The sequence below is a fragment of the Rhinolophus sinicus genome, chromosome 16 (genome assembly GCF_057876585.1).
Source record: "Rhinolophus sinicus isolate RSI-liver-muscle chromosome 16, RSI-T2T, whole genome shotgun sequence".
Taxonomy (NCBI): domain Eukaryota; kingdom Metazoa; phylum Chordata; class Mammalia; order Chiroptera; family Rhinolophidae; genus Rhinolophus; species Rhinolophus sinicus.
Window position 1 is genome coordinate 27,007,645 of NC_142516.1, and position 288,358 is coordinate 27,296,002.

At 39.3% G+C, this 288,358-nt stretch overlaps 1 protein-coding gene across 6 annotated transcripts; it reads right to left on the reverse strand.

Annotated features, from left to right (window-relative positions):
• Positions 1 to 7,828: 7,828 nt before the first annotated feature.
• On the reverse strand, positions 7,829 to 222,499 carry PLPPR1 (phospholipid phosphatase related 1). 6 transcript variants are annotated; one of them, XM_074330772.2, is made up of 9 exons: positions 222,161 to 222,364; positions 218,376 to 218,548; positions 109,774 to 109,881; positions 48,333 to 48,521; positions 36,302 to 36,434; positions 21,512 to 21,762; positions 18,075 to 18,251; positions 14,407 to 14,538; positions 7,829 to 8,938 (listed from the first exon to the last, which is right to left on the reverse strand). In XM_074330772.2, the coding sequence occupies exons 3-9, from the start codon at positions 109,834 to 109,836 to the stop codon at positions 8,906 to 8,908; spliced, it is 978 nt and encodes a 325-aa protein (XP_074186873.1). In that variant the 5' UTR covers positions 109,837 to 109,881; positions 218,376 to 218,548; positions 222,161 to 222,364; the 3' UTR covers positions 7,829 to 8,905. The 6 variants fall into 6 exon arrangements, with proteins under 6 accessions (XP_074186873.1, XP_019584799.1, XP_019584800.1 ...); XM_019729240.3 differs by lacking the exon at positions 218,376 to 218,548 and having other exon boundaries at positions 222,161 to 222,499; XM_019729241.3 differs by lacking the exons at positions 218,376 to 218,548; positions 222,161 to 222,364 and adding an exon at positions 110,195 to 110,298.
• Positions 222,500 to 288,358: the final 65,859 nt, after the last annotated feature.

The window sequence follows — 288,358 nt, forward strand, 5'->3', positions numbered from 1 at the left end:
GGATTCCCCCGCCCCCCATAGGAGTGAGCTGGAGGGCTATTCAGAATTAAAAGCGACTTAAGAGACACATCAACCAAATGCTCTGTGTGGGTCTGGTTTGAACAAAGTAACTGTAAAACACATTTTTGAGACAGTGAGAGAAGTTTGAATATGGACTAGATATCAAATTATACTAAAAGTTGTTATCTTGTTAGGTGTTATAATGGTATTGTGGTTTTATAAAAAAGTCACTATTTAGAGATGAATACTGACATATTTAGAGGTAAAGGGTCACAATATCTGGGAATTGTTTTAAAGTACTACAGGAAAGTGGGAAATGTGAACAATTAGTACATCTAGATGACAGGTATAGTGAGGTTCATTTGTTTTCTCTACTTTTATGTGTGTTTGTAATTTTTTTATAATAAAAAGTTAAAAAAATAAGATATATAATCAATATATTTACCTTTCTGCCCCTGAAGATAAGAACTTTAGCATATACTGCATCTTTTCCTCCATGACGCTCCCCATTAATTTCAGATTGATTTTTTTTTCACAATGAATAATTATTTAACATGACTGTGCTTTAATAATTTCTTTGCTCCTCACTGTTTCTTACAACCTGTCTTTTTAATTCTTGGCTTTGTCATCCATTTGGCAATTTTTCCAAAGTAAAAACTCAAGCTATTATTTTAAAAGATTTATGTTCATCTGCCTATATTTTGCTCTCCCTCTTTAATTGTAATTTTTATACATACAGAATTTGAAGGTAACAATTATTTTCCTTTAGCACTTTGGTCTTAGTTTTATTTTGGCATCCATGGTTGCCAGTGAGAAGACTGGCACTTTGTGGAGTTTTTTTCCTCTTTTTCTGAAAGTTTTTTACAATTTCTTCTTTGTTCTTAGTGTTCTGACATTCCATCATGATATGAGCAGGGGTGGGTTTATTATTACGATTTCATTTTGCATGGTACTCTCAGGGCCCAAACCGTATCACATGTTCATGTCCAAAGCAATCACAGGCAGGGGGAATGAGACTATCATAACAATTTAGACAATCCAGATTTACCCATGGTCATAGAGATGAGCCAAGCATCCATGAGAACATGACCATTTGGTGGACAGTAAACAAAAATGAGATCCATTATTAGCAAGGGGTATCGAGTTGCCAATCATCACAATCTGCCCTACCTGCTTTTCCTATTTCCCCTAATTAATCTCATAACAAATGAAAAAAACAAGGGGGGTGCTCTTCTGGTTTCAGACACATTTCACTTGTTTTCTATAACCTGTGGACAAAGATTACTCCTGAATTGACCTGTCCAGACATTTTGATTCTCCAAGCTGTCGTCTCCGCCCTTGTAGCCTTTAGCTGACTGCAATATGTAGAACACTTCTCATTTTCCTATTTATGTGTATATATGAGTCCCAGTGATTTTTACCCTACCATATGCCCTTTCTAGGGTGGTTAGACAGTCTGTCTCAAAGACAACAGTCTCTGTGCCTTTGAATACACAAATAATGTATAATGCTGGACTTGGCAGCGTCCCCGTCTCTGGATTTTCTTTAAGCATTGCCACTCTACTGTTTAACTGTTATGTTTTAACCATGACTGGGTATTTCTCTCTCATTCTTTGTATGTGCTCTTCACAGATTTCTACTGCTTCTGGCAGAAAGTTTCATTGGTTACAAAATCTCTGCTGTATATACTCTTGGTTGTCTAACTTCCCTCTTTTCTAATAATACCCAATTGGGTCCCTATGCTTTGGCAATTCTAGACTTACTCCATCCCCAACAGGTGAGTGCTCATTGGTGTAGACCAGTCACGGTGGTCATTTTTCCTTATCCAGCAATTAATGTCGGTGTGGACATGGGACATAGTTCTGGCCAATGAGATGTCAGAGATATCTGAAGAGAATGGAGATTGTCTGAAAGACACATTTTGGAAATTTTTGGGAAAGTTTTTCTTGTCTTAAAAAGCAAAGAAGGGCGGCCGAATGGCTCACTAGGTTGGAGCACAAGCTCTGAATAACAGAGTTGCTGGTTCGATTCCCACATGGGCCAGTGAGCTGCAACCCCCACAACTAGATTGAAGACCGTGAGCTGCCACTGAGCTGCCCGGTGGGGCAGCCTGATGGCTCAGTTGGTTATAGCATGAGCTCCCAACAACAAGGTTACTGGTTCAATTCCCACATGGGATGGTGGGCTGTGCCACCTGCAACTAAGATTGAAAACGGCGACTGGACTTGGAGCTGAGCTGCGCCCTCCACAGCGATATTGAAGGACAATGACTTGGAGCTGATAGGCCCCAGAGAAGCACACAGTTCCCCGATATTCCCCAATTAAAAAAAAGAAAGAAAGAAAGAAAAGAGGTGGTGGCCTTCCTTTTGGATATTGTTCTGTCTTAAGGCTGAGGATACATTGGGGCCATGAGTAGACCTAGTCTGAGGACAAAACAGACACACAAGGTCTGAGCCAAATGACTTGCAGAAAAATGGAACTGGGGCCCTAATTAGGTTGTTTCCATAGTTTCTCAACCTTTGGATTTCTTGTTATTGGATTCAATAAATTTCCTTATTTGTTTAGCCATTGACAGTGGGATTTTCTGTTATTTGTACCGAAGACTCTCATGATCATGAACACTTCTCCCACCATGGTAGCCCATCTTCTTTTGGAGCTGGCTTGAGGCAGTGTAAGAGGATAAATTGCACAACCTAATTTTTAAAAAGAAAACTGAGCAAGATGAATCAAAAATTAATAACTACCTTGAATTTATTTATCAGACTTAACATTTTTTAAGCGCACATAATATGCATAAGCTAAGGGATTATATGAGTATATTGTAGCTAGAGGTGACTGCATTACATTTTCTTTGTGATGATGGAATAGTGGGAAGAAGTAAAATCTCCTATGGTGAGTTGAATTACTTCGTGATTGGAGATGAGCTGAAAATAAGCCACCTATTTTGCAGAAATACAGACACAAAAATACTTATTGAGTATTTACTGTATACTAGAAACTCTGCTAAAAGGTTTCCATGAGTTACCTGACTTAATTCTCACATTATCTTTATGGTATACCTTCTCTAATCAATGCCCTCACTTTAACAGCTGAAGGGCTATGAGGCTGGGTGTTCAAATTGCATTATAATTCAGCCAGTCACAAGATAAGATTCTAAGTTTGATTTTTAGCAATTTCAGCCCTGTGGCCACAGGAGATAAGGATATCCTTCAGCACACATAAAGTTTCAGGTCACTTATGGGGCGCATAAGCTGGGAATTCAAATTCCTCAGTTCATCCTTTTCTTTCTCCACGTTGTCCAGTGACATTAGGAGCAAGCAGCTAGCTGATTTCATTATATTTGTTAGTTTACCAACCACTCTCAGTACCAAAATCTGTATTAGGGTTCTCCAAAGAAACAGACCCAAGAGAATGTATAGATAGATAGATAGATAGATAGATAGATAGATAGATAGATAGATAGAGATAAATTTATTATAAGGAATTGGCTCACATAATTATAAAGGCTGAGAAAGCCCAAGATTTGCAATTGGCAAGCTGGAACCCAGGAGAGCTGATGGTGTAATTCTAGTATAAGCATGAAGGCCTAAGAACCATGCAAGCCAATAATAGTGTAAGTTCCAGTCTGAAAGCTGGCAGGCCCAAGATCCAAGAAGAGCCAATGTTTTAATCTGAGTCTTAAGGCAGAAAAAAACCAATGTTCTAGCTCAAACATCCAGGCAGGAGGACTTCCTTCTTACATGAAGGAGTGTCAGCCTTTTTGTCCCATTCAGCTTTCAATTGATTAGATGTGGCCCACCCACATGATGGAGGACAATCTGCCTTACTCAATCTACTGATTCAAAAGTTAATCTCATCCAAAACACCCTCAGAGACATACTCAGAATAATGTTTGACCAAATGTCTGGGCACCTGGTGGCTCAGTCAAGTTGACACATAAAATTAACCATCATAGCATAAGGAGTCACTAAATTATTTCCATTTTACAGATGTGTTAATTAAGCCTTGGATAGCTTAACTTACCTAAGCTCATATAAGCAGAGATGAATTTACAATAGGATTGAATTTATAGTCTTCTTCCAAGACTCATGTAACTATTACTTCACCTACCTGACAGCAGTATTTACCCAAGTTGCTGTAGCTTCAGTCTGTTACATTATGCCTTCCACTGTAATTGAAGCTGAATGTGGTAAACATCCTTATAATTTCTTAGTTTGATTGGCTCAGCATATAAAAGACAGCCTTTAGTAGTTAAAAAAGAGTGTTATGTAAAGCCTTTTAATAATAGTAAAAGAGACTTTTTTCTAGTCCCAAAACACAGGGCTTTTGCAAATACTTTGACATTATTACACTTACACAAAGATAAAGCCAACCGAGCAGAGGTGTGTTCTGGCCTTAGTGAGAAAGATTCAGTGTATGTCCAGCATTGCCTTCAATGAGAAAAACTGGGACAAAGAAGAAGAAAACCCACCAACAGAGGAAAACCAGAGAAAAGTCATCTTGACCATGGGACCATGGCTATGCAGTAAGCTTTGCCCATGGCTTATTGAAATATCCATATACACTATTGGACTTTTTGGGGATTTCATGCTCTCACCAAGCAACACTTTAACTAATAAAGTGGTTTTCTAGACAGTCCAGTTACAAGATGGGGTATGGGTAAAGGATGCCAAATTTTGGACACTAGAGAGTGATGATTCCACCATTAGTTAATGTTTTTTCAGTTTAGTTTTTTAGCTTATGGTGTGTTAGAGATAACATTTTAAAAGGTATTTGCCTTCATGCATTTACATGCATTTCTCTTTGCCTTTGCTTGCTCCTTCCCACCCTTCTGGTTCTATCTACTTGCCTTGCGGGAGGTTTAGGATTGTTAAAATAATGTAAGGCGAAAGAAAGAGTTAATGTCCCCAAAAGGGATTGAGTTTACTTTACCCTAGAGAGACTGGTTTACTGGAAGAGATACAATTACACTTAATTGTCAAGTTAAGATTTAGTTTTTCCCTCTACTCAGTGGGATAGAGAGGCTCATTAGAAAGTTTAGATTGGTTTTGAAAATATTTATGCAGAGAAATGGGTTGATTTTTTTTTTTTTTTTAAATCCTGCTACAGTAAGTAAGTAAGAGGCTGTCAGAAAGGAACTGGTTTTAGGCCTGCAAGACTGAGAGGTCCAGGCCTGGCATGTGGTGACTTCCATCCTGAGAATTCTGCCTTAATAATCAGGTAGAATCAGACCATATCCTCCCTGCTTTGACATCTCTCTCCCTACCAGTTGTGGTAAAGTCACTATAAAAGCTATGGAAATATGGTGGAGGTGGTGATGGTGTTAATGATAATTTTGTCCTCAGTCACGAGGAAAAGCATCAGAGAGGATATGGCATTTGAACTGCACGTCAAAGTTAAGTATTTTCTTTTCTTTTGCTGTTCCTAGAACAAAGATGCTATGACAATAAGAAGGAATAAGTCTGATGTAGAGATTCATTGCCAAGAATCCTATAAGAATATATATTAGGGTCATTTGGTTTGCCATTTAATAAGGAAGTTTTTATTTTTTTAAGAATTAGACTCCAGATTCCTGCCAATGAGGTGAAAGTTATGACTGTAGATCTGGTACATGTTCACCAAAATCAGTGATTTAACTCGCAGTGGTAGATTAATGAAAACATATCCAGTGGATATTGGTAGGATTGACTTTATCAAATATACAAAAATCTATTTTTAAGGTGGTCAAAAAAACTCAAAATCGTTCTAATGGTGAGTTTATTCACAACTGGTGACTATGGTTGAGTCCATTAGCCCAGATGTGGACCTCACTGGGCCCAAGACCCCGAACCATAGAAAACCTCCCAGACAACAAGCAGCTGGAGTAGAGGGGCCCCTGCCTGTCTTCACACTTACCCCTGGGGCTGCTGAAGAACAGAAGAGAAGAAATGCCCAAATGAGGGGACTACCTGACTACATGGTTCCTACAAAGGCTAAAACTCTGTTGGCTACAAAGAGGGATAATGAGAAGGGGACAGAAATATTTTGTACAGAATTATGTATGAAGAGTCTCTCTGACTGCAGTGAGCCTGGATTTATTCAATTCTGAAATACTGATATTCTGAAATACTGCAGCACATCATGTGAAAGTCAAAAAAAAAAAAAATTGCTTTACAGGATGATTCAATGGAGATAAGACTTTATGTAACATGTTGATGTAAGAAACCTACAAACCTGTAAAGAATTTTTATAAGAGTTCACTTGAGCCAAACTGACGACATGTGCCAGGGAGGAAGATCTCAAATGCTCCAGAGAATAACAGTTCACATGTTCATAGCTGCTGAATGCAGATTCCTCACCCTTATTATTCCTCTATCTAAAATATACTGATCTTTCAGCTATCTTTAGGCCCCATTCAAATTCTCTTTATTTTCAAATGAGTCAAGTCTCCCTCAGCTTAAATTAGGAGGATTTCTGGAATCCACCTATTTGACACACTTTAACAGTTTGCTTTGTGTCAGGCCCGGTTTTAGGCACTAAATCAAAGAAATGAAAGATGTCATGGGGTGGCCAGTTAGATCAGTTGGTTAGAGCGCGGTGCTGATAATACCACTGTTGCCGGTTTGATCTCCGCACGGGCCACTGTGAGCTGTGCCCTCCTTAAAAAAAAAAAGTCATAGATATTCTCAGGGGCTAACAGTCTCATGAGGTTGCTTATGTCAACTCACTTTATTAGCCTTCCTTTTGTTTCTTTCCACTTCCTTCTCACAGTAAGTCAGACTTCTCAGACTACTCTGGGCTTTCCTTAAAAAGAGGAAGAAAAGCTCATTGCAGAATTTATTCTTTCTGCGGCTAAGTGACCACTTATTCTATTAGAGAGCTTTGTTCTTGGTGGAAGGTCCGTGAGGAGTCCCTAGCCCTAAGACATGAATCTCAAGTGGTAGGCTTGAAAGAGCAAGGTCAGACCCCTGAAGTGACTTGCGGCTAATTAGGGGCAACACTAAGTTTGCCGTGGCATAATGGAAGGACTCAGACTGGCTCAGGGATCCTAGGGATGTGAGCCCAGGGACGCCCCTTAGTTCCAAGTGCCCCAGTGTGGTGTCCTGTGGAGCATGACTCGGTCATGTACAAATACCCACCAAGCCCAAGGCCAGAAAATTGGGTTCTATGACTAGAGATCTTGGAAAACTCCGAATTGTTCCATCCAGATCAAAACCAGAGAGAATAGAAGGATAACACGCATGTTGTCAGCCTGACTTAAGTTCTTGGAAATACCATCTGGGAGTCAGACATTTAAATGGCCTCTCATTGTGACAAGAAATGAGTAATGTAAAATCAATATAGCATGACAGCCTTTTCCAGAATGTCTTATTATGAACAATGAAATAGATTTCAGCCCTCATTGCTGTTATCAAAGAATCCTAAAACATGTTTCGAAAATGAATCACTCTGAAATTGGACAACATTGCACTTAGGTAGCTTATATAAGATTGGAGAACCCAAAGCTTTCAAATTATTTCTTCTCATAAGCAGAATGCATCCTTCTCATGATGTGCTTTTTTTCACTTACACCATCCTCTGAACCATCTAAGTAGATATATCACATTGAAAAGCCTTTGAAATGATGTGGACTTGGCTCAAAGGCATCTTGATGTATTGGAAAGAGTGGAATCTGGAGTCAGGCAGACCTAGATTCTAATATTGGTGCTAACACGTACAGCCTCGGTTAGGATTTCTCTCAGCAGGCGTGGAACTGAAAAGTATAAATATTTATTGAGTCCCTTCATTGTGACTCTTCAAATACTTTTGCCCAGTGAATAAAGCTTAAAACAAAGGACATGAGCCAGAATACATTTTTGTGATAACTTTTTTTCCTTCTCTTTAGAAAAAAAATATGTACAAAAAAAGGTAAGAAGAGCCAAAACGGAAGTGTCAAGAAAACATTTGAATAGGTACAGACAAGGGAGATCCTCTCGTAAAGGAGTTACACAGCAGTTATTACCATGCTAGAAAAATGAGATGCAGTGAAAATTCTAGAACAATTAAAAGCCACAAAGTCAGGCTGTTGCTCTGGGCTCTGGGTTGTAGATGCTCTGATACACTTTCTGTAAAATAATACTGTGCAAACTGTAAAATATTCATTTTCATATAAAGTCCATACAATATGATATACAAAACTGTCGGGTGACATGGGAGGCTGGTGCTGGCTGCTTTTTGGAAAGAAGTCTGCAGTGTCACCATAATTCCAAGAAGATCTTGAGTTTCTTAGATGGGAGAGACTGTTATTTAAAAAAGAATCATAATAACCCCAACACTCCTCAAATCCAGAATTTTCTGCCAATTGTTTGTGTAACTAGGTGACTTCATTAATGTATTACTTTAACTTAGAATGCAACAACATGTTAAGAGATCAGAGCACAAAGTTCTTTTTGAAAGTATTATTTCTTTCTGTACAATTGATTTTGAGATTTACCATTAACCAACATTGTCCTCTCTGCAACTCAAAAGTTAACTTTCATTAATATTAAAAAATTCTGGAGGAGGCAGAAACTGTGGTAATAAAAGGTTAAAGTGAACTGTTATATTTTTTTATCTCTGTGTCTATAAAACTGAGAAAAGAAGGTTTGTGTACAAATATCACAAAACAACATCCATCATTGAATAAATGTGGCTTTTCAATGCACACTTGAACAAGAAGAAAATTTTGTTGGTTTAAAATTCTCGCATAAATATATTAAAGCTGAACAGAAAAAAAAAATCAGGGCAAGCTACATCACTTCCTCATACAAAAAATGTACAAAACATCAGCCTCTAACTAGATAAACATAATACTTGTCTTCACAGTTTGACATCGAGTAACTGTGTGTCTTGAAGTATTGAATTGGAGGGTGATTAAAAAAAAACAGCTTGTGACACATCAGCCGTCTCAGGTAACTTCGGTCATGGAGGCAGAGTGATTCTGCAAACATAAGCAGATCAAATCTTAGAGTTGGGTTGACTGACTTATGCACACACTCACTTTTTCTTGAATAGCCCTTGCTTTCTTGTCTCCTCGAGTTTGCACAGGCTGTTCCCTCTTTCTGATATGTTCTTCCAAGGCCCCTCAAGTTGTTACCTCTTCTGTTAAATCTTCCCTGATTGTTCAACCGAAATCAGATTATTTCTTCACCCGAATTCGTTCTGTATATAATTCTTATATTTACTCAACTCTATTCTAATATGAACATTTAGGATCTCCAAGTAACTTCAGCTGTATCCCACATCTTTTTAAAGGTGATGTTTTTAATGTTGAACAGTTCTAATTTTTGAAAAAATTCCTTATGATTTACTCTTTGAATCATGAGTCATATAGAAGTGAGTTTAATATTTTCAAATGTATAGGTTTTTTTTAAAGTATCTTTGAACTTTTTATAGAGAATGTGGTCTATGTGATATAGATTCTTAAAAATTCCTTGAGACTTACTTTATAGTCACGTACATGTCTATTTTCAAAATGTTTCATGTGTTTTGAGAAGCATTGTATATAATGCACATTAGATCAACCTTATTAATCATCTAATATCTTTACTATATTTTGTTTATTTGCTTACTAATTACTTAGAGAATTGTGTTAAGATCTCATACTATGATTGCAGCTTTGTCCATTTTTCCTTGTAATTCTATCAATTTTTGTTTATATGACTTTTTATATAACCTCTATCTCTTTTGTTTATATAACTTATATATGCAGTTGACCCTTGAACAACATGGGTTTGAACTGTGTGGGTCTGTGTACTTATGAGCAGATTTTTAAAAATAAATACTGTAAATGTATTTTCTCTGCCTTTATAATTTTCTTAATAACATTTTCTTTTCTCTAGCTTACTTTATTGTCAGCATACAGTATATAATACATATACAAAATATGTGTTAATTGACTGTATGTTATTGGTAAGGCTTAGGTTTCTGGTCAATAGTAGGCTACTAGTTAGGATTTTGGGGGAGTCAAAAGTTATACATGGATTTTCGACTGTGTGTGGTGGTCAGCTCCCCAACACCTGAGTTGTTCAAGGGTCTACTGTATAACCTCCACCTTTTGCAGGCCAAGTCTTTCTCTTTTGTTTGAATTTAAAACCCCTAGTCCATGGAATTGGCAAATATCTTAAGAAACTTTGGCTATAGATCTACTTAATTATTACAGTTTTCCTGATTCCTATTGGTTTTTAGGACACTAGAGATTTACATTACATTCCTGAAAGCTCAACTATGCATTTTAGAAACTAAGTCTTTTGTATTTTTTAAAATACGTCTATCTGCCATATTTGTGAAAATGAAGGTTTGATGCATTTCTTGCCATAATGTGAAAAATAACTTCTCCTTTCATAGTTTTACTTTTATGCTTTTTGAAAAAAATTTGGTCAATACTTTGGTCATTTATATGTTTATAAGATTTCACTTACAAGTAAGAGGTAAGATAAAGTAATTCAACATCCTCAGCTAATTAAATGGATGACTTTGGGCAGATTTCTTTAACTCTCCAAGTCTTTTTTTTTTTTCTATTTATAATATGAAGTCTATGATATCACTAGTTTCTCACAAAGGGGGCCATATTCCTCTGGGAATATTTTCTTAAACATAATTTTTTTCACCCCAGAATTGCTGAATCAGAATCTCCTAGAGTAAAGTCCAAGGCATGAGGGTCTCAGCATAGATCGGATTCTGGTGTTTTTTTTGTTTGTTTGTGTATGTGTGTGTGTGTGTGTGTGTGTGTGTGTGTGTGTGTTTGTGTGTGTGTTTGTGTGTGTGTGTATTAAAGGAAAAAGATGTCATGTTTCTCCCCTGGCTGGAGACCCAGGGAAACTTTATATACAATTGTTTCATCTCTAATTTCTTTGTTAATCTAAATTGCACTTGACAAGGACACAAATTGCTCTACGCTCAGCAATCTTGATTGCTCAGGTGAATGTGGACGTGGCGATGCCGTACGTGGCTGAGCTGAAGCTGGTGTCTTCAGGGTCACAGTAACTCGGTGCCATCCTAAAAGGGGGTCTCTGTGAGATCACGGTAACTCTACAGGACCACCAAATAATGCTTTGGAAATTCGACCATTTTTGTTTTGTTTGCATCCTATAATTATTTCTTTTGGTTTCTCTTTAGTACTTGGGAAAGATTTTAGAAAAATGCACCATGTTTCAATCAACCCTACTAAGGGGAATCACAGAAGGCACATATGCAAATTTCAGTTGAAGTTTTAGAGAGGAAAAAGAACACTGTAGCTCTGGAGGCTGCAAGTGGCAAAGGGAAAAGAAGGTCTCAGAGGGAAGGGAGGGAGGGTGACTAGTTCCCTCCCCATCCAGAAAGTATTCTCCCTGAGGCATTTTGAACAGTGAGATGCATTTCATGTACGTGAATGTGTGCTCTGAAGAGAGGTTCACTTCTCTCAGATCCCCAGAGGTCCTCTTCTGGAGTAGATGACCCTATCCCAGAAATGACAAAGGAGCAGCTTCTGACAGAAACCACTGATGTTGGAGTTGCACAGGGAGCTCTTGCCCATGGGGGAAAACACAGGGCATATTTATTTTGGAAGAACTATAGCTCGAGTCAAATTCACCAGTCTGTGCAGCTCAATTCAAACACACTATCCCCTATGGCATGTTTCTATATTCAGTGCTGAGAGCTGCAGATTTCAAAATGGAATTTCCCTTGAATGAAACATCAGGTCATGTGGTGCAGCAAGCAGGGCCTTCAGAAATAGATGGGCTTGTGTTTTCGTTTGGACTGGGTGACCCTGGGCATGCGCCTTAAGCTCTTCATGACTTACTTATTTCATCTATAAAATACAATTGCAGGATTATTGTGAGATTGAACGTGATGGCTCATAATAAATGCTAACTTACATTTCTTGACCAATGAATAAACGGTATATTCTCCTAACTAACCCATGTGGAAATGTTTGACACTAAAAACAGGTGCTTGGTTACCTGAATCTGAATCTTCCACAATTGGTATGGAAGACATCACTTGAGAGGTAATAGTTTCCACTCAGTTTCCTGTAGCTTGATTTTGACAATGTAGCCTGCAAACTTCCTGTTATTGTGTCTCATAAATTTCTAATTTACATGGAGGTTCAGATAGTGACTATGGTCTGATTTTAGATTCTTGGTTTTGACTAAAGTGTCTCGTTCAGATTTTGGTTCTGGCTTGCGTCTGTCTGTCCATCAAACTTGATTTCACACTTAGTGAATGCCAAGAAATATGGAGAGTAAAATGTGGCTCAGATCCGCAAAGATCTCTAAGTCCTTGTGGGAGGTGGATATGAGGGGGCGCTATTGGCATTGTGAAGGCAATCACATGAGGGTCCCTGAGGGTCCTTTGGCCCAATATTTGTATTCAGGAAAGGCCTCAAATTATATCTAGATGAGGTGATCTATATGGATACAAAGACATATGAACAAATTTAAAAGAAGTTCCACTAGTGCTTGTAGTGAACAATAAATTAATATATATTTTCAAAGAATTTGTCATCTATCTTGTGAATCATGGTTTTTGAAACCCTGTGTGGGGCTTTATTTTTCAATGTAAGTGAAACTTCCCATAATATGGCCTGGATGCCTCTTGGCCTGGTCAGCTATTCATGGTTCTGAGGGAGAAGAGAGAAGGAAATCTGGAGAAGGCTTCAGACAGAGGATAATGCGTGAACAGTGCTGGGCAGAAGGACAGGGTGAAAAGGGGTGTGTCCTAAGACCAGGATGTTTGGGGTGAAGTAAATAGCATTTACAAGGACACAGAGGCTGACGTGTTTGTGGAATTCAGTAAATATTTCTTTGCTTTTAAAATTGACCTTTGTCTTCAGTTGCTTCACCTGAGTTATAGAGGGAACCACTCTGACCTCACCAGGTACAGAAACATATTACTAGATAGTAAGAAAAACTAGGGAGAGTCTATTTCACCATTTTATTATTATCATTGTTTAGCTAATTTGCCATTCCACTTGCATCAACTGGCTGTATATAAATAAAACAAGAATACATTTTTCAGTACATTATTTCTAATTAGACCAAGTCAAAAATTTCATCTTAATCAGGTTAAGATAAAATAAACAAAGAAAATACTTGGCACTGGATTTAATGGAGAGCCCTGAGTATTTTTCCCAAGATGGAAATAGCTTTATTTTATTTATTTATTTATTTTTCAGGTTATTGATAAAATTAAAAAGACTTCATTGAATGTGAAAAGAAATAGGACAGTTGTCTTAGAGAGATATCTGATAGTTAACAATCTTTAAATAGTGAAAAATATGCCAATTCTAGGGGAAGGTGATTTGCTTTTCCCTTGCATGACCTATAAAAACGGTTTAGTAAGAAAATACCAAATACAAATAAAATTTCAAGATAATTAGACTTATGGAAAGTAAACATTTTAGCAACAATTAAATATTTTAGCAGGGAGTAAATATTTTAGCAAGGCTCAGCTACCTGAAAAAAGTGGCATGATCATAAAAACACTGTTTTATTATTGGTCATTCCCTGTCTGCTCAAAGAACCCCCCCACTCAGCTCTCTTACATGTTAGCTATGTGGTCTTCAGAAAGTCATTTAACATCGCTATCTTCAGTATTCCTGTCTTTATCCTGGAAATAGGAATTACACTATCAATTGAATCGGTTTTTGTTAAAATAATAATACATTTGTAAAGCACCTAACAACTGTCCCAGGCAAAAATAAGTGCATAGTGCCATCTTTCGAGGCTCCTTTCAGCTGGCAAGCCTTCTCCATGTTTTCTCAAACAGAATAGATTTTTTTTTCTTCATTTGTATTCACATAGCACTCTTTGGACCTCTGATTCGGCATGCCATATTATGATTACTCATTTATATCCATCGTTCCTGATCATCTGTGAGTTTTTTGAAGGCAAGAATAGAGTAGCTAATTATTTTCTGTATCCCTGGCATGAAACAAGGTCCTGGGGTAAATAAGTGATCAGCAAGTTTTGTTGCATTGAGTTTTTGATGGTTGTCATCAAAATACGTCCACAAGGACACTTAGTTAATAACCTTTTTAATGTGCTTCTAGTTTACATCTGTCACTGTATGTAACAGGTCCCTTTTCTTTCCAAACATTATTGTCCTAGTTAGTAAATCAAATTGGCCTCCCAAATGATTGGTCCAAATTTTATAATTGTGGTATCACTGGAGACCCAGGTATCCTGAAGCAGCTGAAGTTTTAGTTAGACATTACTACCTAAGAACTTCTGAGGATTCATGATTGCCAAGCCCCAGAATAAATACAGGACTAATTGAAGAAGTTGTTAAGTGCTTCATATCACATTTTTATAGGGGCTGGGAAGATCCAGTGGTATCCTGCTTACAGTAGAGGAATGGATTAATTGACCTTCCAAGATAACAGGCCTGAGTCTGTGGGTTTGGTTTGCTAAAATCACTTTACTATACCTGTGCACTTAAGGTTTCCAGAGGGCTTTCTATCCTTGGGAAAGCCATTAGGGGGACTCCATGGGGATCCTCGGGTTTGGGTTTGGAAGGAGATCCTTGCGTTCCTTTAAAGTTATGGACTACACACATTCCCTGCAGGATGAGGGGAAAAAAGATTGGGTCAGACTACAGCCATCAATGCCTGGCCATCTCTGAGGGTGGCAGGCTTTTTCCCAAGAATATCATTGCCATAGTGACTTTTTTCCTTTGAGCCGGTGGACAGGGACCATGGTAAGACCTGAGATATGGTCCAGGGGGTCTGCTGAGCACATTCTAGGTGCTGAGGAAGGATTTATTTGGTCACCAGATGGCCAGCCATAATCAATCCATCTCATTGAGCCTGTTTCCTCACCAGTAAAATGAGAATAATATACCTACCTCATAGATCTATAACAATTAAAAGAGATGATAATTGTAAACCACCTTATAATTAACAGCTAACACTTACTGAGAGCCACCATGTGTCTGGCACTGTACTGAGGATTGATTTTACCTTATTTCATTTAAGCTTCTCAACAATCTTATTTAAAAAACTTACTATTATCATCTCCAACTTAGATGAGGAGGCACAGAGAAACTAGATAGCTTGCCCAAGGCCACACAGAGGTTTAAACTCCATAGCTCACACCACTATAATATTTTGCCTCTTAACAAGTGCCAAACATAGCAAATACTCATTCAATGTTAGCTAGTCTTTAGTTTCTGTGTAAGATGGTCATCCTTAAATTATGTGACTAATAATTGCTTAAGGTTAAATAACTCATTAGTGACATTTGTATTGCTTCCATTAAAAAAAACAAAGCCCACAAAAACTGTCCTCTAAATTACTACCCACTTTTCTTTATTTTCTGCTGAGGCCCCTTCATAACTGAGTCTGTTTTTACCATCTGCTCTGCTTCTTTTGCTTATGTACAGCTTATCTGTTTCTTTCCAAGCTCTCTCTTCCATTGGTCTGTATCTTTCTTTCTACAGCCAGTGCCTTTGAATCTTCTCTGTAATTCTTCAGACCCTGCAGCACATTTACATAAATATTCTCTATCTAGTTTTCCTCCACTTCACTCTCCAGCTCTGCTTAAACTTCCTCCACTCAGGAAATGGGAGAAGTGGAAGGTGTAGGAACTCTGGAGTTGGAGAGAGACTCAGGTTACATTTGTGGCTTATTGCTTGGGTGGCCATTGGGCAAGTTATTTATCTTTGAGCCTCAATTTCCTCATCTGTGAAATGAGGATAAGAATATTTTTAGGGTCATCCTAGGAGCACATGATTTGGTGCATATGTGAAGGGTAGGGTCTGTAGTAATTGCTCAACTAATAATCTCCCCCCTTCTCCCACTTTCATCTTCACAGGAAACACAAAACAATAGTGAACATACACCACAAGTATGTTCCTATTCTCAGACTCTCCTTTCTTTTTCTCTCTGTCTCCTCTCCAAGTCTCTGCTTGGAGATGCTTTTAGTCTCTTCTACGATATCCTTCCTCTCCCATTTCCCAGCTTAGGGTGAGCTTATGTGAGGTGTGTACATGTGCACGTGCAGATACAGTGGGAGACAGTGTGCTCTGTCTCCTGCCAGAGCAACTCAACAGCAGGTCTAGGTCTTACATGAAGATCATTTCTTACATGAAGAAAACAAAACTTGACATTTGCCATCAATTGGGAAGGCAATAACAGACCAAATAGTAACTAAGTGGTAGGAAACAGGGCTGTGAGTTACTGAGAGAAAACAAGTTTAGTGTTAAAGCAGAAGTGGTATATGGTGTCTTACCCAATACAAAGGATTTTACAGTTTTATCCTGTAAAGACCCCATTAAATTTCTTGCAACAGTCAACACTGCTTTTTCTCTCTGGGGATGACTGATGCCAGATCTGATGGACAGCAAAATTGTTTGGCTTTCCTTTTGAGCCTAAGCCTTCATTTATGTACCATTGATCTCCCTTGGAAGACCCTCTCTTTTCTTTAAGTCACTCATATTCTTTCCTTCTTTAAAAAAGCACTCTCAGGGAAATATTCCCTGTGAGAAGGCAACATGTCAGGATCATCTCAGCACCACTTTTCCTGCAGCTGCCCTGGGAGAATTTGCATGTAAGTCCTTTGTCTTTCGCTACAGAAAGAAAGCCTGGATCCATTAAAAATAATTTTGATTTAGAATGGAGCTTCCCAGTTAGTGTTCTGAATAAGTGTGGGCATTTCCTGTGTGAATCATAGCAGGTGAAAACATTGGGAAACTCTGAGTTAGCAGTTGGGAAAGGTATACGTGTATTTTGTACATTGGGGAGGGCAAGGAGGAGGGATAAGACAAGGTGGAGTTAGGTCAGAGGAATGTGAAATTCATCTATGTGAGATGCCAGTCTTAATGAATGCTTTGTGCCAGGAAGGGAAGAATGGGAGGAGGGACGTCCAGACAATGATGGCTTCTGTCTCAGAGGGGAAGCTTTTGGAATATTATTAGGGGATTCATTTCATGTATAACATGTGACTTACTGTAAATCCTTTTGGGCCTATTTTAAATCCTTGGAGATTATAAAAAAACCCTATACCTTTATGGTGTGCCCATGAAATGGAATACTACACAGCAAGCAAAGGGAATGAATTGTTGATACATGCTATAACAAGAACGAATCCCAAAATTACTATGTGGAATGAAAGATGCCAGAAAAAAGAATACATGCTATGTGATTCCATTTATATGAAATCCTAGAAAAGGAAAACTAATATAGAGTGATGGAAAGAAGATCAGTGGATGCTTGGGAATGAGGGAAAGGGAAGGGTGGGAGAGAAGGATATACCTGTATGTCAAAATTGATCAAATTGTACACTTTATCTACCAATTATTATATACCTATCATCCCGCAATAAAAATGTGAAAAATAAAAACAATAAAAATTAATCTCTGCTCTTCCAATCCAATTCAGAGTAAGAGATTTCCTAGTAGAGCCAGTTGCCAGGCTCCCATCTATTTGAGAAACTAAAATATCATCAGAATGTAAAGCTCTGGAGAAAAGTGTATTAACCAAAACTAACCTCCAGGAATATTATTATATGCGGTTGAGAATCTACTTGCGGCAGAAATAAGATGCCCAAGAGGCATATTCGGGTAATAACAGAGGCCTTCTAAAGAGTCTGGGTGAGGTCAGCTGAGGGTTTTCATATTTCTGAGTGGGATATGCACGTCTAGGTCAGAGCCGAGTCTCTTGGGATGCTGGAGAAAGGGCTGCCTGCTTCCACCAGTGGTCTTTTTTCTCTGTTCATCCCCTAAGCAATCTAGCTTCTGCTCCCAATACATTCTGAAATATTTTAGCAATGGTTTGAAGGTATGCCACATTACGAGTCGGCCCTGACTCAGTCCCAAACAGTGTTGAAGGAAATAGAGCAAGCCATATTTCCTGGGAATTCCTCTCCCTGATCCCCAGAGGGAATAGACAATCATATTTCTGAAAGAAAGGGTGCTTTAGAAATCATTCTTGCAGCAAAAGGGTGCATGATACTTGGAGAATAATTGCAGCTCAAAAGGTTGGGGCCGGGGGAACCTGGTTTTAGACTGTGAAGTCTGGGAAACCTGACTCACCATGGTCTCTGACAGCTTTTTAGAGGACGTGAGATGGAAAAAGGCAGAAAGGGAAGCTAACCTACCAGAAACAGGGCTACAGCGGTGCCCAGGATGAAGCCCGCGATCACGTCGGAGCAGTGGTTCCGATACTCAGAGACCCGGTTGAGGCCCGTCAGGAAGGCCGTGCAGAGGGTCCCGAGGCACAGCACTGGCTTGGCCAATCGACTGCTCTTCGTTTTGATTGTGCTTGTGATGTACATCTGGAATAGGACAGAGACTGGGGAGTGACTGGACCAGGCAGCCTCCTCATGCACTGCACACACACTCATGCATGCACGCACACCAGCTCACGCACACAAGGGCTGTGCCAAAGTAACCGCATTGATTAGTTGAACAACTCCCCTGAGCTGCTCAGGGAAGAATTTGGGGAGGAAACGAGCACAGCAAAAATAATGACTGGGCATACATTAATCATGGTGTTTTATATTCTTGTGGGCACGTGAACAGAAATTATAGTGGCAGGAAAAATGACTACGTAATCATGATCACATTTAGAACATGTAGTTTTTAATGTAACCAACTAAAGAATAATTTGGGGTATTAGGAAACCCATATAAGTTTCTCAGATACCAAACAAACTTTCTCTGAGAATAAATTTTATGCAGGGGAAGCCCAGGTATGTGAGTGGCTGTCCATTTTACTTTTTGTGTCCCCCATAGTTCAAGCTGATTTTTCACACTTTCGAAGAATGAATACAAAAGTGTTGATTAATTAATTGACTGAATTAGAACTTCAAAACCAGTGTGTCACACAATTAGATTTCAGTTGTGCTGGGAAACTGGGTCCCACATTCCTTGAGACAACTGTGATCAGCTCTATCCATTCATTTATTCCAGTGTATTTTCAAATATTACATTTTTAAAACATGTGCCATGATATATGAAACCTTGGGAAGATATGACTTAAGTAAAGCACGATTAAACTTATGACACCTGAAATTTAGGAAGCCTAAGTTTACGTAGGCTGTTCTTATTTCATTGTGAGGAGCTGGGTAAGACTCTTAAGTTTTATCGGGTCAATTATCAAACGTGTCCCTGGTAGAGTAGAGTTAGCAAGATGTGCCTTTTTCAAATAAGTAAACACTTTGTTTGATCACTTTGGTAATGCTTAAAAGAAACCAGTAGAGGGCATTACGATCCATCGTTTCTTTAACAAATGTAATAATGGAGTTTGCAGCCCTGCAAAACAGTATGCAGATACCTAAATTATAGTCTGTAGTGTGTTTGTGTGGCTTGAGCAAATACAAATTCAAATAAATGCATTTTACAATATTATAATGGAAACTGTTAATTTCCTAGAATGATGCTTCAACACTGGTGTGAAAATAGTGATGGGATTCTTTTTATCATATGTGGTTAGATCAGAGTTACATAAATTAGAACATATTATTATACTATTCTGAGGCTGTGTAAGAAATGTAACATTTATACTAGGTATATTTATTTACTTCTATATTGTTTTTAATTATAACCTTTATGAATCTTTCCTATAAGATTACAAATTATTAAGAGCATGAGGCCTATAGACAGTTAATATTCTTCACAGTATTTGCTAGTAGTTAGGAAATCTTTGTTGAGTAATTTCTAAAAGCACTTCACATATAACAGGGGCTCAGAAATATTTGCCCAATTGGAATCTTGTATCAGGGCTTTTATCTGATGATTGTTTGTCTCCGGGGCATGATTTGAATCAGAACATGTCTGAATCCTTGAAAACGTGCTATAGCTGCATCTATTCTGAATAAGCTAACTCTACTTACTTCATTCTCCTCCAAAGAAATTTATATCTCACTTGATGAGAGTAATTCATTTTGAGTAACAGATTTAATTTTATAACGGTGTAAAATTAATTTCACATAGCAATGAGGAGTCTGGTCAAAATATAGAAAAAGGTGCAAGAGTACATTGCTTTATATAACTTATGTTAAAGATAATTTAGGGCAAATCAATATTTTGAAAATTGAAAAAATATGCTGAGTGCCTGAGAGAACTTTCTTTGCTAAAAAAAAGAACTGGCATAGAGTTTTTTGTTAGTTAGTTTGTTTGTTTGTAAAGCAAAGAAATCTCACCAACCTACAAATGATCTGTTTTGTAAATTGAAGCTTCTGTATTATTTATGCCCAAGTTTCCTTAATGTGAGGGCAGCTGAAATAACTTTTATCATGTATTCATCAAAGAGTAGATCTAAAAGGAATCACTAGGAAGACTTATTTTGGATAATTGGTGATTGACAAATTGATCCTATAGATGTGATCCTGTAAATGGGACAAAAGGAATCTTTGTTCTAAAGAGAATATTCAGCAATTTATTTTAAATTCTATGAAAGAGACTAGAGTCAGTTACTGTTTTCCACCCTGGATGTATGTATTCTGGGCAATGGCACAGATACTCTTCCATCAGAGGCCCACTCTCAGTGGAGGGGATGGGAACATGCCCCAGAGGGGTTGGGGGTCGAAGGCGTGCTCAGAATCTCTGGGAGGAATGGGTAGTTTGACAGTGGTCTTTCCTCTGTCTTCTTCCCTCACCTTTCATTGAGAATCACTGGACTAGTCATATCCTGAATATAAAATAATTTGAAGTAAGGAAAAGGGGTGGTTTTGAGCACAGTCACTCTTGCAGAGGTAATTGCTTATGATATCTAGCATTTGAGCTAATCCCTAGCTCTCAGTTCTATGGAAGCATAAGCCAGAGAAAGGTGAAATGAGGTCCTTTCCCAAATGGATGCAATTAAGGAGTAGAAAAATAAAAGGGTCACCATTGTTTCTTCTTGAATTTTAAGACGTGCAATGCACTTTAGGTTTTCTCTGTGATGAGAGCAAAAAATTTAAAGAGAACATTATACCTCAGTGGGGCAGTCAAAGCCTGTGTGATCTGGGGAGCAGTAAGAAGTGAACTTTTGCGTGTTGGGGGTCTTGTAGGATCACGCATCTGTCCTGGGAAAGTGATGGAGAAGAGTTTCAGGTGGAGCAGAGGAAAGCTGTGTCTTTATCCTGGGTCTGCTGCACTGCCGGGGCAGCCATTCATATAAGGCCCACATCTGCAAATTTGTAGGCAGGTGTAAGAAATGTGTGCTGCTCTGGAACCAACCAAAACTTTGGCAGAGTGTGTTGTTGTGGACAGTGAGAGAATCCCAGACATGGTGCCGGGTGTCTGAGTACCAGCTCTAACTGTGTGTTAGTAATTCTCTGGGTCTCAGTTTCTGCATCTGTAAAATGGGAAGATTTGACTAAGTGATTGTCAACATTCTTTCCAGAACTAATATCCTCTGGCAGGTCAGGATATTACATTGGGATGTTGGGGGTGGGGGACCAGCACGATAGTATATAGGAGAAATATGATGTAACATGACTTTAATATCACTATAAGTGGCAGTGATGAAAGAATGGGGGTGAGGAGGGCAGTGGGACACGCATCCCAGCCAAAACTCGACTTGGGAGTGCTGGCAAGATTTGCATACTCACCGTGGCATATAAGGCGGAGTAAATGCTCAGAGCAGCGTGTTTGGAAGGAAAAGATCTCCGAGCCTTTTCTATCACGTCCAGATCCCCGGTACAAATGTTCCCATTGTTTATGAACTGGTGGTGGGCTCGGCAGTCTGTACTGGTGTAGTTCGGTTTGCACACCGTCAAGAAGTACGGTGTTAGGTGTCCAGTGACCACTTGTCCAGCGTTTACAAAAATGTCAGTAGCAAAAAGTCCAAACGCAAATACCCCTATAAGGAGATTTAAAATCATTAGGAATGGTGACATGCACCGTTGATAGGTTTTGTCCCTGAGAGGAAACAGCAGTGAGCGTCCGTGATGATTATCAAAAAGGCCCTCCCCAGTGTCAAACTGTCCCCTCACGTTTACCTTTCCAGGGAGTGGTATCTACCTCCCAAATCACTGTTTCTTCCAAATTGAGGCAGACATTCTGCTGTTAGCATTGTATTGTTTTGTATAAGTAAATTAGAAGCAGCATGTTCTAATGGGAAGAACTTGATTTTGGAGTCATGTAGACACGGACTCCAGTCCCACCTTTGGTGACTCATTCACAGAATAAGTTATTTACCTTCTTTGAACCTTGGTACCCTGTTACAAAATGGTTGGAGGGAGTGATACCTCTAAAAGGAGTTGGAGAGATAAAATAAAATAGGTACAAAGTATCCACCATGGTTCCCGGCCCTAAGTATAATAGTTACTCAACATCAGTTCTCTTTCTATAGAAGTCCTGTTTGGAAATGCAAGTTCTCCTAGCAGGAATTATCTGTAACATCATGGCAGGTGAGAGTGAATGACATTGTCAGGGAGTGGTCCCTAAAAGAGAGAAAAAAGATCATTCCAGAATCCTTGATTGAAATGGATGTTTCATTTGATGTTGGAAAATCAGAAGAAAGGGTGTTAAAGACAAATGTTGTTGACTGTATTATTTTCCTATGGCTGCTGTAACAAATTGCCACACACGCAAGATGGCTTAGAACAACATAAATTTATCTTCTTATAGTCCTGGAGGCCAGAAATACAAAATAGGTTTCACTGAGCTAAAATCAAAGTGTAGGTAGGGCTGTGTTCCTTCTGGAAGCTACAAGGTAGAATTCATTCCTTGCCATTTCCAGCTTCTAGAAGATGCCATCATTCCTTGTTTCATGACCCCTTTCAGCAATCCTATCATTATGACCTCTGCTTTCATTGTCACATCTTCTCTGATTTTCCTGCTTCCCTCTTATAAGGACCCTTTGATTATATCGATTATATCGGGTCCACCTGCAAAATCCAGGACACCCTCCTCATCTCAAGATCCTTATTTAACTACACCTGTAAATGCCCTCTTGTCATGTAAGGTATCGTGTCCACAGTTTCCAGGGATTGGGATATGGGCATCTTGGGAGAGGAGAGCATTATTCTTTCTGCCACACTGACTCTGCTGTTTGGCCGAGAATCCTGTGGGTAGGCTATATTTTCTGGATTTCTATCTGTTCTTTGGCAAATTCCACAGGATTCACCTCACTAGGCTTGAAAATGGATAGACAGATTTCCTTACAGGAAGCTTCACTGTGAATTCTTTCAAAGCCCATTCAGAACATCTATAGATTATCTGTTAAATATACCAAATATACTAAGAGAGGCTATGCAGTGCCACGGTAGGTACAAGTCACTTGAAGGGGTAAAGCCGACTTTTCAAATGCAGCTCAATTATGGGAGAAGTTGGCAAGTGTGAGAGGCAGTGTTAACTCTTGAAAATGCCAAGGGTCTGCTAGACTTTCAATTAAATTTCTACCCAATTTTGACTCCCATCTTCAATGTCCTGAATCTGCAAATTGTGCTGATGTCAGCACCCAAAAGTTAATCCATTATAGCAGAAGTGGAGACAAGTTTGGCTGAAAACTTCATCCGGTTTTCATTTTGATCTGTATTGATTGCTATAATTTTCTTTTTTTGTGGCTTTGCCAGGATGTGCTTTATCACAATGAGAACTGGCTCTTTTAATAGCTTCAGCCAGCTCACTCTCATAGGGTCTGACCTCTGAGAGTAGGCATTCATTGATCATTCGTGGCAATTTTCACCCTTACATTCTGAAAATCTGAGTGGTTAGACATTTTTTTCACATCTTCAAGCAAGACTCTCAAAGAGCAGGTCTCTAGCTTTTTCCAAGGGGCAATAAGTCTGTCTAGACATACTTTTCCAGGAAAGTAGGGTAATTTATGATTTGAAAAGGGAAAAGTGACAGCATTTTCTTCTGGCATTTTATTTGTCAGAAGTGCTTCCAATTAGGGTTCCTTCTTTCTGAGACAAAGGATTGTCTAGGCTCCTTGGCTCAGTGTCTGACATGACGTGCCAGCTCCGTAGTCACAGTGATTGGTTGACAGGCAGGTCTCCTCTCAACTGTCATGTGCTATCTCTGCTGAAAGTTGCTTTCCCCTCTTCTTTTCTGCCTCCTCTGGATTATGTCCACTTCTGCTCATAGCCTAACAAGCATCTACCTGCTTTACCAAACATTCATTCTGGTGTGTTTGATCTAGCTTCATAAGGGCACTGTAGCAGCCTGGGGAATCCATCTACCTGACACAGGCCGTGCCAAAGAAAGGGTAGTGGAAACCTGCAGTGGTGATTCACAGACGACGTCAGATCACACAGGGCTTTGGTAAGAAACCCCAGCCATTCCTGTTCTTTAACTCTGAGCTCCTTGTGTGTATTTCACAAGTCTGAGAAGCTAAAAATAGCTACTTTATCCTCAGAGTCCGGCGGAACATCATTGATGGTCTCTGGATTGCAAGGCATGATTTGAAGGAGATGTTTTTAAAATGTGTAGATACCTTAAAACTGATGTCTAACATTCTTTACGTGAGATCATATTTTTGAACAGATACTTTTCTTTTCATTCCTGTAACCCTCCCTGGCGGGTTCTGTTTATCTTATGGCTCTGCTCTCAACGGTGTTCCTTGCTTTAGGGAAGCTGGTTACATTTCTGAATGGATTTACAGAAGACACAAAAGTTTAAAAGTGAAGTGCTTTTGGTTTGCCAGAGCTATGTGCTCCAGACACTTGTTGTTATTGTTGTTGCTTTGTTTGGAATTACGAAAAGGCTTGGCTGGGGTGACTAAAAGAGACCACTGAGTTTCAGAATCAACCATAGAGCAGGTGAGAATGTGGCTGAGCATGTCACCTGAGGAGGAGACAGAACCCTGACTGGTCTGGCTGATGGAGTAACCGGGCACTCCCATGCTCCTTGCCTCATGCTGGCTGTCAAACTCCAGGGGCAGGAAAATAGAAATCTCCAGAATAATTTTTGGAAATCCAGTTGACATGGGCCCTGTGCCTCTCAGGGTGTATGTGGCTCAGGAGCCCTGCATGCCATTTAGAGAAGTTTTCCATTCAGTATGGTTATCAGAGCAACAGGGCACCTGAGTTAGCAATCATGGAGGGAGGGTCAAACAGGTTGAGCCCAAGGTCCACCTCATGAGACCCATACATTCTGGCATGGGGTAGGGTAAGCAGCTGTGAATACCCATATCCCCAGGAGGTGAGGGGCATTAGAATGCTGAGGGGACCAGGAGGCTAGAAGAAGCCTGGAATTAGGACAAAGAGATTGGTATCAGTTACAGAAAATGGGGCTGTTGTCACTCCATTGGATGAGTTCTGCTCTTCGTATTTCCCTGAAACTATCTGCTCTCCTCCATCATCCTTCCAAATCTATTTAGAGACACACTCCTGCACAACAACTAGGCAGGAGGTGGCAGGGCATAGGTGTTGGCATCTCGCTTCTGAGAGAAACAGACCCGCATGCTCTGGAGAGCAGTGCATGCTGGGCACTGTAGCTGTGTGTTCACTCCATCTTCATAGTGGTGGGGGTGCGAGGAGATGCCGGTGCATTGGAGCTGAGGAGCTCTAGGAGAAAGCCTGCCAACTTGGGATTGAACTCAGCGCTGTGCATAGCAACCTGGTCTCAAGCTTAAGCTCTGAAGAGTGGGCCAAGAGCAAGTGACACTTCTGTCTGCTGATGAACACTCAATGTGTATAGATCTTGCCCCACTTAAGAGTGAATGAGTGAATGGGGATAGTTCCCAGAAGCTGGGGGTGGGTGAAATGGGTGAAGGGGGTCAAAACGTACCAAGTTCCAACTATAAAATAAATAAGTCATGGGGACACAATGTATAGCATGGTAAGTATAATGAAAAAAGACTGTATTGCATATTTGAAAGTTGCTAAGAGAGTAGATCTTAAAAGTTTTCATCACAAGAAAAAAATAGTTTCGTAACTATGTACAGTGATAGATGTTGCTGTAGTGATCATTTTGCAATATATATAAATATTGAATCATTATGTTGTACCCCTGAAACTAATATAATGTTATAGGTGAATTATACCTCTATTACAAAAGAGAGTGAAAAGGAAGAAATAATTTTCATATCACACGGGGGCTTGAAAAAAATACTTCTATTTTAGACTAGCATCGTACCATTACACTTTTTTGGTACCCCTTGTTCTGGTAGGAATTTTACATTTGTATGATTATTCAATAATGTCTAACTCTTTAATTAGAATGATAGTATAGACAAGTTCTACCAGAGCAGAGATCACATCTGCTTTTGCTTAACAGTGTGCTCCAAGCACCTATTTTCAATCCTGGCACATAGTAAACATTTAATAGCTATTTATGGAATCAATGGATGAATTGCTGAAGAAACTTCGGAGCTTAATAGGAGAAGAGGACAAAGGAGGATAGAAACTTGTCCATATTTTTAAACTCTTACTGGGGTCTCACATCCCTGATTCTGTTGAACATAGTGTTGTCATCAAACCATTTAGCATGTAAGTTGTAGGGACTATGTCTCTTTTTATAAACTTCACAAAACCCAGCATGTGCTAGGCACCTAGCACATAAAGAGAATAATGGAAAACTGGGGCTTTATATGTCACATGAGTCAGGAAACTTATAAATCATAGTTTGGAATAAAAGCATTCTACATTTTCAATGCAATGAGACTAAAAAATGAACCTTGAACTCGAGTATTAACATCCATGCTCTACCTAGGAAAGACTTCTTATGGGGAGCATTTACAAAGCACAAGGAAGCTGGAAGTCATGATGAATTTGGGTCAAGTTTTACTTAGACATGCACATCTTTGAGAGAAATGTCCCCATTTCTGATCTGAGAAGCTGCAGTAGTTGTCAGTTTAAATATAAACACGTGGGCACATGGAAGCATGGCTCCTATGCATTTCCATGTGGAGAAACGAACACATAGAGCTTTAAAGAAGAAAAGCATAGTGAAACAGACATAAAAACAAGTTATCTGGGTTTGGCTGGTAACAGGACTCTCTGAAAAGGGGAAGGAATCTTACTCTTTCCTCAGCATATGTTCTCAACCTCTTCTCAAACATCTCAAAAAAAGGACTGCTCTTTTTTTTCTATGTCTGGCAAGACAATGCAATGGAAGAGACAAGTTAAGAACTATTGTGTTGTGTGATGTGGCGAATGCCTCATTTTCAACATTTACCAGCTTTGGGAATCTTTTGTGGTAGCTTTTCTCCTGTGATATTCAAGAAACAAGGAAACCTGCCCTCAGATCAGTTTCTGGCCTTCATTTTAGTGGGAAAATGGATGAAAACCTTATCCCACACAGACAAGTACAAGTAAGTGGCATTGGTGTCCCAGTGCCATTTTTTGACAACAGAAGGGGAACATCTAAAGATTTTTTATGTTCAGTTTCCTTAAAGCACATTCTGACTCAATCATCAGCTCAATTCTAGATTGCATCTTTCATCAAATCACCACTGTAAATGGAACATAAGATACAAAGAAACACATAGAGGTCACTTTTCCCTTTTCTTTTGCCACATCAAGATCCCCAGTGGACATTTCAATGGAGAAAGTTATTCAGCTGCTGCAAATATGTTCTCCATTCAGCTGTGAAAGACCGTTCCTTTAGGAAACAAACGTTTCTTTAGGAAAAGAAAAGATGGTGAAATGGTTTCCCCTTAACATGTCTTATTCAAACTGGAAGTTTCCTAATGAAGATATTTATCTGGAGTTAACATGTTCACCCCATTTCCTTGCAAGGACATATTGAGCTGATGAGATGTTTGATTAAGACTGCCATGGATACTAGAAGATAATAAAGATAAAAATAATGGTGTTGTTCTGAATGCTTTGGAATATTACTTCTCTTGATTCTTACCACAGCTCTGTATTTCACAGATGAGGAAATTGAGACACAGAGAGGTCGAATAACTTGACCAAGTTCACACGACTTGTAAGTAGAAAAGCTGAATTAAAAACCAACAGTATGGCTCTAAATCCATACTCTTAATCATAATCCTCTAAGCTTATACTTTCATATACTTAAAAAAGATATGGGTGGGCATCAGGCCATAGAAAAAGCACTTTAGCTCTGTATGTTTGGTAGCACCCCCCCATCCTTCCCCCTCTCCCCCCCCACACACAGAGGCACTGTAAAAAGGCGAGGATTTAGAACATGTATTACCTGTCACAAAATAACAAGAATTCCTCAGGTTTTAGCCAACAGTTTTCCAACAAGAATATGATAGAATACCTATGATATGTCATTATCGAGTGAGGCACTTTTCTCACCACTTTGGCAATGAATCTGCCTTTTTTTCTAGTATAATACAACCGCCATCAGTGCAAATTGATCTACATACATCAAACATCATCTTATACTTCAAAAAGAAGTTTCTGACAGAATTGAATTCCTTGGATAGGGAATTTCAGGGATTCACAGCACAAAATCCTTGTGGTCTCTTTCTCCCATAGACGTTGCCAAAACACCAAAGGCTGACAGCTGTCTACTTGTCTTGATGGCATGGTTTTAATCCTAAATGTTGATTTTATTTAAATTAATTAATCTGAACATCAGTTACTTTATATCACAGGATTATTATTCAAATCATAGAAATAGTTGTAAAAACATTTTATAAATTGTGAGCGCTATATAGATATTAGTTACTGTTATTTTTACAATTAAGGGAAGTAGATATCCTTAGTATTTAAATAAGTTGATTTTAAAATTATTTTTAAAACAGAGGAAAGAGACAAGAACCCTATAATTTTAACAACCTCAAACAAATATTCAACTCTAGGTGTTATTCATCCTTTGTATTAATAAAGTACATTTTATAGCTGGTGGTTTTTTTTTTTTTTAATGCCCTATACTTGTCATTATTATAACTACTCATCATAATAAGTGAAAATGAAGGATAATTACTTAGTAAAGATGATGGGTAATCCACTAGAAAACCCGCCAAATAGCTTTACAAATGAAAGAACAAACAAATACATTTCTATTTCCCTGGAGCATAAAATTACATGATTTCTTCACGATGTGGTTCTATCTCAACAGGAGTATCTCCTTTACTCCTTTCTCAGGACAGCGTCTCAGCGCTTTATCTCTCAAATGTCTGACTCCTCTCTTATGCCTGCTAGCCTGTAAATATCTGCTTGTCAGTTCTTCTAGGAAGGGTAGATCCAAGCACTGATTGATAGAGGCAGAAATCCTAAAACTTTGCCAGAGGCCATGATAATTTTACAATGAAATGCATGGGGGATGTGGACACAGAAAAATAAGTCTAGGACATATACCCCACATACACAGTAAATATGGAGATTCCTTACCTACCCAGGAATCTAAAAACAGACATATCAAAGCCTGGAGGGATTGATTCCAAAGAGCCCTCAAATTTTGCCCATTCGGATTTTTGTTTATAAGTGTCTAAAGCTGGCAATCAGAATCTACTCCCATTCCCACCACCAGACAAACCTTGAGCCCAAAGATCTACTGCCAGCCCTTTTGGTACCAATCTGGGGCTGTTACCCTCTGCTTGATGCATTCTGGTATGTTCTAATGTAATCATTTAAGTGGTTTCTAAAACACACACTATGTTTTTTTTTCATTATAGAAAACTCTGAAACTACCCTTTACCAATTGTAGGGAGTCATTTCCAATGTTCAGGTAGTACTTTTGCACCTCAATGTACCTAATTTTGTTATTATTTTTTTAAATTTAAAAACAGTCTTTGAAATATAATTGTTTTTTTAAACCTTTACAGCAGTGAATGTCAACTGAGGGTGATCCTGACCCCAGGGGACATTTTGTACCGTTTGGAGACATTTTTGATCGTCACGAGTTGGGGAGGAGAGTGGGATTGGCATCTGGCAGGTAAAGGCCAGGAATGCTACGAAACACCCTACAATGTACAGGACAGGCCCTTACGCTTATACAGGAAAGAATTATCTGGCTCAAAAGGTCAACAGTGCTGAGCTTGAGAAACTCTGCTTTACAGCAAATAAGTTCACTGAAGTGCTATGAATTTGCATGGCTAATCCTGCAGAGTGCTAGAGAGAGCAGCAGTCTGCTCAGTCCTTTTGAGACCAGCCTCCAAACACTGGTGCTGGGGAGAGCCCTTGGAAAAGGATCACTAGAGTCTCATATGACTGAATAACTTTCCTACAGATAATTCGAGTAACCTCTAGAGTTCTGGGCCAGGAGTCTTGCTCAGGTTTGTAATATTCTGGTTCATGGAGGATGACATTCAAAGAGGAGATTTGTTCTCTGCACTGTGTAGAATAACCAGAAGCAGCCTCATCACAACTCCTTGAAATCTGAGCAGAGGCTGACCCCTGGCTATGCCTTTTAGAGCAACGAAAACCCCCAGCTTCAGCATTCCTCATCTCCCTGTGTCCTTGATCCCCACCCGCAGGGCCAATCCTGATCCCTAGTAGGAAGCATTGCACAGCTTAGTCTCAAAGTCTGGTGGCTTGGCTACTCACGTAGTCCAGAAACTGGGGTTCCATTTTTTTCTCTAAGATCCATCCTGGCTTCTCCTCCTGATTGATATACCTGAGCTTCAACTCTGGTTCCTGTTGCTGAATTCTAGAAATAACTCCAGCTGCTTATAGGCTCATGCTCTGCCTTGCTCTTGACATTTGTCTTTTAAGGTCTAGCTTCTAGTTGGGTGCCTAGGCCCTGCAAGTTATTTTTAGACTACCTGGCCAGGCTCATCTTCCTTGGTCAGCACATGGAGGGGACCTAGTTCCCTGGGAACCTGGTTGGCTACGATGGTCCCTGTACTGCTACTAGGAAGTCAATGCCATCTTTAGACTGCTCTCATTGGAGAACAGCTTCTCCCTCCCCATTTAAAATTGCGTATCTTCCTCCACAACCCCCCCTGCTTCCCTTTTCTACATAATTTTTTCTCTGTAGTTTATCTTCCCAGAAACATTATAATTAACTTATTTTGTTTAATGCCTGGCTTCGCCCACTAGACTATAAACTCAGTGAGGGCAAATCCCTTTTTGTTTGGTTCACTAACATGTCCATAACACTTTAATCAGTGGCCAGCATATGGTACATGCCCAACGAATTATTTACTGAAGGTTGAATGAATAGGATCAGTCCCCCAGTTTATAATTTAATTATAAAAAAGTAAATGCCAGCTGAAAGGGACTGATTGAATCAAACAGTCTCTTTTCAGACAAAGTACATTTAAATGACTTCCAAAATTGAGACGGATTTTCTAGTTTTTGAAAAGGCTATCATTAAGGTTGTCTCAGGGTATCAATTCTTACAACCATAAAACACTGCGACCTTTGAAAGTTCATTTAAAATATTCATGCTTCATTTAAATCACAATTTATGGCAATTAATTACTGCTACATATATTAGCTGTTTACTATGGCACGTTCTATTCTGTCCAGTGCTACTGACCTAAGTGGTTACGACTTGCTTGGAATTTAATTAAATTTTTATTAGAAGTAATTATGGAGCAACTATGCAATTCCAAATGAAAAGCCCATAATAAATAGCTTCTGGGTGATTACCTATTTTAGGTGCTAATAGACAGCCTATATAATCTTGTCATATTTGCATCCGTTTTATTTCTTCAACTCAAAAGAAAGCAGTTATTCAGGAAAGGAAAGTTAATTTACTTTTCCTTCTATATGGCAAACAACACAAAAACCCTCATAGAATTCTAATGCTGCTTATTCCTTATTTTTCAATATTAAATTAAAAATTACTATTTAATAATTGATGTTTACAAAAATATGTTTACTCACGTATATTTGTGAATGAAAAGAATTTGACTGAACTTGTCGTCATGAATTTTTGGGAAAATGTGACTGCCTTATTTTGCTTTGCTGTTGCAAAAGGAGTACAGGGATTTATCTCTCTTGAGAACTTAAATCTGTGTGTTACTGGTCAATTGTATGCAATATCAAAGGAAATGGTATAAGAAGGGAAAGGAAGGAAGCAGAGGGAAGAAATGAGAAAAGGGAGAAGTGTTACTAATTAGTGTTGCTAATTAGTGTTACTAATTTGACTACATTTGTTTTTATAAAATGTCAGTCAAATTTGTTAGTTCAGCCAATTCCTCTCCTCCCTTCACACATCATATATACACAACTTAAGAAATTATACAATGGTTTAGAAATGGGTAGAAGAATTTAGCTATGAGGGTTTATACCTGAAGCCTGGACAGTGAGACATCCTTTTTATAAGGATAAACTTGGGGAAAAACAATATTGTTGGGTTTGGGAATCAGACAAATTCAATCCTCTCTGTCACAATCAAAACAATTAGCATTTATCTATAGGAGGAGATGGTTTACTTTGAATGTTTTCCCCTTGACTTTGCTATTCTTGTCATTTTCCCATTTGAAATTTAATGTGGATCTGTGGAATGGGGCAAGAGCCTATCTGTTGAAATTCATGCCACACAGACTAGAGAAGGCAGGGAATTCGGAAGCTAAGGTGACACTTTGAGCTCTGCTTTCTACACTGAAAATGATGTTAAAGAACTTGACCATCCTTTTGGATAGCTTTTATTTTGCCACCCCTCCCTTTAAAAAAATGTTTAGCTCTTTTTCTGGTTTTAAAATTATACATATTCATGATAAAAAATTGGAAATACAGAATAGAAAGCAAAAACTGAAAATTATTAATCCATTATCCTACAACTCAAAAATGACAACAGTTAACTTCTAGTATTTCCCTTTAATTTTTTTCTGAGATACACACATATACACGGAGACATACACACACACACACCACATACACACACTTATATAACATATCCTTTTTATTTTGAAATAATTAGAGATTTATAGTGTCTTGACATTTTCACATAACGCTATATCTTGAATATTTCCCCTTCCATTAACAATTCATAAAAATGTCATTTTCTTAGGTTGCAACTTATGGTGGTAGCATTATTTTTAAAAATTGTATTATTAGATATTTCTAAGTTATGATACAGCAATTTTAATCCATAAAAATGAATCTACATTTCTGATCATTTCCTTAGTATAGATGATTTGAAGTGGAATTTTAGGTTTAAAAGGAGTTATTTGTAAGAATATTGAAATATACTGTCAAATCACTATGCAGAAAGGGTATATCAACATAGTCTCACCAGAAATCTATTAGAATCCCAAGTGTTTTCTCATCATGACAGCATAAAGCATTATTTTGTTAAACATATTTTGCTAAATCATTGGCCACTTTTGCAACGTGAAGCTTATTGTATTTGTCAGGAAATCCTATTTGTAATGGATTCTAGAATAATTACATAAACTGCAAGAGAAAAGTCATGCCATTTCAGCTTAATAGTTGAATAGTTAGCAGAAACAGATATCACTTTCAAATGCCAACTGCATGGTACATAGTTTGGTATGTACTAGAAAAAAAAGACTGGTAAGCTCTTTATAATAATATTTCTAATATATTTTGATTACTACCTTATTTTACTACAATTTTTTCAAAGGAAACATCTCCATTTAAAAGATCTTTAAGTAGTATGTTTTTTCTCTTACGAAAAAAATGAATTCACAGATACTTAGATAAAATAAGTTACCTTTCTCAAGGTAAATAGACACCTATGTGTCTTTTAAATACACACCTCCCCATTTCCAATTCTATATGAAAAGTCAGAATAGACTTCTCTGACTTTCTCTTAGAAATTGCTTTTAATTTCCTAGAACTAAACTGAAGAGTGGTAATAAAGTTAATTAAACAGGAGGCAAATGAATATTTAAGAATCAGCATTCATGGAAGCAATATTAGGAAAATCTCTGATTTAACAGAGTTTATCTTTGTTCCAAAAAAAATTTATTAAAAACCTACTATGTGCCAGGCATTTTGCAATATGCTGTTGAACAAAGTGAAAAAGATACAGTCTGTGCTCTCCAAGGGATCACAAATTAACAAGAGTAATGGGCTTAAGTAATTCCAGTAATGTGGTAAGTGCCTATCAAAGACTTAGTTATAAGGCTCTGTGAAGGCCTGGAAGAGGAGGTAGCTAGCTCTGGATTGGTGGAGAGGTAATGTACAGGTAGCATTCTGAAGGATAAGCAGGACTTGTCAGCTTTAATGGTGAGAGGGTGGCAATTGGAAATTCTGGGCAGAAGAAGCAGCACGTGAATAGGAACTGAGGCAAGGCATCAACTGTTAAAAACACTAGGAATGCATTGAAAGATTTTTAGTAGGGAAATGACTTGATCATATTTTTCCTCCAGAAAGACCTGCAAAATGGTCAATGAATGGCATTTTTGCGGGGCTGGGGTGAATGGAACCAAGTTGCAAGACAAGATGTAGAGAGACCACTTACATCTTGGGGTACGAAAGTGGAATGTCTTAAACCCGTGGCTGTCAGACTTTAGCACGCGTTAGAATCATCTGGATGACTTGTCATACAACACAGATTATCAGGCTCCATCCCCAGATTTTCTGATTCAATAGGTATGGGAAAAAGCCTAAGAATTTACATTTCCAACAAGTTCCCAGATGGCTTAGGGTGACTTCTAGGTTTTTGATTTAAGGAACTGGGCAGATCCTGGTGCCACACACAAAAAAAAACAAAGAGGGAAAGCATTAAGCAAGTGATTCTTTACCCAGCAACCCCCCTTTCCTTTCGATGCTGTTTTCCTTAATTCTCCAAGGTTTACTTGTTCCCCGCTGGCCGCCTTCCTCTAGTATGTATCCCTTCCTATCTCAGGCTGCTGAACTCTAACTGAATCTCATTTGAGTGTCCCTGGGTTATGCTCCCAGGATCCAGCTCTCTGTTAGTTTATGACAGATGCAAACGGACCAGTGTGTCACTGATTATAAAAATGGAAATTTGATGCTCCTCCAGGGGTGATAAATTTCTGCTTTGTAGTGGTCTTCCTGAAACCATGCCTCAGCCCAATGCAGTAACTCAAGTGGAAATCTCAAGTATCACAACACGTAATCTGCGGGATTCATTCCTGGATTGCAGGGGTCTTCTGATGTCCCTCAGTGAACAAAGACTTTCTCTCCCAATGCATACGGGCAAGCCTTATATACATGACAGATGCCAGTTAAAATTCCCCTTCTTTGGTCTTTGCCCCAGCTAGGGTGGTTTACAAATCGGTATGACTTATCTTTGCCAAGGAAAAATAACAGTGACTTTTAAAGGTACTTCCATTTAATTGTAATTTAATAACCCTATACTTTAAATAACTTGCTTTAATTACATGTGCAGGAAACAGATCAGATAATAGTCATAATATCTTCTTCCCCGAGATGTGTATGTGCGTGTATGTATTCTCTTCTCTCTCTCTTTCTCTCTCTCTCTCTCCCTCTCTCTCTCCCCTTGGGAAAAGTTACTGTATCTCATTTTATGTCAGATTCTTCATCTGCACAATTAGGACTGTAACCTACTTTAAAGGGCATTGGGTGGACTAAATCAAATAATGTATATAAAATGTTTAGTCCAGTGTCCTGTATAATAAATATTCTTGCTGATTTGTTATCTAGCCACTGTGCTGGGAAGTGACCAAACTGTGAACATCTTTGGAAAGCACCACTGTTTGGAATGAGTATACCAGACAGCAGTGACACCATTTTGATCAGGGTATATATGCCACGAGCCTCCTGCAGATTTCCACAGGTCATTCTGCAAATAACATCAATAAATGCCAAAGACTACTTTAATGTTAAGGATTCTACTTTCGCATTAGATTTTCTTAGGCTTCCTGCTCTACTACTTCCTTCGTTCTCACTACCATCATAGACATTTTGCATATTTGATTTTGATGTCATTTCCTCATGATTTGAGGAAATTCATCTCTTTTCTACAATAGGAAAAAAAGAAAGGATTAAGGATAACCAAAAGAACTGAAAGCGTGCTGTATTCTGGCCCCCACTTTCTTATTTGTCAGTACTATATGTTCTAAATTGTATCATGGCTTGTTTTAATACCAGCCATATTCACTCTTTGCGAGTTTTATCCTGGCTCTCATGAAGATTTGATCCGTAGGTATTTGAAGGATCTCATTAAAAGACTGTAATATTTGTTCAAGTATTTACTGTGTATGAACTCTGCAAGATCTATAATCTACCTATACCCATGCACACATTCATTCCTATACCTATAATCATTATCCATATCACCCCAGTAATTTTTATAGAAGTCCTAGAAGGAAGGAAGTAGAATGTGCCTTAACTATTCCTTGTCATGAACACTTTCCCGGGTTTTCCAACTCTGGAAAGGCATTATTTTCAAGAACCTGATGGATTGGAATTCCCATACTTTGTTAAGTTTTCTGCATAACAAAATTACTGGATGGGAAAACTTTGTCAGGAAATTTGATTATTTCTACCTTCATTTTATTGGTGTACTTTCATGCCCCTCAACCTTTGCCTGAATCACCTAAATGGTATATGGTAATATCCATCAATATTAAAATATGTGTCCAGAGGGAATCTCAGGTACACACTGTGTGCTCTTGTACTCACCTATGAATCTTATGATCCTTCGGAGTAAGGGGTTCAGGTAACAGCACTCTCCGGTTAGAATTGTTTTCTCCTGGGCAATCAGAGATTCTCTGGTTGACTTTATGAAATACATGGATATCTCACCAATAAAAATCTGGAGAAGGAATGTTTAAGAAATGTCAAGTTGGAGAGCTGCCTGATAAAAGAGACCAAGGGCTTAAACAAAAAAAAAAAAAAGCAAAAAACAAAACTAAGGTTCCACAACCCTTTTAAAAGATATGTTGGAAAGATGGAGCATTAAATAGCAGTTTGCATTGAACTCTTCAGAAGAATTAGAGAAAGCAATAATTGATCATTTCAGATCGACTTCAGGCTACAATATTAAATTCTAAGGTCATATGAAGACATACATTGAAACAATAAATTGTAATAGAATTCATGATAAGGTTCGCTAATATTGGGAATGATTTTTTTTTTAACCCAATGTGTGAGTTGCAATGATGAGGAATGACTGGCGCAGCCAAGTGCCCAACAAAGCATTACATGCATGTACCACACTACATTATTACTTCATTATATGGCAATACTACCATGATAAGTCCTTCTTCTAACAAGTTTGCCTGAGCTATGTTTATCCCACGCTGAACTGGCTGACTATTCCTTCTTTATGATTGGCACCTCTCTCTTGTTATCTTGAACTAATACATGTATGTTACCATTTAAATCATAAAGCCTTTGCATAGACTATAAGCTCCCTGATGACAGGGGCTCCAACTCATATTTCTTCAGTATGTGTATAGCATACAGCACAGTGCATTCCCATTTAAAATAAGGAACTAGCATGAGGCAAGTTGTCACCAACTCTGACACTGCTGCAATTAAAGACTGAGAACCATCAATGAAGAGTAAAAAGTTAATAATTATCCTTATATATTGAAAACTGGGTGTCAGTCACTTTACCATAGTATTTTTCATGCTCACAAAATCCCTGGTATAGGTATTATTACTCTTGCTTTACTGGTAAAGAAAGTTCAGCAAGGTTAAGTAACGTACCCTTCAGAGCATACAAGAGGTATGTGGCTGCATCTGGGATTGGTACCCATGACATCTGGGTGCCCAAGTCCACAATTCCTACATCATATGCGAAATTTGCTTTCCTAATCCTAATTCCAACGTTTTCCCCAGAAGAATGTGATCTTACAGATTTCTTCTTTACTATGCATATCCTTGTGGTTTTAGATAAACTCTATCAATGATTTAAGAATCCCCACGCCTTATATTCCTCCTGTCAGTATGGAATATCTGTTTAGATGAATAAATATGACAATATCATGAATGACACATGGGTGATAGAAATTAAACTATAGAATTTTAAAACTTGAATAATTTACAGATGTTTCCCCTTTCCTTTTATGAGTGAGGAAAGTCAAGGACTTGGGGACTTGGCCACACATAGCCAGACAGTGTGTGAAGCAGCTTTAGAATGTGGCCTATAAATAGACACTGTTATCCTGATTGTACAGATAAGACACTTGAGGCATAGAGGTGTTAAAATAATTTGTCCAAGGCCAGCAGAGCTAATAACTGACAAACCCCAGCTCTGAAGCCAGGAAATCCTGGCTCCAGAATACTTCCTCTTAACCACGACACTTTTACTTAGAAGTGAGTTAGCAAACATATCTGTTGAATTTGTGTTTAATATTGAAGACATAGGAAAACAGAACAAGTTAGATGCACTATTTTTTAAACACTGAGAAACTCATATGATATGAAAGTACAAGATAGAATAGTGTAGTGGAAATAGAACTATTGGCAAATCAGAATGGGGTGGAAAGTCAATAGGAATAGACAGAGTTCAGAGTCAGACAGGCAAACAACGGGCCAGCATGGATCGCCTTCGCAGATGCTGTCCAGCCATGGTCGTACAGAGTTAAAAATATTTTGTGCCTAACATCCCTTGGGATTAACAATGAGTTAATGAGCTCTGCCATGTAAAAATGTTTGAATAGCTTCAAGGATTCAGCCCTCCCTCTTTGCCCTAACACCTGTCTCTGCCAAAATAAGGTGCCAAGAGGCTTTGTCTGTCCCTACTGTACATGATGGAACTGCGTTACTCTTCTTTATCTTAGCGAACAGATGGGGATAAATTCATGCGTGCTCACATACATGAAATAGTATTGCCTTGAGGAACCTTTCTCTCATCCCACAGACCAGCTTAGGCATTCTTGCTGTATTTGAATCACTTACTTACCTTGTGTTTCTCCTTTCTTATCACAAATAATTACATATCATTATTGTGATTCTTTCCTATGCAACGTCATGCCTCTCTTATTCTCTGTTGAATAGCAGGGGCCTAACCCAGTGGAAGACACACAGTAGTTAATCAATGTTGAATGAATTAAGCATATCAGATTAATGACGGCCCTTTGCAATATAGGTTTAATTAGGTAGACTAGAAAGAAGGAAACATGATTTCTATTATTTATCCTTCCAGACTCACTGAAAATGGCACTGCTCTTTCAAAAGCCTTTGCCAGGTTCCCTCAGGAAAAGGGAGACCCTGTCTTGTTATTGCTCTCACAACACATCTTACAGATCTCTATCCTGACATCTAGCCAATTAATTGCAATTATTGTTTGTATGTTCCTCTTCGTTTCACTATGCTATCCTCATGTGAAGGACTTTTGTCTGCCCTTGTATGGTACCTAGAAAAGGACTGGTATACAGTAGGCTCAATCAATATTTGTTTAGTGAATAGAAGATTGAATCTTTAGAGGACCTACTTATGGATAGAACCCTCTGACCTTAGGTTCCCTGAAGATGAACAAGGCAGGAAATTCTCAACATGGACCAGAGAGCATGCAATTATTTGTGCATTGCTTAAGAATAAATAAAAACCAAAGACTAAGTAAAACAAAGTGAATGCTCTCTTTTAAACTAAATTCACTCATATACTCATTTTGCATTCAAAAGTTTGGGAGCGAGAGTACCCACTCTGCCAGGAACTGCTCTTTCCACATAGCTGTGAACAGATGCATAGTAGGGGGAGGGACACAAACAAACTAATAAATACATCATGTAATGTCATGAAATGACATATGATTAAAAAGGAATCAAGAAAATGGGATGGAGAGTGATAAACACATGAGACTAAATGAGAAAAGAAATAAGCATTGCTTGCCTCAGCCGTTTCAGAAGGCCAAAACATTCTTACTCTATAGGAAAGAGCTATGCAAATTCTAGAAGTTACACATTCAGTGAAGCCTTCTACTACTCACACAAGAGGGCAAAAGAGCAAGAAGCTGTGTGAGAAAATTTATACACATTCATTCTTGTTAAAAAAATACCCAAGTGCCCACACATGTACACACACAAAAATCAAAACAAAATCACTCCAAAGCACACCAGACTAAAGAGGAGGCAAAAGGGTACGGGGCTCAAATACATCCATAAGTAAAATGTCCTAAGACTCTCGTGTCAAAGGTGATGAGCAGTAAGGAATTATTACCATTGGTCAACAATATTCAAATCACAGCTGAAGTAAGAAGCATAAAAGAAAAAAAATCAGAGCAAGGGTATATACTAAACTATATATCTAGTTACCTAATGCCTGGAATATATTAAGTGATAATGAGTGTTTACATAAGGGAGAAAAGAAGGAAGAAAGGGAGGAAAGGGGTAATTTTATAACTAAAAGGGAGGAAGATATTCTTGGTTTTCAATTAAGCCTGCAGATATAAAAGTTGCTGATGAAACAATCCAGCTCTCTGATCCCAGTGAGTGAGTTTCATGGATGTTCATTTTCCTGCATTTTACCGACCACACATGGGGTGCTGTTTCTCCATCCATTGGGTCTTATAGTCTCATACAGGGTCTGATTATGCTTAGAGAGAGGAAGAGTTCTGCTTGATAAGGGGAAGGGGTTGTCTTTCCTGCCAGGACTCCAACCCACACTAGATACCATTTTGCACATTGCGGCAGATTTATGGCTGGTTTGGCAAGGGCTGGGTTCCTCCATCTGTATCTTTGCCCACACGCTCTGCCTCTATCTACCACTCTGTTCAGAGAGCAGCTGGAGCATGTGGGACTCACCATGTGTTCAGCTCTGGCTGCCCTGCCTATTATGGCCTTTCTGACCGTTATCTAACAAACATCATATCACTCATAGCAAACGAGAATACCCTCTGGTGAGAAATGATCAAGGCCAAACTCTAGATCTGCCAATGAATTCCATTAGTGCATTTCTCATTCCCCAGCTTGCTGGCTACAATCCCAAGTGACGTAAGACATTTATATAATAGTAAATATACTTTAAGTAACGAGGATAACTGTTCTATCTAGATAAAGTTGTCTTTAAAACATGGGAACTCAAATGGCAAATAAATAAACAAACAAATAACCCTGGAATAGTATGTCAGTTTGGTGTGTTATCTTTCAGATATAATTTTTTCACACTGTTTTACAGGAGATCTGGTAAGTGATAAATAAGGCATATAAATGCAAAATATTTAGGGACTAGTTTTTAGATTTCAAAATATAAACAGTCTGCAGAAAAAATAGACACTGTGAGGAATATTATAATTTCATGTTGTAGAAAGGAACTCACTGCATTTTATATGTGGTTGTCGTTTAAAAGGGCATCTAGAATTACTAGAATATATGTTTTGGGTTCACACAGATGCTAGTTGTGGTTCTGGTGAGTTGCAACATCAAAGTCAGTGCTGTTTCTTCAAGGCGGGCTGTGAAATTGAAGTCCCAGCTCTCTTCCTTCTTGATGTGTGACTTTGGGCAAGTGATTGAATCTTTCTGAGTCTCAGTTTTTTCTTTTCTTCATGATTTTCAACATGGGATAATAACTGATTAGAACATTGTGGAAAGTATTAAAAAGATGTATGTCAAAACATCTATAGCTGCTTAAGGAATGTCTGTTGCTTTCACTTCCTGATCTACCTAGGCAATGATGTGTGTGGGAATTGACTTTAAAAAAAAAAAGCATTGTCCCTAGTCCTGGAGTAAGGAACATGGTGTGACTCTAGCTCTGCACTGCCCCCAGCAGGTGTTTGACCTTGGACTAGTCAGTCACTTGACCTCTCTTCTCAGTTTCTCAATCTGTCGATGTGTCAGTTTCTCATCTGTTGGATTAGAAGACCTCTGAGGTGATTTTTCAGCTCCAACATCTTTGCCTTATGATTGGAGCTGACTGATTAAGGGAAACTGAAATCATATTATTGGGCTTCAAACTCAGTCCTGTCAGTTAAGTTCTCCAGGGCCCCGTGGTTTCTTACAATGCTTCTTCCTTTAGCTTTCATGTACTTTGAAAATCCCATGAAATTTTGCCCTCATCAAGTAATCTTCCCTTAAAGCAAAGTGTACACAACCTACTCTGGAGTCCTCACATTTCCTAATATCTCTGTCACTTGGATTCCTAAATGACAGCAGAGACTGGCAGCCCCCTCTCTGGGTTTTGCTTTGAGAGTTCTTCCCACACTTCCCAATATTAGTATATTAGTGTCTACATGGCTTCAGAGCTTTCAGGCCCAGGGATTTTTTAGATGCTTCCAATATCCTCCCTGGGAAGTTTCCCTAGGCATGAACCTTTCCAAGTAAAGCAGACATGGTTTTTGCTATATAGTTTGTTTAAAAGTGACCCAGAATATTTTAAAAATCCGGGCTATGCTGCCAGTCCTGACTGCCAATGTCTCCATGCTCAGCTTTCCTCATTCCTGATGAATGCTGTTGACCACCCAGGTCTTCAGAGGGATTCTGGTCCTCTCAGTTGCTGAGCTTTGGTTGGTTTAACAACTCTTGACTTCCACTTTATCACACCTAGTGCAAATAAAGGAATTAAGCACTTCCTGCACCTTTCAAAGCTCAAGGATTCAAAAGAATCAAGGTCATTGAGATGACGGCATTTTGAAAATCACTCAGCAACTACGATAATAAGTGTATTGTGGGTTGGAGCCTCCCTTCTGGTCTTAATCCAGGAGCTGAATCTACCAATTCAGAAGGCTGTCTGAAATGGACCCCATTATAAAATGTAGCACCAAGGTGCTACACTATGTTTCCAAAGCATAGTAGTCTCTTAAGTCTTTTTTTCTGGACAGTGGATACAAGAGAAGTGGGAATTTAAAATGAGTTAGCTAAAATAATGCTCTCAACAAAAAGTAAATGAATTGTGATTACCAAGTAAATGGATTATCATGTCTTTCTGGGTAAACAAGAGAGGGCTGAAAAATTCAAGAAATGAATAATCAAAGCTCCTTACCACAATCACCTACTTCCCTCAAAGAAGGGGTATCTCAAAGATGGAGCAAGCACATGTCTCTGGAGGACAATGTTAGGGGGAAAATCAGTCTGTAAACGAATTTAGAGCACTTATGGGAAGCGTGTACTCAAAATGGGGAAATGGATTTTTTTTCTCTTCAAGTTTTTAAAAAGCCCCCAACAATTAAATGGGAACGTCTACAAATCTTTCCCACAAAACACTGCAAATTGTAAAGACTAAGTATGTTAGCAACAAAGAAAATGTGCTCATGGTAAAAAAACAAAACTACACAAAAAGTCATGTGATAATGTATCCAAGGAAAAAGATGTGAATGATGAAGTGTTGAAAAGGGGTTCAGCAGATAAGACTGCTCAGAGCCTGGAAGAGGCAGAGGATGAGGCAGTACAAGATCCTACAATGTCGCCTTTGCTTCAGCAGCTGTGTCCCCTCATCAGCCAGCCAACAGACTTGCATTTTCTGAGAGCCCAGTCTGTGATTCACACTGTGCTTTGGGCCTTTTATATTCACTGTAAGAGCTTACGGCCCAGAAACCCCCCTTGGCCCCCCTCCCCCCACCCCCGTGAAGATTCACAATTTCCTCCAAATTGTGCCTTTCTATCAAATTGGGTTTGTTTCTTCCTTTCCTTGTGTATGCATGCGTGCACACTTGCATGCAAACTGTGAGCCGTCTCAATTCTCTTGGGCAGGGCCTCAAATGTTTTGCTGCTTCAATACTAAATACTCCCCTGTTACTTTGTTGTGAGGCCAAGGAAAAGGTTTAATAGCAATTTTCTCATGCCTTGTGGCACTAGAACTGAGATAAAAAAAAGGTAAATCAGATTCTCTGTGGAGTTAAATCCTCTTATCCAAACAGGCTCTCTGCCTTTGACTTTGAGTGTCTGAGTTTGTTGAGGAGGCCGGAGGCAGAGAGTAGTCAGCCAGGTGGCCAGAATGCACCCTGCAGATTTCTTGGAAGTATGGGCCACCACTTTTGGCTACGCAATTCTGGACACAATAAATCCCCTAAGCTCTAACCTTTCCTAAAGATCTGGGAGAGCAATGGCCTGTCCCCGTGAAGTTTATCCCATGAGGCCTTGCCTTAACACGATGCTGATATTTTCCGACAGCAAAGCACAAAAAGGAGAAATAGGAAATGACAGGTCAAACACATGGCAGTCTTTCCCCTCATGCCTTTCTTGTGCGTCCCTGCAGTTGTGAATGGGGTTGTTAATGTCCATCCACAGAGACACACAGCAGTGTAAGGTGCTAGGTTTTTCTATGGTCAGTGCACTTGAGAATACACAGAAAACCAAGGGTAAGTCCACGTTGAGCTACTTTTCTTGTAAATTGCCATTAGTTAGTGCCATGTAAGTCACCCCAGAGGAGTCTTGCCTTCTTTCTACTCCAGGGAAAATGGGAAATGGATTTAAGGAGGAATAAAAACAAAAACAGAAACAAAATCTATGCAGTTCTATGAAACACTTAACCAGGCACAGAGGTGTAAAACTGAACTCCAGGAAGTCACAACCTGGGAGTTGGGAATCTGACATTTGGAGCCTTCCCATCAGAATGTTATTTTGTGTTTTTGTTTGTTATTTTAGTTCTCATGGAATATTAGAACTGGGAAGATCTTGGAGATCTTTTAGCCCCACCCCTCCTTTTATTTATAGATAAGAAATTGAACCCACAGAGGAATGACTTACCAGAGGTCACACAATGACTGGAGGCAAAGCCATACCTGGGATCCCTGCCTCTCTGGACAGATCAAACTAAGGATGATTCTGCAGCGTGACGAGAATGAAGGACGCACACTCAGAGGCAGGGGCTGTGCTGAGTTAGGTACTTGGGATCTGTGTCCCAATAGCTCCATAAAGACTGCTCTTGGAAAAGCCATAGCTCCCCAGGATGGGGCAGAAGAAATGAACAGAGCTCCTCGCTCCCAGGAAATGTCCCTGAGCATCAGGTGAGCTCTGGTTTCTGTCTTGATGCTACTCATTTATTTTCAGGTCTTGGGGAAAGATCAAGCACCATTAGCAGGGTTCAAAGGCCACATAGCTCTCTGCCATTAACCCATCAGCTGTAATCAGCCCTGGTTCCTAGCAATACCCCCCATTCAGGAAGAAAATAAAAGGGGAACCAAATGGGAGGCTATCTGCCCCGTCATGTATAGGACCAGCTGGGACTTTCAGCAAATCATCTGACCTAGTTAAGTGTCAACGCTCTCCATACAAAGTGAAGGGAATTGGACCATGTACTTTCCCTATGTTCTTTGGGATGTCTCTTTTCTATTTCACTGGCATGTTGTGGGGATAAATGAGGTAAGGATTGCAGGATACAAGTAAATTAAAAGATGGTACTCTTATCATCATCATTTATGGACTTTTCCTCAGCACATATCTTAGGGACCTGCCAGCATTTTGGTCACATTTTCAGCTAGAGAAGCAAAGGAATAGAAAGGCTGACTCAGGGTTCCATACTTGAGAGCTAGAGCATAACTGTGTGTGCTTAGTATTCAGTTCACTGTCCACTGACCATATCCCCCTGGCTTCACATCAGAGCATTTGAACCCATGTCAATTTGTTTCATTTGGGGAAAGGAATTCATGGAACAATATGATCAAAATTTGTAGCCTGGAGAAGAGTTTCTGCTGAAGATCTTAGTATAAAAGATCTACAATTTTTACCAGAGAGAGAAGAGAAAATTCTTCACAAAGTTCTGTTTTTCTATTTTTGTGTTTTGACCAGGTGTTTCTTTGTGTATTAGAACTGCCATTTTTAAATCTTATTAAAGATTGGTCATTTCCTATTTATCACCAGAAGAACTGAAGTATATAATTTGTTTTAAAAACATATCTTTGGATTTGAAAATAATATGCATTCATGTAGCATTTGGAAAGAAATATATAAACGTATTAAAGAGAAGAAAAATATTAACTGTACCATTAGCACTCAGAGATAATGGCTGTAAATTTTAGTTTATATTTCTTACTCATCTTTTTACATATAATTATACGTTTGAGATTATACTTGTAACACACACAAGGTATCTTCGTAGGGCCTATTAAATATTCAGACCTACAGACAACCACACGCCACATTCGGCATTGGCCCACGTGGAAGGAACCACAGCTTGCCAACAGGGTAGCATCACATGCTGCTCTTCAGCATGAATCCTTGCAGTGGTCTAGCAGAGCATTACAGCTCAGGAGCAAGGAGGCCACAGACATATTAATGGATGCAGGAGCCACCCTGGCTTAAAAGCCTTGTGTCCTATAGGAGCCAATATATGGTACAGCAACTTCACAGGCATAGCTTCCACGGTCCCCAAATGGACATGCCAAGTTTACAGAGTCACTGCACTTGGAAGTCCTAACATGGTACCTTCTCAGGTAATTACAGTTCTCTGAGTCCAGATGCAGTTCACCAATCAGAGGTTAATTTAGCCCAGTAACATAGATACATATCATCTTTTTTTTTTTCTCCCTAGGGAAACAGCCAGAACATTAAGTTCAGATTCCTGTGTAGAAGGTAGAAAGATTTCCCTTGCAACACTATATATAATTTTTAGCCTTTTAAAAATCTTAGTAGTAAATCACAAGCATGTTTCATTGCTATTAAAGGTGTTTCAAAAACACTACTGCCCCATAACGTATTTACACAATCCTCTAATATTGTATATTTAGCTAGTTCTGAGTTTTTCACTATTAAAACTCTTGCTGAAATGAAAATCCCTTATACAAATCTTTGTGTTTAAATAAAACTCTCATTATTTCTTTAACATAAATTCAGGGAATAGAATTAATGATTGGGTCTGAAGTTTATAAAACTCTTAATACATCTTTGACAAGCTTCTTATTAGAAAGAAAACATTAGTCTACACTTTGACAAGAATTGTATGAAAGTATCTGTACCTTCAACAACATGGGCGATGTTTCTTTAAAACATTTGCCAATTTTATGTGGGGAAAATGCTGTATTTTTAAAAATTACTTTTCTTTGATAATTGATGAGTTTAGACATGTTTATATGCACAGTTTGTTGTTTTGTTAATTGTTTATTCTTGTCCTCCCCCATTTTTTATTTTGGGAAGCTCATCTTTAAAGGATAAAGGATATTTACAATGGAGTCTCATATGTTACAAACATTTTTGGAGTTTTTATTTACTTTGTCTTGTGACAGAAATGCTTATTTTCAGGCAGACAAATCTATCAGTCCTTTTCTATATGCTTGTATCATCATTCCTAAGTAAGATTGCTGTTGCTATTGAGGGCGGTTTTGTGGGTGTGTATATGGACTTTCTAAGTATTGGAATCCATATTTTTCTTACTTTGTAATGTGCATATAAAAGCTTTCTATTAATTTTTAGGCTCTGGAACATTTTATATAGTTATGGATTTTTCTATTCCTTGAAAGTTTGAAGGAGTTTATACTATAGTTGTATGTCCTTAGTACGACTTTGTGAGATAAATTTTAGACACATTTAAAAATTTATTCTATTGTTAGTCATCTATTTAGCTTTTCTACATCTTTTTAAGGCATTGTCAGTAAATTGTCTTGTCATAGAATACTACCATTTTTTTTGGAGATGCAAGCATTTATTGGCACAGAACTATATATAAAATTTAAATAACAATACAGTGTAGACTTTTAAAGCTTTATGTATTTTTGCTTATATATTCTTTTCTTAAATTAGACTAGAGGGGGTGTAGGATCAACGATCAAAATGAACTTAAAGCACTATGACTCATGTCTATATTCTCAAAATTCTATTCCATTTCTCATCTTAAAGCAAGCAAAATATTTGCATAGAAAAGAATACTTGGGCTGAATGTCTGAGCAATCAGTATATTCCTCAGCATGCCAGTAACTATTTTTATTACTGCCCAGAAAAGAGAGGAGAGGAAGAGGGCAGGTGGGGGAGGAGGGTGAATCAGGGAGGGGTATTTATTGGAAGAAAAAGGGGGAAATGATTACTGAGATGACATCCCAGACAATCTGACCTTGTAGCATATTTTGCCATAGAAATGTTTATTTTAAAACCCTCACAAAGTCATTTTTTAAATTAAAATGTCTAAGTGTTAAATCACTTTACCAGATAATACAGATATGTGAGCTTTTTGCTTTGAAATAGTCTCTTTAAAGGATTGTCTGACCAATTTTTTTTTTTTTTTTTTTTTTGCTACATGAGGGAGAAGAATGAAATAAATGAAGGCAAAGTTGCAACTTAATTGAATGTGATGCAATGTGAACAGAGCCAGAGGTATCAAGAATGAATCACAGCAAACCTCAGGTCAAGCGATTTCTCTCATCAGTGGTCCCTCTGGAAGTTCAATCAGAACATCAGGACATACAGGCCCCGGGGATTCTACTCCACTCTGATCTGAGGCTTTATATCAATGCCAGCATTTACATTCAAGATCTTTTCCTAATACACATGATCCATTGTATGTTTTTTCAAGATCACAGTAGCTGTTCTTAACACATTAGCCGACCATGCCTGTTGATTTATGACATTCACACATGCTTACAAACAAACAAACAAACAAACAAACAATCAAAACAACTTATACAAGTCAGATACCAAAAAGCAAAAGCCACTTCTAAAGGACAAGACCTATTTTAATGAGCTTTTTTTATGCAAAGCTTCACTCACTTTGTTTTGGCTGAAATCGGACACCCCTGATAAGGCTGCTGGTGAATGCCCAGGAAGAGAGGAAAGAGGAGAAAAGGCAGACAAGAAATGTTGTTTAGTATCTGAAAATAAAGAAGGAAGTCTATTTCTGTACTTACAATAGCAGTTGGGGTAGCAGCCAGCACACAATAGAGCACCAGAGGGGTGATGAAGCTTTCTTCCTCGGTCCCCGGGTAAGGCTTCATTAAGTCTCCATCCTGACAGAAGAATCCTTGGATATGCACCTGAAAAGTGTCAGTGCATTCGAAGTAGTAGGCAAGCAGCACTGTCCCAGCCATGATGACAAGCTGAAAATACAGCATGGCCACACAGAGACATTAGCAGGGCTTCGGAGCAGTGCTCGCCCACCAGAGCACAGTCCCTCCATAACCCCGGCAGCAATCCTGGTATTGGTACTGGCGAGTGTGTGTGTGCCTGGCTCAGCGTGCTCTGGGTACGGCGAGTCTGTGCTTGCTTGTCTGCCATGTAACATCTGTTATCTAAATCTTCCAGCAAATAATGAACAGCTCCCATCGGAGAGGCAGACCACAGTAAAGCTTACAGAGAGACCCAGCTTCTGCACCCCCCACCCCCAGACAATGCGTGGGAACCAAGGCAATATTTCTATTCAGGACAGAGGTGCAAAGCCAAAGGGCAGTGGCATAAGGATTGGCAAGATGTAGATGTGACATCTGTTCACGAGAAACTTCATAAAATATTAGAGATAGACTTACCTTAAAATAAAATGTTAGAGGCATGAATGAATGAATGAACGAATGAACGAATGAACAGGAAAGCTAAAGCTTAGAAAGACGTCAAGGGAAACTTTCAGAACCACACCCTAAATTAATAGCAGGGATGAAAACAGTACAGGTATCCTTTATCACTCATAACTTTTATCCTTTCCCAAAAAGGTTTTGCTTTTGTTCCAAAATGCTTTCCACCAGTAAACCAAGGACTCTGCTCATAATCACATTTTATTATGGATATGTATCCTTCAGGAGATTTAGGCATAAAAAGGGACGTAATTACCCTTTAATTTTGATTTAGAAATGTCCCAAATAGTCACCAAGGTTTAGATCTTGCCTTTAATAGGTATGAAATGTTGAGGGGATATGGAAAATGCCAACATTATTTTTCTCATTTCTATTTGGAAGACACCAAGAGGCCAAGATAAGATGGTGATCAAAGTAGATAGAAAACAGGTCTTTGAGGTTATGAAATTACAGAAAATTGAGCTGGACGAGTTCTTGGAGACCTTCTAGTCTAACACCTTTGTTTCATAGATGAGAAAACTGAGGCCCAGCAAGGACAACTGATCACTGCTAAATCATCCAACAAGTAGACTAAATATGTGCTTAGAATGAGCAGCAGCAAAATAGGGAAACTCCAATGGAGGAAGAATATTTTTAAATGTCGATTTGCTTAAGAGTATCAATGTAATCATGGAAAAAAAAATCAAAGCTTGGGAGAATGTCTTTGTACATCTTTTATGGTTTAAAATTATTTTTATTTGGAAGTATATATGGGGCAGTGAGGGGGAAAGCCTAATCTTTTCAGGGTTTAGGAAGTCTAAAGTTCTTATTGCAGCCCTGGAATGACTAACCCAAGGTCATAACTAGTTAATGTTAAAGCCAGAACTAGAACCCCACATTTTCTAATCCCCAAGGGGAAAAACACCTATATCACAGCATCAGAATTTCACCCTATATAGAAGGGTGGAGAGTTATGAGGGGAGGCAAAGTAGATTAACTCTAATGCAGAGAGGCGCAACTGGCATTTTTATCCATTTTCCTATTCACTTTTTCAGGTGTACAAAACAACAGTGATTAGACAGTTATACCCCTCACACAGTGAGAACCCCAACAAGTCTACTACCCATCTGATACCATACACAGCTATTACAATACCACTGACTATATTCCCTATGTTGTACTTTATGTCCTGTGACTATATATATATTAATTATACTGTATATTAATTATATTTGACATTCAATATTATTTTATATTAGTTTCAGGTGTATAGTGTAATGGTTAAGCATTTACATAATTTATGAAGTGATCCCCTGATAAGAGTAGTACCCACCTGACACTATACACAGTTTTACAATATTATTGACTGTATTCCCCATACTGTATTTCACATCCCTGTGACTATTTTGTAACTACCAATTTGTACTTCCTAATCCCTATTCACTTCTTTAGCCACAATATGGAAGCAGAGCTTTAAATTCTTCCCTCCTCTACCTCACTCTCTGGAACCAGGTCTCTGCTTCTGAAATACTATCTTTGCAATTCCTCTTCACCATAAGCAAAAGCTTAATTTTCTTTAAAGGTCATTTGGATTAAGAATCCTCCCTATCCTTCCATTTTCTCTATTTCAATGCCTTTCCCTTCTGGCTTAGGTGTCGCCAGTTGTATTGTGTCTCAAGTACAAACTCCTAACCATCCTGCTATAAAAGTCTTTGCTTTTCAGTCATTTTCATCACCACCTTTCTTTATCTCCAGGGAGGCCACAAACCATTCTTTCCTTCTACTATCTGTCATACATGACTTGTTTCTGGCTCTACGAGGATTATATTCTTCTATTATCTGGCATTCTGGCATTTTCTACTCTCCTTCCCAAGTGGACCGTCTGTCACAAGTTCTAACCATCCAGTAATCTCTGGATACTTCCACATGTATCTCGGTGCCTGAAGCTTATTGGAACCGCATGTAAATTGCCAATGCTCATGCCAGCCATCTCTGCTTTTTCAAGCATTTGGTTTACTTCTTTTCTTTTCAGCAACAGAGAAGAGACTTGGATAAATATATTTCCTATAGGAATGAGAGATAGCTGCTCCAAAGCTGCCCCTGCAAATGGGTACTCTTGCCTGCAACTAGTATCTAAACTCGAGACCATGAAGTTTTTATTTGTTTTCTGCTTGACTGGTCAACTGAGTTGACCTGATGGGAAGGAATCTAACCAGCTGACCTAAATGTTTTGGAGCTGAGATAACACTAGGATTCCAACAGTTTTGGGGCGCTGCCTCTGGGGTTGTCTGTCTCCTACACAGAGCTGATCTGGGATTTCTGTGTATCTCATCCATGTGGCTGGAAACACATTTGTCCCTCTCTGGGTATCATTGGCCCTGGGAAGATATCTTTCTCTGGAGAAAGGCAGAGTCTATGGCAGCTTTTTAGACAAAACAAAAACAAAAACTGCATGTAGCTTCCTCTATTAAAGGAGAGTATTATATTTTATTGGGTATCTTTGTGCTATCACTTTTATTAAGAAAAGGGGAAGGTGAAAGTGAAGTAAACAAAAGCAAACAGACACACACATGGTGTATATATGTGAAAAGACTCAATAGAAAAGAGAACAGAAACTTTTAGAACATAGAATTGTTTTAACGTCACATACATCAAAATCAACAAGAACAACAGAAGAGGCAAGGTCATATGCCTAAATTTGGAATCTTGAAGAGCTGTCTGACCAATTTAATCTTGGAAGTAACATTCCAAGAGAAATAAATGAGTGAGTGAATGAATCAATGGCAGGGCGTAAAGGACAGAGGATCTTGGAGACTCAAGGTGGTAGAGGTAGGTTGAAACTTTGGCTGCCTATGGGAGAGAACAGATCCATCAGCATAAGTCACCTTGCCTTTGCTTCTCTATGGACAGCCAGAGACCCCTCCCTGTCATTTCTTCAGCAATCCTCCAACTTCCTGGAGAATCCCCAATAAAGCCAGTTGGAGATGCACAGGAGCAAAAATAGAAGAATTCCGATCTTGACTTCTAGGTTTCTTTGCTATTGACATTCTTTCGTGACCATATATTAAAAAGCAGCTTATGCATGAATGCAGGAACAGAAACCCCGTGTTGATTCTGTTTCCGTGAGCAGAGAGGTCTGCCTTGCTGCACTGATGACACCGTGAAATTAGCCATCAGTGTCCTCCCTTCTTCCTCCCTTTCTGGGCCATGATTCATCATTTCTAGGTTTGTGTCACTGGTGCCAGCTGGCACACTTGCCACCTCCGTTGCCTTCTCCAGCCCCATTTAGGGATTCATGGAGGGAGGCCATAATGTTGGTGTCACATGAGCAGATGGTGAGACTGAGGTGCACGCACGTGCTGGCGGAAGGGCTGAAGATGTCAGTGTGAAAGGAGCAATTATGGCTGTAGGGGGGATAACAAGGTGTAAGGAGCTCACGTACCAGGGATTTTCCTCAGCTGTCACTTCCCAGGAATGACAATCCAGTATTTACGTATAATATCCTCAGTTCTCGTTACAACCATGAAAAGTGACTCAATCTTTTTTTTTTTTTTTTTTTACAGAAGAAACTAGGATGTGGAGAGGTTAAGAGATTGGTCCTATCTGATCAATGATCCCTTCCATTAGACTACTGTAATAATAATATTTAAGCATTATTAAACAATTATATCATTTAAAAAAGACATAGGTTTGTATTTCACTGTCAGCGCACTTAAGAGAAGATAGTCGCTAATTCACTGTTACCCAGTAGTTTTTAAAACCCAAGTTGAGAGCAACTGTACCCAGGAAGGCGTACTTGAAGAATACGCGGTCCATCTGGTCTTCCAGAAAATGCTTACTGGTATGTGTCAAATACTGCTCGAAGTACTTAATAGACACTCCTCACTTAATTCTCCTGATAACCCGAAGAGGTAGTTGCTACAGTATTATTAGCTCCATTTTACAAAAAGAAAACCCCCCAAAAACTAAAGTGCAAGAATTTAGGTCCCCCACCTAATAAGCAGCAGAGCTGGTTCCCAACCAAGGCAATCTGGCCTACACTTTTAAGCTATCTTTGTTCTGACTCGCTCAAGTTTAACCTAGACTGAATCATAAAGTCCACCTCTTCCATTCTATCCCAAAATATTGTTTTTGTGCATTTCTCTCTGATGTGACATCATCAGCCTATTAAGAGTTGCTATGAGGTCCCATATAACAAACAGCACCATCACATTCACCACTGAGTCATTGCTTATCATGCCACACCCTTTCTTACTATGGGTTGTAGTAAAAAAAACCCTCCAATAAAACGTGATGTTTTTAGATACACGTCTCACAGTGTGCAAGTTCCTTATACTATAGTGACTAAAACACATAGGTGCAGATCCCCAATCCGCTTATTACTACTGGATGACTTTGAACCAATTGCATCGCCTGTTGGTGCCTTAGTTTCCTCACCTGTGAAATGGGTAAGTCATTTCTCACTTGAGTAATGAGTCCTCATGGGAGTGGTGTGAGAACTATATGCTTTAGCCTTCGAAACCACTTAGGAGGTGTTCAATAATTGCTAGCGGTTATTAAGACTTGAGTATAACTTTTTTTCTGAACAAGCCAACAATAAGCATCTTGTTTCCACAAATATGAATTTTTAAGTGCTGTGTAACTATTTTTAGTTTTGCTATTTGCAAACAATACTACCTCTCCAGATATGAAGGAATAAAAATAAAATATTAAGCAATCAACAAGTCTTCCTCTGTCAGTCTATTTAATCCTTAATTGCCCATTATATTTTTGTATTTTCTGAAAACCTTTTATTTTATTGTTGTGCGGACACTTAAATTAAGATCTAGTCTCTTAGCAAATACTCAAGAGTACCACACGTTATTGTTGACTATAGGTACAATATTTGTTGTACAGCAGATTTCTAGAACTTATTCATCTTGCTTAACTGAAACTTTATGCCCTTTGTTTAGTAACTCTCCATTTCCCCCTCAGACCTGCTTCTTTTAATTAACAGGCAATTAAGCTGTGGTTAAAATGACATCCTCTCGTGAAAATTGAAAAACTTCCAATAGACCAGAGCATGTATGAGAATTCATCCCCTCTTTGGTTCTCCAAAGAGAACCAAAGTTGTAGACATAGGCAAGGATATGTAGATAGAATGAGATTGTTCAGTCACTCAACTAATATTTATTGAGTGACTACTACATGCAGACATTGGAGGTATTAAGTTGTTAATAAACTGAATACAAATAACAAAACTGTTGACAAAACAGACATGATCTTTGGACTCATGGGCCTTTCTGTGGGGGAGACATGTTACAAAAGCAAGCCCAAAGAAATAACAATGACTCTCACAGACCACTTAACAAGCTTCGTAACTTGAAATGCATTATCTCACATGATACTCATGCCATCCTGTGATATAATGAGTTAACCTCATTTAAAGAAGAGAAAACTTATCCAAGTTCACAGAATAGTGAATGATGGAGCCAGGATTTGAACTTCTGGTGTCACTTTACCACCCCTTTGTACTTAAAACTTGCAATAAATATAATGAGATGATGTTGGTGACATGCTTAGCGTAATACCAAGCACTTAGTAAGTGTTCAGTCCTTCCTCTTGTTCTTTGATTTCTATTTGCTCATCTTTTTTAATGCTTTTTTTTTTTTTTTTTTTTTTTTTACCATGGCTCTGTGGTAAGAATGGGGGTTGACTGAAGGTCTCTTCCCTACCCTTGTCCTTTCTTAATATTTAGAAACACTACTTTGGTCCAACCTCTGACCATTCTTTTCCCAAGTCTTTTAATTTTCCCTTTTCCCTGCCTGGTCTATAAATGATGGTGCCCTCCTAGGATATGTCCTTACCCCTCTTTTCTTCCCATGGTCTCCTCTTGGAAGAGCTCATCTCTCTCCATGGCTTCCACTTTTATATTGATTCCATGGACCCTCATATCACCATTCTTGGCCTTGCATGCTCTCCTGACCACTAACCTGGTGCTCCACCGATACTCCAAACGCTGCAAATCAAACGTGGGATTCAGCATTTCTCCTCCCCTCAACTTGCAACTTCTGGAGGCCCCTATTCTGGTAAATCCAACCAACATCCTCTCAGTCACCCAGGCCAGAAATCTCAACATCATCTTAAACTCTTCCTTCTTCTAACTTTCTCACACCTCCTCATGCCATCCTTGGTCAGTTGCCACGTCTTTCTTATGGCTGTGCCCCTCATATTTGTCTCATTTTTCTTATGAATGTTCTTATTCAGGTCTCCATAGTCTCCCATCTACGCTACTGAAATCTCGTCCTACCCGCTCTTGCTGATTTTGGGAGCTCAACCTCTTCATGCCATTACTTACCTTGCTGCTGCAGAGTTAGCATCCTAAGACACAACTATGATTATGTCTCTTTACTCCTCCAAAATCTTCAGTGATAGTTATTTCAGGTAGACCAAGCAATTTTCTCTGTAGTCTACCCATGTTTTTGGTAATGGAGAGAATAGAGAGCAAGTCAGGCACTACTTCTCATTTAGCAGAAAATACTCAAGTATGAGTATATCTTTCAGCCTGGACTCCCTACATGGCCACTCCTTATAGAACAAATGCAAATACCATATCCTTATCCTTATCTTTCTCTCTCTCCTCTCTCTCTCTCTTTTTTTTGCATTTCTGTCCTCTAGTGTCATGTTGGTTATTTACTGGTAAATAATATGGAGAAATGTAGAGTGTATGATAGTATTTTCAGGTTGCTTTACTATATACTTAGGAAGGGATAATTATTGGGTCTAAGTTAAAGCCAAATTGGGCCCAAAATTTTTCTCTTTGATCTTCTGCCATTAAAGATATACTTTTTTTATTCAATGAAATGTATGAATACATATAAAATACATATAGTGACACAAAATTGACAGGCATAACTAATATCAGAGAAAGCAGAATAAAAATCCAAAAAGATTTTGACACTTGTGAACCTTCCTTAGGGATCAATGTGAACTACTACGACAGGCTCTGCTATCCAATAACTTCAGGGACCAGTAGAATGGAAGGCCTAGAATGCTCTTCTGGATGCTCATTGTCCCTGCCCTTCCCCAGGGCTGCCTCAGGACTCAGAGGTGGGGAAGGTCAGAGCTCAATAGATATTAAATGTGTGAGAAAGTGAGAGTGATGAAAAGATGAGTCAAGAGAAGTTTGTGAAAAGAAAATTCTGGATGACTTTGATGTGCATTTTATTTACTTATTAGAGGTAAGAGAGATGGATGGGATCAATACATCAATGATCCCTATGATCTAAAATTCTACAGTCCTACTAGGTACATCCTCCATCAAAGCAAACTAAGTAGATTTGGGTGCTAACCTAAGGTTTCTCAGAAGCAGCATTCGAAGTCACCAGGCTACCACTGAACACCAACTATGTGCCAAGCCTCTCAGCTAATTGGTGGATACATAAAGATGACATTCTTAGTTTGTCAAGGATATGAGCAAGTAAGTAAATGATCAGTGTTATAACACAATTGGTTAGTTATTATAATTGAATGACGGATGGATGGATGGATGGATGGATGGATGGATGGATGGATGGAAGATTTGTGGAAGGATGGATCATTGTTATGGATAACATCAAGAAGAGAACATTAACTGTGAGACACAGGGAAGGGCTGTGTTAGTAGTGACATGAGGGCTGGTTATATGGCGTAATGGAAATTTATGCATTTGGAGCTTACAGACCCACATGCTGTACTAGATGCACCATTCACTACCTGTGTGGCTTCAGTCCATGCACAAAATCTCTCTGAATCTCAGTTTCATCATATATAAAATGTATGTAGTAATATACAACACTTAACTGTGAAAATTAAAATACATAAATAATACTGTTTAGCCTATGGCTTACCCAAAATCAACCAATCAGAAACTCCACAAAATTTAAGCATATCAATGTGCAAAGGCCTGCTACCCTGTGGGGGAAGGACAGACTAACAAGGTCTTGGTCGCTCAGCTTTTGAAGATGACACTAAGAATTGGAGAAAGGATACCCAAACTGTGCTCAATCACTTCTCAGGTGAGTATCAAAGGGAAGTGGCACTGGAAATCGTTTCTAAGGGCAGCTAAATGTCTCCTTGGTCAGGGTGTTCTACATTTAGCCATTAGACTCTGATGACACACAGAATCAAAAAGAGGGAAAAAAACCCATTATTTTGGAGATCAAGGCCTAACTTTTGGTCTTTGTTCTTTGACTAGCTTTGTAATCCTAGACATAAGACTTTGGCTTCTCTGATCCTCTGACCCACGTTGTGGGGTGAAATCCCTTAATGGATATGAGAGAACATGGGAAATGGAATTAAATGAGAAGACTTGAAGAAACTCTTTGCAGATGATAAAGCACCATACAATATATAAAATGCCATATTGCATACATATTATACAAATATATATAACCAATAGGAAAATTAAAAAATGTCAGGCCAATGTAAGGGATGAATAGCCAAAAATAGGTTTAGGAGGTATAAATGCATATATGAGTTATTGGGATTTCTTTTAACTTATGAACATATTTAGGCCCACAGACTGTGTCATTTGTCACAGGTAAGACATATGCTGCAGACTTAAGTGAATAAGTAGGTGCGAGGGGGTTTGAGTGGGAATAAGGGAGGAAAATCTCATTAATCTGTAAGGATGACACCTTCTCAATTTTTAAAGAGCCAGTTGAAGAAACTACACTTATGCTATAATTTCAAAAGGAAATGTAATTTTCTTGCCATCTTTAAAATTTCCTTCATTAATAATCGAAAGAGGTTTTCAAGTAGAAGACATATGGATTTAATCAGCAGGCAGAGCCATTGTAGGAGGAAAACCCGACATCACAAGTGAATGCACAAGCCTACTGTTTGAATCATCATCACTGCAGCCTTTTCTTTTTCAATGAGCACTGAAATGGCTTTGGGGAGACTGGTTTGACTTTCTGCCTAAAGAATGGCTTTCTAATTGGTCCTAACAATTGAGTCTTGTGCCTAGTCTGAAGAAAAAAGGGACCTTTGTTGTTACTTCCTTTGGCCTGTCCATCCTATAATAATATCCACATTAAAATCCTAATGTATGATGTTCCAAGTAACGGTAATTTACTTAAGAAATTCAACATTCTAATCCACTTAATCGTGGAAAATACGACAGGATAGGGGTCCAGTCCAATGAAAGAAATTTGCCTAGTCCTTATGGATCCTCTGGAGTGGGATTAAGTTTGGTGGGGCTTCAGAGTATCATTTGACCCTGTCCTTTTCCTTATTTGGGGATTTGGGGGTGGGGGCATGTAATGTGTTTTTGTTCACTAGGAATACTTTGGTACAGGACACTAGGTATAGATGTTATCAAGAAAAACCCCAAAAGTGGATGGACATTGGCTTAGATGAACACTAAAGCTCCTGAAATTGCTCCAGAAATCCTCCTTGACCACCTTTGCACTGATGAAATGGCTTATTCCTGTGCTCCTATGGTTTCCTGGGCAAACCTAACATGATCCCAGCCCTTATGGCACTGCAAAGCCATCCCTGATTTTCCTGTGTCTCCCTCCACCAAGCTGTGAGGCCCTAAGGGAAAGGATCCTTCAAATTTGTAACCCCAGCCTAGCATCGGTACATAACAGGTATTTAAAAGGTATTGGTTGAATGAATGGATGAGATTCTATAGTTTGTTTTACTCATAGTAATTCTGCCATCTGTTTAAGAAACATATACCCTGAAAACTGTTTGGGACATCTTAGTATATTGGTTAAAACTAAAATTTTTAATGTAAACTAGCATGTTCTGAACAGTGATCTCTGTTATACAAGATCTTAAGTGCTTTGGAAAGAAGACAGTGAAAGGGAGAGAGGGAGATTTGTGGTCACACACCAAAAAGCTGTAATTACTTTGCTCTAAAAATTAAGGGATATGTTCATGGACCTACAGTTTCATGGTTTTAAGAGGATATTAGAGATATAACCGATATTTAAATATTAAAATCAAACTGTTATCTCTTAAATAGAAAAATACTGAGACTTCCTGTCTGTTATTGACAATATGAATCCTTTTCTCATCATGAGCTTTTAAATTAGGGATCTATTTGAAAAAAAAGGTAGCAAAATGACTTTATGACTCTAAATTAGAAAGAAAACATACAACTAACACCGCAAATTCTGCATGCCGCGTAGAACAAATGTTAAAGATTCAAACTGAAAAAGAAAACTAAGGAAACAATGTAGAGCTCCACGTCTACTTTAAAATAACTTTAAACAGAAGTACTTAAGACACCATTTTAATTTCCCTACCAGGAAGGAACATGATTCTTCTTTCTTCTTTCTGCATATGCATCGCCAAGTTTCTTGGGAATTAGGCAATTGAGAAGAAAAGGAGAAAAATTCGTACCAGTCAAGCAGTTTATTTTTCTTTCTAATTAAAACAGGTAAATCTCAACATTGCAAGATTTAGATGTTCTCATTTCCCTTGAAAAATTACCAGTGGGGATTTTCCTTATTTCCCATAAAATTATACTGAGCAAGTTGCCTCTACAAAAATGCCTCTCCCAAGCACATTAGAAGATGCTGCATAAATGAATACAGACTCGATCCTCACTCAGAATCCTGGAGCTTGTCAGATCACAGGTGCTCAGGCGGTCACCTGCTTCACTCTGGCCTCATCTAAACGATGCCAATTATCCTAGGGAAAGCAATCAGGTGAGCACCTAGGTTCCTCTAGCTTGTCAGGTGTTTCCTACTGTGAGAGTAATGTTTTGCATCGATGGAAATGTTTTATGTCTGTTCTCTCCATATGGTGGCAACCAGCCATGTGTGGCTATCAAGCCCTTGAAATGTGGCTACTGCAACTGAAGACTGGACTTTCAAATCTTATTTCATCTTAATCATTTAAATTTAAATAGCCATACATGACTAGTGGCTACATACTAGAAGGTACATGATGGATTTGCACTGGCAGGGTTGTACCATGAACCAAACATACAGTTGAACCCTTTTAAAAATGATAAAACACTCTACTACATATAAAGGTATAAATTGAAAACCATGGAATCAGAATTTTATTCACTAGAGATTAATAAATATTAACATGTGGTGTGTATTCTTCTAGACTTTTTTCTCCCCATAGAAACATAGACAATCAGGTAGATTCAAAAATGTATTGTCATGCAGGGTGTCATGCGGGGTCTCTGGTCCCGCTCCCCACATAACGCAAGACACGGTGAGGCCAAAAAGGAACACCCACGGAGCCATAGATAGGGGAGTCACACCACTATAGTCTCGTTGGTGGCTGGGTTGGAGACACAGGAAGCAGGAACCACACTATCTGCAACATGCTGTCCGCTCCTCTGCCAACCAACCAACCCCACTTGCTAGCTGCAATCTGCCGTGCCAACTGCAATCCGCTCTTGCCAGCTCAGCCACCATCTTCTTGCTAGCCCCCATTTTCCTGCTAGCATAGTCACGGCAGTTATATGGCAGTTATATCAGTGGCCAATGGCTCACCGGTTACAGCTGACCGCCAACTAGCCACAGCTGATGGCCATCCAATCACAGTTGACGGCCATCTATTACCTGAGCCAGCCCCTTTCCACGTGAGGCAGAGAGCCCAGAAACTGCACTCCTGGCTCTGTCCACATATACATAAAGTAGAATCACACTATACGCGCTATTTTGATGCTTACATTTCTCTTAACATATTTTGACCATTTTATTATGTTAGTAAATAGAGATCTTTACAGTTACGTGAACCATATATTCCCTTTTTTCACTAAGTCAGTCTTGTCATTTCCTGCCAAGGAGTTTTGATTGACACAGGTGTGTCCAGGGCTCTGTCTCTGGGTGAAAGACCATAAGTAGGTGCAAACTCAAAAGGGAGAGCTTTGTATCGTAGGCAGAGGAAGTTAACCCTCTATTGCATACTCAAAAGGAAACAATTGGGGAGTTTTGAGTAGGGAAGTGGCACCATCAAACATGTCATTGAAGAGGGTGACTTTGGCAGTAATCTCTATTAGATCAGAACAGAGACCCTTGGCAGAGAGATCAGAGTTCGTGCTGCATAGGTTTGCTTACAGTTCAGTTACCAGGTACTCAGCAATTACTAATACTGCTGTGCCATATAGCATTCCAGAGGAAGCTCACAAAATCCTACTTAGCTCTCTTATTCACAATGGAGTAGAAGTAAGACACTGTATATTGCAAGTTAGGTTTTCAACTACTATTGGGAAGATATGAAGTAATTAATCCATTCATCTTTTATTGATAAACTACTATAGGCCAGGCATTAGGGAAATAGCAGTATACAAAACAAAGTTTCTGTCCACATGGGGGAGGCTGTAAAAGGAGTAAGTTTGGGGGCTGGGGCACAATAAGAAGTTTAATTTTGAACATATACATTTTGAGATGCCTATTAGACATCCGAGTGAAATGTCAAAGAGGCAGTCAGATACATGAGTTGGAGATCCATTTTGGGAGTCATCAGAGTATGTGATCACCTAGTGAGTGAACAAACATCCTGAAAAGAGGAGTCCAAGAGATGAGACAAATGAGCTAAGGAGACTGAAGAAGCTGGTGACAAGACTAGAGCACAAGAGAAAGTAGCAGTGAGCTAAGAAATACGATCTCCAGAGAATGTGGCCCAGGACTTTGTAAAACTCCACCAATGAGGCAGAGTGAGTGGTACTGACTTATGGCACGAGTTTCCAAGCTGAGGAATTTTTAAGAAGAGTAGGACAATAGTAGAGGCAATGAGGACCAAGGACACCTATTTTGTTTCCAACCCTAATAGCACAAGGGGTGTGGGAAATAAAACATGGCCACTTGGGAGGGCTCTAGGGAAGCAATATAATTAAGAAAGACAAGTTCATAGATAGTAAGAAGAGGAAGGGGCTGTTCGGACAAGGGTAAGAAGATACAGGACTTTACTGATGAGTTTTGGAGTTCATAGAGCAGCAACTTAGGGGTTGAAGAGGGTGGAAGATGGGATCAATTAGAGATGGAGCTGTGTGGGCATGAGAGACCACACAGGGTGAGAGATTACCTGGAGTCCTTGTTTTCTAATTGTGGTTAATAAAGTCAGGGACAAAGGGCATAATAGGATTGGCCCCCTTGTTCTTTGAGGCAGATCAGTGGGGCTGTATTGAGAAAAGAGGAAGAGACTGAGAGAGCAATTCTGTGTCGTGAATTTAAAAACAACAAGCCTTTGGGTGTTAATGTAGGAATGTGACCCCTTAAAAATGTTTTTATCATGAAATATGTTTCCTAAGTTGTGGCAGTTTACCACCAGTTATCTCTAGGCAGCATGGATTCAATCCTTGTCACAACAGATATGTGTTGATACAGACTATCATATAGGCATGGGAAAGGAGGAAGAGAAAGGAAAGCAGTCATCTGTAGGAAAAGTACGTCCTCAAATGCAGCTGTAGCTATTCTCTCACAGGCGACAAGAAGAGACCTGGCAGTTTCAACATCTTTTCTCGCTCTTTGGGATGCCAGGAGATGCATCTCCTCCTTTGTCTCCAGAGCAGAAAAGGCCAGTTGTCCACTTCTCCAAGTACTCTTATGTCGGATATTTGTGGCTCAGAAATGCCGGTACCATTTTATAACAAACACCTAATCAACTATCAGACTGACACAAATATAGGACCAACATCTTCACTGTTCAAAATGTGGAGGACCTAAACCCATCCTCCACACACGACCAGGCTTCCTGGTTGACAAAAATATGTTAAATGTGCAATGCTCCTCCATCCATAATTATGACAGACAGTACCAGTAATTCTTGAGACTTTCCTCTTGAACCCAGTTGGGTCTTCAAATCACTTTCCACGTGGTATTTCAGACTGTCATTACCAATTGATTAGAATTAGGCCATCCCGATGACACAGGGAGCACCACCTCTTCAGACATATAGTGAGTCTTGAAATAGGATAAAATACTACGAGGTTTTAAGTACATGCTAGAATGATTTTTGTGCTCCTTCAAAGTACTCCATGTTTCTGAGATAAGAAAACTCTAGTTCCAAAGTATCTTCTCCCGAGGAGAGGCACACAAGAGGCAATCTAGCATGGGGTACCAGATATTTGCTCATCAATTGTTTATCTTAATTTTGGAGGAAGCGAGTAGCTTCAGTAAAGTTAAGGCCCCAATTCTGTCAGCTGATTGTGTTGCCATATCATGGAGTTTGGCATGGAAATTGATGCAATCATGATGATTCTACTAAATTCAGAGAATTGAATAAAAATTCCCCCCCCCCCTTTAATTTTAGGTTAAGTTGTCTCCAAATGTATTTCATTAGGGAGACATTATTATACCCCCTAAGAATTCTACGACCACTTCTCCATTTGAGTCTTGGCCTGGGAGAGGCTTTCTTTAGCTTGTCTTGAAAAGGAATGTCCAGTTATGTGGTCAATCACATAAGCTCAGAGCTTGGAGTCCTTTGAACAATTTCATTTAGAGAAGCAGACACTGAACAGATACAGCATTTTTGTTTTTATATCCTCTCTAAATGGAACTAAGAACAGGCATTAAGAGATTTGAATTAGAGAAACAATTATTCTAACACACATAATAGAGGAAAGGCTCTCAGAGCTCATAATCTCCTGATTCTCATGAAAAACTCTTTGGATATCCATGCTTGACTGGAGATTCTTCAGAGTAATCTAAGTCTCCTTTTCTCACTTTATCCTCTTGGATTGATTTTTGTTCCTTTTGAAAACGATTGTTCCACTTTAAAACTTTCTGCACAGGGCAAAATGCATAATCGGCATCATTTAGCACTCTAAATACTCTGCCATTAAACTAGGATTCTTATGACTGAGCATGCCTTGTCAACGGAAATTTATTCAATGAAATGTGAAATTACTTTCAAAGACACATTGAGGGCATTTGATTTAAGCCAGGCATGTTAAGCTGAAAAGTTTCAGGAAGTTACGTATGTTCTTAGGTAGTCAAATTGTTTATCTTAGGGTACATTTTCATTCTTGACTGCTGCCTCTGCCTTTTAGCTTTTCATAATGGCCTTCGAGGGAATCCAATACGTGAAAGATCATTTCAGTGGTGTCTTCACATTTTCACGACATCTTTCATGGCAGAACTGTCGTAACTAGAAGGTGCAGTCCGAGTCCCATCGACTGTCATGTCACCCTCTTCATGATCACCACCTTACAGTCTCCAAAAGGAGGTTCTGTTCACTGTTAGTATGTTGTAAGAGCTAACCCAGGCTTAGCCCAACCCCTTCCTAGTATAGGCTCCTTTGTTTTCAATGAAGAAGGGTAGGAACTGTATTCCCTGGGAATCAGAAAAAATATTTTTAACTGGATATATTTAAGAGGAAGTTATATTCACTTAGCATGTTCAAACAGGTGTGGGAGATAGAATAGCAATAATCATGCAACTTTAATTCCTAAAGATATTCCAACAACCACCCTGCGTCTGAAAGACATATCCTTCTACCTGGGAGCCTGTAAAAAAAAAAAAAAAAAATCAGTGCACTGGAGTAAGAGGTCTCCAGGGATTGCGAACACAGTGCAGCTATCATATTCCCAGAGCCTCCTATGTGGAAGGGGCTCCATGAGTGCTTGCTCAGAAAACGGATGAAAGCCAGAGTAGAATCGCAAGATCCAGACTCCAGCCAGATGGGTGCCAATACACAGACCACTGCACCTACAGCCCACATTCTCTTACATGCCTCAAGACAACCATTAATAACAAGGAATGCTCTGTACATTGCCATGTAGTAAATCTAAAACCCACTAGAAACTGAAAATGCTTCTCCTTATAAATATCTCTTTAGATTTCCTTCCCTTTCTTATGATGGCTGTAAAATTCCTCTTCTGCGACGGTACAGGTGAAGGACAGGTTAGATCATGTAGAAACCTGAGACGGCGAGGAATGAGAGAGGGTTAGAGTTGCCTTTGTGTTGTTTTTCTCTGTGTTTTTCTCTCTCGGTGGAGAATCTTCTCTGGAGGCCAGATTTCTGAACCCTGTTATCTGAAGGGTTTGGCTCAACATGACATGTTATTGGGCTCTCTCCTTCTGGAGGCTGCTATAGTTTCAGGGAAGAGCCCTGAAGCATCTTGGAGAATCCTTATCACTGTAGCAAAAGCTTCCCTGGATGTGACTACAGGCAGAAGCATAAAAAGCATTTGTGTTTTCCTGTTTGCTTTTGCACCTCTGCCGTTGCCAGGAGAGCAAGCCTTTGTTCACCTGCTGGAGGGAGTCACAAGATATATGGATGAGAGCTAAGTCACTCCAGGTGACAGCCAACTAACCCACAGATGTGTGAGCCCCAGACAATAGCTGGTCAACTCTCAGAACTACGAGTGGGCCCAGCCAAAACCTGGAGAAGTGCCCAGTAAGGTCTAAACAGCCAACCAGCAGATTCATAAACTAAATAAATCCTCACTGTTGCATACCACTGAGTTTTGGAGTGGTTTGTTGTGCATCATTATTGTAGCCAAAGACGCCAGAAACAGCGACTTTCTGTTGCTGTTAAGGGGTAGTATGGTTCAGTGATTGAAGCACCTGACTCCAGAAGCTGAGGGTTCAGGTTCGAATCCTGCCTCTGCCACTCATTGACTTGGGGAGTCACTTAACCTCTCTATATCTCAGTTTCTTCATCAATAAAATGGAGATAATAATATCTACCAACAGAGGGCTGATGTGAAGATCAAATGAATTATATATGAAGAGCTTATAATAGTCACTGGACTATAATAAGCACTATAAATGTGCTATTATCACTTGCTATTATGTTGATTTGCATTGGTGAAAAAAGCCGAATAGTTTCATTCTACACATCCCACAGCCTGATCCGTACTAATTAGGAATGTTAGTGGAGCTTTTCCAAGGGCTTTATTTTTTTTTTAAATGACATGTTATTCTGCTGCTTTCTCTGTTGGGCAAGAGGTTTTTAAGTTGGTCTCAGTTTTTTTCCTCCCTTCTTCTGAGTCAATCTGTGCCATATCTGGGGATTTTTATTGAGATTTTTGTCATTTGCTTGTGATTTTTCCTCAGATTTCAGTGTTTATGCAACTTTTCATTATTTTCATATTGTTTTAGAATTTTTGAAAGGGATAGAGAAGGGTAAATAGGAGGATTGTGGTCAAGGAGCTATTTGACCCAGAGGTACGACAGCATAGTTCCCAATAATGTATTACAGCCTTGTGTTTTTAGTCTTCCTTGTTTGAAATTTCCATTCATTTAGAATAACTTGGTAGATTGATATTCTTTACCCCTTTCCTCATATTTGAGCCTATGTCAACATGTGTCAACTGAAAGCTAACTGGAGAAGTTCCTTGGCTTCTATGCGAAACTGAACAGAGGAGCAATATTTAAATAAACAAGACTTTGGGGAAAGCCTATTCTCTCTCAGTTGTTAACTAATTAATGAATTTGTCTTTCTTGGAAATGCTGCTATCCATTATTTTGCCTCTTTCTGAATCCGAACCCCTCCATCTTCACTGCCTCTGAGCACATCTTAAACATTTAAAAGAAACAAAGTAATATAAAACACAAATACAAAATAGAACCCTCCCTTGATTTGATTACTGCCTTTCGCCCAATCTTTTTACGTTCCTACACTACAGAGCTACTCAAGGGTTAACTTCATTTGTTCCCTCCACTCTTCATAAATTGGTCTCATTCAAGTCCTCAGTGACCTAATTAAAAAATTCATTAAACACTTTTTAGTCTTAGGCTTATTTGATGCCCCTAAAGCATTTGACACCCCTTTTCTTTTTTTTCTTTTTTTTTTTTTTGACACCCCTTTTCAATTCTTGAATTTCTCTCTTTCCTTGGCTTCCTTTCTTTTGTGGTTATTTTCCTAGGCTCAGACTTCTATCTTTTGTCGACTTCCCTCATGTGCACACCTCATTCTACCATTAGCTTTCTACTTTCTTCTCACTGTTTGTGCTGGGGGATCTCATGTACTCCCAGGGTTTCCACAGCTTCTTATATGTTGAAATCTTTATTTCTTACACAAACCCCTTTCGTGAACTCTAGACTTTCTACTGAACTTCTCCAATAACTTCAATTACCATCTATACTTTGATTATCCACAGATATATGATTCTAGTCCAGACCTGCCGCTCTTGCAATCCAGGCCCTTATTTCTAAATGCGTACTCAACATCTTCCTCTAGACCAGGGGTCTCCAAACTGCGGCCCGCGGGCCAACTGCGGCCCACAATCCGTTTTTTATTGGCCCGCAGCAAATTCCAAAAATATATTTAGTTTACTTAAATAAACCAGGTGAGGCAATACGTACTTCACCTTGAGTGAGTGGCCCGGCTGTTTGTGTATTTTACCGCATATGGCCCTTGGTAAAAAACATTGAAAAATGTTTGAACACCCCTGCCCTAGATGTTTCTTAGGTATCTTATACTCAAGATATTCAATCTGAATCATAACCTCTATCTCCTGAAACCTCTGCTTACAGTATTTCCTTTTCAGAACTCCCCTCCCCCGTGCAGTTATTCAAGCCAGAAAATGAAGAGTTGTCCCTAATTCTTCCTTTCTTTTTTCCAAACTCCATATTCAGGCAGACTCCAAGTCTGATCTACTCTATTTCCTTAATATCACACTGCCACACCACGAAAGCACTTTTTCCAAAGCACAAGTTCACTGATTTCCTTTTTCTAGAGGATAAAACTTCCAACTCCAAGATCCTGACGAGCTGGGTCCTCCCTAGCTTTTCAGTCTCATCTCATAGCTCTTCCCTGCAGGTATCCAATGGCCTAATCACACGTTTCTACTAAAAGTAAGGTTACCTACATACGTTTAGCTGTTTTGCACTTTTGTGCCTATTCCTGTGTTTCTCCTTTTGCTTCGGTTGTTCTTTCTTCCATTTCTTTCTGTTGAATTTCTTTAAGGCTTCACCTTTTCTCTTGGCAGCATTTGAAATTTTCTCTTCTGTGTTCACATAGAGCCTCATTTTCCTATTATAGTGCATAAAGTGCAGTAGTAATTATTTGTTTTGCATGACAATCCTCATCACAAAACTGTGAGCCCCTCGGGGGAGGTGACTAAGTACTAGTTACATTTGTAGCCCCAGCACTTAGCATAGTTCCTGGTAAACAGTGAACACTTAATTCATGTTTGTTGACTAGATTAAGTCCATGAATACTGCAGTGTCACATCCACAAACATTTGTTCTCCCCTGGCTCTAGTTAACAGTTCCAGAACTTCAAGACAGTGACAGTTCTGCTTTTCTCTGGGCTGATCAGTCCACATTTACAATATTCTGTTCTGATGTGATGCTGCACTTACATTGAGGCAGATGTAAACTACACGAACATTAAAGAAGCGAAATAAGGAATCCCACAACATGTCAAAGGAGCCATAATTGAAGTAATAGGAAACATTTGTGTGAGGCACCGTGAATCGAAAAGAAAATTAACAGTACCTGTTGTCATAGTCAGTGATTGAGATCAAGCCACTCCCTTTGTAATAAAACACAACTCTGGCAGATTAAACATGAGGACAGTTTCTTTGCTGTTTCTCCCACTGAGAGGTGGAGTCGAATTCTCCCCTTGAAGGTGGTTTGCTTGATGAATAGCATGGGATGAAAAGGACACTACAAGACTTCTTTTTTTTTTTTTTTTTAATTTATTGGGGTGACAGTTGTTAGTAAAATTACATAGATTTCAAGTGTACAATTCTGTATTACATCATCTATAAATCCCATTGTGTGTTCACCACCCAGAGTCAGTTCTCCTTCCATCACCATATATTTGATCCCCCTTACCCTCATCTCCCACCCCACCCCCCCTTACCCTCTGGTAACCACTAAACTATTGTCTGTGTCTATGAGTTTTTGTTTCTCATTTGTTTGTCTTATTCTTTTGTTGTTTTTGGTTTATACACCACATATCAGTGAAATCATATGGTTCTCTGCTTTTTGTGTGCAAGACTTCTTAAACTCAATCAGAAGCAACTTTGTAGCTCCAACTTGGTCTTCTGAATTGTTTCTTCTTGGGGTGTCCCCCTTCAAACACAGTCATGGTGCTGTGAGCAGCCCACGGCACAAAAAGAGGCCAAATGTAGGTGCACTGTTAGTGCCCTGTAACTCCCCAGTCAACGCCACCAGTTAAAACTGACATCAATTAGCGAACCATTTTGGGCACCCAACCCAAATAAGACTTCAGATAACTGCAGCCTCTGCCAACATCTAACTGCAACCACATAAGAAAACTAAGGAAGAATCAGCCAGCCAGACCCTGTTTGAATTCCTGATCCCAAATCTGAGTACAAATACATTTTTTTAACCATTAAATTTGGTGTTGTAAACCATTTTGTTTGTTACACAGCAATAGATACCCAAAACAACAACTGCAAGTGTTGATAGACTGAAGAGTGATTGGGTAACAATAAACCACTGTGGCAAAAACTGAGATGTGTCCCTCAGAGTTCTCGCTCCCTCCAGGGAAGGACTTGTTGTTCAGCTGCAGGGAATGTGGTTGGCTGGCAGCCACCAGCTGTTAGTTCCCTCAGGGGCTACCTCACGTTCAGAGCTGTGGTCTTGCTCTTTTCTGGGCAGGCCCCAGCCAATGACGGAGCAAGGCAGTGCTAGCCACGGCCATGTTCTTGGAGTGTCCCCAGTCCACGGCTAAACAAGATGTGGTGTAAAGGCCTAGCCATTTTTGTCCAACTGTCAACTCCTTAATGAGCCCCCTTCGCTCCAGAGCTCCTCTGGTCTGTATCATGGGCTGATTTCTCCCCCTGCTCATCTCTTTCACAGGTATTACTTCCCAGAGAAACTTTGGCACTCCTGTTCCATCTCAGTGTCTGCTTCCTAAAGAATACAACATACACAACCCTCTTGCATTAGCTTAAGAAAAATTATCATAGCAAAGAGCAACTTTTAAGACTTCGTAGCAGATCAAGCCTAGCAATACTAATATGGCTATTGGTTCTTGGCTTAAGGTCATTGCTTGTGATACTATTGTTTAAGTAAAACATGGCAGCAGCCTTGGTTATTGGCTACCTAGTAAACAAAATGAAGACGGCCGAAGTCAAACGAGACGAGCAGTGGGTTGTAGACAGTACTAGGAGTCTTGATTTTGCATCTGCCTGAAGAGAAGTGGCAGAACTCAATGAAATGATAAGTGTCTCACAAAGACCCAGTTGGTCTTTTTTTTTTTTTTTAGGGAATATTATTTTTAAATTTTTTTATTATTAGTGTCAGGTTTACAAAACATACAAAACAACATAGTGATTAGACATCTATACACCTCATAAAGAGATAACCCTAACAAGTCTACTACCCATCTGACAATTATAATACAATTGACTATATTCTCTATACTGTATTTTATATTCCCTGACTATATATATATTATACATATATATATATATATATATATATATATATATATATATATATATATATAAATTTCAAATTATAGTTGACATTCAATACTATTTTATATTACTTTCAGGTGTACAGTGTAGTGGTTAGACATTTATGTAATTTATGAAGTAATCCCCTCAATTAGTCTATTACCCATCTGACACCATAGTTTTTACAATATTATTAACTATATTCCCCATACTGTATTTCACATCCCCGTGACTATTTTGTAACTACCGATTTGTATTTCGTAATCCCTTCACCTTTCTCACCCATCCTCCAAAACCCCTCCCATCTAGCAATCATCAGTTTGTTCTCTGTGTCTGAGTCTATTTCTGTTTTGTTTGCTCACTTATTCTGTTCTTTAGATTCCACATATAAGTGAGATCATATGGTATTTGTCTGTCTCAATCTGACTAATTTCACTTAGAATAATACCCGCAACTGTGTTTCCCCGTAAATAAGACCGGGTCTTATACTAATTTTTGCTCCAAAAGACGCATTAGGGCTTATGATCAAGGGATGTCATCCTGAAAAATCATGCTAGAGCTTATTTTCTGGTTAGGTCTTATTTTTGGGGAAACACGGTAGGTCCATGCATGTTGTAAATGGTAACATGGCCTTCTAAGGCATTGTTGATTAAAACACCCAAGTTCACTAATTTCTCAACTTTGTCAGAAATCCTCATCTGACACTTCTTGCTTAAGAATATGTGGGGTGCAGGGAGGTCTAAAAATTTGCAGGCATTTATGAAGGAGCCCTGAGATTGGATGTTCTTGGGAACATTTAAATGATATTATTGTAGAAATTGAATTTGTCTCCTGTTTTCCTTACTGAGTTCAAAGATGACCATTTTATTAATAAAAGTGTATTGTGGTAACCATGAAGGGGGAGAGTGAGAAAGACAGAGAGAGAGGAAAGAGAGAGAGAGAGAGAGAGAGAGAGAGAGAGAGAGAGAGAGAGAGAGACAATTAGTTGATCATTTTAATAAATAGAAATTTTATATCCTACTGGCATTTTGTCCTAAGTCTTTGTCCCTTTGGTTAAACATTTATAAAACTATTTGCCTTTTTTTCTGACAGTTGACATTATTCTTTCTGGGGAAGAGGAGAATGCCAGGAGAAGGACATAATCTTTCTTTTCAAATATTTGAAGAATTAAGAGGAATTAGATTTGTTACAGCAAAAGCTGTTATAGCAGGCAAAGGGTAGAAATGAGCCCGATATGAAAGCTGAACAACAACAAAATTCTGCATGAGCTTTTTGTCAGAATTGTTCAAAGATGCAATGGGTTGCTTTGATAGGTGGTGTGCTCTCTATTGCTAGGGGAAATCAAGCAATTACTTGATGGAGATGACATTACACAGGATTCCAGTATTTCGGGAACATTTTAAAATCTCTTCATGACAAAAATTCTATAAATACAGAAGAAACAGGAAGACAAATATGAAGGTATTCTGAGGGATTTCTCCCATTAAATATAAATATAATGTAACAGAAATTACCATAATCAAATGTTAGTTCTGGTTGTCATTTTGTCAGGTATAAAGCTCTGCCAATACCTTTAAAATTATTTGCCTAATAAAGCCAGTCAAGCATGAAATAACTTCTAGCTGCTTTAGTAAAGACTAATAGAGGAAATTACACTAATGAGAGGCTAATAAAGCGGACTAAGATGACCCTAGATGCACATGCCCTTTTCAGACAAGGCTGGTGAATATCGTATCTGTTGTAAGCAAGGGGTTTATGTTCTCATTTTCTAAAGGAAGGTTTTGGGAAATGTATCAGCAGGGGGCATTGGTGTTCTATCAGCAGGAGAACTTGACTCAGAGAGTAAGTGCTTTTGGTAATTCTGAGCACTAGGAAATGATCAACAAATGAAAGCAGATAGGAAACTATTTTCCTTAGAAAAATCTGCATAGGTACATCATCTGTTCTAAATGAAACTTAAGGAAATAAAAGTACAGCATGTACATATTTGGTTTTTCCAAGATAAATGAAAGATGCTGGAGGCCTTAAGATTTTTTGAGAGAGAGAAAAAAATTTCACAGCAGCTGCAGATTTGGCATTTTCAAGTCCTCAGAATTGAGAAGACAGCTGAACTTGTGTCCTGGTGAACTAGCATCACTAACGCTTACAGCTCCCATTTAGCTGTAATGAGAGTGAAATTCAACAGTTCTCTCTGTGTTAGAAACTTGTCTAATACAACGAATACTGGCCTGTTTTTCTCTCTCCCCTTCTACTGCTATAGGCAAAGGCACACAATCATGAAAGAAATTGGGGGGGAGGGAAATATGTAGATTTGGAATATGAGACAAAGAACTACATTTCTTCACTCTAAAACACACACAGCCCCATAATTTGTCATGGATAGAAAGGTTATTAAACACCAATAAAAACAAATGCAAATTTTCCCACATCTACCATGATATAAATGCTAGATGGCATTTAATATACATTTTGATACAATTACTTATGAATGATTTCATGTTATACAAAATTTTGATACCCCAGCTTTCTCACCCTCTATCCTCAAACATACGTTTAGCTCTACACCTAGAAATTAGAATTCTAGGATGTAAATTTTGAGGTCTTAAGGAACAAAAGCACACAGACACACTCCTACCTATAGATTTCTCTGATTTAATTCTATTTGAAGCATGAGAAGGCTGCCTAATTCCCACCTACCCTTAAGGCTCATCCAGATTTTAACCTTAGGTCATTTAACACACGTTGATGAAGCCCTTTCTAGGTAAGTGGCAGTCTTGAGCTAGGAGCACATACTCCTCTATAAAACTTGCCTTGACCTCTGGGGCCATACTCTGAACTCCTGGAACATGAATTTCTTGTTGGGTTTATTTTTCTTAACTTAACGAAGCTTCCAGTATTTCTCTCTGACACTGCCTACAGACTCAGGAAGGAAAATAGCACTACTCTATTTACAACGAGTGAATAAACCCTAACCAATGTTCACTTGGATGTTTCTATAAAATAGGGGTTTTATCATGATGACAGAAGGGACTCTCAACTTTCAGAGGCAAGAATTCCCTGAGTAATAAACTCAACAAATTTTGACTTTTTTAGTGATGCTTTCAAACCAATTTGAACAAATATGAAAGAAAAGAGTCATCAGAACTGTCTTGCAATTGCAAATAATTTTTAGACCAAAAGCAATGACAAGCATAATCAAATAAGATATTTATAAAAATAATGTGGAATCTCCCACATCTTTTCAAAACTACTTGGGAAAATTAAACTTTGCAATAGGAGAAATTTTGCCCAATCCCTGTTTCAAATATATCTGCTTAACCTGTTTTGGGGCAGAAAACAAAACAAAAGGCTCTATTTATAGCCAGGACACTTTAGGCTAAATATAGTTCCCAGGCAAACCACTGCCCTCTTCCAACAAGTATTCTTTATCAAGGCAACATTTTCTGTTTCCCTGTTCCTCCTCCCCTTCGCTTAATGGCCACATGAGTGAAAGGATAGGGGGAGGGCTGTGGGGGAGAGATGTAGTGAAAGCTTTCCTAAAGAAAAACCTCTGCCCTTGGAGCTGGCCAGTTCAGTTCCCAGCTCTGCCGCTAACCAGGTGTGTGGACTTGGGCAAGTCGCTCAAACTCACCCAATCTCAGTAAAATGGGGAAAATCATTCCTAATACAACAGGGAAAACATACCAATGCATCAAAACTAAAGTCTCCCATCCAAGAAAATTCTGGCCATTGATAGGTCTCTTCCCCAACCTTCCTTTTAATTAAATAGATCCAGAATTAAAGAGTAAAAGGCAGAATGTATTGCAGAATCTACACTGGAAATTCAGAACAGAGAGTGACTAAAAGGACAAAAACAAACCCACTCTTTAAGACCATGCCTAATAAAGGAGTGGTGTTCCCGTTTTGTTTTGTTTTTGAATTCCCAGCCTTTGTGTTTGGTGGTGTTGACTTTTAGGGAGACAGTAAATAGCACGCTTTTCACCTACCAAGTGTTTTGAATCACTTAAGAGACAGAGAAGGTGTAGGAGAGATCAAGATAGTCCCTCGATATTTCTAGAGGCTGGGTTAGAGGATGTGACTTAGATGGACCTCCCCATACTGAGCCACAGAATTAGGTGGACCTACCTACCCAATCACCGACAATGCTAGAAAACCACAGTGCTTCCCCACATAGAAGGAAGAGACTAGAATGCATGTTTCCTGTGGTATCTGGCTTCCACAGGGAAGGCTGGAGGACGAAGCTGAGCCAGGCATGCCCAGTTCTTCCAAACTTGTCAATGATGAAACTTATTCCACCCCAGGGGAGGGGCAGCTGAAAGGGTGGAGAGAAGCCATGGTTTATACCCTCATCGATATCGCTCCCCATAAAAGGAAATACCAGGAGTGGGAAGTGTGCTTCTGAGGGCATAAATCATCTCAAGTCATCCTTGTTCAGCAGAATGAATTGGATTTTACAATAATGAAATTTATCATAAGTAACAGAACTCGGCATCCATATCCTTAATGTTTAAACGGACCACATTTCATCACCCTGATGAATACACATTCTGGTTTTATCCTGGAATGGCTTGAAATGAGACATGATATGTCTGGATTTTCCTTTCCTTTATTAAACCTTTTACTGCATTTAACTTCCAGAGATAACTGGATCGTTTCCAGGGGAGGGAGGGGAGCAGTATATACGCATCTGTAATGATCTCTGACTGTGTGACAGAGCACTGATTTTTACAGCAGTAGCCAAAATTACAGTAATTAGAGAACATATCCACATCTTTATAAACAGAGTGTTAACTGATTCAAAGAAACTTAATGAGAACTTACGAGAGGAAGTGCACTTTTGCTACTGAGAATTAAACATTAATTAAAGTCAGAAGGCAATAGTTAAATTGCCTCTCCACTTCAATCACTCCGCAAGGCACAGAAATTGGAAAGGCTTTAGAATCTGCTGACTTTACTGGCTGTGACCCTCCAAATGGGTTCTCTAAATTTATGGTCAGTTTTGATGCAGAATTTTAGTTCCTGTTAGAGAATTTGTTAAGATCTTGTTGCAGAAAATAGGAGATGAAGCTTTCAAATGTCCAGCATTTTAGATTTAGGTGTCTTATTTTGAAAAAGTATTTTTAATTGCCATTTTTATTATAAAGATAGGTTAAAAAATCCATATATAAAATATAGTATAATCCCATATATGAAATAAAATATGCATAGAAAATATTGGAAGGACATACATAAAATTATTAGTGGTAGATTTCTTTGAATGGTTGAATAATGGATGATTTTTTCTTTTCTATGTTTTATATGCATTGCTTTTATAAATGGAAAAAAATAAACTAAGTTTTAATTTCTAAAGGTCTACTTATTCTCAAGCAAGAGCTAATTGGTGCCCCTCAAACTGGCTATAAGGTACTTAGGAAAACTAGCTTTTGTTTCTGTTTCTAAGACCTTGGGGATGTGGAAAATTTGATGAACTGGACAATAAACACAGATAACATTTGAAACTTACACTGTACCTTTTTTTTTTTTTTTTGCCTGAATAACTGCAGATACTTTATTTCATTTCAATATAAAATTAAGAATTAAGAATTAATGTGTCATTGTGGCTTTGATCCAATATCAAACCTCTGATCCAATAATAAACAAGACAAACTTCGGGAAGCAGACCTAATCAATTTTTCATTCTGCGTTAAGCACTGACTCATTTTAATGGGCAGGTCATGGAAATGACTAGTTTGGCCATATGAATCTCCTTGGGGGCTGCAGCTCAAAACACTTTATATTGATTCCTAGGTAAATAATATAGTGATTTAAGGAGAGGGATCTTTCCTCATTTGATTCTTTCAGCTCATGCATTTTGTATTTCTCCCTGGCAAATTTCCATTAACTTCCTATTGTTCCTGCCCAGGCCGCTCACTCTCCCTCACGTTTAGCTGTTACCCAGTCCAGTCACCTTCCACCTCTATACTGAATTTTCTCTTTTCCTCTTTGAAATTATGACTTTCCCACTTCCTGTGTAGTATTTATGGTGAACTCAATTGTTTCTGTTTTTAAATAATCTCATCTCCCCCAGTATGTTATATCCCCAATAGTCCCACTGGAATTTACTGTCGTTTTCAACCTCTGTCCAGTTTCTCTTCTTTTGTGTTTCAATTTATTGACTAAATATACTTCATTTACCCTTTCTACCTCTTTATATTCTCTTCTCTCCTTAATTCCCTGAAATCTGTTTTTTATACTTATTCTTTCTTTGACAGGATCTTTTTTTAAAATAACATATTTTACACTGTACTTTTAAGTGTGATATATTCTCACCAAACTTCTGAGGCAAATATTATATCCACTTACAGATCCAAATAAAGAGTATGAACTTAATTCCTTGCTTTCAGAATCCAGCCTTTGTTCTACTGCACCCCTTCCGTGTGACTGGCATGGGTTGGCATTTGTACCAGAGTTTCAGTCAGCTGGGCTTATGTGAGTCCTGGATGGGGAACCTAAAGTGGGTATGACAGTAAGGGAATTTGCAACATGGTTTTTCTCACCAATTCAATTGCTTTTGCCTACACTCCCCGACAGGCTAAGAACATCTTAATTGTGTGAGTGTGAATGTGTGTGCATTTGTGTGTGCTTTCTCGTAGCACCGACCATAGTGCCCCAAACAAAAGTGAAAAGCGAGACACCTCATACCTTCTAAATAACTTTGGCCTTTCCTATTTTCATTAGGTAAAAAGAAAAATCCATATATGAAATACAGTGTATCCAAACTATGAAATAAAATATGCATAGGAAATATTGGAAGGACATTCATCAAACTATTAGTGGTAGGTTTCTTTGAATGACAGAACAATGAAGAACGCATAGGTTTTGTTTGTTTTTTTCCAACCTGAAAATGAAATTACGTGTAGCCCGAGCTGCTGATGCCCAATTTGTTCTGAAGCTCTTTTGAGGAAAAATGCTATGGGAAAGCCACAGCTTTGACTGCCGCATAAAATGGATTTACTGATTTACCCACATGCCTACGTTTGTGCTGGTTCCCGGGGATGCATTCAAGAATAAGGCACACACTACATTTAATGAGTTTGCAGTTTAGCAGGGGAGATAGTCCTATACACAAATAATTATAATGCAGGGGGTCAAGTGCAATTATAGATGCATTTACAAGATACAGTAGTAGCCCAGAGGAGGGTATGTCTGGTCAGGAAAGGTTTCACAGAGCAGACAAAATCTCCACCACACCTTAGACCTTCAGGGGCAAGTCATTAATTTTGAAGTTGGGTCTTTTTATATGTTGAAAAAAAGTGTTGCTAGATTTCCAGCTGTTGAGGCAAATGTAATACCTATGCTTGGATAAAAATTTTAATACAAATGTAGCAGGTAAAAATCTTGCCTATAAATGAGGGTATTAAAAAATCCCATTTCTTTCTTTTTTTTAAGTCAATTTATATCTGAGTTTGAGCCACCATCACACTGGGCTACAGGAATTTATTCTGCAGTAATTGATGGGATTCCCCTACAAGATCTCAAGAGTGCATTAAAGAGGCGCTTGGTGTGTACCCCTGAGCCCTCAGTATCCAGCTCATGCAGTTCCTTCTAGTTCCAGTGGCTCTGCTGGTTCTGTGCCAGAGTAGCACAGGAATCTTTGCTGGGGCTCGAAGCCCCAGGGCACAAGGTCTAGCCTCCTTTGGTGTCCCATGTGGTCATTGCCTTTGCGGTCTTGCCAGCTCACAGGACACATGTCCCATTAATTGAAAGATCCACCCATTTTGTTTCTCTTTCCTAGTCTTGGGGAATATCCCCCTCCTCTCTCTCTCCTGGACCTCAAAGACATCCCTCTTCTGCCTCTGTCCCTCCAGGTCTCCTAGTATAGTCACTTTCAGCCGTATAAGCTTTGATAAAAACACAAGAAAAGTCGGTGATAGCTTCAGCTGTTTTCCCTGTCATACATCCCTGTGATTAAAAAAGTACACTGAGCCTGTGGCTGCTTGCTTGGTGTTGAAATGAATTAATGTATCAATATATTGTTCTGCCATGTAAGCAACATCTTTCCCAGGGAATTCACTTTTAGAAAAAGCTACCCCGACAACTTGCCCAAAGTACAAGCAGTTGAACGCACCATCAGGTCAGCGTGTGAACTCGGAAGCTGAGATTGTAAAAGATGAAAAGATGCCATGGGCTCTTTGGTCTTGCAGAAGAACACTGAGCTGGGAGTCAGGAGACATGCGGCTGCGTCTTCCTTCTCTCACTCCCCTTACTGTGTGACCCTGGACAAGTGACGTTAGTCTCTCTGGGCCTCAGTTTCCCCAACTGCTAAAGAAGTGGTATTGATGGGTTGATCCTGAAGTCCCTCCAAGCCCCAATATTTGTATCTGGTTTGGTGTACCATTTTTACCAAAGCATTTTAGTCACCAAATCATTGTCTCTAATATTTGACACTTTACATTGTTTGGCTAGACAGATATAGGAGACAGTGGGGAAATAATGTTAAATGGGAATGTACAAGGCCTCCGAAGGCAAATGTAGCACGTAAGTAAGCATGGGTGTGACAGATAGGTTGTCTTTGAGGCATGTCACGCCGACTGCTGTGGACCCTACTGTTAGTGCTCATTCCCAGCTATCTTCACTGCATGATCCTCCTTCACGGTCAGCTGCACAGGCAAGGTTTGCAACTGGGATAGGAAGTTCTGGAAATCGGGGAGTTTATGGATAAATCCTTGTAAGACAGTGGTCTGGATCTTGCTTTGGGTAAACCTGTGAGGGACCAGAATGAGCCAGTCAGCCCTGTGCAGCGAGGTGAGGCGTGGCCTTTGTTAAATCTGTCTGAGGTGTCATCTATTTTCGGGAAGCTGCAGTGTGAGCAGTGACAATATTTCTCTCCACAAATGGCCCATAAGAAACATTAAAGATGTTATGTGTTCTAAAGGAATTGACTTAATGATTCTCTTTACTTAAGGAGGAATTGCTGGTAAAATTCATTCCTCAAATGACTCCAAATGACAGATTTCTGAACAGGCACAAATTCAGGCCCAAGAGGCGAAGACCGGCTTTTGTACCCACAGATCTTCTCCAGAGTGTCTAGAAGCACCAACTCAAGGCTGTCTGCAGGCAATCGGAAAGAACCCATAGTGCATTTTCTCTACCAAGTGAAACTTCCACCAGGATGCCCTCTTTATAAGGAAGAAATAAAACGCACTCTCAAGATTCAAGGGCAGAGGACTGAACATCATTAACTTTGGGTTCAATGAGAAGGGAAAAAATATTCCGTTATGAAAATGGAAGCTTTTAATGATGTTCCCCCCCGTGAACTGAAAAGGGTGTTCAAAATTCAATAGTGGATTGTATCTTCTTGGATATGGCCCTGGAATCCTTACTATTTCCCCAGCAGAACATTTTTAAGCACAGTTAACATGTAATCATCAACAACAGCCAAGAGATGCACCACCTGATTGGCAGAGAAAACTCTTTTTGCAGAATCTTTCCATTTTATTCAGCTTCTTACATTGTCAACTGTCAGAGGCTAAAGCACAGTGGCATCGTTTTATTCTTCTTCACAATAGCTCTTCTAGGGCAGAGAGAGGCTTTGTTAGTTCATCTTTATAAGGTGTGGGAGATTTAGACTCAGATATTAAGCCACAGGTTTTAACATATTAATAGGAACAGGAGAGGAATTTGAACAAGAGTTCTATCTTGTTACATAATTTGCCAAAAATTTTAAAAAATACAATCTAAAAACGACTTGGTTTCTACAATGAGGAAGTACTGCTTTGGTTATATACATTTAGATATTATATGTATATGTTTCACATATATATTTATACATATAATTTTCTTTCAGTTGACAAAACTACCCTAACTGGGCTTTTCATTTCATACTAGAATTGTCATGTCATCCTTTCTCACGGGAGCTCAAGCTACCTCAAAATATAGCATAATTTTCCCAACCCATGTCTTAAATTTATTTCCTAATACTTTTAGGTGGCTGGTCAGGCACAAAATAGTATGTAGCTTCCTTTCACTGCCCCACTAGTTGGGATGGACAATCCAAAGGCTTATATTCTCCCTAGAAGTTATCATTATAGTTCCTGTTGGCTGAAGATGAATTAATGAAAGGACTTAATAATTCGGGGTGGGGTATCTCTCAGAATAGGATGGATGGTCTTCACCAAAGTTCTGTAAGTTATATTTTCTGGATGTTGTGGCCAGCACTATTATTACCAACTAAAACGTTGCCATGCAAATTCAGGAGACACTTGCCCCCCAAAGTTGGTATCCTCTATAGCTGTTGACTTCCACATTCCTTTAGGACCTGTTATTCTGAGAATAGCTCAGACCTTTCAGAGGCAGAAACATGGTGCTTCCTTCTAGGACTGTGGTATAAACCTTTGTCAGTGAAATCTTGTTCTCAGACACCATCTTCCGTAGAGCTCCAGTACTAGAAGCAGGGAGGAAACATGGAGGCTTCCTCCTGGCCACCCCTTGCCATCTTTGAGACACAGAACTTTGTTCTGCTCTAGGCTGTCTGCAGAACAAGTCAAATCATATACAATTGTCCACATTCTCTGAGCTATATAATGGAGAAATCGCTATTTATGTTTGTGCCATCCTACTGTGTAATATGGATCATGGGCAAAGGAATGAGTTTAACTCACAACCTGTCAAAGGTTTATGTGGGTTTAGGATACGACAGGTAACAGGTCTGTAGAGATTGAGTTGAGTAGGGCGTTGTTTGATACCTTTTGGTGTAGCTAAAAGCCATATTCTTGCCAGAGCTGAAAGAAATCCACATAATACCCTATCAGGTGAAGAGCACGCACAAACTTTATGGCTATGTTGGCATTTCAAAGTATCCCAGGAATGAGCAAACATCCTTCCTGTTTGTTCTATTCCAGACTGCAGAATTTAAATTTTAGCAAACCTTGAGCATTTTAGCAAACGTTGCTGAATTTTATCAAAAATTTAGCAAAATTTTAGCATTTTCCATGCTCATGTGCATTGGTGTTCTATCTTCCTCCAATGGCAATTCCCTCAGGGCACACCGACCTGGGGGCAGAACTGAAATATTTTATAATTGTCATACATACTACTGGCTTACCCTCTTTCTCAAGTGCTGCTTCGATCTCCACGCCACTGCAGGGCTACCTGAGCTGCTGCCTAATTTCTCCGGGGACCTGGTTTCACTGCCTAAAGAAGTCATGGACTGCACTTGTGCCGAAGTACTTGCTTCACCACTGCTACAGATATTCTTGTTATTACATATTGATTATGATTTTCTTGGCACTCTGTGTCCCACTAGAATGGCTGTTGATCTTCTCATTACACAGGGGTGTTATTTCCTATTTCCCTCCTTTCCTTCTTCCATTCATTTATTCCTGGAGAAAAAGGGAAATCCTTTATCTTCACGCTTAAGCAACTGATGTTGAGCATGTCTCTTGATAAATAGAGTCTTTGTAAATATATATTCGTTGAGTGATCTTCTTCTGGGGGGTTCACTTTTGGTGACAAAAAGCACAGGTTTTGGAGTGAGAGATGAGTCCATTTGAATCCACGGCCTGCTTCCTATAGGAGGTATGACTTTGGGCAAGCTCCTTGACCTCGCTGAGCTTCCATTTCCTCATCTTTAAAGTGAGATAGTAATACTTACCTCGGGGTGGTGGTAGGAAGACAGGGCATGTGACTTGCTTGGTATATAGGAGGTGCTCAAAAGGATTAAGTCTCTGCACTGGAAGAATGAAGTGCTATCCTACTTGCAGTGAGGACAGTCAGACACTGGAGTCCCCATGATCAAGGGAAGGTTTGATTGAATAATAGGGACTGGCTGGGAGGCCTCTCGAAGAAGCAGTGGGGTGGTCCTTAACCTGGCCCTGTCCTAGGCTAAAATCTGCTCTGTGGGTGCTGGCTCACCACACTTGTCTACTGACTGTATCTGGGCACTTGTCAAGTAGCTCCCAGAAATGCCAGAGCAAGGAAACAGGTCTAGGTGAAAGGTCTGTGATAGAATAAGAAGGGGAAGGGTTGTTAAACCATAAAAACTACCAACTATAGGAGACAGGTTAACAGAATTGATGTGCAGGCCCTCCCTAGTATCCATTCTCCCATCTTCTGGGATGATATTCCTAACTTACCTTGAGAAACCACTTCACAATTTTGGTTCTATAATATGAAGGAGATTGACATTATCCACAGCCCAGAGTTGAGCCTTGATTCGCTAAAGCAAATCACACATTCAACTCTCTGGCTGCAATGATTGGTTCATGGGTGGCCATATGACTCAATGAGAGCCAAACAAAACACTTCCTGGGGCTTAAGAGAAAAAGGAGTTGACTCTTTGTTGTGCAGCTACCACAAAAGAATCTCTCTTGTTTTTGGATAGTATAATGTGAAGCTGTAAGGCCTGAACCACCATAAGGGGAGCCTAGGGCTGCTGGCCCATAGTGTATAACCTAAGAATAAAATTGTCATTAAGAGAGGCAGTTGAAAGATGGGGGCGGGGAGGAATCCTTTGAACTGCTGGATCAAACCTTATCTGAAGCCAAACCAGACCTACATCTGTATTTTTCAGTTATGTGAAAACATCAGTTTGAAATCTGTTTTGTAATGATTCAACTGAGAGACCCAGTACATCTGGGAAAAGGAAAATCCTGTGAATCCAATTACCCTCAAAATAAATTACTTTCCATTTAGGTAGAAGGCAGAATTGTAAGAAAATTATGTATTCTAAAAGATATTGGCTCTTTGATGTTCTTTGCTACTTTACTCTTCCATGTGCAATATGTATGTTGTTATGAACTGAAGGCTTCTGTCCTCCCCAAATTCATGTGTTGACATTCTAACCCCCAGAATGATGCTAGTAGGAAATGAGGCCTTTGGGAGGTGATTAGGTCATGAGAGTGAAGGCCTTATTACTGGGATTAGTGCCCTTAGAAGAGAGATCCCAGAGAGCTCTTTCCTTCTGCCATGTGAGGACACAGGGAGAAGACAGGCCATCTATGAACCAGGAAGTGGCCTCCCCCCCCCCCCCCCCCCCGCCAGACACCAAATCAGCAAGCCCCTTGATCTTGAACTTCCCAGCCCCCAGAACTGTGAGAAATAAATGTTTCTTGTTTAAGCCACCAAGTCTATGATATTTTTCTTACAGCAGCCCAAACTGACTAACACATATATAAATAGTGGGATAATAATCTGGTTTGCACTGTCAAGCAATAGAAAAAAGATGAAAGTTGTAGTCAGAGAGATCTAGGTTCCATCCAGATTATTACCACGTATTAGCTGTGTAACAATTTCCTCACTTGAAAAATGGGTTTAATAATAACTACCTTTTAAATTTGAGGTGATGAATAACAATATATTTAAATCACTGTGCTCATTTTTTTTTTATTTGTTTTTGCTGTTTTTACATAAAATTGATCAGGAGGTCATACAGAAGTACCATCCAAAAGAGTGAATGCTGTCCCGGTGGGTGTGGGGCAGAACACAGCTCTGGCCTGGAGTGTCCACTACACGACTGGTTTCACAACTACCCTTTTCTCTGCTCCTCCGCTGACTTCATCAGCTTCTCTGAAGGATAGATGTGTGTGGGTTTGCCTGTGTGTGTTTCTGGTGGCAGTTTTAATTATCGCCACTCATTGCCCTTCCCTGTGCTCATTCTAATTGCCTTTGTGACTTTGCTTACCAGCTTATGTTAAGACATTTGAGCAGTTCTTTTTCTACTGGGGAAAGCTTTAAAACAGTCTCTATTATCCTTGCTTTAATAGTTTTAGTTTGCTACCTGCTGAGATTGCTGTAGTCTTAATTGTTACATTTTTAAAGACAGCTGTTAGAAGTTCCTTTAACTGCACACATAACATCATAACAGCTGAAATAAAAAAAACTGTTTTAATTTTTCCATGCTTTGCTAACAACAACAACAATAATAATGGCAGCTAACATTTGAAAGCTTACACATACAAAGCACTGAGATATGACGTATATTTTTTTCATTTAAGTCTCACAACATCCTTCTGAGATAGGTTGTATAATGTTATTTACCTCTATTTTGTAGAAAAGGAAACTGAGTCTTAGAGAGGTTAAGCAACTTGTCAACAGTCATATCAAATGATGCCAAATAGGACAGGACCAGGCTAGGACTCCAGCTCAGGAGGAGACTAAAGCCAGAACTGAAACAAAGATTGTGGTCCAGTTGCTTCCTGTTGTTGGTAGCAATTAGAAGGTTGGTTCCTTCTAATATTTATCATTATGCATGCGTAGCTTTTACATTTAATCAAACATAGCATCGCCAGACTCTACTGTCTGCTTTTCACTTAGAATACTAAAAACACGTTTCAAGTTGCTATATCATATTCAAAAGGTGGATCATTTTTATGGATAGTATATTCTTTCATAAAATCTGTAGATCACACTTGAGTTGAGCATGCTTCTATTGTAGCTTATTTATATAGGTTTTCAGGTTTTCCTCATTTAACAATAAATCTCTAGTGAACATACATGCAGTATTTTCTGATTTTGACCGATTTCTTGGGATAAATTCCTAGGCGTGAAAATAGTAACTCAAAGTGTAGGTGCCGTTTTTTATAATTCTTCATACCTTTTTCAAAAAGTTTTACAAGTTATCCCCCTGTGAGCACTTCTTGAGGGTACCAGGTTTACCATGATTTTATCAATATGGAAATTCATCATTATTTTATGTTTGTTGTCAATAGTTGTCTTCTGTGAATAGGTATGTCTTTGAAAATTACTAAGGTGGAACATTCCGTTGTATATGGTTCTTTCTATCAATTTCTATATACTTATGTATAGCATAGACAAGGGTAAAATACAGCTCATGGGCTACATTCGGCTCACTACCCGTTTTTATAAATAAAGTTTTATTGGAACACAGCCACATTCATTTATTTATGTATTCTCTATGGCTCTTATGCTACAACTGCAGAGTTGATTAGTTTCAACAGATATTTATGCCCACAGATTGAACTGGCTACATCATTTGCAGCATCCAGTAAACAAATGAAAACTGGAGCTCCTTGGCAAAAGATTAAGAATTTCAAGGTGGCAACACCAAAGCATGAAACCAAGTGAAGGTCACATGCCCACAGTTGGCCCTGCCCATAAAGCCTAAAACATTCACTATCTATCCTTTTACTGAATAAGTTTGCTGACCCTGGCAAACTACATATTAATCCTAAATCCTTTATAATAGGTTCAAATATTTGTCTGTAGTTTTCCTTTTTAAAAAATATTATGCCATTTGTGTCACAACACGATGTTTGTTTTTATGTGATAGAATCTTCAGTTTCTTTCAATAATCACTGTTCTAAAGATTAGACAATTAAATCTGTTTTCTACTAGTTCCTTTTAATGATATGATTTCCTATATTTAATTATATTCATAACATTAATTTTAATATGTAGTATGGAATCTGGTTATGTGATAATCTATTTAAAAATTGATAGTTACAATTTCAGTTGTAAACATTTCCCTTATTCATTAAAATAGTTATTATTGGTCTATTGATGCCTACCTTATCATAAATAAACTTCTTATATAGTATAATTGGTCAATTTTTGAGTTTTTTTACATCTGTTTCACTAATTTGATTATATTTTTTGGTTTTTAGCTCAGTGGTTCTCAACCAGAGGTCATTTTGCTCCCCGGGTGACATTTGTCAGTGTCCAGAAACATTCATGGTGAATACAATTGAAGGAGGAGGTGCTATTGGCATCTAGTGCGCAGAGGCCAGGGCTGCCACCAACCGTCTTACAACACACAGGGCACTGCTGCCCCCACAACAAAGAATGAGCTGGCTCAAAATGTCAACAGTGGGAGGCTGCGAAATCCTACTCTAGCTTTGTATTTATTATCCCAAAGCTTTATAACATTTTAAAGTACATTGTCGTGTAATGACAGCCACCTGCCCCATTTCTGTTTCTTTTCAAAATATCAATTCGTCTTCCTGAATGTTCCTTTTTACAAATGAACTTTAGAATAGCTTTAGTCAAAAAGAAAAAAGAAAATTATTTTGAGATTTTTGACCAGAATGGAATGAGCTATTTGGCGCAAAAGGAATAGCGATTTAAAAGGTTAAAAATAATTGCAAAAACTTTTGCACCAACCTAATACAAATAAACTTTCTAGTATAGCTCTAGTTTTTATGTCTTTACCAAGCAAAATTTCAGGCCAAATTTTCTAGTTTTCTTAATTTGTCATGAACAGCTCTCAGGTTTATTTCTAAGTATTTTACAAGTTTCTTACTCTAAAATGGTATCTCTTTATTATTAAGTGGCTATTTCTAAATACTACTTTTTATTTAGGACAACTTTACTAAAATTCATAATTTGAATAGAGTTTGGCTGGCTTTATTAATTTTTCAAGCTATAAATTAATATAATTTGTAGATTCTTTCCAACGTCTATCTTCTTTTTGTTTAGTTTTTACAGCACAGGTATGGACTTTCAAACTAACTTTAATTAAGAATGTTGATAGAATTAAAAGTGTGAAATATTTCTCAATGAAGCAAAATGTTGATTTAGCATATTATTTTAAGCTAAAAATAACCAACTTGCAATTACTCTGTATGAAAAATTTAAGCTAGAGACAGATCTTTGTTTTAAAATAGTTATTATTGGTCTTTTGATATTATTGCACAGGAAGTATATGTGTGTGTATATATGTGTGTATGTATACATACATACATATGCACATATACATAGATGTATTAGACCTCTAAAAAATGAATGTGACATGGCCAAGTGCTGGACGTGCTGGCTGGGTTAGGATATGTTGTCAGTGCAATGATGTACGCAAGCTCCTTAAAGTACAAGGAGCTATTCAGAAGCCGTCAAGTGTAAAAGGTAACTCTGTAGCAGGTCAAATTGTAATTTCCCCAGCATCCCTGCAGAATAACATGATTGATTCTTGAATGGACTTGAACAAAAATATTTCTGACCTAATCTTTACTCCTTTGATGATAGCAATCCCTAAACCCCTTTTTACCAGGATATGTTTTGTCACCTCATCCATCTCTGCAGATTTTTCTGGAGGCCTCACAGGGCAGTCAAGGGTGACTGAGCTGCACATTCTCCTCACAGATAAACACTGTGGACAAATACTTCTCTGCAAACTGATTCACATTTTTGGTTTTCTCTATGAATATATGGAGTTATAGAAGTTTGGAGTAAGAGGTACAATGCTGATGAAATAAATGATTAGATCAAATTGTCACTTTTTTTCTGTTAGTGTTTAACTTTCTATGACTACCATTAAAACAATGGTACATTCGCATTTAGGTGGTCATGACTAAGCTAACTTTCCCTTTGCTTTTTCACATGGGTTTTTCATCTTAGGTATCGAGCATTAGACTTAGAATCTGATTGGCAATAAGGAGCAATGGAAGGATTGTGAAAATGAATTGCATCCCAAATGATATTAGGTAGTAATTGATAAAGGACATTCTATATACAAAATGCTGAGATGCATTTCCCCAAGGTTCAGGTGGTCACAGGTTTTCCCATGATATCTCCAGATAATGGAGAGGAGAGCATACTATAATCATGTCTAAACCATAACTTTTAATTTATAAAGCTGACATTGATAAATGACATGAAGGTAATGTCTGTTTATAAATTTTATATGTTTCTGCACATTTACTATTTTAATATTAACCTTAGAATTTCTACAGTACATATAATGTTAAACACATCCCTTATTTTGAATTTAATATAGTGCTTATTAAAAGTATTTGTAAGGATTATCTTTTTCTGAATGCTTGTTTACTCAAAATATTTTATGCATTTGTTCATCTTCAAAAGGAGCCCTGGATTTATTAATTAACATTAAAAAAAAAGGTTCAAAGATTTGCAGAGGTATACAAATGGCTAAAGCATTAGAAAAGTTCTGGAAAACTGTAGAAGAAATGGTAAGTTGGCATTAGAGGAGTGATCAAGTAGACTATGAGAGGAACCAAACCCACTATGACTGAGATGGACAGAGAACACAGAAGACAGAGGATAATAATTGGATAACAGAGTGAAATACCACAGGATGATATATCAAAGAGGACTTCCGGGCATAAATACCCAACAAGCTCTTATCAATGAGGAAATTTACCTGGGGGACACTTGTTACAACTGACAACACCATAATATACTTGTACGCAATCCTCATGTTATACGTATCTTCCCATTCCTTCTGCTACAGATATATCATATTCAAAGAAGACAGTTTCCTACATATGTGTACTTTAAATGACCCTTGATAACTCAGAGGAATATACTTTTGATGATATTTGCTTACACAATCTGAAATCTGTCAGTCGATACTGATGATATATGGTTCTCTCAAGTGTTTGGCCTTTGAGCTCATTAACTATTGTAACTGAGAAGACTGAGGTTGGTAATGACATTTATCCTAATATAAAATACACAAACATTTTAATAACTATTATTATGCTCTCCTAGAATTACGTATGTTACTCTGGGTATAGTATTACTACCATTTAGCGTCTATGAAATAGAGGAGGTATCTCAAAGGCAGTAGAAAGTAAAGTTAAGAGCAAGGGATGTGGAGTCAGACAGCTTGAATTTGAACCCTAGCTGTGTAATCTTGGGCAAGTTAATTCACCTCTCTGTGTTTCAGTTTCCTCGTCTGTAAAATGGAAGGAATAATATCCATCATAAAGGCTTGTTGCAAGGATTAAAACAAATTAATTTATGTAAAGCACTTAGCATAGTTCCTGACATGCAATAAATATTAGATGTTTAATATAATATCTACCTCATCTATCTATCCGTCTGTCAGTCCATCCATTCATCCACATCCATCCATCCATCCATCCATCCATCCATCCTTCCATCCTCCTCCCTACACCCACCCTATTGGTTTTGTTTCTTTAGAGAACCCTGACTAATCCACATTTTCAGTTTGGATTCTAAGGTGACTCTTTCTCTTCAAAGGCTTAAACTCTTTTCAGCATATGAACCCATTAAGAATGAATCTTCTAGAAGCTTTGAAGTCAGAGAGGGACAGAGCTGCTGCATCAGCAAGCCATGCCCAGGGGTAAGGAGGTGGGCATAACTAGTACAATTTAGGTTTGCTGTTCAGAATGGACATAACCAAACAATAAATGCACTTAGAGAATACTCTCTAGCCAAAGACCACCAGGAATGCATCTGTAGTTGAACAAGTTGGGTCTGTTCCTCATTGCAGAGAGGGAGAATGCACACCCTGGGGAACTGTGGGGTGTCTCAGTAAGAGGGTGTTAGCAAGGACTTACAGGATTGACTTTGACTGAGTTATTTGAGGAGGGTCCAAGGAAGCAGGCTTCTCTCTGGATTGAGTGCTTTTGTAAAGCAGAGACAATTTTATGATTATCTGAATGATTTTATCTAAGGGCAGGCAGACTAGAAGGAGACTAAAGCTGTAATTGGTAAAGAAACAGCAGTCACTCTTACTAGCTGAGAAAGGGAGATGCTCGGTATTTTGTGGCTTGGACAGTGTTCGCGTTTTTTCTGTGTTCAGATGTGAATTTAGAGTGGTCTCGTTTTTGTCCTGATCCATTATAGTCACAGAATGGCCTTGTCTGATGTCAACATCCTGTGACATTGTCTGTGTTCAATAGGAGAACACCAAGGCCTAGCTGGCAGCACTAGGCCAGCTCCTGGGAGTCAGGGCTGCTTTTCTCTTTCTATCGTAATGAAGCTGGTTTCTGACTGGATGCCTGACCCCCTGTGAAATCTCCAGCCCTATCTTTTCGATTATGACCTTCAGCAACAACATCTCAATTCTGAAATTCACCAGGGGCTCATAATGCCGTAATTATAATTATAGCATGAATACAAAATTAAATGTAATTAAGATTTTAAAAATAGAAGGATACCCAACTTCCACTGTAAAGATCAATAAAGAAGAAAATTGCATTTTTCTTCCAACTCCTGGGTTTTAAATGTCTCTCTACGTTTACAAACAAAATTGACCAACAGAAATGTGTAAATTGCATTAGAGTCATACGATACAGGTCATATTTGGGGAACAAAATTGATGGGAGACTATGAATCCTCTTAGAGAGGATTCTAAAGAATAAGCAGCAGCAAAAAAGCAAGACAAGTAACCCCTGCAGAGGGCTCCAGAGAGTGGGGTGGGGATGGGGTGTACAGACTTATCTTCTGTCTATTCCTAACCAATGGTTATTTCCTACACAAACTTCACAGAGCCCAGGCATCTCCTATGTCCCCCGAATTAATGAGTCAGGGGCCTCTGAGCTGCTCGTGTCATTATCTACACATGTCCTTATCTTCTCCCAAATGATCCCCTCAGTGCTCTGAAGTAGTAGCATGGGTTACGTTAATTTCTTGTGAGGCGCATACAATTTATATCTCACTACCCCAAAGCCAGCAGTGCTCCTGCCTATGGCAGAACGCCACTGTATCTTTGATTGCAGCACTCATCATTGTTTGTGGCATTAGCAAAGTGCGGTTGATGATCATAACCTAAAGGAATTGTCAGGACATAGCAAATATACACGACATTTGGTTTTCTAATTCTAAAAACTAATTCTACATCTGAAGGAAACTTACGTAGTTATGAAACTAATCTATACACTTCTAGGAAGTACTGCTCATTCTTCACATCCAAGGCTCCATTATTCCTGGGCTCATTCCTGGGTTAATCATCATTGCACAATCAAACTGTCTGCAGGAATCAGTATTAATCTTGAAGATAGAGCAAATAATTAGATCAGCAAAGCTGTGATCCAGAAGATAGCTGAGGTGCTATTTCTAAAACTTCTCACTGGTAAAACAATCCACATTTGCAGAAATTCCATCAAGGGACTGTCTCAGCAGATGAACAATGAATACATCTGGAATGGTCAGATTCATGTATATTCATTTGATGTGGAAATCAAATACTTGGGCTAGAAAGAAAACTTCACTGTCAACTGTTCATAATATGTTGCAGATTTTGTCTTACGCATCGCCATGATTTGGACCAAACATAAGTCCTTCACTGGGAGAACTGGTCGATCTTATCCTTCTTTTTTTATTATTATTAAATTTAGTGGGGTGACATTGGTTAATAAAATTATATAGGTTTCAAGCTTACAATTCTATAACCCACCATCTGTATACCGCATTACATGTTCACTACCCAAAGTCAAATCTCTTTTGGCACTGTATATTTCACCCCCTTTACCCTTTTCTACCTCCCCTCTACCCCCTTTCCCTCTGGTAACCACTAAACTGTTGTCTGTCCATGAGTGCCTTGTTTGTGTGTTGCTTTCAGTTTGACATTCCACACATGAGTGAAATCATATGGTTCTCCACTTTTTCCATCTGACTTATTTTGCTTAGCATGGTATTCTCAAGATCCATCCAAGTTGTCGGAAATGGCAGTATTTCATCTTTTCTTATGGCTGAGTAGTATTCCATTGTATATATGTATCACATCTTCTTTATCCAATCATCTATTGAAGGACACTTTGGTTATTTCCATGTGTTGGACACTGTGAATAATGCTGCAATGAAATAGGGGTACATGTATCTTTACAGACAAATGTTTTCAAATTTTTGGGGTAGATACTCAGAAGAGGGATTGATGGGTCATATGGTAATTCTATTCTTAATTTTTTGAGGAACCTCCATACTGTTTTCCATAGTGGCTGTACCAATTTACATTCCCACCAGCAGTGTTTGAGAGTTCCTTCTTCCCCACAACCTCTCCCATACTTGTTATTACTTGTCTTGTTAATAATAGTCATTTTAACAGGTGTGAGGTGATATCTCATTGTGGTTTTGATTTGAATTTCCCTAATATATAGTGAAATTGAGCATCTTTTCACAAAGGAGCCAAAAACATACAACAGAGAGAAGAAATCCTCTTCAATAAAAGGTGCTAGGAAAATTGGAAAGCCACATGCAAAGGACTGAAACTAGATGGCTGTCACCATACACAAAAATTAATTCAAAATGGATCAAAGACCCAAATGTAAGACTTGAAACAATAAAATGCATAGAAGAAAACACAGATACTAAACTTATGGACCGTCGTCTTAGAGAAGATATTATGAATTTGACCTCAAAGTCAAGAGAAGTAAAAACAAAAATTAAAAAATGGGATTATATGAAGCTACAAAGCTTCTGTATAGCAAAAGAAACCATCAACAAAACAAAGACAAGCAACTAAGTGGGAGAAGATATTTGCAAACAACATCTCCGATAAGGAGCTAATATCCAAAATATATAAAGAACTCATACAACTTAAAAAAAGCAAGCAATCCAATTTAAAAAAATGGACAGAAGACCTGAACAGAAACTTCTCCCAAGAAGACATACAAATGGCCAACAGATACATGAAAAGTTGATTCTATCTTTCTGATCAATAGACAAGGGAAAGCTTGTGTAAAGGAAAGATGCACAGATTACTCGGCTGTGGAGATGCTGGTGGAATGAACGTGCCCAAGAAATCTGAGAAAGGACCCTAAACAGAGAGATTGACAAGGAGCAGATGTTTCATCATTCCACAGTTACCTTAAAGGTTCGTCCTGTCTATAACATGTCCCTTCTGCAATACCTATACAGCACACATGTCTGCTAGACAGGAAAAACTCACAGAGGAAAAAAGTCTGCCTCCGTGAATACTATAAACCTCATGCCTTAGTTTATTTGTTTCGTTTCAGAGAAAGTTTTGTGAAGGAAAGAGAGTAAAGATGCTGTAAATGGGACACAGAATACTAGAGCACTCAAACTTTTGTGTCAGAATCACCTGTAGTGCTTGTTATAACACTGAGTATGCACCTCTAGACTTCCTTATTCATTATATCTAAAATGGAAGTTGTGAATTTGCATTCATAACAAGTTCCAATGTCCTGCTGATGCTACACGTGGGAGATCACCCTTTGAGAACCACAGGTCTCGTTCTTTCACTTTATTAGTTTCTGAACTCTCTGAGGACAGGCGTCTTTTGTTGGCGAAGGCTCTCACAGGTGTGCTCAATAAATGATTGTTAATGAGTAAATGAGGAAATGAAGGCACAGAGAGACAAAATGGCATGCCCAAGTTGGGTGTTTCTCGTTTTTAGCCTGGCCTAAAGGGAACCCAATAACGACGGTGATAGTGGCCAGAGAGATCCATCACTGAAAATGACCAAAGCACCAAATTACAGTTAGCAACTAATTAGAATTTGTGTGAATCTTTTAGAAAACCATTAAAAGGATTTACAAGAAATTTTCTATATCCTTTTTCTGACTGCTGTGGAAAAAGTACTTAATAGAATTACCTTTACAAATGTATTAATTTATTCTATTCTGAGGATATTATATTCAGTGATTTGGCAAAACTAATCTGAACTAATAACAGACACATATTTGCTGAGGCTAAGCAAATTTACCAGTAGGGAGACTTTTAGCCATTTGGAACAAATGAAGGTTGAGGTATAAAGATTAAAGAATATCTGTAGTGTCCAGAAGAGGTGAGTGTTTACAAAGAGAGCAGCACAGATTGACTAAAATGCAAAGCTAAAGTGCATGTTCACAAAGAAAACTACCACAAGGGAGTGGAAAGCTCGCTGACACCACTACCAAGAAATTTTCAACCCCTGACAAATGCTCAGGTTCAAGAGATGGTCTCCGTGTGTCTGTCTCCGAAGGATACATAAGCAAGAACCACACCTCCTCAGAGCCCTTGATGCTCTCCAGTGGAGTCAAGCAAACAGTGACTGCCTACTCACTTCCATCCTGTCAATGAAATATGTATCCAGCGTGTACTGTCCCTTTAAAAATCCTAAATCTAGTCACAGACTGGAGTTGAAATCTTGCAGCCTACAGGGTCCAATATAAGTGAGTGTAATTGAAATAACACACAAGATGACAGGTAATAATGGGACCTGGTTAACCAAGAATTCTACATTCTTTTTAAAGGAAAAGCTGTGTAATGCATGTACTCATGTGGGGTCTCAGCTCCCGCTCCCCACATAAGAACACAGGACACAGTGAGGCCAAAAAGGAACACCCACGGAGCCATAGGTAGGGGAGTCACTATAGTCTCACTGGTGGCTGGGTTAGACACACAGGAAGCAGGAGCCACAATATCCACAACCTGCCGTCCACTTCTTTCTGCCAACAAACCTCGCTGGCTGTAAGCCACCATGCTAACTGCAATCCGCGCTTGCTAGCTCAGCCACCATCTTCTTGCTAGCCCCCATTTTCTGTTAGCATAGCCACAGCAGTTATATTAGTGGCCAACGGCTCAATTAGCCACAACTGATGGCCTTCTAATCACAGTTGATGGCCATTTACTACCTGAGTGAGCACCTTTCCACATGAGGCTGAGAGCCTGGAAACTGCACTCCTGGCTCTGTCTCCACAAGCTGCATCTAAGCTCTAGGAGATTGTTGCATTATGGGACGTTATCCTTATGTTACCAGACCTTCCAATTTTTCAAGAGGTATCAAAACTTGGATTTTCATGTAGTTTTTTGACTGTTAAAATAGTGTGTGATCCAAACAAAATATGTTTGTAAGTAGGACAGGGCCACCTGCTTTCCATTTTGGACTTCTCCTTTCACTCTAGTCCTCACTGTTTTCCTATCTTATTATTTAATTCTGGGTATGTATTCTGTTTCCCCCTTGAAGAGTACTACTTCTGTTTTCAAACTTTCTCATAGGCTCAGAATTCTTCCCCCCTAATTCCTGAAGGACAAGCCAGGCAGATCATGGTTCCATCAGGAATTCTTTGATCATTTCATATGCTGAGATACAGTTCATTAGTGATGAAAATGACATTGGTGATGAGTTGGGGGTGGGGGAAAGGCAATGTCACATAGCTTGGGGATGACTTAAGGGGTAGAAGTTTGGGTTCTATTTCCCAAGCTTTCCCCTCACCCTCCATCATTCCACCTCAGGTTCCTGGTATAATATAATGTTCTGAAAATGCATGCAGGCTTCAAGAAAGAGAGCATTCTGCCCAATTATTCAGAGTATGAAGATTGTGAAAATACAGCTGTAGAAAACCATAGTGTTGAAAAAAAAAATCAAAGAATTAGAGGGTATGAAGACAACTCTGCTTAATTTTCCCAGTCCAAGTACAATTAAAAATAGAGGGCAGCCTTTGTAATAATCCTACAGGTTACTGTGGCTCGTGCTTCTAGTTCATTCTCTAGCTCATTCTCCTTCATTTCCTGTAAGAGGAACAAGTGAGAGGAAGGGAAGGGGGCTGGCTATTTAGATTTTTCTTAAGGGTTTATTTATTCACTAAACCAATATGTGTTATCTTACATTGTTATATATGAAGCTGATAGTCTATTGAGAGAGACACACAAAGAAAACAAGAAAATTAAGATAATTGCAGGTTGTAAAAAGTGTAATCTGGCAAAAAATCAAGATAATGCAAATAATCACAGAGGAAAATCTCTTAGCACACACATATTTGTTGCATGTCCATAATCCTGAACTGGGGGAGAAAGGGGTAGGTGATGTTCATTTTTGGAGGGATTCCAGTGGGGAGGGGCTATGTTTACTCTAAGTCCCGGGCAGGTAATGGAGGGGTTGCTCTGGTGGTCTACTCTTCGCCCGTACAGGGGATGCCAAACCCTAACGTTTTATACACCTAGTGATGCTTGGACCCTCTTCTGCCCTGGTGGGTTCATGGAGCAGCTCTGAGTTCTTGGAGGAAAGAGTAACCCCAGGTATTGGTGGTAGTTACAGGGAAAAATATTAATATAATTAGCCCACGTGTGGTTAGAAAAGTGACAGTTTAGCAGGAAAATCTGGGTGTCGTAAGTGGGAGCTTGAATCAATGTTCATTTTCAATGCCTTTCACGAAGACAATCTGTTGGGGAAGAATCCAGGTTTAAAGCTACCCTTTTCCCATCCCCGCTTTGCCCCTCTGCTGTGGAGCAAGAGGGCCTTGGACAAAAGTGTGGCACAAAAAGGTACCTAAGCAAAGAGCAGAGAGCACAGACTCGGGGAGAAAGCTCAGGCCGCAGAATGGAGCAAACAGAGTCTCAGATTAATATGGCAAAGCTGTGAGTATTTTAGTAAGCATCCTCAGATACCATTCCTTGGGAATGAAAGGTAAGGACTTAGATGAGGACTGTACTCAAAAGTGAACTTCCAGAAAATGATTCCTCTCTACACACTACTTAACCACGTCAGTCACAAGACAAACCAAGATATCATTCTCTTTCTCAAATTCCTTTCCCTGTTCTGATCCTACATGGAAAACAAATAGTCTCATTTGTAAGTAGGGGAGGAAATCATTTATTTTCAGGGGAAAAAGAATCATTTGAAAGGGACGTGTTCTGAATGCCATAAAACTTATTCTCATTTTGGGAGTAAAAATAACTACAGAATAAGTAGACACATACACATCTTACAGAAATAGATACGTATTTGCACACATGTGTAAGACAGCAGTTTTTCTCCCCGTCCCTACTTGATCCACATAACAGATATTATACAAGTCCTATTGCTTCATTTCATAGGAAAATCATGTTTGAAGCTGGAAGAAACCTCAGTATTCAGTCTGTAAATTTTACAGAGCAGTAGGATAAGGCTGAGAAGGTTCAAAGTGATTTCTGTGAGGCCACGTGATTGCAAGGTCACATAAGAAGGAGGACGAAAACCTATATTCCCTGACGGCTAGCCCCGTAGTATTTCCGAAGGACCATGAAGTCTCCCCTCTCCCAAAGGCTCTACTGAGATCCCACATAACTTGGTTTAAAAAAGCACAAAAAGTACTTTCATGGCTCTGTAACACAGCCTAGGTATGGAAGATATACCAAAAGTGTGATGGAGTTAGAAGAAAAACATTCCTGCTGCTGCTTTCAGGGACGCCGCTGCCCCAAGTCATTCAGTCCTGACAAAGTCGATACTGTTGAAAACACATATCTGCAGGAGGTGAGTAAAAATCAATTTCAGGTCTTAGGATCGTGGGCAAAACAGCTCTTGGCAAATTCCATTCAATTCTGTGCAGTAAGAGCTTATTGGTCAGTACAGCAGAGGCGGCCAGGGCCCTGTCCACAGTCCTTGGTATTCGCTGTTTCCTTACAAAGCTCCTCCCTGCCTGAGGGCTTTCTGAGTTGCAGGAGTATGTCGGCTACATGCAGGGCTGGCCACAGCGCCCAGGAATCAGCGCCATTGGAGGAAACCTCAAACAGCAATGCAGCCACCATATGACAAACTCTTCAGCTTCCTCACCTCTGAGTTGGGATAACTGAGGCATATTCTAGGCAGCCTCCAGGAAGTCTCCAGCGTGCACTGAGCCCCCGTTGTCCAGATGGGACCCTGCTCTTCCACACCCCTATGTGTGCCTCATTCCTTTTCCATTTCCCTGCTCTCCACAGGTACTTTCTGGGATTACCATCAAGATCAATTACTTCCACTCAAAGCTTTGTTTCCATGTCTGTTTCTGGAGGAATCCAACCTAAGACAAGCATAGACTCTGTACAAATCACTTTTTTTTTTCTTTTTTTTAAAGATTTTACTGGGGAAGGAGAACAGGACTTTATTGGGGAACAGTGTGTACTTCCAGGCCTTTTTTCCAAGTCAAGTTGTTGTCCTTTCAATCTTAGTTGTGGAGGGTGCTGTTCAGCTTCAAGGTGTTGTCCTTTCAGTCTTAGTTGTGGAGGGCGCAGCTCAGCTCCAGGTCCAGTTGCCGTTTCTAGTTGCAGGGGGCACAGCCCACCATCCCTTGTGGGAATTGAACCGAAAACCTTGTGGTTGAGAGGGTGCATTCCAACCAACTGAGCCATGCGGGAGCTCAGTGGCAGCTCAGCTTAAGGTGCCGTGTTCAATTTTAGTTGCAGGGGGTGCTGCCCACCATCCCTTGCGGGAGTCGAGGAATTGAACTGGCAACCTTGTGGTTGAGAGCCCATGCTCCAACCAACTGAGCCATCTGGGAGGCAGCTCAGCTCAAGGTGCTGTGTTCAATCTTAGTTGCAGGGGGCAGAGCCCACCATCCCTTGCGGGACTCGAGGAGTTGAACCGGCAACCTTGTGGTTGAGAGCCCACTGGCCCATGTGGAAATCGAACCGGCAGCCTTTGGAGTTAGGAGCATGAAGCTCTAACCGCCTGAGCCACCGGGCCGGCCCCCAAATCACTTTTTTTTGTAATAGGTACCAAGAGATATAAAGATGAGAAAGATATTGTCCCAGTCTTCAAAAGGCTGAGGGAGGGATTAAGACTTCTACATACCTAACCACACAGGTAAGACAAGAGAAAACACAGTACTTTAGGAGGATACTAGGGACATGTACAAGAAAAATATGTGCACTTATGAAGGAGTCTCACAATGAAAAGAGAAATTTGCCATTAAGAACTCAGCATGAGATTCTCTACAGCAGGAAGGAGTCAAATAGGCAAAGTAGTAACATTACACACATCAAATGAACAACCAAGGTCCTGATTTCACCTGGAAATCAGGCGTCACATGTCAGAGAATTTGTCACTGCTTATGCAATGCAAGCTTGAATGATCGATACAAATGGAAAAATTTCATACAACCCAGGCTTGTTTGTGAGGGGCAAGGTCGGCACACAAACCCCCAAACTGGTTGTACAAGTTTAATTGGCTATTTTGCATCTTATGTTTGAAGAACATCAAAACCATCTCTTTGCATTCAGTTCCGTCAAAATAGTCTAATTTCTGTGGAAAGCAAACAAACAGTGAAAGTGTGAGTGTCATTAGGTTGACACATCAGCAATTTGAGCTTTCACTTGAGCTAGAGGCCATGCCAAAGTCAGTCAGACGTTTGCGATTTGCAGGCTTCGGCTACCCAGAGTCTTATAAATCACTCTCCTTTAGCTCAAGACAGGTTACTGAATAAAAAAGACAGAACAGAGCAAGTTGAATGAACATATAATGCAAGAAACCCGTGGGCATCCTTGAGCTGATAAAATGCTGGCTTTTTCATGGTATGGTGGTTCTAGTTGGTTCGTCTTCAGAGCTAATGATTAGAGAGCATCTACCTGCCACATGCTGGGACCTCAAAAACTCTATTTATTCCTCAAAACAACCTAGTAAAGCAGGTATTATTATTATTATTTTTACCCTTTTACAAATGAGAAAATTAACACTTGGAGATGCTCAGTGGCTTGCTGAAGGTCATACAGCTCTTTGGTCAGACCCTCAAATCCAAACTTTCCCCAAAATACCACACTGTCTTCCTTCAGAGCTGAAAAGAAAGTACGCCAATAGTTCAGCTTCAAAAGGTCCTGTCTTAGGAGATGCCAAAGATGAATTTGAACAAATGTCAGCTGAGAGAACTTATATTTTAGTAACAGAGTTGAAGTTCTTATTTGGCCAAATAACTTATAGTTCTAGAGAAAATGAGTCTTTAAAATGCCTTCTCTTTTTGGCTAAGCAGTCTTTTGTCTGCTATCAAAAGAAAGTAAATTCCGAAGTTATCTAAATTCCATGTATACAGAAAATTAATATTTACCTCCAGAGACTCTGGAGATTTTCTCAAGGAAAAGTTGTAGGATTTAATATTAAGTGCTTAGGATACTTTGGGAAGGATGCTGAACACATCAGATTTCATAGAAGACTCACATGGAAATGATAGCAGACAACATACAAAATCAAATTACCTAAATTAACTCAATTTCAATTAGGCTGATTTAACAACATTTCCTTAATCAAATCTCTTTCTGAAAAGTTGTTAGCCTTCCATTCTTCAAACCTTATCGCCTAATTCAGTTGGGATAATGTTGTTTTACTCTGTATATATTCTCTGCCTAAGTTTGGGTTCCCCCCAAAGTGGACCTTGTGACAATGATGTGAGTGAAAGTAGTTTGTGAAGTGATTCCAGGAAGCAGGTGAGGGAGTGGGGAAGGGAGGAAGGTCAATAAAGCTACAATGATGACTAGGTGATCGTCACAGGCAACTGGCAGTCTACGTTGCTGGGGACCTCTCAGCACTGATATCAAACTCCCTTGGAAATGGTCTCATGGAGGAGTGAGGAAGCTGCATCATCACCTCTTCCTCGCTGGCCGAGGGTAACTGGGGATAACTCCCCAGCAAATCATAGCCTTCTCAGTGTTAGGCCTACCATATTTCTACAGACAGAATGGTCTCAGGATCAGGCAAAGGGCAGAGAAACCAGTATGTGTGTTTAGGGCTGTTTGTAAGACCCTTTGGGATGCATCAAGGGGAAATGGATAGAGCACGGCCAGCATCTGTTAACGAGGTCTATTTGTAGATCTTTCCACAATGAGCTGCTTTATTGATTTAGTTTTCAAACTTTGTTGAACATAAGAATGACCTGAAAAACTTACAAACAATGCTTATCTCTAGCTTTCCTCCCCACCATGTTGATTAAGATCACTGGTTGGGTTCAAGAATCAAAATTTCAACAAGCCCCCCAATCATCCCAAAGCCAAGTCTCCAGGTCACAGTGTGAAATGACTGTGCTAATGAAGCTAAAGACCATGAATTCATTCCCTTGTGGGCAGACCAGCATCTCAGAGAAGAATCTCTCACTTGGCCATAGATGGACCTTACTTTTCTATGTCTTATCTTTTCAAATATAAGCTATTGTTCATAAAGAGAATATAATGAGTGTGTGTGGGAGGGTTAGCACTTTGCAGGTCTAATTCCAGAAAAGCACTTTAAACATAGGTACATCCAAGTGATCATGTGTCATGAGTAAAATTATCAGATACCCGTATGCTAGAGTGGCCATTCTTTTCCAATACATGGTGTGAAGAGTAAGAGTGAACTTATGGGGAAAATAGGAGAGAAGAGTTGACATTGGGATAGAAAATGAAATCATTGTACCTATATATATGAGTCAGGAATCTCAGGACAAAAACTATCTTCAAGACTTGGCTACAAGGAACCAGCATATAAACCACTGTAAGTTTGTGAAGCATCCAAGCTAGACCAACTTTTGAGATTTGTCTTTGTCGAAGTTTTCATAGCTATGATAAAGGGTGACATGGTATTTTCTTTTTTTTTTTTTTTGACATGGTATTTTCTAAAAGCAATTTGCTATGCTCAGTTTTTCAATAATGTAGAGTTCCTTTCATATTTTTCTTGTTCACTGTGTATTAGGGAGTGTGGGCAATGGGGGCCCTAGAGGCACGACACTTGTCCTTCTCTAAGAAGGATATTCTGCAATCTGGGGAGAGGTGGTATCTATAATAAATAGTGAAAATCTGAGCTCATGTCGCCTCTCCTTGGCTTCAGGTTCTCATCACCATCTCTCTTTGCCATTTCTTATCACCAGGTAAGGTACAAACTTAAAATACCCAGGACTATTCTGGTTTCCCAAAGCCCTTAGGACAAATTGCTTAACATGGCCTGCAAGGTTCTTCATGATCTGGCCTCTGTGTGTCTCACCAGTCTCCTCTGTCACTATTCCCTATTTTATCCTCTAATCTCCAGGTTTGTGAAAACACTCGCAGCAATTCAAATTCTTAGTATCTTCTTAAGTAGAGAGAAACTCCTGCGACCCATGCCAAGCTGTCTCCTCCTCCTGGAGCTCTCCTCCCGGGAGCCTCTCCTTCACTGGAGTAGCATCTCACTAGTCTTCAGGTATTGGTTTAAATGCAACTTCCCCTGGGATGCTTCCCTGACCCCTTTGGAAAGAGGAGTCAGAGCTGTTAATGGGATCTTTGTAGGCCTTGGGCTCTCCTACTCTTGAAGGCTCCCCCTCATATACAAGTTAAGCATATGAAGATATACCATCTTGTACATTATGTAATTGTTTCTGCTGCAAAGATTTTGAAATAATTTTTACTATTCTGCTTTTGAAGTTATGTGGCTATGAACAACATTTAATTTGCTATTGATTATTACAGGGTTAAGAGTTACAGATTTGGTTGCAAATACAATTAATAGTGATCTTAGAAAAGTCACTTAACCTCTCTGAATCTCAGGTATCTGAAAGAGAAGGCATTTGCATAGGTGACCTAAGGCCCTGTTTAGTACCAAGAGTCTCTCTGCTTTTATCATTAACTGTAGGGAGGGATGTTTCTGGTGGTGATAGCTCTCTGGGGGTGGGGTGGGGTCTAGATTCTTTACTCCACTGATCTAAATAATGGCAGATTGTAGAAAGGGAAATCCACATGTCAACATTTCTGTATGTTTAATTCTGGCCTCTGAAAATACCAAAAAAGACTTGTACACACTATGTTAGTTCTCCACTGGAGAAAGTTTACTTCTTCAGTGTATCTATGAGACCAACCATTATCCCTACATAATGCAGTGGAAGGAACATAAGATTTGAACTTATGTTTGTGTGGTTTTCAGTATAACTGTACCTCAGTTCCTTCATCTGAAATTAAAAAGTAAAGACAAATTCCTATTGCACAGAGTCAATATTATCCTACTGATGTTTTTCAGTACTCCAGTTATATAATAGAATACCACACAAATGTTAAATATGGTGAATTTAATGGTATAATACCATTATTTTGGGATTTAAAAATTCTGAGATCTGAATAACTTATATCTTAAAGTGTGTGCAGAGAGTTATGTATTTCATTAAAATGTTGACAGAGGCAAAGGTGCTTTCTCTCTGACCTCAGCTCTGCCTTATTCAAAATCCTTTCATAATATTTTATAGTTATGATCATTACCATTTTTAGAAAACAGGAAGAGGGTGTGGTAGGGGGATTACAGGTAATGGGGCCTGGAAGGTTGCCAGGCCCAACTTCAAGTACTTCCCTTGGAATCCAACCACCTGAGCTCCTCCACAGCCATTATTTTCTCCTCTTCTGATCCTTTGTCCTCCAGCATCAGATCCATTTTCTTAGTCCTAACTTCTCTTTTTTCCTAATAATTTATTTGAAGTGGGACCTTGATCCTAAAACAATCAACTTGGAGAGACTCAGTGCTGAAGAACAGAGGAGCTCGCTCACTCAGTTGGAAGAGCATCTGAGGATAAGGATAAAGGGTAATGGCAGCCATAGCTCATTTAAAAAATCAACACTGGTATTTTGATGCTATGAGAAATAGATACCTAAATATTGGTATTGTCTTTTTGCCCCAGTATTGCAAACACTAGTGAAAATTAACAAAAAATGGGAAAGTACTTTACAATTTGAATTTATCACTACAATTTAGAAGACCCACAAATTTTTCATCGCTTTGTTTGAAATCTTATCAATAGCACCTCAATATGGTATATTCTAAAAACACTGTCTCCCTAAGCCCAGCAATGTTGTATATCTGGGGACTAAACTGCCAATGTCTCTCCCTAAGTGTCAGGGTTTTGGGGTGTGTGTGTGTGTGCGCGTGTGTGTGTGTGTGTGTGTGTGTGTGTGTGTTTGGTTTGTTCGTTTTGTTGTTATCTGTTTTATATTGGGTAAGAGCTGTTATTTTCAGTTAACACTTATTAAGCACTTATTATTTGCCAATGACTTTCAGGTACATTACCCCATTTATTTCTTAAAAATACCCATGAGGAAGTTGTTTTTATTTCCATTTTACAGATGAAGCAACTGAGGTCCAAAGAAGTTACTCAAGTTTACAGCAGCAATAAATGGCAGACTGAAACCCAGTACTTTTGACATCATTTTCTCATTCTACTATGAGAAAATATATATGAGGATAAGGTTTTTGATACTTTCTCCTTGGCAAGAACCAGCTGAGTTAAAAAAAATTAAATGAGAAAAAGTTCTCAGTGTGACAAATATAAAAATCTAAGACAATAACAATCTAAGTCTCAGGAACAAGGTATCCTGAGCTGCTAAACCTAAGCACCTGCAAGTAAAGGTCAGAAATCAAGGCCAAGACTCATTCTTTTTTTAAAAACTTGAGGCAAACAAAATGAGAGAAGCACTGAAAGGGCACTCAGTTTCCACAAATGGTAATGTGAAATTTCTTAACTTCTGGCCCCAGAGAAAAACACTCTGAATCATCAAGTTCTTGTAGAACTTCATGAGATTATTTATCTTCAGGCTAGGATTTATAACAATCACCTGGTAGGTTCAATCTGAGAAAAATGAGTTGTCAAAAACAGGCAATAAAAATTGCAGGTACAAGCAACCTTCAAAATGATAAAACTGTCACATCTGTACATATCAAACAACAATTGCATTCATTATGTCCAAACTCCTGGCACTTAATATCGTCTGCCAAGGAAGCTAAGCTCCATTTAGAGTTTTGCTGTTAGCACAGATATATTTGAAAGAGACTTGACTGAGTTATTCATGAGTTTATAGAGAATGCAGTGAAATCATCTCGAGAGGACTCTTATCGGCATCTGGGAAGATTTGTCAAAGGGATATCTCAGTCCTAAGCATTTTGGAAAAATACATTTGGTATTGATTGTGGGGGTATCAGAGACCGCAAACAGCTCATATTTTTAGGGGCAAAATGATACTTCGATCACCAAATTGAGTGTTTTCCCCCAGGGAAATGCTCCCTTTATAGGTCCTCAAGTATGAGAGAGATTGCTTAAATGACAGAGAAAAGGAGAAAGGGGAAAGCAGGGAGAGAGGGAGTGGGGATCAGAAATATATCGTGAGAGAAAGGGAGAGAGGGAGGGAAGAGAAAGGGGGACAATGGATGAAAAACACAGAGAGCGTATTTGATTACTTAGATCACTATTTTTATTTTTTAGCTATTTTATTGTAAGTTCCTTTATCCTCACCCACAATTAATATTTTTGAGTTCAAAGAGCAGAAATGAGAAAGTAGATGTCCTCATGTTCATTGAAAAATTATTAATTTTCTACGCCTTTCCCTACACCTTCTGACTTCTCTAGCTTTTGTCTACTTGAGCATTTGCTATTTTTCACTCACTCCAATAGAATCATATCAGTGAAGAGCTGAAAGCTGTTGGTCAGAAATATTGTTGTGGAACAACCTGGAATTTTAGTGATTCTGGATCTCTTTCTCAGTAGGGATAGAAAAGTTCATATTCTGGTCTTTAAAAATCACTATTCTCTTGCCAAGGGCTTTCTGTTTAAGAGGCTCTGGCCAGCACGGTCCATTTATTGGTTAACTGACACTGGGAGATGGACAAAAAAGATGCTTTTCTGAATACTACCTAACATTCAAGGGCTTCATTTCTGGAACCACCTGAGTTGCTCATTACGAATCATACCTCTCAATCCATTCTGCTGTCCTCCACTGTTAATTCCCTCCCGTTCAGCCCATTATTGTCTATAGGTACTCTCTTAAATCTACAAATTTTGCTTTCATCAGTGTCATTTCCACTTCTTATTTTGGTTTGTAACATTCAAGGATTACCCTGAGCAATGCTCTCCTGACTTGTTATCACTGTGAGACCTTTTATGTATACAGCATGTGGCTTTGTCAACTTCTCTACCACTGTTTCAACCTTCTGGCTTGGTCCCAAGCAGGTTCCTACTTTGTCAACAACTGTGAATTGAGAAGGGTAGTTGGCATTTATTTTCCTCATCAACTGCCAGAAATAAAACATCCCCAGTCAAAAACTGTGCTCACATAGTTAAAATCACCAAGAAAGAAGCATGTCCGAACTCCACTGTGGGCACTATGTATTTCTCATTCCCACCCTCCGTCGTCCACACACATTACATTCATGGCCCAACAAGCCCAACTCTACGAAAAACTTGGTGAGATCCAAGTTACAGAAGCCTACTTAGTATGTACAGTTTGCAAGAGAGGCAAAACACAATGCCTGGGGAGAAAAAAACAGATACTGAATAACTGTGTGCTGAATGAATGAGTGCATTCACAGAACAAAGATGGCATGAAAGCATTCCACTGCAGACATCTACAAAAAATGGTAAGCCTTTTTTCATTCTTTTTATTTAATTGATAGGTAATCAAAAAGGGTACTGAAATAAGAGTAGTAATTGAATAAACAGACGAGACAGTGAACCTAGATGGAAGTAGAAAAAAGGGCATATGTCAATATCAGTGAGAGAATTTGGGCTTTAATGTCCATGATGATAGGACATGAGGACTTGAGTTGGAACTGAGACTCCAGTGTAAAAGGCAGAATTCCTGAAAGCTCGCTTTGCACTTAAGAGAAAGAGTGTTCTATATAAATCCACCACTGACATAGGAAGACTACAAGGAAGTGAACTTGGACTGATTATATTTTGGGAATGTGCAAGTTTGACTTATGGATATAGAAGTCTAAGCCTAAAAGAAACATGCATGCAAAATCCCCCCAAAACTCGAGGCTCACATGAATCCTACAGAAGAAGCAAGCTCTGCTAAAAATAAGCTAAAAATAAATGAGGAAATAATCCACCACGAGCTAGAGACAGCCGAAACAACATTCAGGAGGATGAGAATATCAACAATTTCAGGTAACAGAATAATCTGAAAGAACATGAAAGAAAAACTGGGAGCATAAAACACTATAAAAAACAGGCAGATTTTAAAAAATGTACATAGAACTTCTAGACATAAAAAAAGAAAGTGGGTTAATAGGTATTGAATATAGAAAGTTTGAGAAGATCCAACATATCAAATAGATGTTGCAGGAAAAAGAGAATAGATAGAATGAAAGAGAGAATATCTGAAGAGGTGATGGCTGAGCATTTTATAGAATTGGTGCAAACATGACTTTTCATATTCAATATTCTAAACAAGTCCTAGCCAGTACAAATTCATATTTAGACACATTATCCTGTAACTGCAGGGCACCAAAGAAAAAAAGGAAAATGTAAAAGGGAGTGAAAAAGTATATTACCTATTAAGAACAATAGTAAGAGAGGAGTTTTCACAGCAACAATAAGGTCTGGGGGAGTAGGCAGGGGAAAGGAATAACACTGTGATAATTCTGAGGGTGGAAAATAAATTCTTCAATCTGGAATTCAGTGCCAAGCTAGATCACCATTTCAGACTAATTGTAATATAAAGACACCTTCAGATAAATATTAAGAATGTTTACGATTTACTAGACCCTTGCTGAAAAAACTACTGAAGGACAAATTTCATGAGAAAATTAAACCTTGAAGGAAGAAGACTAAAAGGAGCAATGGTGAATGAAAAAACGGATAAATATGTGGATAAATTCAAAGAAGCTATGACTGAAAAAATTAAGTGAAAATTTTAAGTAATACATAAAAATTAAGAATGACATCCAAGATCTCAAAGTGACCTACAGACATTGATTGTTTAAGAGAAGCACAGAGCTAATGATTAAATATATGAACTTAAAAAATTGAGGTTAAAATTTAAGAGTAAACTTTTAAAGAATAGAAATAGAACCTATAATTTACAACATAAAGGAGGGGTTAAAACAGTTTAAGTAATCTAATCTAGAAGACAGAATAGAAAAATAAAAAAAAATTTGAAGAACATATGGCAAAATTTTAACATTTGATCTTGATGGGGGGTATAGGGATGTCTGTTGTATTATTTTCTGTTTGAATTCTTTCATTATTAAAAAACAATATGAAAAGATATTCATTGATCAAATTGATATTTTAACCAATTCATTTTTGACCATTTTCTGATATCGCTGTTATATCAGAATGCCTGGAATAATGTAGATAATAAGTGTTTGATGAATGAAATACATGAGACTCATGAGAGCCCCTTTGAGATTCACCTTCACCCTTCTCAATTTCTACTTAATTCCACTTCCTTTTTTTTCTTTATCCTGCTTGTTCCTGAATAATGGATGTATCTTAAATTCCCATGCAAAACAAGAATGACAAGACAGCAAAAAAAAGAATCAACTCTCTTTCCTCTCCCAGATTTTAGACTTACATTGATGTTTGTATCACGTTAAGGCACAGAACGACTGATTTATGTCCCTCGTTGCCTGCTCTACCAGTCAAGCTCATCATTCACACATTAGCGAGCTGAAAATCTTCACACATACACCTTCCAGCAATAAATTAAACCTCTTACTTTGAGGTTTGGTTCCTGTTTGATTTTTAAGAAAATGTAAAATAACATTGCTACTGGTGGGATAAAGATGATGACAGATGACTCATTCCCCAATTTCCCCTAGCTCACTTTCAAGTTCTATTTTACTTAAAACAAAAGAGAGTTTTAACACTGAAAAGCAATGCTATAGCCTTCTACCCTTTTCCTCATTAGCAGCAAGAGAAAGGACTCCTTTTTCTTCATTACAATTTCAATATGAACAATAATAATGAGAACCCACAATATACATAATGCATAGGTATTGTCTGAATGGAGTTACCCTTGGCCTTGTACAGCAGGTTAAAGGAAGAGTATTAAGAATATGTGTTTATGGTCAGAGATGAGTTCTTCATTGACCTTTCAGAGATTTAGCTTAGCCTGAGTCTATGTGTACCTTGACATATAGTAACACTTCTATCCCAACCTAATCTTCTATTTCCACCTGATTCTGCAATACAAACAGGTTCACAAATATCACCAGAAAGTAAATTTGTTCCTATAAACTACCAAGAGATGTCTATAAGATGAAACTCAAGATCAGTCAAACACATGTATATTTGGCTCAAAATCAGAATGCTCAAAATGATCCAACTGACTATACAGACAGCTAAAGTTATTTCAAGAGGTAGAAGATAAAAATACTTGTTGCATTGATTCATAGGATGTATTTAAACAACATACGTACTGCAAGTACCTTCTGCTAATGTAAGTAGCGGTTAACCCAACTGTCTGTTTTCACATGGGTAATTAAATGCATCAACATCCATGTTCCTATCACACTCAGCTAAAAAGATCCCACAACCCTAGAACATGCTACAGCTGACGCTTGGGATGTAGAAGCTACTCAGGCAGTTACCCAGAAAGGAAACTCAGGCACTCGCTTTTCAGCTTTTTATGTTACCATATTTTTAACCTGACCTTTAGGATAAAAACAACAACACATTAGATGCCCTATCTCTTGAGAAGGCAGAAGTAGTATCACCTCTGGCAAATCAAAATCTGATTTTGAGATAACCTGGAGGGTATTTTTGTTTGTTTTTTGGTTTTTGTATCACATGATTCAAAATTTCTAAAAATTCCCATGTCTTTGTCTCTTCTATAGCAAAAATATAGAGAGGGAGGTACAACGGGGAAGGTGCATGAAGTTTAAACAAAAAGATGCTGGAGAAACTGTTTGCTGGTACAAACTTGGTGCAACTCAATAAAATCATTCATGACCAAAAGAAACTGCACATTATACAAGCTCTCAATACCACACTGAAGAAAAATACCCACTGGAGATCGTCAACTCCACGGCAAAAGACCATCAACTATTATCACCTGTAAACTGCCTGGTTTATTGAATTCCCGAGACATGATATTGATTTGTAAAAAACCAACTTAATTAAAATCCTGCCCTCATAATTGACAATATACTGAAGTCACCACTGAAAATAAAAGAAATATAATAAAACACAATTTTTTTGTACCCCATAGATGAAGTTTATAAACCTTCTTGTTGTATGGCTTCCTGTTCAAGAAACACTTTGTATAATTTATTAATTCTTTGTCATGTTTGTGCTATGAAAATTTAATGATCAATTATAAGATTAAATAATTTTACAAAATAACCCGTTTTCAGCATAAAAACTGCCACTATTATTCCAATTTGTCCATAAAGGTTAAAAAAACACACACACATACCTCAACAAATATAAAACACGGGATGATGGAATAACTTCGCTGAGTGTTGTTTCCTACAGCCATTTCTTACACCATGTAGCAAGGCTGCAGCGTCTAAAATTGTCCAGGCTGAAACAGAAATAGGTAGCATGGTGTAAGAACCATATGTTTAGCAGTCCTTTGGGTATTTACATAAAAATATCAGCTACCCTATAGGCTGTATCCAAACAATGCAAAATAGTGATCTACAGCACAGTCAAGTCAAACGAATAACCATTCCAGGGAAAAGAAAATAATACATACTAGCCATGAACAGTCTTACAGTCAAAATGACCGATAGGGAGGCTTTGTGCAGCTAGCTATAGTCAACAGAATTCTAACTACCCAGTACTGCATAGTAACCCAGCAGAATGCCCTCACACCATGAAACAGTTTGTCCTACGGAATATTTGTTATTGTCCATACTGCATGGATCTCCTCTTTCTGTGCCCGATCCTCCTGGTTTACAACTTAGGGACTTGTTTGTTTCTGCCCTTGCCTCTCTCTTTAGAGCTGCCATCTAGTACTGAGGCACTCATCCCTGTCTTCTTTCCGTGTGACCACTCTTTGCCCTGGTTTCCCGTAACTACACAGCTATTAACTACTTTGGATTAATACATCACTGATCTCTCCCTGGGTTCCTTCAGCCCTGTGTGCGCGTGCATGTGTGTGCATGTGCATGCAAGGGGGAGGGAGGTAGGGAGGCAGGGAGGGAGGGAGGGAGGGAGGGAGAGAGAGAGAGAGAGAGAGAGAGAGAGAGAGAGAGACAAAACACTGGTGCCATAACACATTCTCTTAACTTACAAGAAAGGAGTAGCTGGGCAACAGAGTTTTTTTTTTTTTAACTATTTGTTAGAACATCTTTGTCTATTTTGAACTGAAAATATTTCATTAGGAGATCAGTTCATTTGGGTTCATCTTTAAAAACAAACAACCAAAAAAAAAAAAAAAAAAACAAAACCAAAAAACAACAGAGATTTTAGACTTTTACTAAACTTCCAAGGCCACATAAAAAGAATTTTCCATTACACCTTTTATTCTCTATCCAAAGAAACACTTAATATGTTTCAGGTATCTGCCCTGAATGGTTATTCTTTTTCGTTTGTTCTTTTTCTGTGTCTTCCTTCCCAGTTGTTCTTATGGACTGTGCTATGAAGAGTGACACAAGATGACTAGGACATATGAATAGCCAACTGCGCTTTTCTTAAAGGTCATGAATTATTGTTAATATTTTAAACTGAATTATATCTTTAAGGCCTTCCTTATCTTGTCCCAAGTACATTTCCTTTCCTTTTGGAGATACCACCTTCTCACTTGTTGATTAAAACTCTCTCTGATCAAATTTAACATTATGTGTGATATTACGTCCACACCAATCACAGGGTTATACTCAACATTGTTGAATGTTTAGTTACATCTACCCAGGAGATGCCCATAGCAACAACCCCCCTTCCCTGTGCTGTGGTAACTAAAAATGTCTCCAGACATTGCCAGTCATCCACTTTAAGGGGGAAGAGGCATAGGGAGTGGAGATGGCCCCTCATGGAGAACTCCTAATTCGGGAGGACAGAAAACAGAGCCCCTAGGACATGAGAAATTTTGAGCTGGTGAAGAACTTGCTTTATCTGGGATAAGGTTTTGCCAAAGGCATATGAAGTATTCCTTTTCTTGATTGGAAAAATCTGGAAGTTATTGAAGTGCCTCACTGACATTTGGGGAAATGAAGGGCATCTCAAGCTCAGAGACCATGACTGGGGTGATGATAGTAAAGCTCCTGCAAGTGGTAGTTACTACCAGTCTAAATTCCCAAGGAAAGCAGGGCTGTTTCATCATTAGGTATTATATAGGCCCAATTCCGAGGGCCTGTGAGCTATTTAAGAGCCTATGAAAATATAAGAAGGGAACAAAAAGGCACCCAAATTATGCAAAGCCAAATTAATAAATATATGAATATATGCCTAGAAATGTACAATTCTCACAACTTCACTAATTAATAATTTAGTGTTCATAACAATTTAATTCATTTAAAAATGATTTGAAAGTACACTTTTCTAAATTCTAAAAATCCCTTTGCAGAGAAACTATGAGTATAAATTTTAAATTAGTGACTCAGAAAAATAACTTCAAGAAAAAAGTTCTAAATTTTCATTTTGCCACAAAATAAAAATTGACTGTCAGATTACTCTTTATGTGTTTATCATCATATGAAACGGGCCCTCAAAAAAATGAGTGTCAAAAACGATTTTAAACTTAAAACAACCTTGGAGGGATATTTGCTTTCAGCCAAGACAAAATACCTGACTGGATTTCATGCCTGACATGACTAAAACATGCAGACAAAATAATTGAGACCATGGTGTTTAAGACACAGGACGTGAGGCAATAAAGAGCAGTGATCCTTGAAAGAGGGGAACCAAAGAAGGAAGCCCTGGGATTGCCTGAGTTTACACTAATAGGGGGAGCCCAGAAAATTGGCTGGTGGTCTCCCTGAGTTGAGCAGATAAAGCTGGGAATGTAAGGAGGCCTAAAAAATGGGAGGTCTCAAGACAGAGCACCAGAGAGGAGAAAGCTGCACAGACAGCTGGGTTGCTGTGCAGAGGCTCCCCCGGACTGTTCAGCAAAGTACTGACAAGCATGGGAGGAAACGACCAGGGAGACGCCATCCAAAAGGATTGGATTAGAGTGAATACCTGGCAGGGCTCACACAGGGCCAAGAGTACTTTCTGTTCCCCACAACCATGAAAAGACTCCTAACTTACTAAGTAGACATAGAGGATTTCACTTGGGTTCATTAATAGCTCTGGTATGAAAATATTCCCCATCCAACAACCACATGGCACTGAAAAGTTTCTTATATTGTTTTTTTTCCCTTTAATTTGTCTAATACAGAATGCTGACTATTTATTGAGATTCTGGGCCTGCGAGCAGTGTGCTTTTCCCTGGTGTAGGGGATCTGGGAAGCAAGGATGTGACACCACAATCCATGACTCAGGTTTTCTCAAAGGCATCTCTGACATGCGTTTTACAACACTCAAAGTGGTGAAACTTTCTAGAAGTGCCTCAGAATTAGGTTGGTGTAAGATGCACACGAGATGATGTCTAGAAAGAGGAAAGATAGGGCTTATTAAAAGGTAAGAAACAATGAGTTGTGAGAGTTACATTTTTTTATGTAAAATAAAATATCTTAGAAACAATATATTATGTTTTAGTCATAATCCCCAAATCCATCTCAGCTTTAACACATGTTAAATGGGCTTTAACTTCCTTGTTGGCGCTGAGCTACCCCTCACTGTTCTGGATCATTTCTATTCAGTACATGATCTCTAACCAGTATCACAATTTGCATTTAATTTCCCAAAGCTGGAAACCCTTTTTTTTTTTTTTTTTTAAAGCAACAAAGACTATCAGAGATAGGAACAAATTAAATGGGATTGCAGATGAGTGCAAAACAGATTTCCTCATAAGATGGTGTGGGATTTAAGAAGGCGCTACTGAGGCTTTCAAGAGAAACCTGTTATTTTCGAGATGCTTTTCAAATGTTATACAGAGTGACAGTGTGAGGACCCATATATAATAGGGGTGGCATTAGCACTCCCTTTTTCCTCCCCTACACAGCGTCTCACAGCTAGATCCATGGTCCAGCCCTTGAACCAGCACAGACTAAGGCTGCACTAAGGATACAAAGCACACAAGACCCACAACCCAAGGAAATCCAGAATCGAGTCAAATCTTTATAAAATACACAGGATTCAGGGACCCTGTGAGGATACCCGGGCCCCCACGTTGTTCTTGAGTGGCTTTGTAGACCCAGAGATCATTCCTGGTTCCCTCAGGACTCCCATATTATACTAGCCTGGGTCCTGATGATGAGTCAGTAGCTTTGTCCCTACAGTTAATTCTTATGAATAACTCTTCTAGCACCTCGGTCTCTCTCCAGCCCTGCTTTCCTGTCTGGACCTCAGGCAGTGACTAGGATTCAGCTCTCCCATTTACCTATGGGAATCTTTTGAACTTACAAGTATGTCTGGCTCACACTTCAGCCCTAACCTTGAATGGACAGTATGCAAGGGAGCCATGGCCTCCTGCCACCAAAGTTATTACTTGACGTCTAGGGTCCCTGCTGCTGGGCCTCTCAGAACTGAGGCAGAAGGTCACCTGGCTAATGGCTGCGCTTGCAATAACTTTCGACTCTGTTGAACCTCTCCAGTTCCATTTTGCAACAATCTCCACCCCATGCCCACCCCCAACCTTTCTGTACTCCAGCCACTCAGTTTCTGCAACTTGCCAAGCTCTTTCTCACCTCTAGGCCCTCTAACATATTGCCTCATAGAGCACTCTTCCCTCTTCCATATTTGCCTAGCAAATGTCTGTCCTCCAGATCTAGTTAAACACCATTTTCAATGGGACAGTTTCCTTAACTGCCCTGACTGGTTCAGATCTCTCTATCATACTTTCATCATCCTCCTTCATAGTATTTATCATAAAATTATTTCATATCTGTTCCTTTTCTAGACTGCCAGTCAGCTTTGCTCCATGTGGCCAGGGCCATGTTTGTCTTGCTTGGCACTGTAACACTAGCACCTTGCACAGTGCCCATCACATAGTAGGTACACAATTGTTGACAGTAACAATGTGCCTAAGTTGCTCAGCTCCATCATTTGATTTCACAATTGCCCTGACTCAGTTCCTTAGATCCTGACCCAGTCCGAATCTAGCTCTTGGTTCAGTCCTCCTAGATTTTGCATGAACTCAACAATAGGGTCCTATGTAGGTGTTGAGTCAGTCCCTTCTGCTTGCTGCCACGAGCTAAGACCCACTATACCTTGGACCCAAAGAACAATGAAAAAGAAACTGTTTAGAAGACCTAGTAATCAAAATGCAAACCAGGGCTGATTTCAAAATGTAAAAATGAAACTATTTCACTGAATTATACCTCTGGGTCTTCTTGATGGTTGAAAAAAAAAAAATTGCTTTAGATTGCTGCTTTAAAAGGTATGTGCCTTAATCAAATATACTGAGGGGCTCAAAGATGTGGCTGACTCCAAGCTCAGCACGTGGCCTGAAGCAGTTGGAAAGAAGCAGAGGACGTGTTGCTGACTGAACAGCTGGTGGGAAGGGGTACCCTGTACCATCTTATGGGCCACTACCAGGAGAACTGTTAATAGGAAAACACAATGTCCGTCCGAGCAGGGTGTTGCCCTATTTTCTTTTAAAATTGTTGACATGGCATAAGCCTGATTTTCCACCAGGGGGGAGAAAACATAGCTGGAAAAAGTAGCATGGCCCAAAGAGCTCTTCTTAATTATAAAGGAGTTAATGTTGCCTTCAATAAAACCAAAGGCTGGAAGGAAATGAAGTTTTGATGCTCGGTTAAACTGCAACCTTGAAGCCCTGGAGCAAGAACACACGCGGACACAGAGACAGGGACACAGGGACCCACACATACATATGCACCTCAGAAGGGCACAGACATCAGGGAAGTTCCAGGAAAAGTTGGGCCCAGCTTACAGTCTGGGGAGAAAACAGGCAGAGAATATGTTGTGCTTGCTCTCGGTTGAAGAGCAGTGAATGTGATTCTTAAACATACGCATTTGTGTTCTCTTGCATCTGGCTCTGGTGTTCACATTTCAACAGTGATTGCAGATATCAGCAACAAACTTCACAATGACGTTGTCATGACCTGTGTTGTAGGACAGAGGAGATTAAAGGTGAAGAATTCTCTTCATTTCCTTTGGCTTACAGAATGTCCGACGGGTAGTGGTAGGTGACTACTGGCGTAGGGAGACTTGGTAGGGACCACTATGATTTACGTGAGAAGTAATTAGAACCACGTAGGAGCTGACTTCAATCCAGATTTTGTATTTTTGAGACAAGCAGGGAGGAGAGGTAAATAGGAGCCCCTATTTGAGTCTGGGCCTCTCTGAAGTGGCCTAGGAAGGGAATTTATCTTATTAAGGTGAGAGGGACGAGAGTTCTTTTTAAGACTTCCCAGTCATTGGTTCCTCTACATTTCCCTTTGAATTCTCTTCTGGTCCTCGTCTCCAGGGCCACAGTGGTTCTAATGATTCAAGGGATGGGATCACTAATTAAGCGGAGAGAGAAAAAGCAAAAGATCAATCCAGGGTGAGAAATTGGCTGGAGAAGAGAGGAAATACCCCTCGAGAGTGAAAATCTAGAGAAAAGGTACAGGGAAGTCCTTTAGGGGGTGTTGGTTCCAGGATATTAGACAGCCCTTTATGGTCTGGCCTGCAGGGATATATGTCACAAGCTGTTCTGAGCAGCGGGGAGGCTATGATACTGCTGTTCTGCCAAGCAAGGCTGCATTTTCCCATTTAAAGCTAAGCTGCTCAGAAGCCAAGTGGTTTGTTTTTCAGAAGAGACGATAGGAAAAGAGATAGATAGATGATAGATAGATAGATAGATAGATAGATAGATAGATAGATAGGCAGACCGAGATCATGAGTTGAGATAGCAAATCTATCCTCATGTCAACTCTCTGGAACAGAGTCGTTTTGCTTTTGTCATTAGATCCTCAGTCGTAGGGCGCCCTCAGAAATCACTGCCGGGAAGTCCCTGTGCCCTCATGACAGGTTAATTAATTAGCTCTGTTGGGCCCTGTTGGGGTCTCACAGGAGACAGGAAAAAGAAGTGAGAGAAATTCCCTTTCACCGTGAGAGACGTCAGAGGACTCAGGCAACATTGGCAGAAGTCTCAGTGGCCGGCACTCTGCGCAGTCAGGGAGACTGCATATATTCTATGAATGAAGCAACCTGAGAATTTTGAATGAGTGCAATAATAATGACAAAAGGGCCCACTCGTCTCTTTGATCAACATGTCCTGAGGGCTTACTATTCCATGCCAGGCTTTACACAAGGTTATAGCTTGACCTTTCACATATACTACTTCTTGAGTTTATTAGCATATAGTATGGAGATGTGCCGACCATTCTTTTCAATGTTGCAACCTGCGTCCCTCATCTAGCATTCCTGATCCTTCTTACCCTTTATCTACTTTCTCTTTTATCTCTACCACTGGTTGTTTAACATACCGTATCGCTTAGTATATTATCATTCTGCAGATGCCAGAATGTAAGTTTCACTACTCCTTGCCTATTTTGTTCACCAATTATATCATGAGTGTATCTTGGAAAGATAACATTAAACAAATAATTAAAAGTGAGAGAAAAAAGCAATGTCTCTCTGAGACGGGTAATGGGGTTACCCTATAAACAGTCTAGGGAGCCAGGAAAGTCTCCCCTGAAGAAGTGATCTTTGGGTGCACAGGAGTTAAGAGGGTGGGTGTGAACCATATTTGGGAAGTTCCTGAAAGGAGAGGCCACATGGCCACAACATGAACAGCACAGGCAAGGGGACGTGATAAAGCTAGACGAGAGAGGGCCCAGATGACACAGGGTCAGGTAGGCCAGGTTAAAACGTCTGGATTTAGTTCTAAGAATACGGGTACTAGTAAACTATTGAAAGGTTTTAAGGAAGAAAACTGCCATTCCCTGATTTGCTTTTGCTAAAGCTTGTTCAGGATACAGAGAGTGGTTAGGGACAGTGGGACAAGAATGAATAGGGTGAGGTGGGTACCTGAAGGCCCCTGTGATCACCTAGATAAGAGGAGACAGTGGCTTGACTTAAGGAGAGTGCAATAGAGACAGAGTGAGTGAATTCAAGGAAATACTACAAGAGCAAATAAGATTTAGTAACTGATTAAAGTGGGGGTGATGGGAATGTGAAAATGCCTTTCCTTATTTAAATTCCTCAAACTGAAACACACTGTTCCTGTGCTGTCTCCAGGAGTGACGAACAGGTGAGCAACAGCTTACTGTTTATTCTGCTAAATAACCTGCAGACTCCTCTTCAGTCTTTTCTCCTGAATCTCAACAATTGTGTCCTCTCAGCTTCATCTGGCCCAGAATCAGGCACAGCGTAGAACAGACGATTCTCAAGAATCACTTCCTGATACTATAATACCTTTTAAAACACCATGCTTAAAGAAAACAAAAGAATCAATACCTCATTGTAAATGGATTCCCCTAATAAGTCGGGGCCCCTAAATACATATGAATACCTTTCCTGATATTCTTGTTGCCTTTCCAATTTTCACATATTTTTCAAGTCACACTTCAGTTTCTGCGTCTACCAGGAAGCCTTCTTAGTTCAGTCCACTAGTCACAACCATTGTGTTTTGCTCTGCCAATAAGCGACGCAGTGTACTATCTGAGCCATTGCTGTGGTGGTTAATTACAGGTGACATTAGGACATCAGTGACAGGAGGGGGTAAGGCAATCTCTTAGCCCCTTTCCAGGCCATGATGTCCCTATTGTGTTCTATATTTTTCAATCAAACACCTATATTCTAGGTTAACTTTCGGTGGGTACGTGGGTTATCTCTCCTTCTGGATTGTAAACTACAAGAGTGATCTGATTTAGAAGGCTTTGAGTGTCTCACAGCTAAATGGCAACGTTGGTAAACACTTATGGTTGTTCCAAGGAGAACTGTGGAAGAGGTGATTAAAGTTTGCCTTAGCTCCAACACCCTCTTCCTCTCACGTAACCACCTCTGCAATAAGGCCCCGCTGGCAGTCAGCAAATACTGGCCGTATTAAAATTGTCATATCTTGAAAAGACCCTGTCATGAAAGCAGAGTCAATTCATAAAAAACTACATTAGAATGAAAATGCATGAAATCAAACAACGAGCAATACAATTTTGGACCATAGTTTCACCTGTCCTGTTGGTAAAATTACTAAAAACAAAACTAAAAACCAAAACACTAAGTACTTTGTGTTTTTCTTCCTTTTTCTTTTTTTGTGGAAACATTTAAAAAGGTGTCAAAAGACCAGGATCAAAGGGATGAAGGCAATAGCAAGATTCATATAACATTTACTAACTCATTTAATACTCAGAATAACCTTATGAAATAGATCCAGTTATGAACTTCATTTTGAAGGGGAAACAGTTCACAGAGAGTTTAAGCAGAGCACCCAGGATCACAATAGCTGGTAAGTGTCGGAATCGGATTTTATAATCTAGGTGTCTGACCTCAAAGTCTGTGTACTTAGTCACTACTTCCACTTCTTCCGAAAAATGAAAAAGAAAACAAAGGGCTTAACCTACATCCCTGGTCATCGGCCGTCTGTCTAATGGTTAGTTCACTGGTTAGTGGTTCTTTTTAGAGTCCAGTAAACATCCAGGCACTGTGATTCCCTGACACAAGCCTCGAGTTTTTTTCTAAATTTAAAAGAACTTCCAGGAGTCGTGGACCAAGATACATTCAATGACTGTATTTAGGAGGCTCCTCATTCTCTTTTGTATCTCACTAAAACGCCACACTTCATAGGATGGTAAAAATAATTCCAATGCTTTGTTTTGTAGCCCAACCTACAATTGGTTAAGAATGTAAATCACACCCCCGGCCCCCAGAAGGCTCATGTTTGCTGACTGACCGTGCTGCTATCTATAAACAAACTTGGGGAAGAACTTAACACTGTTGCAGTGTTCTCACCAACACGTCCTCCTGTCTCTCTGTACTTTGCTAGCTTGTAACCTACACAGTGAAACCTGGTCAGGTTCACCAACAACCTGCGCTGCAGCCCTTAATGTCACAATACTCCCAGAAAGGCAGGATTTCCTCCCTGGCTTAGCCGTAACCCTCATCACGGGAGTACAGGTAACTGCATCTCGATGAAAAAGCCCTAGTCCCATGGACTTGAGCACTGGTTTTAGAGCCTGACGGGTGTGGATCTGGACCCAGGTCACAACTGGAACCAAGTAAGTAAATTAGGTTAAGTCCCTGAACTTCCCTGTGTTCCTTTTCTTTGTATTGTTGTGGTTGTCTGGGGGTAATTATTATAAGGGGTAAATCACACAATGTGTGTAGTGTTTAGCATATCCCATTTGTAGATTGTAGCGTATCCCAATCTGTAAACATTTGTAGAATGAAAGCCCTTTACACTCAGCACTTTCAGTTCAGTTTTCTACCTTTCCCCTCAGTGTCCAGACACCACCAATTAGGGAAACACTACTGTTTCGCTTAACAAGAAGGGACTGTTTTTAGAGAACATTAGCAATACTTATTAAACATTCTCCTTCTTCACTCTGGTAAAAAGATTATTAATTATTGAGCTTTGGCTAATTCCCAGAACACCTAATTTGTTGACATCAATTTTCAGAAAAGCTTCAGATTAGAATATGAGTTAACTTCACTTTTTTTTCCTCCTAGAGAACCCATAAGGCTATCAAGCAGGTAGCAGTATGCAGACCACATTTCATCCAGCAAGGCTTTATAAGGGGCAAATTCATTCTTGAGATTGGAGGAGAAATGTGGATAATGAGATAAGGGGAGCAATGAACCGAACGCAAGAAAAATTAAAAAGCACTTCTGGGTTGTGCCTGAAGATCTTAATTAACCACATTCTCCATAACACAGAGCAAAGCCATCTGGGCAACCCCAAAATAAAACAGCGTGTAGAGCTCAGTGATGGGCCACTGCTGGCAATGTGAGAGGTCAAGCCCTGGAGATTTTAGAAGTCCCTCCAAAACATGAAATTTCAAGGCAGTGGTTAAGGTTGAGGCTAGAATGTCCCAAACTTAATAATAAACTAATAAATCTAATTCCCCCCAATTTAGCACTTCATGTTAGAGGACTTTGCCACAACAGCTCTGAAAAAGGGGAAAGACAGCTGCAGAAATGTATACAGAGGCTGTTGGCATAAAATTCACAAGTTCTTCCCTAAGTAAATAAAGCCGGTCACAAAATCATTTGCTTTGCCCTTGGGAAGCCAGGCACCATTGTCACTGATTTGTGGATGAGCCAAAATTGTTTCTAACCAAAGCATTTTATTTAAGGACTTTATAGTAACACAGTCTGAGTGCAGTCCAAAAATCTTACATCAATTTTGTGTTAGGACAAAGGCAAGGCAGATGATCTTCCTGCTTTTGGGGTGGAGATAAAACACTGTCAGGCTGTGTTTAATCACGTAGACATACCTGGCTGAAAAGTGAAAATTGTGCAGCCAACAGAAAGATTGTTTCCTGGAGACCCAGTACCACAGGATATAACATGAGCTAACTCATTACATCTTCATTCCAGGTGTTCTGGATATTCTTTTATCCTCATTTTTTCAGTTGTGGGTACTGAGGTTCAAGTTAAGTAACTTGCCTCAGGTGGTTACCAGGCTGACAAGTACTGAAGCTAGAACATAAACTAGGTCCCCTGGGCTCCAAAGTCCACTGAGTTTCCACTCTACCATGCTAGTTCCTTAGCCTACATAATGCTTACCCAGGATAGCCAGGCTATTGATATTTGGGGTTAATAGTGAAATATTTACCCTAAATGAATACTCTGACTCAAATACCCAAAATAATGGAGTCTCGGAGTAGGAAGCTATCACATTAATCATCCTATATTTAGAATTTCAGAAAAGGACTTTCCCACAGTTTGAAAGAAGGTAATAACATTCCAGGGAGACAAAAAGAAAGTCTACAAGACACTTTCTTCTCCTCCTTTTAATACATAACTTATATTTTGAATGCCTCCCACGTGTTAGGCTATGCTAAGCTGTCCAGCATTGCCTTAAGAATCCCCACAATAATCTTATAAGGCAGGTACTATTAGTAACATCCTCATTTTACATATAAGGAAACTGAGGTTCAGAATGGTTACATAACTTGCCCAAGGTCATACAAGAAGTAAGCCTTAGACAAAGATACCAACCCAGGTTACTAACATGGTCTTCAATGTACATGGAGACACGCAGTGAAATACAGAATTAAACCTAATGAGTTCCTACTATGCTCTGGCTTGACATCAGTAGACAGCCGTGCTTATTTGCAAGTTTGTGGAGAGATATCCAAAAACCCAATACTTTCTTCAATTTAAGGCATATCTAACTTCTTCTCTTTGGTTTCCTAGAGTCAGAACATCTTGGAGTAACTGAGGTAACCTGCTAACTACCATGCATTGAGCCTGTATTTGAACGTCTACAGTGAAGGAAAATACTCATATTGCTTGTGCCATTTATGAGCATCTCTGATGATCAGAAAGTCATGCTTCTATTCAGCTGACGGTGCAATTCAGTTAGGAACCACCTACTTGTATCTCCTGTAGGTCAAGGGCAAAAAATCATGCCGATGAAGTGACATGACCCAAAGCAAAGAGGTTTAATATTATCCACTGAAGCACAAGTGATCTTGAAGGAAATTGAAAGAGATTCTTTTTCAAGGACAGCGTTAATCGCTGAAGGGGAATAATGTTTTATACCCAGTCAACCATTCAGCTATAGACTCTTGTCACAATAAAGTGGTTAAAATTTTTTTAAAAAATATTTCAATGACATTTTGAATGCACATAAGAGGTTAGCGTGAACAAGGAAGCTAAAGACTCTTTTTAGAAATCACATTTGCATTTAACTTGAAATTCTTTCCAGTCCTACGATTTTTGCATAAATATTTATGGAATCCTGATGGCTAATTAGATTATAAGCCTTTTATCCAGGAATTTGTCCAATTTTATGCTCTCCATGAAACCTGAGCTCTCTGCTGATCTTGGTTTGGTCCATATTAAATAAGCAATTTTCTTAACAGCCTTAAAGGCTACATTTTAAATTCTCACATTTGTTATGCATATGACATCATGGAATTTATAAATCTTATTTTTGGATAAAACTTTGAAGACTCAAATTCCATGATAAAATGGATTTCTCATGTGAAAGCTTTCATTTTGATCAAAGAGTACTAAAAGTACCAAATGCTCACAAAACAAAGAGCAAAAAGCACAAATCGGCACTTTGTATCATCAGCCAGGCAGCCTTTTACATACGTTTTCATGTAGTCCCCACAACAACCCTTGGAAGTGGAGGTTATATCCTATTTAACTATGAAAGAAACGAAGGAGTAGAAAGGCTAAGCAACCTGTTTAGTATCACACAGCAATTCAGCAAAAGTAGTTCTCAAGACAGGTCCTCAGACACAACACCACTTCTTCAGTTACAGAGGAAGGCCAGTTCAGTCACCTGAGGGGAATAAACCTCTCTCTTTGAACCCAATTACCAGGAGGCCTTTTCATCTACCCTTGGCATCCCCACTCCAACTTTTTATCCTGTAAGGCAAGGCTATCCCTACCACCACATTTTTCTAGGTACAAAAAGACCTGCATTTTGTTCTGGTACCATCACGTCATAATCAACAAAATAAGTCCTCTTTGTGGAAGAATCTTAAATTATAATCTTAAAGGTCTCGCTGTCAGGGTCCCAGGTCTGGAAAGTGAGATGCAAAGCTATGCTATCCACACATGGCTTAGAATACGATGGCTGTTCCTTTTAACCAGCTCAGTCCCTACCAAGGCCTTCTTTCCATTGTGGATGTGTTTTGCATGATATTCCTTTGTGCTTGTTTGTGGAAGTGGCCAATTTATCACCCTCACCTCCCTGAAGTCTTGGTTCTTTTGCACTGCAGCTCTGACTTGTCTCTCTTTTAGCCTCTCTTTTATTCCACAAAGTATTATTTCTTCACAGACTCCTTAAAATATATAAAGTAACATATATGCTGAGTTTTAAAGGTCAAATAAAATTACAAGTTTATGACCACAATAGCAGCTTCCCACTTCACCTTACCTCACCTCCATGTCCCAACTTCACATGCAATCACTTTGAACTATCTTAATTCTTTCTTCTGATATTTAGCAACCAGATTCACACATTAAAGAGAAAATAAAGTGATTAGGATCATTATGGAAGGAAAAAGCCATTTTCAGTTTGATCAAAACTCCAGAGAAGAAAGTCCAGAAAAAATGTATATTGCCACTGCTTAAACAACCCTTCAAATCTTTCACACCAAGACAACTCAAAATAGGATGAACTGAGATCAATGTCTGTATGTAACTCTCTATAATAAGACAGCCCAGATATTCTATGACTTATCTTAAAGACGTGAATTCCATGGGTGGGCTTTGCACCTTTAATTTCATTCCTTAGATACCTAGACTACCTGATTTTTAATTTCTATGTATTTAGTCACATAAACTTGATTTTTCACAGTTAAATTTCATTTTCAGGTGTTTCTGCAAGATCAGTTATGAGAAATCAAATAAGACCTTCTACTTCTATTGAAAACGGAGTCAGGCATCATCAAGATTATCAATTACATATGTAAGATGGGGAAAGGAGAGGTCTTTATCTTATGGATTGCTACTTAGAAATACTTTTAACTTTTAAAATTGAGGATGTACGACAAAGATATGAACAAATTTAGCATACACACACCTATTACATGAAAGGTAATGGAGAGTCCATTCAATCCCATGCTTCTATTCACTCAGCAGAAGAGTCCATTTTCCAAGCTGTCAGAGAAGCTCTTGGTACTCAGCACATGTCCCTTAAGCTGTACTACTGGCCCAACTCCCAGTTCTGCAGTATCTATATCTCTTTACCTGGGGACATTTTATCTGAAGCAGAGGAAAATGGCTCAGCTACCTGTAAGGCAGGCTGAAAGTAACAGGGAATTAAAACTCTTGCCCGTGACCTTTTTATCTTAACTTTCTCTCAAGGACTTCCTGTGGGGACTGGATGGATTTTTGCCAAGATGTTATTTACAGCTAGAGAGTCTTTATATCCAACTCGGCTTTGGTTCTTTGTGAGTGGAGGTCCCAGATATTTCTGAGCGTCAGGTAGGTTTAAGAACCACTGCTTTTTTCAAATCAACATTTGTTTTCATATAAATACATTGACAACACTCCTAGGTTAGAGCAAGACAGACGGTGTGATTGTCAACCTCATGCCTTGGAACTAAAATGGAAATTTTCCAACACTCTTCAGTGTGCTGTTTACTCAGTTATTCAACATGTACTTTTCACCTACTAGATTCCTGACCTATGTGCTGCCGAATAATGTAAAGATGAGTAATCATCATCCCAGTCCTTGAGGAGCTTTGGCTGAAGGGGAGGCCGAGAGGCAAACAGAGAAATCACAATGCGATGTGAAATATACTATTAAAACACTTTATCACACATCATGATAGCACAGACTGCTATAGGGGGAAAATTGGACATTAAATAATCTTTAGTTCATTCATTTATTGCCATAATACTTAATAAAGCCAGGTCCTGTACATTTATTCTCAAAATGTACTGTTTTTATTGTAACAAAGCAATGCATGCTTATTTCAAAACAACCTTTGGAAGCAGCCCTCAACCAATGGCTGATGGTAGTTAGAGTACAAACGTCCTAGCCTCCCTTCCCCGCCCCACCCCCCCAACATGAGAAAACTCTGAGGTATGCGTTTTATACTGTTTCCCAGACTTTCTCCATTAGGTTGAGCTCCAGTCACCCAGTGTAGCTGGGAGTTTGCACCTGAGAGTTTGTATTATACTTTATTGGCTGTCTTCCTTCCCTGTACCACTTTACTACTCCCCTACTAGTATTTCCTGTGCTTCCCCCAAAAAACTACTTGTATTTGCCGTCTTGTCTCACATCATGCTTCCAGAGTGATCCAAACTAAGATAAAGGCCAGTTCCTTCATTTGGGTTCTGGTCCTATAATCTCCATGTCACTCTGTCCTCCACTGACTTCCTCTTCTTCCTAGGATCCAGTCTTCTCTCACTTTATGAAGAAACCCTCTTGCATCCATTTCTAGCTGGTTCCAACTCCTCCTCCCCTTTCCTTTTCATCTAAAGGGTGCTCTACAGGCTGTAATGTTCTCATCTTTACCAGTTGTAATCTGGCTTCTTTATCCATCACTCTGTTGAAGTTCTTTCCACCGAATGTCAACAGTGACCTTCTAAATGCCAAACCTAACACTTTTCTACTCCTAATTGATTTCTCTACATTGCAGAAACCACTTTCTTTAAATTTCATTTACCGTGACTTTTGTGACATCACTGTCTTGAATTTCCTCTTATATTTCTGACTATTCCTTTGCAGCCTGCTTTGCTGGATTCCCTTCTTGTGCAAATCTTCAATGTACATGTTGCTGCTCCCCAGGATTCTCTTCTCAGAATTCTCTTTTCACCGTACATGCGCCTCCTGGGTAATTTAATTTATAATCATGGTTTTAACCATTATAATATGCTCACAATGCTCAGCTTGAGGATTGGCGACTCTTATGAATTTAGACACATATATCCCCTACCGCACTGAACATATTTACTGAATCTACGGGCATCTAAATTTCATAAATCTAAGACCAAACTCACCAATTTTTAGCCCAAATTTCCTATAATCTGCATTTTACTTAGTGAAACCTCCATGAGCTCAATCACCCATCCTCTCTCTCAGAGATCATGACCCAGCAATGAACAAGTCCTGGGAATTTTACCTCCTAAATAGTTCTCAAATGTATTCTCTCATTTCCTTCTCTAGTATCACAGAAAAATCACGTAAAGTTGGAGCCAAAAAGTGTAAACAGGATTAGATGTTTAGATTTTGGCATTTCCACTTTGTTATTATACTATTCCTTCTTAGCTCCCTCACATGGTATCATAACCTCCTATTTAGCTTCCTTATCTCCAGGCTTTATTTTACTTACCAATCCACCCTGAATACTGCCACCAAATGATCCTTCTGTAATAAGTGGGACCTTGTCAATCTCAGGCTTATCAGTACATAAAAAAGAAAGTTTAAGCTTCTTCATATATCATATGGAAACCTTTATTATCTCCAAGGCTATTGCTTGGCATTCAGAATCACTGATAGTTGTTTGCAAGTACTAAGCAGGGGTTCTCCTTTGTTTTTGAACTCCAGCGATGACCTCTGTTTGGAAAACCTTTTTCTCTCCTTATCTGCCCATTGACATCCTATTCATTCATTAAAACCTTTATCAGGTGTTCCCTATGTGAGCTTCCCTAACTTCTTAAGCTGAAGTAAGCATTGCGCGTTTTGCACTTCTGTTCCTTCCATTACCATAGGCAGAAAGAACAGGGCTATGGGGGGAGAGGGAGGAGGAAAGGAAGGAGGAAGCGAGGGAAACAATAAAAGGAAAAGATGAGATGATTCTTAAGAAAAAGTACAGCTAGAGCTACTTGTAATAGATTATAACACTATTAGTATTGCAGGCAGGAAAACTCTCCACTCCTTATGTCACCATGACAGGTCCTACAAGGAGACCCCACCTCCCACTGGGAAGGGGTGGTCATCGACAGCAAGGACCCGCCCTGGGAACGCCTGTGATGCCACCCCTGAATATTTTGTGCCTTCATTCAAATATAATCCTAAGTTTTCTTTGTTCTGGGGCACAGTCACTCTCCTTCTGGGCCTGCCCACTTCCAAATTTTAGGAATACATTTTCTTTCTTTTAATAAATCCTCAGTCAGCTTGCCTTCATTTGCGTGGCGTTGTTCGCACATCCTGGAATGCCTTCCTGAGATGATACAAGGACCCTTTCGTTCTCTGGTAACACTTCTACATTGACTCTTATAGTGTGTCTCATACCAACAAGTTCTATTTGTTGGCTTCTGTGGCTATTCTATTACTAGATGGCAATCCCCTCCACCCACAACAAACTCAGAGCCCCCTGTCAAATGCTAAGAGTAGTGCCCATCTATATGTACTTGCAACCATATATGTTTTGAATTCCCATTTTTCCTTCTAGACTATATGGTTCCTGAGGGCAAGGTCAGCGTCTGTTTTATTCACTGCTGTAACCCTAGCACCGAGCACTGTGTCTGCCAGAGGAAGTCTTCCTTAAATATTTGTGGACTAATTGGCTTACTCTTTGAAGTCAGGGCCTACAGTTTACTCATCTCCTTACGCCAGGTCATAACAGTGCCCAGAAGAGACATCAGTAAATATTTAAACTAAATGTCAGTCACCCTATCCAAACAGCATGGGAAACAAGCACATGGAGTGTTTTCTGAGAATTAGGAAATCTCATTTTCTTTGCATAATTTCACATTTCTGCTCATCATTATTTTGGCAATATCATCAAATCAAGAACTCTAGTGATGACTGAGACCAGGGGTGGCAAGCGGATTGCTGTTGTCACGCCATCTTAAATAAATTTAATGATGCTTTAAGTTTTGTGTTGGGAAAGATTCTGAGGCCATGTTTGATCTCAGTGTAAAGTATACAAGGATGAATTAGCCCTCAATCATGGAGTCGGCAAGAGGGGAATAGCAGCATGTGTGCTACATAATTGCCATCCCTTTTATAAACCAAGGAGTGGAAGGTGACAAATAATATAGCCACATAAAGGTTTCACTGGTACATGGTCAAGCATTCATCCAGAATGTCCCTGAACCTGACAATTAGCTGATAACTTGTTAGGATGTTGCTCTGTCACTCAGTGTGACTGTACAATATTTTAAAGCAACATGTCCTTAACTCTTATTTCTGCAATAGCTGATGCCCTCCTCTGCTTAAAGAACATGAACATATTTTCCTTGTAAAATAAGTACAGATATTTGAAACCAAATAAATAAAAAGGCCTTTTGTTGTTATAGCCAGTAATTTTCTTAGGATGATTCAGGTTTGTATGAATTCTGTTCTGTGGGGAATATTACCACCTTATACTTAAACACTGTCTTACATATTTGAAGTTATTTCCCATCCACTATTCCATTTGAGAAGGGTTCCAAAGAATTACACAGCCAACTCAAAGTGGTAACAAACACCCATTTCTTTGGTGTTATCTAATTCATACAATATTTTTTATTAGCCATACATGGTTTTCTTTTCATCTGATTTGACCTGTCAAAATATACCTTTGCTCAAAGATGTAAAGGTGTTTCCATTTTACTCTGTTCTCTCAAATACTACACATAAAAATATTAAGGAAAAAAATTCTATTTAATTGGAAACGGCAATGTTGTCCCCACAAGGAAGCACAGCTGACCGATACTGTGAAATCTGTATGCGTGAGAGTGAACACATAATATCCTCAGAACTCAAGCAGGAAGCAGATTTCACCAAAAGCAAGAGCCACTGCCATAGAGGCCTATTGAAGCCATTTCGTTTGAAGCAATGAGATCGGGGGGCAAAGCACATCATAAAAGCAGGTCATATCCCTGCAGATCTGCAGGGAGGGGTATCTGACCAAGAAAGCAGAGCTGAGTCGCTCTTTCTGTGGTCCACAACTTAACCATGTAGTTGACAGACTGTCAAAAAAACAGAGTGATGGATGGATAGGAAGCAGCAGTCCTTGGATCATGACCCTGACTTGTGACTTAGAAGTTTTGCTGAGAACCACACCAGCTTTCTGAATGACAAAAATTGAAGTCAGGTGACTGAGAGTAAAATAAACAAACACAACACATAACAGATTTTGTGACAATATGTTTGAGACAGCAAGTCTCAACCAAAACTGAAGAATGCTCCAACTTAATAGTGCTTTCACTCTACGCTCTGAACTATTCTTCTGAAATGAGTGGCCCAAATCAAGAATAACAAGTAATCAAAAAGGCACCAACTTGAGACCTATGCATGAAAGCCACATCACTAGGAGCTCACTAGGTGGAAGGTAGCTGGGTGGGGGTGTGGGGGGTGTCTTTTGAGAGACCCTCATTTTCTGCCCCAGAGGGTCTAAGACCGAATACTAACATAGGTATCCCCAGATAACTTGAAGACTGTGTGGCCTTACAGAATTCTAAAGTTCTCATCGATAAGCCCAGGCAGCGTATGAAGTGGTAATGGTTATGAGTAAAGCTGGGGATTTTTTTAAAAGGCTGAGCTCTTGAGGAATTATAATTTGCTTATTTATCCATTAATTAATTCCACAAGTATTTGTTGAGTCCCTTTTATATTCCAGTGTCTGTTTCAGACACTTAATTTGGGATAGATGATCAAAAGTATTTTATAGTAATAGTAATGACTTCTTTTAACCGTAACTCTAATGAGTGCTTTCCTATTATCTCACAAGTATGGAGGAAATATGGGAAGCCCATGTCATGCAGTCATAATTCTGTGAAGCAAATTCCTGGAAGAACATATAACACAAGTACTTATTATTACCTAAATATTTCTAAGACAAATTTTAAAATGTAAAGGTCCTTAATGGATTTTTCAATAAATTGTGATGGGAATTCAGTGGTCGGAGGTAATCCTTTCAGGCAGAAGGATGTGGAAGATTCTAAGGGAAGGTTTATGTGGTAACTGGCACATGAAGCAGGCATTGGGTTACAGTATATTTGGACATTTGGAGATGAAGGGAAAGAGTTCCAAGCAGGGGGAATTGTGGGAATGAAGGCACAGAAGTGGTAAAAGTTCTGATATGTCCTGGAATAGAGGATGTTGGGTAGGAGATCCTAGAAAGTAAGATGGGATGAGTCTCTGTGGGAGCCACTGGGGACCCTGGAAGGCCAGGTTAAGTCATAGTGTTCTATCTTCCTTCTATGATCAGTGAGGTGCCATTGAGTCAACATATAGCAAAATCAACATTGCGCTTGGAGAAGATTAACCTGGCAAGAAATTTTCAAGATGAATACTAGAGAGGCCACAGGCAGGAGGCCCTTTACAAAGCCAATGAAGTGTTTAGCAAAAGTTGGGGAAGGGTTGGCCTGACATGATGGAAGCATGAAAGGGGAGCTGGAGAGAATATTAGAGATTCATTCCAGGGGTCGAAGTAACAGAGCAAAGAGTTCGACAAGTGGCTAAAAATGAAAATGATGGATGAGAGTAAGTGGGGGTGGAGGAGTAGAATCCAAACATCAGGTGGTTACAGGGGAGCTGCTAGCAGTTTTAAGGGCTTTTATGAGTACATGCAAATGGTTACATTAACAGCAAATGAGCCCAGGCCAGGGCTTAAAGTCAGATAACCGGGAGCATCTGAGATTCTTCTAATCTAGAGCAGGATACCCAGGCAATGAAATACCAGAGTGGTTACAAGGTTGGGGCATTAACTGTATGACATCCTAAGGGAGATCTCCGAGGAAAGAAACTAAAGACACACTATCCCCTTTGCAGTTACACCAAGGTGGGGATCGTGGACACCTCAAACTCCATCTAGTCCACTCCAAGCAGAGGTCATCTGGAGATAGAGAGGTGGGTTAGTGTCAGCCTAATAACCAGCCTCTCTTAACACCCACTCTCAGGTAAATGGGCATCCAAATTGGACTGCATTTATGACCATGGTTTGTAGAAAGCCCAGGAAAAAGATGGTGCCTTGAATTTGGCCATAAGAATGAGCACTGGGGTCAAAACACACCTGGGCTTAATTTCCATTTATCCCACTTACTGAGTGGCAATACGCAAGTGACTTAACTTCACTGAGCCAGCCTTGGATATTCATGTCTCACAGGGTTCTTGTGGGGATTTCACAAGAGTACGGCAGATAGCAAAGGGCCTGATGTATAACACTCAGCAAATGGGCGCCTGGGACCCCTCACCCCACATGCCCAGTGTACCTGCTGCACATGCTGCTGGTTTCTTGTAAAGTCACTTCCAGTTCCCGAAGCTACATCTTCTGTCTCGGCCCTGTATGTTCCCCTCTCCATCTCCTTCTCTGCAACTCCTTTCTCTTTGTCCTGTTTCCTGGGAATTCAATCTCTTTTCCTCCTAAAATTTGCTCTTTGCTCTTACTTGTCGAGTGTCTGTCTCTTACAGTTTTTACCATTCTGCTCCTCCCTCCAAAGAAGTTATGACTAAAAAGACTCAGAAGGAGCCCAAAAGGCACTTAGTACAAAAACTCCTCTCCGTTTTGATTTGCAGAGTCTTTCCAGATACCTTACCCTACTATTATGATGCAATGGGTGTCTCTCTGGGGCCAAAAATGACATTTTTCTAAAGCCCACCCAAAGACAGAAAACTGGGGGAATTCCCATAGAAAGCCCTTACTGTGGATGAATACTAGACATTCTTCACAAATTATAAATACACAGATATTGGAAATATACTAGACCACTAGGCACTGGGAGGAGTCTGCTCGGAGCCACAGAGAGAAACTTGTGAGTGAAGGTCACATAAGGCCATCGAGTCAACCAATAGGTAATTCCAAGGACAGGGACTCTTTTGTAGGGTGAGAATAGAAGCCACTCTCATCCACATATGCAGCTCCTACTTAAGTTATCAGGTGGCTGGGCTGTGACCGCAGTGTGTCAGAACTGCTGAGGTGACACACTTTGCCCAACAACCTGACCTTACAATATTCTAGTCCTTACTTATTAAATAGCATAAATCAGAAACAGAAGTCTCTTTTATAGTTCTTAATGTTACATGGCATTGAAAAAAGGCTTAAATATCACGAAATATCACTTTCAATCGACCAAGCTTTCCTGTCTCTTCCACAGTCTAATGCCCTGTGCTTTGGCCAGCACTTTAAGTTTCCTGGAGGCAAGGACCTTTCCCGCTGGCTCTAGAATAAGGGTCTGTCATCGCTGGGAGCTCGGAGCTCACAATGTGCTGACCTGGTTTAGGGGGAAGAGAAGATTAGGGAAAGATAATTTTAATTGTTCCCCAGGTCCTGCTGGGGAGTAAGGAAACTCATTTCTTCTGAGCTTCAGGCTTGGAAACTGTTTCACCAAGTTATCCAGCTGTACTTTCACTGAGATGTTTTACCAGTTTGCAAAATTCCCAGGCAATTCAAGAAAAGGACAGGACTTGGAATGCCCGGATTTTGAACCATTCTCCCTTTCTTTCTGCATAATTAGCAGATCTTGTCTCTTAAGTTGGCCTGGAGTGGTGGACAGGGTAACTGGTGGGGTCTTTTGAGGGACGCTCATTTTCTGCCCCACAGGGCAGAAATATCCACCAGGGCTTAATACTGGCATATTGTCAGGTATTCTTCCTACTTTGTTATTCAAGACTCTGTTCTAACGGGTCTTCTCTGACCACCCTAAGAATCCACCTACCTAACCAGTCATTTGTCAATCAACATTTATTGAGCATCTGCTATATACGAGGCCCTGTACTGGTCACTAGGGCTACATAGATGAATAAACTGTAGTTCCTCAAAGCAAGAGACATAAAGTATTATGTTATTCTATGAGAACTATCAAGAGATAAAGAAAGTGCTATGGGAGCCCAGAAGAAGCAGTAATTAATTTTACCCAAATGGTGAAATGAGGGAAGGATTCCTAGAGGCAACTGTGTTTTTGTAGGAACTCAAAGGATTAGGATTTCACCATGGAGAGAAAGAAAAATGAGTATTCAAGGCAACAGAAACAGCATGAGCAGAAGTGACAGATGAGAAAGTACTTGGCATGTTGAACATACCGCAAGTAATCTGATTGGCTAGAACAATATTTATATAAATGGATGAGAGGGTGGAGAAGTGAAATTGGAAATAGTCTGGCTTAGTTTATGAAGGAGTTAGCAAATTGCTCTCAGTCCAGGGCTTTTCAAAGTGTGGTCTCCAGACCCTCAGCATCAACTAAAAACTTGTTAGAAATGCAAATGCTCTTACCCTACCCCAGAAACTGGGGGTAGGGAGGTGACAAGAGCACGGGAGGGGGCAGCATTCAGTTTAGTAAGCCCTCTAGGTGATTCTGATCTGCTAAGTTTTGAAAGTCACTGCTATAGGCAAAGGAGGATTTGGAAAGTTCTAGTCAGAGTAACAATATAACACACCTGTGTTTTACAGAGAACACATTGACATCAGCATGGAGTTGTAGATTGGTGGGAACTAGAGGTAAGGGGGCAACTAAGCAGCCTTATACAGTGACCTGCATAAGAGATGAAGAAGGGAAGAAAGTCACTCATTTAGCTTTTCTTTGCCTCGTCCAAGCAGGCAAATTCAAGGAGAAAAAATATTACCAAATGGGAGCTTTGATTTCACAATAAATTCATGAGCACTCACTTCATAGAAGCTTTCAATACCATCAAGCCACCCCATTCTTCCTACCCCCCCCCTCCCACTTAGGTTTGCTTTTCCCACTCATACTTGTTTCTCTCCATTTATCACAAGCTGGATCTCTATTAGAATCTCTTTTCCCCTACAATGGGAACTTCCTGAGGACAGGGGCCTTGTCTGTCTTGTTCCTCACTGAATTCTTAATGCCAAAAAGCAAAACAAAACCAAACAAAACAAAAAGAAGGAATTAAGGAAGTAACAATAGAAAATGAGAGGAGACAGATTCAAGAGATAAAGTTTAAGAAGAGTATGGGAAAGATTCTAGACTATTCCTGGATTTTTATCTGGCAGACTGTCCTTAAGTGCAATAGGAAATCCAGGAGAAAAGTTAGCTAAGGCCAGGGAAGGGTGGGTGGAGCAGCTATTCTGGCCACATAGGACGCTGGGACAAAGGGAAAACTAAGCCACAGAGGAAGTTCCTGGTAGGAGTTTCTATGGTCCCAGGGGAAGGGACCAACCAAGTCAAACCAAGTCAAAAGGCATGTGGAGTCAGGCCACATTTAAGTACAAACCCAGTGTCAAAAGACAAAACTAAAACAATTTAATAACCACTTTGATGTCCTTGATTCAAGGGGAAACAAGCCATGGATGGGTGAGTACAGGGCCTCAGAAGCAGTGGAGTATTCTTCTCAAGGGAAATTGGGCAAGAGTGAGTTTTACAGAATGTTAGAAAAGGCAATATGGAAAGAGGGCATGCATGATTGGGGATTTCTTTATAAGGCTAGTGGGTCCTATTTTCCAGGGTAAGGTAAGCTAACTAATGCTGAGTTAGAGGGTTATGAATAGTGTCTGTTCGATTTCCTTGACAGGTGTTTCCCATAAGTGCAGGCTGACTTAGGTTTAATTTTGTGATGTGGGCCTGGCCACTGGGGCGTCCTCCATTTTATGGGTCCTGGTATATGAGTTAAACGTTATCACTAGCTTCAGAAGTGTAGGCAGAGCTGACCTGGCTACTATGGGTCAGGAGCAGCTTGAGTTTCAAATTCCAGTTTTTCTTTAACTCATCCATTCATTGATTAATTAACTCATTCAAAATAGTATGTGACAAAAGAGGCAATATGGCATAGTGGTTAATAGAGCAAAGTCTACAGCCAGATCGACAGGGTTTCAACCCTGGCTCTACCTTTATCAGCAATGAGATATCTGGCAAGTTAAACTTTCTGTGCCTCAGTTTACTTACATGTAAGATAAACTCTAATGAGGTATTTTCTTGGTGAAAAAGGAAACTTGGATCATCCAGAGGGAGGGATATTCAGATGGAGTTGGTTAGATGGAGAAACGTGGTAAAGGTTTGGGATAACCACTGCAGGATAGAGAACAGAATTGTTGACCAACAGGGAGAACCAAATTAGGTCTGGGAATGAGAAATATACAGTGATGTGTCCAATTAACAGGGTTATACTTCCCTGTACTGTTAGGAACCAGAACAGAGAATGTCAACAGTGGAATTGATCTAATGTTGGGGAATCACAGAGTGGGTGCTGTGACTGAAATGCCAGAGAACACAGAAATATAGGGTGATAGAGACAAAGTTCAAGAATCAGATAAGGCTATGTGTTCTAATGCAGTTTCCCAATTTCAGTTACCTACATACTTATTCACGGCTTTCTCTTGTCCATCCTACTGCTAGAAAATTATCTTTAGATCAATTATTTTCACTTAGTTTTATTTCAAAAATAACCATAGGTTAGTTGGTTATAAAAACTATGAAATAACATTAGTTTTATTTCAAAAATAACCATATAAAATCATAGGTTACATTTTCTTTTTAAATCCTCATTTAATAAAATATGTAAAATTTAAAGTTCTCACCCATATACAACCTGGAATTCTCTTGCTTATCCTGTGCTAGGAAAAACCCATTGTTTTTGTTAAGAACATAGGCTTTGACCTGAGGTCAATTCCATTAGACAGGGAGTACTGAGATTTGCCACTTACAGTGTGATTTTGGCAAGGTTCTTAATCTCTTGAATCCTCAATTTTCTAATCTGAGAACTGGCAATGATAATATTTACTTCATAAATCATCCTGAGAAATGAGATAATTCACACAGAAATCTTACCCCAGTGATTGGCATAGAGTAGATGCTCAATAGATTATGGTTAGATTTGTTACATCAACCTCCGTTGTGTCTAAGACTTTATGATGCTAATGACTAAATGACATGAGACAGAAGAGCTAATACTTTCACAGATGGAATCTTCCCTGTTATCAGAAGAGATTCCCATAAATTCTGAGGAGACCCATCTTTCCTCAAAACGCTAACAGAACACCATGTTCTTTGTAGTTGGAAATTAATGCTTATTTTCTATTCAAAGAACTCTTATTCCTTATAACACTCATATACAGGGATACTGGAGTGTCATACTTTCTTCCAGACAGAAACTTCCATATTTGAATCCTTTTCTCATAGGATTCCTGCCAGGTGTCATCACTGTGACACCTCTAAGCGGAGAGTGTTACTACTGGCAGGCCTTGATGTCACTCATCTGTGGAGCACATTCTCCACTTGTTTCTCACATTTGCTTTGTGTCATGTTATTGCTGCTTATTTGAGTATCTCATCCTAGCACTGTGTTGTTATACTTCCTGTTTGGATAGACACAATATATCCATATCAAATTTTGGGAGTCCAATACATCTTATTAAACATTCTTCCCAAACAATCCTTCCCACAACACAATGGCCAAACTCTACTGTTGGTAATCGGCAACTATCTTCTAACCCTCATTGTCCCTCACTGTTTCTAAGGGGTAGAACAATCTTGTTGACTTCTCTGTTGTGCCATTATGTGTCATTAAACAGCTGCCATATTTTACCCTTTAGAAGGGGCCATTTATTCTCTTACAGCAGATGAGATGATGGGGAGCTATTTTAATGGGGGTCAAGTCGGTAGAGAATGAGGTTGTTCTTTAAATACACAAGGCACCCTCTCCTGCCTTTTAACTACTTGCCAAAGCATTCAAATTACAAAGCAACTTTTACATACTTAACAATTTCCACACAAACAGTTTCAATGCTGTTTCATTCTTGCTGGTGTTTCAAATACCTGTACCTCTATGTGCAGTATCAAGCCAAGATTCTGGTATATAGCACCTCAACAAACACTTGTTGAATAAATGAAACTTAGACTTGGTTTCAGTTCATATAGGGCAACTTAGCTTTTGTCCATACAGGGAATCTACTTTTCTTTTCTACTTATTAACCTTGCTTTCTGTGTCTCTCGTGAAAGCCAAAACCATTCATCAAAAGTCGATTTTATGAGAATGTTTACAGCCTTAGCCCTTTAGGGGTAAGGTGGGGAGTGGAGAGGGGGGCGATAACACCTTTCTAGCTCTCTTTGTACTTACATTATCCCTCTTATCTGCAGATACTAGAGGTTCATAAGTTTTATCTCATTAATTCTATCAAGTGGCAAATGTGTGGTAGATGTTTTTTCTACTTGTTAGGGGAGCAGTTGAGGCACAGAGTAGAGAAAGTGCTCCAGCTGATTCAGATCTGGGTCTAGATTCCAGGCCCTCCACCCTTGACTCTGGCCTCACACCCACTTGCATCTTTTACTTCAAAATGGCCATTCTATGGGTGAATTATAATTGTATATGACTTTTGTTTTACATTTCCACACCTATAAAAATTAATAAAATGACACCACTCCTCATGTGAGTGCAACACACTGACTCTTTGCAATCACCTCTTGCATCTTATCTGACTACCAACTTGCCACACTGTCAACCCTGAAGGGGAAAGGACCCATTGTCACGGAGCTCGCATTAGGCCAGGCATTCCGCTAGGTCTGCTTCATCTGTTGCCCCCTTCAGTTCTCACAGAGTGGCTGTGAAGCAGGAATTATCACCCTCATGCGACAGAGGAGGGCTAAGGCTCAGAAAGGATAATATCTCACCCAGGATGACAAAGCTAGAAGTGGCAGAGCTAGGATCTGAACCCATGTGTTTATTTTCATTTCAAAGTTCATGTTTTCTAGGCTGTCCCTGTAGCTGAGGTTTGGTAGGACTGGAGCTCCCTCCTTCTATGACCAGTGGTCACTTCTGCGCATCTGTTCTTTTGCAGTTGTCTGCTTTTCATACATTAAGGGGGAGTGGGGCTCCAGCAACTCTGTTGGTACATTAGAATTCATTATAACTATTTACTTAATGTTTTCTAAGTATCATTGTTTCCTGTTTCTGAAAAGTAAAGAAATACAAATTATTTATTGCACAACAAATAGATGAAAAAACCTGCCAATTGTAATATTAATTGCTTTACCATGAGGCCTCTGGGGATGAATACATTACAAAGACAGAATTGTGTCTACCTCCATATGGGATGTTAGTCGCGTTTGGCTGTTCCTCTATATCCTTGGAAAGAAGCCAGGACCATCGCCTCCCATGCTGGGAGACCTGCAAGAACAAGCATTGCCAAAGCTAATGCGGTGAGGTGTTTAAACGAGAAAAAGTCATTCATTGGTACCCCAAGAAATTGTCATCATGGAGAGCCTGATGGGGAGAGAGAATCTGGCCAGTGGGTCTTCAGAAATTGGGCTTCCAGCTATTTACTAACTAAAACCTTTATATATTTGTTTATTCTTAAGATATTTAAAAAGTGATCATGAATTTTTGATTTAGAATGAAAAGAGAAGTTATCATTAATTGAGTATCTCTGCATTACACACAGTGTCAGGCCAAGTACCTAATTTTATTTAATCCTTACATTAATTCTAGTAGCTAAGAGCATATGCTATTTAGATTGAGAATCAGACAATTTTGTGTTTGAATCCCAGTCCTGCCTTTCACTGTGTGACATCTGGTGAATTATTTCATCCTCTGTGTCTTGATTTCCTCAACTATAAAATGGAGGTTATCATACCCACCCTGAAGCTCTGTGGTGAGGAATAAATAAAATAATGTTTGTAAAGCATTTAACCCAGCACCCAGCATGCAGTCAACATTCAAATACATTAATTATTTCAAGAACTTATAGATTGAGTACCTATTTGTGCCAGGTATTGTTTTTGTTTTTGGAGATACTGTGGCATATAAAACAGACAGAAGCCCTGCCTGTGGAATTTAATATTCAGAAATATAATTATGATTATTAATAACCAAGTGAGATATGAGGTAGATATCACTGGCCTTGGTTTACATATGAAGAAATTGAGGCACAGGAATTTGTTTCTCCAAGTTACCTCAGTGGCAGGAACCCACCAGTTCTACTGGTGTAGGCAAGATGACAGAGTTGTTTTAATTGTTGCAGCTGCAGAACTGAATTGTGCATAAGCATGAGGAATGGTAGATTATTCACAAACACAGACTCATTTATTCTGTGTGCTGTCCGTGTGGGTAGCCTGGTACAGCAGAAAAGCTCAGAATTTAGAGTCAGAGGAACTGGATTTAAATCATGACTGCCACTAACGTGCTGTCAGGTACCCTCTGTGAGCAACTCGATCTCTTGAACCTGTCTGTTCATCTACACAGTGGGGATAACAGTACACTGACAGGGCTATTTGGGGGATCAAATGAGGCATGGATGATTGGAAATTTTGAAAATCCCACTATGTTATACAAAGGAATGTTATAATATGACCATCTCAGAGGCAGACTGTTTTCTCTCCAGAGGTAACACCTACTAAAAGTTGGACCACTGCTCTTTAGAGCATATTCTTGTACTGTACACTCAGAGTGGCCATGTAGAGTACACAGGCTATGTCTTGCACAAAGGCACCAAACTGAGGAGGCAAACAGTAGCTAAAATACAGCCTATTCGCTGCCCACCAAGCTGTGTACCCAAACACAGGACCACCTCCACCCAGAGTAACGGGCACCTTTTTCTAATTTGCCCAAAGGCAGAGAATGGCCTAGCAATGTCTCTGCTTTTACTTTGTGTTCTCCTTTCATCTTCGTCCATCTATTTTTGTCTAATTCTTACTTTTTTATCCCGCCAACTTCCATTCCTTCTGCCTGTGCTCTTCTGTCTTCTCCCTGCTTTTCACCTGGCAGTCCTTCCAACAGCTGTTTAAAATATGACACCTCTCCCTGTCAGTTGCTTATTTTCTTGCCTGTATGTATTTCCCAAGCCCAATGTGCAAAACATCCCTCCATCCAGAACTGACACCTGGTCTGCCAAAAAATGTCACCTGTCAGACTGCCTAACAGGATGGATAGGTGCTGTAGATTGTATTCTAGGCTGTCGGTCAGAAGAGCCACTGAAGAAACCAGGTAATCACAATCAAGTTCTCACCATGCAATTGTGGTTTATAACAACACACAATATATTTTTACACATAGAAGTCCATAAAGCTCTTAAAAGCAAACATAGCAGAATAAATGCAATTCATAAAGAAAGACACACCCACCTAGTTGACCAAAAACTGAGTAGGGAGGAAGGGATTTATGAGCAAAAGATTCATAGTAACACGTAAAGGTAGAAAGATTGGAAGCTTCACTAGAGTGATAAAAACAGCTTACAGTCAGAGGAAAGAGAATGTTGTAATGCAAACCATATGTTGAATGAATGGCATCCTATAGGATCAGCAAAGGAGATCCCAGAAGTCTATTTTTGTACTAAAATGTAACACATCCATTGAAATAGGTCTCCAATTTGATGAACATACCTGCGTTTATTCTCTCGACTCTATACAGAGAGCATAAGCTGTCCCTATGAACATTATATGTTTCTTCAGGGCATGCTGGGCACTTTGCAACATGCAAGCAGTATCTCAGGTTTTAAAGGCAAGTGGGCTGGTGATAAATGGTGAAGGAGAAGGAGATGGGGTAATTATTCCCCCACTAATTCTGATTCACCTGCCACTAAGGACTGTGAAGGGAATGGAGGGAAGGGGAAGAGGAGGAGGAGGTGAGGGTGGGGAAAGGAACTCTGAAGTAATTTACACCCACTCAGAGCTGAAGGAAAGGAATTAAAGCTGATGAAGAAAAGAATAGCAGAGAAACTTCCCCAAATCCCCATAACCTCAACCACAGCATGTACTGTATACTTTTGCTTTTATCTGCAGTTTCTGGCCTGCCTTCTCTTCCCAGCACAGCCATCTAAAATAACCCATAGCTGTGTTAATGCTGTGTATTGACCAGGGCCCTGCTGTTCCTTTCCTCACTGAGAACCAGCCAAACACACGTGGCAGGGGGTGGAAATGATCAGTGTGAAAGTGCCAACAACCACACCAGAAGGTAATGGCAAATAGGGATCCTCAAAGGATGTTGAGTGGTCGGCTTTTATCAGGAAAGAACTCCCACAGTACTAGGACCTGCAATCTTTAAGCTAGAGGTGACTCAGTGTAGGAGGAAAATGTCTTTCTAATCTAATGACCTGCATGATTCAGGAACACAATCCAACAGAATATAAACTCCAGCTCAGCAGACCGTAGGCAGTGACAAGGACAGCAATCCTGGAAGCTCCACTTAAGTAGATGATAACGTTTCATTGTTCTTGAGGGAATCGGTCAAAGTGAGAGAGAAAGAGACACACACTCTGGAGGGAAAAAGGAGCTTGAGTCATTTAGCCTGGCAGGAATAGAAATTGAGAGATCCTTAAGAGTTTGAACTCATAGTAAGTAAGTACAGGTGGTGTGATCCAGTGGCAAGTACTTTGACTTGGGAATCAGACCTGGGTTCTCAGCCAGTGCTCCAATAATCAAATTACCTGTTTAGGGCCGGGTGTCCCTAAGTGGGGACTGATGAGGCCTGTCTTGGGGTGGCCTATGAATTAATATTTGCTTCTGTCACTTTAGGAACTATGGGCAGAAAAAAAAGGCCTCAATCTACAAAATTACGATCATGGTCATGTGGGAAGCATCAGGGGAACTTTTCCAGTGCTTTTAAGGTTCTCCGTAATCTGACCCCATCAAGTGATGCAGTTACATGTTCACTAGCCAAGGTGTCAGAGCTGGCGGGGCCTTACACCAGTTGACTGTAATTAGTGACTCGGTGAAGTCATCCGTTATACGTCTGTCACTCCATCTATAAAACGAGGAAGGGTGTCGTTGAGCAATAAACTTGACTCTTTAGAGGTCTTATGATACCCTGTATGCCATACCCAGCCTCAATTCTCACTGTTTGCTCATAAATACCCTCTGATTAATCCTGGAGATTTATCACTCCTGTTTCTTCCCTCCACAAACACCATGCCCCGTCCCACCTCTTCCCTTTTGCTTTTGCTGTTCTCTTGAACCAGAACTTGAGTCCACCATCCCTAATCCCTTCCAAATTCTTTTAGTCATTTACTGTACTCTCCGTAAGTTATTCTTAGCTGCTCTGATAAACCTGTCATCTTTGCAATTTTCTTTTTCTTACAGGCCACAGTATATCACTTAGCACTTGACTATATTATTTGATGTTGTCCTCAAATTATTTTTTATGACTCAGCCTTGTCTCTTTAATAGTATAGCAAATTCCTTAATTCTTAAACTTCAATATTCTTTATGGTATGTGAACAGTCAATAAAGCTTAATACACAGAAATACAGTCTATTGGGCTTGCAGACAAGTAGAAACTATTAATGGATACCAACCTCATTTTCAAACAGTAGAGCAAAACTCCTCTACGTTTCCTAGAACTCCAAACCTAAACTCGAGTTTAGTTATGTTGTTTATAACCTGTGATTTCCTTGACTATTCTTAAATATTAGTAATTCAAACATTTCAATGCTTTCAGTGTGGCATTTCTATGTTCTAAATGTTTTATATGCATCATGTCACTTCTCATAACTACCCAGTAGATGGTATTATTGACCCAGTTTTGTAGATGGAGAAAATGAGGCACAGCAGGGTTAAGCAGCTTGCCCAAATTCAAGAGTAGCAAAGGGTAGAGCTGGGACTTGAACCCAGGTTGTCCAAATTCAGAGTGTGAGTTTCTAACCCCCATAGATTACTATTGTATGGCTTAAGTATGCTTTTACTTTGCTGTAGTTTCTTTCTCTTTCCTAGAGTGATAAATTATTCTGTAGGCATACAATAGTGTCCTTTGAGTACGAAACTTTCATATTCTTTAAGCCGAAAACATTGAATAACAGATATTTACTCCTTATTTGGTGCTTACTCTATGGAAGGCACTACTATCAGCATTTACCTATGTTATATCATTTAATTCTTGTGATTGCCTAAAACCAGTCATGTAAATATCATATATGGTACATATGATTCCTTTTTCACAGATAAAATAATTGGAGCTTAAGTTAATAATTTATCCAATGTCAGAAGTTTTTAGATGGGGAAGTTAGAATTCAAATTCAGTTCTATCTGATATTGGAGGCCAAACTCAACCTGTACGCTATCCTTTCTCGTATTATTATATATTATAATGCTTATATGATTTAATTACAGCATATGTTCTTTTATAATGAACATAAAATCAGGAGGAAATAATTAAATCTGTTCTATCCAGCAATTGAACACTATTTATTAAAAGGAAAATAGTATTAAAGAATAAGATAGATTTCAAAATCATGTGTTCTATAAGACAGATGCCATGTGCAGAAAGGGGGTTTAGAAGCAGATCAAAGCATTTATTCGTGGGGAAAAGTCGAAAATAGAAAAAGAAAAAAGTCTTGTTATTCTTAAAACTATTACTTAAACTCATCATTCTATAACAGAGTTTCCTAATTGGAGCCTGATTCCAAGGGATTTATAGCACAGCTAAATACTAGTTCAGTTGCGTCCTTTTGTAGCACGATTGAATCTATTTGATGGCCAAACTCAGACATGAGATAATATGAACCATAATCCTTGGTTAATCATTCAAGACATAAGAAAGTTCCAGATTGAAGCAAAAAAGAGCAAAAAACCCCATTTCAGTACTAGAATTCCCTAGTGCATTCTTTAGGAACCATCCTGCTCACTTGTAGGGCTTTAGTGGTGTTAGTTTTAATCTTTTCATAAGCCATCCAGGAGTTCTGTTTTCTAACTATCTGTTTTAAAAGCCACTACAAGTCATAAGATGCTACTAGCCAAATAGTCTAGAGGGAATATAGTTATGAAGAGTCAGATTAATCCCAATACACCAAATCTTTTCTTATGAAACCTTCTAAGCAAAGGTTCAAAAACCAATACCAACATGGATATAGCACTTCCTATAAGCCAGGTAATGTTCTGAGAACTTTGCTTAACTCGTATCATTCTGTCAACAACCCTACAAGGTAGGTACCATTATTGCCACTTAAAAGACGGGGAATCCAAGACAAAGTGAGGCTAAGTAACTTGTCCCAGATCACACAGCTAGCAAGTGGCAGAGATAAAATTTCAGCCCAAGTCATCTGACTACAGTGTCTGTAGTTTTAATCTCTTTGCTAAAATTTTCTTTCAAAGTGAAGTTCTTTACTACCTGTTTCTCTAAGGATTCAGTTCCCCATTTCCAAAATTAGACTAAAATGTATGCCTTTAGCAAACTCTCAAGACTGTGGAAAGTGAGCTAAAGAAAATAAAACAAGTGATGGCAAATATTGCATATCCATGGGCAGCAGATGCTGTGTCTGAAAGAAAGCACTCACAGAACCAGTCAAGAGACAACCTGCCTTGAGAAGAGCCCACATTCTCGCTCCCTCTGGCCTGCTTTCTTTCTCCATCTTCCTAACAAATCTTCTGAATCCAGCTCCTCCTCAGATGGTCCCTTTAAGCCTTATGGGTACACATGGATACACCTGGGCCAAAGAATGTGGGCTTGCCTCAGGAATTAGAGGCTTGGTTTGAGAAACCTACCTTCACTGCTTTGAAACAAAAATACTGCTTTAGTTGCTTTCCCACACTTAGTTTTCAATGTAATAAGATTTTCTCCTTAAAAGAAACATTAATGGAAGGACTCGAGATCAGGTAATTAATTACACACACACACACACACACACACACACACTCTCCAGAATGAGTTTAAAAAAGCTTAAATACCATTACTGTTAGGTTAAATCATGTGTTTATCATTAGTACACAGTGCCCTTATCCATAATAAGAGGAATAGGGGCAATTATGCATATATTTATCCATGAAATTATTTCTATTAATATAAATATTTGTTACAATAAATTTGTGATGTGTGAATTGTTATTCACATTTTACAAACGAATAAAGGAGGATCTCAGAAGTTTAATGACCTGTCCAGAGCTTCACATATAAACAGTAAGTGGCTGAGCTCACATTTAAAATCAGACTTTCTAAATCAAAACCCACACTCTTTCAAGTACCTCTTGATGCTATTCAGTTTGTCAGTGCCTACCTTGCCCCGATCCACATTCTCTATTCTCCTATTTTCCACTTAGAACATCTGAGTACGCTTACACATGCTGCTAACTTAGCTGAGCATGAATGATAGTGAAGGGGATAGTTGCCCAGAAGTGATTTTGTATTATTTTTATTTTCAAGCATATTCTGCTCTTTGTTAGTTGCTTTCTTTTCAGTAATTGGTTGGGAATCAGTGAGAATTAAATCAAGCTGAGAAAGTTCTCAGTACAAATGTGTCAGTAAATGGCGGGGAAAAGGTTCTTAGCAATATGTATGATAGTTACCATTTGTAAAGTGTCAGGCCTTTTATCTAATTGAATTTTTAGAACATTTCTCTGAGGTTGGTATATTATTAGTTCCATTTTATAGAAGAGGAAATTGAGGTCTAAGGACACTGAGTAACTTGCCCAGGGTTATGCAGCTGGTAAGTAGCAAATCTTGGATCACACCAGCTCTGTCTGACCTAAATGCCCCATCTGCTCAATGTCATCCTGTATGCTAGTCTCTAAGGGGAAGCTTCTTACCATGGAAATGTGGACCCAGTGGAATGCTGAAGGGAAAGTGATGGGTATAGAATAATTTCAGTACTTTTTTGCTTTTTTGTTTTCAGTTTTATAAGGTATAGTTAACGATATGAAACAATTAAACTATAAATTTGATGACTTTTGACACATATATATTCATTAAACCATCACCATAATCAAGATAATGAGCATATCCATCACCCCAAAAAGTTTCCACATTGCCTTCATAATCTAGCCCTCCAAGCCTCCCATTCCCAGGCAACCACATGGTGTGTTGTCACTACACATTAGTTTGTATTTTCTAGAATTTTACATAAATGGAAACATACAGAATATACTTTTTTTTGGTCTGCCTTTTTGTATTCTGTATAATTATTTTGAGATTTATCCATGTTGTATGTATTAACAGTATGTTCTTTTTTATTGGTAAGTAGTACTCCATTGCATGGATATAATGCAATTTGCTGATCCATTCACCTGTACATATTTTGGTTGTTTCAAGTTTTGGACTACTACGATGAATATTTGTGTACAAGTTTTTGGATATATGCCTTCGTTTCTCTTGGAAAAATAACTAGGAATGGAATGGTTGGGTCATATGGAAGGTGTATGTTCAGCTTAAAAAAAAAAAAACAACAAAAACTTCTAAACTGTTTTCTGAGGTGGCTATACCATTTTACATTCTTACCAGCAGTGAATAAGAGCTCCAGTTGCTCCATATCTTTGCTAACATTTGGTATAGTTGGTGTTTTTAATTTTCCACAGGGGATTCCTTGGACCCCAACAGTGTGCTCTTCACTGTGCAAGAGGGCATGGGGACATTAAAGAATTGGAGGACAAAGGACTCTACCCCCATGGAGCTCAAAGTCTACCTGGGGAGACAATGAAGTAGTGAGACCACTTTTAGTACGGTTGCATATCTATATCTCTGGTCTATTATGATTTATAAGGTAAGAAGGATAAATAGGGTAGGATAAGATATCTAAATACGACAAGATAATTTAAAGCAGAAATATAAGAGCATAGCATTCGTAAGTATAGTTGGTCAGGTTTAGCTTTTGGGAACAGGTAAGTTTTGTACCAGCCTTGAGAGAACAACAGGATTTGTGTTGTTAAAAGAAAAAGATGGTATTTCAGAATCCTCTATTTGACTGGGTTATCTTGGGTCAGTTATTTACCCTTTCTGTTCTCCTAACGGGATTACATGTGAATGACCCACAGCAAACCATAAGACAGAGTACTGTGAAATCATCTCTTCCAAAGTTCTCATCAGAGAAGTGTGTCAACCATGCAGAGTATATGGATTTAGGCAAAGAAATGAATAATTACCTACATATTTGAGAGAGAGCACCAATTAACTTGGGCACATCAACAGAACAAATGCCACCCTCCTGTCGTTTTAAACTTGCACTCTGCTGAGTGTCAAACACAATATCTAATCGCTGCTTTTAAGGGAGTACAGGTTTTTTCTGCCTTCAAGCAGCAATTGGGAACTGAGCTCGGCACTCAGTCAATTGTCTGCCACAGACGAACTCAAACGATACAAAGATTTGGCAAGAGCAGATAAGGTCATTATTACATTTTAAAGGAAAAATGATTTCTACTTACTTTAAAAGAAAGCATTCATTCTTTTAAGAAAACAACTTCTCTGAATTTAAACAAAAAGCTATAAGGATAGGTTGGGAATAATCATGATCCCAGAGATGTTTTTCTCCCTTGGAATTTCTCTGTAACTGGATATTCTGGTGACTGTTCCATGTAAGCCACAGACCTCTTGATTCTTCAGTATTAGAGGTCCCAGTTTTTCTTTAAATGTATCTCCAGACACAGCACCCACATTCTTCAAGAAACGTCCCGATATTCCAAAGTATTTATTCTTTTCTAGATCCCCATAAAAATCCCTGGGTTACCCTTTGGTATTTGTTGTATCTGATACCCCCTACATCATGTCTGCTGTGGTTTCATTCTTCCTCCTCTCCTTCCCTACTTCTCAATGACCTTCTTGAAATGATCCTCCAAGTACCTACTTGCTCTCACTCCATTCATGCCCCACCCGCCCCCATGGACTCCGTACTGTCCCATGAACACCCAGCCACTACTGGGCACATTACATTTATGGTTACCCACATTTGCCCTTATTAATAGGACCAGACCCAGGCCGTCTGATCTCAAAATGAGAAGGCCTTACTGTGAAGATGTTCTATTTAGTGCCTTAAAAGCCTTGGGACTGACTTATAGGTAGAGCTACTCAACATTTCCTGATTTGGCGGGACTTTCAGATTGATAATGTTTGGTCCCAGTTTTAGAGCATTGAACACTGTTTAGGGTTTTGGAAATGTATAGATACATTGATTTAGCGTATAGGGAAATCATCCATAACAAAGCCTTTGAAGGGCTTCAGGAACACCAATTTCTTGGCCTGTTCCCAGGTGAATCTACCGAAATGAAACCAAATTCAGGGCTAAGGGTAAGAAGGATATTATGAAGTCCTAAAAACATTGCCCAGTGTGTTTGTTTTAACAAAGCCATTTATACTAAATGTCACTGTTTGCAATTCTGGAAGCAGATATAGAAGAACACTGATCTAGCTTCTATGGACAGACCTGAAAACCAGCAATCTTTGAAAGTAACTGGGTGCTAAGAAGGTACTAGAAGAAAGATGGGTTAGGAACTGATGGAGATGGAAGTAATATCAAAAAGGCAATGAAGGGGCGGTCGCATGGCTCAGGTGGTTGGAGTACGGGCTCTGAACCACATGGTGGCGAGTTTAATTCCCACATGGGCCAGTGAGCTGCGCCCCCCACAACTATATTGAAGACAACGAGCTGCTGCTGAGCTTCCAGAGGGGTGGCCGGATGGCTCAGTTGGTTAGAGTGCGAGCTCTCAACAACAAGGTTGCCAGTTCCCACATGGGATGGTGGGCTGCAACTCCTGCAACTAAAGGTTGAGAACAGCGATTGGATTTGGAGCTGGGCTGTGCCCTTCACAACTGGATTGAAGGACAACGACTTGGAGTTGATGGGCCCTGTAGAGACGCGCTGTTCCCCAATAAAATTAAAAAAACAAAAACAGGATACTAAAAAAATTTTAAAAAGTCAATTGACTCCAATTCAGAGTTTCCCCAGGATCAGTTTTTGAACAGGCTATTTTTTCATAGGGATACCAATTGTCTCAATAAATTTAACTAAGTGGGTGATTGATTCTGATTGGCTACAGAAATTATTAAGCAAGATTGAAAACTAAGGTGAATAGTGAATATGACTCTGCAAACAACTTCTAGAATACACTTCTTTGAAACTTTTTGTTTTAAATTGAATATCCACTTTCAAGTTGCAGGCGGTTTTATTTTGACTTTTAATTTTTTTTCTAGTCTATTAAGAAAAAAAAAAAGCCTGATACAGTTTCTATCTCTGTAAAGTGAGAATCGTCACAGAGTTGTGAGATTAAAAAAAAAACTATTAGAACAGTACCATAGCAAGTGCAATTAACTGTTCGCTAGTAATATTATGAAAACCAACAGGTTCAGACAATGTCAGTGTTTGTACAACAAAGGGAAAACGAACAAGTTTTAAAATGCCTGCAAAGGGTATCTATCTTTATGATGTATGAGTGTGTTCCTGTAGTGAGATTACCCTTCAGTGACAGATCAGGGAAGATTGCCAGATGAGATGCCTTGTTATGGCTCAGATGCTACTTCTGAAAAATCCCTGTATGCACAAAGCAATCTGCAAGAGCTAACCTGGAAAACAAATGAATACAAAGCAAGTTTCAGTGTCTTTTTTTATACAGAGGAAATAAATACCAAGAGGCTAACTGTTTGGATGTGCTCCAGCGTTCCAGACAGCATTGGGAAATGCTAGATCCACATTCCTTGGGGTGACTTGGGCCTCTTCTTTCTTCAAACCACAAAAGAGTGGAATCACTTAACCATATGCCATAGCCATATTTGGGATCAGTTCTCAAATAGCTTGCCTAGTACATATCCCACATCTAAAGAAGAGCAGATACACTCAGCCAGTAGAACAGCAAGGGTAAAAGCTGCTATCGAAGGATTCATTGTTCTCGCTTGCCCACACTCACAATTCTCACAGCATAACCAGTTACAAAAACCTTGTGACTCCTGTAAATCTAAGATGGTCAATTATTTTTTACCTTCCTTGAGCATCATATCCACTCCACTTGCTGACATGGAGTGTGAGAACTGATTGACCGTACACATGTCCTGAGGTGAATGTAGAATGATTCTGAGCTATGTATACCCTGCAGTCATTCACAAAAAAATTACAAGCTGCCCCTTGATCATAAATTACTATTGTAAATGTTGTTATTTGGGACTAAAATGCATGGGAATACTTAGAAGGACAGAGCTTTGGCAAGGATAGTTTTCACTTTTTTATTAAAGGTGTTGAAAAGACCTGCAGAGAGACCTGGCTCCAAATTTGGGCTGTGCTAGGATGTGAACTTGGACAAGTGACTGAAACCCTCTGAGTCTCAGTTTCCTCACCTGTGGAATGAAAAGAATAAACCTTGCCTAGCAAGGGTGTTGTGAGGATTAAAAGATACAAAGGGCTTGGCATGTGGCATGGTATGTAAGAGAGAAATGAATGCAAGTAAAAAGAAGCTAGATACTGTTTCTAAGATATCGTGCACTATTCCACTGCCTAAGGCTCAAGCATCAATAGGAACTTGTAAGAAAGCCATTGTAGAAACTGCAATCATTATGTGTCCTGAATGCTATAAAAGACTTTAAAACCAATGTGAGCATCAGAGAGAACCAGTGTTGGTAAGTGGCCTACTACCCTCTGCCTAAACTCCCAGTGATTGGAGTTCAGCCACCTGTGAATTAGCTTCATCTGTCGTTGGGCATGTTCAACTATTAGAAAATACTTCTATAAATTGAGCCCAAATTTGTATCTCTGTAATAACTGCCCATTGATGGATTCTGATTCTGTCCTCTAAGCCACTAAGAATGATTGCATTATATCCAACGTAAAGGATGTGATTGTGGGATGAAATTTAAGAGCCACTAAATCCTGGGAATAACAGAATAGGAGGCCTCATAGGGTCATATTCTCTCCCAAGGACAGAGATTCTGAAGCCAAGTGGGATTGGTGGCTGAACTAAGGGATCCTCAAACCCATCCTTTGGTGAGGACCCCACACTTATAGATATTGAAAGAGGGGAGAATATGATGGTATTCTCATTTCCTTTGTTCAGTTGAAGAAATGGAATGGTTGTAGGATAAAAGAAGGGAAGGTACTTATTATATAATAGGCACTTACCCATTCATTCAACAACATCTGTTGCTAACGGACTAGCACCTGTTGCTAACCAACAACAACAAAAGGGTATAGATAAACCATTTAGAAAGATACCTTACCAGGCAATGAGGCTCTAGCCAATAAGGATATAGTCTTGATGCTTCTTTTGAGGAATAATAAACTTAGACAATAAAAACAGAGACATTGATATGATAAACTGGTCAACGAACTTGGAAAAAATAAATAGAAATTCAAACATTTTCTCTCTTTTAAGTAAGTCACAAAGCCTAATGTCAGTAATTCTAACTATCAAGGCCAACAACAGGAAATCACAAAATTTGATTCCATTAGCTGTTATTAGGTAGGGTAAAAGGCAAAAACAAAATTGTGCGAGAGTGCATACACGTAATTCCATATCTCTTTCTCCCACTTAGTGGATGATTATTTTTATTTGTATATGTGTGATGATATTTTTCTCCTAAGAATCCATAGTAAGAGGAAGCTGGAACACCACTTTAGGTGTAACGATGTGGGACTTGAACCAGCCACCAGAAAGAACGCAGAGATCTCTGTAAGCCAGTAAGCAAACACTCAATAAGGCACAGGCTAAAAGTGGGAGGAGCATCTCTTAAATTCTGCGAGTCATGGCGGTAAACCGAGGTAGATGGCCCCTCCTGAGGCTGTTGAGATGCCAGCGCAAACCTGAGTGTGTACTTCCATGTAGGACTACCTCCACAGCTATTTATAGAACACATAAATGAGAAAGAAATGGGTGGTTTAGGTGGTGAGGGACGTAAGAAAGTGTATTGGAGGGAATCTTTCCACAGCCCAGAACCACTACATTCTCTAAATTAAAAGGGCTAAAGACCATTTGAGGTTCCCCTTGAGGTTCTCTGGCAAATATGTCTCATCCAGCTCACCAAGGATTTTTGTAGTCTGTAGATGCAAAAGGATTGTGTAATGGTGATAGGCTGGTCCTTTCTCCATGTGCTCAGCTAAAGTTTCTAATTTCCCATTGGCAGTCCCCAATCTATTTCAAGGGGCCAGCTGCTCCATTTCTCTACAGCCCAACTTTTCTCCCAAGGGGCTATTGGCTCTTCCTCTTGGTTGCTTATGACCATTCCTTGTCAACTCTGCACTCTCAGTTCCTTTATCCAGAGACTATCTCCTGGTAGTTCAATGGCCTCCAGAGAAAGTTCTGTATGAGAAGCTGGACCTTGCTCTGCAGCCCTTTGCTGCCCTCTGCTGGCCCCATCTAACTGCCAGGATGGGCTCTTCAACTCTGGGCAATAAAATATGAAAACATTTCACTCTAAGCATTTCCCAGGACACCAGGTGGCCTTTGACATTGCCAAAGTAGCATACTACGAAGGATACCATAAAATAGGGGAAAGCAATAGTCTGAAGGCCCCATCCAAGACTACCCTACAAAGAAGAGGAATCAGCCTTTTATTTACTAAACCCATGTTGAGTGCTATGTGTCAAGCACATGGTTTAAGGCTGGTAAGACAGAGATGAAAAGGACAGATAAAAAGGACTCTCAGAAAGCTTCCAGCGATGCATGCCCAATTACAGACGGCCCATTCTAAGAGGCCCGATTCTGATGTAGGAAGGTGGTCACTTACTACAGAGCCCCAAGCCCAAGCCCTATAGGAGTTTCTGGAAACATTCTCATGGGATGTCATCCAAACCTGCACTTTATCCTTGTGTCCTCTCTCTTTTTGAAGGCATCAAAGTCTAAGACACGGGGTCTTCCTTCAAGAATTTCTCAACTGGAAGACAGTCATGGGAAATAACTAACTAACATAAATCATAATGTGGCAAGAACCAAGCTGTGGGGGAATTAGGAGGAAGAGGCAACTAATTAGAACAGTGGGGATAAGAAGAAGCATTTATGGGTGGTCTTCCTAAAACAGAAACCTCATCATGCTATTTGTGTATTTGAAAAGAATTGTATGGCTTGCCATTGTCTACAGGCTCAAGTACAAAGCCCTTAACACGGCTAGTGTAGGTTTCATCATCCTTCCTCTACCTTCCTTAGGAGCCCCGCTCATCACTCTCTAGTATCTGCTAGTCCAGCTGAAAGGGTATCTTTACCACAATGTGTAGCCAGAACCCAGAGAGCGAGTTACAGGCATCCCTTGCTCAGTTCATGGCACAAGCCCCAGATCTTCTGTGCTTCACTCCTAAACTTCTCTTCATCTCCCATTCCATTTACTCAGCTCTCTTTTAAACCGTTTCCAAGAAAGCAAATTTGGCCTTTAACATGTGACGCTAGCCACATTATCTCTCTCGACAATTATGTTCTTTTTCTTCAGCTCCTTCACATCAGCCCCAGTAAACCCAAATCTCCAGAACCCAAGCAGGTGTGAGCACCCATACATGCAGTGGCATTTAAGATTCTCAAACAGTATTGCCCAGGGCATGTTATGCTTGCCTTCATTGACGTCTTGCCTATCCCTGTCCTAGGATATTAATAATAAATTTTGTGTCTTGGTAATTTCTCTGGACTAAGCCTGTACCTTCTACTCTGAACATTTGATCTTCTTTCATCCATTGGCGGCCATCTGAGTTGTTCCTCCTTATGCTGTCCCCTTGAAACCATTGCTGACATAAAATGTATCTCTGCTGGTAGTATCTGACAAAGCAGTCCTTGAGGAAATCCCCAATATCCTAGGACCCCACTGAGTTAAGAAGAGGGAACTAGATACAACTAAAGTGATGATGAGAACACTGGCAGAATTAGGTGATGTTGCTTGAGGGCTCCCAATGTGCCAGGCTACGTGCTCAGCACATTATGTCATTTGATGCTGACGACTCACTTTTGAAGGAGGTGTTATTATTTCCATTTTAAAGAGAAGGTAACAGACACTTTGGAGATGAAATAACCTGCCTGAGATTTTCACACATCTGATGTCAGAGCCTGCTCTCTTCACCACATACTTTTTTCCTGGTTGCCTGCCTTTCAGATAGTAAGTGCTCCATAGCTCTTTACTGGATTTTCTAGATGACAATGACATCGGGCCATGAAGCCACATTGGGATTTGCATTCATTCCTAGAAAATCTTCAGAGTTTTGTGCTTTTATAGGAGCTTCCAAACTGGAAGGACTTGAATGAAGTCCAAGAGCCACTGCTAAGTAGTGAGAATCGTCTGGAACTGAGCAAAACCTGATCATCCTTAATGAAGTGACTCACTATTGCTGTTGCTGTTCTCTCTCTCAGCTAAATCTGAGGAAATTCTATCAGTGTAAAGAAAGGAAGTAATCCCTCTCATTAAAATGGGATGCAGCTAACTATACATTCAAGTTGTAGGATAAAAGGCAGAGTGCACACATGCCAGATGGTATATACTCATATTTCACCATCGGGTTTTATGTAATAGTTGTTATAAAGGCTATTATGCAATATGGTTTCTCATGTCTCTCACAGCTTGATTCCTTGCCCTCTCTTCATTCCCTAGGGAAGAAAAGACACATCCTTCAATCTGAACTGGCAATTTGTATTTTTAAAAGTAAAATTCTGAAAGTATGATGAGACCATGTCTGTTTTGTTCATCATAGCAGGTTCCATGATACATTTGCATTCTGATTTGTAAAGATCTTGGCATGATAAATTTTCTAGTTCATCTGATAGAAAAGTGAGTGATCCATTTCCTGGAGAAAATTTAATCCCCTAATAGTTACATATCCTTTACTCATATCACTTTCTTGTTGTTTCTCTAAAAAAACAAACATCACTTACAGAGTATGAGGCAAAAATGTACAAGAACACTGACCTGGTTTCCTTATATTTTGTTTGGGTTTGGTTTGATTTAATATAATTTTCATTTAAGTAAATTAGAACGAATACTTAGGGTTCTCATGGAGGCTACTAAAACATCGTCCTGGGTAAGAAGCATTAAAATGCTCAAGGATTCAGCAAAAGAATAAAATTCTTCTTATCACTTTCTCTCCCATTTCTGGTCATCATTTTAGCACCTCCTAACCTTGAATGTCTATATGGAAAAGAACAAGACAGTCAAAATTGAGGTTCCTAGGCATATACAAGTGTCCCAACAAACAGTGAGGCATATGTCTCAGGATTTATCAGCTTCCAAAAGAAGTGAAAAACTGGAGGCAAGGAAACATCTATCAAGCCCCAAACTATGTTCATTACAAATATCCAAACATGTGAGGCAGACATCTGAATGGTAAGGTCAGTGTTCGGCTTTGTCCCAGGTGAACTGACAAGACTTGCTTCTGCTGGGTTTATTTCCACACACATGATAAATAAACAAGCAAGTGCCATCACCTGGCATCTGACAGTGTGAGGATGAAGTTTTAACACCCGCTCAAGATGTTGCACAGTTAGAGAGCTGCCAGCATCATTCCCATCTCGATTTGGAGGACTGAAAGTGCACCCTCAGCATCCCTCCCTCCCACCTTTCCCCCAGAGTGTGAAGCACCATACACAAACTGTGGAGCTCAGCTCTGCACTGCTTGGGGTAACCAAGTAACAATGCCTGCCAGGGGGAGACAATGATTAAATGCAGAATGAGAGTTTCAGTACTACAGCACTCAAAGCACTGCAAACACTGCTTGCATTTGAAGCTGTTAATCTGGGATATTTTTAGATGGGAACAGTGGCCAAACTCCCAAAACCCCAAATTGCATCCTATGGGAATATGCATCCAATACTAAATGGATAAGGACAGCATAAATGGCCAGTCTCAGACAAATGTTATCCATGAAAGCGGGCTTTTATTTCCATCTGTACTCAATTTTAATTCTCTGTGTGCTGTATCTATTGCCCATAGGTTTAAATATTTAAAATAATTAAACATATTTAAATATATTCATATGCTTTATAACACAATATAGAAATGGTATTTGAAAAGTTGTCTTTACCATCCTGAATGCTTGTGGTATAAGTGAGGAACTCGGTACTTACCTAATATACAGGTAGGGTGTTTAAATAGGGTGGGAAAACAGCATTGTCCTTATGTATGATTATCAATTGACATGTATGTCTGTTGATAAGAGTGTGCACATGGAGGCAGGAAAATGCCAAATGATCCTCTGAGCTCAAATTTGTTTAAATAAAACACAGGTTGGAGTTAGGGAGGGAGGAGCTAAAGTTGAAGCAAAGTTGTCTTTATTTTAAAGCATTAGTATTTGAGAGAAAAAATTCTATTCCGTTCTACTATGAAGACTTTCTAACATTTGGGTGCCCTTCTAAATGTCTCATTATCACTGGTAGGTTGGATTAGTGGACGTCAATCAGGTCAAGAGTTGGTACTGTTCTGTAGTCGGGGAGACTCAGAAAATCCTAACGTACAGTTTTTTTAACTATGCGAGTGAGGTTTTACCACCTGGTACCTGATATTTTCACAAAGTAACTGATAGCGCTTTATAGTCTATTTTAACAACAAAGAAATCTATAAATGCCAGAGTAGCACCAACAGAATTCTGACAAACCATACTGAATTGCATTGATCATTTATTATTTAGTTACGCAAATACAAATATAACAGAAAAATATCATTCCCCAAGTATTTTATCACACAAGCACCAAAATATTTTTATTAAAGGAATCAACTGCTGAATAGACAAGATGTTATAAATACATCAAGGATATGGGAATTCTATTGCATGTAAGCCAAGCAGTAAGTAGCACTACTGAACTAACAAAATAGAATTGGGTTATGAAAATATGGAATCCAATGTTCTAACAATGCTAAGAGGATATTGATTTACTCTTAGCAGGAATATCTAAATGTCTTAGATTTTTATATTTAGTTTCTTAAAATGACTTGAATTATTATTTTTGTTGTTGTTAAACAGCAATACCTGTTCTTTGGCGAGCACTTAGGAAACACAGATTTAAAAAAAGAAGGAAAATAAAAATCAACATTGTCCCATCCCACCACTAGTTATATTTCTGTGTATCTCATTCCAGATCTTTGAGTTACATTGCACATGCTTTTTCGAGGGGCATTATCTAATATAATATGAATATTGTCACACATTATTTTTAATAACACATTATAATTCATTTTACCCATCTGGTTGATCACTTATATTGCTTCTAAGTATCAACAATGCCAAAAGAAGTTCTTAGAATCAGGGCTTTGCATACATACATAATTATATTTCCATAAGATTAATTCCTTAAGGTTGTATTGTTTTTATTGATAATTTAAAACAATAGTAAGAGCTGTCTGTTTTAGTACTGTTAACAATGGCCAAACTGTTTACATGTTAAGGTTACTTTGCTGGGAGAATTACTGACCACAGTCTTCCTACCTTTCCTACCCCAAAGCAGAGTCACTCAGAGCCACATAATGGCCATTTGTTTATGTGCCAAGAATTCAAAGCAATTTTGAAAGTGCTGTCATGAATAAACCACCCAGATGCTGATATTATGTATGGCTACTTAATTATGATTAAAATTCATTAACATATAGGGTAGTACTCAAATACTCAAACCATATTTTAAAAAATAATAGAATTAAAAATATTAATAGTGATTATTATCCCTGGGTAGTGGGGTTGCAGATTACACAATTACTCTTGATCTTTCTGTGGGGATGCTAAAAAAAATCAACACCAAGTGCTTTGTGTAGGAACCTGCTACCTATACCCCTTGAAAACCATACCAGCAGGATTTTTAAAAATTTACTGCAATTCATTCAATGAGTATATTTGAATACTTTCTATGTGGCTATGCTCGTATTCATGCCAGAATTATATGACATAGCCATATCTACATATCTACACAAGAAATGACTAGCAACTGTCAAAATAGACAACAAAATGCTGCTTTAAATGCATCGACTATGCCCTTGGGGAAGTCTAAGTCTCAGTTTCCTTGAAGACCCCAAAGAACCTTTGTTCGGGTGGGTTATATCAATCAATCTTTACTGCGTTAGTAATTAAAAATGAGGCATTTTAGAAATATGTATTAATTCAAGGACAATATTCATTAACCTGCTGCAGGTTAACATAAAAAACATAATGTGAAAAAATAACTATTTCCCCAAACAGAAAACAATTACAAGAAACCACTACAAATGCTTACATTTTTGCAAATCATTCGCATGTGTAGTAAATAGAAGACAGCTGTATTCTGTCTACTTTTACATTCAACCTGGTGTGACAATACCTGCCACGTAGCCTCTGGGAAACTCACTATACACTAGTGAGAGAGTAAGAGGGAGGAGACATGTAGCATCTTAGAATTATTATGAAAATAATTTTGACCTATGGACATCTTGCAAAGGTCTCGTGGATCCATGAACTGCACTTTGAGGATCTCTGAACTAGGTGATTGCAAAGGTCTTATTCCGTTCTGACATATTATGAATGTTATGATTTCCCCACTTAAAAAATGTGAGAATGGAAAATACAAAAGAACACAGCAAACTAAGGTCTCACAGAGAAAACATAGCAAAGAGAGGAAATTTTTCTCTAAGCTATGGTCTTTTGGAATTTGCTCTTTCATAAAAGTCAGACTGGCCTTTCAGAAAAGAAATTTAAGCAAAAATTTTAAGAATTTAAGAGAACTTCTAAGCAGAAATTAGATTGCATAGAAAACCTCACTTTGGGAGTTTTAAAAACTAATGAATTTCTCAGAATTATTTCGATTTATCAGATAGATATTTTTACATATGTTGCAAATCAATTAATGGCCAATTCAGATTCTATTTTATTCTACATGTTTTTATGGATGGGGTAGGGTGTATAAAAGGCAAAAGAAAATTTTAATTAGCCTAATAAATGAACCAGAGGCTGAAATTCTGTGTGTGTGTGCACATACGTACAAAAGTATATGAATATTCATACTTTATTTATAGTGCACATTTTAGTCATTTTATAAAAAGGTGAGATCTCTCTAACTAGAAAACAATCCCAGCGTACAGGCATTTCCTTTACAGATGGGATTTCTATAATAAAGGAATTCTGGTATTCAGGGGGGCTTCTAGATATAGGCTAAATTGATGATATTAGCCATAGGTTGAAATGAATACATTAAATATATTTTTAATTTTTGCCTAGGTTAAAAATAATAGGAAGGCCCTATAAAGCTGACTGAATAACCTAAATGCAGACATGAAGAAACACATTCATTTACCGTATCTGTGATTAATAAGAAATAGTTTTGCTTCATTCCTTATTTGAATTTACATTAGAGAACTCTCTCTGTTTACATAGTAGGATGAACTCATTAATCCCTATTGAAGAAGTAGATTCTGGCCAAATATTCCATAAAAAGCTTTTGTATATGACATGACAAAAGCAGAGGGGGACAGAAAGTGTGCTTATAGCCATTTCCCCAACTGAGAGTATATTTGAAATGAATTTTAAAGCTTTTATATAAAGATCAAGGTTTTAAGGATATATCCTGGTTTCTCAAACCAAAATGATGCCTTGCAAAATAAACTTTTGTTTAATATAGAGCTCATTGCCAATTTCTACCCCTCATTAGGAAAAGTTGATTACTTAATTTATGTAATTCAGATATGTGATTCAGTTTACTCATCAGTAAAATGGAGAGAATATGAGTAGTACCCACCAATCTCAACAAGATTATTTGAGGGCTAATTTAAAAAGCCATAAAAAACTTTGAGCATAGTTCCTAGCCCAAACTAAGCTCTCAATAAATGAGAGCTGCAATAATGATGTTTCTCTTTTCAAAATAATGTTTCTCTTTTTTAAATGCTACTTGAACATACAGACCCACAGATACATGGAAATCTGATGTGTAATGGATCTGGCACTGCAAATCAATAGCAAAGGATGGCCTTTCCAAAACCTGGTTATCCATAGAAAAAAATAAAGTAAAATTTGCCCCATCTGCTATCGTACACCAAAATTAATTCCAAGTAGATTTAAGATTTAAGTGCAAAAGGCAACATTTTATAGCTTTTAGGAGACAACATAGGAGAATACTTCAAAAGCCCAGGGCAGTAAATTATCTCTTAAATAAGACACAAAAAGGGTTAACTATTAAGAGAAATCGTTAAATTTGATCACAGTAAAATAAAATTCTTCTAACATAAAATAAAAAACCACAAAACTCAAATTGTAGTTGGAAGAGGATATTTCCCACACATATAAGTAATGATTCATTAGTATCCAAAAACTATCAAGAATACCAACAAATCAATAAAACAATCAAGTGGAAAACAGGCAAAAGACATGGCTGGGCTGTTCCAAGTAGGTATTCAAATAGTGGATAAATGTATTAAATAATAATTATCCTCTTTTGTAATCAGGAAAATACAAATTAAAACCATAATGTAATACCATTTTACAACTACTAGATTGGGATATATTAAAAAGTTTAACAATATCAAGTATTGACTAGGATGTGTAGGAATTAGAAAACTCACATGCTACTAGTGGGTATATAATTGTATCCATTGAAAAAAATAATTAGACATAATCTAGTAAAACTGAAGGTGTGAATTATTTGTAACTCAAAATTTTACCTGAAACTCATGTACTTTTACACCAGGACACATGTATAAGAATGTTCATAGGAATATTGTGTGTAACAACAGAAAATAAAAACAAAGTAATGGAAAAATAAACAGCATTGAAGGTGGTGAATTTTGGTGATACAGGACAATATAGAGCATAACAAAATTTCAGGAACATTATAGTGAGAAGAAATAAAATCCAAGAATATCTACAATATAATTCCATTTATATTAAGTTCAAAAACAGGTGAAATTAACTTATGGTTATTGGAGGTCACTGACATTTTATTAACCCTTTTCTAAAAAGGACAAAGAATAGCCTAGAACCTGGTAGCATCTTAATGTTATCCATTATCAATGATGGACAAGAACACCTACGAGATGCTTATCTGTTTAGGTCTTTATAGTTCCTACATTGTCCCCTACAGTTTAGAAAGCACCTTTACATTAAAGCTCCCGTGTGAGCTTTACAACATAGGTACCTCTTTATAGATGAGTAAACAGAGGCTAAGATTCCATGAATTTCTCAAGTTCACATAGCCATCTGAGTGGCAGAGTATGACTTCTGACTCTGACTTCTACTAAAGCCCATTCTTCCACATTGCCTGAAAGTTAGTTTGACCAAAGGATGTAGGTAATCCATAAACAGGAGATGAGGTCCATAAACTGGAATGCAGTGGGAGTCCCACTTCACGCCCAACACCACTGGCTCTGGGGACCAGATAGGTCTAGCCTGGGCTAAGTAAGTGGATCTAAGCCTGCAGTGCATAGAGGTGAAGGCTATATTCTGATCCAGAACAGCCCTAAGAAGAATTTTTAGACCAGAGCAGTCTGGGAACACTTTCAATAATAGAGAGAGTGCTTCAGGGCAGTGTTCCCAGGGCATGTTGATTCCCTTTCCCTACTTCCAAGAAATAAAAAATGCAACTCATTACAATAATGTACCTCTCTCGCCACCAGACAAATGCCCAATTGCTCTCGAGGATATTTTGAGCCTGCCTCCCAGTCTTCAGGACGTTTAGGAGACAGGCAGAATCTTGGGATTTCCAAAGTAAATAGGAGTTGCTTAATTGTTTAGGGTTAATTTATGGCATGAGATGGGATTTTTAGAAAAAATGCTCAGGGGAACTGTATTACAATGACATTGGCTATTATTTTCTCTACTCAAAAATCTACTTTTTTTAAGTATCATCTTTACCCACAGGGTGGCCCAATTTCCCAGGGGGCCTGGGCAGTTCTGCTCTATGCCTGTTATGCTGGCATAATTACTAATAATGTCTGCCTTCACAGACACAGACCCAAATTGGACAATAAGTTATCCAATCACACTGCTTATCCAAGACTATCATTTATGCATGTATTTATTTCCTTCAATAAACATCTATTGAACACATACTATGTTCCAGATTCTATGCCATAGGTCAGGAATACAAAACGGAATAAGCCTCTGCGAGATGTGGACAATCTAAGATGACCCATGGTCCATAGATGGATCAATTGATTGATTTCATCATCCAGTCATTGATACAATAGGTCTCCTTCAACAAGCGTATATTGAGCATCTCCATCTAAAACTTGGGAATACAATAGTGTACAGATAAAAGTGGAGTTTGTAAGCTTACGGTCTAATGAAAGAGACAGACAACATAAAAATAACCAGAAATGTGATAAGTAGGAATGTTTATAGATGGTATCTATAAACAGCATTGAAGAGGTCATAGCAGAATTGTCTTTTGAGGGAATATTACTCTTATATTTGGAAATATTCTTTAAAGGGCTTCTAGCCTGGTTTTAAAAGAAGTAGTTTAAAAAACAGGAGCTAATCGGCTCTGCAGTATACCAATGTACAAGGGCTGTCTTTCTTAGGTTCATGGATTTATTCTTTAAACATATTTTAAAAAATACCTTTTGAGCATCAGCTTCTATGTATAAAATGGTGAAGAATGCAATAAAATATCCTTGCCCCTAAAGACCTTACAGTCTTGTGCACGGGTTTAAACCACCTGGTTCATTAATACCTAAAGGATCTAGAGATTTATTCTTTCATTCATCCATTAATTCCATTTATTCAACAAGATGGCCATATATTGGGTAAAGTGTCCAACAAAAAATGTTGGGGAGATTGATGCCCAATTGTTAGTTTTTCCCTCTTTTTTTTCCCCTCTTGAAGTACCTCAGGTTATCCTCAAGGCCTCACTGTGTAAACCACTGTCCAGAGCTGGTTCTGGAGTTTCAGAGAAACTGGACCAAGAGGGGACATAGGGCAACAAAGACTGGTAAGGAATGAAAGAAATAGAAACTAATTATGATACAAAGCAGTAAGTGTTATAATAAAGGAATCCACAAAGTTTCTGCTCCAAGCCAAGCAAAACACAAGCAGCAATGGGTAAGAGAATGCACATTTTTTAAGGTATAATTTACTTGCCTATACATTTTTGTACATACAAGTATTGCATAGTGGCTCAAAGCATGGGTTTTGGGATCAGGCCAATTTGTGTTCACATGTGACTCCACCACCATTTTAGCTATGTGACTTTGGGTGAATTACTTTGCATCACTAACCACAGTTCTCTCAGCTATAGAATGGGGGGAAATAGTCTTAAGTGCAGGCTCTAGCAGTGTCCTTATAATCCTAATGGTGGCATCCAAACTGTAAAGATTAAATAAAAAACTTGGCAAAGCACCTGGCTATTCAAAGTGCTCAATAAACGTGATCTATGATCACACACACACACACACTAAATTATTTCTGATATCTTTAAGTTTATCCCATATATTGCCAAAATATAATTTCTTGAAATTCTTAAATGCTAGCATATAAAAATGTGTGTTCCAAATACATTTCCATAATAGTTATAGCATTTTCAGTGGTTTCAATGATGTTGTAGTTTAAGCAGGTGAGCGGGGCAAAGTGTGAGGAATTGAGGTGAAGACTTACACAGACATGAGCAATGCAAATAATACCTAGATATGCAATCCTCGGTTTTTTACACAAATAAAATAAGTGATTAGAAGGTAAAACCTCATTCTTATTCCCTTCCCAGGTCCAGCCTTTAATCCGCCTGGGCTCATTAGCTTGCCTTGCATGGGGAAGAGAATGGTTTTGCATTGCAAAATAGTCACTCTCACCACAAAGGTGAAATCTCATCTTCTCACTTTCCATGTGTGACATGCTTTAAGTCACACTTCTTTATCTTTCCACCTTGCTGGGTCCTAAATTTAGTCAGGGATCTATATTAATAACCCACTTTTGTAAGTCTCACATATTTCTAGATACTGCACATAAAAAATGCCTACAGTGTGACTCTCATAAAGGAAGTAATAAGACCCTCTGTCCAGGTGTGATAAAAAGGGAGAGGAATAATCAGCCACCACATTTTTCCTCTGGTCCATAACTCTCATTTTACTGCAATATTCTGAGAAACAAATAATCACCAGTCCCAGTGACTGGATCTAAGAAACAATTTATTATGGGTCATTACTGGAAGATGCTCTCTCAATTCCATGCAGCGTGGGCTCCTCAGGACCTCAAGGGGAGAGGAGGAGGGGCTCTTCCTGGTGAGCCATCTTTTTTTAGTGTATTTGAATTTTATGCTGTTTTTTAAATCAGAATTATTTATCTTGACTGTGTAATATATATCAGAAATCTGAAACCAAATCCTTCTTCCTTGTCAATATTTAGGCCATAAATGTCTACAGAGCAGCTCATCACAGAATCAGACAAAAATAAGAACCAAGAGTGCTGGGCTGGAAGGGACTTTAGAGATGATCTAATTCAACCTCCTACGTCATCATAATTTTCATAGGGTTTTATGGTTATTAGTGGGCTTTTTGTTACTTTCAACACTTATTCTCCGGGCACTGTGCTAAGCACTTCACATGGCTTGTCTCTTTAAATTGTCACACACACACACACACACACACACACACACAAAAAAAAAAAATCCATTAAGTCTACTACTGTTAGACTTATTTTGTAGGAAATTGAGGCTTGTAGAGATTAAGGAACTTGCCTAGGGTCAGAGAACCAGTAAATAATGCCTTTAGGATTTTAACCCAGAACCGAGCAATGGCAGGAGCCTGCCCTTGGAACAAGCATCCCAAGGACAGCCTTGAAACCCTCACCCCTGGCAAAACAGAAACCCGCAAGGTCATCTCTTACAGTCCACATTGACTTCTCCTTCTTTATATCTCAAAACTGAGGCCCAGAGACTCACATGAATGAAGCAAGGCCACAAAGGTACCCAGTGGCACTGCTGGGATGGAATGCCCGGCTCCCTCTTGAATCACACGCGCTATGAGGACAACCATTAAGTCATTTAAATTACATGGCTTTCCCCTTATTTTAGAAGGGACTCTCTCTTTCACGAGGTCACCTGCTTCTGCATCCCACTACCGTTCTGATGGTTCCACCTAATTTCCCTCTGCTTGAGTCTCCTCTTATACCCACCCCTCACACGTTCATCATCCCTGGGATTCCCCATCTTTGGCTTCTTTGCTCTTCATCCATCTCACCAAAGTCTGCCCTGTTCCTGTGAGCGTAGTTCTCACTAAAAAAAACAATTTCCAAACTTCTGTCTTTGGCCTGAATAGTCCCCTGAGTGCCAAACCCTACAAGTATACAACACCCCCTTCTGAATGTCACAGAAGCACCTAAATTACAGTGTCTAATACAAATACGCCATCCCTTCTAATCCATTCTCCCCTCCTCTGCCATTTATCCCATTCATCTCAGTTGATCCTCACAACCCACCAGTACACAGGTCCACAAGTCCTGTTGACTTTTATCTCCTAAAATAGCTCCTGTCTTATCCCTTACTTTCCACTACATTTATTATAGTTTAAGGCCTCATCATCTGTCATAAATAGATGTTACACTAGGACTTCCTCTTCCTGCTCCATTTCCAATCTATCTTCCACTCAGTTTCCTGAGTGATATTTCTAAAATATAAACCAGTGACATTACTTCCCTGCTTAAAATCATTCATTGATTCTCTATCACTGACTGGGGGGGGGGGGAAATCAAAACACCATGTTCAGTATCATGGCCCACATGAATCTCCATGATCTGATCTCTTGGGAACGCTCTAGTCTCAGCCCCTGCTCCCAGTTCACATTTTATTTTAGGAATCCCAAACTACTTGTGGTTCCCCCAAATTACTTTATGTTTCATGCCTTTGCCTATGCCAGGCTCTCTTACAGAAATGCCTCCCTCATCTACCTGCTCCTGTCATCTTAGACCATTCCTAGTCAGCTTTTAAAACAGACCTCATGTTATCTCTTCTACCCACATCCTTCTCTGTAGCTTCTGCTCCTAATGTAGATAGTTTCTCGTGTATCTTTGTTCCTTAGACCCCCATTGCTGCATTTCCCACAATGTTTGGCAATATTTCTATAAATGTCTGTCTAGTCCTGTAGACAATGAGTACCTTTGGGTGTAAAACACAAACACACCTTCTAGATGTTGTATCTTCTAAGATGGTGCTCACACTCATTCGGATATCTCACATACCCTTAGATGTCACACACGCTTGTTCACATGTTTTCACACACAGAGGTTCACTTACCTTCCACACACATCATTCAAATGTTACATGAGCTTGTGTAATGTCATAAGGCTTGTTCAGGTGATCCAGATGTCCCTTGAATGTTACATGTACTCACTTGGATCTGACATGTGTTCGTGCGGATGGTGATCAGTGCCCCTAAATGTTACACACAGGTGTGACACATACTTAAAACAGTGGTTCTCAAAATGTGCTTCTCGGACCGGCTGTGCCAGTATCACCTGAATGTATAAGCTTGGACCCGACCCCAGATCCTCTGGTTCAGAAACTCTGGGGATGAGTTCCCAGCAACCTGTGTTTTAACACATCCTTCAGGGGATCCTGGTGCGTGCCCAAGTCTAAGGCCCGCTGACATCGATGTTACATATCCCCAGTCAGATGTCCTACCTTCCTGTACAGATCATACCTCACTAATGTAGGTGATACACACGCCCAATACAATGTTACACCATCAGCTTAAAAAAAAAAAAGTCACTTAGAGTGTAAACAGCTCAGACACTACACACTGATATTCAGATCGTGTGTGCTTGTTCAGAAGTCACACAGGAGATATCACAAACCCGTCAGACAGTAAGACGCACGCTGAGATGATACACGTGTCCCTGTGTGGAAAACACTTTCTTAAATCTTACATCTGTTAAACTTTCATTTTCATCCGCAGTCGTGTTTGTTTGGATGTCACCTCCCCTTTTTCAGAGTACCCGTGTTCACTCAGATCTTATACATGTTCACAGATGGTTCATAGTGCACGTGGGTGTTTCACAAACCTGTTTGGAGGTTACTGTGCTTATTAGGATCACACATGCTCAATTAGGTGTCCGTGGGATCATTCAGTTGTACACGCGCTCCTTCAGATGTTGCCTCCCATACCCTGTAGGTACTGCTAAGCAACCCACACCTGAGATGAAGGACACCTACTATTCTAGCCACTTCCCATCTTGGTTATGGTATTCTTTAGAAAGGTTCCTCTTTACTCGGGCTTCTATGGCACCTGGTCCCTCTTGATGCTGTTGGCTTGTCCCTCTCTCTGCAGAATGTGCTGGGTCATCAGTGCCGCATTGCTTTTTGTTATCTTCAGGGTGGCTCATGCCCATGATTGCTGACGCAGGATTTATATCAGTTTGCAACACTCAAATACCCTCACGTACTTGGGGAAATTTGTTCCAGGAACTATAAGCCTTTCACTGAGAATGAAAATGTTTTTAACCACATTTTCTGTCATCTGTAGCCACTGAGGGTTTTTGAGCAGAATGACTTGAGTTGATTTACCTTTTAGAGACATCACTCTGGCTACAGCATGAATAGTATCTGCAGGAAGGCAAGGCAGGAAGAAGGGAACTCTGTAGAACTGCCTTCTGGCTTCAATTAAGATGGAAGATCATGATGGTCTGGATAAGGCAATAGCAAGAGAGATGAAGATGGGAGGACAAATTCCAGAGAAAGTTAAGAGTTAGAAATGGCAGGCTTTGGGGATCATTTGAACAAGGGTTGGAGAGACAGAAGTATGTCCTATCAGACTTTCAAAAAAACTGCAAATTTTAAGTCAAGTATTCCGGAAGGGCTGGGTAGAAGATCTGCTCTAACATCTGGCACTCAGACAGGGCCACCCCTTGGTGAAACATCCAGAAACACTGGCAGTGAGTCACAGATACCTAGTCAGTCATGCATTCTGGGGCCTTGACTGCCTCTTTTGGAATGATAAAGCAGCATAGCTGATCTAATGAAAAGAGATAGTCACAATCTCCATTTCATTTAGCAAAGAAGATGGAAGCAGCTGCCATAATGATGGACTTACATGTCAACTGAGTCGATGAATGGAAATTCTAAAGTTAAAGCAGAAGGACCTGGATCGAATACAAAACTGTTCAGTGGTTATGGTGTATTTGCTGGATGCATCAAAACAGACAGGACACTAATTATATGGCTTCTGAGTGGACAGTTTGACATTCTGAAATTTCAAAACTCTATTGTAGCTGCCACAGCAAAATATTCAGTTAAAAATATCAGGGTTACATATCAAGTGGGCCCTTAATTGAGTGAATAAATAAATGAATGGATTTCTCTGAAAATATTAATTCTAGCTTTCAAGATTCCCCAGTGATTACATTATCATTCACATTTTCCACATGAGCTTGGTGATGGCATATTAATAACTGAGAGTGTTGATTAATGGATTAATATTAACTTGAAAGGAAGTTTTAGTGGCATTCCCAGGTTTCTGTACATAGCTCAATCCTGTTCCACATTTTTGTCTATAGTTTGGATGAAAGCACAACTGTCATTCTTATCAAAATGACTCAAAGCTAGTGACTTCCCTGTCTCCTTCCTTCCCCATCCTCTATGATGATCAGGACAGGTCTGATCTTTAAGAGGAAAATGAGGCCTAGAGATCATCTAGTTGCTTTATATTCTTTGGGAAACTAAGTAGGAGGAGAGGAAGGAAAGGAAGGAGGGAAGGAAAAGGCAGAGGGAAACAAAAGGATGAGGGGAACACAGAGTAGGAGAAAGGAAGAAGAGAGGAGAGAGGGAGGAAGAAAGAAAAAACTGGGAGGAAGGAAGCGAGAAAAAGAAGGAAGGAAATGGTGATTTTAAAAGTATAAGTTATCCACCCAAGCCTCAGGGTTGGTGAATGTACTCTGGTATGGAGATGGGTCCAGATGATCTTAGGAGCCTTGTCATTGCTATTCTAATGTAGACAAAGAAATATTTTCTGTGCCTATGTGTTTATGACAAGTTGCCTAGCTAGCACAGTGAAGAATATAAGAAAGGAGAAAGGAAGAGAAAGAAAAAACTCAGAATAAATGAGAAAGATTCATTCATTTGTTCATTTTTTTCATCCATCAAATATTTATTTGTGGCTGAATAGGGATATAATGATGAATCTAAATAGACTATAAGTTCCATGAGACCAGGAGCTATCAGTGAGATAAACATTAAACATATCCTCTAGTTAATACATAAATACTGAAGTAATGGCTCTAATATAAAAGTTTTTGAAAAATATATAACAAGAGAACTTGACTGGGAAAGGAGATGAGGTGTGTCTTAGTCAGCTAGGGCTGCCATAACAAAAATACTCTAGATTAGGTGGCTTAAATAATAGACATTTATTTCTCACAGCTCTGGAGGCTGAGAAGTCCATGACCAACTAAGTGTCTGGTGAGGACCCTCTTTCTGGTTGCAGATAGCTGCCTTTCCACTGTGGCTTCACATAGCTCATCTAATGGAAAGAGATAATCACAATCTTCACTTCATTTAGCAAAGAAGATGGAAGCAGCTGCTATAGTGATGGACGTATAAGTCAACTGAGTAGAGGAATGGAAATTCTAAAGTTAAACCAGGAGAACCTGGATCAAATGCAAAAGAGAAAGAGCTATGGTCTCTTCCTCTTCTTATAAGGACACCAATCCCATCATGGGGTCCCACCCTCATAACCTCATCTAAACCTAATTACTTTCCAAAGGCCCATCTCCACATACTATTGCAATGGAGTTATGCCTTCAACCTATGAATTTTGACAGGGAAGGACACAAATATTCTGTCCATAATTGGGAAGGAGTCAAGGAAAATTTCCCTGAAGAAGTGAGCCCTGAGCTGAGATCAGTATGGGCATTTGAATTCATTCCAGAGAAGGGATGTAGCATGGACAGTGTTTCTGCAGAATTGAGAGGCCAGTGTTCATGACACATATACAACAAGAGTGAGAAACAGGTAGGATGAATTTCAAGAGGTAGGGAGGGCTGGACCACTTCATTTGATAAAGGGTTTAAGTTATACGGATTCTTTCTTTCTCCAATTCAATTTCTGTTGAGAATTTACTATGTGTCAAGCACCAACTAAGCACTAAAAAATACACCAGGGCTGGTAAGTAGGACAGATATGACTCCTGGTCTTCATGGAACATAGAGACAAGAGACTTAGAGAAATAAAAAGTCATCATGCAAAAATAGTAAGTGCTGATATAGGGAAGTAAGGAAACCTAGCATATTCTGGAGAATGGGGATCAGTGAAGGCTTCCTAAAGGAAGTGAAATTTTAATGAGACCTGAAGAAGAAGACTTTAACAAAGTAAAAGTTAAAACAAAACATATTCGAATTTTAAGGAGCAGGTATGCAGTCCAGAGGTAAGAGAGAATGAATACATTGTGTTGGAGAAACATGAAAGTTCAGAAGTAGCTAAAATAAAGGGTGCAACGAGATAGTGGCAAGAGGTGAAGCTGAGGTCGTAAACAAGGGATATATCATCAATGGACCCATCCTCCATATTATAGAATGCATCCTGTGGAAAGGGTTCATATAGAATGGATTGGGAAGGAAAAGCCAAAGGTTGGGAGGCCAGTTAGTAGATTTTTAGCATAACTCAGGTAAGAGTTGATGAGATCTGAATTATAGTCTAGACAATAGAGGAAAAGAGAATTGGATGGGGTTGAGACATATTTAATAGGTAGAAGCCATTATACCTAGTGTCTGATTAGCTGAGTGAGATGTGGTCGGCAGAATAATAGCCATCCAAAGATGTCCCTGGAACCAATGAATACATTAGGCTACATGGCAAATGGGAATTAAGATTACAGATACAATTAAGGTTGCAGATAGAATTAGGTTGTTAATCAAATGACCTAAATATGGTGATTATCCTAGATTATCTGGGTAGACCCAATGGAATCACAAGCGTCCTTGAAAGTGGATGAAGGAGGCAGAAGAGAGAAAATCAGAGATGGCAGTATGAGTAGGACTCAGCCTGACCTTGCTGGCTTTGAAGATGAAGGAAGGAGGCAGATCCCTGTGGGTTTTAAATGTTCACCATTTGGAATCACTGTAAGGTTTCAAAATATTTGTTTCATTAGCTGAATACTAACCTTCAAGGGTCAGTAATCCAGCACAGCAAATTCAAGCAGCTCTTTTGTGTTCCTGCTATGAACTTTTGCATAAAAGTTATAATTTCAATATAAAGAAATATCTAAAGAAGGAATAATAAAAGGCTAAGCAGGTTAAAACACGTGTGATTACTAGGAGAAAAATGACAGAAAATATTGCAACCATTTCCTATTGTAACCCTTGCTGTAATTTCCTCAAAGCATTTTGCAGGGTGACAGTAACACAAAATGTCTTTATTCATATGGAGCTCAACAATGGAAAACTGTATTGCTGATCACTTAAAGTGATCTTACATCATCATTGTGAAAATTAGCAGTTGCTCAAGGTTCTAGAACAATATGTTGTGTTTTATAGAAAAAAAAAGCAATGAAAACAAGAGGTGGACATTTGGGCTATTTTCACTTTTTACTCTATCTTCATAGTCATTTCATGCGCCTACCATATGGCCTGACTCCTACAAGTAGAGAGGAGACAGTAATTTCAAGCAAATAAACTCTTTACTGGTCCTCACAGTTACCGTCTTTAACTGGCTGCACCTGCAGTCTTCTACCAGCAATTCTTGGAAGCCTTGCCAGCTCTAAATTGTATTAGTCATTTCCATGGGGATTAGGATGGTAGGATTGAAGGCAGGGGCAAGATCCTTCTGTTCATACTCCAAACTTTATCACCAAGAATCTTCTTCTAAGTCTTACTTGAAAAAGCCTAGACTTGTTTATTCACTCACTGTCAACAAAGCCAAAGCTGCTCTCTCTGCCTGTGCTGGAATTTCAGAGAGACCTGCGTGTTACTGATGAGTCACATTTCAGATTAGAGGAGCGACAAATTATTTCAAGTTAAACGGACGAATCATTTGCCCCAGGGACAATAACTAGACAATTATGATGAAAATAGTGCCAAGCAGTTACTCCCACTTTGAGAACAGAGTCAATGTTTAAGAACATTCAATGGGTTATTTTGTCCCTCCCCACTTCCCAGATAATCTAGTAGGTTCGACCTTAGAGAATTATTTACATAAAATGTATTGACAGTCCACATTCATCTGGTAGTGGTTTCCTGTTCATTATACCACATTTTCTGAGAACAAAGAACACGTAAATTGAGCCCAGTCTAGGTTGATTTTAGAGGGCCACTGAAGTGAGACACAGAGTAACAAAGCCAGGATAAATAAAGTGAAACCTGGAGGAAAACATATTTATCTTAGATTTACAAGCAGCACTTCTTTTGACAGAAATTGATGGGAGATTTTAATCTCTCTTTTTTTTTCTCATGGTTTCTGTGATTACTCGGTCTCTTGAGTTACATGTATGGAGATTTTAATAGGAAAATGAAGACAAGGATCAGAAAAGACTACAAGAATGAATAAACACAAAACAGGCATAGTAAAGCACATTTTCAATAAAGAAGGAAGTGTCAATGAAACTTGGCTTCCTAGATTTTGTAGGTCATATTTGTCATCATAAATGATAGAAATCCGTCCTTTGTTTTTTTTTTTTTTTTTTATTTATTTGAGGAAGCCCTGTTTCTCATGAGGTAATATTTAGATTAGTCATCGAAGTGTCTCAACACTGTGGCTGTAGACTTTTGTGTACACCATGTAGTCCAAGAAGGAGTGGGGACCTGCTTGTGGATTTGGGGCTACTGGCCTATTGTGCATGAATGACTCTGCCCAAAGAGTATGGGGCCATCCACACACTTGTGTTCCAGACTGTGTCTCAGACTTCTGATAACAGCACAAACCTTAGGATAGACTCTAAGATTTCTGTGACTGATGGTATGGATGACATAGGGGTGCATGGCCCAGCCTCCCCTCCTTTCAGTCCTTGTCTTTACCTACTGAGGAATACCAGAATTCATTTTCCAGCAGCTTTCTGTCAAAAGTTCATTAATTATGGTTTTACCTACAGTTCTAAACAGGAACTGATCCCCCCCCAACAGTTTCCCCCCCCAATTCCCATAGTCTTCTTCTGTATTCTAATTTTGACCCCCCACTGTTCGGTTTTGAGTCCCCATATCTCTATGTTTAGGCTTAAGAGTATAGCTGGCACCATCGGCCCTGTGCTCTGTGGACGGATCCCTTCCGGTCATCCCTGACTCTACCTCCCTCACATCTCCCTCACTGGCCTCCCAGGCAGCCCTGGGAATTAGTCAAGTCACTTTTAGTTACAAGTGGCAGAAACCCAGCTTACATTCGCCCTGGCTAAAAGAAAGAGAAATATCTTGGAAGGGTATTCTCGAGTACCATTTTGTATAACTGAAGAAACAGTTGAACCAACTTGGAGGAAAGGTGCCCCTGGGCCTCAGGGAAAATTGCAACCATGGATATGAATGCCATCTGGACTCTCACTCAGCCCTCCTTTTATCTCTGCTTCTGTGTGCACCTACGCCAATCTCACTACAGTGGCAGCCTTCAACTTAATAGACCATTGATTGCCATTACTAGTCCCTAAGCCCCCAAAGTTTCCATGTTACAGAGGTAAAGATACTATGTCTTAATTTTAACACGAAAAATCACAGAAAACACCTTATTGGTCAAGAAATAAGACAATATATAGCCCACGAGGTACAAGGTAATGCCAGACCTAATGCAGCCCAGAGAGAGGTTCTGCTTATATGGCAGGGAGTTTTGTTGTTAATGCGGTTTGATTGGAACATCGTTAGATAGGGTATGCACTCACCAGTTGGCCTCCGGCCCTGTCATACTCATTGGTGTCATGCTGCATGGCTGTCCCTGAAAGAATCTGTTTGTAGCCCAATCTAGACTGACTTTCTTAAGGACAGTCACTAGGCCATTTTCATTTTCCTATGCTCAGTACCCAGACCAATACCAGCCCACAGTATCCCAAAGAAATCCTGGATCAAAAATTGAACTATAAAAAAGGCCAAGGGAACATTGCAAAGAAAATTGCCATATTCTGATTAGAAAAAAAATGAAGCCCTGATTTCTACTTTTTTCTTTACTAACAAAAGTCAGATACCTTCTTTTCTCCCTCGTAAACTAGATATACTATTAGTACCAACCTCACAGAGTAGTGTGTTGATTAAAGAAAATAAGACAAATAGAATACTCAGCTCTGGGCCCTGCACAGAGTAGCATTTAATAAAATAAGTCATCATCGTCATAGTAATTATCATTGCTGGTATGCTTTCACTCTTAACACGCCCCATCCACGTGATCTAGTGATGCACAACAAAGCTTTCATCCTTCTCTCCCACCGATAAGGATTGTACTGTGTACCTTGCTGGGCAGAGCCTCCCCAACCCATCCAGATCCTGGAATTTAGAAAAGAAAATAGGCCCTAGTAGGTCCCAAAGGCAACACAGAGACTGTTGTTGCTCCCCCAAGATCTGGGAACACCTCAACTTTTCGAACAGATTCTCCCTGTTTAAATGGCCTCCAGGCATCCCCACACAGGACGCTGAGTCAAAGTCTCCTTGTGTACAAAGCTTAGAACAGGCTTCGTTATTGTGACTGCAGCGAGCTCCTTTAAAGCCAGCTATTCAGGCCAAACAGTTTATCTTCTCTGTTCCTTAGTTATTAGATCTACAGATTGGGAGACATTAAAACTGCATCCTCCTTACGGACAAGCTGGAAAGATTAATTGGGCGATATCAACCAAGTGGAATTCTCTTGAGGTTTACACGTAAGTATACTCACTCTTGTTATTATGAGGCTCAAAAATATTCTCTTTCTCTGATATTTAAGATAATGAAGCTGATCATTAATAAGTAAACAGATGAAGGATAGACCTTCGTATTCAGCATGGCATTCCTCAATTAAACCTTCTCTTTTAACATAGATAATGGAACCGGTGAAGATGCTTCATGGTTGGCAATCACCCATCTTAAGGGGCTACTTCTTTATAGCACGATGCAGTATCCAATACCATTTTGAGTCAATCTTTTATTAAGCATCTACCTTGAGTAGATAATTGATTTTTGTTAGTCCTTGGAGTACATGCTTAAAGGAGGTGCTTACATTTTAAGAGTTTCCTGATCCTTTATGAAATGCATTTGATTTGACACACAGGAAAAAGGAAAAGGCTACATTGACTAAGTGCTATTCTTTTCACAGTCAATTTTGCATTACTTCTTTTTTAAATGCCAGAAACCCAGTTCTGAATCATAGCTCTTTGAACCTTATTTATTTTCTTAGCTCAGCACATTTTTTTTAATACTCTCTCCAGATCTCATAATGTATCAGCTAGAAGGTGTGAAAACAAGGATGTCTGGTGTGCGATAAGATAAATTCTACGGAGAACTAGTGGACATCTCATAGAGCAAGATTTGTTTTCTAGTCTGTGCTGTGGAACCAAGTTTATCCAGGTCTTCCCCTAGATTCCGCAGGAGAAGCAGGCTGAGCTTACTCGTCTTTGCTCACTCCCAAGCCACGTCTGAAATGCCTTTCTCCCCTTTTCTTACTCTAACAATCCCACTCTTTCTTTGAATATTAAAAACAGCAATAATAATCATGGTGATGACAGAAGCTGCCCCTCACTGGTATATCTTGGGCAGTTTACTAATACTTGTTCATTTAATCTTCATAGCGGTCCATAACTAACATCATTCTCATTTTAGAAATAAGGAAGCTGAGATTTCAAGAGATTAACTAGCTTGACCAAAGTCACTCACTCACATTTGGACCCAAGTCTGTCTCACTTCAAAATCCACACTCTTTTCTCCCAGGCAACACTGCCCCTAGAAATGTGGAATCAGAAAATCCTGGCCAATAAGCATTATAGCAGTGCTGTCCTTCCAAATTTAAAATCCAGAAAAGTCAAGGAGTGGCCAAGCTTCCACTGCAAAGTAGTAAACGACAATTTTGTTTTCTTGCATTTGATTTTGCAGTTAAACGTAAATCCAACCCAATTTCATGGCATGACAATGACAGCTTCCTCCCTGCAGCACTGGTTTGACACTATGTGGTAAACACTTGCACCTAAGGTTCGCATGGGTGAACGATGTTGAAAAATCTTAACCTTCTCCTTGAAAATAAACAAAAGCATTCCTGCTCATCCCAATTACCTAACCCTTAACATAAAAAAGAAAAAATTTACCAAAAAAATATCCAGATGAAATTATAACTATCATGAAGGACAATAGAAGAAAAATAAAAGCAAAGCAGGTAAACCTAAGGACTCTGAAAGCAGAGGGGTGACCCGCCACCATCTTTCCAACCAGAAATTGGAAGATATATTACTGATTGGTAGACTGTATGTAGTAAGCGTTTTTTCATAGCAGCTGCTAGAGCCCTCCCACCCGCCCCCCCCCAATTGTCACTGAGTCACTGCCCATCTGGCAGCCACTACGCCCACCACTCAAAAATGATGCCCATGCACTAATTGGATTTAAGTGACTTGATCTCAGGGACAACTTTGCAATATCCAAACAGGCATCAATGAGAGCACTGCACTTGCTTAAAATTGCAGATATTTCTTAATCCAGACAAAAAGCAGTGTGCTTGCTCCTGCACTAATTGCTGTGCCTTACAAAGCACTGCCAGCCAAGTTAAGATCCATGCTTATGCTCCCAGCTCTTTGTCAATTCAGCTACTCACAAGTTTCAGTGGATTCCCCTGATAATGCATTTCAACATCCCACACAGTCAGGAGATTTCTGGTACTATCTAATCTCCATTCCTCTTTCGGAAATTTAAATACATCCCTGCTCATCTTATCTTAAGCAGAAACAAAATCGAACCATGTCAATATGTAACATAGGGGAAAAAAATTAAATCTTAACTTACTGCAGCTATTTCTGCTTTCTAATGAGAAGTGTAGAATAGAGATGCCACAATTCTTATAACTCGCTACTCCTAATGTAATTCAGAGACTAGAGGGGAGAAAATAAGTTTGAAAGCACATCTGATTTAAAATAGTGAATTAAACACATGCATTTAGTTCTGCTCCCTCTCAAACCCCATTAAATCTCATGTATTTTCTAAATGCATGAACTCACAAAGGAAAATGGGAGAGGAGACAATAAAACCAAAATGTTGGGAATTAGAAAAGTGGATGGATGGCTGGTAACTGACGTAGCAGACTTGAAAAAGTAAAATCTACATCAGCAGCAGGGAAAAGCAAGGAGCAATCTGCTTTACATTGCAGAATTCCCAGCAGGCTCAGGAATCAATGGCTCCAAATACTTCTGGAAGGGGTAGAGAAGATAAGCCCAACAACAGGAAATTTGTTAAAAGAATGTTTAAGAAGCAGTTGGCTCCCCAAAGTCTTTTTCCACTGTTTGTCCATCTTGGCCGAAGCTTAGAGCTTATTCTTGGGAAAGGGAACAGAAGGTCTCTGAATGGGGGGACACCAGACACAATTGAGAGCTGGGCCCCATACTGAAAATAATGGAATTATAGAACATTTGCATACTAAATGTTCAGACCTCAGCCCTTTTTCACATCCACTCAGCTCCCAGAGTATGGCAGCCAGGCAGGGACTTGGAAAACTCGTCTCTGGAGACTGTAATAAAAAATAAAAAAAATCTAAAGCTATTGATATCAGAAACTCCCAAGAAAAGAGTCCATCCAATCCCCTAACCATGAGGACCAAAGTCAACAAGCCTCCTCCAGTGCCCAGAGGTTCCAAACAGTTTCACCAAAAAAAAAAAAAAAAAAAAAGAAAGAAAGAAAGAAAGAAAAACAAAGAAAAACAAGTATTACAGATAGAGCAGAGAAAAAGAAGGTATCATCAGTGAAATAATTCAAGAAAATGCTCTACACATGAAAGACATGACTCTCAGATTTAAAGTTCTGACCAGCATAATGCTTCGGCATAATGGGTAAAAATAAATGCACACCAAGTTTTTCACAATGAAATTTCAGAGTTCTATGGAGAAATAAAAGATGTTAGAGACTCCCAGAATAGCATTGGAAATGCGAAGACAATGGAGCAACACCTTCAAAATGCTAAGAAAAAAGTGATTTTTCTTTTTCTTTAATTGGGGAAAGGGAACAGGACTTTATTGGGGAAAAGTGTGTACTTCCAGGACTTTTCCACTCAAGTTGCTGTCCTTTTTCAATCTTAGTTGTGGAGGGCACAGCTCAGTACCAGGTCCAGTTGAGGTTGTACCCGGCCTCCTTGTGGTGGAGAGCCCGCACTCCAACCAACTGAGCCATCTGGCCACCCGGGAGCTGAGCGGCAGCTCATTGACTTCATTCTAGTTGTGGAGGGTGCAGTTCGCTAGCCTATGTGGGAATCCAATTGGCAGCCCCGTTGCCCAGAGCTCGCGCTCTAACCAACTGAGCCACCCGTCCGCGCCCAAAGAGTGATTTTTTAAGCTGGAAGTCTTTCCGACTATCATTTAGTGTGATAAAAGAGACAATTTCAGACATGAAAATTCTAAAAAAACAAAACCCAAAATCCTTATCTCTCATGCACCCTTTCTTGGAAGTGAGGGATGTGCTCCAGCAAAATGAAGAAGACAGAAAGAAATCAGAAATTCAGGAGCAGTGGATCCTACACAGGAAAGCAGAAAGCAGGATCCTCAGATGAGAGTGAAGCGTGATTTGCATTCTGTATAGACAGTCACCAGACCAGACTGTGGTATGTCAGAAGACTTTAGGAGAGATTTCTACAAGAATACATGTGAGATGTAAAGCTTGCCTAATGAGAAAGTGCCAAGAGGAAATTTACTCCAAAGCATGGCAAGTAGGTGTCTTCGGGGAGGTAGAAGTAGCAGACATCCTGTCTGTGTCCCAAGGAGAGAGGAGAAGTGGAAAGAGTGGCTTTCTCTCACAGTGCCTGAGATTTGGAGAAGTAGAGGCAGCACTTCTTTGGGCTTATACTGTGGCACCAACGGGGTGTGTGAGAGCAGTGTTAGCACTGCCCTAACAGGGATGCTGGCACAGAACCAGAGGACAAATTACAAAAGGCAATGCCTCCAGTAATGGGAGGTGGTATAGTATACCGATGGTACTTGTGGAAGATGTGAATAACACACCCTCATATAACTTTACTAGGCATAAGAGAGGGAAGTAGAGAAGAAGCAAAGGGAAAATAACAGATGTAAGTAGTGGATGAGATTTCTTCTATAATACTCTTGGATCATCCTTTGGGGATTCCATAAATATCCTGAGGGATTTTATGGGAGGAAGCATGTTTTACACACACAGACACCTACCAAATCTGGGCTCTGAAACCCAGAGTAATATAGACAACATATTAATTTATAACTACCCTAATTATATTTCATTGCTAAAGCCAATTGCTTGTTTCAACTAGAAAATCACAATTGATAATGGGTTTGCATTTCCACAAGTATGTTTGAATTTCAGTTATCTGACATCTCACAGTAGGGAATTACTATTTGCATTTTCAGGTACCGACATCTGGAATTCAGGCATGAGATTGAACACAATTATTCTTCACAATAAAAGTAAACAGAGCTCAGCACGAATCTGCTAATTGTTCTTTCCCACTGAGCTACAGTTTTCAGTCAGAATATATACATAAGAAAGTACCAATCTGTCCATTCTTCTCACAAAGGACAAAAGTTATCTTCTCAAGACCTAAATCACATTATTTCATGCTTAATACCCTCCAGTGGATAATAAAATTCAAATGCCTTATCATGGCAAACAATGTTCTAGATCAGTGGGTCTTGAGCTTGAGCACACATCATCAGGAGGGCTGGTTAAAACTCAGATTGCCAAGTTGCATCACCCCCCCCCCCCACCAGACTCTAATTCAGGAGGTCTGAGATGGGGTCTTAAGAATTTGCATTCCTTACAGATTCCTGGCAATGCTGACTGATGTTGCTGGTCCAGGGCACATCCTTTGAGAAAGGACTACTGCTCTACCTACTCAGGTCCCTGTCAAGTCTTTAGCTTCATCTTCTAATATTCAGCTTCTTGCTCATTATGCTTTAGTCACTGTCATGCGGGGTCTCTGGTCCCGCTCCCCACATAAGAACGCAGGACATGGTGAGGCCAAAAAGGAACACCCATGGAGCCATAGGTAAGGGAGTCATACCACTCTAGTCTCACTGGCGGCTGGGCTGGAGACACAGGAGGCAGGAGCCACACAATCCGCAACTTGCCATTCACTTCTCTGCCAACCAACCTCACTTGCTAGCTGCAATCCACCGTGCTAACTGCAATCTGCTCTTGCTAGCTCAGCCACCGTCTTCTTGCTAGCCCCACCATTTGCTGCTAGCGTAGCCACAGCAGTTATATTAGTGGCCAATGGCTCACTGGTTACAGCTGATGGCCATCCAATCACAGTTGATGGCCATTTACTACCTGAGTGAGCACCTTTCCACGTGAGGCCGAGAGCCTGGAAACTGCACTCCTGGTTCTGTCCCCACACTCCGCCTCTACAGGGTCTCGCCTCACAATCTACGTGACAAGCGTCTTCCACGAGGGGCCCTATGCAAGGAGCCTGGAGGTGAATGCAATATCCTGGACACAGCCAGGCTCTCTGGGCACAGCCACGGTTTCTCAGGGCACCACCAGTCCTTCTGGGCACAGCCAAGTTTCTGGGCTTCTTAGCATACCACCAATCTCCCTGGGCACAGCCAGGGTTGCTCAGGGTACCACCAGTCTTTCTGGGCACAGCCAGACTTTCTGGGCACAGCCAGCGTTCTCACCTATTCTCGACGGCTGCCAGTTGAGACACAAAAGCAAACATCCGTCAGTTTCACTACATGGTGGAACGTTCCCAAGCAAACAGTCAAGTGGTCCATAAAATTTGGGATGGAGCCCATTCCCCATAGTCCACATTCCTAAGCCAGGGCTGTGTGTTAGCCTCACAGTGTGTGCCCTCTCCTCAGGGTGAGGGCTCCAAGTCCTCCCCAACCTGGGGGTGAGGGCCTCAGCAAGCACTTCCCAGCCCACAGGGCCACAACAACGTTTGCCTTCTCTGGCCTATGCTGGTCAGGGAACCGTCCATGTCTTCCCACCCCTCCATAGGTGTCCTCCTGGTCTTTCTGAGACTCAGTGTTCATATGCACAAGCTGCTCCACCGCCCTTCGGAGAGCTTTGGTTGGCACCACACCCTGCTCGCTGCACCATTTGTCACACTGGCCTTTCTGACCCTCAATATCTTGTGCTCATTCCAGGTCAGGGTCTTTGCACTTACTGCTCCCTCTGCCTAAATTTGTTCTCTCCTTGATCTCATCTCAGAAGAGTCTTCCTAAACACCCTAGCTAAAGAAAGTCTCCGCCTGACCACTTTCATCTATACTATTGTTCTTTTTCTTTCTTTTTTTTTTTTTTATCACTGGTACTCCCCTACATAGAGTAAATTCCACGTGGGTAGGGACTCCCTCTGGCTCTCTGGTTTATCTGTAGCACTTGGAGGAAGTGATTAATAATTTTTGGATGAACAAATCAGTCTGTGAAGGAGACCAGTCTCCAGGTTTGAGTTTTCTAGTCATGACAGGGCTTTCAAGAGGGCTTCCGTCACTAGCCAAATAGGAATCCGACAACTCTACATCAATTGGTCTCTTTCCATTACTCTTATCCAAGAAACTTTTGTTCCCTATGTCATCTGTAATTAGTAAATTTATTCCACACGTCATTTGTAATGAGAAAATTAGACCAGGAGCTATAATTTAGTACAAAGCTGGTGGAATGTCAATACTGCCAAGGGAGAAGTATAGTAATATTAGTCTTATTCTAACAAAGAAAATCAAGCTATTTCACAGAACGGGGAATGGTGTTGTAAGCGAATTAAACATATTTTAAAAGAAAGCAAGATTAACATTTATTTTGATGTGAAGCTACATCTCTGATCCCAGGCATATGACCATTGACAAGTCACCAAATTGCAAATCTATAAAATGCTGATTCAGGTTTTTTTCAATGTTAGAACTGTTTGAATGACTCAGTTTTCAAACTCAACAAAAATATTAAATCAACTTCTCTTAGACATTGAATTATCTAACAGTCTGTTCTCCAGCTCTTACAAAAAAATCTTAACTTTTGCCCATTCATTCGAGTGGTTTCTTACAACTGTTGGTCATTAAAGTTTCTTTTCAGGAGGTGCTTAAGGTTTGGTTCAAATTCTGTGGCTCACAGCAAGTGATCTCCCTTAATATCTTTCAGTTGGGAAGGGAAGTAAAACACTGCACTTTGTGTGTGTGTGTTTGGGGGGGGGCGGGTACAAAATAGGGTTTCTTTTTTTCGTCTTTATTTATTTATTTATTTTAGTTTCAGGTGTACAAAACAATGTAATAGTTAGACATTTATCATTTATACCCCTCATACAGAAAACGCTGCACTTTAGACTCAGATCACTGCTGGGGGTTTTAATGGCACCTCATAAACTCGTACCTGTCATCTTCCACCCGCCTAGTCATTGAACCACATGTGTTCCTATTATGTGGACTTTTTTCTGGGTAATCACTTGATAGTCCAATGTTGGCCCCACTCAGTATATAAACATTCACCCTTCTCTTGCTGTCCTGCTAACCCCTGTAGAATACCCACCACATCGTGCTATTTAGTGGGTACCTAGTTGAATACAATTAGCAACACAGCAATAAAAGAGAACAGGAGCATCAAGTCATATTTAGAGAAAGGAAACCTGTTTTTACCATGGCCTGTACTGCCCATGACCTCAGAGAAAATATTTTCGTTAAGAATAGACAGAGCCTTGATGTTCATTCAAAGAGAGGAACATTTATGTACCTGTTTCTGCAAATGGGCTGTGATAGGCAAGAGTCATTTACCAGCTGTGTTATCCTGGGCAAGCTGCTTCAGCTCTTGACTCTCACTTTTCTTTTCGGGGAAAATTAGGGAGTTAAAAAGGTTAATAAGATCCAAAATCCCATGCTCTGATAGTAGATCCATTTCTAATAACTCCTTCCAGGAAAAAGGAAAATGCTCTACATCCCAATATCATATGATTTCTGTAACAGCTAATCACTTACACTAAATATAAGTGAGCATTCATGACGAAACATCAAACTACTATCTTGCACTTTATTGATCTACAAAGATACTGGATGCCATATTCATCTTTCCCAATGCATCAATACACCACCAAAGATTTCACAACTGAACTGAGAGATGAAGCCTCAGAGCCACAGTCTGTTCCTGTGGTAAGGCCTGGAATCATACTTTGTTTTCATGCTCTTTCCTAGCTCATTTCTTTGGAACAGAAATTATACAGGTGACCCTGGGATCCTTTCCTTTCTTATTTTGAGATTTTTATGGTGTATGTGTTTAGAATATCATCACATGATAATGGGATATTAATATTCATGGTTTCATTTTCTTTCTCCATAAAACAAATTCATATGGATTAGCACCGTCTGCTTCAGTGCAGACACACACACAAACCAGGGAGTGGAAATCCATGTAAGGAACAACTTAACTCAGAAGGAATGAAACAGATCAATCTACTTTTATTCTTCAAGCTGAACACACTGTAAAAATTAAGCAAAACAAAAGTCAAGTGTGACAACGGTTTTAGTTGGAGAATATGGTAGATTGCCATCATCAAAACCCATAGGAAAAGACAAGGCTAATCTTATGAAGTTATCTGGGTATGTGGCAACAAACAGCCCCAAGAAACCCACGGTTCTACAATCAATTTCCCGGCCAAGGGAACTTAGTTTATTCATGCTAATGAACTGAGGGAAGACATGGGTTTTGGAAATAACATCTAAGCATTTTTTTCTTTAACCGAAAATGTAAACGATCCAGGTTGCACACAAACCAATAGGTTGGTTCATTCTTAATGAAACATGCAAATTTTCCTTTGCTGTGGCTGAGAAGTTGCCAACTGAAGGGAGCCTTTTCCCTGATTAGGGGGCCTTTGAATAACAACACCCTTTGCAATATAGTCATTGAAATGAAACACATGCTGTGCACAGCTGCCTCAATTTGTGCAATAGATCTGCTGCGAAACAAATTTCAGCTGAGAATCCTATATTGGTGAGCTGCTATTGAATTGGAAGTTCCTTTGAGAAATCACCCAGCAAAATTAGACTTTTAAAGTATGACCATGCTATACAAACATGCCATGATTTATTACTTTGTGCCTAGTTCACCTGACTTAGACCCATTCCCTCCATAATTGTCTTTGTTATATACAAATAGTAGCTACCTTTTATTTTCCAGGAGCTAAACACTGGAAAGTACACTATATTTTCTCCACAATCTTCAGAATAATCTGTCAAGGTACATACATATAAAGAAACCATATTTTCCCATTGTGTTGCATTGTTTATTCCTTACTAAACCCGTAAGTATTCCTAAACCTCACAGATGTGAATGCATAGTACAAGCTTTTAACTAATAGTACCAATGAATCCTGAAGTTGTTTTCTTTAACAAAACAGACTTAAAAGCTTTCATATTGATGCAAGAAGGGGCTTCTATATACTTCTTTATAAACCTTCCCATGAGTTGTTACAAGATCATTTGTCTCCTCAAATAGAAATCATCTGGGAAATACTAATATAATTTCAATGGCCTGTGATGTAAACACCTTTTTACCTGTAGCAATTACATGTGGAATATGTATTCTCTGACCAGTCCCCCCAATTCCATGTATCCTTTGCCCACAGGCCCCATTCCATGCCCTATCAGCTGCAATTTATTTCAGTTCTACTTTCCCAATATATATTGAGCACATATCTTCCTCTCTATTCCCTCAATCTTTATTATCTCTCACTCATTACGGTGTGTCATGTGAGGTGACCTGCGGGGTCTCAGCTCCCGCTCCCCACATAAGAACGCAGGACATGGTGAGGCCAAAAAGGAACACCCACGGAGCCATAGGTAGGGGAGTCACACCACTATACTCTCGCTGGCGGCTGGGTTGGAGACACAGGAAGCAGCAGCCACACTCTCTGCAACCTGCTGTCCATTTCTCTGCAATCTGCAACCCGCAATCCGCTGTGGTAACTGCAATCCACACTTGCCAGCCCAGCCACCATCTTCTTGCTAGCCCCCATTTTCTGCTAGCGTAGCCACGGCAGTTATATTAGTGACCAAAGGCTCACTGGTTACAGCTGACGGCCAACTAGCCACAGTTGATGGCCATTTACTACCTGAGCCAGCACCTGTCTATGTGAGGCCGAGAGTTTGGAAACTACTTTCTGGGGCTCTGCACCCACACTGTGACAGAACCTGACTAGGTTACACAACAAACCGGTTCCCTTTTTCTCTGGGCACACAGACTATTTCCCAGCCTCCCTTACGGTGAGCTGGAGCCATCTAATTGCATTCTGGCTAATGGAATGCATCTGCAAGTGTTGTCTGCTCCTCTGGATGGCCCATAGAACCCTCTCAAAAGTACATATCTTCCTTTCTCTGTTGCAATCCATGAGCTGAATGGAGGGGACTCCAAAGACCTAGAGGATGGCTAAGCCACAACATACAAGGAAGCTGGGGGCTTGAGGTACAATTTGGAGGATAGCTATCTGTCTATATGAGTCACCGAACCAGGAACACCTGCAGTAGATTTGTAAAAGCCAGATGCAAACTTTCACGGTGTTTACACTGAAATATAGGGATTATCTGATGAATACACTACTAAAATAGCCTCATTTCCAGGCTTCTGCCCTTTATAATCCATCATCTGTACTAAAATCATGTTTATCTTCCCCAAACAGCACTTTGTAACCATCACCCCAATTAAAAATGAGTCAGATATACTGAATAGTCCCATGCTGAGCACCTATTAAGTTTCAGGCTAATTTCTTACAGAATCTTAGTTGAAAACCCTTCACCTGGCTTTCAGGGCTCTGCATTTGTGTTCACAAGTTTGCCTCTCATTACACCCAACACCCCATGTCTCTCAATTTCTGAGAATCAAAATTTTTTGCTATTCCTGACAAATGATTTAGATTTTTTCCCCTCCAGGCTTTTGATTCCTTTGACCTTACGTTTCCTTAAATCGCTGGTGTAAGTGCTACCATTACCACAAAGTTGTATTTCCCAAACTCCCAGCTCAAAGTAACCTCTCTGCTGGTCTCTTCTCTTTCCCTCCCTCTAACTCCCGTAGCATTTTGTTTTTCTTTGTAAGTTCTGTCAGGGCAGGGAGATGGGCCCACATGTGCCTTGTTATCAGTGTATCCCTTGAGCCAGTACCATGCCTGGCACATAGTATTTTTTTGAAGGAATATCACACTGAGCATAATGCCAGTGATTAAAAATATAGTTGTTTAGTGAATGTGACATTCAAATTTCCTCCGGGTTATATCAGTCCAGAGTTTAATACTTCCCAGTAGTTGTACTCTTTCCCTCGCAAGACCAGTTCTTTTTCAGTACCCTCTATCTCAGTGATGGCTTTTCATTCCTCTAGTTCTCTAAACCAGAAACCTAGGATTTTCACTCTCCCTTACTCCCTTACCTAATCCCTGTCGGTGCTACTTCCTAAACAGACCTTGAACGCTCCCATCTTCTCCAGCCCCCCTTCTCCTAAGTGCAGGCTGCCATAGTCCCCAGATGGGCCTTCCTGCCTGTAGGCCAGCCCTTAACCTCCCCACTTCCAAAGTCCACTAGCTAAAGTGAAACTAGATGGGCTTTCCAAAATCAAACCGAAATCTGAACTTGTTCTTTACCCACTTAAAAGTCCCGAGAAGATCCATAATCAAGTTGTAGGTAAACATGACCTATTCAGCCCTTCAGAACTTGATTAACTCAGTAATGCAAGAAATACACAGGAAGCACCTTTTCTAACTTCCAGATATTGTTTTCAGTGCTGGAGAATGCACTGGGGGACAACAAACAAAATCTGGGCATTTACTGAGTTTGCATTCTAGCGTGGAGACATTCTAGTAAGTACATTAGTCAGCCTGTTAGAGGGTTACAAGTTTTATAGAAGAGAAAGTAGAGCAAATAATGGAATGTGGGCATGCCGATTGGGAGGAAAGATTAGAATTTAAATGAGGTGACCAGGGTAGATAAGTCCTTATAGAGAAGGTATCATTTGAAAGGAAAGAGTATGACCCATATAGTTAGAGGAAGTAGCCAGCACTAAATCCTAGGGCGGAAGCATATTTAACCTGTATGAAAAGGTTGATCTTATAAACTCTTGGTAATCTTTGCTTCAGCCACAAAGACTGTCGTGGGGGGCATCCGGCGGGGTCTCTGCTCCCGCTCCCCACATAAGAACGCAGGATACGGTGAGGCCAAAAAGGAACACCCACAGAGCCACAGATAGGAGAATCATACTACTACATTCTTGCGGGCGGTTGGGTTGGAGAAACAGGAAGCAGGAGCCACACTGTTCGCCACCCTCACTGCCCCGCTTGCAGGCTCAGCCACCATCTTCTGCTAGCCCCCATTTTTCTGCTAGCGTAGCCACAGCAGTTATATTAGTGGCCAATGGCTCACTGGTTACAGCTGATGGCCAACTAGCTATAGCTGATGGCCACCCAATCACAGTTCATGGCCATTTACTACCTGAGCCAGCACCTTTCTATGTGAGGCCGAGAGCCTGGAAACTGCTTTCTGGGGCTCTGCCCCCACAAAGACCTATTCTAGTTCCTGAATATGCCACGCTGTCTCTTCTGGGCATTTTCATATTAGCCCATCTCTCTAGAATGCCCCTTCTTTCCCCACCACCCTGCCGCCCCACCGCCTCCTTCTCCCATTCCGTAACTCCTCCTCATTTTGGGAGGGGTGAGCTGGGAACTGCTGCTCTCTTAAACCTCAGTGCACATATAAATCACCTGAGGTGGAGCGTGGACGCCTGCATTTCTAATGAACTCCCAGCTGATGCTGACAGTCCATGGGCCACAGGCACAGCCAGGCGTGGACTATTGCTCTAGGTCAGGTTCTCAGCCTTGGATCATATTGGAACCACCTATGGTACTTTTAAATACCTCCCACCTTGGGGTTCAGGTATCAGTATATTTTCAAGGCTCCAGATGATTCCAATGCACAGGCAGTTTGAGAACCTGAGTGGAGTCTCTAAAATCCCTTCTAGCGCAGAATGCTGTCACTCCAATGACGAGACCTTTCCAGATAGGGTATCACTGACACTGCTCAGGCATGACACAGATGTTGCCATTCCAGACACAGGTCTGTAGCACAGCGGTTCTGATCACGGGCTCTAGAAATGACAGGCGTGTGTTCACACCTCAGCTCTGTTGCTTGAACTTGGGCAAGTTGCTTTACCTCTCTCAGCCTCAAGTTCTTCATCTCTAAAATGAAAATCATTATATCTAACATGTTGGTCTCTTTAAGGATTTTAAAAGGTGGTTATGCACAGTGCTTTTCTGGTGGCCAGTAATTTGGGCTGCTGTTGCTACTATTAAATATGAGATTTTGCAGCATTGCAGCTGTTTTCTTAAACAAAGATGCCAGTTTGTTTTCTTGCTCTCCTCCTGAAGAGCATCCACATGGAAAATAACCACAGCCACGAGGGAAGCCTGGATCAGCTTAAGCACCATCAGGGGATCCCTTTCCAGTCGTTAATTTCCTCCTCTGTCCTCAGATCCCAAAGCTATCATGGGAGGAAGCCACTGTTTTACTTTATGTAACATTAGCCCACAATAACAGACAGTAATTCTAAGTAGTCTTTTGGCTAAGAGACCATTTTTCCTAGCCCCTGTCACCCTTATGTGTATTAAGCAAAGTTAATATACTCAGTACCGTGTTTGCCCGAAAATAAGACCTAACCGGAAAATAAGCCCCAGCAGATTTTTCAGGATGACATTCCCTGAACATAAGCCCTAATGCATCTTTTGGAGCACAACTTAATATAAGACCCGGTCTTATTTTGGGGGAAACACAGTAGGAATAACACTCTTGTCTGTTTTCATTTGCTAGCCATGGATTATGGTTCTGATTGCCTTACATGAATCAAACACTCTCTTGGTGGAAGCTGCAACAGCAATGAAATCATTAAAATGGTTCCACCTAATTAGTAAGTCATGAGCACATTTGTCTCTTGGTGTTTGGGGAAGGGATCGTGGAGCCAGTTAGGCTCAGTTTCCATTTCTTCTAAGCCGTGGGCAGCCTGAGAAGTGAGTTTATTGGTGAATTTCACCCAGACCAAACGTTTGAGCCTTAGGGTGGTCCTCAAACACTGCCTCTCCCTACCTCACCAGGCCTGGCTAGCAAATCCTCAGAAGGAAGATAGGGAAGAGTTTACCGTAAATTCAGGTCCGTCAAAGCCCTTCAATGATGGGTGAAAATCCTGCTCCAATACCTGTTTAAAACCCACACCCACACCTGTCTGCTCTCTTCACTTCTCTCAGCTTCCATCAATATTCTGACTTTCGTATATACTTTACTTTCATGAGTTGCATTGGAATTTCCTTTTTCTTCTCTCCCACATCTAAAATTTCAGAAATATTATGTGTAGATCCCTACACATAATGTTATAAAGACTGGTTGGATTTAGTAATATTATTAGTACAATTAATTCAGTTAATATATATAAAGTGCTTAGACTAATGACATGTACATGGAATAGTGTTCATAAATGTTTGACATTAGTATAATATTATTGCCATTATAATAGAAGACCATCTATATTATACTTTAAATAGTCTTTTGTGAGCTGACCTGTATTTTAGACAACTTTGAATAATAATTGCATAACTTCTAAGCATTAAGCCTTATGCTAAGCACAGTATGCTTTACCTCAGTTAATTCTCATAACAGCTCTATAAGAGTGGGACTATTATGCCTCATGTAAATAAGAAAGAAACTGAAGCTCTGGTAGGTGAAGGAACTTCGTCAAAGTCATATGGCTAGGAAGTGCCAGAACTAGGATTCAAACACATAACTATTCTGTCCTTCAGTCTTTTCTCTTGGTTACAATGTTCAAATTCCTAATAGAACAATTTTTGTCCATTTTGAGAACAATGCTATTCTCAACTCAACATTCTCAAGGCCATCAGAAACAAGAAGAGCTTGTAACAAACAGTCTAGAAGAGTCTAAGGAGACATGACAAACACATGTAATGTCAGATCCAGCAATGGAAAACAGACATTAGGTAAAAACTAAAGAAATCTAAATAAGTATGGAGTTCAGTTACTAATAATTTATTAGTATTGGTTTATCAATTCTGACAAATGTACCATAGTAATGTTAACAATATGGGAAATAGGGTGCAAGTTATACAATAACTCTAGGTAATACTCTTGCAACTTTTCTATAAATATGAAACTTTTCCTAAATAAAAAATTTGTTTTTTAAAAGTCAGTGAATCTGTGTTCAGGGTTATGCTTGGAATAGTATAATATTTCTAACTATAAAGTCTCGTAGAAAGAAAAATAGAGGATTGCATTGTTTAATGTACATTTTGGAGCTTGGAGCAACATAGCAGTAGGTGAGTTTTCTAATTCAAATTACCTACCTTGTAAAACATGTTGTTAAATAATTTTAGTGACATGGTTAAAAAGCAAGATCCTAGAACCCACGGTAATTCCTTCCTTTGGAATTCTGACCAGAGTGAAAAATATTAGATGCATTTTTTTTAACAGCTTTCATGAAAACACAGAATGTGTTATGCAGAATATTAAGGCTAGAAATCCGAAACCAATTATTCTAAGAAAAGCTCTTTTCCACAAACATGCCAAAGCAACACTAAAGATCAACGCAGCCGAATTCCAATGGTATAAAAAGAAGTGAGTACTCAATTCAGTGTCAGTGTGCTCATAATATGGTATCTACAATACTCTGCAGAGGAGGCACTTTTCAATAGGTAGTCCTGAATACATACATATCTTGGCTAAAGAGGTCTGTGCAGGGAGAAAGCCAGCACCATGGAATTCCTTGGTGGCCTGTGTAAAAAGTAGGTTGAGAGAGAAAGGCTGGTAAGAGCAATTCCTTCAAATACTCTGTAAAATGCAAGGATTCCTTCCTTCCTGGGCAGTATGACAGTTTAAAAATAAATCCATAAATTCTTTGACACTCCTCCTACCCAGACTCATGTCCTCTATGTTTGAAACTGTATGCTTCAACCAGTAGCATACAGCAGAAATGACACAATGCTTCCAAAAGCAGGTCTCCAACAGCACTGTGCTTCTGCTTTCCTCACAAGAATACTTGCTCTTGAAACCTTCAGCCTCTTTGTCGGCTCTGCCCCCCCCCCCCCCCCCCCCCCGCTGTTCTAGCTCCATCCATGGTTTGACCAGAACCACATGAGAAACTCTGAGCCAGGCTACTTAGTCAGATACTGCCTGAATTCTTGGTCCACAAAATCTGTGAGAGATGATAAGGTTATAGTTGCTGTTTCAGTTCAGTAAACGTTGAGGCAATGTATTAGGCAGCAATAGCTAACGGGAATAGTCAATTTATGATTAAGTGTTGGGTTAATGTAAAAATGTGTTGGATTAATATAAAGTGTCAGTACAGAATAATCACAATTCATTCATTGACTGTGATGTGTCAAACCTGGCCATAGAATCATAAATATATAAATTGGTATTAACAGTAAGTATGGGTGTTTTAGTTTAATATTGTAGTTTTTTATTCATTACCCACAGCCTCTGCCTTAATTTAGAAAATATTTGTCAAGCATCTATTATGTGAAGCACTATGACAGGCATTAGGAATTCAATGGTATAAAAGACAAATAAATACGTAGTTTCAAGGAATTTACACTTTAGTTCGAGAAATAGACAAAAACAACTAAATAACCAAATCAAATGATTACCAATCATGATAAGAGCTATAAAGGAAACCAACAAGGTGCTTGAGAAAATCCTACTTGTGACAGGTGGTTAAGAAAGGTCTCTCTGAGGAGGTGGCATTTACGACAAGACCAAAGGTAGAAAAAAACCCAAAAAACAGTCATGTTAAAAACAGCAGAAATGTTCCTAAAAGAAGAACAATGTGGGCAAAGGCCCTGAGGTAGAAACAGGCAAAAACCAAAGTAAAGTCAATGTGGCTGGAGCTTAATGTGTGAGAGGAGTATGGAAGAGACAGCTAGTGTTCCACCAAAGAATGCCCCTTCTGGGTTGTAGAGTTATTTTGGGGAGGTGGCTTTCCAATAAGGGATTTAATTTCTCAACACTACCTCTTTACAAGTGAGCATAGTCATTCATGTGACTGAATCTTTGTCAGAAGAATGTGGGTGGAAGTGCTACCACCAGACCTGGCCCACACCAACTCTCCACTCTCTTTGCTTAAGTGCCAGCTGGACATTAATACCTAGAATGTCCTTGAAAACCACATATAAAGACGCCATATCACACTCAATCAGCCTGAGTCCCTGAATGACTGCATGGATCAAAGGCCATTCCTCTCTCCTCCTTTCTACCAACTGGACTTATCGGAGTAAGAAATGAATCTCTACTAGTGTTAAACTGTAAGATTTCAGGGTTTAGCTGTTACAGCAGCTAGCGTTACTTTAACTGAAACAGGAAGGATGATAACAAGATTCAGGTGGAATTCATAATAAGGGACTGGATCAAACAGTAATGAGTTTGATTTTTACTCTAAGAGCATTGAGAACCCATTATTGTATGCAGGGAAATGAGATGATCTGACTTACAATTTAAGATCACTTTGGTCTCTGTAGTGATTGGATTAGAAGGCAAAAGAGAAAAAGTATTATGTTAGATTATTACAAAGGGTCAACATGAAGTAAAGAAATGGAAGTCCCACATTTCGTCAGCTGGGAACTCTCCTCTTGGTCCAGAAGAACAAAGTTCACAGAATCAGAATTTCTTTTAAATGAAAAGGAATAATCATCTAGTTCAAGAGAGTGATTTATACATTACCTACTAGCAGCTTTTAGATTTTGGGAAACTCTTAATAAACACTTCATATGTTTTAGAAAACATAATCTCATGTATCATCCGATGCTGGCTATACTCAAGGAAGTTTATGTCAGGCTTCTTAGCGCTTGAGTTATGTGTAAAACAGTTGGCTGACACAAAGACAGTGTGATCTGTGTCAAGCCAAGACCCATCTTGCTGCTCCTAAAACCAAACTCTGAGTATGACCTAAGACTCGACAGCAAAGTAAGATAGCATCATTATAAGGATTGAAAAAATCTGGTGCACACAAGGAATAAATAATCAAAAGTAAATCATACTTGCAAACACAAACCTAGTGGGAACACAGGAGACAGGACACCTTACTTGGCCATGAGGATGTATAATGGGGTGGGGGGGGCAGGGTCAGGAGATGAAGAATTTGAGTACAAGTTTATCCAGGCAAAGAAGCATTATATCACATGGTGATATAGGATCTATTATTTCTTTGCTTGATCTTATAATTACTATCTACTAGATATAACTTTCATTAGCGAGTTGTTTCTGAGAAAGCTTCTTTAGCCAAATACAAAGTTGAGGTGGTGATTTTAGTTCTCTTTCCTCCCTACAAGATATTCCATGAGTTAGTACTCTCAATGCACTATTATAATTTGTCATAAGATATTCTGAACATGTTCCCCAAAATGTAAATCAGAGTCTGAAACAGTAGAGGTTAAAATATGTAAAATATACTATGCCTATATCTAGCATTACAAGGGTGTTTGTTGCTTGTTATGTTTAAATGTAGTCTATCAAAAGGCTTCTTCTTCTGCAAAACTCAGAGTTACCAATATTAAAGGAATATAAGCCCATATGTGGCCTGAGGAGTGCTAAACTGAAATAAATCCAGGCATCAGTTAGCCCCATTTATGCATTTATTCTTTGAAAAGATTATATCTATATTCAAATTATCTTCTTTCAGAGAACATCTGTCAGTTTGAAGGGACTTTCATTTTTGTATTGTGGTGGTTAATGTTGTTTTAATGTAGTTTTAACATCTGCTTAAATTCCTCAGATTTTATGAAAGAAATCATGTAACACACACACACACCCCAAATCTTGTCATCACTGTGACTGCCCAGAAATACTTACAAAAGGCAGAATTTGATTGACAGCTAGAAACTGTATACATTAACAATTTTTAGCTTTTACCCACTCTTTAGCTTTGACCTGTGCAATTACATGACCTAAAAGACAAAAATGCAGCTGTTTACAAATATTCAAAGTGATTCACAAATGGCTTGATAGTTCTTGTCTCTCCTGAAGAGTCTAGACTCAGGACAGTCATATAGCAATTCTTGATTTTCCCACAATTAGACTTTGTTCAGGTCTGAAAGAAGCTGTAGAAGGTTATTATCCGAATGTAGTTCAAACTGGTTTCCAGCGCCCCTGACCCATCATCTGTTCATCCATTCCACAAACATTACTGAGCCTGCACCATGTACAGTTATGATAGTATATATTGAGGACCCTAGATAAGTATGACGTCATCCTTACCCTCGAGAACAGAACAATCTCTAACATAATGTAATACATGCTTTGTATTTGTAATGTAATTTGGCTTTTTGTGAAGGAAGCAGTGACCACAGTGGAACACATCGTCTTTCACTCTTCCCTGCCTCCCTTCCTCATCTCCCTTTTCCCTCACAAGCCTGGATCAGATTGTACTTTTGGGGGGAGGTAACAGGATTCATGAACAATTTCTGAAGAATGTAATGCATAGATCGGGTCTGTTTCAGAAAGATGAGTCTGGAGACATAACGGAAATTGGTAGGAATTAGGGACAAGCTAAGACAAAGAGTCATGTTTTTTAGTTTATTCCATTGGGACAGGTGCCATAGTTAGGGCAACAGGAGTGGAAATAAAGAGTCATATTCAAGAGAGTTTGGAGAAATTAAGTGTTGATTAGATCATCCATGGAAAAAATGTAGAGGGAAAAATGGTAAAGTATGGGGTAACAATAGTTGTTCAAGACTGGAGAAAGAAAAAAGGCATTGAAAAGACAGAAAGGGGGGAGGTATGAGAATTTGAAGAAAAGAGAATTTAAATAAGGAGAGACTAACAATGCTCAATAGTGCAGAAAGGTCAAATAGCCTAATGAATGAAGGAGGAGCTATAAATCCAGCCATCAGGTATTATTAATAATTACCTTACTATCGTATTAAAGGAGGAATGGAGTCCGGAAGACACAGTGGATTTCAAATAAAGATAGATTGGTCAAAGAAGATAATTAAACAGCGGTCTGCAGTAGTGGGAACCCAGGGGGAAATCCGGAGTACAGAAGATCAGAGGGCCTGGGAGCCCCCACTGAGAGAGGCCGGGTTGCAATTTTAATGGGGGACTAGGGAAATGTGTTAAGATTTCTCAGGCAAGAAAATAGAAGTATTTTACGGGAAAGCTTCAAAAGAAATATTTATTGGTAACTGAAAAGAGGTTCCAGAAAGTTCAAGGGAGTGAGATAAAAGGGAATCAGTGGGGGGAAGTTTTTATTTCTAAGGAAAGGTGCCACCTTTAATAATTCAAAATTTTGAGTAAATTTGGCCTCCATTTTCTAACTAGCCATTTTCTGACTAGGGGTTTATAGTCATCAGTTTGTTTGGATTTGTGGTTTCCTGGGAAGCCATTCTGTTCCCAATTACTACATATTACCAGTGCCGGAAATAACCACCAATACAAATCTATTGCTTTAAAATTAACCTGTGTACAAATGTTTCTGGGACAATAACCTCCAGTGTGGTTGTGAAGATTAGATGAGAAAAAACTGTGGGAATTAGACAACTAGGAATGTTAGGGGTTCTAGGAGGCAGGAAAGGGGTTCTGAGAAGTTTAAAGAGGAGGGCATCAGTGATAAAATTCAGCTACTTCATTATTTTTATATAGGATCATGCCTCCATCTAAAACCCATAAAACAAACTGCTGCTTTCCATAAGGCATCATGTCTCCTGCAAACACACATGCAAACATGCAGACCCCCCTCCCTTTTTAAAATAAACTTCAGAGAATGCAGAAAAGACACTTCATACCAGTCTGTGTGAATTACCGCAAATCCAAAAGAGGAACCCAAAAATAATAAGCATCAACTGTTTAAAATGTGACTTACACTCCATAATCAAGATGTCTGGCTGAACTGTTTTTTAATCAGGTGTCAGAAGTATATCCTAGAGCCAAAATCTTCAATTACTGAAAGCCTCCCTCAGAGAAAATTACGAAGTGTCTTGCAAGTTATATCTTAATTAACATGTTATTTTTAAAAAGATATAAATGAAAGTTAATAGGATAAAGAGCTCAAAAGAATACCTCACAGTGACTAGAAATTTGCTTCTGGATTCATTGAAAATCAAGATACTAGAATGGCAAAACGAGATCACAGCCTTATAAATGTGAGGCCACAGACTAATGTTATTTTTTAAGGGCAGTCCTGAATCTGTCCATTCAAATGTACATGCAGTGTTTCCCCAAAAATAAGACCGGGTCTTATACTAATTTTTGCTCCAAAAGATGCCTTAGGGTGTATTTTCAGGGGATGTCTTATTTTTTCATGTACAACAATCTACATTTATTCAAATACAGTCATCTTCTTCTAGAACAACGTCATAATGTACTAAATGCGTCCGTCTGGCTGAAGATCTTAACTGGGGCTTATTTTCAGGTAGGTCTTATTTTCAGGGAAACACCGTGTGACCAACTAGGGTATTAGCCACCTTGGGAAGTTACTAAATTATTCCCAGCATTTGGGGGACTTCCTCCGTAGTCCTTTCGATCTCTTCAGTGGTGACCCTGAGATACTAGGATTGGTTTTAGGAAATAGTCAAAAGCGGTTCAGAGCTTGGTATGGTAAATAAGATAGATTATACGTAGGCTGGAGAATTGCCACTTTTTGTTAAGGAGGGAGGTTATAAATTAATGAAAATTATTTTTCTACACCTTATCAACTGCTTCTGGGGGAAAGTCACCCAGTGAAGTTTTGAAAGTGTTTTAAGAAATGTCAGTATTATTGAAATAAGTAAACTCTAAAATGACTACTTTAGAGAGGAAAACACACATTGAGATATATAAAGTCCCTCCAAGATTGCTATAGAGTGGAGGGCTTATACTTAATATATTATTTTTAATGTATTTTAAAGAAAAGTTGTAATAAGAATTATCTAAAGTCTTATATATTTTAAGTTTCATTTCTTTATAGCCATATTGCATATTCCCTCCACGTGATGATAGAAAGCATTTTATATACACTGAATTCAAAAGTCTTTTGCAGACAGGTGGCTGATGAATTACCGGATCTTTAATTCATAAATTTAACTTGTTATACTCATTTGGTTTATTGTGTGTAACACACACAAACACTGAATGAGTCACACAAACTAGTTTTTACTCATAAAAACATGCCAAAACCTTTTCAGAGAGTTGCTTTTGTCTCTTTGTAGAGAGCTCATTCTTCAGTGTGTATAAACAAGCAAATGCTTTGATATTCAAACTAATGAAAGCACTCAAAATGAGAAATGAATCCATCTGAAAATTATACGTTCCCATTTAATGCATATTAATAAAAGGCTCACACACAAAAAATTTATTTGAGGGCATCTACCTTATATGCAATGAAAAACTCTCTTGTGTGTAAAACAGATAGAATGGTTATTTTACAGTTAATCACAAAATCTCAGTTCTAGTTCTGTGTCCCCCACAATAGCAAGTTGTTGGAAGCATGGACTTTGAGGTCGGGGAGATATGGATTCAAACCCTGCCTCAGCTATTTGACCTTGTATGACCCTGAGCAAGTTAATTAACTTCTTGAGCCTTAATTTAGTCATAAAAAATATGGAGATAATAACAACACTCATTTCACAAAGTAATTTTAGCAAAGTACCTGGGACCTAATTAGTTACTGTTATTAATATAATTATTAAGTTGAGCAACTCTTTTTCTCTGGGCATCAGTTTTCTCTCCTATAAAACGGGATGGTTACCTAATTGGTCAGTGAGAAATAAATGTGATGACATAGAAACATTTAAAGCAAATTTGAATGCTATGCAATGCTGGATATTATCATGAACTACAAAATGTTACTTTGCCTGCATTACAAAGAACAGTAAAAGGACTTATTCCCCACGCCAATTCAGACTGAACACATAGATTCAAGTGCTTGCATCTCCTCTGTTAACAGGGGTTTGGTCATTTCAGTCGGAGATTGTTGAGTCTCTCCAGGCTTCACCAACAGATGGGATTATAGTAGGTATAATAAATCAAATTTCACTGGTTCTGGCCCCATTTACTCAGGCAGGACCTGCAAGCAACCCCATCCCCAACCCCCTCAGAGTCTCACTCAGGTATATCGTGGTCCCCAAAAGTTATCTTAGGTGTGCTCACAAGCGTCTCTTTTAGCTCTTGGCATCATGTGGCACTTGGTAGGTTCTTTCTCTCCTATTCCAGCTCTCCTGTCACATCAGGCTGATGGAGTTGATGGGGGTGGAGAAAGCCAAGATCAATTATCAGGACTAGTAGTCCACAGGGGAGTCCAAGGTCCAACTATGCCTGATGTCAACACAAACCCATCTTTGCTGAGGGAAACCCCCAAAAAGTTGTCACTAAGGCCTAAACCATTTCTTGGCAGCCCTGTGCACCATGGAGGAATTCTGAAACCAAGCTCTTTCCCAGCTAAGAAAAGAGAGGTGAGTCCCCCCTGCTCTTAAATCCCCAAACCCATCTTTTCTTTACCACTCCTACCCAGTCGCTGCTTGGGGGAGTAAGGTATAGAGCCTTTCCTTAGGTCCAATCCTAAACTAAGCTCTCCTTGCTTCCCTCCAGCTTTCTCCATCACAAGTGTGGAATATAAAACAAAAATTGGTGCTGAGAAAGTAAGAACTACCCCTGCCTTTTGTCCCTGGGGACTCTGGCTAGTTGGAGGAGAGGGTTATAACCTTGGAGAGGTAAAGTGGCTCAGGCTGTTGTACTGCAATAGGTGGGTTCATTATTGTTCTCCATTGCATTTTTAATACATCTGGAATCTTCTTCTTCTGATCCTGGTTGAGAGGAAATTCTGCTTATTTTCTTCCTTAAATGGACGAGGGTGTGTATGTGGCCCAAAGGAGAAGAAAGAGGTACCTTGAGATCTGAGAACTTCAAATTGCTTCCTAAATACCCTCACAAGTCACCAAGGAGGCAAAGAAAGAAGAGATTAGAATGGACATTTTCTTTGGGAAATTCTGAGTACAAGACACTGTGTACAAAAGTCCTGTGACTCAATAACACTTACCAGAAGCTTTTTCTTCTGAACTGACAACCACATCTTAGGGGTAACTGAGCCCAGAAAGTAATTGGGGCCACCATTAGTGTCAGTGACTTCTGCAGCTCGTCCTGAGTCACATACCCAAGAGCCAAATGACCACTCAGAGACTGGATTAAGAAATCTTAAATGACCCCAAGGCATCTGTCAAAATGAAATTTTACCAGCCTTAGAAATCTTCAAGATCAAAAGGACACTAGGGAAATACAAGGATCTCTCATAGAATGCTAAAAGTAGATTTTTAAATTTAGTGTTATTTTTTGTATCATGATTTACATTCAGGTAGTTAGGGCCAAGGACTGAAATTCTGACTTGGTGTGCACTTAATTCTAGTTGGGAAGTTCAGATATATATGGGTAGGTATAATAAGATCACGGCCTCACATGGCAATGAGAGGACCTGATTTCCCAAATCAGACTGGATCCCTGAGCCCTCCACTCAGTGTTCCAGACCCCATAAGATGACATCAGAATGTGCAGGTGACTTGGCAATGGCTGACACTTGAGGGTGCCCTCATCTTTGAGAGGATGCTGTAGTTGCAGCCTGGTCCAGATCTGATAGAGGTCTGACAGAAAAAAAAATTAGGGGACAGAAATAACCCGAGACGGTGTTATTGTGTTAGTAAAATACCCAGGAAGAAGGAGAGATGCTGGAAAACAGTCTCTATAAAAGTTATGTGTGGTTCTGAGGCATGAATAACACATCCATGGAAGTATATAATCCCATGGGTCAAGTGCCCAACACATACATCCAGAAAGAATTAGGAATATATTGCCTATAAAAAACAATCCACAGAGAGAACTGAAAGCCACTTTACCCAGCCAAAATTCTCAAAATAACACCAATAAGTAATAACTATAGGAAGACAGGTTTCAAAGACGTTTGAGATAAAATGTTTGAGCAAGTGGTAGGTGGAACAGGAGCCTATATAATAAACTGATTAAGAGTATAGGTTTGAGAGTCAGGAAACCATGGATTTGAATCCTGACTTTTAACGTGTACTAGTTGTGTTACCCAGCTTCTTGGGGCCTCTTTTCTCACCTGAAGACTATGGATAATAATAGTGTATACTTCCCTGGAAGATTAAAAGCTTAACGAGATAATGTACATAAAGCTTGTATACAGAATCTGGCACTTAAAGCTCAATAAATGGAAGCTGTTATTACAACGGCTTTTGTGTTAATAACTGGTGTAAAGTAGAAATTGCCAACTACAGATAGAGGAGATAGTTAGCTTTGGGGAATTTACATCATGTCAACAAACAATATTTGTTTCTAAGCAAGTGTATTCTAAGCAAACAATGACTTTAAACTGACAGCTCAAAAGACATGAAGTTAGGGGCCGGCCTGGTGGCTCAGGCGGTTAGAGCTCCATGCTCCTGACTCCGAAGGCTGCTGGTTCGATTCCCACATGGGCCAATGGGCTCTCAACCACAAGGTTGCCAGTTCAATTCCTTGAGTCCCACAAGGGATGGTGGGCAGCGCCCCCTGCAACTAAGATTGAACACGGCACCTTGAGCTGAGCTGCCGCTGAGCTCCCGGATGGCTCAGTTGGTTGGAGCCCGTCCTCTCAACCACAAGTTTGCTGGTTCAACTCCTACAAGGGATGGTGGGCTGCGCCCCCTGCAACTAGCAACAGCAACTGGACCTGGAGCTGAGCTGCACCCTCCACAACTAAGACTGAAAGGACAACAACTTGACTTGGAAAAAAAAGTCTGGGAAGTACACACTGTTCCCCAATAAAGTCCTGTTCCCCATCCCCCCCCAAAAAAAGAGATGAAGTTAATTGTGACTCAGACTGTATAAGTCTGTTCACTATACCTCTCTATCCTACCCCTGTGATGTGGCACCATAGAGCCCAGCACAATAAACCAGACAGATCAATAAAGTTTAAACAAGAATTCCCACATGAGATAATGCAGGGGGGGAAAAAAACCCATCAAATTGGATTATGACATAAAGGGCCTCTGTGTGCATGTTGAAAATATCTGTAAGTGATTTTACATGACCTGAAGCAGAACAGCAAGGGCTAGTGATCACATAAATAATGGGACAGGAAGACAGCAACTATATTTAAGGTCATTCAAGACAATGAGTAAGCATAAAGCTGCCATTTGAAATGATAGCATCTAATCCAATCTATAAGGGAATTAACAAACTGATTTTTGAGTTACTTGAAACACTTGAGCAAACTGCTTCCAGAAAGACAAACAACTGTCTCCACTGGAGAATTCAAGGTAAGCCCTATCTTGAATGAAATAAGAACTCATCACACTTTTCGGTCTATAATTTGGTTTTAGAGACTGTCTTTATTAGACGGGTATCAAAAGGATGCTTCCGGGGTCAGCATAAGAGAGGAAGGACGAATACATTTAAGATCTTTTTCACTGTTAGCATAAAAACTCCCAAACCAACGAATGTTACAGATAATGCTATACAGAAGGCAGATCCTTCAAGGAAAACAGAACTTGATCTTATTCAAAGTGTGAAAAACCCCACTTCAATGACATCCTCTTTATCCAATCATTGGTTTCCTCTAACAGGGGCTCCCAGTCCTAGACACTGAACTGACGAGCTCAGGTTAAGCAGTCCACATGGAGCCTTTTGTTTATGAAATGGCCTTTCTGTTACCGAGGAGCAAAGGAAAAAGCACCTCCACTCCACTCCTGTCACAGACCATCCTGCTTTCATACTCGCAGCAGGGCCGGTGACGCTCCTTATCAGGTTCCTGCTGGTTCAGCTCCTAATGGCTTCCTCAATTCCCATTCTGTCTGCTTCACTTTGGGCTGACACAGCAAATGCAGATGGAAGAGGTTTGCAGGCTAGCAGGAGTCAGAGACTTGAAACAAAGAAGGCTCCTTTTGTTTATTTATGTGTGTGTTTGCAATTCTCTCCCTCCATCTTGGATGGTCAAGGATTTCAGTGGCTGGCACCAGGGACAGGCACTGGAAGAAATCAATTTTCAATAACCTCAGAGATCACAGGGCACTGGATAATAAGCAATAAGTCTTTGTGAAGAACAAATCCTGTCTGAAAGAGGACTACTAGGTTTGTGCAAAAGCACAGCTGAAGGCAAGTGGGAAAGCCTAATTGAAAGATCACACCTTGATCAGTACACTAAAACCACCGTGGATTCTCTTCCAATTGACTGTCATCAACAGGCTTCAGAAATGTTGCTGGAACCATTTTCTGACACCGGTCAAAGGCTGTATCCAAAGAAATGAATGTAAGAGAGAAGCTCTGGAAACTACCTGGTGAATTTGAAGAGTTTGTGAAAGTCAGGTTATAGAATTCAGGCTATTGAGAAGATTAATTTTCATCAGGAAATTGTGATTCAACATGGAAAAGAAAATTCAAGCTAATCATTTTTTGACATTGAAATATACTATAAATAGGGTTGGATGTTTCCCTTTCTAGAGATTATTTGAAGTAGCAAAGACTATCATATGCCCCTGGTTTCTTATAGAATCAAATTCTGTCTTCTCAGCCTGATACACAAGGCCATTTATAATGAAGTCCCAGACTACCCTTCAAGTTGCATCTTTTCCTGACAACTTCCAAATCCTTCACTCCAGCCACACAGAAGTACTTCTTTTGTGTTCATTGATTCATTTATTGATTCATACTCCCGTTTATTTATTCAACATACACACAGCATCTCATGTATTAATCTAAACAATCTTGTAAGATGGGCAGAGTATTATCATTTCTCCTCAAGCTGGGATGTGAATATTCTGCTAAGGAATTTCACCTTAATTCCTGAAGGACATGGAGATTCCACAAAGTATATGAAAATCCATGGAATTTTTGTCATGGAATTGACATCGTCTGATTTTTATTTTGGAAACATAACTCTGGAAGCATTAGATGAGTGGGTGGGGTCACTGATAGTAGACACAGAGGATATTGTAATGATCCAAGCCAGGAGTAATAAGAGTATAAATTAATCCTATGCTTATGGGAATAAGGAAGCATGGAATCAATACAAGAGGAGACTGCGTTTCTGACTTAGGTAATGGTGGTGCCGTTAATTGAAATGGGAAGTATAGGAAAAGCAGGTTTGTGGGAGAAAATAAATCTTTTTACATCTTCTGGTTTAGGTATTGTGTGACATCAAATTGACACGCCATCAGGCTGTTTACCACATGAATCTGGGCTCTTCTGAGTGGAAACATCACAAATGAATTAAAATAAAGTTTCTAATTTGTTCTGTTTCTATCCTGCCCTTTTACTTTCACTTAACTGATCAAAGGCTCTAAGTGCTAATATCTTTTTAACACCAATTTAGTAGGATTTGTGAGAGAATGAAATATAGGCAACTATTCGGTGAATAAATTGGTGCAGTCTTCTGAAAGGGCAGTTTAGCAGAATGAGTCTCAGTCAAAAGTGTGTCCACTCTATGAGGCAGATTTTTTAAAAAGCCACAGTGGTTTGCAACTCCTCCCATCAAAAAGTGGAGTCTATTTCTCTACCCCTTCAATCTGGGCTAAGGGAGAGATCTTGCTTTGACCAATGGGACATAGGAAAACAATATAAGCAGAGGATTAAAAAGTACACAGTGGGGTTTTCCCTCTCTTACTGCTGGGAAACTTTCCGCATCCACTGGAACAAGTTCAGGCCAGCGTCCTACAGGAAGAAAGACAATGTCGAGAGAAGCTCCAGAAACCCAGTCATTTCAGTCACGTCAGTCACGTCAGCTGTGGCAACTGAACACCCTAGATTGTGGTTTCTCAACCTTCAGATGTCAACATTCCTACTGACATCTTGAGTCAGATGATTCTTTGTCATGGAGGGCTATCCTGTGCATTGCAAGAGGTTGAGCAGGAGCTATAACCTCAACTCACTAGCACTCTGTTAGCCAAAAATGTCTCAGACATTGCCAACTGTCCCCTAGGACAAAATAACCACCATTTGAGAACCACTGTTCTGGACTGTATTTATTGTCACATGGAAATATTCAAGATACAGTTTTTATAACAATAGCAAGTAAAATGTATTATACGATTATGTCCTACACACTATGGTAAATATTTTATGTACGTCATGTAATCTAATCCTTACCACAAGCATAAGAATCAGGTATTATTGACATCTATTAGGTTGGTGCAAAAGCAATTGTGGTTTAAAAGGTTAAAAATAATTGTAAAAACCGCAATTACTTTTGCACCAACCTAATATATTTTACAGATTAGGGTGTTGAAGTAAAGAAAGGTTAAGTATGCCCCAATTCATCTAGCTAGTAAGTACTAAAGCAGGCACTCAGTCTGTTCCTAGTCCAACTCCTTAACTACCATTTGGAGCCAATCCATTCCATTCTGAATTCCCATTAGCTATTAAAACAGGTTATAAAGGAATATGTTTACTGTGATATCATGTTACTTGTTAAAGTGAGGAGCACTGTATGTAGGCATAAAAAAATCCTGCGAGGATACACATCAAAACGTTACTCCTGGTTTTCACCATCTGGGTGTTGGAATCACTTATACTCTTTCTGTCTCTCTAAATTAAAAAATAAACACTACCTATCTTTAAGGAGGTGCACAGTAAGTGGAAGACAATAACACATGTACAAGATAGCTGTAAAGCAAGAACACAAACAAAACGAGCACTACAGAAGAACAAACTATCACATGACAATTAAGTAGAGAATGATTATTTCTGAGTAGGAGCATCTGAGAAAGTGGGGGAAGACTTTAGTAGGTTCTGAAGGATAGTTAAAATTTTGAGAAGTGCACACGGCACAAGAAGGCTTCAGACATGGAAGCAGGAATATGCAGGGCACGCTGGTGGAAAGGCAAGGAGTCTTCTGCAGCACGAGCAGGTAGGAGATACGATATGGAAGGTAGCCTGGGGCCTAACATTGAAGGACATTGAGCACCAGAATGAAGAGCTTGGATTTCATGGTGAGCTACTAAAATTGTTGAGCAATGGTGTGATATAACTAGAGATGTATTTTATAGTATATACTGATCAGACAGTGGTAGTTACAATGAATTGGAAGGAGTGGAGATAAGAGGCCAATTAAGATATGAGTGAAAAAAATATAGACAAAAATAATGACAGCCTTAATTAGAACAGTGGCAAAAATAGAAACAGTACTAGCAGCATTGTGGAAAGCACAGAATATAAAAATTTGTCAGCTTTAGCATTTAAAGGCATGAAAAGTAGACTGAAAATAAGAAGCCACAGAGGCAAAAGGAAAACCGAGAAAGGACCACATAAAAGAAGCCATGGGAAGAGATAGTCAAAGTGAATCTAGAGTGACAGCAGTGCTTGGCTAAAATCTTCTACTTCCAAAGAGAAGGCTGAGGCCAGGTAAGAGGTGATGGATGAAAGGACAATGCAGAGACAGTAAGATGAAAGGCTGAAAAGTTGTTTCAGAATTTAAGATTTTAGAAGTAGAATAGTCCTAGTTCCAGGATCAATCAACACCGCCATTATTGGCACCAACTTAGGCCAATCTTGACTCATAAATGTGTTCTTTTATTGACTTTACCAATACATAGACAAGATCCACGGAGTACTCCCTCATCATCCTTGGATCTTCCCTCTCCTGGGCTCTTTCTTCTATCCCATTCCACAATACTTCAAAGTATACTTACGATATTCCCTATCCCAGATTCTATCCCTTCACACTTGGTTCTTCCAGGAACAACTAAAAAAGCATAAAACACAGCAGCTGTTCATTTGGATATCTTCCTCACATATACAAGGGCATCAAAAATTAGACCCAAACCCTGCTTGGAAAGCTTAGTTTTTATTGCTTTTCTGTCTTTTACATTCGCAACTTCATGTTTAAAACACAGCCTGCTCTGTGACTCCCCTCTCCTTCTCAGAGTGCACAGCTCAGTACATAAGTCTTTTGCCAAAAAAAGACACTGAGGAGAATTCAAATCAATTTGGAGAACACAAAATCACAGATCCTGGAATTTCCTGGACTCTTTAAGGAGGCTCTTGTTTTAGATGTTTAAGTGTGATAAACTCAAAGGAAAACTGATCTATCTTGTTTTTTTAAAAAAATAATCAAGTCTCTTATTAGAAGCATCACTTTTAACATACATGTGTATAAATATATACGTATGTATATATAGTACATGCGGTTATTTTTGTTTTATTTCTTAATACAAAAATGGGATTTTATACTAACTGTCGCTTGAGAAAAAATATACCATGGTCATTAAGAGGGCCAGCTTTGGTGCCATCCCACAAAGGTTTAAATCCTAGTTTTATCACTAGGTATTTAGCCTTGAAAGTCATTTAGTTTCTCTCTGCTTTATTTGCTCAACTGTAAATTGATACTGTGACATTTGAATGGAATAATATATACAGCTTAGAATAATGCCTGGCACATGATCAGCAATATGTTTTAGCTATTATTATTAATTTTCTTTTTCCACTTGCCAAAGGGTAATGGACATCCTGCCAGGTGAATAAGCATAATGCCACATTTTTCAAAGTGGTGTAATATTCCAATTTATTTAATATTCCATAATTTATTTAATGCCTTATTAATAAGTATTAGATGTTTTCCCCTATTTTAGCTACTAAACTCTGTATTAGTGAACATATAGAGGGTGCCAAAAACATGTATACACATTTTAAGAAAGGAAAAAACTGCTTAAAATTCACTGATGGTAACCATTTTGAGCACCTCTTGTAATTGCAGAAGTCAAACATGACTTGTATTCATCTTTTGTTATCGGTATATATTGAGTATTACAATTTTAATACAGATTTTTCCTTTCTTAAAATGTGTATACATTTTTTTGGCACCGTGTGTGTATGTGTGTGTATTTGTGTGTGTGTGTGTGTGTATCCTTAAAAATTTATGACCTCATTTCCTTAGGATATCTTCCACAAATTCAGATTACTGAGTGAAAAGGTGTGTGCATTTTCAGTATTGAAAATATTTTCCAATTAAGTTCTGAAACTGTTATAATAATTCACACAATCAACAGCAGTGTACAAAGTGTCTGTTTTCACACACACACAAAACACATTTACCACCACTGAATAAAAACAATATTTAAATTTTTTTTACCAATCTGATGGCTGCAAGATAATATCTTGAAGTTTTATGTGCTTTTCTTTATCTACTAGTGGCATTCAACTTCCCTTGATATAGTTATTGCCTGTTTGCATTTTACCTTTTATGAGTTTATTTTTTGTACTCTTTGCTTATTTTACTACAGTCTATTTCTCATCATTTTGTACTGCTCTTTGATAGCATGTTTATTAACCCATTGTGTGCCACGTGCACTGCTGGTATTTTTCCATCTTTCAAGGCTTCATCATCCATGTTCTAGTGAACGGCCACTCTTTAGACAATAGCTCTGAATCAAAATCTTTGCTGGCCTCTGGGGATTTGTGGCTATTGAAGTATGAACATTCGATGCAAATGCATTAGTAGATATGCATATTTCCTATCATAAAATCAATGCTTCTAATAATCTCCCTGAAGTGAGACAGTATCACATCAATCTTCATGTGTTGCCTTAAAAAACACATACAAACAAAAAAACCCCTTTTCCTGAAAGGTATATCTGGTTTATTTACTATTTCACTATGAGCCCCATTTCTCTAGAATAGTCTTGTATCCCAAAGCGTGTTCTTCTCTGATACATGAGACTCAGTAAGAAGTTTACACTAATGGCTCTAAGATCCCTCTGGTTTTCAATTAGCTCAGGACAGGCTTGGCGTATCTTACCTCCAACACTGACTAGATCAAGGATCATGTTGTCTTATGTCTATGTTTTTTGTCTTCTCAATGAAATGGTAAACATGGTTGTCATTTTTCATTTTGCTTTTCAGGAGCCCCAATGTTTTCTTGGATGCAGAACAAGGCTATTTGGCAATTCTCCCTGTGAGTAATGATCTATTTATGGACTTGTTCCTCTGGTACATTTCTCCTGACAGTTCTCAAGACACAGCAAAAGAAAAAATGAAGTTGGGCCACATGTCTCTTGAGCATGGAAAATGGAATGAAGGAGCAGGAGATTCACTCAGTCAATCAACAAATATTAATTGAGTCTCTTCTATAAGATAGGCTGGTACCCACCTACCAATACAGTACAATTCGAGGAAAATCAGAAAATTTAACCTAAGCTAAAATACTTCCCTCAACCATATTCAGTTCCTAAAGATTTTAGTAACATTAGCCAAAATCGACAGTTTCAGAAAAAGAAACACATGACAATAACCAAAAGGGGCAAGAAGAAAAAGAAATGGAAGGGCTGCTCAAAGATAGGAGGGCGTTTGAGGCAAACTACAGTCACAGATGTATTTAGAGACAGAATTAACCTATAGCATGACCATTATAAACATACATACATTTTTAAAGCACACATACTGAGCATCAAATGGTGAGGAAATCACACAGTTCAGACCTGAGAGTGGATTCATGCTGGATCCAGTCTAAAATGGCGGTAAAAGAGTGAAAGGAATACAAATTGAAGTGATACCATTGTAAGACTTTAATGGACACTGCCAGGGCTCATGAAGGAAAGGAGTGGTGTGTTCCTGATACCCACCACAGAATGGGCACCATGGTGAGGCAGAGCAGACAAATATCTGCACATTGGCTAAAAGACTGTATTGACCCAGTACGCAGATACGTACTGAACATTCTCCTTGTGACTGCATTTCTCAAAGAGCAGATGAAGTCGTTAGGTGCAGTGCTACTCTGTAACTTATTCTTATCAGCAGTGATGGGGAGTGAGGGAAACGGCCTCCAAATAGGAACATAAGACTTCGTGATAGCCAATGAGGAATATTTCAAGGACTCCAGAGAAAAAAGGAGCGAAATCCCTTAATCTAAAACTCTAGGCATGGTTCAAAGGACTGGGTGTATGTAAGTGGCTGGGAGGAGAGTCTCAAGAGGGAAAACATGACTCAAAAAACTATAAATGACTCTGCTGGAGAAGGAAAGGTGAGTTATCTAGAGGGACCAATGTAATTACTTAAGATCGGGTTTCAATAAGCTCTACTTTAAAGACCATATATTAAAACGAACACAACAACCAAGACAAATACATGAAAATAATTATAAGATTGGTAAGAACAGTAACAGCAGACTACACTAAAGGAAATAAGGGTTGATAAACAGTTGAGAGAGGAAAAGGGGGATTTATTGGCTCTGGTAAGTGTAAGAGAAACGACAAATCAGGGCAGATGATGGAAAAGAAAAACATGGAGCTCGGTAATTCTCCTGTTGCCCTGGGTGCAGGAATGGACTTCAAAGTTGTGGGGGAGGGGTGGGACTCAGGCACTAGGAGTTCAATTTCCTAATTGAACTCCAAGGGTTGTCAAAAATGGGCAAGAGAGTAGATAAAAAGAAATGAAAGGGAACAGTTGCTCATAGTAAAGGAGCAGAAGCCTGGGAAAGTGTCAAAGGAGAAACTATCCTGGTTGAAGTCCATATGGAGCAACTGATAAGGTGAAGTTCACGTTTAGCAGTTCCTCGACGTAGTGCATTTATAAACACAAACATGCTTAAGAATGTATATGTTGATTTTGTAGGCGTAAACTAGTGTTGGTTAACAAATATGAATTTCTGAATGTTGGGAGAGGTTATGATTCTTTGTAGTTTTCAACATGTCTGTGTCTCAAAGGTGTTGCCAATATTTTGTTCAAGAGTAAGGAAAAGAGAAAGCAACTGACATTTATTGAGAATGAACAACATGCCAGGAGATTTACAGACAGCTCAGACAGTCCTTACAACAATCATATGCAGTAGGTATTATTAGCCCACTTTTAGATGAGGAAATTGAACATCAGGAAGGTTAAATATCTTGCCTATGTCAAAGCTAGTAAAGCAGAACTGAAAATTATCGATTGGACTCCAGAGCCCCCATTCACCTCATTATTCTATATTATATCTCTGGGGCAGTACAAGGATATCTCAAACTCTTCAAGCATCAGGTGGTTTAATCGCTTACCACCTACACAGCACTGGGGCAAGCCTCTTATCTGACCCGGTCTTGCTACAATATGTTTCTAAGAGCAATCATTTGGAATCTCTAACCCAGCACATTTTTGGCTCACCCTCTCCTGTCCATTGGCCAACTACGTCGCTCCATCAGGCTTCTAGTCTCCAACTCTTAGAAGCTCAGGGAAATTCATTTGTGACTCTTAGTTCACTGACTCATTCACATACTCTTCCATTTATTCACCAATTCAACAAGTATTTACTGCAGACTCAAATATGTCTAATAATAAAAGAAAAGGAACGTGTCCAGTTTCAACCGCTGCCTAGCAGTAAGACCTCAATTGGCCTGTCCAGGTCTTGCTTATTCAACCAGTTGAATTTTCCTCGTGGTTTTCATCAAAATGATTTTGGTTTCTCCAGCTTTACAGAGGTAAAGGCATTGGAACCCTTACTTTGTTATTGAGTTTGATGCTTTCAAACCATATAGTCCCATCTGGCAGGTCTTACTCCTTCTATTCATGTGAAATACATAGCTGATGTTTTCTGGATCAATTCAAACACCTCCTCCCTTTGACCTCTTCATTTTCCTCTTTTGCAAGCAGGAGTCCCCTCTATCCACCTACAGTTTTAAAATCAAGGCTGAGAACCTTCTTATTTCCTTTGGGTAATCTCAGACACACTTTACATTAAAACAGGGACATATTAACTGTTAAACTTAATAGCTTTAGGTAGGTAATTTGGGGCAAAATAGGTAAAGTGATTCCCTGTATGAATGCCAAGCGTGTGCTCTGTTTATCACAGAACACTTCCGAGTCATATCAAAGAGAAACACATCTGATCTGAGGGTGATTTATATCTCCAGCCAGCACATGCATTTCCATCTAATTCATGCTACATGCTTTGGTTTGCAATTATCAAATGAACAGTAAAAACTTGAGCCTCACGTTTCTGGAAGAGGTATTTTATCTCCCTTCATTTTCTATAAAACGATGGCCCTGAATTAGTAATCATGTATTAATAAATGGGCACTTTTGCAGAATTTTGGAGTTTATCCTCTTATACATTATTTTAGAACAATTCTTTATGAGTTACCCTGGTCTTCATTATACAAACGAAGCATTTAAATCTAGAGAGGTTGAGAAAACTCTCAGGTCACACAGTAAGTGATATAATCAAAGTTCCAACTTAGATCTTTTGTTTGAAATCTCATATTTTCCACTACATTCCACCATTTCCAAATGATCTTCATATTCTCTTTCAGGGGCTGCGGGTAGGGGTGGGCTGCGAAGTTGTCTGGGGGAGGGTTGGGAGTCATGCATTAAAGATTAGGAGCCAGGGCTGTCAAAAATTGGCAAGAGTGGAGACAAAGCAAGTGCAGGGGAAAGGGAGCCCTAGAGAAAAGGGACAGAAGCCTGGAAAAATGTCGGAGAAGAAACAACCCTGAGTAAAGTCCATATGGGACAATTCTTAAGGTGAAGTTTGTGTTTCATCTCCTATAATAATGGAATGGTTATTCTTTTTCATTCACATTTTAACAATATTTAAATCACTTTCATTTATAAAAACAGTACCCAGGGAATTACAATTCGATAAAACTTCCTTTTGGTTAAAAGTATAATCATTAAGTTACAGCCATTTTTAAACCCATATCAATAAAGAATTCAGAATTATTTTTGAAGAAAAAGAAAAGTTCTCAAGTTTCTTTCTGTAGTTCTAGATGTTCAGAAGTAGGTTTACTTGAAAGCCAAATTTACCTTAAAAGTTACTTACCATTATTTTTAGGATATGTGTGTGTGTGTGTGTGTGTGTGTGTGTGTGTGTGTGTGTGTGTGTGTGTGTGCAGGGGGGAGGTCTAGTATCTGGGAGAGAAAAATGAGGAAAACTCTTATGGGTAGATAGTTCTATTTGCTACTAAAGGATGTAGTAGGCCAGAAAAATTCCTTGACAGAATGTATCCTTGGGCTGGTCCCTACATGCTTTCTGGGGGAACAAGAGGAAATATGCAAGTGTATGTATGTGTACACACACACACACACACTTACACCCCTATGTAAACTGCCAGTACAGCCAAGAAAAATGAGACTTAAAGCACATATTTAACCAGTAGTGATTTGTCTTTATGTTTGAGAAAGGCATACATTTTCACCAAACACAAGCATTCCATAAAAGTACAATAACGCAGAGAAAGAGGCCTAAGATTTATTCTTTAAATCAAAGCTTTGCTGTATTGATCAAATCCCTCCATTTCCCCACCTCTTGCTATGCTCCTGAATTCCATGGTTCATGGGTCAGCAGTGATTGAAGGTGATATTCTGACAAAGACCTGACAATCTTGTGGGGTTACCAGGATAATAAGTCATATTTTCAGCTTCTTGGTTTAAATCTTAATTTAAAAAAAAAAAAAAAGGAGGTTAAAGTGTTATGGAAGAAATTGTGACAACCCAATATTTTAAAGCTAGACATCTAAGTGGTTCTGAGGGTTATATTAGCTGTATGTCATGTATAGATCATAAATAATGAATAATAGTTGCTACAATTTCCTTAGTTCTTATTATGTTTTCAACTCTGTGTTAAGGCAAGGAATTTATTTATTCCTTACAAAATCTCTGTTGATGGGAGGAGTACTTTTATTATCTCCATCTCACAGGTGAGAGATCTGCGATTTAGTAAGACTCAGGGATTGGCCTGACATCACAATGTCAGTGAATTGGGACTGAAACCCAGCTCCATCTGACTCCACAGTCCAAGCTGTTAAGACACCACATAATCCTGCCTCCATACCAGGGAAAGATAATTAGAGTATTTAAGAATGAGAGTTTTACTTATGCTCCCATCGCGGAGGAAAGTCATCAGTTAATATAAGGAAGCGTTCATGCCTTGATTCAACTTGGCAGGTAAAATGCATTTATTTTGGAACTCATTCCTTCAGGTTCAAGATGGCAAACAGCGAAACTACAAAATAAATCTCTGCTAATATGTTCACAGAACACCTTCCCTAGGTAATGTGGGCACCATCTCATCTCAACATTATGGTCAGAATGATGCCTAACTTCAAAGTGTTACTAAAATGGGAGCTTATCAAGCCAGGGGGGAGAAGATGAAGGTTGGACAGACATTAGATGGGCAGGGAGGGGTATGAGGATAGGGAGGCAGTCTGTGGAGCAGCGCATGGGTGACAATATTTACATAAAGCATGAGTTTCAATTTGCTAGGGATTCATTGCTCAAACTAGCATTCGTTAGGAAGTGAGTTCCCTAGCTCCCTCTTCCAGATGGGAGGGTTGTTTTGCAGTCAGGTATATATATAATGGAATCAGCACCAACTTAACAATAGGCTGAAAACCAGCCTGTCATCTCAGTCTTTACAATCACCAGTTGTGGTAACCTGAACATGTCGCTTAACCTCGATGGACCTCAATTCTTATCTGGAAAAATAAGACAATCGGAATAGATTATCCCTTCCAGCAATTCTGTGAATCAAGGAGAATTACAACTATTGCCATTCATTAAGTTCAAATTAAATCCCCTTGTTACTTTATCTCTTGCTAGAAAGTCACCTCCTGAAAAGCACATGGTATAATAGGTGGCTTCTAGAAGGAGCTCAGGAAATATTTGCTCATTGATGGCATCTACAAAATACACAAGGGAGGCAGATGGCCAAAGAACCCTATGGTATGTCAGCTGAGTTCTTTTTTAGGATGGAAAGTAGCATTCACCCTTCTCATACAACAGTAATATTTACCAAATGCTTATTAATCTAAAGAAATTGCTTTCATTTGACATTATAACTAAAAGTAAACGGGAAGATAATATGTATATTCCCACCTTTAAATATGGTTGGAGGAATGGACCAAAAACATTGGGGGAACGTACACCACACAATTGATGGTAGTTTTCTGGAAAAGAAGTTGCAGGAGAAATGTGACTGATTTTTACTTTCTACACTACACAGTTCATTATATCTACATTTTGTAGTACATATATCATTGGTTTCATTAGTTCTGTGATTTCTAAAATACTCTAATTGTGCCAAACTATCCTGGCCAGGAATCGTTTGTGGCACATGTTACATGTCAGCCCAAGTAGAAAACTAAACCCAAAAGATTTTCTTCAACCTAGAGATACTGCCTAGCTTTTACACTGCGAAAAAAACACACACAAAGAGATAATGCTTTTTCCAGTTAATACAAGTGTGAATGAAAAGGTCTTACTTTTTTTTTTTTTCTTTTTTTTTTTTTTTTCCCCAGTTCCTGTGACCCTCAGGAGAGAAGGCTGATTATTAGAGCATTTGAGTGTGTGGGATTGCCTGGAAGTGATAGCTGGCAAAGGCTGGAAGACGGGAATAATGATAAAGCGTGCTCAGATGGTAAGAGCTCTGAGTTGAACAGCATTACTCACAACTAGATTTTATTTCTTGTTAATTATATCTGATCTCACTTGATTATAGATTTTATTGAATTTAAAATGTTGGGGTGGGGGAGGGGTCACTGCCCCATGCTATTCATCAGAAACATCAATAAAAAGAGCACCCCAGAAATCCTTGACCATCAGCCATGCAAATACATTACTCCTCATTGTGACGGATTTGCTCCAGTAATTATTATCACCCTTTCTTCAATCTGTGTCTGGGAGTACTTCTAAAACACTTGAGGCCATAATGCCCAAAGAACAGTCCCTTTCTTACATAATGGAGGCAATGTAAAATATGTGCATTCATGTCGTGTAAAAATTATGACATTCACACAAAGAGAGGTATTCATTTCCTATGTGTATGCATCTCTGCTTCTGTTGTTACGGACAAATGGGAGAAGATAAATGAAGCATAGGAGAATAAAATAACGGCAGTGAAGGGAGCTGACTGCTGACTCCCCATCCTGCGAACCCAGACAAGCCGCTGAAGCCCTGTACCTAAGGTTTTGATGATGGTGGAAGGTAATGGGGTGATCTTTCACCCCAAGCTTGAGAATCAGAAGAATGAAGTGGTATGAGCACAGGCTTTCAACTCAGACCTGGGTCTGAATCCAGCTCTAGCTTTGAGAGCTTGGGTAAGCTAACTCACCTTTTTGAGACTTGGTTTGCTTAGCTGTCAAGTGGAGATATTAATACCTCTTCCTGCATGCTGTAGAAATTAATGAAATGATATATGTAAAGTCCCTTCTATACTTTACAGTTGTACCCTGGATGGTACTTAATACATACTTACAGTATGTAAGTATGTATTTAATGGTACTTAATCTATACTTGACAGTTGTACCCTGGATGGCACTTAATACACTCAAAATTTCCTTCCTTTATCTCCTTTTCTCTTTTCCATTAATGCTTCTTTTCATCCTTTTCCTATTTTTTGGGCAGAAAATGACCAAGTTTGTTTTGTTTTGTTTTTTTCATCTTCTGACCTATGTCTTCAAAATAGATCAGTAGTGCCATAAACCAAGACCAGCCAAGTTGATGCATAGAATAATTTCCTCCTTTTTCCATCTTGGATATTCAAAAAACTCAAAAATATAGACATATATAAACAACTTTTTTTATACAGGTTTATACATGTTTATTTATTGTATACATAAACTTATAAATGAAGACAATCTCTACATTGTCCTTTAGCTGTGAGATAGATAAATATATAGATAGGTAATAGGTAGATTGAGCTTTTATTCAACTCTTATTTTTTTTCCTTTTGGCCTTGCTTTTATACTGTGAATATAATGATTACTAGTTGGCAGATCAGCTAGGTCATGAAATGTTTATTAACAGCTCATATGACCATGTTAAATGGTGTTTCCTTTGCTATATTCAATTAGAGCACATGTCATCCACAGTGGAACTGTATTCTTCCACCAGTGTTGGAAGGCAAGGAAGTATTCTCCCTCCTACTTTGTGGAAAGAGCAGAGCAATGAGGAGAGTGAGGCACTTGCATAGGGCACAAAATTTAAAGGGGTGCCAAAAACTCAGTAATTAAGATAAACAATATTTTTAAAAAATCAAAATTCATGCAAAAAATCCATGATGAACAAAATATCATAATTTTAAATAAAGATAGGAACCAACCCTGCAATGGCGTGACACTGCCTCCCACAGCTCACCCGGTCCAGGCCCTGGGTAGACTCTGCATCTGAAATCAGGAACTGGGGTTCTCGTCCCAGTTCTCACACTATTTAGTTACATGACCTCAGGTGAGTCACTGAGCCCATCCAGTTCTCAGTGTACTCATCTTGTTTCACTTGGAAGTCTTATAAAACTTCCAGTAAAACTTTGAACTTGAACATTCTACGCTTTTCTATAACATGAAACTGCATTACACAGGCATCAACAAAGATGACTTAAAAGAAAAAGATTCATTCACTCAGTCATTCAATCCAAAATGTTGGCTGAGCGAAGACTGTGACAAGCACTATGTCAGGCGCTGAAAATACGAAGTTGAGGACTACAGAAACACACAGAAAAAGAAACCAGCCCTAGGGCGAAAAGGTCAGGACAATTTTCCCTAGGAAGTGACTTTGACCCAAAGGACGAAAGGATTTAGGCAAGGAAAGTCAAGGATGGAATTCCAGAAAGAGAGAATAGCATGGCCCAAGACCAGAAGGTAAAAAAGAAAATCTCAGATAGGGGAACTATAATAAATTTAGTATAGCTGAAACATAAATCGGCTTCATGAAACAACAACAGAAAATCAATCTTTAATTACAGAGCAATAATATAAGTATTTGGCAGCATGTAATGCAAAGAGCACTGGGTTATCATCAGACCTGGGTTCCAGCCACTGCCCTGTTGCCAACTCGCTAGATGACGGAGATTCCCTCTCCACTGAGATTCTATTTTCCAACACACAATCAACTTTTCCATGAAGAAAGGAGGCTTTTAATTCCCAAAGAATGTTGCAAACTTCACATCTGAGATATTTAAAGTTTACATCCCTTAGTAACAAAGAGGTGCTATAATTAATACATGTAGTCACTTCCCTGAAAACAATTGACACCCTAGCTAGGTAGCTGTGCGTGATGGCCCTGAGCCTGAAGAATGGGGAGACCAGCCTAAAGACAAGCGAACTTTCGTCTTCCCCAGACAGGTGTGAGAAGGAGGCCACGAGGCAAATGTTTGGGACAGACACATGCAGCGCGTGTCTCCTCCACCTCAGCTTATGATGGGGGAGCTGGTCTGTTGCTGCCATATTAGCGTCTGATGATTTAATGCATGCACTTAGGAAGATAGGATTAGAGCCAGTTATTTATAACCAACCAAAATATTTTTTACACCAATGTCAAAGCATACAATCTCTAGAGTCCTGAGCATGAAGTCAAAGCTCTATATTTTTAACCTCACGGTTGTCACATATAACACCTACTATTTATTGAGTATTTACTCTATGCCAAGCTTTACAAACATGAACTCATCTAATCCTCACAATTCTAGGTGATGGGTTAAGTTGGGTTATCTCCATCTTAAGAGCAGGAGTAATGTGAAGCACAGAGAAATAAACTGTATGCCCAAAGTCAAACAGTTGATTACTGACACAGCAAAATTGAAATACAGCCTGTCTAACTCCAGAGTCTGTTTCTCGGCCACTATGCTACATAAAAAGGTGCCCAAGTGACACCCTTAAAATAAGCACTCTGAGGTTCCTGAGGTTTCCAGGACACTCAAGGATCTGAATGCTCCGGGCTTCAGTAAGTAGCTCAGTCACTTAGTTATGGGGGACAAGAGCATGCCCCACATCTGCCTTGAATCCGTCTTCCCATGCTCTTGAAAAGAGGCATCCTTCCTCCCGTCTCTTCTCTCATGCTTTCATTTTCCACACCTTTTGTTCTCTTTAGGCACCAGCTCTTTCCATCTGTTCCCTCTTGATAAACACTGCATTTGAGGCTCACTGCACCTTCTCCCTATGGCCCCATAACTCTTTCCCCCACCAGACTTCATAAATGACTGATAGGTACATCTTGCCTGGATTTCCTCACCTCCCATTCCCCACTGAACTCCCTGATTTATGGCTCCTGAGCACACTGTTGTACTAAAATTGCTTTCTTAATGGTCACCAGTGAACTCCTTTTTATTGTCCTTTTGCAGTTCCCTACTTACAAGCTTTTCAACATCTCTGCACTTAAAAACATCCTGGTAATTTATACCTCTCATGAGAGGAGACAGTTTGTAGGATTATTAAAATGGGCTTTGAGACCTGATCCTGCCATTTAGTGGCTTGGTAACTTTGGACAAGCTATTGGAATCTGTGTCTCAGGTGCCTCAGCTGGAGAAGGGAATGGCCGGTGGCACAGGGATTATCCATCATTCCACACGTAGGTACTCACACAAGGCCTGACACAGTTCGGATTGTTTCTGTGAAGTCTGACCTCTTAGGATTCTCTTAGACTTTTGCTTTCATGCCAGTTCTTTCCCATCTCGTTTGAGTACTCTGTGGTACTTTTTGCTCCCTCTAAATCCTTACATTTTGCTAAATGCTGAGAATCAGTCTTTGACTCTATGGTCTCCTACTCTCCCTTAATAAAAACAATAGTTGGCATTTAGTATGAAATCACTACACACTGGGATCTGTACTGTGTTTTCCAGGATGTTCCTGCATCACCCTAAAATTAACTGCGATAAAACAGCACTGAGCCTTTCACTTTTCTGAGCTAACCTCCCTCTCCCATTCCTCTGCTATCATACAACTGGCTACAAGAGGTCAAACTCAAAGTGCTATCTTTGCTACTCCTCTTTCATCCCTGTAGTCAACCTGAAAACAAATTCTCCTGTATTTATCCATTTTGACATTTCTTATTGGGATTTCACGATTGAAACTCAGTATACGCGGGTTTAGTTCAGTAAGGAGCCCACTTCCTAGGGCTGCATGGATGATGACCGGACTTCATCCCAGAAGCCAAGATGTTATGAGACCTTTAAATGAGACCCTGTGTCTTACAAACTCCCTGGCGCAAGATTTTCTTAAAAGTTTGAGCAAAGTACAGAAATAGAAAATTATGACGAGGGGGAAAGGAAAGGGGTTTCACACTGACTGCCAGCCTACCATGAATCAGGAATTGTGCTAAGTGCTTCTGCTTCCTAGATGGGCCAATGATATAATCCTTTAAATATAAAAAATGTGATGTCACAGTGCTGCTTTCTTCTTGGCGCTTCACAGGACACTTCTTTGTAGTCTCCCTGGATCATTTTGTCACTGACCTCCCAAAGATCGATCACCTTGGAAAAATGGAAGTCGTGATTTAGCTTCCACTATTCTTATGCGGGAATCATCACTTCATGGCTGAATGTCTCATGCACTGATTTAATCATTCATTCAACAAATATGTATTGAGTCCCTACTCTGTACTATGCCTATGATGAATGCTGAAGCTGCAGCTGTGACTACCATTCCCTCAAAATACAGGAACGTGAGCTACACAAGTGCATGCGAGGGAAGTAGGAGGTAGCAAGGGAGCACACAAAAGGAGGCCCTCCTTAGATTAGAAGCATTTTCTTTTCTCACTTGTCTCCCAGATATAGCTCCTCTTCTCCAGCCCTACTGCCACCATCCTCATCATTTCACACCTATATTTCCACAATAAGCCCCTTGCCTACCGTCTCACCACGTCCAATCCATCCTCCACACCGTGGTCACAGCCTTCTTTCCCTAATGCACGTCTGAACATGTCTCAAACTTTCCCAACCTTTAAACTCTCTGAGCCTTCCTGATAAAACAGAAGGTCTTTTGCTTGGGATATTTCCATTCACGCTTAATCTCTGCTTATCCCTCTGGCCTGATGGTTTGCTACACCATGGGGCTAAAATCCACATCTCTTGCTGCAGCCACACAGAACTGCTTCCAGCAATCATAGGTTTTGTTTCTCTTCTGTCTGGAAAGCCCTTCTCTTCTCCCTGTCCTTCAAGACTCAGCTCACCTCAACCTCCCTAGGAAACCTTCTTGATCTTTTTACCCTCCTTCAGGTGGCTGCCCTCCCTTTGTGCTTCCATAGTATCCTGGGCATATCTGTACCCAAACACTTACACTAAGACGTTAATTGTTAATTAGTGTCACCCAGTTGTTGTGCATCTCTGTATCCACACTCCAGCACCATGTGCGCTAGCCACATGGGATGGCTTATCGTTACCCTAGCTCATCAGACACTTTAACAAATTTCCTCTGCCTGGATTGTCCTTTCTATCCTTCCCTACCTAGTAAAAGACTACTCATTTTTTTGAAAATATCTTAAAGATCACCTGCTCAAATTCTCCAGGGGAAGAAAAAAATCACATCTGTACTATTGCACTTGATTTGCCCTACAATTGTAACACAATCAGATCACATCATAGTTACCTAAATACTATATTATGTTTCCCCCTCCTAGGAATCTGGGACTATTTTTTTTTTTTTTTTTTTTTTACTTTCTTTTGTTTTGTTTTTTTTTTTTCTCTCCAGCCTTCCAGCACAGAATAAGTGCTGAGGTGTTTTCTGAATGTTGAGAAAATCCAGGAGCAGAGATGGAGTGTATAGCATACGAGCATATGTTAAAAGCCTAAAGTGAAGTACAGAGTTATCCTACTCTCTAATTATTTCACGTCTTAATCTTGTATTCACAACTATATCATAAACACTTTGAGGGCCAGAACTATACTATACATTTTTATATGACTTCCAATGTTAAATATGGGATAGGTGGTCAATAAATACTTATAAATACAATTTGAATATAATCGAATGAGTTGAACTTGTAGATGCAAGTAGAGGAAAAAGATCATAAAGAGAAAATAGGGCTCTAGTACAAAGCAAAAAATAATCTTAATCTTTTCTTGCCAAGTTTGCAAAAAAAAAAATGATGATAATGTTTACCATGATAATTATATTTAAACTCCTTCTATGCCAATTTCAACTTGAAAATACTTCTGGAAAGATCTTTACTTCACTAGTTATTTAAAAGAAGAAAAAATTTTCAGATTTCTATCTTACTGAATGCTTTTTAAAAACCATAAAAGCCAAGCTGTTTGAATAATATACATCACTTTCCCAATCACCCCACCCCCCACTTCCTTTTTTTTTCTTTTCTCGAAAACTTCTTCACTTTTGGCTATGTCGACTTATGAGTCAAGGTCTTTCATATGTGAACTTTTTCAATTATCCCCATGTATAGCATCCTTTCTCCCACTTCAAATAAGTTATAAAATATTAAAAACAAAAATTAATAAAGGTCCCCAGGGCAGCAGAGAGATGGCCTCCACCTGTCATCTCAAAGTTAAGAGAATACTCTGGCAACCCATAGTTACAAGTACTGGACTGAGTTTCTAGTGTCTTCTTCTATCAGCATCAGCTTGGCTTCCAGGTTCCCCACACACCTCTCTTACAAATCCAAGGCTCCTGAGGTATAGAAGAGCCAAAAATATACCTGTCTGCCCATCCCACCTTCCAGGTATAAACATCAAGATGGAGAAACTTTCACGTGTGACACTTTCTAGGCTTAAAGAACAAATTTGGGCTTATGCTAAAGGTTAACTCAGGAATAATCAAGTGTTTTATACTCCACGTGTGACATTCCAGAAATCTCCAAAATAGAGTCCAAGATGAATAAAAGTAACCAACCACAGCAGAAGTAGGAGAAAAACTACATGAATTCCATGAAGGCTGCAGGGTACCTTGCCTCACACTGGACCTCTTCTTGCCTTAATTGGCCTCTAGTCACTCCTCTCCTAAATGGCCATCATCTGTTCCTCTCCTCGTCGCCTTTGTCCCAGCCCTGGACTCCTCACACGCTGATACAATCTCTGCTGTTTCAAAAGGCCATTGGATTTCAGGTTATTCCCAGGTGCACTCTGAGACCCCGCCCCAGTGGTGCTAACATTTTAGGGAACCCTTTTCTTGAGACCTCTTCCCTGGGACTAAAAAGATATTCAGAACGGTGCCAGTCCATCAGCTAGATATCAGGCAGCAGAGACTCCCACGAAAGAGGTTAAAAGGGGAAACGATATCCCCACAAAGAAAAATAACCCAGAATCCTTCACATATTGCACATGTGTGTCATAAAACCCCAGGGCAAAAATAAAGCCTCAGCTTCCCCTGGCTGCAGCCACCCCACAGCGGCCCCAGCCCAGCTCCCCGTGCTTCCGCCTTGGTGTACGTGAAGACAGCACCTTCCCGGGGGAGGAGAGATCCCGGCGCCCGGCGTTTCTAGGAGGTGATTATGGCAAGCCTTTCAGTAACTCATCATTCATCCCCTCACTGACCTGAGCCTCACCCCGGCGCCTCTGGCACTGGCGCTGAATGAGAAAGCCAAAGGCTGCACCTCCAATTCTCCAGGTGACCTCCCCCTCCCCCCCGCCCGACTACGATGCGCTTTGGGTACCGGGTTGGGGTTGGAAAGGATGACAGGTGCCCAACCTAAGGGAAAATCAAAAGCCACGCTTACAGCTAGGGGTGAGAAATCCCAACCCCCGCCAGGGCGGGAGTACTTGGCACCAGCTACCTGCAGGGCGCCCCCGCCCGCACGCGGGCTCCGGTCGCAGCCCGGAATGCAGCCAGGAGGGTGGAACCGGACGGAGGGAGCCTCCACGCCCCCTTTGTTTCCACGTTTCCCAAATGACAGGGGAGGAAAGTTTACAAGCAGGGACGGTGTCGCTTTCTGCTGGGTCAGTCTGACACCTCTCAGGAGGCTACCCTCCCTGGGATCTCCCTCTTTCCCTGCACAGCCCTCGCGCCGCCTTCCTCTGCACCTTGAAACCAACAAGCCGGGTTTGGGCCACCTGCGCCGCCGCGTCCCGCTGGGAATCTGCCCCCTTCCTCCTGGGCGTCCTGGAGTGGCCCGCGGCTGCAGGCGCCCCACTCACCTCTGGTGGGGGAGCGTCCTCCCGTGCGCCCTATTGGGCCGTCCCGCTCCTGGGAGCGAGGTGCATTCAGGCAGCAGCCGGAGACACGCTTCCCGGACTCTGCTGCATTCCGCCTGCGTGGGAGAGCAAGCCCGCCAGCGCGCGGCGCGGGCGTGGACGAGTGTGTGTTTGTGCGTGTGTGCGCGCGCGAGTATGTGTGTGAGTGTGCGCGCGTGCGTGGGGCGGGGGTGAGCGAGATCACAGATCCCCCTCGGCGCCCATCCCACGCTCTGCCTCCGCCTCCTCCTCGCGCTGCGGATTGCACAGGGTCCCGGTTTCAGGATCTCCTGTTTGTTTAATGAAAGGAAGGAGCAAAAGGCTGGAGGGGAGGGGGCGGGGGGGGGGGCGGCGGGAGAGGCGGGGAGGGCAACGGGCTGCGCATGCTCAGAGAGAAACATTGAGCGCTCACTCGAGCTCAGGCAGAGGGAGGAGCGCGAGCTGAGGGTGAAGGCGAGCATGACTGCGCCCACCCGAGCAGCAAAGGCTCCGCGGGGTTCCCGGAAGACAGCTGGGAAACCCGACAGCAAAGGTGCGCCCTTCCCGAGGACTCCCTGGCGCCCGCTGTGCGGGAAGCCAGCGGCGCCAGGATCCCGACCCATCCTAGGGGACTGCTTCAGCCTGGAGTACTCGTTATGCCAGGCTTTCCTTTCCGTGTATTTTTAGTGCTAGCTCCGGGGTTCCAGTGCACCGCTCTCCCGCCTCTGCACGGCGGGGGACTGTGGTGCTTCTCCCCAGAGGTCCAGGAGGAACCACAGGCAGCAGGTCTCGACTGAACGAAAATGAGTTTCCTCATCTGTGCTTCTTTCTTCCCCTCCCAACTTCCACTCTGTGAAGGGCAGAAAAAGGCAACTGTCCGCTTGGGTCCCAAAACAGGTTTGATGGTAGGTGCGAGGGGAGGGTCACACAAAAACCCTGTTCCAGAGAACAAAGCAGAAGTGGAAGGAAGGTGAGTCCCAGAGCCTCCTTTGGTGACAGGGTTAGATGGAGGGGACATTTGCCCTAGTCAAGAAGGCCATAAGAACAATAGATCCATTGTCCCCATTAACTCAAATGCCAAAGCAATTCTTCATAAGTGGGGATTCTGGCTACTTGGTAAAGTGGAAGGACTGTCAACGCGAGGAGCGTCCAGTAAGCGAACCTGAGCCTGCTATGGCTTGGTAACCTGAGGCCAGGGGAGACGCTGGGTGAGAGGCTTAGCGAGTGGAGTGGAAACTCTTCTTTGGTGAGATTGTTCTATGAGCAAAACAGGCAAGTAGTTAGGACCCGTTGAAGGGCTTCCATTTTCAACCTCCTCCCTGTTCAATCACCACCTCTTTCCCCCCATTTTCTCTCCTACAGAATATATCCCAAGCAGGGAACTACCTGGAAAGGTATGACTACTTCCTGTTTATTCAGTTTTTTTTCCCTTTAGAAAAGGACTACCTTTTGGTCACCCAGTTTTGGAGGGATAGAAAACAGCCTACTCTATGCAAATCTCTTCCAAGCTTTCATTAACGATCACCTCCCAGCACTTCTATGCCGTGCAAGTGAGCAGATGCTTTCTTGCTGAACTCTGACCCCCGTCCCATTCATCTTCCCAATAATAATGCTGAGTGACACTAGAACAGCAGGACAATTAGATCAAATCCGAGAGCACACCCAGAGTAGAGAAAATAGTATATCTAAATACCACCAACAAAAGCAAAAGTTTAGGAGAAAAGACCAAGGGGGAGGAAGAGAGGGAGGGAGGAAGGACGGAAGGGAAAAAAAAAGCCTAAGAGAAAGGAAAAGTTCTTAAAAAGTGAAAGTGCCCTGAGTGTTAGAGGCTGGTTCCTTCTCTTGGTAGCTCATTGAAAGGAGTAGAATTGCAGCCTCTCTTTGCTTAAAGAACAGTGAGTCTGAGTCTCTATCCACCAGGTAGGGGAGATCAGGTTCTCCTGAAAAGCATCAAAGTTTCTGTAGTGAACCATTCACAATATTTGAGGCTCCTACTTCTATGCCTAAGAAAGACCTTCCTTTTGGCACCAGGCTTCTTGGAAGGCATCCAAAACATCTGCCTTGTTACCACATTATCCTCAGAAGAGTGAATAAGGTTTCCTGGGATTTCAGGGTGTTAGCATTGGCAGGGCCTTAAGGAAGGAAAGCCATTCTTCCTGCCGGGGGACAGGAGGTGAGTTAGGGCTCTGAATCCAAGAAGTGGATGAGTTCTGGAATAGGGAGATGGGGCTGGGGTAGCTACATGCATCAACTTTGTATTTCTGTCAGCAGAGATGGTACTGGGGCACTTCCTCCTACAATGGACAGTGTCCAGAGCTATCTGGCCAAGAAACACACTCTCCTTTGTCTTAGCCTGGCCTCGGGTGAGGAAAAAAGGGACACCCTGTTCACCATATCAAAGCTCCAACAAGGTCAAGGGTGAAGGAGACTTTATAAATCTGAGTTGCAAATAAAGTGGAGTTCCTTTACGGTGCTGCTATGGGAGCAGTTCTGGAAGGATTGTTACTGTTTGGGGGACAGTAGGGGAAGCACGAGGGACATTAAATGAGATGATGTACATAAAACACAGTGCCTAACATATAGCAAGCTCTCCATAACTTGTAGCTGTTATTTTGGTTATTAACATTTTCATCATTATTATCATGTTGTTGTTTTTAATGTTGTTTTCTAAAGGCTGAGATTTTTTTCCCCCCTAAGCTTAAACGAAACAGACGAAAGTCAAATGCCTTCCAGTTTTCCTGCTGGCTTCCTCCATTGCCTCCTCACACAACCATCCTGATCAATGATGTATTCAAATCCTTGAAATGAAAAGCATGCTAAAAAAATGTGTGGCAGTGTGAATGGTGAATAACCTCAACCTTCACCCTCCACATTCAGATCCAGACATAAGTGTGAGATAGCATGGTTTTTCAGTAATATACTTCAAGCACTTTTCGCCACTCACGACTCGCAGAGAGTAAGGACCCTCCCATCCAGTAGTCAGGGTCTCCTGAGGTAATACTCCACCTATACTAACTCACCAAACTTTGTATTTTCACTTTTTTTTCCCATTCCTTCTAATTTTAGCTATCTAATGTGTTACTCCTCCTAGGTAACAGAATGCCCAAAGCCAATTAATATGCACACATCTGCAGATGATTTTGAGAGAAATTAATGGTAAGACTTTCAATGGCTACAGATATTTTCAATGCTACTAAAATTCAGATTTCGGACATAGCATTCATCCCCCTACCTAGTGGACAATCCCTAAACTGGGCACCTCTCTCCACCAACAAACAAACATGTCTAATGGCCTCACCAACTATGTTAGCAAAATAACCCAGAATTTTTGATGTTCAAGACAGAGTATCAATAAGAAAAACAACACCCAGAATTAATAAAACCGAGTAATAGACATAGTGTTTGAACATAAAAGTCTCCAAAGTTATGGATGTTACAGCAATGCCTTAGTACTTAGAAAAGTGTACAAAAGGAATTCCATCATGTTATGTATTACTGAAATAATATAACGATTCTATGGTGATGGCAGTATACACATAAGTTCTGCTTAGAATATAATCTAATAATTATGAAGCATACCATTTGCATTTGAATTGTATAAATTTCATATATATACATATATCAATATTTTGGGGTTCAGTAAAAATGTCAAGCCGTGACTGTAAGGGCCGAATTTGTGATTTATTATTATAAAAATCAATATGTTTCCATGAACATCAGAAACTATTACTATCCCTATAACCCTTTCCATGTATTCTTATTGTCACTGTTAACTCACCAAGTCTTCTTTTTGTGTCTGACTTGCCCCCACCTCGGTCGGATGTGAGCCATTCGAGGGCGGAAGTTTCATTTCTTTTTTATTTATGCTCCAGGTACCTCATGAAAGTAAACAAGTAGTAAACATTCAGTACATGTTTAAAGAGTGAATGAATAAATGTATAGCCCAAAATAAATTTCTGCTGGTAACATGTTGACTTAGAAAAAGACTCCCAAGTACGATGACCTTGGTACTCCTCATAGATGACGAAGTCAATAGACATTATTTTTTAAGGTTTGTGTGTGTGTGATTATCTAAAAACGGAAGTTGGATGAGAACGGCAAAGCAGGTTTCTGCAGATAGCTTTTATCCCCTTGGAAACATATATATCAAGCACATTCTAATTTTTCTGGTTCAGAAAGAGAATGCATTTTGGATCAAAGTGCATTACTATTCAAAGGATAGCTTCTTGCTGGCCAACTTAATCCAGCCAGAATAATGTTCTAATTTATTTAACTTTTCCCCTAAGTAGGATGAAACAGTTGAGTCGATAGTGGTTTTTCTCTTCAAAAGGGATAATCCAAAAAGTGAAAAGGACCACCCCCAGGATCCCACCCCCAGCACTTCTATTATTACTGTCTTGAGTGAAAGGGACCAGTAAAAAATTGGTCCTGTCATGTTCTATCAATCACATGGACCAGCCATGGCACTCTCCTCAGATGATCTTAATTTGAGGGTGCCCTTTGTTTCTTGCTGGGATCTTAACTGATACAGATATAAATAATTTTTTTTTTTTTTTTTTTTTTTAACTATCGACTCATCTCACCCACTGTGGATTTATGCTTGTTTTTACTTGATCTGCTCTGATTTCTGGGTTCCCCCATATACCATGATTTGTATTCTGGGTTACTACCATCTGTTTCCCAGCCTCCAGGAGCCACACATATTTGTTGCTGCAACTCCTACCCTGTCTCCACAGCCCCACAACTGGGACCTAGACACCCATTATTGAATACCCCACTCTTTGGTTCTACCCCTAGTGTTATCCTTGTCATCTCCTCTAGGAAACTTCACCAGGAATTGTTAGAATCATGACTCAACTTCCCTTGGACTTTACATGTTGTAAACATTCCACTGCTGACAATTCTTGCTTGCTGACCCCAGCCCAATCTAGGAGAGGCTGGTCTGTCAGAGCCCATCCATCTCTCTTCTTCCATCGGTCCCATGCTGCTAACATGGAACACTTCACTCCCAATAATATTCGTGTTTTCGTTTTTCTCATCTTCCTAATGAGAGGCCTGAATAAATTACTCAATCATCACTTATTAATAGTCTAGACCAGGGATCAACAACCTTATTCTATAAAGAAATAGATGATACATATTTTAGGCTTTGCAGACCATGCGGTTCTGTCACAACTACTCAACTCTGCATCCACAAACAATGCATAAAAGAGTGCGAATGGCTATGTTCCAATTTTTTTTTCTTTTCTTCCTTCCTTCTTTCTTTTCTTTCCAAAAACAGGTGGTGGGCTAGATTTGGCCCACAAGCTATAGTTTGCCAACCCTGAGTCAAATCCTTCACTTTCTGCCCTTTACCTCTGCCACCAGCAATGTGTTAGGTAGAAGGAACCTGAAGAAGCCTGCTTTCTGTCCTTCCTATAGGAAAATAATAAAAACCATGAAAGTGGTACAGGAAATCTTAGTCCATTGTCAGTTTAGGGGCTTCTTGTCAGCATGGCTTTCACACTATCTTAAGAATATACTCAGAAAGTTATTTTTTTCTTTTCTGCAAAGCAGTTGGCTATATTTTCCACATGGAACAGTGGCAGCAACAGCAACTATTCTATTTTTAGCCTAAAACTAACTTGTACAGTGTAGAAGTTTAATGAGAGGAATATTTTTAAAGCAAATGGAAAAAAATCATAGTGTGAGCACAATATTCCTGTCTGTTAAAGTAGGGCAGGTAAATATATTCTAATTAAGGCTAGCACCTTAAGATAATTGCCTCTCTAAAGATAAATAAACTCAACCCCAATAAAGAAGAATACATTCTTATGTAGGTCCTAGTATACACCTCTACTGAATTGAACTCACACAAATTTAGCTGCTGGCTAAGCATTTTTACATATTTAATCCAAAGTTATAAAATTCAGCCTATCTAAAAATTTTACTTCCCCAAAACAATCTACAGATTCAGTGCAATCCCTATGTGTATTAGTATGTTGGGCTGCCATAAAAAGTACCTCAGGCTGGGTGGCTCAAACAACAGAAATTCATTTTCTCACAGTTCCGGAGGCTAGAAGTCCAAGATCAAGGTGTTGGCAGAATTGGTTTCTTCTGAGGTCTTTCACCTTAGCTTGTAGAAGACCATCACCTCCTTATGTCTTTACCTCTCTTTACCTGTCTATATCTGAATTTCCTCTTCTTTTAAGGACAACAGTCATATTGAATCAAGACCCACCCTAATGATCACATTTTAACTTAACTACTTCGTGAAGATCATATTTCCAAATACAGTCACATTCTAAAGGTCAGGATTTCCACATATGAATTTTTGGGTGGGGCACAATATAGACCATAACACTATCAAAATCTCAATGATGTTTTTTGCAGAAATAGGAAAACCTATCCTAAAACTCATATGAAATCTCAAGGGACACCAAATCACCAAAACAATCTTGGAAAATAATGAAATTGGAAGTCTCACACTTCCTGTTTTCAGAACTTACTACAAAGCTGCAATAATCAAAACAGTGTGGTACCGGCTTAAAGACAGATGTATAGACCAGTGGAATAAAATATAGACTCCAGAAATAAAACCCTTGCATATATGGTCAAATGATTTTCAACAAGGGTGCTAAGACCACTCAATGGGGAAGGGAAGTCTGTTCAACAAATGGTGTTGGGAAATTGGATTGTCACATAAAAAACAATGAAAATGGACCCTTACGTAAACTGTATACAAAATAAACACAAAAATCAATCAAAGACCTAAATATAAGATCTAAAACTATAAAACTCTTAAAAGAAAACACAGAGGGAAGGCTTCATGACATTGGATTTGGCAATAATTTCTTGGATGTGCCACAAAAATCACAAGAAATAGAAGAAAAAAATAGATAAATTGTATTTCACTAAAATTAAAATTTTCTATTCATGTAAGGACACTATCAACCGAATAAAAAGGCAACCCATGAATAGGAGATAATATTTAAAGTTATATCTCTGGTAAGAAATTAATATTTGATATATAAAGAGGTCCTACAGTTCAACAACAGCAGCAAAAAACCCAATTTAATAATGGACAAAGGACTGCAATAGACATTTCTCCAAAGAAGATGTACAATATCTAATGTGCCAATATTTCATGTGCCAATACATACAAGGAAAGATACTCAAAATCATTAATCATTAAGGCAATGCAAATCAAAACCACAATGATAATGGTTATAAGTAATAGATAATAATGTGTATTTTTCATGGAAAATAAAAAATACGAGTTATCACTTCATACCCATTAAGATGACTATTATCAGAAAGAAAAAAAAAGAACATAACAATTGTTGGCAAGCATGTTGAGAAATTGGAACCCTTGTATATTACTGATAGGAAGGTAAAACGGTACAGCCACTGTAGAAAACAGTATGGCAGTTCCTCAAAAAATGAAAAATAGAATTATTGTATGACCCAGCAATTCCACTTCTGGGTATATATCTGGGTATGTCATCCTGGGTGTATTCCTGGGTAACAGACCAGGTAAGATAGTCATTCATTCTTTTGTTTAACCAACATGTATTAAATGTAATCTGTGAATTTAAGATAAAAAAATTCCAGATACTACTCTGAGGAAATTATTCTTAATATTCTGACTCTGCATTTGTGTTATTTTTACTTTACAAATGTACTGGCTGAAATAATTCCATGAAAGGTATAAAGGAAGTGCCCTGAGGACTTAGATAAAACAATCTTATGGTGTTACTGGAAAAGTACAGTACAATCATATGAAAAATTTATTTTAACTATATAATTTGGATGTAGACATGAATTATAACATATAGTCATTCAATAAAAGTTTTTAAGAGTATGTTTCCTAATCCTTGCATCATCCCATAGCCCTTATAACTGGTGTATAATACATTAACCCAACAAAGTGCCTAAACCATTCTTCTGACTAGGAAAAATCAGGAAAATTATTGAACTATACACCAAACCATACAAATCTTTCATAAAATACCAGTGATAATTAACATCATCATTATTATCATCAGCAGATAATCTTTATCAGAATTAGTCACCTTTAGTCTGTATACCTTGGTAAGCCAAAGATTCAATAAGGCTGGGTATCTGTTGTTTTGGCTTGCAGTAACGATATCCATATTTCCTCCAAGAAACCACCATTCTCCAACTACCAACTCATGTGGTTTGGGGATGAAAAACCCCTCCCACCTCCAAGCATGTGCCTAGAACCCCAACCAAGTATTCAGAATCTCCCATTGCTCTAGCCACTGTGGTGTCTCAGAGATGGCAAATGATCCAGACCAGGAAAATTAGATTAAAATCCAGGACTTTTGCTAACAGGAAAGAAAATGACTCCATTTGCTGGGATTCTAACCATTTAAAATGCTGGAAGGAAAGAAGCCTCAACATAGTTTTGTACCCATAAACCTAGCCACGCCTTAAAGTATCATTGGGCTTTTCATTTACTTGAGAAATTAATTCATTTTTGCTGAAGGCATTTTGAATTAGGTTTTCATTCCCTGACCCCTTTGAAAATGTCTTTATGATATTTAAATTTTGGCATCTCTTTAAGAATAATAATGGCAAAGAAAAGGGAAAGCAAGCAAAGGATGGGAACAATGTTAAAGGATCACACAGCGTGACTGATTTCTAGGCCTGAACATTGGAGGCTGTCTTCCACCCATAACGTACAGCTTGCGTGTCCTCTTCCCCTTTTCTGAATCGCCAGATTTGGAGGCTGGCACTCTTCAAGGCTGACACCTACCGTTAGACAGATGGAGCTGAGGGGGGCAAGGCAGAGGCCAGCCAGGCCCTGCCAACTCATTTGGCCCGAGGCCCAGCCCTACTCTATAAGCACTACTGCTGTCAATATCCAGCAAACGCTGGTCTCAGTTCTCCTTCCTGTCAGCTTCTCTAGGCTCCTGAAGATGACAGCAGAGTTGGAAACTCCTGGATCCTCCCAGACCTGGTGGGTCCATGAGCTATTAACAGCTTTGTGTGGTTGGACAGGTGTCCGTTGGCACTCAAGCAGGCTGAAGCTGCCTCCCATCCCAGAGGCTCCTGCACCACAGGGTTAGTCAGGGAAAGTGCTGGAACAGCTGTCACCCTCTGACTGCCAGGCTGATCTGATTGGCTTGGTGGGTGTTCCCTTCTCCCACAAAGCTCCCAAAGTTGTTCAGTTCACACACATCAACTTTCCAGAGAAAGAAGAATGTTCTTGTTTGTCCCCTTCCCCACATCAACCTTTTATTCTGCATCCAGAAGTGATCTACAGTACAATCTGACCATGTCACTGACTAGTCACTCTTCAATGAAAGGCTTTCCCCAGGCTGATGCTCAAGATTCTTCATGATCTTGACAAAAACTTCATATGTATGTATCACCCTAAAATCTTATCTTTCAAAACCCACCCAAATCTTGTCACCTCCCCACCATTCTAAGTGTGTTAAGGTTTCTCTCCCCGGTACCACCTACATGCTGTTCTGAGTTTCCCATCATGTCGACCTAAGTCTTATTTGTTCTTCCAGTGTCAGCTCAGACACCACCTCATTCAGAGAGCCTTCTCTGAATCCCCCAAGGTGGGAGGGAGGAAGGGAAGTACCCCCTCCTCTCCTCATAGCACCCTGAGTTTATCTCCAGCCTAGCACTTCTCATACTATATTGCATTTACACATTTATATTTGCGATTCTCTTTATAACCTCAGAGCAAATTGTAGGCAGGAGTTATGTCTTTTACCTGGTATATAATAGGCACTTAGCTTATGTTTGTTAAATGAATAAATGGCATATGAATAGCTGTGCTTCCCTACCAGAATCAGGGCATAAAATGTGGCAGTAAATGCTGGGTTCAGGAAAAATGTAACTTTCTTTTTCTGCTCATCCATAAGACTGCCTCCTGATTCAAAATGAAATGTGCATTGTGCTGGCCTGGACACAGAAGCAGAAGGACTCGCCACTGTTTCCTTCCTCTACTTACCAAATCTAAGACGAAAAAACTCTTAGCTCTGGAGCATCCCATCACCACGTCCACTGAACCAAATCACTTTTAGCTCTGTCCCACTCCCCAAACAGCAGCATGTCACGGGCATGTGCAGCGCACCAGGGAACATAGCCCTGCTTTGGTACATCAGTCGTGCCAGTTTCCCCACACGTCCAGTGACTGCTGTACTACCTCATGCCTACATTAGTGAATGTCAGCAGTATTAGGGGCAGTGGGACCTTAGTGGCACCTGCAATGCTGGCTCAGTGTATTGGTTTTGTCACAAAGATCAGCGTCTGTGCCAATAATGGTGGACATCAGGAGCAGTTGTCATGCTGAGGCTCCCTCTTCCAGTATAATGTTTTCCCTTGCTGGCAGGCAGAATTAAATAGAAAAATGGTTGTCTCTATGTAGTGGAGGAGAGAATCTCTTTATCTCTCCTTGTGACCCCATTTGATACACCATAGAAACTGAAAGAAACCAGAGGAATGCTGTTTGTTTTTCAATGAGACCATTTCCTCTAGATTGGTATAAACTAAGGTAACACTATAAACTCTAAAGACTACATTGAAAAAGAGCCCAAAACCTTGAGTTCAAATCCTGGGTGTGCTCTTTACTTATTTCTCAGGCTGTTATTGGGTAAGGCCCTCAGCATCAGGGTCATCATTTGTGAAACAGGAACTTTAAAGATCCACCTGACTGGATGAATATATGGATAAGAGCATGCGTATCAGTGCTCTACAAACGTGGAGTGTGATGAGCCACTCTGCACAGCATGGCTCTTTGTACAAAGAAGGTTCTCAATTAATACTTGTTCAATTGAAATACAAGTGAGCTATCTGTAGCTCTGAACACTGCAATGAAATGTTTCCAGGATAAATTGATAAATCCTAATTCTCTCCATGTCACATCATTCTCCTCGGTTTGAGGGGAAGGATTGACATGTGCCAGATGTTTTGCAGCTGGGTGGGAACAATATATAGGACCCGAGTCTTTATTTCAGTGATGCCCTCAGAGTTCTGAAGCAGCAATCACACTTCCTGGGCATCCTTAGAGAGGCCCACAATCCCACAAAATTCTGCCTTATGCACCCTCAGGAAGATAAGGGGTGAAAAAGCTGTAGGGAATGGTTACCTGGACTCTCCCCTAACTACTTAGCAGCATAGAGTTTTGCTGGTTGTAGGCGACAGAAGCAGTCAACATCACCACCAACTACCAAACAAAAGCCACTCACAGCTTCACTCCCCACTATGAATGGAAAAGGGCAGTCTTGCCTAATTAGATTTCAACAGATGCGTTTCTAGTAGTGCCTCAGATGACAGTAATCACAATTCAAGTAAAGCAGGAATCAGCAAATTCAAAAAGCCTATCAGGTAGGCAATGAGAACACCGCGGAAAGCTGGGTATGGATGGAGGTGCACGGTTTGATGGGAGGGTCTGGGGTGGGTCAGAGAGTATGTGCCCTTCTAAATGACGCAGCTGATGCTTGCCATGCAGGAAAGCAGCAAAGTGTTTTCAGCTCTTTGTTTTTTCTAGAGAAGTTGCAAATGAGGTATTGCATGGAATCTTTGATTTTCTTAAAGTGGAATAAAACTTTTCTGGAAAAGCAAACAAAGAAACCCTGTGTTGGCCAAGAAATCGCATCTGTGAGCAGGATTCAACCCCTGGGCAGCCAGTGAGCATCTTCTAACAGAGCTTTGCTGCCACTCTTCAGAGATTTCTTACTGTAATGAGGGTCATAGGCTCCTCAAGGGCACATCCTGGAGCATGTGGATGACCGGATTATGCTACAGTCACCAGGAAATTATGAGGTACAGTAGGACCTATAAAAAAAGGAGCAGTGATATCATAGGGTACAATTTCTTGTGAAGCAAGGGGCAGTAAGGTGAGTGAGGTGGTGAGGGGGCAGCTGAAAGCGCATAGAAGCGTGCACATGCGCGCACACACACACAACTAGATCTCATGGATTCATCACATAAGCAGAAACATATGCAATGAACTCAACAGAGGAGTACCATAGGTGAATGGAAAAAGCATTATGCTATGAAACAAAGACTCCTTAATAACTGCAATTTACCAGGCTTAGTTTCCTCATCTATAAAATAGTGATAAAAATAATGATTTCCTTGTAAGATAGAGGATTCGGTAAGATAATATGTTTGGCAACCAGCACAGTGTCTAGCAAATAGTATATTCTGTTGCTCTTATTATTATCACTATTATTATTGATGTTAAGCCCCATGCAGGCAAAGGCTTTCCCTCTAACACACTTCATAGCACCTAACACACTCGGAGTGCTAGACCCTCATGAATGTCATCTCCAGTGGGTGGCTCCATGCTTTTGCACATTGCTAATGAGGAAAGGCTCATCGGGATTAGCCTGAGCGACTGGTTTGGAAAATTCAGTTACACCACTGCCTCCTGCAGCTTCTCTCATTATACTTCTCCATTGGGTGGGCGTGAGGAGCAGCAGGGCAGCTCCTCAGTAGCAGTGCTCTTTGCCAATAATGAAGTCCTTTCTATAGTGAGAAATTCAGCAGAAAAATGAGGCAATCACCATTTTTTATTGTAGTTGACATATTTCACTTCACCACTGCCTGAGCAAGATCTTTGTGAAAACGGAGAAACAAACAGTTAATGACATTTTCCAAAGGAGTCTGATATGCATCTGGGGTCTAATCGGCTCCAGTTGAATAGATGGAGGCTGCGTGGGAGCAGTTCTGAATTTGTCAACCTGTCCACCTGCCAATTTCAATGTGCCTTTATTCATATTGCCTGTCAGTCTTTCAGGGCTGGTCTTTGGAATGACTAGTGTATGGATGATCTATCATAAAATGGGAAACACATGTAAATGTCTGCGAATAAAAAAATGAAAAGATAGACAGTTCCTTACTGGTCACCAGTCAGTCTTGTGTATTCATCAAAGGGAAACAAACTAGCCCAACAGGCAATATTTGATGATGTGCTCATGTCTTATTGCCTCTCTTCAGATAGTTGTGCTAAAAATCCTAAGAGTTGTCAATGAGAAGACAAGGTTATTATTTGGGGAGAAATAATAGAGTTTTTCCCTTTCCATTTTTTTTTTTTTATGCTTTTCATTCTGGGGGCTACAATTTCAATGCAACATAGCATTAGTAGAAGGCTTCTTTTGGGGAATAGACAGAAAGATATTGCTATCATTTGACTTGTGTCCCCCTCCAAAATTTGTATATAGAACTCCTAACCTCCACTACCTCAGAATGTGCTTTATTTGGAAATAGGGTCACCGTAGATGTAATTAGTTAAGATGAGGTCATACCGGAGTAGGGTGGGCCTCTAAGACAACATGACTGATGCTCTTATACAAAGGGGAAATTTGGACACAGAGACACACACACAGAAAACACTATGTAAGGTCTGGAGTTATGCTGCCACAAACCAAGGCAGCTAGGAGAAAGGCCTGGAATAGATCCTTCCCTCGTGCCTTCAGAGGGAGCATGGCACTACTGGCACTTTGATTTCAGACTTCTGGCCTCAAAATTGTGAGACCATAAATTTCTGTTGTTTTAAGCCACTCAGCTTGTGGTACTTTGTTATGGCAGCAAACTAATACACCTGTAAGCCAATAATTGAATTTTGGTCAATAGACTATAATGGGTAATCTGGATAAATAAAAGGAATTGCTTGAATCTTATTATAAAGTTTATACCATAATGCCACAATTTATATTATTTTGTTATACATTTATATGTGGTACATTCATGTTGAGATACCTTCCAGTGAAGGACAGTTATTGTAAAAAAAAAAAAAAAAAGTTAATAAAATGCAAATAGAAAGAGTACACCAATATCAGAGAAGATAGAGGAAGGACATATATTAACTACAAGGATTAATAAAATTTCTGAAACTGGGTCTTAAACTTTTCTCAATCCTTCCTGATTGCCTGAGCAAAAAAGGAAACATAGATCACACCACAGAAAAGGGAGGGAGCTTATCAGTTTTCTCATAGATACAAACCTTTGGTTAACATTTTATTATTTTGTAGTTTACTACTATTACTTCTACATGATGTGCACTAAAAGAAAGGGCCAAACACAGTAGTTTCTACTGACTGTAGGACGCATGGCTCATGCCATCCATTAGTAAAGAAATTCCAATATGCATTAAGCATGTCCCATGATGCCCATCTGCCCACTTAGCTATTTCTCAGTAAACTTAATAATCCATGGCTTGTTCCATTTCAACCACATTGTCTCATTCTGAAATTCTCTTTAAGGTACATATTAGAAATTCTATATAATCTTCCCTTTTATTTAACTTTTTCATTCTTCCTTTTTTTTCTTTTGATAATAAATTCTAAGAAAATTTCTCAGCTCTTTCAGGTCTGTAATTTACTCTAACTAAATCCATTCTTCTAGTCAGTTCATTGATTTTTTACTTTTTGATCGATTTTACTCTTTACATTTTAACCATGTTACTGATTTTTAAGACCTCTAATTGGGTCCTTTTCATAATTTCCTGTTCTTGTAAGCATCTCTATGAAAATATTAATTATACATATTTAAAAGCATTTTTCCCATTATTCTTATTTCTTTGGTATTAGTTGTTTTTGTTTTTTTTTGGTTGAATTTCGTGCCTGTCTTTGATGGTACTGTTGTTTTTGTTTTCTCAAATATATGGAGATTCTTGGTTGTCTGCCTTCTACATAACTGATCATCTTTATTCATTCACCTATGGATACTTTTGCCTATAATGCCTACCTCTTGTGATAATAATGATCAAGAGGAAGGTTATACCTCAGGATGCAGCGTGTCAATAACATTTCTTCTGGGTTTCTTTATCTACTGGGGTGATACTGTTTCTCCAGCCCAGCTATCCACATTTCCCACTTGATCCTGTAGATAAACACATCTGCTTCTTTTGCTCAACATAAGTTGTGGTGGGATAGGAACCGACCTGCTAGGTAGCTCTTAGTGCTGTTCTCCAGTCACCCAGGACCCCTTCAATTCCTTTTGCCCATTGTTTCTAAACTGGGAGTACTCCCAGAAGCACACAAGTCTGCAGTTTTCTTTACCAATCTGCATCCATATTTTCTTATTATTTAATTATCTCTAGGACTACCCTGTCCCATTTGCTAGCATTCTATGGATGTATTTTTATGTATATTTCAATTGTTCTATGGTTTGGGGTAAAAAATACATGCCTATGCCTGAGCTTAGTCTAGTGTCATGATCTGGGTCCCCAGAAATCTCTCTTTCAATGATCCTGTTTACCCTCACGGTGCAGCTGACAGTGGAATACTGGCAAATGAAAATTCCAACAACTAAGAGAAATAAAGCATTCACTGTTATTTTTATACATTGTTTTGAATGGTCCCTTCACACTACAGTAATATATGCAAAGACTAAAATTCTATTATAAAATGAAAAAGAATCTGTGTTTCACTGTTTTTCTTAAATACTGCACACTTTTTTTTGGAGAAGCATAGCAAAGTAGGAATCATATTTCTGTGAGATTTTTAAAAGGCTGAGCCCAGTAAATGTTGGTTTTTTATTTTACATTTTATTGAGGTATAATTAAAATAAAAACACATAGACATTAAGAGTTTAGTTCAATTAATTTTGATAATTGTATATACCCACATAACCATCACCCCAAATCAGGTATTAAATATAAAACCAACTTTGCATTATTGGAATAAGCACCATAAACTTACGGTGTGTTACTTTTTAAAAAATATTTCTGGTTTGAATTTACTAGTATTTTGTTTAGGATTTTTTCATCTATATTCATGGTAAATGTTAAATTAGCAAACTCAAAATCATCTAAGAAGGTTTCAGAGAAGTCATTCTTTATTATTTTTCTTTTCTTGCCTTTTCCTGTAACTTTTTTGTTATACCTATAACACATAGCACAATAATTTTGTTACTGTTGATATTTTTCAGCACGTCTCTTACATTCTTACTCTTTTTCTTATTGTTAGCATTTACTGAATGTTTACCATGTGCCCAGTGTTGTGTTAACTACTTTGCGTTATTATTGTAGTATCTCATTTAATTCCTCAAACAATTCCTTGTTTCCCTGAAAATAAGACCTACCTGGAAAACAAGCCCTAGCATGATTTTTCAGGATGACATCCCCTGAACATCTTTTGGAACAAAACTTAATATAAGACCCAGTCTTAGTTTTGGGGAAACACGGTTGTATTTGGTAGATATTATTAACCTCCCAGTTTTATAAATAAGGAAAATATACTTAGAGGCATGAAATATGTTACCCAAGATCATAAGTTTGGGCTTAAACCAATATTTTTATGATTTCAGAAACATACCACCACCATATTATTTTGCTTCCCAGCCTCATCCAGGGATTTATGAAAAGTATCCATTGACTATACTACTTCCCAAGGTGTACTAGTTACCACAAATTCTGTGAATCAAAACAACAGGAATTTATTCTCTCACAGTTCTCTAAGCCAGAAGTCAGAAATCCAAGTGTGAGCGGGGCCACACTCCCTTTGGAAGCTCTAGGGTAGAATCCATTCCTTGTATCTTCCAGTTCCTAGTAACTGTCAGTATCCCTTAGGTTGTGGCAGCATCTCTGTCTAGTCCATCTTCACATTACCCTCTCTGTGTGTATGTGTCTAATACATTCTGTCTCAAATCTCCCCCTCCTGTTTATAAGAATACATATGACTACTTTTCAATTCCCCACCACCTCCCAGGTAATCCAGGATAAACTCTTGCCTTTCAATATCCTTAACTGAATCAGATATTTTGACCACATAAGGTAATATTTGGTTTTTTGCCCAATAAGGTAACATTCACAGGTTCCAGGGATTAGGAAATGAATTAATTTTTTGAGGGGAAGGTATTTTTTCAGCCCACCGCAACAAGGCAAACAGAGTTGAAAATGACATGCTTTCCAGATCAGACGTATTTTTCTTTGGGTAAAATTCCATTGACTCTTACCTAGACTGGCCCTTAGGCTTCATTCTACAAATGCTCAGTCTGTAACATCGGCATCATATCATTTATTATTGCCAACTTATGGGCATGTGGAAAAATAAAATGAGATATGACATATGAAGTACTTTCTGAACAGTATCATGAAAAGAATATAGGGCCTAATTCTACATTCTAGGTTCTGGAATCAGACACTGGGGTTACATCCTGAGTCCTGCCACTTACTAACTTAGTGACCTTGGTCTTTCCATTTATAAAGGAAAGGGAAGATACCTACTTGACAAGTTTTGGGTCATAATTAAATGAGATAATGTATGTTAAAATGACTGGCACGCTGCCTGGTTCATAGTAATATTCACTCTTTCTTCTCTACTAACAAAAGTTCCTGTACATACTCTCTGTATTGCTATGTTATGCAGATAAGCTTAGATCAGCAGTTTTCATTTTAAGCAAGAAGGACAAACATAGATAATAACTATTTAAATAATTAATAGGCTGGAACAAACCATTTACTGATGCTATACATGGGAAATAAGAATTCTCTGCCATGACCTAATCCGTGTCCTTGGTCAATACATTTTCCCTTCTTTGTTCTAGGGGAGATCAACAATATTGTGCAAAAAAAGGCCTAATCAGAGTCTGGAAAAATGTAGACCAGTAAATTGTAGTTATTGCTACTGAAGTTATTATCACTTACTTGCATTCTAGAAGAAACGACTGGCAGTATTACTACTCATATATAAGAGCAAATAAGAGTGTGATTCAAAGGACTAATAACTAACCCTGAGTTCATTCCATAGTAATTCTATTCCCGTTTACATCTCCGGCAAAATGGCTCCATTCATTAGCTTTACAGACTGGTAACATCAAGCTTATGGATTTAATTCCTAGGTGACCTTTTACCCTGGCCTCTTACATGATCACAGACTGAAGCCCTGATGTCAGGAAGAGGTCTTATAAAGGGGGCCTTTGACCAAAAGGAGGGCTGGATGAGTAGCTGTTCTTAGTATTTAAAACAAACTCCTATTCTACTTCCCACCATTTCATTGGTGGTGTTTCCCACAGATTCAGTCTCCATATTCCCACTTTAAGGGAGGTCGCAGTGGGGGCAGGAGAAGTTTCCCTGGGGGAATCTTGCACAGTCCGATGCATTCAGCTACGTCCCATGACCTTCAAATATATGACTCCAGCTGCAGCCCAGCCTTTTATCATCTCCCTTTCCCTCTCCCCTGCTTCAGGCCAGTGGGCAGAGCCTCTAGCCTTTGGATTACTCACGCAAGGAACCATATAGGGCTCTGGGAGTACTTGCCTACTCTCTCACCAGATTTAAGGGGCAGCATTCAGAGCAGAGAGAGGCAAGAGAAGCAGTCAGAGGGCAGAGTGCAGGGGAGGTAGGAAAGTTCTCACCTAACTGCTGACACAAGCCCCTCCTTAGACCTGGCAGACGGCTCAAAGTGACTTCTGTTCTTGGGGTGCTTTTCGCACCTATTGATAACTTCCTGCTGGATCTTCCTGACTACAATTCTCCTGACCTGTCTGGAGCTCCCCTTCAGCTGGCCATCACAAATATCCTCAATTTCTGTATCCAGTGTACCCTCAGCTTCTATCTGCAGAGGTCCCCTGGTACTCTGACAGATACACTTTTAGAAAGAATGTCTTTTTAAATGACCCCAGGCCAACATTCTCATAATGGACATGAATTTCATGCCTGTTCCTCATTACCGTGGGCCCACACATACAGCCTCTACTCCGCTTCCACAAGCAGCTTCAGTTAGTATCTGTCTCCGCTGTTCTCAGGCATGGGTCAGGCATCATCAGTTCACAGTATCCACCAAATGCAGGGAAGAACTTTCCCCTTCATTAGACCTCAGGGGAGGGAAATATACTCCTCCCACATTCCCCACCCTCTTTGGGCAGGTTGGTCATCGGAGTATAGCTCTATACAAAGAAATGTTCACAAAATCCTCTCTAGTCTCCAACGAACTTACCCTCTTATAGTCTCATGATGAGAGTTGTTTAGTTCTATAAAACCACTCACTTTGGTATATACTATCTACTGTCTTTATGCCTAGAAGCTAGAGAAGTTAATAGGCCCTCTTTTTTTTTTTTAACTGAAGAAGTTTTACCAGGTAACTTTCATGTTTCTCTCTCTTGTGCCTGCAAAGGTGAAATCCTGCCACTGTTGCCCCTTTATGAATTTATATGTACTGAGACCTACTCAGCTTCACGTCATGCATATGGACTCCTTTTTTTTTTTTTCCATAAGAAGGAATAGCCATTTGTGAATTTTACAGTCACAATCTCATCAGTTGTGTTCTAATTGGAAAAACAATAAGGATGAACATAACTGGGCTGAATAAATAAGTTAATTATAGACTTGCTCATGTTAAAGAAACATTAAATCATGAAGGATTATGAATAGCTGGGTAATTATTCCTGATCTTAATTCCTGGGATAGAGAGTTTAGAGAACGGATACCTCATTAGTTTGCATAATTCAGCTGCAAATAAGCAAGTCATGCTGGTCTGGCCTCATTCTCCATCTCTGCATTCCTCCTTCTCCTGAGACATAGGACCCCCTTCACCCCACTTGCATTGTCAGCCCCACTCCCAGTTCCAAAGGAGTATCTTAGTTTCCTATTGTTGCTACAAATGACTGCCATAAACTTAGTGGCTTAAAACAACCTAAATTTACTATTTTATAAATCTGGAGGTCAAAAGTTCAAAATGGGTTTCACTGGGTAAAATTAAGGCTGTATTCCTTCGTGGAGGCTCTAAGGGAGAACCCACTTTCCTGCATCTACCAGCTTCTGGAGGCTGCCTGCATTCCTTGTCTCGTGGCCTTCTTCCATCTTTAAAGCCAGAATGGCCCATCAAGTCTTTCTCATCTCGCATAATTCTGATGTCTGCTTCTGTAGTCACTTCTCCTTCTCTGACTCTGTCTCTTCTTCTCTTCCACCTTTAAAGATGCTTGTGATTGCATTGGATATTCTCCTCACCTTCAGGTCAGCTGGTTAGCAACCTGAATTCCATCTGCCACTTTAATTACGCTTTGCCAATAACAACATATTCAGATTCTGGGGATTAGAAATGGGACATTTGGGGTGGGGCATTATTCTTCCTACCACGCAAGGAATAGTCGCAAACTGCACCAGAGGTTACCTGATCCCTTCTTGTCTTCCCCTGCCACTCAGGAAGCAGCTGTCTATCACACCAGCGGCTTGTTTGCCCTGGCGTCGTGGCCTATATCTGCTCAATAATCCCAAGGGCTAATAAAGAATAGGATTCTAGGCCTGTTTTGGTAAACAGAATTTTATTGGAGCACACAATCATACCCATTCATTTACATATTCTTATGTCTGTTTTTATGCTACAATAGCAGAGTTGAATAATTATAACAGAGACTGTGTGGCCTGCAAAGTCTAAAATATTTATCATCTGGTCCTGAAAAAAGTTTGCTGACCCTCAACATAGAGAGCTGCTGTCTTTCTCTCTCTGATTTATTCTTACTCCTAGATTGTCTAGCCTTGTGTGCTCCCTGCTGAAAGCCAAGTGTGTGGACCAGAGCCTCCCTGCTTTGGTGGACTCTGAACTTCCTTTATCACATCACCAGCCTGGTTAGTGTCTCATAAACTCTGATCAGTTTCTCAGCCTCTAGGCTGATACTACTTTCAGAATCAGCAGCTTTCTTGAAAAGCAAGGCAGTAACAGATGCAAGGTTTGCTTCTTTCCCAGATCTTGTTTCCTGTAAGTCTTTCTATTTAGTAGCTCACCAATGGGTTCAAACACATATTGTTTATATTTTGTCTAGCTTTTCTAGTTCACAGCAAGAAGAATGATGCAAGCAATCTGGTCCACCATTACCAGTAGCATATTTTTAGTGCTATTATTGCATTTTTATTACCTCCAAATCCTTGTTATATTATCCATATTCCTTTATATCTTGTTCTGTTTTTTTTCTGTGTTTAGCATATGGTTTTTAAATAGCTTTCTTTATTTTCTTAAGGACTATGCTTTCTTGCTTTATAATGAAGTCAAGTTTTCTGAAATAGTCCTCTGAATCCTACAATCAATTATTTTCTCAAACTTATTCTTGACCCTTCAGAACAACATTTATTTTCCCTTTGTTTTGTATTACTTTACTACAGACTTCATTTATTTAGTTTTGCTTCTATCTCTTTATCTATGTTCCAACTAGGTAAAGTCTATCCAGACTTGATGACAAATTGGTTGCTCTTAGTCCCACCTCTCAGATAAACAACAAATCTGCTAATCAGATTGTCCTCAATTAGAGGGCACACTGATGCATGATTTGTATTCCAAGTCCAATTTTCCAGCAGTTTCTTCCATCTTCTGGTGCATCTTTGCTCTACTCATATGATGTACCCTATCCCCACTGCTGCATTCTTTCTGATACTAACCTGAAAAAATTCCTCTAAAAATTCCTTTTAGAGCATTTACAGCAATTAAAGTTCTTACATCTCTAACTTCTTACATTTATCCAGTTAATTTTTACGAATAAATATCCAAAAGTGAGATACAGTATTTTAGCCATCTCATGGAGAAGCACTTATAATCAGGGATAACTAATAAGTTTTCTGATTCATTGACACAGTCACTAGTTCTCCAGTTCAGGAGACATTTGAAAGGAGAAGTACCAAGTTTCTTCTTAACTTCTCAGGTTGTGTCTGTTTCAAGAGGTGAAGCCTGAACAGGTTTTTCTCCATGCCATTCTGTCTCCCTCAGTGGAAATTTCTCTCATAGTCTTGTATTATATTCACCATCAATCTTAGTTTTTTTTGTATTGCCTTGAAACTTATTCTATTTTTTCATTTATATTCCTATTTTCTGATACTAGGAAATCTGAATTAAAGGTCAGCGTCGTCTACCAGTAACAGTTCTACAGAATTGAATTCTGCAGTTATCCAGGAACTGGGTCATTTCCTTTATTCCATGCAATTAAATGCCTTTCATAAATATTCTTCTTAGGCATTCCGGATTCAAAGGGATGACATGATTTGTGAAATGAGTCACAAAAATGCAAATTAATGTCAAAAGAAATACTTGGCATAAACTAAACCTTTTCTTAAAAATTCCTGCTTTGGTATCTAGGGATTTCGTACAGTTGAGGATTTCTTCTTTTACAAAAAGTATTAATGAGTTATGAAAGGAACCACACTGGAAATTTTCTACTTTGTGCAATTGCATTCAGATGTTTTCATGTCTAATAAACAAACAATATTGTACAGTGGAATGAGTCAGAAGACCTGTATTTGAATCCTATTTTGTAAGATTCAGCTATGTGACTGGACAATGCATTTAACTCTAAGCCTCTCTTTTTTCTTCCCTTAAATGAAAATGATGATAATGATACAACCTTACCTACTTCACTTGTTCAAAATGAATTGATATAAAATGTAGAAGAACTTTAGAGATTATTAAGCCCTATTTAAGTTATACTCATTTTAAAAAATATTTAGGAATGCAAACTGTGAACTACTTTGTGCCAAAGTTAAATTTGAATGATAAATACACTTGTTAATCTCTAATTATTAATCCATTCCAGAATTGACATAGAAAATCCATGATATTTATTTTCTATATGATGGGTAAACAGAACAGCCTGTGAGTAAGGAAGCTAGTTTAAACTTTAAAGATAAATGTATCTTCCCTTCTAGTGACATGTCAGACGTCAGCGATGAGCACATTTCTCAGCTTCAGGTGCCTTAGGTCTATTCCTTGAATCTTCGAGCAATTTGGGGGAAGCTCAGACCAAGACATTCAGGTTAAAAACAAAAAGCGAAACACAAAGAAAACTCACTAAGAACTACACCATGAGAAATTGATTTCAGATTTTTCACTTTCAGTTGTATTCAGAGGAATTTCATGTGGGCATCATGGTATGGTCTCTCTGTCTCTCTGTCTGTCTGTCTCTCTCTGTCTGTCTGTCTGCCTCCCTCCCTCCCTCCTTCCCTCCCTCCCTCCCTCCCTCCTTACAGAAGAATTAGAAATATGCATTCTTACTGCCAATGAAAAAGACTCAATTCGAGAATACAGTTCCTCATTAAAACGGCGGAAGAACAGACTGCAGTTGAAGATAAGCTCACTAGAATTAAGGATTTTTCTGTATGTCTTTCGGAAGAAAATATCACTGAACCAGGTGTAAGATTTCAATAATTTGCATACACAGAAAAAAGGGGGGAAGGTATTCCTGAAAGAGCGGCTGTTGTATTGATAGCATCAAAACTGAACAGAAACAGACTTATAGATACAGAGAACAAACGAATGGTTGCAGACGGAAGTGGGGTCGGGGTATAGGTGAAAAAGGTAAAGGGGAATAAGAGGTACAAAGTTCCTTCAGTTATGAAAAAAATTTCCTCCAGTTATAAAAAAAATAATAAGTCACAGGGATATAATGTACAGCATAGGGAAAATAGTCAATATTATCATCATATCATTGTATGGTGACAGATGGTTACTAGACTTATTGTGATGATCATGTTGTAAGGAATATGAATGTTGAATGACTGTTGTACACCTGAAGTTAATATAATATTGTAATAATAGTTTATGTCCACTACACTTTAATTAAAAAATTGAAGGGCATGGGATTGATTTCTTCTAATAACATTGTGAAATTCATAGTAAGTGGATTATTATTATTCTTAAATATGAATTCCTTTACAATGTGCTTTTTAAAATATAGTGTAATCCCTTTCTGTCAAAAAATGTAAGAAATTATCTCTAATTAGAAAAAGATTTATAAATCTTTACTCAGTTTTTACTAACATTTGTGGATGTAAACTTGCTTAGATAGAGAGTTACAGTTATGAAAATTAGCAATTAAAATTTCTGATTCCTCTCTTCCTCTTATTTCACCATATACACAAGGAATACTCATTTGAGCCTACAAATAAAATGATTATTGTTGCAAAATCCTTATTGTTATTCATTCTTATTCTTAATGTCATTTGATATTGGATGATTTTCCTGGACACCAAAAAAAATATGATAAACATTCAAATTAATTAGAAAGTACACAATAATATAACAAAGAAAAAATATTAATAATCTTACTACTATGAATAATTGTTTAAAATTTTTAATTTTTTTCTATGCACACATCCATGTTTTACAAAATTTGGTCATATGGTATAGTCAGTTTTATTTAAAATTTCATTGATATTATCCATGTACTTAAGTATTCTTCAAAAATATGTTTAATTTATGAGAAATGTACTAATTTTGATTTCTACAACAAGATATTAGAGAACTCGTAAGTTAAATGGTCAGTTTATAAATACTTTTTAGAAGTAATTATGTAAGTTTTAGAATTTTTTTCCATAATTATAGACGTTTATCTTCAGTTTCTCTTTCCATAAGCAATTAATGTGTGGTCTCATTTTCTTAATATAAAATTAGTTTGTGTTCTCTGAAGAATATTCAGTAATGTAGACAAAAATAAATATCATCTGTAGACTCACCATATAATTTCTATTGATATCAAATTTGCTTCTAGTCCATTTCTATTATTTATTTATTCATTAATTTATAACTATACAAACAATTACATAAAAATGGATATTATGCTATATATATAGTCTTTCATCCTGCTTTTTTCAGTTAACACTATTTTTCATGTCCATTTGCTCACATCCCTGAATTTTTTTGAGAATATGACTTTTTACGGATGTACAGTATCCTGTATCACATAGAAAATAATTTACTTCACTAGTGTTTTATTGTTAGACATTTAGATTGTCTTCGATTTCTCACTATTATAATGCTTTAATAAGCAGCCTTGATATGTGCATATATTTCTATTTAGGATAAATTCTTAGAAATGAAAGTCATTTCATATTTAATACCAAATGTCTATATAAATTTAACTTTACCAAAGTGTTTGGTAATGAATATTCCACTGAGCCCTTTGAAACCTTATATTTAAAAAAAAATAAAAGCTTTTGCCATTTTGAAAAGCAAACCATGCTTCATTGGTTTTTTTAATCTTAATTGTCTTTAATTATTTGGTGATTTTTTTATTTATACATTTTATACATTTATTGGTAATATATTCATTTTATTGGTAAATGTCTTTCCATTTTGCGAAATGTTCATTCACCTTATGTGGCCAATTTGATTTGTAAGAGCTCTTTACATACTGAAGCTTAGCTTGATCTTCAGAAATTATAAGCAAATTGCTCAATATTAGTTAACAATTAAAGCAAGGATTCTAGTCTTTTATTTCTTGATGCTTAATTGATGGTTTTTTAACCTATAATAATTATTAGTATTTGCCAACCATATGATCTTCAGTAACATACTTCACCTCTCTGGGCCTTGTTGATAAATTATATATATTCGTGTATATGAATTTTATATATGAATCATTATATACATTATATGCTTTAAATGAAATGTTGATTTTTGATGTTTTTTCTGAAGATACAAAGTAATCTCACAGCAAGATTAAACGAGTCCTGTTTCTAATTATATTTAATGAGAATCCAGTAATGTCTGCAGAGGGCTATGAACAAGATTTTTGGACTTTATATAATAGGTCCCTGAAAATAGGATATTTTAGGCCCTCCCAACCATATCATCACTAACACTGAAGCACCTCCAGCTTCATCCTGCCCAGAGTTGGATACTTTGACTAGATTCTTATGGTAACTGAGATCTGTTTGTGCCAGAGTATACGTGTTTGTGAATAAAACTTTGACATTAGTAAAACACATTGAAAATAAATTCTATGCCTGCTCACCTGTGATTTATACTCCCTAACACCTCAAATGCCTATAAGTATTACTTTTATTTATCCTTGTCAGATTTCAACATTTTATTGTAAATGTTGAGGGTAGAAACCATGAGAGTGAAAAAAGGCGAGAAAATGACAATGGTGTAGTTGATCACCAGTTGAATTAGAAGATGCCAGGAGAAGGCTGTGAAAAAGGTTAAATGAAAAACATAGAAATGTTTGAACGAACAAGTCATTGGGCACTCTGCCTCAATTTTGTTTTCTAATGTTGTCCATCCTGGGCACTTGACCTTCTGGCTGGTATAATAGCTATTATGATATTGTCCTTGAATGTTGTCCCAGAACTGTGTGAAGCAGAGAGAGAAAAAACTGGAAGCAGATTCCTGAGTCCTGAAGAAGCTTTGATCTAGCAAGGAAAAAAGAATCTAAGTAGCCACATTCTCGGTGTCTCCAGGGACAGGTAGTGCATAAAATTTCTACCTCCTTATTAAACGGGACCAACAAGACTTGATAAGGTAGAGCTGTGAAAATGTTGGACTTTGCCACACTTATCCTCATTCTCTCACCAACCCCAAGACACTAAACCTACTTTCAAAATGTTAAGCTTAAGAGAACTGTTGTTGTTTTTTAAGTCCCTCCTCAGGTTCTGTGGAAATCGTCTCCTCTTCTGGGGCCTATAGGACGATTTAAAACTTTGTTTTAAATAAGTTGCTTGTCCTTCTCATATTTGGTCTTGAGGTGTTTTGAGAATGAAGTGTTGGTCTTGAGGTGTTTTGAGAATGAAGGTCCTCACCTAGTATTTAATTACCCACGTTGGATCTGTGATCAAGTCTGGAAGATAATGCTGGTCCTGGCTGGGGATGGAATTATTCTATCACATACACAGAGAAACAGAAGAATAAAGCAGGTGATGGTGGTGGTGGTGGTGGTGGTGGTGGTGGTGGTGGTGGTGTGTGTGTGAGTGTGTGTGTGTGTGTGTGTGTGTGAGAGAGAGAGAGAGAGAGAGAGAGAGAGAGAGAGAGAGAGAGAGAGAGAGAGAGAATTTGAGAGAATTTCCAGTTAGATAAGTTCCTTGTGAAAACCAGCTACACTTTTCTGCCCTTAATTTCCATGAAAACATACACTTTTTAAACAAATACTCCTTACAATCAATGATCTCTGAAATCAAAACATTGACTAAAACACCAACCGCACGTAATTCATAACTTATCTGATATCTACCTATTGGACACCAGCTATGGTTCAAATATCCTCCTTTGCCAACATTAGATCTCCAAATATCCTGTTTTTTCCTAAGAACACCTCATGCTTCATCACTGCTTCTCTAACTTTCATTGCTAAAACAAACAAACAAGCAAAAAATACCAATAAACAACTTCCTATTACATTTATACCAGGTTCAAAATTACAGTTGTTTTTTAAGAGGTAAAGTGGTCTTATTAAGGTTTTACACATTAAAGTATGAATGCCAATAGTTTAAGCCTTCCTAGGACATTTGTCTTCCAGAGACAGCTTTAATTTCAATTGTTGAATTTTAAGCAGCAGGAATAAATGATGACATTGTGATTCCTCTCAAATTTAACTTAACGCCACAGACATATGAAATTATTTATCTGGACCCATATTTGGGTTCAATACTAAAAGCAGCTGAACTTCCTCTGCCATAAAATAAAGACAAATACCTGTCAGATTTGTCCAGATAAATAAGATAGCATTTGTCAAGCAGAGAGCAAAGTTTATGGCATTCATGCCATATCGATGATTAGTTATCTTAATTTACTCAGGAAGGTGCTGGATTTGTCTTACATTAGAAGTCACCTGTTCTGCCTTTTATTAAGGACAGCCCTCAAGGCATCTGGGGATTCCTTGGCTTAGGGTAGTCTCACAGCATTGTGGGAAAATGACAGCCTAAAGTAGAAAATGGCAAATACTTGGCACAAGCGTCACAAATCCTAGCTTCTATGTATCTAGCAGACATTGCTAATTGATCTCAGCATTCTTTCTTATTGATCAGAGACATAGTTTTAGAATTTTCAACATGGTAGTCCAGGCAGCCACTCTTAACTAATTAATGCTGGCATCGAGTTTAAAGCATTTGCCATTAAAGGTCTAGGACAAAGATCCGCAACTTCTTTTTTTTTTTTTTTTGTAAAAAGCCAGAGTTTTTATTTTGTGTGCCATATGGTTTCTATTTCAGCTACCTAACTCTGCCTTCATAGTACAAAAGCAGCCACAGACAATATGTGAACAAATGGGAGTGGCTGTGTTCCAATAAAAGAGCATTTGCAATAATAGATAGTGGGCTAGATGTGGTCCATGGACCCATGTTTGCCAACTCCAGGTCTAAAGTCTCTGCTAAAATCAAAGGAAGTCACTATGATGGCAAATGCTGCTGAAATCATTTTAGGAGAGTTTGCAAAAAAAGATATTTTAGCCATCTGGCAAGGTGGGGGATGCAAAATGGGCCTGAGACCTGAGGACTTCCTTTGCTTCATTCTACCTGAAATCCTGCTGAGTCCATTTTTCTTTCAACTCTCAGAGATTCCAGAGGTTAAGTGTGTCCCATTTCTCTTGGACCTCAGCTGACTCAGTGGGTCTATTCCAGGCGTTTGTATTGATGCTAAAATATACCTGCTGTCTCCTACGTAGGCCATTTACGTAAATGTTAGATTACAATACTGGTCTTTAACCTTGAGTTTGGGTTTCTGCCCCATTTAAACGCATAATCCAGAACATCACTGGAGACTCCCGTTGTCCCAGCAATTAAAGCAACCCTTGAATGTTGCTACCCCATAACCATGCAATAAACTGAGTTACAGGTAAGTATTACCAAAACCTTCTACTTTCTCTTGGAGAATTCTCACACTGAGAGTTTTCTTCAATGGGGAGAAATAATGGTGGTTCAGTATATGGAGCACTGGGCAAGTCATTTTACCTTTCTGAGCCACCGTTTCTTCATCCATAAAATAGATATAATAACGCCTTCCCTACCTATTTCATAGAGTTGTATGAGACTCAAAGGGTACCTTTTTTTTACTTAGGCTAATATATGTCACAAAAATCACATCATCCACTAAAAACCCTTTTCCTTCCATTCACCTTCACCCATATCATCATAATTATTCACATCCTGTGACCAACATCAGGGTTAATATTGGAGGAATGAGTCTGCTAATGCAACTTTCCCTCCCAAATCAGAGAAGTTTGTCCTGATAAATGTTCTACCTTCTTCATCCATCAGCTCCATGCGACAGAGAACAAGTCAAGTCTCCAGATGGATCCTGGCTGTCACGGCTTTCTGGCACCAAGATGCTTCCAAGTATCCAGCATCAGTAAACAGACAACTATGAAGTTACTTAAACCCTATACATCTGTGCCGCGGTAGGCGATAATAAAATATTCTCAGACAAAGGACTAAAGCAGTGGCTATTGCTGGGAAGCATTAGGTGAGAATTATTTACCATAATAGCTTTGACTTGGGCAGACGAGCCCTTCAAATTCCAGCTGAAGTCCCCTTCAATAAAAATAAGTGACTAATAGTATTATAAAATCAAAGCTGCTGTTCTCCTTCCAAAGTCCCTAAATTGCATGGGAATCAAGTATTTGATTTCCTGGAGAAATCCAGATTTGTCAACATTCCCAGAGAATTCTGAAAACATTCATTTCAGAACCATCTACATTTTCTTCCTGCATGCATTTACCAAATGATTGCAAATACCACCTTTTTAGCATCAAAGGGATCCAAGGCAATAGCTTTTTCTAAGGTCATTTTTTTCCTTTGTTTCTCAGTTTCCCCACCCTACAAATACTACTTCAGCCTTTGTAAAGTAGGATTTACAAACATCTGCTTTCCTTCCTCATGAGGACATAAAAAAGAACAAATGTAACAATGCCTCCAAAGTACTTTGGAGCTGAAAGATCCAAACAGCCAAGTCCAGCAAACTTTCTAAATGAACTAGCCGTATGTTTGGCTCTTTTCCCAACTGGGAAAAAATAAAGCTATTTCTGTTCAGCTGCTTAGGTCCAGATGTTGGGAAGGCCTTTCACTGTACAACACTCCCAGCGGTAAAAACGGATCCCACTCTTTTGTTCATGGGGACTGAGCGTCCTGTGCGGTCAGAGTGGGGGGTTAGCCACACAATTACTTTAGATGGGCAGACAGCATCACTCTTGCTGATGGTCCAAGGCCATGTCCAAAGGGAGCCCTCATAGTCATAACGAGGAAGCTAACATAGAGCCTCAGCGGTGGCTGTCACTCAAATTGTGATGGACAGTCTGCCGATGAGGCTCATGCCCGACAGCTTCATGGTTCTGGCCAAGGAAGGTGCTCACTCTGGTAGAGACCAGGCATTCTGTCAGACTAACCCCGCTCCTACATGAGGCCAGGACTCTCCAAGCAACAGAACCCACTGGCTTCGTTCTCAGTCTTCCCCCTTTCTTTACTCTCTGGATTTCCCTAATCCTTGTCCTCCCTTCACCCCCCAGGTAGGGGACTTCTGACTGGTCATCCCTCCTCCTAATTTCTATTGTGTATGGATTAACTTTATGCTCTGTTCTTTGGAGCTTTACCTGTGGATTTCTGAAATGCTTTTTTTGATCTCAGGTAGCCTGGGTCTTGCACATCAAAACCTTTACCACTCAATCTGTTTCTCAGAATTGGGCGGCAAAAGCTAAATCTGAAAAGCAAAAATCAAACAGTTTCTCTTTTATAATAATCTATTCATTCTCAAAGTAATGAGTGTCTCCAGCTGAACTGGGGAAATGCGACGTATAGGATGCCAGTGCCCTGTCATATTCCAATATATGATCTCCTTATAGTAGTGAGCGCTCTCTACGGTCTCTCTTAAAAGGACGGAGCCCAAACTGAGATGCCATTCTTCTGATTTTCATCTCTTCTGCTCAGGACTTGCCCATAGACGAAGCAGCTGCTTTCCATTCATACATGGACCAGGAGAGAGCCCGTGCACTCGCCGACATACAGCCATCTTCTCTCACAATGTGTCACATTGAGCAATACATTTCTGTGAGATACTCTTTTATGAGTTTGTCTGAAATCATGTCAAGGTACTTATTGAAAGTCATAATAAAGCATAAATCATATGCATATTTCATCATGACTTAATGAGGAAGCATAATTCCAAGCTAGGCCCAAAACAAGTAGCCATATATATATATATAAACATATATATATATAGAGAGAGAGATATATATATAGACATATATATATATATAATGACCACTAACACACCCTTAAAGATTGCTTCTCAAAGAGTGCTATGTGAGCATAAAAAGATTTTGTGAACTCTCCAGAATAATAACAATACTTTACCTTTATTAAACATGTACTCTGTACCAATGCTTCACATGTGATAACTCACTGTATTCACCTCCAACTCTAAAATAAATATCCCCCCATTTTACTTACAAGGAAATTAAGACTCAGAAAGATCAAATAACTTGCCCAACTTCATACAGCTAGTAAACGTGGGAGTCAGAATTCAAACTCAAGTTTATCTGACTGAGAAATGTCCATCAGAGTCAACTACAGGGCTGGTTAACAATGCATATATCCCGCCCCCCTCCCCCCACCAGTGATTGCTACTCACTAAGTCCCAGGGGTGGGGGCGGCTGGTCACTGTGCAAGTTCAGCCTCCACGAAGGTTCGAGGCTATCTTGGTTGGAACTCTGAGCACTGCTCTTGGTGGTTTTCTGATCCTGGGACATTTACTTCTCTGTGCCTTAGTTTACTTGTCTTTAAGATAGAGAGGGAGAGAATTGTAATTGTGACCTCCCTGTAAGGTCATTCTGGGGAACGAGTCAGCATATGTAAGGTACTTAGAATGTATCTTGACATGGTAAACACAGTTATTATTATTATTATTGATCTTATGTGTTATTGATCAGATGCTCTGTTCCCCAGTGTGTCACATTAAGCAGTATATTTGCGTGAGATACCATTTCAGATTTGAGAATGACTGTGCTGTGCTTTTCTTTTGACTTCATGGGGGTAAGCATCTAATCACATGTAAAATTTCTGGACATTTTCATCTTTTTTCCACTACAAATTTGATATAAAAATCACCTGAACTAGCCATACGATACCTGAAGAATTTTCAGATGTGCTACAGCACAGCGTCGTAACTCATAGAACAATTACTTTTTTCTAAGAAAAAGCAGTAATTTAATTCTCATGGTAAAGATATTGACTGGGTGATGTGAAGCAGAAAACCAGAGCATGGGGACGAAAGTAGTAGTGAGATTTTTTTTTAAGATTTTGGTTTTTTAGAGCAGTTTTTTTTTTTTTTTTTTAGGTTCACAGCAAAATTGAGAGAGGAAGATACAGAGATTTCCCATATGTCCCCTACCTCCACTCATGCACAGCCTCCCCCATTATCACCATCCCTCACCAGTGGGACATTTGTTACAACTGATAAAGCTACACTGACACATCTTAGTCATAGAAAGTACATAGTTTACCTCAGGGTTCACTCTTGATATACATTCTTTGGGTGTAGACAAATGTATAATGACATTTATCCATCATTATGGTATCTTACATAGTATTTTCACATCCCTAAAAGTCCTCTGTGTTCTGCCTATTTATCCTTCCCCAACCCTCAACCCTTGATCTTTTACTGTCTCCATAGCTTTGCCTTTTCCAGAACGTCATCATATAGTTGGAATCATATAATATATAGCTTTTTCAGATTGGCTTCTTTCAGCTAGTAACATGCATTTAAGTTTCCTCTGTGTCTTTTCATGTCTTTATCATGTCTCATTTATTTTTGGTACTGAATAACGTTTCGTTGTCTGTTTGGTACCAGTTTATTTATCCATTCACCTACTGAAGGACATCTTTGATGTTTCCAAGTTTTGGCAATTATGAATAAAGATGCTATAAACATTCATGTGCAGATTTTTGTGTGAACATAAATTTTCAGCTCCTTTGGATACATACCAAGGAGCACGACTGCTAGATTGTATAGTAAAAGTATGTTTAGTTTTGTAAGAATCCACCAAACTGTCTTCCAAAGTGACTGTACCATTTTTGCATTCCCACCAGTGACGAATGAGTACTTCACATCTTTGCCAGCATTTGGTGTTGCCATTGTTCCAGATTTTGGCCATTCTAATAGGTGAGAAGTGGTATCTCATTTTAATTTGCATTTCCCTGATGACATATAATGTGGAGCATCTTTTCATATGCTAATTTACCAACGGTATATCTTCTTTGGTAAAGAGCTATTAAGATCTTTGGCCCATTCTTTTATTTGGGTTATTTGTTTTCTGTTTTCTTTTTATATTTTTTATTTTTTTAATTAAAGTTTATTGGGGTGACAATTGTTAGTAAAGTTACATAGATTTCTGGTGTACAATTCTGTATTACGTCATCTATAAATCCCACTGTGTGTTTACCACCCAATCAGTTCTCCTTCCATCACCATATATTTGATCCCCTTTACCCTCATCTAACACCCCCTACCCCCTTATTTGTTTTCTTATTGTGGAGTTTTAAGCGTTTTCTTCATATATTTTGGATAACAGTCCTTTATCATATGTGTCTTTTGCAAATATTTTCTCCCAGTCTGTGGCTTGTCTTCTCATTCTCTTGACATTGTCATTCACAGAGTAGAAGTTTTTCATCACAGTGAAGTCCAGCTTATCAATTATTTCTTTTATGGATTGTGCTCTTGCTGTTGTACCTAAAAAGTCATTGTCATACCTAAGGCCATCTGGGTTTTCTCCTGTGTTATCTTCCAGGAGTTTTGTAGTTTTGCATTTTACATTTAGGTCTGCGATCCATTTTGAGTTAATTTTTGTGGATGTAAGTCCCGTGTCTAGATTAACTTTTTTTTTTGCATGTTTTTTGGATGTTCAGTTGTTCCAGCACCATTTGTTGACAAGATTATCTTTGCTCCATTGTAATGCCTTTGCTCCTTTGTCAAAGATCAGTTGGCATATTTATGTGGGTCTACTTCTGTGATCTCTATTCTGTTCCATTGATCTATTTATCTAGAACAATTATTTTTTCACTCAACTGTGAGATATAATTTTTCAAATATAATGATGATAATTTGTTACAATTTAAGTCTCATACATGTTTAAGGCTGATCAGTGATTTTTTTTCAAATTATAAAATTAGAATGCAGGCTGTTGGTTATATTGGAAAACATTAGTACAATTCAGGTAGCTAAGAGTAGTCTCTTATGCAAAGCAACCTATCCCAGCTGTGCTTAATAAATACATTTTGTTCACAAAATGTTACCCCGTATCAAACCATTTCCTCCTTCAAGATAGGCAGAAGTACATGTGTCTTGAATTTCCAGCTAATCTTCTTTGCTTACTGTCAATATACAGAATTCAACAGTGACTTACAAAAATATATATACAAGTGGAAAAAAAAACACCTATGTTTTAATCAGGTTTGTTTGGAGTTCTTTTGAAGAACAAAAGGATCATTTCAAATGTGCTGATGTTAAAAAAAATAATATATATTTATTTATTCATTCATCAAATCCTTAATGAATGCCACTAGCATCTCCACAACTGCAGGTGCTCAAGGGCCAGGTGATTCTCAAAATTAACATAGGTTTATATCTAGTAAATATACTCATTTGCACATTCTAAGTCTTTCTCACAGTTACAATTGTTACTACATTTTGTCATTAAATTCTGTTTAATTTTTAAACCACATCAATTTAATGTATTTTCAAAAAGAATGTGATTCGTTTCTTAATTAGAATTATGTCATGAATATTAAACACTACCAAAACACTAAACTACTTGCTTTTTAATTCACATGTAGAATATTCACACCCTATTTCAACTATACTTCTCTGTTCAATCCTTATTTTCAAATGCATTTTTAAATCGCAACCTAGAATTAGTATTTCTATCCCAAATATTTTAAATGAAATCATTTATATTTTTATTAGAAACTAAATCCACTCTAGCACTGATTAGGTTTGTATTCAGTTTTAAGCATTCCATTATATCTGTGCTCTATTTCAAGCATTCAACTTTTTCAGTGAGAATTTTATAGCTAAAAAAAATGTATATGTGCTCTTTCAATGTTTCCATTTTCTACACCATTGGTACCATTAATCATCACGGTAGGATTCTGATCAAGGAAAGAAGCACGTAGATAATGGAAATACCAATATAAAAATGAAGATTGTGATACAAAATACCACATTTATAAATTATTTCTAGCTAACATTCTGGAAATAATATAGTCCTTGATATGCTGACGATCTTAGACCTTATCAAAGAACATAGATGCTAGGTGAAATCCTCTGTATTGGGGGGATGCTTCCTTTAGAAACTACACTACACTTTCAAATTTTTGTTAAATGTAATGATATGTAATTTTACAGATTATGTGCTGTGCAACATAAATGTTGTATACTGTATAATTGCAGAGGTCTAAAACATGTGATTCAGGCACATACCAGTTTATATCATAACAAAAATTAGTGAATTATTGTTATGATATAAACTGCTGAGGAAATTATTTGAATTCAATGATGTAGTGTTTAAAACTTGAATGGAAAAAAAAAGAATAAGATCTATCCACTGAGGTATTAAAAATTCAACTACAATTTGACAATATGTAGGGACCAAATGTTTGTGTTTCCCCCAAATTCATACGTTGGATCCACAATGTGATGGTCTTAGGAGGTGGGGCCTCTGAGAGGTAATTATATTTAGACAAGATCATGAATGTAGAACCCCTATGATGGGATTAGTGCCCGTGTAAGAAGAGGAATCGAACATAGGGCTTCCTCAATCTGCTGTGAAGATACAGCAAGAAGTGGCCATCTGCAAGCCAGGAAGAGGGCCCTCACCAGGAGCCAAATCTGTGGACACCTTGATCTTGGTCTTCGCCGCCTGCAGAAATGTGAGAAATAAATGTCTTTTTTCAGCCACCCAGCCTGTGATATTTAGTTATAGTAGCTCAAGCTAAGTGTGAAATTAAGAAATCAGTTTTTATCCATTTATTATTACATAAAAATATATTGGGTGCCTATCAGTATGCAGAGGGTTGAGTATCTCAAAGACAAATAGGAAACATTTCTTGACCTCAAGGTGCTTACCACCCAGTCATGAAGACATATGTGTTAATAGTTATCATTCTATTGGGGAGGTTTCATTATCGAGGTCTGTACAAATCCCTCCAGGTGCAAGAAAAAGGGGGTGGCAAGCTGCTTGGAACAGCCAGAGCAGTGTGCACAGAAGAGATCCTATGTTGAATGTGGGTTTGAAGAATAAGAAAGAGTTCTCTGAGCAGACAATTGAGAAGAGGCGTTTCAGAAGGAGGGAAGATCACCTGGAGGTTCAAGGTCTAGGGCAGCAGAGCGAGCTTGGAGAACAGCAGATAGTCCCATAAGGCTGTCATGGGGGACTCGGTGGTTAGGAAATGGAAAGAGCTGAGTCCAAAGAGGCAACCATGCTAAAGAAGGTGTACTTCACGCGGGGGCAAAAAGAGGCCACTTAAGGTACTAGCCAGGAAAGTCACAGATTTGTTTTAAATATATTACTTGGTCACTACTCCCCCTGAATGAGAATACTTGGTAGCTGTAACTCCCTAAGCGTCCAATACCATGCGGAATGTTTCCTCAGGAGGCACTCAATAGACCACGTCAATTACCCAGGTGAGAATGCCCTTGGGTCGAACTGTCCTAATATAACATATAATTGTCCTGATAAATTCATGTGTGTGTGCACATGTGTGTGGAAGCCTTACTTCTTGTTCACAAATTAATGCAGTAATTTGAAAATATCCAGTAGTATATTCTTACTATGAGCCATACACTGTAATAGATGCTGGGGATACAGAGGAAACAAAACAAAATCCCTGACAAATTGTCCAGGATTGCTTCATTTATGTACTCCTTCAACGGTTGTTTTAAAAATAGGAGTGCCTGATAGGTGCTAGCCACTGCTTCAGGAGGCATTCTGATAAGTGAACATATCATTACCACCTGGTGTGTGCTCGGATGGGGTAAAGGCAGAATGAAATAGAAGAGCATTGGGGCAGTTCTGGGAAGTTATTCTGGTAGGGGTGAGGTCTGAACTGAGGCAAAAGGATGGATAGAAGTCACCAAGAGAAGAAACAGGGGAGGGTTGTAGCCTGAGGCTTCAAAGCAAAAGGGGGTAGCACTGCGTAGGCCTGAGAAGGGAAAGAACTTGGTCTGCATGCAGGAGTTTAGCATGGCTGGAGTGGAGCGTGTCGGTGGGGGAAAGGGAGGTGAGGCTAGAAGAGGGAAGCAGAAGCCAAGTTGTGAGGAGCCTCGGTTGGATTTGATTGATTACAAGTACAAGGAGGAGATAAGGGTAAGATGTGATCTCTTGTCTCTGCACAGCCTGGTGACACCAGCAAGACATGGTCAGAATTACATTTTAGTAAGATGGCTCTGGATCTTCGTGGAGCTGTGAAGAATGTCCTGGACTGGGGAAAAGGAGAAAGAAAACCAGAAGCAGAGACACCTCTTCATGGCTATATTCCGAACAGTCAGCACGGGTATTCGATAAATACCAACATGGGGTGGGGTGGGGGTCAAAGGTAACCCCAGTTTGTTGGTTCTACAACCACCCATTCAGTTGCATTCAAAGAAGCCAACCTGAAGCTTCTAATAAACAGTCTGAGGTTAAACCTTTGCACGTTTTCTTGAAACTCTTGGCTAGTTATTTTCTGTTCCCAAAGACTGTTGGTAGATGTTCCCTCAGTAACGATGGCTAATCTTCCAGAACATTAATCAAACTAGCTTTTTCTCTCCTTGGCAATATGGATATTACAACTGCTTATTTATTATTTGATTACCTAATTCAAAATCCCCCATACAAAATCAGGAGGTCTATTTAACTTTAAAGCCTTTTTGCAAAACAGCAAGAGTGATCTTTAGGAAAGAGTGCAAGATTTCAGAGCATGAGATCCAGGTTCCACTCCTGGCTGTGTGATCACAAATAAATCACAATCTTCTGGAGTTTAAATTTCTCACTGGCAAAATGAGCATAACATACCTAACTCACATGGTTGCAAAGATTAAATGATATATATGCACAAAGTGTTTTGTACAATCTATGAAACTGTAAAAATATAAGTCATTGAAGTTATAAAAATAATTTGGAAAATTTTTGTGCTTTATTATTATAACCAACATGCTCTGTTTCTTGGCAAGTATATAGTAACTCTTTTCTCACTAGTATGATTTACCCAGAATCATAGATTTACTTAAATTCAGACTTATAAGGGGTGACCTAATGGAATCACAGTGAGCCACAGAACTGTGAACACACAGATTTTGATTTCACACTCCCAGGGTCGTATTTGGCCTCCCTCCTTACTCCAAACCCTGAGGGTGAGGACAACCAATAAGACGTTTGTTTGCCTGAGAAACAACGCAGCATCTGGTCCACAGAGAACAGAAAATGTCATTGACTATGTAGAAGAATTATACCCCAGAAAACACAAGGAAACCTTCATTTGTTAAAATTAGAGGAGATACCCCACTGTTAAATGTAGAATGACAGAAAAGTAAGAAACCATTACTACTTATCTGAAAAGGGGTCATTTCTTGTTTATATAGCCCACAAATATGTACGTATGTGTCAATGGTACACACTGCAAATATGAGAAAGAATTAATATGAGCCATGATGCTTTGAGGAAACACTATCCTCAGCTCAAAAAAGAAAAACAGCCCACAAAAATAAAATCATCTTCATAGCCTAATTCTGCATCGATTTCTAATTCATAATAATTTACATTTTGATGCAATTTGCACATATTATTGCCAGACCCATTATGGGTTTTTTTTTTGCGACAAGTGGACTGAATCTGTATAACGTGCACTCTCTTTTCAACAGCTCTCATTCGTTTCTCAGAGCATAAGTAGCTAAGACCAGTTAAGTGTTGCTGGAGAAACTCTTGGTGATTCCTTAACACTATTTTTGGAGATGTACATGCCCCCAGACCCTGATTATATATAAATATGTTTATATAAAATATATATAATATCTACACCACAGTGCTATAGACCATAATTAAATATACTTCTTATTCTACCCCTCAAAAGAGGCACTTAATCATTTGTCCCTTGGGAAGGCGTATTTCTGGCTGAGGAAAGCCCACACATAACCATTCCATGTACAGTTCTAACCACAGGGCCCGGTGCAGAGGAAACCCTCAATAAATCTAAAGAGTAGTAGTTGTTGTTATCGCCCTTCTTAGAATGTCAAGTAGAAATCTGCATTTGGGAAAAGTATACCCTTGCTTTCCCAAACATCTCATAAAGGTCACCCCATTAACGCTGGACTATCTCCCTGGTGTTACAGACCTGCAACTCCCCACAGGATCAGGGGGACCAATTTTATTCTGATGCACTAATTCCCAGACTCCTACGTTAGAAAATATAACACCCTTTCCTTAAAGGCAAGAATGGATCTTGTGAGAATTCTATTGTATGGGGTAGTAATGCAGGTTTGGGCTATGGAAAACTGGATTCAAAATCTAGCATAACCATTTACTACAAATAACTTCAGGTAAACTATCTCTCTGAACCTTGGGCACAGCTCTTTAAAATAAGGGCACTATATTTTTGGTGGTTGCTATGGATAGTAAGTAAAGTATTATATATTTACAAATAGCATATATCTTGTCTGGCATATGGCAGTTACCCATCAAATCCTAGCCTTCTTCCTCTTATTTCAGGTTCTTGGATCCATAGGATTGATGGTGATAAAGAACTTCTCACAGGCCATAAAAGAGTTTTATTGGCTGTACACGAGAGGTCAACCCAGGAGTCAGTGACTTCTACTTTCCCTTAAGCTGTGGTTATATCAAGGTCTGAGTGATGACAAGATGTGCCTCTAAGTCACCGACATGTTCTAGCTGACATTCTGAGGCTTTGAACCCTGATTATCTTACTCTTCCAAGTGGACACTCATCCCAAAGAAACTATCACAACTCAGCATAAGTTTCTGAACCTCTCTATGGATCTTGCCTCCAGAGCCTGTGGGAGATTTTTCAGGATAGTTTCTATGCCCTTTGAGGGTTGATTCGTAATTTGGAAACAGCTAAAACTCATTTTGAGTTTGGACAATATGGCAGGTGGTGAACTGGAGTAACAAACACAACAATGTTTTTGGCATTAGCGATAGGATTGCCTTCCAGGACTTTACTTTAAAAACATGCAACTAGGTGCATTCGTGGGTATGTTTATAAAACAGACAAACAAACCAGTCCCTGCTCCTTTTCAAAAGTTATCTTCCAGTTGTAAAAATAAACATATGCCGTTGTCAGTACATTAGGATGATAGCAACGTGTTTTTCAAGAATTTAGAAATAAATTTCACACACAATGGAAATGACTAGTCAATAATGGAAGTGAACCAGAAGAAGGCCTGTGAAAGAAACAGCTGTGACTTGGGAGTGAACTCGGGAAAGCAGCCCTGAATTGTGATATGATTTGGTAAGCAGAAATCTAATTAATTCCACGTGAAGAGGGGGGTCAGCATAACACATGGACAGGTAAATGCAAAGAGCCAGAAGCTGACTGCGTTTTGATCAGCACTGTTCAGGCAGACATGCGCAAGCTTTCCTGTCATTAAAGAGGTGATTTCTGCTGTGGGCAGGGTGATTTATTGCCACCCCCCTTAGCCATGATAAAACATCTCTCAGCACTACCCACCTTCCTTTGCTTTGATTATAGGCTAGACAAATGACCTTCTGATAATACTGGAAGGTGAGAGTCTGAGGACTGACCCTGAGCCATGACAAACTCACCAAGATAATGCAACGTTATAAAGCCCCTTATAAAACCCCAGCCAACCTTCTGGCAAAAACCGTCCTTTCTTCCTACAAAATATGGCCATGACCGGAAATTATAGAAAATTATTCAGAAAATTAAAATCACCTTAAACTCACAACCTAGAGACAATCACAGTTAACATATTGGTGCATTTCATCTAAACTATTTTTTAACAATCTTTTTATGTAACTGAGGTCAAAATGTATATTCAGTTTTCCATTTTGCGTTTTTTATTGAGCATTGCAACCTAGATGTTTCCTGAATTACCTAAAGTACCCATAAATATAACCATTAAAATTCCATGATATTCCACTAAGTGTTTTTTTGTGTTGTGTTTTTTTTTTTCAGTGTACTTAACTAATCTTCTATTATTGGATATTTGGGTAGCTTCTAATTTTTTTTTATTAAGAATAGTATAATCAGTATACTAAAGCAAAAATCTTATTCTCTATTTGGGATTATTTCTTTGGTTCAAGTCCTCACATTTTCCCCAGATTTGTAAACTTATGGAACTCCCTGTTTCTAAATCCAACTGCTTACTGAACTCTTCCACGTGAAAATGTACATGACCCAAGAAGAGCAAATACTGAGAGTAAGTCTGCCCCTGGCCTCAGCCTGGGCACTCTGATACGTTTTCTGCTTCAGGAGAAACCTATCCTCAAGAGTGAGCCAGCGGATTGCAGGCAGAGGGAAGTTGCAGCAACTTGGGGGTGTAAAAACTGGGGAAGAGGAAGAAAAGAGCTGCCCTCACCACCAGCCTTTACAATCTGGGCGTATGGATCTTGATTATGTAAACTTTGATGCTCATGTCAGAGCACTGTGACGCTTCATTCTATTTCCAAAACTCTTATTTACTGGCTCCTTCATTACCTTAGCAATCCTCAGAACAGTTGTGGCTCTGAGGTAGCTTCTAAGATCCACCCCATTTACTGAGAATCAGAGAAATCAAGTGTCTTGTCCAAAGTCATGCACGTACTAAGTGGTAAAACTGTATTCAACCCAGATCTGTTGGCTCTGAGTTTGTAATATTTCCATTTCACCATGGTGTTTCCTCTCCAGTAGTTATATTGGGGTGCAGGGAAACACACCAGGCTGCTGGGGCATTTTATTACTCTTTTTGAGTGTGGTTGAGAGGCAATGGTGGTAAGCATCAATCTGTAATTCTAAACAAACACAGTTTAAAATCCCAAGTGGACTATCTCGCACGTGGGTCCACCTGAGACTCCCAGTTTGAGTGATGATAGAAGCAGCTGGAGATCTGCAGCAGTTATGGGAGATTGTGTATGTTCTGGGAGCTCAGGAGGTCTAAGCGCTCTAGTATCTATAATTGAAAATGTACTGAAGCAAATGGAAGCTTGTGATCCCCTGTGGATTTTATCAGATGCTTTGGACATTAAAGGAATTCCTGGAAAATTATAAATTGAAACACTTGTCACGCAGTAGTAACAGGGAAAAAAAAATCATACTTAGACTTTGGAAGAAAAGAATAAATTGCCCATAAAATAATTCATAATAGATTTGTAGCTAGAACTGGTTATGAGAGAGTGTTGTGGTATAAAAGATAAGAAAGAGAATTTCAAAAATGCATGGGAACCGTTGCTAATTCTTTATACAGGAGCAAATACAATTGTGCAGAGATAGTTAATTGTTCTGCATGGACTGCAAGAGGAAGACAAATATAAGATAACAGCATTACTTATGGCATGTGAGGGAAAAATAGACGAAATATGTTTTTTTCTTTATTCTAATTCTATAAGTAGGAAATTCCACTCAAAGTAAAATCAACAAAGTGCTTTCACAATAAAAGGTACTATGAAAATATAAAAAACGTGCACTCATTTTCTCATTTTGTGATAGGAGGGACTCTTCAAAGAATCTAAGAATCAGTTTTAGTAAAATGTACAGAAACATTATGTATTTAAGAGCTGTAAAGATACTTCCAGACAGAATGGTGGCAAGGGCTGCCCTTCCCCAAATTCCCAGGAAAATAACCAACAAAATGTACAAATAGGCTCCGCACATAAGAAATCGATAATGGATCCCAGAGAGAATAGTACTAAATGGACCAGATGAATGGAATCCATTGAAAACTGACCTGACATCTGTTACTGAGAAAGAATAGCACACCTGGAAAGCAAATGAGAGAAAGCTCCTATCTTGGTGGGTAAGAGTTTTAGGAAACGTGTGGGCGGAGGAGTTGGTGAAAAATGCACCACGTAAAACGTTTTGTGGTCTGGCAGCAATTGACCCAATACTAAAGACCACTATAGAGATGTGGACAGGCAGAAATACAAAAAATAAATAAAGAAGTGGGTTTTGTATGTGGTGTGGTGTGTACGCGTCATATGCGTGTGTGTATGTGTACTACAAAGGAGACTTCTGTGGGGATCTATTTTGTCACAGTAGTAAATAAAACAAAGTCTAATCTTTGGCTAGAGCCGATATTCTACTTTCCTCCCTCTTCTTCCTTCCTATCAGCATCTAGTTTCATCCCCAAAACACTGAGACAGGAACACTCAGAGTCTCTGACAGACTCTTTAGAATTTAATTCCCAACAGTGGGCAAGCACAAGTTAAGACAAGAAAACTATGAAAAATGTCTGCTGTCCAAAGAAAAGGGGATATTGGCAGGTATTTTCCTTCTTTTGTGCTGTCTTCATCAGGTTTTGATTTCAGAGTTACTGTTTAAAATGGATTGAAGAATACCTTTCCCCGTGAACAGGAACAGTTTAATTAGCATGGGAACTAGCCATTCAAAAGGCTGACTAAAACTCAGTGCTATTTTAGCGGAGAACTCTTAGACACTCTATCGCAATTTTCCCTCTTTTTATTGCATCATTTCATCTTTTCTAATTCTTCGTTGAATCAAAGGTTTTGGGGCTTCCCTCAAAAATGCAGTAGAGATAATAACAAGACTGTTTTAAAACTTTTGTTCTGACACTGACACTTAGTTTTGGAGACCTCACCCCATGTCACATCACACATTGATTTTTTGGCAGAGGACTGCAAAATAATTGGAAGAAAAGTTTTGGAAAGACTTTTTAAATTGCTATTGTAATCATGTGAGGATAATATATTCACATGATTCAAAATTCAAAAACATACACATGAAAAGTTCCCACACTTTTGCCCCAGAGCTATTTGGTTCCATTACCGGGACAAAATTGATTTATCATGTATCTTTACATGACTTGTAACATTTTAGTTTTTGACATTAATAATTGCAGTTTCTAGGTCACTTCTTATTCTTTGGTATTTGTGTGTGTGTGTGTGTGTGTGTGTGTGTGTGTGTGTTTGTGTTTCCGTGCTTACAGGCCTTTGGAATGCCACGGCTCTAAGCACAGTGCCTGCAGTGCCCCATTGATATTCAGGCTCTGGTTCAGGCTTTCCCTAACAATCTTGCATCACATCTACATACCTCCCTGGCAATGCCACCACCACCAGACCCTGCCTGTGCTCTGGGCAAAAAATGAGCTAGAGAAGTTTCTAACTGGATGAATTACTTACTCTGATATTTTAACACCTCAAGGGCCATTCCTTAAAGAATGGTACCTTCAACCTGTTGTTCTTGGCTCAGAGTCCTATCACCTGTACTTTCCCTTATCTATGGAAGAGTGTTGGGAGGGTGTAGAAAGGGGGATTGTGTGAGGCTAAGAGATTTATAGGGTTTACATTCTTCCCAAAGTAAGTGCTGGTTAACTATACAGGAGCTCTCTTGCAGAACATTCAAAGGAGTATGCATTTTATGGTTCAATTATACAAAGATAATATGAGGATGATTTTATATCTGTATATACTACCGCTTTTAAGATCTAGGTGGATATAATTCCAGACATTTTTCAATGCTTTACATATATGCCATATATTTGGGGTATGTACATGTATCGTAATATATAGATCCCTTTACTAAGAACCTGAGCAGTGCCTGCTGAAATGAAACCAGAGGTCTCCATCCATCCTGGGAGAGACGGGATCAGTTGATTAGAAGGACCAATTTTCCCAGCCTAAGGCCAGTCCCCATGTGATTTCAAAGCTCAGCTTTCCATTATGTTAGACATAAATGCTGCTGTGGGCTCACTGGAAATGAATGAAAACAGGCTCATTTGTGTTAATAATCAAACAGCGTTCCAAAGGCAGCTGAGAGCTGAAGACAGAATCATGATTTCTGTACCTCAGTGTCTGAAGACAACTTCACCAAGATGAATGACCACTCGCTCCCTCTGCCCGTGTGCTGAGCTGGACAAACTACTGGCCTGGTTCAACGTCTACTGGCTCTGAATCAGGGACCTTGGGGAGGTACAGCTCTCCCTTCCTTCACTCATAAAGCAAAGCCTCCAGAGAAAGCCTTAGCTATTATATGGCATTTTGTGACTTGAAGCACTTTGTAACTATGCAATGCTAAGACCTCTGGAGTGGTAGAAGAAAAAGAGTTTGTCAAGAGCCCTGGTTATGGCTCTGACCACAGTGGGAACTCTGACACAAAGCGTAATTTCCTGGCTCAAAATGCTAGTCAAGCTTTAAATTCAATCGTGTTCATGAAATTCAAATAGTTTTGTATTTACCTAGAACTATTAATATTCTTATCTAATAAGTTGACATGAAAAGTAGACATTTATGTAAAGATATATGAATTTGCTCTTATAGATAAAGAAGTTTAGGCATTCTGAAAATGGTAGAAATTTTTTCCCTTCAGCTATTAACTTAAACAAGAAACAAGAAATTATACTAATACTACTAAAAGGATGAAAAACAATAGAAGCCAAAATTGAACATTTCCCAGAAAGATATTCTGCTCCTTGAGAAAACCAAGAGAAGGCAAACTTTAGGTCACAAGTATCACTGACGATTTTTAGAACTGACTGCAGCATTAGCAGGAGTCTCCAGCAATCACCACTAAAATGCAGCAATCACAGGGAAAAAGGCATCAGAAAAACACAAAAACTTCCAAATCAGAAACAAGGACTACTAAGTCTCTACGTAGTTTCAGTGTAGTTATTAACTACTTATATTTAGTGGCTATGAAAGAGGCGATTGTAATGGTGAAAAAAGCATCTGCTACTTAACAGCATGTCAGGAACAGAGTAAATGTGTGAAAAGTGATAACTGTCATTTTTAAATTTATTATTATAGTCAACAGCAAAGAAAAGCAGAACTAAAGTTGAGGCAGCAGAGAGCAAACTACTGTAGAAATTCAGCACACAACAGGTTCTATTTTAAGTGAGTTTAAGGATAAGGATGATGTCACACTAAAGTAGAGAAGAGCTAAAAAATATAAGCAAAAAGAGTGAAAGAAAGATGAGATCCCTCCGAAATCAGAATTCAATATTGAGTTTACCCATCTCTATCCTGATAACCATCACCAGTAAGAGGTCTGTCTAGTCCAAAGATACATCAGAAAGCCGCAGACACGCTGGGTCCTTAGTTATAGTCTAGAAGCCCCAGTGCATCCCACCAGCAGAATCGAGAAGCACACAGCTCCAAAGCAGAATTAGAAGCAGACAGTTCTTAGTCATAGGGCTCTGTCTTTGAGTATCTGGATTATCAAGAGTTAAACCTCTGCGTTCAACTGCTGCTCCCAAATAAGAGAATAAAAAAGAAATCTTCTCTGATTAAGGAAATTGCAGGTTTTGACGTATGCTGATGTTTGAAAAGAATATTGTAATATAATACAGCTCTTTAAATTTTTATATAAATATTCCTAAATTATCCAATGATTGCTTTCTTTGAAAATTAAGGGGCAATAATGAGGTTTATATGAAACGTCTCCTAATTTCATTTCCTTTTAAGTAACACAAATTACCTCGTTTACCATCAACGATACCACAAATACATCTCTCTATATGGTACACCAGTCTGACTTATAAGAAATCCTCAAACATGGTCACGGAAATCCAAAATTGTACTTCCTTATTTGGACTAAATCTTAGCTTTCTCAAGTTCATATCAAACTAATAGTACAGAATTTACCTGGAAAAGTAAGAAATACTTTTTCCATTTTTATTTTCATAGATTTTTATAATCTTTTGTAAAACAAAAATGGTATGGAAAATATGGAAGCTTCCAAAATGTTCCTAGATTTCCCTTGCTGTACAATAGACACACTAAGTAGAAAATACATTCTGATCCAATAACTATTCCTGATATATAGAATAAACTGAACTCTTATTGCAAAGAATATTAGACTGATTAAAATATGAAAAACTTTCCCAGCAAAACCTATAATCGAGCTCAGGGAGCCCTAGATATTTGAAAAGTGGCCTAGAAATTGACAGGAATGTGAGACACAAGACTGGTCCTTTGATCTCTTTAAACTCATATTAAACATTTACCCTCTAGAGATCCAGGGATTCAGAATTGGATTAGACACAGGCCCCAGTCTTGAGAAGCTCACAGTATAATATGGAACGTAAGAATGATAATTTTTATATCACTTGGTATTGTCTAAATTGATATGGTTCCCTTAACAGTTTCTTTACCAACAAGGGCTCCATCCAGCAGTTTCCTGAAAGGTTCCTCCCATTCTGGAGAGTTGCCTGGAGAATATTTCCAGACATTGCCTCTGGGACATAGTATGCCTTACGTGTTCCCTGTTTCCAAATTTTTGCTTCAATGAACTGCTTTCTCTCTTCACTCCCACCTTGGTCTTGACAGTTTGGAGCTTCTTTTGCTACCTGAACTTATCCTTGTCTAGGACTTAGAATCTGGTTCCTCTCCATTCCTCACCTCATAGTTGCCTGCTATTCTCATTCATTCCCCGACTTGGGTAGATCCAGGAAGTCCAGCTGACCCTGAGCTCTGGGCATTCTCTCGCTTCTGTCAGGGAGTCAGAGAATCTTCTCAAAGAACTCGGTTTCGTGAAATGAGGTTTAGAAAGATGTAGGAAGACTTAAATCAATCCTATGAGGACACTAAATTGCCAAGTGCTTGAGCAACTCAAAGTTGATGGCAATGATGACAGCCATCATTCATCCTTAGGTACTCTATCCCTATTCACAGGTGAGAGAAAAGGTCCACATGGGTTAAAGAACTTGTCCAAGTTCATACAACTTGTAAGTGTGAGGGACAGAGCGAATATTCAGCCCAAGTTTACTGAATTCCAAAGTTGTGCTCCATGTAAGCGTATATAGTTTTGTTTTGTTGTATTGTTAACGACAGTATCACTGCTATGACTGGATTCAATGAAGACGGCAAATGCTATAATAGAGGAGCTCCAGGCCACACTGCTGCTCAAGAAAATAATTGATAATACTGACTGCTTGCTATATGTCAGGTACAGGGCTATGTCCTTTACAGAAACCATCTCATTTAAACCTTAAAAAGAACCCTATGGCATACATAGTGCTGCTATTTTCATTTCACAAATAAAAAGAGAAAACGAAGGCAAAGAGAAGTGAAGTAACTTGCTGAGGTTCCACAGCTGTTAGGGAGTAGAGCTAAACTAACTTGAATCCAGAATCTGTGACACAGTCACCATGCCGTCCCATCTGCCAGTCTACTTTGCCTGTTTATCAACTTGACAGATGTGAGGGAGTTCAATCTCAAAGATGACTTTCCCAATCTCCCTTGCTTAGATGATGTCCTTCCCCTCCTCGCCATTCCTGTAGCTTTCAACTCAATCTACAGGATCAATTCTTGCTGAAACAAGATCTTACCAATTAGTGTAACTGGTACAAATGGGTCCCAAAGCAAAGTCTGAGTTACACTTCCCTTCCCCTTTCTATGCAGGAGCTGCCAATGCCACGTAAGGACATAAATCTCTGTGTTATAACCTAGACACGCTCCAATCTGTTCCAAAGCTGGAAAAGGCACAAATGCTTAAAGGGTACGCATTGGTAAAAGGGAAACCCTGGATTAGAAAAACTGGATATATTTGACCAATGCAATGAAATATTATGATGTTGTTTATATAAGTATTACTCAGACTGCTGTGCATTGACTTCATTGCTTTAGAATTTCAAATAACTTTAAAATGCAGATTTCTAGGCCCCTCTATGGCTGTCGCCATAAACTTTGGGGCTCAGTAATCTTTATCTAACAGTCAACAAGCTCCCCTAGTGTTTCAGATGTAGAGGTACACCAGAACTCCCCATGTGCTTATATGATCTTCAGTGTGACATAATTTGGTTTTACAACTGTTTTGACAGATTAAGCATCAGGACTTATGCTATTTCAGAGCTGACAGAATAATTTACTATTCTAATGATTATCAGAATAGATTATAGATGTTACAGATATATTCAAATATTTAGAGAATTTCATGTTCTCTGTTGTCATTGAGGCCCAGCAGATACACACACAGTACTTCTAAAAATAGCAAAATTCAGTTCAAGCATTTATTGGGTTTTTTTGCTTATTATACTGATTTTAAATGCATTAGCCAAGTACTGCAGAGAGATGCTAATCAGTGCTTTGAGAACAAAGGGTTTTATGCTCAAGGGGAAAAAAAAAAAGCTTGGGAAACTGCTTTGCTAAATCCTTCCGAAGACTCACAATACATACTAAAGATTTGAGATGTCACAGGGTAAAAAAGAAACTTGCTAACTTCATTTAATATTTAGCAAACAAACTTATTTGGGCAGAGGAATAATCTTTTCCTTCTTTTCTGCACATTCCTTACCACCCATTTGCTTAGCTCTGAATTCATTTACACCACAAATATAAGTTACAATATATGCAACAACTATCAGCTAGGCGGTGTGCTAGATTTGAGGAGAAAATGGTGGTGAATAAACTAGACAGACTATTCAATAGTCACGTTCACTACTATTTGAAACTTGTCAAATCACAAAGGTTCCTCATAGCCCACGGGGCCCTGATGCAACGTAATCGGCTATATTGCCTTAGTTTCACCACTGACGTTACTTTAGTTCGCCAGGGACTTTCAGAATCTCCAAACAAACTCAGAGGTGCTGCTGAGCTGGACTTGACAAGCAGTGGGACTCCCCAGGGAGCTGCAAACCCAAGTTAGCTCCATGCCAAGTGCAGTATTATAGGATCTCTCTGGGTGTACTTGAGAGCACAATGCCTACTTCAACACAGGCATTTGAACTAGTTGTTGAATTAAAATTTAGTTCACAAATTTTATGCTGGGCAGTAGTTTCTTCATCTTATGGAATACTGCGAATTATTTGCGAGGCTATTTCAAATATCCACTGACAAATGAAGTAGATAATTGAGGTATTTATTTGACAATTCAGGTGGACAATGCTTTGTTATTATACGTTTGTTATTGTTGGCTTATTATTTTTCTCCTGAAATAAGGGACACTAAAATGTCCACTGAAGGAGCATGTCTTCATATTAAACATCACGTTGCTTTGAGAATGATTAAAAGAGTGCCAGATCATTGGCTCCCGTAAGCATTGATTTTGCGGTTCTATTTATTTTAGTGACCATGCCAACAATAGGTACTCCAGACCGTAAATTCTATATTGACTATGTGTAGCCTCATATCTGTTACAATGCAGGCAGTTTTGATTTTGTCTTTGCAAAAGAGGCTTTCCAACATAGAGAATCTGCAACCAGCTTTAGGATGATTAAACATTAGACTCTCCCTTAGTTCTCTCCTGTGGCAGAGGAGAGAGAGGCAGGAATTCAGGAAATGAAATGGGGTCAAAACCCAGGTCATCTACACATACATGTAGCAGTCATCCCACTGTTACATCTTCTGCTTTGTCCAGCTGTAACTTAACGATGTGACAACGTAAGACCCTTATAACTCTCAGGAAGAATAACTTGACTCACTCTGGCACCCTGAATTCTAGACACCAGCTGGATCAACCCTGGTCATAAACACAGTGACAGATATTGCTGCCCAATCAGACACACATCAACATTACGGCTATTAGCTTTGGATGTCTGTGTATCGCTACCCCCACCCTTTCTTTTTTACAAATAGTGGAATGTTTTGCTTTGGAATGTAAACAAAATTGACAAATACGTCACCTAGACTAAACCACATATATTTGCTTCTTCAAAAATGTTTGTTTGAGGCAGCAGAATGATCTTCCATCTATTTATTCAAGAACCACTGAGTGAAAGTTTACTACCTGTCATATACTCTGCTAGGGGCTGGAGAATAAGGCAGGCAGGATCAGGCGATGTCAGGAATTAGAAGTACATTTTCTGCAGCCAAGCGGGGCTCGATTCTGAATGCGCAACGTAGAGCGCAGCTTAGTTCTGGAGTTGCCTGTCAGTGGGGGTCATGTAGGCCAATCCCATTCTTCCATGCTCGTCCTACCCCCACCCACTTTGAGGATATTTATGGAATCCTAACTCCCAGCTGAAGGATTTCTGAAAGGAAGACCGTGTAGAAAATATGAAGGCAAAAGATGAGGTTCATTTGAGAGGAAAACTTTTAATAAAAGATATTAAAAGTAGAGATGGAATTAGGCGACCTAGTTCCCTTGTACAAGGTCATGTATAAGGTTTGAGAAGACTCTACCATAAGAAGGCCTTCAGAGGGACCACTCTGCCAATGTAAAGTCTGCCATTTAACACAAAAAGGGAAAAAATGCAAGTTGTGCTACGCTTTATACCCTGAGTTTTGAGAACTACCATCTGGTTTCAAGAGGAAAAACATGAGTGGCATATCAGCATTCTAGTACCAAATAGCTAGATTTCAGTCTATGAATAGAAAATTCTGAAATTTTTATATCTATCATTTATTTACCTTGTAGCATGTGGGTTTCATATTTGTCTGTATTTATTATTTTCCACTGAAGAAAATCACTGTTGAGTCTTCTGAAGTGTTTTTGGAGAGTATAGTATAACTACATGTGGAGTACAAATGCAATATGTGTGTGTGTTTGCACACAAATAAACTTTATAGCACCGAACAATTCATCCTTGGAGCTGAGATAGCACTTTATGAGGTGGCTTTAAACAAGAGGTAGAAGAAACTGGAGCTATTTGTGTTTGTCTCAAGAGAGTAAAAGCTTTTTCCTTGAGTTCTCTGATGTATGTAATGTTTGAGGTTTATAGAAATTGCATCATTTTCCCCTGAGAATAAAATCACACACCCCTTCCCGCACTGGGCAGAAAAATAACTCTACAATATGTAACTAGCAGAAAGTCTCTTTCATCAGCTACTCAAATTTGAGGGGGGGAAAACCCATTTTAAAGCATATTGCAAAAGCACATAGTTCCCTAACAGACCTGGTAGCCCACTGTGCTCCATCAAAAGAAATGGCCTAGAATTACTAAAAATGCCGTTTTCAGCTTTGTCCCTCTACTCACCACAGTCTACTTTTCTACTCTCCAGAAATTCTATAGGTCCCAAGGAGGCTTTGCAATCAAGGATAGCTGTTCACAAGTTCAGTTGTCAGCTTCTCCTATTGTTTACATTGCTGGAAATCCCACTAAATGCTCCAGGTATTCTGGAACATTCTGACAGGTAAGTGGAGAATGAAATCCTCCCTCCTTTCCAAGACAAAGTTGCTTCATCACCAAACTCCTGAGTTTCCTTCTGCCTCCTTTTCAACCCCTGAAGCCTGGCTTTCCCCCCACAATCGTGACATCCCAAGGTCCTGTCCAAAGCATGCATTCCCCTCTCACAGCACAGGAATCATAGTCTCCCTTCTTCCTGACACTCCCTCGGCCCTGGCTTCCCCATCGTTTCTCAATGAACATGTCTAACTCTCCAGCTCAGCTTGTCTTGCCTTCTTGTCCTTTAAATGCTCATGTTTCTGATGTTTCATCCTCAGTCTTCTTTCCTTGAGCTGGGCTCCCTTAGGTAAGTCACTTCTCCTCTCTTGTCTTCAGTGTACACGTAAGTGGAGGGAAGAAGATATTGCACTGGATAATTTTTGAGGTTTAACCCCATTCTCAAATTCTGTGACAATAATTCAGAGGGAAGAAATGACAGCAGAGCTAGAGAGCTACATATCCTGGATGAGACAAAGACGGGCTCAGGAGCATGAATCTCAGGAAGGACATCATGAGAGATGTGGGTGCCACAGCTCAGGACAGAGCCAAGGAGGACCTTATAGTCAGGCCCAGCAACCTGTGGATCCCACTCCCTTTTGGCCCCCCTGAGGTTCTCTAATAAATATCAAAGGCAGCTTGTAAAGGGGAAATAAGTCACAAAAGGACTGAGAAGTGTCTGGGCGAGGAATGTGCTGCCTCCTTTTCCTTCCTTCTTGACCCAGACAGAGAAAAGCAAGGTAGAAGCAACACCCTCTAAAAGGCTGTTCACAGCTCACCTGGTTTTGCTCCAGGAAGCCCAAGCACCGCATAACTGACTATAACATATTTCATTAGAGCCCACCCAGGTTTCAAAACTAGCTAAAGCATTCTTTAATCAAGGACTCTATAAGGAAAATAAGATGTTTTCTTGATAGTACAAGTGTTCTGGAATGAAAACTCTACACACATGGTTTATGGGTAACTTGTACATAAAAAAATGATAAAGAATAATCATTAGGGAGCTGATATAAATGTCCAGCTGTTCCTCATTAGAGACTTGGTTAAAAGACTTCACCAGATGTGACTAAAGCCTTCTGCTCTGTTCCCCACATCCACCCCTACCTGCACAGGGATGTCTCTGTTGGTTTGGGAGTCCTTAATACTGTTTTCCATCACTGCTGAAAAAGTTTGCTTGTGCCAATACGTCTACAAAATACTTGCAGCACATTACTTGTTACCCAGTTGTAATAGGTGACAATTACAAAGCTATCCAAAGCCATCCTGTTCTACAAGGTTCAAGTTCAAATAATGTCTGTTTTCTTTTTCCTATTTTGTCATATTTATTTAGCATAGTAGTTCTCAACTGGAGAACCCCAAGAGGCAATTGGCAATGTCTAGAGACAAGTTTGTCACAGGGGTGGGATGGGGTGATAATGGCACCCAGTGGCTAAAGGTCACAGATGCTGCTAAACATCCTACAATGGAGAGAACAGTGCCCACAAAAAAAGATAATTATCCAACCCCAAATTTCAATAGCGCCAAGGTTGAGAAACTGATTTATAACTAACTCAGAGAGCCACCTGTCCAGATTCATAGAAAGTCCAATATCAGTTACCCAGGGACTCTCTCTCTTTCCCTCTCTTTGGGGGCTTATGCTAAGCCTGAAAAAAGATCCATGGGACTTCCGGTTTGAGATAGCAGGCTCTGTCTCTCAGTTTATGGTCACTGATGTTGTTCCTTGTGGCCACATGGTACCACCAGTCTGAAACACCTCTTGTTTTCCCACAACACACCCTGATTATTCCCAGAAATATCTTGATGTTGCCGGCCAGATCTAGGAATACCTAAAAGCTTTTTTTTTCCTTTTTCCTTTTCTGGAACTAAGGAGATCCAGGGCCTTAAGCATGCTATGCCTTCATTAACCTTTTAAGGGGGTAATCTACATGCCTTTCAATTCTTGCTGATGAGGCTACAGCAATGAAAAACAAAGCCCAAGAAATTTCCCAGTGGGTCCTCCTGCTATGTTAAATGCTCAGTAACTTCCCTGATTCCAGTAATGGCTTCTCTCACTCTGCCTGCCTGACATGTCTGGGAATCTGACTTCTCCCAAGCTAGGGCCTCTGAGTCCTGAATTCTGCCCCTGGGAATACTGCTCACATTTTTACCAGCCCTATGGTGATGGGAAAGGTGAGAAAAGTGGCCCCCTTTGGAGAGAAGGATTAACTCTCTGATGCAACATCAGATCTACAAATGGATGTCCTGTGGTGCAGGTAGCTGAGCATGGCTCTTCCCAGGCCAGCTTGCCACTCCACATCTTCACCATTGGCGATGGTTTGAGATTTTCCCCTTTAGCCATGTCATACACAATGTATGCCGACTCCAAGTCTTTAACAAAAATGTGTCATGGAATTGAAATGATCGGTGTACCCATTTGTTTCTGAGGGCTTCTGAGCTCCCTGTGGACAAGATGGCATCTTAGTCATCGCCACAAAGACAGCACAAAGCTCAGTGGTTAGCATGAGGAAGTGCTTAGAATTACAGAACAGAAAAAGCCACTGAATAAAATATTTCCAAGTGGAATATTTGTAAGGATTTATTTTTTTTTTAAAAAGTAAGATGGAAACAACTACCCAGAATTCACATGGTGATACTTTATAGAGAAAACTGAAAAGATCAGCACGTAGTTCTGAAGCTTTTAGCACAACGGAATAAAAATCAGAAACAGATGAGTTTTCTTCCTTTTTTTTCTGTCATTTGGAAATTCTGGCTGTGAATAAACTCTTTAATTTTGGGAAGACAGTAACAAAATCTCACACGTCATCATTTGAATTATTTGTCTCACAAGGCTAGTTGAAACACTCACCTGCAAGTTGAACAGTAGAGATGCTGGGATGGGCTTTCAGAGGCTGGCTAGCTCTCGCGAGTCTCAAGGAGAAAAGGACTGACATCAAAGTGTTATGAACCTACGAGCAGCTTCTCTCCAAATACCCACTTTGATCTAAAGGCAGCTTAAGAGCTGCCTGCATTTAGGGATGGTTTTCAGTTATATAAATTGTCTTTCTACTGGGATCATTTAGTCCTAGGTCAGGAAACTAGCATACAAATGTATTTCATTAAGAGAAATTCCAATTTTACACCATTGGGTATACTTGAGAAATGGATGAAGTCAAGTTTGCACTTACAGTTTTTCTGACTCTTGGGTCCTTGTTACCAAACTGTTGAACCACTTGAATTAAATATCTAGATTAAGTCTGCAATCTTTATTATATAGCAAATTATAACCTATGCTGGAATCTCCAGTTACCTCAAAAAGTTATCAATACCATTTATTTTTCTTTATTTTTAAATAATTGTGCTTTATTGAGCAAAGAATGGATTCAGGTATGAAGGTTATAATAGTAAAGTAATAATAACCATAGCTAATATAGTTAGTATTTATCTCAGTTTACATCTCAGATGTGCAAATAAATATAATGTTATAGTAATTATTAATAACTTGACCTGATGTCTATTCCTATTCCCCCAAGACAGCAGAAACTTAACCTCAGATAATTTGGGGTCCCCTCTGTTTGTCTTAGAGTTGTGTCTAAGGTTCTGAGTGATTTGTACAATGCCATGCCTTTTGATGCAAGGGGTGGAACTCTAGTCTGGTTCAATATCGTATGTCCACACAGATGTCTTCTGAGATAGCTGTTACCTCTTCTAATTCTGTCATTAATCTGCACAGGTCACCACTGAAAGAAATATCACTAGCTTCCTTCTTCCCTCAGGTCTGATGGCTCTCTCTCCTATTTCCTTTTATTTTATGGGCCTCAAACATATTCTATTTTTTACATGTCATTCTGGGACACCAAAATCTCTGCCAAACTGGCCAATACAAATTCTTTCTAAATTTACCACACCTATTTCCTCTTTGAACCCCTGGCTTCCTCCAGAAATCAGGATACACCAGGGTCTGTCTCCCTGAAACAATCCATCCCCCTTCCTCTGGTTTGGGTAGAAAGTAAACCTCTTTCTCATTAACCCTAATATTTCAGCCATGCCTAAAGTTTTCTCCAATAACCAGCTCCTTGAATAGGGTAGAGGTGGGAGGTATAGGAAAGAGTGAAGCATCAGGAGAAACAAAATAGGTCAGTCAGTATCTCAAAATGTTATCTTACTATACTCACATTTATTGAGTATCCTCTTCTTGTCAACATTTTTTTGACTTGCCTCCTATGGTTGTGTGATTCGTTTTGTTTTTCTGTTTCCTCATCTTTCAGTCCAAGTCCAATGTTTGTCATAAGACAGCTTTGCTGATGGTCACTCATCCATTCAGATGCTGCCCTTTTGCTTCATATATCTAAATCTAGGGTTTGGAGGTTTGGACACAGCCTACAGCTTCATTTACGATTTCTAGCAGATATTCATCTAGTGATGGTCCACTGGGCTGAAGCTGGACGTTCCGTTCCTCAATCTGGTCATTTCTCTCACCCCTCTGTATTCACTACTCCAACTCCACCTCTGTTTTCATTCCTTTGGCTGACAAAAGATCCATACAAGAGACTTCTCTCTTAGTACATCACACAATGCACTTTTTCTGGGCTCTGATCCCTTCTGCAGTGTTGTTGCTTTTTGAGTTGTACTCACTAGACAGATTAGAGAAAGAGACTCGCCATTTGAGGGTTGACAAACTGCTTGACAAACAGTGGGGAAGAGATGATTCCAGTTTAGCCTGGCTTAGAGAACATTGCATGCATAACTATATAATGGTTCTATATAACTATATAATGGTTCTAGGTTTTTCTGACTGTGTGACTCTTCATTGTCCTGGAGTAGATGTATAGAGAGGGGACTGATTAGAGTTTTCTAATACCTTATAGAGGGACTGTTTCAGGTAGAGCATATGGTATGTCAACTAGGAAAGTGCTTCTCAATCCTCACCTTCAATGATGCAGTTAATGAAAAGTAAGGCAGATTTTGAACCATACTCTCCTCTTCGTCATCGCCATTGTTAATTTTGTTATTTTTTCATATTCTTTTGGATTTTCAATGGGATTTTAATGGCACAATCTGCCACTCTGTTAACCCAGATGTCCTAAAGTTGGCATTCTCACCCATGTCTACCTAACTCTAATTCTCCACATTTTCTACTACTTCATGTTGCCATTTTAGGCAGGCCTTACATGTAGTGCATTCAGTTCTGATCCTGAAATACTTGAGTCTATGTCAAAATAGATTCAAACCCTTCATTATGACTTTGATTTGTATTTCCTGAATCCCATCAGGGGATTCAGTAGAAAAAAAAAAAAAAAATGTGTGTCCTATACCACAGAAACATTTGTGGATGGAAGAAGTTCCAGACAGAAGTCCACAAAAGACTTGGGACATACTGAACACGGGACTTTAATGAAACATCTGCAGGTGACTTGGGACTCCATAATCGGGATATAATATGATAAAAGAGAAAAAAGCTTAGGCTTTTGGTTTCGATGGACCCAGATCCAAGTTCCTGCTCTGCCATCTTGAGCAACAATTCTGAGTCTTGGCTCTGTGATTTATAAAATAGAGATAATGATGTTCACTTCCAGGGTGGCATATATTAAATGAGTTTATGTCTAAATTTTTGGACATCCACAGAAGGTACATAATTAGTTATCAAGTAAGATACTACTGATTTCAAGTAAGAGAATACCTAACTCAGATTGAATTAATAATAAAGGAGATATCTAGTATTACCGTGTGTCCCCGAAAATAAGACATAGCCGGACCATCAGCTCTAATGTGTTTTTTGGAGCAAAAATTAATATAAGACCTGGCATTATATTATATTATATTATATTATATTATATTATATTATATTATATTATATTATATTATATTATATTGTACCCAGTCTTATATTATAGTAAAATAAGACTGGGTCTTATATTAATTTTTGCTCCAAAAGACACATTACAGCTGATGGTTCGGCTAGGTTTTATTTTCGGGGAAACATGGTAGGTATGTAGATGAAAAGTTCAAAGACAAAGTGGACTTCACATGCAATTTAACACAACAGTTCATAATGTCAATCAGGACTCCAAATGTTTTCTGAAATTCTTCAGTTTTGCTCTCCTCCTTGAGTCAGCTCTGTGTTGAAGGTAGCTTCTCTCATGCTGACAAAAACCATCCTTTGCACTCACCAAAGGAAGAGAATAGCATTTGTTCCAGAATCACTAGCAGGAGTCTTGAGATTTACTTTGATTCATCATTTCAGAAACGAGTGGCCAAGGTGATGAAATCCATTGTCTGGTTTCAGCTTCAGGTCTCTGCCTTCTGAGCAGGAGGATAAAAGACTGCTCTTTGCAAACCCTACTAGTATCTCTGCTCTTTCATTTCTGCCCCTCATTTCTCTCCCACAACCCCAACACTTCTTCTAAGAAAACTTTGTCTAGCCTGGGTTTGGGAGCTGGAGAAAGGACGGCTCTCTCTTCAAACTCTCAAATATTTTGACTGTGCCTGGAGTTCTCTACAGATTCCTAAAAATTTAGGGTTTTAAAAACCAAAGCCAGAAAGTTCTCTTTGTTTCTATGTTTTACCCCAGCATATCCCTCCTCTGTGACAAGGCTCACTTGATACTTAATTTTTCCATTCCTCAAACCTAGGAGTTAGAAAATTTCTCCATTATTTAAGTCAAACACCTATATTTGTCTGTGGAGACAAGATGCACTACACACATAATAGTTATTTCAGTAATCATCAGCATTTTCATCTTGGTGATTTTTTTCACAGCTGTCTTGGTATTAGCAATAAACTCTAAGGACTACCTTGCTCATAATGTTGAACGAATAAATAAGGACATTCATCATCCCCAGCCTACAAGTACAGGTACTTGAGCATGCACAACACCCTAACATGCTCCCAAGAAGTCCCCGTGGGAGCCCCACCAGCTCTTGGTTCAGATTCTTATCAGCAGTTACAGCTGAAACTAGGTAGTCGAGCTTTCAGCAGCTGTTTGGGATTTGATAGATAACTGAACCCAACAATGTTTGTTTGGGACTCTCCTTTTGTTCTTATAGTTTAAAAAGAAAACCAGCAATAACAACAAGTTGCTGATAATAAAGACATGCAGCTTTTCCTATTCCTGATCAATGGTACTAGAACTAGATTTAGTTGCATATCTTGAGATATTTTGGCTATTGTTTGTCCAAACACAACATTGCTTCAATAGATCAATGTGTAACCATCCTACAAATATCCATACAGAAAGACGAACAAGAACACCTTCCAGGCCTCTGGAATGGCTCTTTTTCCCCCCCTACAAGCTTCAAGGATTGGCGACATCATAATTTACACAGAGCACTTAGCATATACTCAATTCATGGTATCATTCCTTATTACTATTATTGTGCAAAGAAAGCAATACATACTTTCTAAACTCCTGGTCTAGGCCTTCAAATTTATTTTTCAGTACAGTCCCTGCGGGAGGTGAGAAGGGTTAGTGTAGAGGCTCTAATTGAAATTGGATACATGGGGCTTTTCAGTTAAGCTGCAAGTAGGGGGTCTGTGTTAGATGATGTTAAATACTGTTCTGTGTTGTTCAAGCTGTATTGTATGTGTGTTATTGTTGGATTTGGCTGAAATTTTGTCTGGAGACACTTTATTCAAGAAATTCAATGAATGATATACCAAGGGAAAATGTACAAAATGTGAGGAAGAAATAATCTAGGAGTTCATAACTGTGGTCCTCAGGCACTCTTGAAAATAATGAAACATGCCTAGGAGTTACGAAATCCTGACGGGCAGTCTGGGCTCCAGATTATTAACTCCAGAATATTACCTAGGTGGACAACCCAGGAGGATAACAATTCCTGACACTGGACTCCAGTCGTCTATACATAAAGTCCTTTTAACCAAGCTTCTTCCTTTAATAGTTTGCCTGTAACAGTGGTTGGCATAGAATGGGCAGCTAATATATACGTACCGAATGAATAAATAAATTAGTGGATGACCCACCTTCAGATTTTGGTGTGTTCTGGCACTCCAATCACCTTCAGCCCAAGCAATGAATGGCTTTCAACATCAGAGATTTTCAGATAGATATGCAAAGACCCTAAAATGAAAACAGATCCCCACTGAGTCACCTGTGAAAAGCATTGATCTTTTCTCCCGTAACACATTAACCCAAAACAGATATAGGCATAAAAATATGCTACCAAGACCAATCCCAATCCATTTATCAATTTAGAATAGTCAGTGTTTCTTTGGGGAGAACGGGTAAGTGTAAGAATGGGAGTCACGAAGGGAAAATGCAACATACATTCTTCCCTAAATGTTTTCGTTAGATTTTCCAACCTGGGACAGTCAAGTGCAAAATCACAACTCGTGAGGAGGAAACAAGTCCTTCTGAGCCGACCAAACAGGGAAGTGTTCTGTGTCATTCTATTAATCTAACCTCTTCCATTAGTCTGCTGCTGTAAGGCCCTAGAGTAGAAAAATAAGTCCAATCTCCCTCAGCTTCCCAGGCTGCATCCAGCTGCCCCAACTCTGAGGGTCTGTACTCTGTAGTCTCTCCCTGAGACCTGCACCCCAGTCCTGAAGCCACTGCAGACATGATGAAACTGCCAACTAACAGTTGAGAGTATGAGTAAAATACTAAGTAGATAATCAAAGTAAACTATTTCCCCAAGGAGTGATTAAACCAACTGTCTATTTCACAAATCAGTTTCTAACAGGGCTCAGTGGTTATAAATTCATCAAAACAAACTAATTGATTTAATAAAAGCAATGAAGGAAGAATGAGAGGGAGGAACAGAGGGAGGGAGGGAGGGAAAGAGGAAGGAAGGAAGGAAGGAAGGAAGGAAGGAAGGAAGGAAGGAAGGAAGGAAGGAAGGAAGGAAGGAAAGAAAGAAGGGAGGGAAGAAAAAGGGAAAGAGGAAAGAATTTCACTTTCATTTTCGTTTCCATTTTAAAAACATCATAGGTGATACCATTCATCACTTTCTAGAAGGCTGAATAATGTAACCAACTCTTGATTTCGCTATAATTTGGAAATGAAGAAAGCTTCATTTCTTGAAAACTAAGTAAATATTAATAAATCTCTCAAAGTAAATCAAATCCATGAGCTGAATTACTTACAAAACCCAAATTGACTGTGCTTATTTTTTTTATGTAATTTCATTTTTCAACTTCTCTGTATGCCCCAAAGTTCCCTCTTTCTTGATAACAATCATTATCTGGCTGGGCTGTAGCCTGTAAAAACACTATCACCCATTTACCTGCTGGTGGGAAATCTAGTGCATGAATGCCCTGAGAGATTTCAAGGAAGTAGGAAGACTAATTTACAACGTCTTTCCTTATGTTTCCTTTCAGAATGTAGTAACTGCAGAATAAATGCATTTATATTATTAAAAAAAGAAAATAACTCCCCACTTCTCTATTTACTCAAATATAGCTTAAATTCAAAAGGCTTCACTTGAAAAAATCATTGACTCCCTGGGTTAAAGAGATTATTGCTTGTGGGATTTAAAATTACCTTTTGAAAGGAAGAAAACGACAGTTGGATTTGGGGCTTGGGTAGTAAAAGGACACTTATTTGATTTTTTTAAAACATACCTTATTTTTTTTAAGAGCAGTTTTAGGTTCAGAGCAAAAGTGAAGAGTCGGGTCTACAGATTTCCCACACTCCCTGTTCTCACACATGCATAGCCGCCCTATTGTTAAGATCCCCACCAGAATGGTCCATTTGTTACAACTGATGAATCAATCTCCACACATCATAATCACCCAAAGTGCATATTTTACCTTAGGGTTCACTCTCCCTGTTGTACATTCTTTGGGTGTGGACAAATGTGTAATGACAAGTATCCATCACTATAGTTATCATTCAGAGTATCATTCACTGCCCTCTGTGTTCTGCCTCTTCATCCCTCCTCAACCCCCAACCCCTGGAAACCACTGATCTTTTTACTGTCTCCATCGTTTTGCCTTTTCCAGAATGTCATATAGCTGGAATCATACAGTATATAGCCTTTTCATATTGGCTTCTTTCACTTACTAATATGCATTTAAGTTTCCTTCCTATCTTTTCATGGCTTGAGAGCTCATTTTATTTTAATACTGAATAATCTTCCTTTGTCTAGATGTAACAGTCTATTTACCCACTCACCTACTGAAGGACATCTTTGATGCTTCCAAGTTTTGGCAATTATGAATAAAACTGCTATAAACACCCATGTGCAGGTTTTATGTGGACATAAATTTTCAGCTCCTTTGGATAAATACTGCTAGATGGTATGGTAAGGGTACGTTTAGTTTTGTAGAAACCACTAAACTGTGTTTCAAAGTATTTGCGCCATTTTCATCCCACCAGTGATGAGTTCCTGTTGCTCCACATCCTTGTCTACATTTGGTGTTGTCGGTGTTCCGTATTTGGGCCATTCTAATAGGTGTGTAGTGGCATGTCATTGTTATTTAAATTGTATTTCCCTGATGACACATAATGTGGAGCATCTTTGCATATGCTTGTTTGCCATCTGTGTATCTTCTCTGGTAAGGTATCTGTTAAAGTCTTTGGTCCTTTTTTTAAAATTGGGTTGTTTGTTTTCTTATTGTGGAGTTTTAAGAATTCTTTGTATATTTTGGATGACAGTCCTTTATCAAATGTGTCTTTTGCAAATATTTTCTCCCAAGTCTGTGGCTTGTTCTCTCATTCCATTGACATTTTCACAGAGCAGAAAATTTTAATTTTAATTAAGTCTAGCTTATCAACGATTTCTTTCATGGATCATGCCTTTGGTGTTGTACCTAAAAAGCCACTACCAAACTCAAGGTCATTTAGGTTTTCTCCTATGTTATCTTCCAGTAGTTTCATAGTTTTGCATTCGACATTTAGGTCTGTGATCCATCTTTTGTGAAGGGTGTAAGATCTGTCTAGATTAATTTTTTTTGCATGTGGCTATCCAGTTGTTCCACTACCGTTTGTTGAAAAGACCATCTGTCAAATGTTGCAATCGACTTGACCTGCTCATTCCAACCAACCTGTCACTTGTCAAACAGGCTTTACTGGGAGTGGGTCTGCACTGTATGAGAACTACAGGGACAAACAGATCAGCCTCCATAAAGTTTCACTGTTGTCTATCCAACCATACCTGTATCTATCCTGCTCTTGCCTTCTTATATTCTTTATTTAAATTTCACCATTATTATATTCTTGGTTTAAGTTTCTTCAGATTCTTAATAAAGAAACACCAAACAAACCAACATACATGATATTTAGGTTTCTCATAACTCAAAAGACATGTTTAAAGATTAATGTTCTGAAGGTTTAACCCCCATCAGCCTCATTAAGAGTTACACATGCTTAACGCTGAAATGAGACATTATACAAGTTTAGCTCATTTCACCCTCCTTTGAAGGATGACGCTGAGGGCACATGCGGGTGTGGCTGTCACACATGATTCATTACCAATGTGTAAGACTGTGTTTGTTTTGTGAACACCAGTACAGTTTTCAGAGCCTTCCTTTGGCAGTTTGAATTCTTCCAGTCATTATTTACCCAAAGTGGTCTTGTTTGAAGCTATAATTAAGAATGATCATATAAGTTTATGCCCTGTCCTTCATCTTGCGTTAGCTCCATTTGAGCTCATCCAGGTTTATCATCTGTTGCAATCTATTCTCCACACGTCCGTGTTCAATTGTGCTACATCCTTGCAGCCCTGATAAGCTTCACCAAAATTGCACTTTAGTTTTGGCCTCATATTTAGGTTAACGAAACAACTCCTAATCCTTCACTGTAGCATCCTGGAGCTGATCTAAGTTTCCCAATCACCTAGGAGATAAGAAAATGCCCCTACTTGACAGATTTGCATTTAGCATTGAGCTTGATGCCACATCTACCATACTCTCAGAGGACATTCTTCAATTTTTAATCATTTTCCAAATTTTGCTCTTCAACACATTGCTGACAAGAGTGTTATTTATGTAGTAGAATTACCTGATAGCTGTCCGCTAACTCAACCAATCTAAAGAAAGCTGGTAGACAGCCTCTGGGTTTTAGTATTTGTTTTTCTAGTTGGTTTATGTTCATAACACTGCACCAATTTTCTAAAAATTAGCCCTTTGTGTTTTATATTAGCAGTACTAGCATGGCATACACTAACAATTAATGGATTCATGTTATTAATGGTTGCATTTTTTTTAATTACCACTTTTATTATTCCCAGATTCCTGAACTGAATAATCATACTCTTGAGAGAGAAACATTCAGTTGTTTGTGACTAAAAGCAGCTATCAGGAGAAACAAGTAAATGAAATCAAACCCTTTGTCCTTAGGACAAATTCAAAAGTATATACATTTATAAACACTTTCTTCAAGCACTGTATGAAACGCGAAATAAGTAAAAAGTATACCACTGCACAGACTAGAAAGTCTAAGTTGGATGCAAAAAAAGACAAAAATTCTGCCAGTTCCCACAAGGTTGACACCGTTGCTGGTATTTATAAATCAAAATAAGTAGCTTCTAGGAGGCTCAATGCTTGTCCAGATTGTAGCTGGAGTCATCATGGGAAAAAGCACGCCAAACTGAACACCCAACTGAGTGTTTATATAAAGGACATAGAGAATTGCTACTTGGAGTGACATCCACGCTGTGCACGCAAAGCAGTTCAGCATAGGGGTTAAGAACGTGGACTAAGGGCCCACACTGACTGGGCTCACCTTCTGCTCTGCCACTTTGTAGCTGTGTGTTCAAGTCACTGTGCTAAAATGTCCTCATGTATATCATCATCATCATCATCATAACACTAATAGTAATAATATACACATGCATACTCAGAATTGTGAAAATTCAAAGAATATATATAAATAAAACATATACAAATAACAACTACAGCTTATGCTTACTATATGACAGTACCTAGATACAGTACCGGAAATATAAGTATAAGCCATAGTTGTTCTATTGTGTGCGTGTATTCTACTCACTAGCGGTGTTGAGAAGCCATAGTTGTTACTGTTTTTATTTCTTTGTGTATCTGGAGTGTGTGGGAGATGGTCAGGCTGTACCGAGATGCTGGTCAGTGCATGTAAATCAATCAGAATACTGGTCCTGAGAGTCTGTCAGGAATTCAGGAATGGACAGTGGCTCTGGTCAGACAGTCAAAGCCCCAGTGGACCCAGGGTGGTCGGTCAAAGGCTGTCAAAGGCTGTCAAGATATATGCTGTGCCTGCATACTTCTCCAATAGCCTCCACAGGCCTGGGTGAAAGCTTGCTTCTCCGAGGGAGTGGGCCCGAAGGGAAGCCATAGGCCAGATGGGAGCCAATGATTATTGGTGGCCTCTAATGTACAGACTTCCTCTCTTCTCCTTCCTCTCTCCAGTTTGGCCACCGAGCCTTTAAAGTAGCTGCCCCAAGCTCCCTGACTCCTTGGCGGGGAGAAGGGAGACCCTCCTTCATTGCAGCTGTTCCGTAGGCTATTTCTGGGGACCCTAGTCCCCAGGTGACCTAGCTTGCAGGTGACCTAGGGTGCAGGGCTCTTTCCTTCCTCACCCGCCCTGCCTCTCAGTTCTTCATTCACACACCCACACATCTGGCACGAAGTCGCTCTGTCCACCTTGCAGTCCCTTTCTTAGTGAGGTCCTCAAAAGGCAGCACAGCCAGCATGCCGCTGGCAGGTGCAGACTTGAGCAGCACTGTCTAATAGAACTTTCTGCAAGGATGGAAATGTTCTGCAATATGGCAGCCATTAGCCAAATGTGGTGATTGCACATTTAAAATATGGTTGGTATGACTAAGAAACTGAATTTTTGTTCAATTTCTATCAATTTGAATAGCCACCTGTAGCTAGTGGCTATTGTGTTGGACAGTACAGCTTTAGAGACACCTGAGTCCAAATCCCACCTCTGCATGTTCTGGCCCCACTGCCTTGGAAAGTGACTTTAATTCTCTGAGCCTTAGTCTCTCATTATACCGGGAGTAATATATTACTGACCTCATAGTACTATTATAAAGATAAAATGAACTCTAAATTGAAGTACCTAGAATAGGATATATTCTAGAGTAAGCTTTCAGGAATGTTAACTATTATATGCATTTTAAAATGCTTACTTATGTTTCTCTGTGATTGAGCTGGGTCTGCTTTTCTCAGAATATTGATTGGTTGAAGTAATCACACCAAAATGATGGTCAGTTGACCCTTCAGAAAACATAAACCAATAGTACTTGATGGAAATATAACAAAAGCTATTCTCAAGTATACCTTGGGGAAATACAATGACAACCATGCCTAGTTGAGCCTTGGAGAAACATACCTAAGCCTTTTTTTTTTTT

Excerpts from the sequence above, each read along its gene's own strand:
- PLPPR1 (XM_019729240.3), bottom strand. The coding sequence starts at position 109,836 with ATGGCTGTAGGAAACAACACTCAGCGAAGTTATTCCATCATCCCGTGT. Across the intron at positions 21,763-36,301 it reads AAGGATCATAAGATTCATAG|GGGTATTTGCGTTTGGACTT; the intron begins GTGAGTACAAGA and ends ATCTCCTTATAG. Across the intron at positions 14,539-18,074 it reads CCGCTGTAGCCCTGTTTCTG|GGAATGTGTGTAGTCCATAA; the intron begins GTAGGTTAGCTT and ends CTCATCCTGCAG.